The sequence below is a fragment of the Phalacrocorax aristotelis genome, chromosome 5, assembly GCF_949628215.1.
Source record: "Phalacrocorax aristotelis chromosome 5, bGulAri2.1, whole genome shotgun sequence".
Taxonomy (NCBI): Eukaryota; Metazoa; Chordata; class Aves; order Suliformes; family Phalacrocoracidae; genus Phalacrocorax; species Phalacrocorax aristotelis.
Window position 1 is genome coordinate 64,060,893 of NC_134280.1, and position 288,012 is coordinate 64,348,904.

Genomic DNA, 288,012 nt, shown 5'->3' on the forward strand with positions numbered 1-288,012 from the left:
TGCACTGAAAAATATTTATTGGAGTTTACTATGCCTCAGAATAGCCCGTTCAGGAAGGCTATTCCTGCATGAAATGGTACACACATGTACGTATTCTTTAAGGTTAAATTGCAACTGCAGGTGAAGAAGGGTGATGGTGAGTTCCTTCCACATTTCTGAAGGAGCCCTTGATGAGTGCTCCTCATTAAGGAAAAACATCTGGGGTTCACTCTGCTCTGCAGCGGTTGAAATAAATTCTTTCACATCTCTTAGAATACTTAAGGGCCATCTAGTGCATTATGCCTCCCTGCTTAGAACCTTCTTTGTAATTTCTGAGGATCAAGAAATCCTCAGAAGGGTGGAAATTTTGACACCTTGTTATTGTGTAAGAAATCTGAATAACAATTTACACAGCATGACTGTATGAATTATTCTTTAGACACTCTTGGCTCAGAGTAAGCATGAGGTTTTTTGAAACTTCCAGGCCTTTTTGCCCAAATGAGCCAGAAATAGCCTACGTCAGGTGAGTTAAGTTACCTCCCATGTGTTGCACATCAAGCATATAAGCATGGAGAACCAACATAGAAAATTCCGGTACACTGCCACGTGACTTCACGTTCCTTATGCATACATATTGTTGTTCCTTGGAGTTTTCTTTCTCAGCAATAAAACATACAAATTATTTATTCCTTTACATTACTTAAACTTCCTTACAAAGGTAAAGTTATACTGGGGAAAGTCTTTCCTGAGAGTTTGCCAAAACCTTTCCAGATTTGTACATTTCATTATATTCATACCATGACGTCCGTTGTCCAAGGAACACGTTTGTAAAGACTAGGGTTGCAACACTTTAAAATTTTGTGTTTACTGATTACTTTCTAGGAAAATGAACACTATCTTCACCATAGCCCTTTAGTTAAATGATGTTCCATCGGGGTTTTTCAGTAGCATACCTACCCCACACATACACTAGAACACAACAGCTGTCTATTTCTTTCTCTTCTTGCTTCCTATGCTTCTTTCACAGCATTTCTTCTGTGCTGTCGAAAAAAAATGATTTATTTTCCAGACTAAAAACTGTTTTTCAAGTTCTCTCTTCACAGAACGCCCCATCGTGCAATGAGCTACACACTCAGATTACTGCTATCCCAGGAGAGAAAGTGGGGGGGCAAATCCTACAGAACCTTTGTCTCCTAGCTCGATTATTTATAATTGTGAAATCTGTGAACAAACTCCCTTAGGAAATATTAAAAATTGATCCACTTTGGTAAATTACTATTAATGCCTTCAACGAAATTAAATTACAGAAAACAGTCATACTTGTACATTGCTTGCCTGATGGGCAAGTAATAACAGCATCATCCTTCTGTCGTTGTCACCTTCATTTTTCAGTTGCTGAAACCTCTCCACTCTAAATAGAAAAACATGCTGAAAAATCAGAAGAAAAAGAATTAGCCTGCCTCATAGTTCTTTGATTCTTCTCTGCCTTGCCTTGTTCTCCATCGTTGCATACACCGGACAAACATTCTGAAATTGAAGGAACAGCAGGTTCCTTTCCCCCCCTCTCCAGAGGGATAGCACAGTAACTCTGCTGAAGAAGGGACCGTATTAACGTGTTCCCGCATTCTCACACAGGTCATCTGTAAATTTCTTTGAATCAGCTGAAGTGACTGTGGGAGCTCCTGGGCTTTGTATTTTTAAGCAAAAGGCCCTGGCACTTAATATTTTGGAAATTATTTATCAAGACGTTTCTCAATTTATACATTTCTGCGGCTAAAAATGTTACCAAAATGAAAACACCTCCCCATAGAAATTTTTGCCAGAAATTGTCAGTGATTCCATGTTTTTGTTGTCAAAATAAATCATATTGAATCTGCTATTAAGGCACTTCCGGTATGCATGCTGTGAATCGCATCGGTCCACGGGCTGTAAAGAATATACCCTAGCACACATTTCCTAGGGCTCGCCAGAAATAATTACCAGGACATAACAACTCTGTGACAACACGCAATTGCACCAACACAATTAGGTGCCTGAAATTTGTGCTTCTAGTGGTATCACTGGTGTGCGTCTGTTTCTATAGCTGGTATCTGTGCGAAGCTATCAAGTTTAGAGTGATTTTACTTTTTCCCTCCAAAGCACGTTCCCAATTTTTTGTTACTGTGGAATAAGACACTTTTCAACAATCAGATAGCAATATTTAAAACTGCACCCTTCAGAAATCTGTAGTATAAAACCAACTTACATAACATTAATGAAGTTTTTAAGCACCTGACCAAAATCTAATAACTTGATTCTCTCTTGGAGGTGTTCTTACTCTGTCAACACGGTGAAGAAACTAATATCACCTTTCTGATTAAAAATCAGATTTTTTTTCTTTTCGGAGTATTCTGATGTTAACAACTCAAGGTGTGCTGAGAAATATATTCCTTGAGAAGATGGTCAAAATGCCACCTTTTTCCTTCTCTCTCTCCCCCACAAAATAGTAAATTCAACTTTTCCATTATGAGTGTCCACATTGGTGTGGGGATCCGAGGCACACCAGTTACTAGTATTATTTCATATCAAGATACTACCACTGGATGTTTCAGACAGTCCTGTACAAAGAGTTCTATACATCAACTTTATCTCACTGGCCTGCTAGAACAATGCGCTTTTTTGGGGGAAAAAAAAAAAGAAGCAATCTATTTTTCAAGTGACAGATGGATAAACAGATGGGTGGAAAAGTCCACTGGATAGTGTGTTGGCTGCCTGTCATTGCCTGTATGACAGCCAATAAATATCATATGGACTAAACCTGTAAACTAACATGTCCCTATTTAATGAATTTTTTCAGAATGGTTAAAAATTTTAAAAAATATTAAAAAATAAAAATTTTCAGAATTGGTTTGCTGGCCAATACTATATAGATGAAATGCCACCTTGGATAAGGAGACCAAACACCTAAGCACAAGCTTGTTTTAAGATTAACAACGAAGAGCAAGCAGGGAAGGAAGCCCCACGGTAAAGTGGGTACATTTTTACAGATTGTCTGTGAGAATTCCTTTTGCACACCTGGAACAAATTCCTGGAAATAACTTAACCCTCAGCATGTTTAGACTTAGGATGATGTTTTCCTACTACTTTCTGTGGGAATTTTATAATTTTGGTTTTCAGGCTTGCATAAAGGAATAGTGCTTCATTCAGCAGCCAGTCATGAGATACCTCAGACCAACAGGAGACTACATATTTTATCCTCTTTTGAGAGAATCTCTCTATTTTGGGCTAATATAAAATTCATGATAAAAATACCGACATGACATGAAATTCCGTATTTACTGGCACTTAGGCCTTTCTGTCACATGCATCTTGCATTACAAATGACGACAATTTGCCTGTCTGCCAAAGCCAGCATGGTTGTGAGGAATGGAAGGCTCCTGCTTACTTTAGGGTGCTCATCAGCACAGAGCTCATTATGTGTAAAAGGGTAGCGCTGCTTTACTTTTCTTCCAGCCTTTTTGTCTAGTACTCACTGAGTAATTCCTAGCTTGTCTACTGACACAGAGTAGATCATTTTTTCCTTATTCAACAAACCGTTACTGATTTTACAGACAGAGGTAAAACTCTTACAGACTCGGTTCCACAGGCTGCAAGGAGATGGAGAGAGATGAAAGAGTTTCCCCACGCTGCAGAGAAAAATTTGCCTTGAAAAGGAGTTCAGTTCTCCGGAGCAATGCTCCAATGCCTTCACCACTCGGGAACCTCATTCCTGAATTGTTGAAGAAAATACAAAAGCGAATATTCAGGCTGACTAATGACATGTGCACTTAATTATTAAAATTGTTTCACTTTTAATAATTTTTTTCACAGGTAATAAAAATAGATTTGCTGATTTTCAAAAAATTCTTCAAAAACAGTGTTCCTGAAAAGAAAATGCAACACTTGTTGATGTCATAAATCAACCATAAAATAATTAGGTGTGCCAAGATGGAAAATAATACGAAAAGAATACAGAAAATAATTTCATTATGAAAATACAATCTATTAGCTCAATACCAATCGGTGGGGTAAATTTCAGCAAAAGTTTCTGAAAATGTATAGACAGTTACAAAACACTGAGAACAATATTTTGCAACACTATTAGACATATGAATATGCATGTGTCCAGCAGAATGGTGTGTGACATGAAAATGATTATAATTTGATAAGGTAATTAAAAATTAGTAGAAAAACCCTGAATTGGTTAGAAAAAAGGTGTGACGTAAGGAAGACACAATGAAGATTAACTTTGAAATTTAAAAATAAATTCTGTCATATGAAAGTATTAGTATGAAGAGGTCTTTGCCTTTGCAGAACGCCTTTTCCCTGAGGAGCTCCAAACCCTGTAAAGAGGTTAACAGCTTCATCACGTATTTTTTTTCTTTCATTTATATGAAATGTGGCTAATGTGACATAATAGGAAAGAAACTAGCAAACGCTTGAGACATTCATTTTGAAAAGGAAAAATAAACAAAAAAAAGAACCTGATCAGTTTAGTCCCCAAAGCGTCCGAAGAGGAGGCCTGCAAAGCGTTCAGAGAAAGATCCAGGCTCCGCTGTTTGTCCTGCGCACTGCGCTGGAGAGCCTAGGCGAAGCCGGGCGCTCGATGGCACCCCTGGGAGGCTGGGCAGGCGCGGAGCCCCAGTGCCGGTGTGGCTGTGCGAGGGCTGCCGAGGACCAGCAATAGCTTTTAGTGGTGGCACCTTTCGTGTGGGAGCAATCGCTGGACGTTTTCAATTTCAGAGCTGGGCTCTGGTGAGAGTGAGAGGGCGTTGGGACCACTGGGAGGAGTATAGCAGCAGACTAAAGGCATAAACCACTCAGAGGACAGCACGTGCCTGTTATCTACAGAACAACATGATGCAAGAAAACAAAACACTGAGGTGATGTAACGAGCAAAGCACATGCAAGAGATCTCTGATTAGCAAGGCTCCTACTCTGCCACAGGGGTCCGTCCTAAGCAGAGACAGGGGACGTTACAAAATCGGGCAATCCACTGGTGCAGGATTACACAAACATACGTGCTGCTGAGTCCCTAGTGTAATGCAATTGGTTGATGCCTTCTTTAAGAGCTTCACAGAAGCCTCTGAATATCCTTTTTATCTCCAGAGTTTTCCTTACGAGGCTCTAGTACAGCCACAGCAAGACTGTAATGCTGAGCAGCCCCCAATCCATGCTGACACTGCTCCTCAGCTTACCCAGAAACAGGTAACTTCAGTTTTTTTAAAAAACTGCTATCATTTTTCCAGCCACTTTGGGCATGTGAGGCATGTGTTTGTGAAGACATTACCTGGATTCAGTCTTGCCTAGGGCTGGAGAGTTCCTGAACTGTTGGTTCAATTTTCTTATGCACTACAACAGCCTTGTGAGTGACTGCATACCTCTAGATCTGACTGAAGCGGTGAATTAAAAGTGGAATATTCTCTTTTGGTGTAATATTACATGTCTATGCATCTTGCTGTACACTTAGTCATCCCTCCATGTGTGAATAAGGTATCCTGTGAAAGACATTCTCTACTCTGGGCATACTATTATGATTGACAGAATCTGTCAGAAACCATAGTGAGATTTTTGGCCTCTTTTCCTCAATTTATGTATAGCAGAGAGTAAAACTTTTAAAGTAGTAGAAAAGTTAATAAAATTACTAGAAATGTAATTGACATAAAGAATTCCAGGCATTTTATTTTTACACCTCAAAACTGGAGTGTTTCAAATTTTGCCAAATGAATTTTTGTCCAATTTTTTTTCTTTAACACAAGTCCTACATTCCAAAAATAGCTAAATAATTCCATAGGATCTTAGATTAAAATGAAATGAAGCTTAGGTGTGTATCTGAACTAATTTTTACTCCTAGGCTGGTTAGAATTTGGAGACTTATGAATGCCTGTGTACCAGTTATTTACAGCAATTCAAAGTCCCAAAATTCTGTCAGGATCCGAGATTTCGAAACACCTTCATAGAGTACAAATTTACTCTACTGAATATGAGCAACGCAAATCAACCGCGTGTTCTCAACCTTCTGGGTACGTACAGATTTAAAGCTACTGCTGGCTTGATATTTTCGCATCCCAGCAGGGATGGGTTATCCCATGGAATAACAGCCAAAGCAATAGATGAAGTAATTGTTCAAACAAAAGTTAAGTACAAGCAGTGCAGATTATTGCTAGCCTTTTCATACCTTTCTCCTCCTGCTCTCCTTTTTGACTGATTTGTTCTCAATATCCATGTCATAATCAGCCTTCGTTTTCTCCATCATCTAGAGGATTTTAGTCACTACATACTTGACTACATCAGTCTTGCTTTTTCAACATAGAGTGCACACATTTTGCAGTTAGGTGCACACATTTTCTTCACCTCTTCGGCTTTCAGCCTTATGCACCTGCCTCCAACATTTTAGACTGAGATCCCCAGCAACTCCAGATATATTCCTCTGACAGGTGATATTAGATTATTCTACAGGCTGATGCCACCTTCAGCTGAGCTGATCTGTGAGATGGGTTAACCAGACACATAGAGAGTCCCTCTGAAACACAGCCATAGAAAATACAGCTAAAACACAACTGCCCCCGATACTGCCAAGAGAGGAACATCTCCAGGGGTTCCACATACGGCATTACTCCCCAGGTGGATGCTCTATGTATATACATCTATCACCACCAGACTACAGCTGACTAGTTCTGGAAGTAGTCTGGAGGACACCTAGAATGACTTAAGTCTCTATGGCCACATTGTCCTCACAGACAACTCCAACTCCAAACTGCCTACAGCGCCTAGGAAGGGCTCTGGGTCATCTTGTCTGTGGAGACAGGTACAGGCAGGTTACGAGGCAGCAGCTAGATGATGTGCAGCCTCATCACAGGCTACTTCCACTTCTAAAACAGAGTCTACTCATGTGTTTGATCCTGAAACATCAAAGCTGAGTTGCTACAGAGATGGTCTTGACAGTAAGACAGGTGGCAAAACCTGGAAACCTGGAAAAATTGGCTTTTCAGGTCTACTGTAAATACACTGTAGTGCTAGCTCTATCAGTTCCTCACAAAGGTGTAAGAGGGTCTTTTGATTTGCATGATCATAACAAATCTTTATTACAAATGTGTGCAATCGTTTGAAAAAATAATAAATTAAAAAAAGCCATAGAAGAATGAGGCTGTGTGCATTTTATTACTGAAGTTGCAACATGAATGTTTTAAATCCTGAAGCTGTGAGTCTCCTAACAGCAATAGTCACACTGGATAAAATACCGAACCTGCTCAGTATCCTCTTTGTAAATGCCTTCATTAAAGGGTTCAGCATCGAAAGTGACAGTAACCCCCAATATTGCTGCTTTGCCTTTCTTTGCCTCCCCACCCCTCCTTACGCCAAGCCACTAAAACTTTCTTTCTAGGCCAAGATGACAAGGACCTTCAGGAAAATAGTTTGTAACATATAAGCAATGTAAGCTGATATAAGTTTCATATCTCTCATTTAAAAGTCTTGGTGATTCACATTAAATTACTTTCTAAATTTATTTGTTATTAGAATAAAAACAAAAGCTAACAAAACTTTAGAAAAGGCTCCACTATTCAAACACTTAAAAATGAAGATAAGAGCATGTGGGGATTTTCAGTGTGTTTAATTCCCACTAATTTTTTTCAACTTCTGTAAATTAAAAAGAAAAAGCCCAAACCACTTCAAAAACCCAGCTCCTCCTTTATTTTGCTTAAACTTATTGATTCTAATTAGAAATGCTGTGAAATAATGAACGGAAGGCTTAACACATAGTGCTTCTGGACTCACTCAAATTAAATATAGAGGAAAAGGTCTTACATAATTCTCAAACTTACTTTGGGGTTCCAAGAGGTTCAACAGCAACTTTGAGCTTCGGTGTGTATTTTAAGCTGAATCCCTGAACCTTTCCAGATTAACCTTTCCATGTATTAATAACAAAGCTGTTTAAACAAAGCTGCCATTTTAAGAATTGAACCTAATATTACAAGTAGCATGCAATTTGGTCTTCCCAAACATCTCCCCTAATAAATCCCTTCCAAGCCTCCAAGCTGTGATTCAGAAAGAGAAGAATAATTCAGGGGTAACAGCACGGTGAAGCCTTGAGTCATGCACGCTTTGTGGAAAGAGTTACTGTATCATTAAGTAATACAGGAGGAAAGAATAATTGAGACGAGCCTAGTCAGCCAAGAGAGGACAAAGCCCGCATTTGTGATGTGTGACTCAACGCGCTCTTCAGCAGCGGCATTACAGACAAACAGCTCTCTGCAGGTCCAAAAGAAGTGGGGTCTTTTGAGAGGAGAACATGGAACTTTTCTTTGGCAATTTTCTACAGCCCAGAATGTCTCTCTGCAGCATCACTCACGTGTAAATATGAGTTACGCATTATGGGAGAAAATTCAAAAACAACTAGTGCCTCCTTGTTACTTCTGCTATGCTATACATACTGCAAAAATAGCACTGTATAAACCAAAACACCCTCACAGAGATAAAAGAAACACATTTTAAGCATCAGCGATGAAGAAACCTGAGTTCAGTAACGTCATTTGAGATCTTCATTGTCATTTTAGCTGCAGAAGTCCATCTGTTTCTCCACATCCCTCTTCATACATGACTTGCAAACAAAGGTCATGTCACACAGCAATAGAAATACTGACATTAACTAATGTTGTTTTTAATTAAACATTAACAGAGATGGGAAATACTTGGCTTTCTGGGAAGAAAATGGGTATGGCGGTTACATAATTGCTAGGGAAAGACAGAACAGAGCAGGGAGAAAGTAGGTAACTCTACCGACATTTTCTGTCTCCAACTACTCATATATCAAACGTAAGTACCAGAGCTCCATTAAGTAGCACCCACGTAATCAAGTGGCCTAAAAGGAGAAATGGACTTCTTTTAGTTCATTCCCCTGCCAGTACAGAATAATTCCTTGCATGATAGTTGTCATTTCTTCATCAAGTCTGGTTTTAAATATCCTGGCAAAGCCACCTCCACATTTTCTTTGGAAAAAATCTGTGCGTTACCATAAAGTATTCCATGAAATTCACCCTTATTTTAAAATCTGTTTATTCCACTTTTTTCCCTTCAAACCACCCCAAATTCTCCCCCCTCCTTGCTCTTTCCATCTTCCAAGTACTTATACTCAGATAGCACAACTGTCTGCAATGCCCACTTGTGAGCCAAACACTTAGACGTCAGACGTGTACAGATGCAAGGCGGTGTTGCAATACCCGGATTAGCAAGTGCAGTCCATTACCGTCGTTCACGTTTGAGAGTTTACAACCTGGCATCTGGCGACTGAACCTGCAGAAGTGGCTCTTATACCAATAGCCTTCACCTTTTCAGGTGTGGTTTTTGACCCTCTTTCAGGTTATGCTTTCAACTAAAAATTTTCTATAATTTAGCAGCCTAAAGCAGTAGGATACAAGGATGGGATTTTGGTGAGATCCAGAACAAGAAAACATAACTGGAAAATGTGTGATAAATGGTAGGGATAAGATTGCGATATATTTCTGCCAGCATCTTGACAACATATGTAGGAAACCCATGATTTGTTCACCAGCTGCTGAACTTACCTACATATGAACTTCCCTTCATTTGCCTGCCTTCTTCCTATTGAAGTAACAGGCCTTATTCTCTCAAATACCCTAAGGATGCTCATGCCAATTAATGATGCATGATTTCTTCATGTATGTGTATATATATACACACACATACACACAGATATACATAGGTATGTACGCATATCTAGATATACACCTGAATACGTACAATTAATTTGGTTAGAACAGATTGTGCAGCTATATAAACTTTGTGCTGCGGTAAATGAGGAAGTGTAGAACTCATCCAGAATCCTACAGTGTAAGACCTTCGATGCAAAAAACTCATAGCCTTCAGAAGTCGTTTGCCATTTTAGCGCTTTTTATATTGTCATTAATACCTCTGTAAAATGGAAATTTGATCTAAATTCCAGCAGAGCTGCTCCAAATTTTGAAGAAAAATAAAACTGAGGTGAAGAAATGGCCAAAAACTCAGTCACTTTTTTCTACACCTTCATTTTGGGGTAAAAAAAGGACAATTTGCTTTGCCTCTACTTAAAATCTGAAAAAACTATGGTTGTTCTCAAGATACACAAGCTATTCTATTTCCTTCAGCATTTCCAATGGTCATCATTTTGAAGAGGTGTCACATCCGCACCAGGAGTAAGGTAGTTTCCAACAGGCTGTGCAATATTTCAGTAACACGAAGAGAAGAGAGGGATAGGATTTACACAGGGGAAAGGCAGAATTTGAGAAGAAATGCTTTGACTCTTGGTAAGCAGCAACTGAAAGATACTACCACGTGAAAGCTGAGCTGTGTAACATGAGGTGTTTATCCCTTCAGTCTACATCTAAAGACTTCAGCATCAATAAAGGCCTTACAGTGGTAATTAGCACCATTTCAAACAAATTACATGAGTTTGCAATTCATTGCTTAATTGTTACTTCACTCAACAGAAGGTATTTAATACTCACATAAACCAGAATTTTATTAGAAATGTGGTGAGCGTTTTATTTTATAGACAAAGTAGCATGCTAATAAAGATCAAGTTAGAACTATGATCCCATTTTGAGACTACGTTGGTGCAGTGACAATTTTGCAGCAGGACCGATATTGTAATTATACTAATAAAAGCCTTCTTGTTAGTCAGTTCTCTCTATGCATGCCATTTATAAATAGCTACATTAAATATGTAAATCTATACATATTTATGATCCACTTTTTCGTGGTCAGAAGTTACTAAAAACTATGACTATCATTTAATTAAGAAGTTGAAGTGAAACAGAAGCCGCCTCTTCCCCCTAACAGGCACTGGAAAGAGAGGGAATTCAAAACTACTGTATTTGCTATTTCAGATTAGTTGAAGCTCTGATGTGCAGCATTTCCACAAAGCCAAGCAACTTACAAAATATGGATTTAGGCATCTAACTTTTAGCATTCCCACCAGAATATCCCAGTCTGATTGACCTGCCATGGGCCAGCCAGGGAGGCAGGCACCGAGCTGGGAACAGAACCCAGAGCCCCGTGCGGTTGTTGTCCTACCCCCTCTACCTCTGCAGTCTGGTTAGCAATAAACTTGCCGTCATATTAATCAATACACAAGTCAATAGCAATTTCATGATACTCTACAATACTGTATTCCCAGTTTAGGTCTTTCGTAATGTCAAGCAACTGGTGAACCGTGTAGCACAACAATTTACATAACTTTTCTGCTAACTTTAGCTCTACGGCATAAACTGTGCCACTTTTAGCCATGGCTTGCCTTCCTATAGGTCTTTCCCCAACTCGAGAACTGCACTTCCCTTTTGGTAAGAGGAGAAGCCTCATTACAGCGCACTGGAAATATCTACAGCAGATGAATTGTTATTAATGGGAAGAAATGGAAATGTTTATGTAGGCAGGGGAACGACAACTCTATTTTAAATACAGACCTAATTCATTTCAGTAAGGATACCTGGAACTTTATAGAAAGCAGACTGTCAAAACAGGTGATAACACTGTTAATTTTAAGTCTTGGAAAAGCTTAAATAGAGAAAATAAGATAGAATTAATGAAACGTTGTGCTTTGTTCTCTGCCAAGATTATAAAAGAAAACAATAATATGTTTCTGAAAGAACATATTAAACCCACTCATGAACTAATCTTCAAGGAAAGGAATCTTTCCCAAAACAGGCACTTAGCTTAAATGGAAGGAAATTATGAAACTGAATCACAAAGCTGTAGGGTTTGGGTTCATGTTCATATTAAAAAGGAAAATAATAGGAATCAATCACCTATTCTTTGTCTTCTGCAGCTGTTGCTGCTTTTTTTTTTAAAAAAAGAAACTAAGCAGCAAAATTAAACTCTTCTATTAATGAGTATGCATTGACTCTTGTGAAAAGAATAGTGATGACTTCTCCACAGCTGTTCACATTAGCTATTTTTAATTTATTGCCTAGGCTTAAACATCCTCAATGACCAACTGAATGTCCAACAAAAACATTTAATCTGAAAATATTTTAAATAAGTTTAAGCTTTTGACCATTTTTAATTCTTAGGTGAAGCTTGCTAAGAAATAAACATTCTTCCCGTTTCTGATTTATTGTTCACAAAATGCGTTTTTGTGGTTGGCAAGAATGGCTGTAGCCAGCTACATACAGGCAGCAAAGTTTATTTCATTAAAGCCACCCACAGTGTCGCGCTGCACTTGAATACGAGCACCTACCTATCTACCCCTCTGGCTGTAAACAGCACTGAATATAATAAAAACGCTCCTAGAGATATCAGCATTTAACTTAATTTATTAATTTGTGCAGATGGAGAAAAACGAGGACTTTCTCACAGGTGCCTCTCAAAGACCTATGTTGGTTGTGACAAAGTTTTCTGTTTGTTTCCCTGCAGATAACTCAGATAAGGAGCAACCACAAACAAAGTATCCACCAGAGTTTGACTCGCGTTTTGCAAGAAAAATGGCAGAATTAGTTATTTCTGGAAGAATGCTGGTTTGTTCTCAAGGAAGACAGAGCCGTCCCTTCCCCCAGCGAAGCTCCCCACCTTCTCTTAGGTGAGGACAGAGCAGGGGGCTGGTGCCCCACCTCGGCTGCTCACCTGGGCTTGCCTTGCAGCCCTCTGCTGCTCCGGGCTCCGGAGGGCTGCGAGTGCCACGCACTTCTGAGCTACAGCACAGCTCGCCTCCTGCACTGTTCAGTCTCTGACCACTCGCTCTCCAAACACACCGACCTCACGAGAGGAGCGCTTAGCATCGCTACACCTGTTTGCACAGAAACTTGGACTGTGGCAGAAAGCTCAGAATAGCAGCTCCCCCAACAGTCATGCCAGCAAAGGACGCCGGTGGTGACAGATGAGAGGAACAAGAGGACGCCCGGGTGAGCAGTGCGGTCACGGGCAGCCTGCAACGCAGAGAAGAGGTCGTAAAATAAAACTGCGCATGGTGAAATACATTAAATAATTCATCAAAATATTAAATAATACGCTCTTTTCTGCATGTGGACACTCAGTTACAGTTCATAAACTCCTCGTTGAACATCAGAAAGAATTTCATATGTGCATTTAATTAGATTCTGAACATTTTTTCATACACACCCTGATGATTTGGAACATTTCCAAAATATTAGGATTATGATCATATATATATATTTATATCTAAATGAAATTTTGGACATTTTTTGTAAATAGGATTTTCATCTTACCTTTTCTGCAGAGTGGGCATTGCCGTGGCCCACTGGCCGAACGACTTCTGGCAGGGAGCTGTACTGTTCGTTTATTATTGCAACTTGTGCAGCTCATTATAACGATAAAAAAAACCACCAAAGCTGAGGGCTTTCATCCGTCCATAACCTTATGTATTTTTTGAAGCCAGAGGCTAAATCTTTTACTGAGATTTTGATATATCTTAAGGATCTGTACTTTGCCCCTTAGAAACAGCTTTTTAATTAACTTATTTATTTATTGATGAGTGTAGATGATAGGAAAGCAGCCAGGGTAATAAGGAAAGCATACGTTCCCAGCCTATTAACCCCTGCTATTTAATAATGCACCAAAACCCCCTTAACTTTAATTTTTTCCCTCTCTAGACAGATAAGACAGCATATTTTACATTCAGCATGGAGGAGAAATAAACATCCTTGCCAGCTACGTTTCTGCAGAAAATGAGCCCTAGATCACTGGATTTGTGTATTTACAGACATCTGCCACAGATGATGAATCCTCCAGCAGATTAAACTCAGAAGAAACGACAAAGGGTTGTTGGCATGCTGCTGGAGATTGGCTACGCTGCCATTTCCCATGAAAGAGTTCAGGCTTCTAACAGTCTTTTACCTCGTTGGACCAAAAAAACCCCAGACTAGACTATTTGCCAAAACTGTGCTTGTCAAACTTTTTCTGAATTAGTTTAATCTTGCTTTACTGGTGTGCGCCACTGCTGCTCATCACATACTGCTGTAAATAGTTCTAGAAAGAAGGACAGTGTAAAAAAATTGCTATGAAAAGATAATCACAGACATTGCAAAGAAACAGTTAAAGATATAACATGAATCGGCATTTAATGACAGTTTAGCATGCTTGCAAGTCAGCTGATGTGCTATTAAATAGAACATCACTGATAAAAACCCAAGCTGCTACGGACTCAGGTTAGTATGTTCAAGAAAAGGGTGGTGTGATGGACATGGTTGCTCTGTCCCAAATGCAACACAGTCATTTTAACTCACCATCAAGCTAATAAATTTTGCTCAATAAAGATTAATAGCTCTGGTTTAACTAAACTGCTTTCATTTGCAGGAGTAACGTGTCAACTGCACAGGTTTTACTGAATCAGTTATTAAAACAAATTCATACCAAGTAATTACAGATCGTGTGCATTTAAGCTAATTTTTTATTCTAAGTGAAATCACAGCCGAGTCCCCATTCCCTTTTGATGCAAGTCATGTGCTTTTCATGCAACATTCAGGCATCTAACAACTCTTCATGCCTGCGCACCTTACCTCGGCGTTTTGCTGGGATAAGGAAAATGACATTTTACGCTGTTGCCCCTTCTTGCCGTAACGAGGTGTGACGGCATGCGCTGCCAAGGCAAGCAGTCAGCTACGACTCCCTTCGCCTTGGATTTTGGAGAGGAAACTGTGGCTGCGGTGAATGCAAATAGAGCTAATAATGATTATTAAAGGCAGCAACTGGGTACTAGTCACACATTCTAACGTTTCTCAAGTTTTCTCACAACAACACTTTAAAGCCTTAGAGCTTTTCAAGCTGCTGGATTTAACACCGGCTCAGACCCCATATAATTTCTAACTGCCCACCAGTGCAGCATAATTTTGGGAAAAAATGGAAGCATCACTCAGGTGATTTGAATTATATCTCGACTTTAATCACTGAAAGTGGTATTCCCAAAGAACAACCTTTCAAATTAAACACTTCTCCCCATTGCAGAAGATATACCCCTCCAATTTAACTTGCCCAAGAAAAGTCATGTGCAGTACCCTTTTTGAGAATGATAAAATGATTCTCCTACTCCAATAATAACCCTCCATCTTTGTCATTACCCAAGGCAACTTTAAAATTACACAATCACCAATTATACTGTGTACCGCTAGAGGTACTCCTCAGTCTCTTAATATCACCGAACAGTCCTTGCAGGCTTCAGTCCACAGCCAGGCCCAGCCACATTCAAACATGCTACCACTTTGTCACACGGGATTGCTTTAGGGATGGGATGAGCAGCGGAGTAACCCACGGACCCCGAATCTCCAGCTCCCTGACGCATTGGCAGCCTCGCTCCGGCAAGGTGCCTCCCATTGCTCAGGGAGCTCTTCTGGAAAGCTGTTGACTCTGGCTATCAAGAGTAAGGAAATTGCTCATTGGGAAAGACTGTGTTTACAAAGCTGTATTTTTAAGTATTTTCATTCATGGATTTAATTCAACAATCTGTTACCGTACTGGGATATAAAGCGTAAGAAATACTTTTAAGGATCCATTTGTAAAGGTTCAAGTTTAAGAGAGGCTTTTATGCTTCAGAGAGGGTAAAAATTTGTGTGTTGAAGATGGCAGCTGTCAACAAAAGCCAGATAATTGTGCAAATTGAAAAAAAAAAAAAAGAAAGAGCCCCTCAAATGGACTAGAGGAGTAACCTATGCAGGGATTCGCACAACAGCAAACCCAGATTTGTTCTATGCATCTGCTTCACTACATGGTTCCATAACAATTCCTCATAAACTGATAACTAACAGCATCCTACAGCAACAGACGGTACCTGTTGGTACCACAAAAGAACGACAGCACGCAAGCAAGGTGGTACGTATAGAGCTAGTCCTGTACACACACACCTTCCTGAGCGGCAAACCGAGGCTGTGGGGGAAGGGAAAGGGCTGAAAATGTTAAAATACCAGAAGTAAGGCTCCAAAAATGACACGGCTATCCCCCCTTCCCAGAAAAAAAGAAAAGAAAAGAAAACATTACAAAAGATTACATTTGGTTATCGTGCATACTTTTGGAAAAGATAAGGGGCTCCAATTCACATGATTTCCTCTGCAGCCATGAAGGCTGGAAATCGAATTTAATGTTTCAGGAAAGCTGAGACACTCATGCCCACAGGAAAACTTGGAACACCATTAATTACAAAGGTGATGAGTGTTGTGAACACCAAATCTGATGTGGTGACTTGAACATGGAAACATTGCATAATTTTTATATACAAAAACAAGTAAAATTACAGGTGTAGATTTCACTTCGAGAAAAGGAAACCTAACTTAAGCAAAAGTATTTAATAGATTAAGAGGAACAAGAGGTGAGGGCATGCTGTGGAGTGCCAGCTATTCTGCAGGCGACAGGAAGTGACTGGGAGTCAGGCCAGTTCACACGGCGTAACACTGTAAGAGGGAACGTGCTAGTAGTCAACAGCTCTATCCGGTAGCCAACATTAATTCTGTACTGCTAATACAAACAATGAGTTCAAAGGACAAATGATAGCAGAATTGATCAGTTCTATATTTTCTCATCAAAGTTAAAAACTAAAAAACAAAAAGAAAAAGAAAGCAGCACTGTGTTCTTAGCACAAGTTTATATTTAAAGAAAGGAATCAAATGCCTTTCTTGGGAAAACTAAGAACTTTAAAACTTTTCTTTTATTACAAAAAGCCTGCTCAAATGAAGCAGAATCCTGAAAACTAAGCCACGACTTGGAAAGAGTGAGTAAAATATTTGCCAACTCTAACTACGGAGGTGGCTAAACTGCAAAAGAATATTTTCAATATGTGGCTGAATTACTGAACCATTGGGAAATGTGGTATTTAAGGAGGACTGTGCTCCCATTGGGATATAATTGGATCTAATGGACACCGCAATTAATTTCATTCATTAACTATTTTTCGTCTCAAAGAAAAACGTTGGCTGCTGCCAGTTCCAGGAATGTCTCAATTTTAAAAGTACAATAGGTAGTTTGCCCTGAGTTAAAAAAAATTTATGAAAGTCAAGCAGCAACCAGAAAATACCCCCTAAGCTCAGCTTTAACACCTTGCTTTCCAAAAAACTAGAGCTCTATTAATAAAGCATTAGCTAACAAGTCAATGTTCTAAAAAGTTAAGATATTGTAACATTTTCAGTGGAGGATCGGATTTTAATCTACGTGTCAGTCATCACACTATCAGCTAGAGGAGCGCTCCTGCCCAGGTGTGCAGGCTGCAGCCCAACGCTGCTGTGTTTACCTAAGGCACACACAAGAAAAATTGGCAGGGTCCTGGTGTGAAGGCTACCGTGAGACATCCCTGATCATCCCTTAATTACTTTAGTTTTAGACTACTGCTAAGTGCAGTACAACTATACAGCAGGGTATTTGCCAAGCTTATTTAATCTACTGTTTTATAATTTCACAACACCTGCCAGTTTTTAATAGACTGATTAATAGCGATAACTGCCGTATGTGTGCAGTTTAGGGCTTGAGCCCACGCTTTTTAAACCAATGGAAGCTTTTTATTGCTTTTTATAGGGGCAGCAACAGTAGAGATTAAATGCTCTTTCCTCTCAAATAATTTTTGTCGCCCTCCCCAGGAGAGGCAGTAATAAATTATATACCAGCTTCAATTCCAAGGAAATTTTTTTTATTAGTTTCCTAACCTTAATCTTCCGCAACCCACTGCCACCATCGTTGAGCCATTGTGAAATGCAGCGTAATATACGCCAGTGGACCTGCCTCCACATCAAGAACGTTGTTAATTCAGCATAATTGTATTTAGTTACCATCAGATGAGCCCAGGCAGTTCGCCTGGGCTGCCCCATACTCAGTGGACCCTGCCTGACAGAGTGCCACATCCCTTCTGCTTCCAGAGACCCCCCTACCAGCCAAGGGACTCACCTCTGCGCTGCCAGCTCTCATTGCCTGCCAAGACATCAACCTCCCTTTCTATCACAACTTTGAGAAACGGTATTTTAGAAATAAGGTATACCAAAGCTGTACCCATAAGTAAATGTTGCAAGATTAGGCTCTCAGATTGCACGTCTATCAACAGGCATGCATGCGTCATTACTCTTGAGGATATAAGTTTTGCACTATATTACAAAACAGGTTTTATGATACCTTCATTTTCAGATGTTTATCAGCCAGGACTGTCAATACTTCTCGTTTCAGTTGTTTGCAGTCTATGAGAGATGTTCCTAAGCATGAAACTACTTCTGATTAAAAAGTGAAAAAATGTATAATTTACCGGAAAGGCATGTAGAAATGAGCTTAAAGTATAGTTTGAAATGAAATAGAAGCCTTGCTAGCCTGAATTGTTGACGATTAAGTTATCGCTAAGCTTCCACACATTTTAGCGTACAAGTCATATCATGATGCTTCAAGATTTTTTTAATAGTTACTAACTTGTGATATAACCTTGTTAACGTTATGTTGCTACATTAATGTTATTGGCAAAATTAGAGCTAATATAAAATGCTAATAACATCATAAGCCTAGTAGAGACTTATTCTGAGCTCTAGTATACATTCAGTGCAAGTATAAACCACAGACAACCTAAAACTGAAAAGCAGATTACACTTTGTCAGGATCACATCCACAGACTCAAACTAACGTGGCATGTGAACAAACAACAATGGAGTACACTGAAACCTAAGTTTTTACTCAGGTATTCTAGCACCTATGAATTCTAAAATGTGATTTATAGAGCGTCATTTATTTTCATTCCAGTATCTGTCACAACCCCTAACGTTTAACTGTTTATGCAGATTCTTCTACCAGCACAGAAAATGTGTTCTTTAATGAATGTCGACAAAAACATGAAGTACATTTGCCACTGTTGTGTCTGTAAAAATTGTACGGCACTAAAGAATAGCTAGAGTTTATATATATATACATATTTTTTTTTAAAAAAAATTCTAATAATAAATTATGTTTGAGAAACTTACTCTGAAAATTTGTTTTCCCTGTCTTTTGAATTAGGTATCTTGGTAGAAGCATTTTCAGAGAAGAAAATGACTCATGCTTTCTTCTTTTGAAATTCCAGTTAGCATAATTTAAAACAACTACTGACCTGTAAAAGAAGTTGTCCACATGTTTTTTATCTTGTATCTTCATGTTGACAATAAACATGCTGTTACTATAATCACTTGCAGGTGCACTCCAGAAAGAACAAAGCACAGGTATTCCCAGGACAGATAGAGGGAGCTGTATCTCCAGTTTTACTCTTTAAAGAGACAGCTATGAACAAGGTGTCAAGTTTAAATGTGCAAATATAAAAACAAATTTTAAAAAACTCCAGCTTGTGTTTGACTACTACAACCAATCAAATTAGACTTCAAAAGCATCAGGAAAGATATAATTTGCTTAAAGACCAAGGTACAATTTTTATTTTTTATAAAGATAGCTTTGTCAGTCCAGTAAGACATTCAGGCAGCTGATCGCTTGCTCTATTTTTTTAGCTTAGATCTCCCATGAACAAATATTTGCCCCTTTTCCTGTCTTAGTCATGTAATAGCGGTATCGAAAAACATGGCATATCATCAGTAAAATATGTCAAAAATAAAAGCATTAAATAGCATTAATTTTAATACAGTTGGATGGACAGGTATTACAGTTTCCTGAAAAAGAAAATCCCTTCGGTCTCATTCATCCTGGGATAAACTTACAGAGGGTTCAGAAAGGTAAACACGGTTCTAACTGCAAAGGAAACAGAGGGAAAAAATACACCGAGCTGTATTTAGAAGCATATATACCTTCTCACTATTACCTTTGATTACGCACTAGAAACCATGCTTTGCCTCCACGTACAGAGATTGAGCTACCTCAGTGCTGCTGCTTATCCCCAGACAGGTAAAATTAGGCAATGAATGGAAAAAGTAACAGAAGACTGCATATATGAAATTTAGTTTGAAATGGATGTCAACCTCATAAATTACTTTTTATTTTCTAAGAAGTCCAACTTTATTGCTTATTTCTTACTTTTAATTAAACATATTTTTCTCCTCTATTTTCTACAGGGGCTGGGAGAAAGGGAAGGGAAGAAGTTGTTCTACATTAATTTAAGTTATTTGCAAGATTCACTGTACCACTGCAGTCTTAATTAATCCACAAAATCCTGCTCTAATTCCAGTATACCTCAGGTGTAAAAAAGACTCCACATTTGATTATACTTCTGAAAGACTTATAAATATAATGCCATAGTATTCTAAGTTACAGATTAGTTTTAAGCAACTGCTATATGAGAAAAAAAAAGTATGGAAATAAAGAGAGATTCCCACACTCCACTGAACAGTGTACGCAATCCTGGTGTAAATGGTCCTAACTCTGTTGAAGGGCCCCTTCTGCAGAGATTTGGGAACACAAGAAAAGCAGATCTGAACCCTTTATTACTCTTGCTAGAGTTAAAGATGTTAAGTAAGATGAGCAGCAAGAAATTGCCTTATGAGTTCATTACTTCTCTGTTTATTCAAATCCCTCTCATTTTTCACCGGTACTTTCCTACAGTGATACTCCAAACAATGAGTCAAGACTGATATCTAAGTTATTTTAAAATTTAAATCAAATAAAATCACCAACAATCTCCATCTAAGACTGCTTATTGCAGTCATCCCACCCCTGCACGTCACCTTTCCGCACGCTTCTTCCCTCACAGTGCTGTTACACTACCTGGGAGCATAAACTCTCCAATTAATGCCATGTCTTCTCCAATACAAACAGTAGTGTTAGAGCAATTACATGAATCATTAATAATCATAGAATGTTATTCTAGAAAGCAGCATGCAAAAAGCCTGATACAATACTTGCTACCAGAAGAGAGCCGCTTGCTAACCATGTTTACTGAAGTTGGTATTTTCCCCGTTCGTCCTACGTTAGGAATCCTCTCCTTCTAACTTCCCGCTACCAAACACCTCAACAGACCTGTACAAAAGCTGACGTTGCAGACTGGGATTTTTCCAAGTCCAGTGGCAACTTCGGCAGATGTGACTATAAAAGACTACTGAGAAATTGCTCAACTATTGTCATTAAAAAAAAACCAAAAACCACCTTAGGAAAGAAATTAATTCCTTACATTACTTGAAAACAGTATGATTAAGCCTTTGTATTCTGAAACAATGAAACTGGTTATTTTTCTTCAGGAAGTAACAGGGAAGTAATAAGTGTTGGTAGGGCCTCATAGGCTATACATACAGCTAATTGTGCTTATAATTTAAAATTCTATTTTTAAAAAAGTACTATATTTTTACTACAAAAACCTTATTCACAGGATAACTGTGTCTAGCTGTCAAATAATTATTCCATGCAAATCTCTTCAGCAGGTAGATACTTTCAACAGCATATCAACACTTTACGTTCTCTTGGATTAACTAATTAAATCACACTTTCTAATAATTTCAACAGAAAGGAGGTTTACAATACATACAAATAGTCTTATAGATGTTTTATCCTTTTTAAAATTTTTCCACACCCTTCTGAAGTACTAACACAAAAGGACACACTTCAGCAGCATGATCTGCATGCACATATTGTTTGGCAACATTGTAATCTCTCCACAACTACCGCTTGGTATTCTCCGAAAATATTCCACATAGTGGATGTTTCTACTCCTCCCATAGCGTACAGTACCATGGCATTGCCATATTCCTTGCAAACACGGTCTACAATCTTTTTTCTTTGTTCTTGATATATCATAACCTTGCATTTGGCTGTATCAAAATACACATTGCTCAGGTTGAGTAACAAGATTCCAGAGCATCCAGTCCTGGGCTTCCCTGTTCAAGAAAGACAGAAAACTACTGGAAGGAGTCCAGGGGAGAGCTACCAAGATGAACCAAGGGAGGGGCTGAAGTATCTCCCTTATGAGGAAAGCCTGAGACACCTGGGTATGTTCAGCCTGGAGAAACGAAGACGGGGGGGATTTCATCAATACCTATAAATATCTAAAGGGTGGGTGTCAGGACGACGGGACTGGGCTCTTTTCATTAGTGCCCAACGACAGGCCAAGGGGCAATGGGCACAAGCTAGAACACAGGAAATTCCACTTCAATACGAGAAAAAAAACCCTTCCCTGTGCAGGTGCCAGAGCAGGGGCACAGGCTGCCCAGGGAGGGTGTGGAGTCCCTTCCCTGGAGACATTCACACCCCGCCTGGACGCGGTCCTGTGCCCCTGCTCTGGGGGTGCCTGCTCACGCAGGGGGTGGGACGAGATGAACTCCAGAGGTCCCTTCCAACCCCTAGTGTTCTGTGATTTTATAAATTATATACAATTTGTATCTTGACAGCATGATTTGGTTTTCAGTGACACTAATTTTCCACAAGATACCATCTGGTGGAAAATACCTTTCTGATTATGGTAAGCAAATGTTTAGTTTTCCTAACATGTCACATATGCCATGTTAGGAAATTTAAGAAATGGTATGTAGACATGTGCCTTGGAAAGCACATAAAGACCTAATACCCTTCATATAATATAACTCCATCTACTAAATAAAAATTAAATGCTTAAAGATACAAGAATACTTTGACTAAATATAACCAGAGTTTTTTCTGGGAAAACCAGAAAATTCTGTTTTCAAGCAAGCAGAGGTTAAAATTCCAGGACTTTCCATACTACAAGTTTAAAGCTGAAAGTGAGGAGAAGAGGAATGCTGTAGATCTGCTGCAGAGAAGATCGCCACGACTGAGGCACTGCCATGGCTGTGCAACTCCAACCAGAAGGTAAAGAAAAGTCTCTTATTTTCCCCTAACTGAGGGATTGTATTTACAAAAACTAATATATGGTAGTACAACTATCATAAGAAACTGTGCCTTTGAAATCAGGTGCGAGAAGAGTGTATTTGAAACATCATTTTAAGCATAAGGAATTTTAATGCTTTCATATAATTTCTGGATACAGATACTTCTGCGGTAACCGGCTGGCCTTTCCCTGAAGTGTGTTCCTGTACAACACGCAGCAGGGCACTACAACTCTTCTAAGCCTATGCCGGAGGCACAATTTTTCCAACCTACACCTGGAGTACATTTCAGTAGGGAATCTTAGCTAAAAATAACATTACCTATTTATATTTAATGTTTGGATGAAAAAATGTCTATTTAAGGTACAGTCTGTTGTCTCTAAGATGTCAACAGTAAGTAATACTATTTGAAGTGGAATGTTTTATTTAATAGCATGTATAATGAAACTAGTGGAAAAATATAGAAATTTCAGAAAAGTATGAAATGCCCATCCTCACTGAACTGTTATTTCAGATTAGTGATAGATGATGTTACGTGTATACCTAAGAACATATTACATGACTTAGCTTTACCAAGGGTTTAAACAACATTCAGATAATTCAATATACTGTATCTTATAGACAGTGAACATAAATTTCAATTTGTTTGCTGTGAAGTAATCATATACATCAACATAAGGAGGATGCTTGATGAAAATAAAGCCCAGAAAGATCGAGTCAGTTCTCTTTCAGAAGCTAGTGTAGCAATCATTTAGCTCAGAGTCTGAAATTGCTTTTTTCTTTTTTTTTTTCTACCAGCCAAGTTTCAGGTTCACCACAAAGGAAACCCTGCTACCAATTTGATTATACAAATAAGGACATTTTTTTTTCCTGAAGAGAGAAGTCAGATGTCAAAGAAGTTGAAACTGACACTATTTTCTGATCATTTTTAATGTACAAAGACACCAAAACAATGGTCTTTCATGATAAAATATAAAACCAAAGTTAAATCCAATTCATATTAACTTATTAAATAATAAATTGTTACATGTTCTAGTACCTAGTATAGCATCCAAATAGGAAACTGGTGTTACAGTGGGCCTTCTATAAAATAATTCAGTACTTACCTAAGTAGCACCTCTTAATAAATGATCACCAGCAAAGAAGAATACTTCTCAAGACCCACAATACCCCTTTTTTTGATGGATTAATTATAATTCCATCAACACCTAAAAGTTGTACTGGATCTACACGCAGAAGTTAGGGTCATAGGAAAAAATTCCACTGATCAAGTACAAATCTGACTGCTTGCCTGCAGTGTCCAAGTGCAAACAGTAGTCTTTTAAGTATCTTTTTTCCCCAAGACATTTATTATTTAGAATCCATAAACATTCAATAACCAGGCGATCACTGAGAAGTATTCACTTATTTTAAATAAAGGTAAGAGCCCATTTACAAACTCCTGGATAGACACTACATACCAATACCAACTTATTTAAGAACTAGCTTTTGTCCTACAGGCATTCATGCAACAAGTCAATTGAGATACAGAGACTAACATATCATGAATTCTTAGGTTAGTTTAAACCGACTCTAGACTAAAACAGCCATCTGACTTAGGGGTGTAAAACTCACCGCCATAAAAATGTGGCTGTCTCAACCAGCTACTGAATTTAGACTGTTAATGTCAGGGTTCTGAATTTAATCTAAGAAATACTGTCAATATATCAAACCTGTAGTATTTATAAAAAAAGAGCATCAAAACCAAAGTTCATCTAATTAGTGACTCACGTTCACCTACATTTATTTTACCTTTTGATACTCTGCACTACATTCTAGTTAAGAAGCACAAAGGTAAGAAAAAAATGTTGTCTATCAGCCTTCGTTTTATTTTTTCAGTTTGATACTATCTGCCCAGTTTGCCTTCTGGAAAACAGAATTTAAGGAAATCATACAATTATATAATCATGTTTTGTTTTAGACTTTAATAGCAGCTCGTAGCTTGGCCGACCTTCCTCTTGGGTTTGTTTGAATATCCTTGGCCTGGGGTGTGAGAACATTTCTCTGTATAAAAATCCACTTTGGGTTGGATTTTCCAGGAGGAAATTCTTCTGTATCTTCTTCTTTGGAGCAATTTTTCAGAGCCTGTCTTATCTTCTGCCTTGAGCCAAGATTGTACTTTTCTGTCATGTCTATTCCATAAAGAAAACGTTTGATAATACGATCTTCTAGTGAGTGAAAGGAGAGGGCTACAAGGCGACCTCCAGGTTTTAGAAACTTCTCAGCTGTCTTCAGCCCTATGAAGAGTTCATGGAGCTCATCATTTACAAATATTCGCAGGCCTTGAAAAGTTTTGGTAGCAACATGCGTAGGTCTCTGAAGCAAGTCTTTTCGCGCATACAGTGCTGACGCTGGAAAAGCACCTGTCATAAATTTTAAAACGTGTATGTTAATATCTTACTATTTCTACATTGCCATCCCGACATTAATCCACTCATGCATGATGACTATAAAGGAAAGCTTACTTACAACCGACCCCTGAGTGGTGAGCTTCCTTCTTTATAACATACCTTTATATTCTGCTTTGAATTCATATTTCTGAAAGTAAACCCTATTAAGCTGAGCTGGCTTGCGGTTGAGTGTTGTTTTTTTCCCTAGAATCTTTCATCGAAATTCCTTCCCCAAACACTTCACAAAGTTAAAGTACAAAATGATGCCTGAAACCAAGATAGGGAAAAAATTAATATGGCTAGATAATTCTCACTTTACTGCTCAGTGTAGTCAGTATCAGCTCAGTATTGGCGGTGCTTTTAAAGCAAAAAAAAAAAAAAAAATATACAGTGGACACAATTTTAACTGTTGCCTTCTAGATAATTATGCACTTCTTCCCAGGCAGAGATAAGATGAAGAGGATGCCTACCTGGTGATAAGTATCTTTCAATGAATTACTTAAAGCTTAAATGAGGCATCCTCCTTCAGGGATAAAAACTGTTGACCACTAAACCCGTTTCTTCAAATGTTCAGAAAACTACCTTGAGACGTTTAGAAAATGTAGCTGATACTGTTCCTTTTTTCAAATGCCTGTACAGAAGAATGTGTCAAGGTATGAGTTTGCTGGACAAAAAAATGACCAAATTAAATAATTTTTACTAGATGCACAAAACTCCCTCTTCCTTTCTCCAAAATTCTTAGGAGTTATAAAAGGCTCTGTACAGACTGAAATTTTAATAGAAACTTTAATATATCATTATTTAATGTATTTTAGGCTTGAATCTTCATTATCTGAGTATAGACCAAAAAGCTAGAGAAGCCAGATTTGACAGATCAAAGGTGCTAAAGTGCAAGACTTTTACAAGATCTGTGAAATGTGAGTAAACTTGTAATCTATTATGTAAGTGAGGGCAGGAGTCTGGTAAAGATAAATTGAATGAATAATGCTAGCACGTAACTGGAAAGAATTATTTTTCCAAACAAGAGGGCCCATTAGAGATAAGGCAGTACAGCTGGTATACGTGTATTAAAGTGCAAGTTAATTCCATGCCAGTGCTAATCTATAACATAATAAAGCAATGGATTTGAAGTAAATGCAGTTCATAATCACGTAACTGATATTCTGTGTAGTGGAGTAAAAGAAGGGAACGTGGTACCTCTGAAACAAGGTGACTAAATTCGTATTTACACAGGTGACTGAAAAAAATTGAATGAACATATAAACCAGTACGTTGGGACAAAATAATTTATTAGTGGAATTCCTGAGAGTTTTAAAGGTAAGATTTCACTTATGTCTGAAAACATAAGCGTTTGGCATCACAAACACAAAAGCGATCACCAGTGTTCAGCAAAGGGAGAGGCCAGTAATAGGATTTAAAAATTCAGTCATTATTAACAAATTATCATCATGTATGCGATGTATCCAAGATGCATTTCTGCACACTCAATTTTCCCAACTACATTCCCCACCTCCTCTGACTCTAGTGCTACCTGCTCCTGAATTAACTGAAGAGACCCATCGTAGCTGTGGCTGTTTCCTACTCCTACAGTCTGAATCTTTCGAGACAGAAAGTGGCAACTCTCGGATCCTCTGAATCTGAAGGATCAACTCCTCCCAACACAAACTACTGCACAGGAATTTGTGCCTTTAAACTGTTTCACAAAACAGAGTAAACAGAACCAGCCTGCAGGAGCTAGGCTCCTCCATCACTTACAAACTCTACAAAAAGTTACACTAGCTACATAATATAATTTCTGTCTTTGAGAACTCCACGTTCTATACCTTCTATAAATCATAAAAAGAATACATACCCTCGTTGTAGGAGCCACAAAGCCTGTTTTGATGAAAGAGCTGAACTAAAAGGAGAACTCAATATTGCAGAAGGTAGGACGTCCCAAGAAACCGACTGACACCAAGCTGGTACTGCCTGGCATAGTGTATGTTTCAATATTTATTTACATACCTAAAAATAGATTCTTTGAAAATGGAATCCTTAAAACAGCCATTGACTGCCATGTGCGTGTGAAGAAATCTCTTTATGCATAACAGAGGAATGTGGTGCTGAGCAAAATAATCAATTTTCTTTAAATGGTCAACTAACAGCAACAAACACTAGTATCATACTCAGAAATCTTGAATAGTTATTAAATGAAATGGCAGGGCTTAAAATCAGTATGTCATGTATCCAGAACCACCGTAGGACATGCATGTTTCCATAGCATGCACTACATGACTAAACATACATAGAGCTGTATTCTCCGTCAGACCTGTCTAAGGTTTCAGTCACAATAGCATTTTTCCTCAATGGAATTGGAAGTTGAAACATCAGATACCTGGGTATCTTTTGAATTCAATTAAAGAAGCCATGGTCTCTTGAATAAGAAAATACTGGTTTTGTAAAAGATCTCACACAACAAATCTCTTTTTCTAAGACTACTTTTAAAATCATTGAAAAGACACCTCACTCTTCCCCTCCCCCCTTCCAAAACCAAGCCCACAGCCGCCACGTTCACTCTATGAGAACAGTGGTAACTGGAATGAAGAAGTGCTGTTCCCTTACAAAACATTAGCTGTAGACAAGCTAGTGGGTTAGAAAAAATGGTGCATTTTTTTTGATTCTACCTGTAATGTTCCTGCCCCTTGCTGAACAACTTTCAGCTGTGACTTGAAGAGCATCGGTTTTATATTTTCAGTTTTGGGCTGTTACTACCCAGAGCTGGTGTTCACCTCTCAAAGCAGATCCAGAATTTTTAACTAGCGTATTTCAGCAGTCTAAGTATTTTCTAAAAATACTGCTGGTTTTCTGGGGATGGTCCGTTTCTGATATTCTGAGAGTATTTCAGCTTCCAAAAGTATCACAGATAAAAATGCAGCCAACCCACAAGAGTACAGCATGTAATTTAGGTACAAACCTGATGTGCTTCTTGATCGTGACCTAACCATAAGAAGAGAAGCCTAGAATGAGATCCTTTGTTTAAATTCCCACAGCCAAACTCACTGGAATTTTAGTAAAATACTGGAATTTTTTACTCCTATGTCACCAAAATATCTTTTACTTATCTGAAAAAACAAGGATGATATAAAGATCTACTACAAAATTGGTTTCGTAAAAATCTAAATAAACATTTCATGCTGGTATGGGGCCAGATTTTTAGTAGTCTGATCATGACCACTGCTATTGTCCAATTGCAATACTGAATAGATAAACAAAAGAAATTAGATACTCAGGCTACCAGCATGACTAGGACACTAACAGGTCTTTGGAAAGTTCTTCCATTTGTCCTGCTGTTGTCGAGTGCAGTGTCTTCCTACAATAATAATCTATGACAACTAACTATGACATTAACTTATTACTGTGTATTAATTTATGACACAATGAAGAAAACTAAATTAAGACCTAGATCTAGTCTGTAAGTATAATACAACCTTACATGCCTCAGTTGACAAACAGCACTGCAGGACATATATAACAGTACAGAATACGAATATTCAGGAAACTGGTAAAGATATGCAGCTACTTTGCAGCTTTATGCAACCAAAATCCCCCAAACTAAAACCAAAATCAAACCATTTCCAAGTTCAAAGACTAATTGGTCTATCTCCAGAGACTGGGTTTAACTAATAAATGTAATCTGTGGTGGTGATTTCTGTCACACTGGCCTTCATCCTTTTAGAAAAGGCAGTAGATTTTGATCTATGTTCCAGGGGCGAAAAATTTTCCTACCGCACTCTTAGTCCTCTGGTATAGTTAAATACAAACCTATTTGTACTTTCTGCTAAAGCACAAATCTCTCACCCAGCCCCCTCCAATTACCATGACACTAAAAGACAATCCTTCCTGGTAACAGGCTGTACAATGTACAAAAATATAAAAAAAATCTGTATGGGAAGCTTGTAAAATGAATTTCATTCATAAAAACACCACGCGTCTGGCTGGATGACTGGTTTGAAATCCCAGCGAGAGAAATTATCATTTTTAGTTTTGGGATGCCCTGATGCTACTTACACTTTTAAAAATCTAATAGATTCACATGTTGAAATGTATTGAAATTTTAAAGCTTGTGAATGAAATTAGCAACGTGCTGTGCCTGTCAATATGAACTATTAAAATCCCCAGAGTGTATGAGAGTGGGAGAGTTTAAAAATTAATTCAGATCGTGCACCTGTTTGCAGGAATCTGTCTGTTGAATTAGCATTGCATTTAATAAGTTTCTGTGACGCAACTAATGTCCTTTTGTCTAGGCTCCCTCAGTACAGTGTTAATTCTACCCATCTGAAATTCAGGCAATATTGCAAATTCCAAACCGATAATTAAAGTCTATAAATGTGAACCAATCTGAATGAGACTGGCTTTACCCGTTAAAGCTCTTTTTAAATTTTTCAAAGTTCTTTAATATCTCACCATCAATTCCTTTCAAGTTAAGTCCAAATGATTACATGATCTCAAAATGATTTGGTAATAGCTTATGTACATACATAACACTACGAAAAATTAATTTTTTAACAAAACCTAATAGATAACAAGGTATATTATCCACTGAAAAGAAATAAGAATAGATTATCAGTTGTAAGGAAAAAGCATATTAAAATTACATTCTAAAAAATCCTATTTTTAACAAGTTTTCATGCACAATGAGGTAAACCTATTTTTTCCAAAGAGCTCAATGAGCTACAGCAAAGCCATCAGAAAGTGCTTCTTAATCGACTTCCACACATCTGTTCACAGACCTTCAGTTGAGAACTACTGATCTTTAGTATCTACAGAGCATTCATCTTTGCAGACAACTGGGTGAAAACTGTAAACAGTGAGTGGAGTGCGATTGCGCTGCACAAATAGATGATGTTCACACGACCGAAGAGAAAACTCCTCCTTTATCCCATGTAAACTGCAGCCTCCGTAGCTCACAAAGTTCTCCTTGTTTAAACAGATGAGAAGCCTTTTGGACTATATTTAAAAAAAAAACCAAAAAAGCCAAACTTTTTTTTAGGGATTTTTGTAAGACCTTATTCATTGGCATGGTATGTAGTAAGACAACTTTCAGGCTTTATGTCAAGAAACAGAAGGAATTACTTTCTTGAATTGGAACAAAGGAGAGCAATAAATCACTTGGCTACCTGAGTTAGCCCCAAGCTGTTGCAAGCAATCTTGACATACAAATCTATTTATATATTTTTTTCCAGCTATACCTTAAAATTATAACTCTTGCTAATACGAACTTCAGATATGTCTGATTGTTCTGTAACTGTTGTAGAGCCGTTTTGTTTGTTTGCTTGCTTTTTAATTGCCTCCTTCACTCTTATCTCCCAAAAAATTAGCAATAGCAATACACGTCGTAACTGTGTGCGGGGTGGTAGCAAAGACCAGAAGTCTAGCATTCTATAAACAGAAATGGCATTTTCCAGTTTCAAGCTAGTGCAAATCTAGATTCACCAGGATTCTGGTTATCAGCTGCACCCTAAGACAAAACTCCAGAGTTCCAGAAAATCTGAAGCCACAGTACTCTATAACACGTGAAAGAAATATGGACTATACATGAACTCTCAGATACTGACAGACAAAGAGACAAATATACCCAGCCTCATTAGCCAGATGTTTTTGCTTGTTTTCTGGCTCTTATACTAGTTAAAAAATTGATCCTGTTCTGGAGATAATCATGCTTGTATGGAGTTCGCAAAATCTAAAATGTAAGGTTTTATTATTCTAGTTAATATTTTATTTTTAAAGGACTTGACATTTAACCAATAGGTCATACATTTTACTCTGTTAAAGTCCCGAATTAGTCAGGGTTTTTTTCGTGCCTTACCACGAAGAGGATCCTGCAGCTGTGGTCTTTGGCACTTTAGCTCTGGCTTACCCCACTAATTTCACAGATACCATTTTGCATAACAATATATATTGATGATAGATGATAAATTAAACAAAATATATTACAGTTGCCAATAATTTTCTTAAGGTATAATCAGTTCAAAACCTAGTAAGATCCACCACTATGCTCCTTTACTGGAGGAATCAAATTAAAATTGGAAGAAGTTCTACCCAAACAGGGATCAGCATGACAGTCCTAAAATTGTTTTAACTACCTGCACACTTCAAAAAAAAAAGCACACAAAACACACATATTTACTGTCTTGGCAGATGTGTGCCGGATTCATTGTCTTTGGCATGTATACTATCTGATGCATACCTGATCCACGTATCAAGGTGCTCTTCAAATATAGCAGAGAGTTTTAAGTGACAACAAAAAATCCTTCTCATTGTCAGCGAAAGTGACCATTAAATGATGACTCACATGCAACACATTAAACATGAAGGGATCTTCAATCACTGTCTTATGCAGCAGTATTTTTATTTTCTTAGTTCAAGCTAGTGCACAAAATTATTTCAGAAGTTACCGAGTTGCTTGCTTACAGCCTATAAACACATTACACCTTCAGCACAGCTATATGGTTCCTTCAGTCTCAATAATGGTACTCTGATTTAATCAACAGCTTTTTGAAAAGCATGAGATACACGTGACGAAAAACTAAATTATTAGTTTGTGATGCTGATGACAATGACTACATTAAAAATGTAACTCTTCAAAAGACTCATACTCTTTTACCTCTTTGTTTTTTTAAGGTTGGTTGCTCCTCACGTTCACGATACCTACAGCAGGGGCTTACAACAGCAAGCGGTGTCTTCAGGTCCTTTAATCATTATCAGCTAAACTTTGGGCCTTGGTTGACTGGACATTTTGCTCAAGTATCCTGACTTACACAAATCCAAACTTTTTAATTTGTTTGTTGGTCATTAAAAGTAAGTCCCTTAAATTCCCAGTTTGAGTAATCTAAATTTTTATAAATACAACATATTGTTAAAAGTCTTCAGGATACTGATACAACATTTAACACTGTTCTTTAGCAAATGTTAAATTTGGAGAGCCATTTTAAAGGTCTATATTCAAAGGAGTCAGCAGTTTAGACTTATTTATGACAAGACACAGTAATTTTCCTTTCTTAGTTAAAAAAAAATTCCCAATATTACATATTATAATGTTAATGAACAGAATTTATGTCTTACATTTTGCTTGAAAATTTTCCCTTGAGAGCACAAACATGAAGGTTCTTGATGTGAGCACAGTTCCTCCCTAACTACATTTTGTTCAGGTTGTTTACAGTGAAGAGCAAGTAAGATGAAGTGTTTCCATAGTCGCTTCAGGCTGATCTAGTTGGCATTCACAAGGTGAAGCAAGCTATGTATGGCTTTCCTTTTTACTTCCTGGTTCTTTAAGCAGAAAGAAATGATCTGATTTCATTCGTAACTGGAAACTGCCATGGTACTTCCCCTCAAAGTATTAAAATGTAGAAATTTAAAACTAAGAGGGGTATATGACATGTCTGATATTTGAAGGCTTATCAATAGCTGGGATAAAGAATTCCCTAGGCTGCTGTCATTCTGTGTTTCAACTTGGTTGGCAAAATGAAAAATCACTTCATGTAAAATCTGTTATTAAACTAATGGTCAAAAAGTGGAAGCAAAAAAAAAAGCGGGGGGAGCTGACATCAGAGCAGAATAGGCAGGATTAGATCCTGCATGATTTCAAGTACAAATAGATCCCTCTGGGACTTTGGGGATTAATATTTTTTCTCCTCAGCCACTGTGAAGAATTAATGAGGGTACCTGCAACAATGCTGGCAAGCTGCTGAGTTCTGGTGATGGGGTATATGCTGCGTGCCTGAACGATGGCTGAAGCGATTTTCTTGGCGTGCCTCTCCTCCCCATATGTTCTCAGGATGGACGCAAGCGCCTGTTGATCTAAAGCATTCACAACATCAGCAGCAGTGGGCATGTCAGGGTACCTACGCACAAGAAGAGCCAATTAGTTCACTGACGTCAGTTCTCATTGACAAGAGGTGAAGCTTCATAGCATTGAGACAAAGTCAAACTCACACGCTGCATACAAGTGCCTTTGAGGTTTTCAAATAAGAGACAGCAACCCTCTGAAAACAGATATAGCTTGCGCCTTTTAAATCCTTTTTCTGGCTACTTTAAATGGAGTTTCTTCTTTAACATCAATTAGAACAGCTGAAACTTCCAAGTTTTATCATAAACTCCGCTTAATGAAATGACAAGAATACATACATTTCAGTATCATGTTAAAATGGAAACGCTGTGTGACTTTCTATTTAGCCAGCTTTAGAATGTGAACTTGCTCCTTATGGGTTCACTTTAAGTCACCCTGCGTTATATGTTGTTTTCCAGTCAGAACTGATTTCAAGGATCTTTTCTTTCACACCTCCTGCTATGACAAAAAGTGTTCACGAAAATAATTTAGCTTTACTTTTCACTAAAAGGCCTAAGAATTTGTATCCAAATACTGTTTTGGGAGACTAGAAATGACCTAATATGACATATGACAGGAATTATTACAATACAAACAGCATAAGCCATATACATATTTTTTTAAAAAAATCTCTGTCACTTTGCTATTGAAATAGTTCAAGGTATTTTATGAACATCATATATGGGTTTACTAATAGGAGAAAACATAGAGCCTACTTAATTCTCTTCCACAATGACATGAACGTGCAGAATATTTTTCAGGCATCTATTACTCTCCTGCAGTATCTTACAAAAGATAACAAAACTTAGAAATCAGAGGCAAGTAGTATCATAGCAACAACCGTAGCGTAAGGCTTTTGTTATGCCACAGGTATCCTTTGTTCTTATGCTCCTGTTCCATGTATGCATTCTCATGATGCAAATATAAGCCTGGAGTTCAGATTCTTGAAATCTGAGGGCTGAATCCCAGGAGGATCACGTGAGCTTTTTACAGAAAACTGGAAAAAGTGAACATCATAAAATTTGCTTTGTTAAGACTTAACATTGAAGTGTTAAGATAATTCCTTAGGAACTGAGGCTTCCCATCAGCTCTGTGTGAGCAATGAAAAATCAAATGACATTTCTTAAGACTACGGGTTCATCAAAACACAAAGCAAAAATTTTCATTCTCCCAGTAATCCCTTATGCAATTACTGCCATCATCTATACAACACAGTTCTTTGGTTGTTCATGTAAAAAGCACAATGCTACAGAAATATATAAGTTGTCTGAAGATGAAAATTGATACGTAAGTAGAAATTATCATTCCACCGTTAATTTTCAAGCTCTTGAAGGTACTAAACACCAATTCAAATCATTTAAATAGAGGTGATTGATTTAGTAATTGTTAATTTGACAGTTAAGCAAGCCTGGCGTGCCTCCTACATAATGTGAAAGGAAGCATATAATATTGCTAAGGAAAGCTTACAATAAATCTAGGGGTATGGAAGAGAATATTATACTAGTGTGGTAAAAGCAATGTTGCCATCTGATTTCAATTGGCCAATATAATGAATGGGATTTTATTTATTTATTTTATATTATGTTCCTTCTAAAGAGAAGTAACTGGGTCAGATGGACATTGCAGAAAAGAGGGAGGCTGCTCCTTTCCTGAGGGAGCAGCTGAACGTGCTCAAGTGAAGGTTCCACAAATAGTAAGTGTGGCAGAAAAGGAAAGAGACTGCAGTAAGGGGCTGTGAGCCTGCAGTTCAAGTTCAGCCTGAGGAACTACAGAAATGACAGGGAGAAGACAGGCCTCAAAGTGAGACGCCCCTGTGACTGTATACCATACACTCCAAACCCATAAAATCTTAATAGTATAGTTAGCGAAAACGTTACTGTTTTATTACTCATCGCTGGAGCTTTCCTCTTATTTCAAAGAGGGAAAGACAATAACCAGGGTTGTAAGTATTGAGATTAAAAAGAGCTTTGTGGCAAAAGAAAGACAGTATACTCGTTCAAAATTAGTTGTGGTTTGATGACGAGAATTCTTCAGTTTAAGGGGAAATGAAATGCACAGGGGTTGCTAAGCACAAAGTTCTTGAGTTTCAAGGAGAAATATTTTATGAACTGGTACCTGTCACTATCCATCCTCATGTCCAAAGGTCCATCCTTCTGCAGGGAAAAACCTCTTTCAGGTGTATCAAATTGCATAGAAGAACAGCCAGCATCCAAGAGAACGCCATCTAGAGTCCCTGGCTCAACTCCAGAGGAGATTAACAAAGCCTCTGACTGGCTAAACTGTCCTAGAAGAGCTCGAATCTGTTTCCTGTAAGAAAATAACAAATAAATAGTCTCAATTTTAATTATCGCAGTGCAGTATCTTCCCCTTGTATAGTAGGAATTAGATAGCAGCACTCACTTGTCTCAGAAGCAATAGGGCTATTCCCAAAGTAATAGTTTAAGTACTTTTCATACATCAGCACTGAAAACTGGTCCAACCCACCCATGAGCAGCTACTTAGGCTTCTTTAACTCTTTACTCCCTTCCTGCTTGATCTCAAAGAAACGGAAACCTGACAAAATTTTCATTTTTTCAACAGGCAGGAATTCAAAGGGACACCTTTCACATGCAGCAGGAATTCCCTGACCGCCGTGGTGCCTGCTGTGCTGAGCAGGGCCTTTAGACAAGTGAGGCCACAGGATGGGAAAGCATGAATGGTTCTTGGACCTAGAGGAGAAGCAGACAAGATGGAACACAACTGCACAGCCCTGTAGTTAATACTCACCTGCCAGGAACAAAATCCTGGGTTCCTGCCATGGGAAAAACACCTTTCTTTTTAGTGGTATTTGCTGTTTCAAAAATAACTGGGGAAATGAGGGGCACTGGATCATAAGCACGTAAAATACTTCAGTGTAGTTTTGATCCAGGCACCTAATCACTGGAGAGAGTAGAGTTTTACATGCATTTTTGTGCTTAGCATTCTTCTTTCTTACATTTAAGGTGCTTCTTGCTTAACATTCCCATACTGGGAAGGGAAAGTGGCATGGCAAGGGATAAGACGACATACCTCTGAGGTGCCCAACTCTTTCCTCGGTGTCTAAACCTGGACTTCTGATTCTTGTTTATATACAAAGTGGCCTAGAAGTAAATAATTTATTTTACCTATCTGTCAAAATCTCATTGAATTTCATAATGATTTAGAAAGACCAACCAATGTGTTGCTGCATTTTTAAGCAGTACCTGCAAAACACAAAATCTAAAGAAGCCACTGCCTCCACATCTGAGTTGTTTCACACTGAGGACAGTCACCATTGGAATGATCTCCCCAGGGAAGGGGTTGACTCGGCCACATTGGACACCTTCAGGAGTCGGCTGGACAGGGTGCTGGGCCATCTTGTCTAGGCTGTGCTCTTCCTAGAGAGGTTGAACTAGATGATCCCTGAGGTCCCTTCCAGCCTGGGATTCTGTGTGATTACAATTTGGATAACTGCTCCTCAGCACCATGGATTAGCATTCAAATTATTACAAGGTCCACTAGATTAACTCATATCTTTGTGTCAATGTTCCATGGGCAGCAGTGAATGGATGGAGAGAGCAAATCCCTTAACTGTTTCATCTACAAAAGGGCAGCTGCCCGTATATCTTTCGACACTTCAGCATTATAGTAATTTTGAAAACAAACAAATGGAAAAAAAAAACCCCAAACAAAAAACCACACAAAAACCAGCCCCACAAAGACTCAAAACCTTTTTCAAAATATCAGCTAATCCTTCCTTCAGTTCAGTTTAACATCACGACAACTGGCACTATGGCATAATTTAGTCAAGCCCAGTGGCTACAGTTTAAAATAATGTATGAACAGGGAATCAGCACCTTTTCTGCACCCATCCAATTGGAGTGAGAAAATGCTGCTGGGTTTGCGGGGCGGGAAGAGAGAGAAAAAGCTCTATTAGAAGGAAGAGGTTATGAATGCAACCATATGGAAGAACATTTAGCTACACAACGGTATCCTCATTAAAGCAGAATGAATCGACCTATTCAACAGCACAAAAACTGGGAAATACCTTGAATGAACAGATTTCATGAGGGATATCATGATCACACATACGCATTTCTGAACTGATTACTGTCCAGCACATAATTAAATACAACTATTCAGCTTAACAAGAACTGACAGTTCCTGAAAAGCACAATGATCCATGGAGCATATTTAAGCCAATTTAAGCTATGTAGTTATAGCTCTGGAATTATATTTCCCCTCAATATAATGAGAGGAGTTTTCTTGAAAATCTGTACCACTTTGTCCAGCTGGGAAGTGTTTTTAACTTTACAACTTGCGCAAAGGAATGAACTTCAAAATTCTGTATGTGGGAGATGAAAATAAATGAGATCTGGAAAAAACTATAAATTGCCATTGTCTAACTCCTCCTGCAGACAGTAACCCACACCGTGAACTAGTGCTGCACTGTGCTACCAACCAATCTGAAGAAGTATTTTAAACTATATTTATAACTCGCTTAATGAAACATAATCAAATTTCTAGCAAGTCCTAAGTATGCTGATGGCTAAGGTGTTTGGGACAGCAGCCTTTCATTTGTAGTCCGCCAACCCCTTGTGATTAGGAAAAGGTAATTAAAAAGAAGTATATTTGAAGTAAGTTGAAATTTACTCTTTGGCAGAGAGATGCTTCAGCTGGAAAATATTTTGGAGTTTGCAAATAAAAGAAGATTGAAAAAGAATTAGATTGACATTTTGATGTCAGCCTTTCAGCTGTGTGAAATTAGAGCCTCTGTATAACCTGTTTGTTATACACTGCATTTTGTGTATCAATAGTGGATATAGGTGCCTTGGTGAATATAAATCTTTCTTAAAAATAGATGCATTTAATGAGATTACACTGACTATATTAAAACGTCCAGGCCAGTTCGCTGAAATCCTGTTTCTTTGTGGACTAGAAAAAACAATTTTAAGCATGTTGGGTATCTCATACATTTCAATTCATCAAACCAAGTACACAGCTATGAAACATTTGTTACCTTATGAAAAGAAATACAAATATCAACTCCTTTTTTGATAGAATAGTAATGATGATGATAGTGATGACAAAGACTAATCTACTAGATTATGAACCTGACACATTTATTTAACGAAAAATATTTTACCAAGCATTCAGAAGCATTTACCAGAACATAATAAAACTCTTCCCTTGCCTACTATTCTTTATGCGTACGTTCAAATAATAACTGCTTGTTACATGCATGATTTTCACTAAAAATGCTTAATTTAGCCTCAATTCCTTCTGCCTTCAGGGTTTCGTTTAGATAATCTGTAATTCCTGCTTCCCGATAAATAATACAAGCTGAGTACGCTAAGCTAAAAATGTTCATTTCCTATAGTCACATGCCTTCTGCTCTCCCCAGGTAAGTAAAAATTCTTTTTGCTTTCTTTTTCAGTATTCTGATGTTTTCTTTGGGCACTTGAAGATTTATGTTCCATGACTGTACTTAGGTAGTGTCAAAAGCTGTCTATTACCCTTTCTGTCTTAATACATTGCAAAATTAGTACTTAGTGGAAAAAGCAGGAAAGGTAAACCAGGGAACATCCCTAAATATCAAACAAAACAGCCAAGCTTATAGTTCAAAAGTGCCTGAGAAGAGAGCGCATATCAAAACGTTACAGACAAAGACTAAATGGGGGCTTTAGGCGGGTCTTGGGGACACCATCAAAAACTGTTAAGCCTATAAAGGGTCACACAGAACATTTTAATAATTTTAGGTGGTCTTTGAAGGTGACAATGTAACAAAATCCAATTGTCTTGCTTAAGAGAAAAATATTTAAACTTAGTAGTCGAACAGCACTTTATATATTCAGAATATTTTAGAAACGTAAAACAACTATGAAGAGCTTTTAGCCCCTCCCTTATAAATGGAGAAGTAAGATTGTCAGGATTTAATACTGAATGACTTGAAGATACCTGTGTAGAAAGCAAAGACAGTTTCAGATATGGCTAGTATTTCAAAAAAGCAGACAGTACCTGTCATGTGTTTAGCGCTCATTTGGCGTGTGTGTGTGTGCGGTAACAGCATGGTAATTTTTGATAAATTCCCAACCACTACAGACAAGCAACCTCTAACTTCTCAAAATAATCGACATGCTCACTCCCTCTTTATTAATTTTGAGAGTCTCCAAGAAAAAAGTATTCAAGATTTTAAAAGAACACAGGGAACATGGACAATCTAGCCCATTTTAAAAATAATAAAAAGTTTTTTCAGCTGCTACACATATTGTTCGGGCCTTAACAGATTTTTATTGCGCAACAACCTCAAGAGCTTGCAGAATTCTTGTACTGTTTGCTACAGTTGGAAAATAACACAGAAGCTTGGGTTCAGAACCCTTTGTTCAGGTCATAGCACAATATTTTATTATATTATACTATGACAAAATGCATAGTGATTCTCATAGATGGCATTGGATCCACACTTCTCAATTATATGAAAGAGCAGAATGAGAAAGAGTTTGAAGTCTCCTAATGTATTTCAGGCTCTTCTGCTTTCAGTTAACCTCTGGTATTCTACCACGCTTTACAAACATATTTCTTTTCTATTTTACTCAGCTGAGAGGGATGTGCACAGAAAAAGCAAAGCATGAATATAGCCTCTACAAAATAAACAGAGAAAATCTTTCCCTTATCTAGCTTCTCTCCATTGTCACAGAGGTTGCTGTGACATCAATCATTCAAGTAATTTCACAGAAAAGTACGATTATGCTTTCATGGTGCTTCAGCATCTTTTTTGCGTGTATAACAATACTTACTCTTGATCTTTCACCATTGGTCCCTTAAGAATTCTATGTATGAACACATAGCAAGTTGGGAAGTGATGATCTCTTGTCAATAGTGAAAACTACCTTCTACTCAACCAGAATAAATGGTTTCTTTGAGAGAACTGGAAAAAAGAGAGTTTTCCAGTGACCTCTTGCCAATGCACATCAAGCAAGGAGTCTCATCTAGTGCTTTGTTTGATTCAGTAACTGCACTGAGACTGCCAATGGGTGCCAAGTAGCACCAGCTGATAATGAGGATATTGGTACAGTCCTGGTTTGATGCCATTACTCACTTCACCTAGGCCACTCAGCAGCTGTCAGATAGCTGTGACTTTGGCTCATGGCTACGCTGGGCTGGGCACACCTAGAAGCAAAACACAAAGTACTCCACTCAAATTCCCGGAACTTTCAGCATCCTACCTGTGGGTATTACTCTGCCTCAGTGCAACACCCCTCTCAAAAAAATGTATCTAAATATTCTGTAAAAAATTTTAAATGACCTTTGACAAATGGGAAATTGGGATGGTTTTCATGGTAGCAAAGAGAAAAGCTAAAAATAAAAACGACATCATCTATCAACTTATAAATGAACTTTGTCATTACATTCCTAGCTTTATAAAAAATTAATTATAGCTCTAGAAAAAGCCCATATATCTATTTGAGAACTGACGGTTCAGTCTAGGATAGGTTTTGTGCTACAAAATTACACAACTAAATCTCAGCCGCTGATTAACAAAGACCTGAAAACAGGAAGAAACGTATGTGAAAAGCAACTTCCGTAGAACCAAATAAGGTCATATTTCCTAAGTTGAGAGCTTTAATAATTATTTTTTTCCGTGTGTTAAGATCACAGAAATGTCATTGTAAGTATTTATGAATTGGTAAATATTTACGTACCACGTACTCCCACTTAAGAAGAGGGAACACTTAAACATATGCATACATTCTAAAAGTTAAATACTTCTTGCCACATAACAGACACATCACACCAAAAAAAGCCCCAACCCCCGCCCTTCTGTATTAACCTGCAGAACACTGAACATCTTACACTGTCAGGACTACTATCCCAAAATCAAAAATGCCCACCTTTCTCTGCCTCCTCTTGTCAACTGCCCATCTTCTCTCTTACACAAACCCTTTTGAAACTGGTTGTTTTCCTGCTTTAATTGTTCTGCAGCTTCCAGCAAAACTTCCTCTCCTTCCTACTCTGCTACAGATTCTGTAAAACGATGCTGTCCTTTGCTCCTTGTGTCTCATTGACTCCAAGCACCAAACACTAACAACCTCTCAAGCACACTTGTAAGTAGTTTCAGGATGCCTCAAAAGAGATTGCTCATTATTGTAATGGTCATTTTTACTTATATAAAAAGCACTAATTCCATTATTCTGTCCACTAACACAAACGCAATTTCAGTAAAAAATTAGTGTTCTAAATTGAAGGAACTATAAACACTGTTTCAATTAAAGGAAAATATATAATTATTTAATCAAAACCACAAATGTCAAAGATCACTTCCATAGAGTACATCAGAAATCTTACCATATTAAACATCTTTCATAGCAGGTATGCTCAACCCCATCATAAACAAATACGAAAATTTAAGTTCCTAATGAACAATGTTCCTCTCTGGCTAAATTAACAAGTTAAGGAGGGTAATTTCTTCCTGGGCAAATGGAAGACTAATGGAGTAAGACTAGTGATTATTGTGGTAAATTTCAAAATTACCTGCCTCACCAAAATTTGTGAAAATGTATTTTTAAGTTTCCTAAGTAACACAAAGTTTTGCTGAGTAATAAGAGCAAATTATATTATTTTACGCAATTTGCAGCTAGCCAAAGTTAAAACCTTTGTTATAAAATACCTTACATTGTTATGTATGCCACCTTTATTACATAATATACGTCAAATATGTAATATGCTGTCATCATTCAGCTGTGCCAAGAAAACCAAGCCATTAGAATGATTTGCTTTTCATTCATGAGACCTGACAGCTCAAAGGATAAGACACCACTCATCAGAAGAATCACAAATATTTGTCTGACTTTACGTTGCCCCAGCTGGGGATTTTAGTTTGAGGTATATGTTAGGTTAGCATTCACAGCAGAAGGACAGTCTGGTTTTACAAGGTCCAGCAGACATAATGCAAGAACAGCCGAACACCTGTATCATCATCCCACGTCTACCAAGCATTCTTTGTGACCCTCAGCTTTATTAACGCAGATCTTAACTTTAAGGCTGACTAGCTTCCTTTATACTTCTGGCTCTTTTTGTAGTGGATTGCATTCCCCCTCCTGTTCTCACGCAACCTTCAGGGAACACAGTGCCACGCAAAGACAGACAACCGGAGCACAGAACAGTTTGCTGGGCAAACGGGCGAATCAAGTAGCAAAGCCACCAGATACACTTCCAAAAATGCTCACTTTTCCGTGGTCACAGAAATGAAAGAGTTGAGGCTATAAAAAAATGGAGGCAAGTCACAGAAGGATTATGGTCTCTATTAACGCAGGAATGCCCCGCTACAGCACTTGAGCATGCTTTTGGTTTTACAAGCACAGCCACTGTGGTTCTAGCGCCATTCAGCCACGAGTGGAAGCAGACGGGCTATCGCATAGTCCTAAAGCAAGAAGAGACTTACGCAGAATTTCCACAGCCAATGAAACCGCACCACCCTGTCAGACCCAGTATGTACACATACATCAGTGAATCTGCAGTATTTCAGATCTCCTAGGAACCAATATTACTTTAACAATTACTGCAAGAAGTTTTGATGGTCTTGCAGCATTTCTGCTGAGAGTTTGCATGATCACTTTTTAAGGGTGAAGTTCACCTCATAATTCAAGTTCTATTTCTAAATTATTTTTCAGTATAAGGAAAGGTAGTAAAGCAACTTCCTTTGGAGTTGATAAATCTTATGCATTATTTCCTTATTCTTTCTATACTAGTGACTTAAAAGATATCTTTATACCTGATCTAGTTGAAGACGTTCCTGTTCATTGCAGGGAGGGCTGGACTGGATGACCTTTAAAAGGTCCCTTCCAAATGAACTATTCTATGATTCCCCAACAACCCACACATAAATTTATACTTTCATTAAAGATACAATTGTGCTTCATTGAACTCAAAATAAATGTTGCTACTGGCCTTAGAAGGAAGACCAGTTCTGTTTAATTCAGTTGCCAAAACTCTGTAGAATAGAGAAAGAAATTCTGGATATACACCAGCAAGTTGAAAAGTACAGATTGACATCAGAAATGGAACAGCTGTGTATAAACATCTTTCAGCCCATGAACATAAAAATACTAAAATCTGTAGCAGCAATCATTGCAGATATATTTTTCAACACGCATGGAGCAAGCGGATCACATCATCTTTTTCCCAGCGTTAATGCCCAGTCTCAGAGAAATCTGAAATTTTATTCAGGGTTTCAGACTGGAGACAGCGTGCACAAACAAATTTATCAGTCAGTCAGATTTACTGATCACCTGTGTAAAATGATCAAAATATCATACATGAAACTTTATGGAATTTGTCCCTCCTGTATGTGAAGTGAACAAAAACGTGTACTTTCTCTACTAACTGCTTTCCCTCCCTGCAACAGTTTGGTTTGTCCTGTCTAAATATGTTTTTACCTTGTCTAAATCAGTAATTAACAATTCTCTGCATAACATGGATATTAATGAAGAAGGAATTTTTACACATAATAGAATCTCAGATCAAGTAAATGATTTTTCTAGCAAAGAAAGTTAAATCCTTAGTGTCGCATGCTTTCTTCTCTAAACTCATAATTTCAGAAATACATGATAATCTGTTCATAAACAGAGGATTATGAAGAAAGTCCAACACAATCTTGTAGTCAGTTTCCAAGATTAGAATATAGCTATCCAACTTCCAAGGGTACTCATTCATTAGCTGAATAAAAGGTTTAATTTATTGATATATTTATCTGCATATAAAGCATGAAGTTAACAGAATGTACGCTCATGATTTAAAAAGCAACATGCAATGAACTGTCAAAAGGCTACTCCTACCTACACCCACATGCTCAATTTTTAAAAAATGACTCCTATTACAATTTGATTTACATTTTGGAACATTGTTATAAAAACGCAGACATACAGCATATAAAAAGTATCTCTTTTTCCTCCCTGCAGAACCGTATAATGAATGTAACTACTGTTAAATTTTCTTTAGCTAACAGAGCAAATTAACAAAATACTTTTCCACATCATAAATTCTGGCACTCTGAAGTGCTCTATTCATGGAGAGAGCTCGCTCAAGATTGTGCATAATTGTTGCTTTGACAGACCTGCTGCTACTGATACTTGGAATATATTTGCATAGCCTTTGCCATGTTAACAAAATCTGAGTCTAGCCCTCGAGACTCAGTGGCAATAGTATGACATAATAAATGGAAGAACAATTTGAGCCACAGAAGCTTTTTTTCTTTTCTTAATTATGCAGCAGCTGACAGTATTGGAGTGGCCTGATAAAGCCCTACAGGATTTTTATTTCCTTTGACAAACTATTTCTTTGTTTGACACAGTAGTTAAACCTTAGAACACTAAGGATGAATATACCTGGCATCAAGAATTTATTACAAATAAGTACCTTTAGCTTAGATAAGAATGACAGGAGGGAAGACATCTCATATAAGAGCATGTCTGCGTTCCTAATTGACTCCCACCTCACATGTTAAACTGTCTGCCCATCACTTGGACAGTGTCACTATATGCACTATATGCTCCTAATTGTTGGAAGGAGAAATATGAGGAGTAGAACACAAGAGGAATGCAAATAACAGCAGAAGTGAAGTAGGGGCATCACTTGGAAATTACAGAAGCCACAAAGCTTTGCTCTTCCACATCTTTGCTTGTACCAGGTCTTATGCTTTGTGACACAAAGGAACAAGAACTCTCCATAAAATTATAAATACAATCATATCATGGGTTTAAATAACATGCTAACATTCACTCTTCAATTCTCTATTCTTTTCCTAATAGTTTTTAGCGTGCTCTTCTAACCAGCAGTGAACACCAAACATTAAATTTTCATAGAACTGCGTATTATAAGCCCACTAATGACTGGTCAGCTTGTAGCCCATCACTACATAAGTAAACATATATGTTTTTTGCCACACGTTACTTTACACTTAATTACATGTCTTTTCACCCACCTGCCCTGTAAGGTTTTGCATTCTTCATAATGATCTTTCATTTTTGCCGCGTTAGGTAACTTAGCCTAAACAACAATCATCAGTGATTATGCCACCAAATCACTGCCTTATTTAGATCATTTACGAACAAACAGGTTGCGTACCCTACTCACATATCCTTATGGCACTTCACTGGTGAGCTCGTCGCATTGAGATGAGATCAGTGTGACCCTTATAGCTCGGCAGAAAAAGCTACACCAGAAGACCTCTTTGCTTCTACCCATTCTTTACACAAAATGGTTACTTTACCTTGTTAAATTGTACTTGTCACTTCTGAATTTACAAACTCTCTGAAAATATAAACTCTTCTGTCCTAAATTACAAAGCACTTAAAACCTAAATTAAATCTGTGTTTACTTCTCCTAACATTGCTCTCCATTTTTGGAAAGAAAATAATGTAATTAATCCTACTAAACATTATAAGGTGTATATGTATATTTATAAGGGAGTATCTTACTGGTTTGTCAAATCAAAACCTCAAAGTCAGGATTTGCAAATACGTTATCTGAAAAGTTAGGAACATCCCCCCAAAATAACAGACTCTTAGTTACACTGGTAAGTGTTAAATTATGAAGAACTACTGAAGTTATACAAAAGAATGGAAGATTCACAACTGTAAGAATGCTTCTGATTTAAAATGCTGTCTTAAAACACAGTTTGGCAGCAATTCACTTTCCCAGTGACCTTGACCTTTTTGCTAATTTAAAAATTTAAATTCGAGAACACAATCATAAAAATAAAACTAGTTTGTTTAGGAACCATTAACATCTTGTGGCTCTGTAGACACCACCTGGTTAGCATCTACGTAGAATCTTATAGGCAATTCCACATCAAACTCTAATTCTGTTATCTCATTTATGAAATATCGTGTAATAAAATCTGGCGAATTTAGCTGCATTTCACTAGTGTCCATCATTTCTGACAATCAATGTTTCAGTATTGACATTTTTACTTCATACAACTCATGAGATGCTGCATTCAGATGGACTTCCCTCCTACACAATGAACATCCAGAAACTGCACAAATTATCTTTTAAATACAGAAAACAATAATAATTAAAGTGTTTGGTGAAACACCCTAATTTCAACCAGTTATATGTTTTTTTATGTACAGAGAGTACAAGCACAGTCTAGTTACTTGCCACCGCAGAGGACAACATAAAGTCTGCAGTTGTAAGTATTTGGAAAAATAAGAGAATATTTAATTGAATAATGTTCAGTCCTGAAAGTACACACGCAGTTTTAAATTACTGTTCACTTTCTCTCTACTGGGAAAAATATATCCAATAGAGATTCATTAAAAAAAATAAAAAAGCTCCACTTGTGAAACCAAAAGACATCCAGAGGTAAAACAAAACAGTGAGTCACCTCCACCAAGTGTAAAAGGTAACTGAACTGCTACACATAATCAACACAATCTGATTTTTTTCAAACAGCCAAAAAGAACAGCTTAAGTTAAAAAGATACCACATAGAAGAAATAATGTGGAAGTATACAAATGTGACTGCCACGCTACCCGAACAGAAGCTGTTGCGTAAGTCCATTTAAACTGTCATGAAACACGATCATTAAACACCATAAGCAAAAAAGCATTTGTAGTCAAGTTTCTATTAACCTAGAAGAGGCGATGTCAATCTAGTTAAATCTGTTGCAAGTACCCCGGTAAAGGATGACAAAGCTCCTAAAGAAATGGCCAAAGACAAATGCTATGAGTTGAACAGCGTCACACGTGAAATCATTTTCTGAGGTGCCAGAAAAACACCCTTGCATGAGCTGGAAGCTCATCGTCTGGGCATAACCATGAGGAAAAGGAACACAAAGTTTTATTTGACCATTAAATGAACCATAAACAGTAGCGAGAACACAGCCATGAAAAAGGAAATAAAATCCTAGGACATACAAAAGTCAGAAGTCTTTTCGTCAGGAACAGAACAGTATTAATGCCAAGACTTCATCCGGAGTATTGTATGCTGTTACGGGACCCTCATCTAAAAGAGAGCAACTCAAAGTGGAACTGGCACAGAGAGGCTCTAACAGGATGACTAGAAGAAATGAGAGCTATTATTATGAGATGGAAGTATTAAAAAACCCCCAAACTTGTTTCGCATACAAAAAGGAAGGCCAAGAATAGATGTTAATATTCTCCACCAAGTATTTTAAATGCCAGGAAGAGAAAAGAGCTAATAGATATTAATCAACTATTAGTTAATTTTATTCAACTAAAATTAAATTAGGTAACTACTTTGACCGGAAATTTAAAGAAAGTTTCATATAATGAAAAATTAGACTCTAGAATAGCTGGTGCACTGTATATAGAACTCCTAATTACTTTTAAGATAGAGCATAGTGAAGGAGATTAAATTATGCAATGGCTTGTAATATCAGGCAATTGGATTGAATGATCTAGAAATCTCTCACAGCATATTTATATTTGAACAGCTATTGTAATTCTCCATTGTAAAGTTCACACCAGAAAATGTTTACTTAAACTTATCCTGACATATATGCATTACACTTTTTACATGCATATAAACATACTCCAACCGAAGAATAACTAACCCTTAGATATAAACGATTCACTTTATTTTTAGAAGAACCTAAACTGAATGCATAAATACAACATTGGCACTGAAAAGGCTTCTTTCCCATAGTCATTACCTGGGATTTTTGAAGCAAATATAACACCAGTATTGACTGAAAATTGCTATTTTCTGACAACAAACTCTAAAAAGACACTGCTTTCAGATAAAATGATTTTCAGCCTTTTTAAATTCAGAAGAAGAGAAAGCAACTCCCAAACGCATTTGCTGCTAGAAAGGGATGATTAGGATCCCAAGGTCAACAAGGTTTGATCATTACTGAAGGAAAAGTTCAGTATTTTTCCATAGAGAGTGATAAAATAGCCTGAAGGCATTAACGTAATGTGGTATAAAAGGAGAGTTCTGCAAAACTTAAAAAAAATATCCAAAGCCCAAACCCAACTTACTCCAATGGTATTTTAACTATATTTCTTTCTCTCCAAAGGAGAACTGGCTTAATCTGAAAAGAACATTTTAACATTCTGCTCCATAGCTTGGGACTTTGTAGGCTGTATTTCTCTATGTTTAGGAGCAAGCTCTCCACCTGTTTTGCTTAGTAGCCGATTCCCTAGTTAAACTAGTACTTTCTTTTGTACTACTCGCTTTATTAGAGGCTGAGATCTTATAAGTAAAATAATCACAGGTAGTTTCCACGTGAAGCTGAACCACCCCTTTGATTGCTAGAAAACAGAGAGCACCATGATCTTGACAGGCTTCGTAAGACAAGTACAGTCTGCTTAGGCATTTATTTAAACTGAAGTTTTCCAACAGTGGAATTATGCAAGAATCCATTTGGCCCACAAATGTCTAGACTCTTATGTAGAACCTTTTTCTGGGGCGTCATCTTTTTACCTGAGAATCTCAGAATCAGAGAATAATTTGTCAAAAGAGACCTCCAGAGGTCTTCTAGTCCAAGTCCCGGCTCAATGCAGGTCTAATTGGACGAGGTTGCTCAAGGCCAGGTCTAGTTGAGCCTTGAACACCTCCAAAGACAGAGATTCCACCAGCTCTCCAGGCAACCTGTTCCAGTACTACTACCCTATGGCAATTTTCTTTCCCCCCTAATATCTAATTGGAATTTCCTGCCTTTTAACTTGTGTCCCAGAAACTCCAAAGGACTCCAGCTATATGGCAGCCCTTCAGGCAGGCGAAAAGCTTTAGTGCAAATTGTTCATAAAGTTGGTAAAGGGTTCTAAATTATTTAAGTCTCCAAGAACACTATAGATCACTGATCCTGTTTTAAATTTTTTTTTCCAGAATTATAAACTTGAAAGTAAGATAAAGCAACCATGTCTTTAGTCCAATTGATCCAGTCCATTCTATGATTCAATTATGATAAAAGGGTAGTTTGACACACCTCCAGAACATCAATCCTTGGTGTGTTTTGTCAAAGTTAAACAATTAGTCCTGAATCATTTACATATTTACTTCAAGCAGGTTCATTTTCCACATCAGGGAAAAAGAGTCAAAGTTTTTGATGTTGGATCCTTGGCAAGATATTACATAATCGCTCATCATTACCTGATGACATGAAAAATTTAAGAATTGAACTGCAAATACAGGCTGGTTTACAGCTCAGTATTTTTGCACATTCTCAGAATAACTGATTTTTCACTTATGATATAGTTTCTCTTTGGAAATGTCAGTAAATGGAGTTTCATTGCTCTCCATTTGCTACAATACTCTTTTAGCAGAAACAATTCATTACCGAGTAGAATAATCCTCACTAGAAGAAAGTTTCATTTTTGTTACTATACAAATATAATTGTGTTCCTGTTCACAAGGCGGACGACTGACACCAATACAAATACCAACACCAGCACTTCAGGTGAAAAAATGACCATTTTAATTGAATAAGTTTTTCTTTGTCGTGGCAAAACCATAATTAATCCTTTAAATTCTTCAAGAGACACTAGATGGCTCCACCGGTGTTCCTACAACATGCTCTGGTAATGTTTCAAATCTCCCATGGGAAATACTAAAGAAATACCATACGATTTCATTTCAGCAGTATAATGTATTACCTAGAGTATACGCTTCCCTAAGGTGGCATAGCATAACACTAAGTATAACTCCATTTGAAAACACTGACAGGCTTGGGGCATCAACCACCTCTCTTTTGAGGCTACTAAAGAACCAATATATAAGGGGATAAAAAAAAAAGAAAACCTATGTAGGAAATTTGCAAGGAAGTATGAAGCCCATATTTTGGTTAAGATAAATAATTTCTTTTCCCCCCACAAAAATTATGGATTGTGGGTAGTGAGTATAGAGCACAGTTAGTGCTAGACCTTGACTATTCCACATAACATTATAGCAAACTAGGAAGTTCTGGTGGAAATTCCTGTAGTTTAAAAAACGTCAAACCAGTAATTATAAGAGGTCTGTAGCCAAACAGGATGGTAACCCAACAGAATTTTTCAGGCACCAATCCTGGGGCTTGTACAACTCATTCTTTTCTACCCTGATGGAACATTAATACTTATTTAAAGTTCAAGATAGCTCTGAGCTTAAAACCCACAGATGGCAAAATGAGCATAATTCTGCAAAAAAAAAAAAGCCATAACCAAAAACTCCACACCAAAATTGGAGAATTCCATCGTGCAACAGACTACCCTACATTAGAAGATGATGTTATTAGGAAAAAATTGAAATATTTTCACAGTATAATTAGCAAAAGTCTGATAAACAAAATTAAGAGTCAATTTTTCCATGCAACACAGAACTAATTTGGTCTCACCTGAAGTACTGGGCCAAGTGTTACAGACAGTTTAAAAAAAAAAAAAACCAAAAGAAGTAGTCAACAAACTGAAAGAGATCCAGGAACCAACCAAAAAGGTGGTTAGAAAACATGACTTACATGGAAACACTGAATGGTGTGCTTTGTTTTGTTTTGCTTTCTGGATAAAAGAAGGCCGGAGGGGATCAGGATGCTTATCTATAAGACGTTGTGAAAAAGACGTCAGTATTCAGTCATTCTGCATGCCAAGCGAGAGCAAGTCAAGGAGTACTTGGCTAAAGTGGCAGCAAAGCAGTTCTGAACTAGACTTATACGTAAAGAATTTCCCCTAAAACCAGACAAAATCACCAAGACAAATTATTTATGCAACTCCTCTTACCTAAGACTGTTTCTAACAACAGGTAAGGAAAACACTGTTTAGGAACTCCAGAAGTATACCTGATTTTGCTGCAGATCAAGAAAAAACAGCGAGGAAATTTCTTGACATTGGTTAAACCCCATGTTTCCAACATCCACGATATATTTTCTTTCAATTTCTTTTTGGAAATCATTCAGGGTTGAAGTTGTTTTATTCCTATGTTTGCTCAGGAAATCTGTGGTTAAAGTTGGTAACATATGATGTCATGTATTAGAAAAAGTGACTGATCAAATTTTTGCCTATATCATTCCTTTCTCTCTTCTGTCTCATTTCCCAAAACTTCTCAGACTCCATGGGGTGGGGGGGTGGGTGTTCATTCTTTTATCATGGATTTATTTCTTTGTGCTGGAAATATAGGCAGAATAGCCCCCTTCATGGTCTTGTCATCTCCTGTCCCTGCAGTCAACAGCTTCCCAAGTATGATTTCTGAAAGGTAGAGATCATAGCGTCTACTTTTCCTATTTATTAATAAGGTAGTATACTGCATTGATAAACTAGATTTTGGATGTATAGAAAACTTCCTGCTTGAGTCTCAAAAAGTCATCTTTGACTTCTCCTTCCTTCAGTATCATCAATGCCCAAGTATCCTTGGTCCCTCTTATAAACTGCAGTTTATATAAAACATGTATAAAAACCTCCTCAGAAAAGTTACAAAAAGCATGTAGATTCTTGTTTTGGTTTTTTTTTTAAACATAACACATAGAGCCCACATTTTTGTTTGTGTATGTGTTATAATACATATTGCAAGACTGCTTCCAGAGAACCAAAAGTCATTACCCACAGGACTTAAATCATCCTTGTTTCCTTTCCTGCATGCACAAAACGCACATAGAATTTTTTTCAGAAAATCTTGGCTTGCCAAATATGACAGGAAATGTTACAGCAGTTCCTGTAAATTAAAATAATGGTAAGAAAATCTCTAATGTAATCAGACATAGGCAACTATTGCCCATTTCAAATGAGAAATTGAAAATTTCAGCTCAAAGCTGAACACAGATGTTACCTTAAAAAAAAAAAAGTGGGTAATTTCCAGGAGTGTCCAGACTGCAGAGAAGAGCCAAGTCTGAAGGGACCAGTATGTTCAGAAGCTTTTTCACTGATCGATTTTGTGCTGAAGTGGACAGAGGTGTGAAGCCACAGTACTTTCCATGGCAACTGTAAGGGATGGCATATATACTTTTGCTGTAGAGCAAAGAATGAAGCGAGACAGAAATGCACAATCATGCAAACAGTTTTGGGTTTTTGCCTATAAATAAAAAGAAACAAATCTGTCTTCCACTCAGTGTTTCCACCTAGAGCTAGATACCCTGAAGACACACCCTGAGGACGCCTCCAAAGCTTTTTCTTGGCTATCCCCAAGTTCCCCCAAAATTTTAACTACTGGCATTGAATGGTCAAACTTCTCTTCTTTGCCATTTTGCCTGTCACGTCCCACATTTATATCTTTTGCATTAATTTCACCTCTGACTCATATTATTCCTCTTAAAAATGTCCTATCCCTTTCAATTGTGAATTATTCAACTCACTTGGCCTTTTGGTATTTTTCCGACTCTCCATTTTTCTCAGCAAAACTTGCTTTTTATCCTTTGATTGCCATATTTTCTCAATTGTCCTCATGTTTCTGAATTTCCTGCTCTCTTCCATATTCTTCCCCACTGCTGCTCTTCAAAGAGTCAATGCAATCTCATTGGTGTTCTCAAGACATAATTTCCATGCTTCCTCAACAACGAATGGGTGTTCACCACAGAAAATATCACTTAAAAAGCTTTTCCTATTTTCTAGGGGAAAGAAGTCTTGTCTTTTCTTAGGATGCTTATTTCTTGCTATTATTTCTCAGTTACCGATGTATTACCCAAATAGTTATGAGCCATGCTTCTTTTCTACTACATCAATACAGAGATCAAATGCAATATATTCATGTTCACTACAAACCAATCCTATCTAAGTGATATGAAACCACCAAAGTTCCACAATTCTGCACAAATGAAGATCACCCGCTGAAGCTAATTACACTTACATCACAGTTTTCCCAAACTGCCGTTGAAGTTAGAGGGCTGAAACACTGAGTTGTGGATATGACTCAGTTCTCCACAAAAAGCTTTCCATTACAATACCTCACCAATTAGACTTTAAATAAATAATTACTTGTGTACTTTGCTTCTCTAGTTTAATCTAGTTCCTGATGAAATGGTGAATGTTAGAGAAAATAAAAAACATCTGAAATTAATTTGTGGACCATCACTCTTCTGTTACACACTTTGTTTATTCCCATGACAATGAGAAGAATAGACTGTGTCTGAATTACAGAGATTCAGTTATAAAGGTTAATGTAGCATATTGAAGGAGATGAATATTCTCAAGCAGATTCATCTAAAAAGCTAGCACTTGTGATAAACGTACCTGATGGTTTTTGGGAAAGGAATGTTGAGGAAAAAAAGTAATTACAGCTACAGTGAAACTGTGCAACTACTGCCTGTAAAACAGCAGCATCTGAGCAAGGAAATTACTGTTTGGGGCCTTACACACGCATTGTACTCAAAGGCAGTTCCTGCACTGAAAATTTCTCCATTCAAGAATCTCTTCTAACAATTAAATAAAGACTGCATACCAGGGGTTTCCACTTTGCACGTATCTAATTTTTGCAGGTTGTAACAGCCTAAATATGAATTAATTTTGAACAGTTACTTCGGAACTTTTCAATATGTTACTCTGATTTCCTTTTTCACAGGAAGTTCTCCAACAGACGATCTTTTCCCTGAATCTTGCATGTGCAGGAGCAAGAGAAAGTCTACAATCACTATTCAGATTACCAAAACTGATTGTTCCACATATCGCCTAAATATCTGTATATTATTAGCACTCAGGAAAGGCAGGAAAATATTTAATTGTAATTTCATTGTAAATTTAAAGCTGGATTAACATTAGAGTGTAATTCTTAAATTTGAGATTTAAAGTCATTTTCCATCTTTCAGAAGTTGCCAACTTTGTACTCACATTCGCAGCTAGGCATCTGTACAGGAACAACTAGCTAACAAATAGCTTCAAAATGTGCATATTCCAATGAAAAGATCATGTTAATGATCTTCCTCATGAAGCACAAAAGCATAAGCAAGTGACCTGACCCCTGCAAAATTTCTTCAAAAATAATATTGAAAGGATCATACAGGAAAACAACCATGATTTTGGACGTTTCAAACTTCAAGGTGTGGGTTCTCATACGTTGTGGCAGTGTGCACACAGTTCAGAGCGAACATTCAGAGAGATGCAAACAAATTTGCACGCAGGAGTAACCGAAAAGGCCACTCTCGCTTTCTGGAAGACTTGATGTCTCCTCCATGCAGTTGCTTAGGCAATAAAATCCCTTCTTCCCCTCTAACTGCCTACTTGCCTTTCCCAAAGAAACTGAAAACATCTCATGCAGTTTACCTTCTCTTCCAGAATCACATATAGCTCTTCTTTGTTTTTTCAGTGGTCTCCAAACTCTGTCATCTCTTAGACAGTCTTTCTGTTCAGTCCCTTGGGCAAACAAACCCCTTCTTTGTCAGTCTTCACAACTACTTTTTTCCACCCCGTGTTTCAACAGTTTTCTCAGTCACTACCCTGCAAAAGGCAAATGCTTGTCTCTATGAACTTAGTAAGGTCACTAAAACGGAGTCTGGTAAAAGACAGCAGAGCCTCTGACATGCTGTGCCTGCTGTCAGATCCTCCAGCACCCAGAACAAACGTCCAAGTTACAGCAGAGAGCAGTGAGGGCTGTCAAAGGCTCCACACGTGGCCAATACAAGAACTAGAAGCAGAATATGCAACATCCTTTTCCCCCCTCACGGCTACCCATATAATGGCTGTTCACCTAGAATTACTGGAAAACCATACTGTAACTGTATGACACAAATAATGAGTAAAAAATACAGATGCTTGGTACTTCAAGATCAAGCAGCTTTTATTCACTTGGAAAACTGGAATGCGGCTGCCAAAGTTGGGGAACTTTAATATATTGCATAAGTGGTTGTAAACTAAAGTTAGCCTATTATAAGAAAGATCCGAGACTTCATCATATGCAAATACACAGTGCATCCGAGCAAGCCCCCAGGAAAAGATCATCAAAATGACACAGAAGGAAAACGTGTCTGTTGTAGGCTCTGTTTGTACACAGTGGCTTTTCTTATTGCCAGAACACAGACACTATCAGATCCTATAGCACCCTCTTATGCAGCTGTTCATCACACTCTGTATGTAGCGCACGCAAACACTCTGAAGCCTCGGTGTTGCTGAGGTTTAAATCTTCAGGGGAAAAGGCAGCAGCAGAAACCTCTCCTGAAACTTCTCTAAAAGACGTTAGGTTTTGCCAAGCTCCCCACCCCCCTCAATTTCCCTCCACACCCCCCATATCTCCCTAGTTCCCTCTACCTTAAGCCTTCAGCCCCATCCTACATCCTGCTGAAGCTACCAGGCTGACCTGCAAGCATGACTCAGCTGTAATTACATTAAATTCTAATAAAGGCTCATGCATTTGACAAGGCAGCCTAGCTTAACCCCTGCCTCTCAAACACATGTGTACAGCAAGCAGTCGATCTGCAGTGTGGCTCAATAGTATGTTTTGTGAACTCTGACTGCAATAATTCACAGTTATGCTTTTGTTTTTGGGAAGTTACAGTTAGTAGTTATAAAAAAAGATCTCTTCCCTTATTCCTATATTGAGAAAGAATCCTAATTGGCCAGAACCAGTCATAAAAATTTAACCATGTTTCTGAAAACATGAGTGCCAAAGGGTAATGCATCACTAATGGTTGCCAGTGGAATAAATAGCAGTTCTGACGTCAAAACTTTGTTACACTCCAATAACTGGCTCACTTGGGGTTTCAGGTAGAGCAAGTTACATGTCAGTTTTAAATAAAGTTATAAAAATAGAATACATGGTGAACCATATTGTCACTATGCAACCTGAAACTACATGATTTATGTCTAATAAAATGTTAAAAAGGTGATAGGTAGTATAAAAATAGTATTTTCTACCTCATAATATCCTCTTAGTTGGACTGGAGAGGGCAAAACAAGGCAGATATTTCTCTTTTGCTTTTCAAAACATACGGCCAAAACCCAAGTAAGCAATTTCAAGTGAAAGTGACATTTTTTTTAAACATTTATAGTACCTTTAGCCAAAAGAGAGTCTACTAAAATTCATGTTGCAAAATTCTGCATTACAATAGATCTTTGATTCCGTAACACACACATTAAGTAGCAATTGGCTTTCCATTGCCTTTCAACTCCTTCTACAGCAACAATTTAACAAAATACTCTCTTTACATTTGATTTTGTAAAAAGATGCAAATCGTGGGCCATGCTTGTATAACTGTTTACAGGTTCAGTGATGCAGACGGACAAAACTATGGTGCACGTGTGGAGCTTACTACTTGAATCCTTCCAGCTATGCCTACACACAAATGTAGGTTTAATTGTAGCTTATGAAGGGCTTAAACTAGGGGAAGGGGTGGGAGAACTGACCTTCCCTGAGCATACTCTGAACTAGAAGTGAAAAGGCTGTTTCCTGCCACCATTACTCCTCCCAGAGGTTGGGGGTGCATGGTGCCACCTAAACAGAGCAAGGAGGCTGGTCCTGAGATGATGCTCCCCCTCTTCCCGTCAGCAGGCAGCTTGGGCAGAGCCTGTCAACTGCTCTCAGAGTCACTAATACATGTCTTTCACTTGAATAGCAAGTCTTGTTCATCTCGAATGACTTCTGTCTTGAGCGCCTGTTAAGTAGTCCTGGGAGAACATGCATTATTTCCATTTCAGTGATCAGAACGAGAGCTAAGTAATTTAAATTTTTGTACCATGCTTTGCATGTCTGCAAATATACACAAAAACTTTTGTTCACAATTAAAAAAAAAACGCCCAAGATGTTGCTCCAAGAAAATCCAGTTCGTCCATAGCCCCTGTAGAGCTTACAGGGGCTTGTAATCTTTAATCTTGTATTATAAAGTTTAAGAAACTCAGTTTTAGACTTGGCATATGTGATCATTTACTCACATTATTCAGATGATACTGAATAATAATTGAAACTGTAACAATATTACCATTTAACACCTGTTCCTTTCAAAATGAAAAAGCATTCGGAGAGTTAGCACCAATCTGACAAATAAAAGAAAGTAATGGGAAAAAAACCTCCTAAAAGAAATTCTTACATATAGATTATCATGAATATCCAAGGTGTGACAAAAAATAGCTTACTACATATACTTCAACGTTTTCATTGCTGAGTTGTCTACTCCATTTTCAGGACTCGATCCTGAGTAGAAGAAAGGTACTGGAAGCAAAAACTGTCTGCCAGTACCTTTCAAATAGTAAATTATATCCTATTTATATACTGCAAGCACGTTTTTTTCAGCTGCAAAACAGCCCTAATTTTCCAGTAGGTTTTTCCCTCCAGTGAGTAGCAGCAAATGTTAAAAAGTAAAAAAGAACAAAAAGCAACATGCAACAACTGCCCTTTGGAAGTACAATGGACTCCGAACACTAGATTTTTTTATAAAGACAGGGGAGCTTTTAATCCCTTCTATAAAAGTGACTTTTTTTACTTGCCGTATTCATTTAAATTGCACCGCACATAACTTTCTAATGTTGTTTTATTTTCTGACGCTGCAAAATAATCATTACATTTTAAATACACCATTATTCAGAAACACAGACCTAGTTTTGTTTGTTTTGCTTTGGCTTCCCCTGTTTCCCCCTGCCCCACAATACCAGCTGGTGTACTTGTCTAGGCTGGCCAAAGGAAATTCACGTCAAGAGGGAAAAAGTGTTTCAGCCACAGGTTTTTATGAAGAACAATCAGCTAGACAGGTGACAGGGCCATCTAAGACTGAGCTTGCCAGGGGCAATGGTGAAGCAATGCACATTTGCTGCCTTCGCTATGTCCTCATTTTTATCAGGATCTCTAATCTTGTGCTGCATTGAGATTTCTACCTTTTGTCTTCCCACTGGGGAAATACAACTTTAAACCCTTTCCTATATGACAGAAGCGGCAAAATATCCCATCACTATGAATATCATTCAAAATTCTTCATTTGTTTAAAAGCCATTAAACAAACACCGTTAGAGAGGGCAGAGGAAAGAGCTCTAGAGCAGTACCTGGGCAGGAAAGGCATTGGTCCCCACAGCCCGGACGGCTTCCCTCCTTGCAAAGGACTGAGTGGGCAGCTCTACACAGTACACATCCTTCTACTGCCAAATTACTTGCATCTTTCATGCCTTCTTGCCATCACCTGCTGTAGCCCAGCAAGGGAGCAGTACTGTCACTTCTTGCAGACAACATGTGACTCAAGAGTCAGAGTTTGGCAATTTCAATCAATTCTTTCAACTCTGAGTACTTTCCAGCAAAAGCTGAAGAAAGCGTGTAACAACCTGGGACAATCTCGCATTCATTAGTGCAAGACAAACACTCAATCCAAAATAAAAGTGTATCTTAATACTCTAGATGACTCCACAAATCAGAAAATAAACCAACATGAACTGTACAAAAGTTGACAGAACATCAACCTGCCAAACTAAGAGACATTCCCTCACCAAGCTGCTCCACTTCAGTCTAAGTTCAAGCAAAGACCTTATACGAGTCCATCTTCCGCTCAGTACATAAACTTCTTCAGAATAAGGCAAGTTTATTTTGAATATATTAAGGAAGAAAACCTTCCTGGTAGCGTCTCCAGGGGGTTACAACACTCTGTGGACAACTTCCAGACTTTTCCATGTGATGCATACCCTTAGCCTTCTAACATACGAGTTCTTTCACTCAGGCTAGTGGGTCATCCCGCATGTATAACTAGTTTTAACTATAATTAGCAACTATAGTACTGTAGTACTGTTTTGATGGATGGGAGGCATTCCTCCTATCATTTCCTTTCTCTTTAATGGAAATCAAAATTTAAGTGAACATCACAGGTGCCAATCGTAAGATTTTCAAAAAGAAACAAAAAATGCCATCTATCAGTTTTGAGACCTTCACTTTGCTTTCAAAGTTCTTTAATTTTTAATACTTACAATACTTAAGAATAATTTTAATGTAATTTTATTTTTTAAAATTTTAAATATAAGAATTTTCCCTAAGTGGGGGGAAAAAACCCTATTAAATTTGTTAATAAGGCGTCCACATTTCACGATACTATTTTATCATGTTAGCTTTAAGACGAAAGTTCTTATATTTTACAAAGTACACCCCACATCAACAATTCCCCTGATGTTTCTAATATTCTCAGTTAAAAGCAAATACCTTTTAAAGAAAATATTGACCAAGTTTTCAAATACATCGACACATTCTATCAATGTAGATATTTAATTGTGTTTTCCAATCTTAAAAGTCAAACAGAATGGAGATGTACAAATTTTTGTATGCATATTAGAGTCTCTACTTTTAGGACGAAATAGGAAAAACCACTAGTGTATACTCACAAATAAAAAGATAAAATGAAAAGTTTTCAGTGTTAATTTTAGAAGCAATCCTTTAATTTAAATCTGTACCCGTCCAGGCAACCTATTCCATGTTTCAACGGTTCAATTTTTATTTTGGTTGGTCTTTATGTGATGCTCTGAGCAAAAACAGCACTACAATCTTAGTTAAATGGTTATAAGCTAATTATTTTCCCAAGCATAGAATTTATAAAGTTTTAGCACCAAATCTTCAGAAGAATTTAAAGAGGAAAAGAAATTAAAAGACAGTATCTACAGCATGCAAAGTTTTTTACAATCAATAAACATTAGGAAAACCAGAAAAAGTTACTTTTTTCCTGCTTTACTACTCTGAATGCCAGTGCCCAGACATAAAGAATAATGAGCAATTCCTTATAATGCAAACAAGAAGGGAGTTCAGAACTTGGTGAAGAGATGAAGACTTGTAGCACCCTCTCTCCTTGCACTGTTCTCATGGCTTATACAGAAAGGACAAAAAACTTGGAACATCAAAATGAAAGACCAAGTTTAAAGAAAACTGAGGAAGGTTAACTTTGGATTCAGATGAAGTAATCAAGAGGCCAGATTCAAAGGACAGATGAAGTACTCAGGCAATGAAGGAAGATCTTGATTAATAAGTTTAACATAAATTTCAGTTTTCTGCATCCTGCTTTCCCTTCGTAATTGCTTGTGTCGTTGGAAATCTCTATTATACCCTAATTTTCTAAGATGTAATTTTCTGAGACAGGTAAAGAAGTCTAGCTGTTCCATTTTTAAGTGGCAACCCTAAATGTCTTGCAATTATTGTCAAAGCAACACGCTCCCCAAACAAGTTCAGGCCCTCAAGGTCTGAAAGTCTGACTTGAGTTTGCTAATTTGAGCACTGGGTTTGTGGGAAGAATGGTTTCTTCGCAAGGAAAAGGAAAATGGGGAAGATGCTCTTGATTTGTTGAACCTAGAAGACTCCTAAAGCTCTTGAACAAAATCCATGATTGACAACAGAATTATAATTCTGCAAAAAAGCCTAATAAAGGTATCATTTTGCCCATACTGAACATTAGTGCTTGATTCTGGTGTAAATTTATCTAGGACCACTGAAACTGCATAAATACACAGTAATAAGCCCATGTTTAATGCTCCTTTCCCAACCTCCAACAAACATATAGTGCAACAGAATACTCTACAATAGAAGTTTATCTGTGAGGGATAAAGACACAGCAACTATGAAAGCTTCTAGAGAAAACTGCTAGGAAGCATTCATATTACAATTACGAGCCATAGCATAAGTGAAGAACAGACAAAACCTTGCAACCAAAGCCCCCGTTGACCTTTCTCAAACAGAAACAGGATGAGCCAATCTAGCCAAGAAAAACCCCTTTTACTCCTAACTATAGTCAGTATTTTTGCATAACACTGTGAGAACGGACCTTTACTTTGCTACACGTTACCTTAATACAAAACCACACTCTTCAGCATATTGAAAATATACTATTTGAAATGCATTTTTTACTAGAAAATCATACCATGTATTATCATGATACATTCAGAAGATGGTGAGACGTGATCATATAAACTGCATACCCAAACTCTTCTAAATACTAATTGTAGCATGCAAACTTTAATACACATTTTCAATTTATTTAGTGCACTGCACAACATGCATCCCATTAACAATTTGAGCCACAAGAGCAATTTTAGAAAAATAATGATTGCAACCAGAGGACATTTAACTGCTATAGTTTCAGCTTCTTTCCTTCTCTTAACTAAAAATAAAACCAAAATACCTAATGATTTAGCATTTAAATCATCCAGTTTCACAATAACTGTATAGCCTTCAAGAATCTTTTAAATTAGTCAGAAATAGATTACGCATTTCCAGAGAAATGTGTGAAGAAATCACATTAACTTCAGTCGAGTTTAGGAATAATAGTTGTCACTTTGACCTGTAGGCTCTCTCCAATGTTTAGCTCAAGAACGTTAAGACATTCATGCCATTACATGTATCTCCCAAAGCAAAGAAAATTCAAATAGCTTGCAGCGCTGTGGATCAAAGTTCACATACATGAAATCCCACTCTTATGAAAGGCTAGTGATAGGCTTACAAGTATTTCTATGCCATCTAAACTTTCAGCAGAAATGACTTAAGCATTATAAGAGCCTGTAGAAGCACAGGAGTAGACTCAGCACCAACTGCAAAACCATCAATATTTGTAATTAATTTATGTAAGTAGTACTATATGAAACCTGTAAGGAAAGTTTTGGAGTGAGAAATTAGTATCTGTCAAAGTTTTGTTCAGAAAAACAGGAATTGCCTGTATATAAGTGAATGCGATCAACTACCCTGGAGGGTGGTACAGTTTAAAAAAAACTTAAAATATATGCCATCATTTCACATTCAACAAAGTTTTGTCTCTTTAGAAGGCATTAGCTGTTGGCTGTCATTAGTTAAATGTTTATAAAAGATTTAATCTTATTTGTAAGGATCTTGAGGTTTAAAAGGAACATATGAACAGCACACAAAACTATATTCTCTTAGACAGAAACCTTCAACATGATCACAGAAATGGCTGGGTTTGTTGTTCTTCTAGTCCTGCAATATTTTGAGATATAATGCCTTCCTGCTCTAATGACAACCTCCAGAGAGACTTATAACAGAAAAAGAAAAAAAAAAAACCTTAAAAAAATTATATGTTTAGACTGATATCCATTGAATGTTCTTGAGAAAAAGCCATAGAGGAACTTTTGATAAATTGAGTAATCACTGCATTAAATATAAGGAGGGAAGCTTAGGTTCTACATAAAATTACAACAGAAAAATCATTATTTGAATTGGTTCTTTGTACTTCTTACAATAAAAACAAATTTTTATACTATCAAGTGCAACCAATAAAATAATACTTATTTTGACTTCTATAATTTATTTTCTTTGTTCATCAGCATCAATTGCACTACAGGCTCCTGCTGTTTATTGTCCTGGTCGATTTTAAGCCCTTAGGTGACTTGTTAGCAAATGATTTGGAAATAAAAAGTGACGCAAAAAGCTGCGTAAATCCTTATTAATCGTTAGCTCACTCTACCTTCAAGCCACCTGCAGTACCTCTTAAAGTTGATTATGGGACAGAAAGACGTCAGAAAGGCAAAACACTGAGAACATTCTGGTTCTAGTTAAAGGGTGTGTGTTTCTTCATAAAAAGCTCTATTGAAATTGTCATTCAAGCTTAAAATATTCAAAGAGTTTGACTAAAGCATTTTAGAGATGTGTTAAATTTATAATAGGTTGCGACTCGATTGAGCATTGCAGCAGGGAAGAACAAACAAAATATCTTTATAAGAGATTTTTTAAAAATCCAAAAATGAAGAAAACCCCACTAGTTTAAGAAGTGCCCTCCTCATCCTGACCGTTGTTGACTTAGAGTATGACCCAAAACAATAAAGGTCTACTTCACTTTTTTCTTTAAATCACCTAAGTGTAAAATAAAGTAAAATGTAGATACCCAGTCCCCTCTTACCTGCACAGAAACCTTCCCAGACCACATGCTACTTTAAAGAGGGGCTTTGCTTCCCAGTACAACACCACTTACTAACCAGCACTAAACCTTGAACCACAATTCTCTTCCTCCAAGTCTTATAGGTAGTAAAAAATAAAAAAAAAGTCCCAAGCTGTCATTCACTTGCAATTTTACTTTTACACAGAAACCTTAAAAAAAAATCTCCTGCCAAAATCTGAAAGTAAAAGCTCTCAGGATTTGCTGTTTGAAAAAATAATTTTCGACTTATCATAAAGTTGCTTAATATTTACAGCATAGATTTAGGGTTTGTTTTTTTTTTTTCTTTTTAAACGTGGGCATACTCAAAATAGCTCCAAGTCAATCATAATGATTTGAGGATCTCCCAGCATTTAAGATCAGAATACAGCCATTATTTTTAAAGGAAACAGAATAATTCATCTGAGTCCGGCTTCACCTCTAACTAAAGTATAATGCTCTCCGCTGAGTTTAAGCAAAGTTGTCAATGACACAGTTGACTTTAATTAATCTTATGAGATCATTCTAGTAATTGATGTGTTATGCAGGTTATAAGCGCTTCTCCTCTGCAATAGCTTTTTAAGACAAAAATATAAATTACAACTCAGTTGTCAAAGGCAATTTAAAATTTTCGGTATTAAGAGAAAGTAAATTCCTCTTACAAATGAAAAATGGAATCAAACTTAATGAAATTTATCTTTCATATATTTATTAAGATACTATCTGCATCCTCACGTTTAACTGCTTTCTGGGAATCTGTACTCTTACAGTAAATTTTCCTGTAATGAGAAAAAAAATTTAGAACAAATGTAGAAGTATATTAAAATTGGACAAAGGCTGTATGTTTATGTAGTAAGACAGCTCCTGGCCAGTTTCATATACAGAGCCAAGAGGAATACTTGTAGTAAACTATGCAATACCCATGCTAACAAAAATATGGAATTGGTAAAGACCTTTTGGTATAAGCAGCAAGAATTCCAACAGGTGCCTCAGTTCCTGAGACCGCCTCAACAGATTTTGGAGGAATGACAGCAAATGCCGCATTAACAGGTTACTCTTCATGGAAGGAATAAAACTGTCTAAAAATACTTTTTAACATCGACATCCTAGATCAATGGCTAGACAGTGCCATTCTCCAATCTAAGACTAGGTAAAACTGCTGATGATCCTGATGGAAGCAAGGAAGACAAGTAGCAGATGAGCAATCCCAGGATTCAGGAAAGACCTCAGCCTGTTTAGGGAATGGGTAAGTAGCAGGCCTTGGGACCTGGCACGTGAAGGAACTCAGGGCAATGGGTCAATTCCCATGAACAATCTCCACAAAGCACAGAGGAATCCATCCCCATCTGAAGGAGAGGGGGAAAAAAAAAAAAAAAAAAAGAAAAAAAAAAAGCAGCCATCTTGGTTAAGCAGGGAAATCCTGACAATTCCAAAACAAGGACGGACAAGAAAGAGAAGCAGGACAAGCTACCAGGGAGTGTAAAAGCAAAAATCCTGAGCTGGATTGCACCGGGCTGCAATTAGGAACACCTAAATCTGTCTGAAGCGAAAACTGGGAAGGGACGTGTCATGAAGACACGGAAGACTGGAGAAGGGCACAGGCGACCTAGTAGTAAATTTCACTGAAAAGGCTGAGGTAGTAAAAGCTTTTGCCTAAGAATTTACTGGCAAAACCTGCTCCAAGTGCCCCCTATCAAAGACTACAAGGGACATGTGCTAACACCGCAGTACAGCAGGACTAAGCAAGACGGTCACATACAGCAGTTGGACATGTACAAGGCCCAGGGATCAGATGACATATCTGAAAGTGTTGAGAGAGCTGGCTGATGTTATCATGAGGCCACTCTATCAGCTTTAAGACATTGTGGTGGTCAGGTCCCTGATGACTGGAAAAAGGTCAGCGCTGTGATGGCTTCAGAAAACTGACAGGCAGGATTGTCTGGAGACCTACAGGATGGCAGACCTCACCTTCATCACTGTGGGTATTATACAGTAAGTCCTCATGGAAACTACTCACCAGCACATGAAGAACAAGATGAGAAAGGCCAACAGATTTATTGAAGGCAAAACACTGCTGACCAGCCTAACTGCTTCCTAAGACAAAGTAACTGATTAACAGGTAAACGGCAGATTTAATTTGATCTTAATACAGCTTTTGATTGTTTTGTCTGTTACCTTGGTAGCCAACATGAAAGGCACAAACTGAAGGTACAGGCAAAAAGCTGGATTTGACAGCTATTGGTACAAGGGATCAATGTGTGACTTGCACCCAGAAGTCTAACAGGAGAGAAGAGCTTCCTTCAGATAGGAAAGGCCTGTCAGACCTGCAAGAATAATGTATTTTTGAGTTGAAAACTTAAGTAAAGTTCAATAATTGAAGTGCGTACACCACATATGTGGCTGCAGAATGAAGGGATAAAATGCAGTTTTGTGAACCGTAATTTTATTACATATTAATCTATTTCCAATAAACTTGCAACACTGACTCATTGAGAAACTTCCAGATTGGCATTCAAATATTGACTTTTCTTTCTGTAGTTCTGGTGACAGATAAGAGAGGACAAGACACTTTTAGTTCTGCACACTTCTACTTCTCAATGTTCAATTTCTTACAAACGATGAGACTTAAAAATGGAGAAACATCCCTTTGAAAACAAATTCCCCTGATTATACAATGATGCTCCGTTCTTGTTTCTAGCCTTACTAAGATAAAGATCTTTGAGCAATGAAATTGTTGCACAGACAAAGTAGTATCGAATTTTTAAGTTCTTAAAATTCAGTAAAATTTTGTTTTATTCATATTACTTGCTGCAGTAGATCTGAATTTATAATATACTAGTGTCTCAAGAAAACAGCTATGAAAAAGGACATCAAATTAATATAAAAAACCTACAGCAGCAGCTTTTTCAGTCCATTTGTTATCTGCAAAATATCCAAAGAAACAGAATTCAAGGTTTCCTTGATGCCCTGTTCACCAGCATCTTCCACACCTGCTGCTTGCCCACAAACCTGTGGTATTCCAAATACTTGGGAACAGCAATATGGAAACTCTCTATCACAAGAACGATGTGAGACCTCTCATCTACTTTGACTGTAAAGATATATTAAAGGCAGCTCCAAGACTGGTCAACAGTCTCATGATTGGTCATATTTCTCATTGTAGTTAATGCTACTGTTAATCTATTTGAATGTTGATAAAAAGGTTATTTTGAAGGCAAAAAGATAAAATTTTTTAAATTATGTGTTTTATTTTCAGAAACCTAATTTTTTTCCATGGAACAGCGTGCTTTCCAAACATGCAGAAATAAGATCATTCATACACAAATCTAACATCTACTTCTTTTGACAAAGGCAGACAGTGGGAAGGGTTGAATTCGCTCCATACTTGAGCAGTCAAACATCACTCCATCTTAGCCTAGACTGTATTGCAAGGAATCAAAACTCATTCTGATGCTCAGTCAACTGAATGAAACTTTTCCCTTGTCTTTTGTGGCAAAACACTCTGTTCATTAGGAACAGCCAGTAGTCATGAATGAGATGAAGGAGGATGAACTACTACCTTAAACTTATGGAAAATATGATAACATGCAGCACATGTCTTTGAAGAGGGTGCAAAGAGACAACACAGAGGTGGATTAAGGCTCCCCCAGCAACAGAAGAATTGGCTTTTTAACAATTGCTCTCCTAGTTTCACAGGAATTGGTTCCTACTTTCTTTCGAGGGACAAAGGTACAAGTTTTCAGGTCCCCATGTAACCATTGGAATTACAACAAACAAACAAACAAACAAAGAAAACCAAAACAAACAAACCAGTGCTTTCCCAGAGATAAAGACACAATGGCTTGGGGGAAGGGAGTGTTTCTTATCATCCTCTTTACCTTCCCAGCCTAGCAGGTGGCACAGATCTCCTTGAAGATGAATGGCCAATATGGATCTCATTATCAAAGAGTTTGGTTCTGTTTTCCTGACTCATATTTAAAAATTTAAGTTCCAGCAGCCTCTAATTTCTCTTGATCAATGTAACACTGAATAGTAAACGATACCAATATTACAGATTGTTTCTGCTGTTGAGACATCACATTTGTATTATTCATCATAGATCTGTGTGCTTCAAGAGTGAAGGCAACTTACTAGTCAATATTGGTCTCAAACACTTGCACCATTCAGTGGTGGCACAGTCACAGGTAACTTCCATTCCAAGTTACATGTTTCCTCCACCAAGATTTTACACAGAAATTATCTGAAATCTCTCTGTACAAATCTTTGCTGCTTGATCAAGCTAAGTTTCTGTATTTTTCAGGCATCCAAATATAAAGCCAGCAATTAACTGTCTGATTTTACTTCCAGTCCTTTAAATATTCTGCACAACACTTCGCACAGCTGAGTCACAAAGGCGAAAATCAAATTAAAATGCAAATTATGTTTATTATTATGAAAGGAAAAAAATAGTTACGTAGTCAAACTCAAGGTAATACATTTTTATGGTCTATGCACTTATACACATAATCCTAATGTATCTAAGAGAAGAATAATAGGATTTGAACTACGACTCAATCAGAAAAATAATCTGAACTCCAAATAACTTCTCTGTTCGTATATTTCATACTTCGCTAATGTGAAGAAGCTCACTACTGACACAAAACTGTGTTGACCAATATTTTCATTTAGTTACCTGTTTTCCTTTTTATCAAATTTGAAGAAATAAAATTATGAATCAGAGACTATCAGCTTTTTTTTGTTTTAGTTACTTAGTAAATGACATGTTTATCTTAAATGCTAATCAGTCTTGACCTTCTCTTAGTAAGTGACAAGCACCTTTTTGTCCATACATTTATATATATCCATCTTCATATGAAAATGTTGGGATATTCTACTCTCAAAAATTATAATCCATATAGTGATGAAATATACTTTTGCCTTTACTGTATGATGCAAGGAGGGGATATTTCAATACGGTTTATATCCTCTTGTTTTGTACAGAATGACTCCATGTTTCCTATTGTAAATGTGAACGAAAATAGCTATAAAACACAGCTTTTGAGAAATACCAGGCTAAAAATACCAACTGTTGCTGAGAAATACGAAGATACAGTCTTCTCAACAGGACAAAAAGATCTGCAGACAACTAACTACAGGTGCAAAAAACTTCAGATTGGAACCTATGTTCTCTTCTTTTCCTCCCTCTCATTGAAAAAAGCAGAATCTTTGAGTTTTGCTGATATTAAAAAAAAATACATATATATATTAAAAAGTACTGTATCAGTTTTCTTCATAAAACATTAATTGTTTTTATAGGCATCAAACTATTTTGTTACTCTAACGAAAATATACCTGGAACTCAACTGTTCAGCTACAAACTAATAAATGCTTTAAATGTTTATAAAAGATCTCTAAATGTATCTTTTTGACACATACATTTGGAAATGTTTTTAATTAGAATTTAAGTTCAACAATCAGAAATTTTTTTACATGTATTTTAGTAATCAAATGGTTACGAAATAGTATAAAAGTACCTAACTCATCTAAATACCTGGAAACTGGCTGAAAGGAAAAGTCTGTGCCTCCTTTATGGATCATGTAAGTTCAAAGATTATTATTTACTTTTAAAAATAAAGACAATTTTTCCTTTTAGAAAAAAAACCTATATGCCAAATTAAGCTTCACAGAACTGTCCTCAGAAACACTCTGCATGTAAGAGCTATAACATTAAACTTTAAAGATGTTCTGAGCACTCTTATACACACTGATATAGATGAATTAAAAAAAAAAAATAATATAACAGGCATGTGTGAAACTACTGCTGGTTAAATAACACTTGGCCCTGCATTCCAGAAGAAGTTGAGCTAGCAGGTATATACAATGTCCTGAAAAATAAATTCAGGATGTGGACATTTGTGCCAAAGAGAAATTCAAATCACCCACATTCAACTCCACATCCTTAAACAATACCTAGACAGGATTTTTGCTCATTTGTTTTAAGTTATTTCAGAAGCTTATCCCTCCTCATCAACTTAAGAAATAAAGGTCCTCTCATTCTGTAAGAACAGTGAGCATTTTATAGTATTCCTAGAAACACTGATGAAAAACTGTAATGGAAGAAAACTGACATTCAACACAATGGTTTTTCGTTACTTGATCACTACCTGTGGTCTAAAAGCTGTAATTTGTCAGGCTGGAAAATAATTAAGCTGCTTGGCCTATACTCCTGTTGTCCAAAGATGTCTAAGATGGTTCGGATACATGTGCAGATTATCATATTGACTGCCCTCCCCTGGCATTATCTAGAAGAGAGAGTAGGAAAAGGAATAAAGGGAAGCAGGAATAACTCACAGAAGAATCACCTCCTGTATGCTTTGGATGAGGATCCACTCAACAGAAAGTCCGAAGGAGATGACCATATGATGCATCTCTCAATTTTAATTTAAATTCTGTAAACAATATAAACCAATATAAAACACTATCACGTGGGATATGACTCCGGGGGCCACCCTGGGATACTCACTACTGCCTGCCAGAGAATGGTGCTGCACAAATTTACCATTTAAGGCTACAGCACTTTAGCACAATAAGATCAGAAGGTGAACGTATTTTAGAATCCTGTTGTGCCTTAGAAAAATTCGAGGCCATACAGTCACATCAGGTTACAATCTACAGCCTAGAATTGTTCCTACTGAACCTGCCTGAAGCATGAGGCTGGTCTAGACGACATCCAAAGACCCCTTCCAATGCAAATGATCATCATGGTATCATCCAAATTGATAAACACCAATTATTCACAAAACTCTAATTTTCACTTAATATTGAAATGTAAAATGCCTCAATAACTGTAACAAAACCCATCGAAATAAAAGTTTATTGTTTTAAACATAATGCTTGCAAATATTCCTTTAGAGCTTCAAATTGGCCAACATCTCTTCTAAGATTTTCCCACTAAAATAATATGAAGGCGCAGCTTCTCTCAAGACTACTCAGATCAAAACAGCAGCAGCTTTTCTTAAACCAGTAACACAGAAAAGAGCTGTCCTGACTCATTTGACTGGAAATTACATTAAATCTAGCACTGGCACATGAGATGTTATATATGAAAATAAAGACAAACCCCCAAATTTATGACATGACATCAAAAATAATTTTAGTAGTTAACATAGCTATCAGATAATTTTGCCAAAATAAAACAAATATATTGCATTAAAAAGATTAATAGAATCTTGTAAATAGAATGAGTCTTAGTAGACTGATTAGTGTTTAATCATTCTCCAACTGTTTCTACTGCTAAATAAAAGCTTGAAGTAGGAATGTCAACATAACCACACGCCTTGAAACTAGTGCTGTTGTATATATAGAGGCAGTATTTGGGCATAGCTATGTACTTAAAAGACACCTTACTCCTTTAATATGTAAACAGTGCAAATAAGGACTTCTCTTATGTAACTAGGATATGAAACTTAAACTCAGCTACTAATGTTGGAAATGGCCTGTAGCCATCCCACCTCAATGTATGAGCTAGACAGATCTCGCAAGTTAAGTCAGTCAGGTCAGGACAGCATTTGGTTGCAACCGAGGCAGAAAAAAATTAGAGCTCTGAAGTGATTTCAACAAAGTTACAGTGTTTAAATTCAGCAGATAGAGAGCTTTTCCTTGTCATTCAGTATTAAAATTCTGGTATGATACAGCGCTAAAAGAATTCTGGGATGGAGAGGTACAAGATATTGATACCACATTCATCAGTTCATCAATCCTTAACATCCTATACCTTGAGCATAAAAAGCTCTGTTCCAGCCTTCCAAACATACATATTAACCTGCTTCTGTCAATACAAAGTACAATCTTTCCTACTCTTACTGACTATGTAACATAAGCAAGAGCTGTTTTCTGGCTTCCCATGCATGCAGTAGTTAACAACTCCCACTGTTGGAACTAAACACCAGTTTTAAGACCCACTGCATGGCCAATATTGGCACTGAGAAAAAAAATCTCAGTTTAGGACCCTATTCAGCCTTTCTTGTATATATGGGTGCAGTAGCAACTCACACTTTGACACAACGCCCACTCTGGAAGGTGCGGTGTATGAGCTTTTTTCATATTCACCTCTGAGGAGAAGAATAAACATGCTGGAAGCTGAATCTGACCAGAGAGCCACAGTAAAACACCACTGTATCAGAGGAATGCTTAGTACAGCCTGCCAGACAACTCGCTGCTCCTAGAAAAATATTTTAAAGACTGTGGATAAATATACTTTTATACAGAAACTACTGAAATTGCAGGGGGGAGATCTTAATATATTTAGACAAACTGTTGCATTCAACTCATTCAACCTACTCAAGCTTCAGTCTACTCAACTAGTATACTCAGATTTGTATATCTTTCTGTTACCATCTTGATGGCTTTCTCCTGGCTACATCTTCCCAAGCTTACTTCTAATACTGAGCTACATATTGCTTTAAAGAAACACTTGGATTTATGCATCATTTCTCTTCCATCTCCTTTTTTAAGAAGGTACTGTTTGCCTACCTGGTCTTAAATTATACTACATTTTGAGGATGCTTAGGAGGTGTTCATCTATCTATGAGTATTTCCACATGAAATGTGCATTCTGCTAATACAAAAAGACATCCAGTTTGAATAGATGTAAGGTGTTCTCTAGATTGTGCCATGTGTTATTTTTCCGTGGGTGACAATCTTGTTAAGACTTCTGTTTTTCAAATATCCTATATAGAAAAATATCAATAAAACACAGACGAGTAAGATAAAAAGGCTGACTGTACTACACAGAAAACACTGCTCTGCTCAGCAACTAACTTCAATCTGCACCTTTACGCACATGTTATGCACACTCCGGAGGATGGTAACTTTCCCTGTCCACAGAAAGCACCAAGAACACTTTTGATGCTCACGTAGGCATTAGGTAGCACCTTCCTGTTTTAAACCATTACTCATTACTCATCTCTATAATTGATTGTACAAAAAGCTTATTAATTTGAAAAATAATTTTTGTTTCTTAGTTATAGGAGTTTCTCAAATTAACTTTTTTCAGAGCCAGTCAACAATGTGTAAATGGACTCCTGTGGCTAAGGATTAGCCAACCCTGCCTCTTGGCTTAACTGGCCACGCTGCACTGTGTGACCAAGAGTCCATATATAGTCCACATTGCACTTGTTCTCTACAAAATCACATTTATCAGATTTTTTCAAAAGTAAATATATCAAACCATATTTTTATATTGTACTATATATTTATATCTACTATGCACTTTTACATTAGAATTTGGTTTTCCCATCTTTTTGCTGTTGTCTCTCAATCAACATACATAAAAAGAGTTGTTGGTAACTCTGGGGACAGTGGCGTGGGCACCCAGGCAACTGAAGTTGCTCAGTGTATATGTCCATGCATAGAAACTGGTTTGAGTATACAAATACAAATATAAATTGTTAAAAGTTTTACAAACTATTTATATTCGGAGCAAATAATAAATTATTCTGCTAAAAGACTAATTAAAGAATCTCATCTTGATGAAGAGGCATCAGTATTTGTTCCCATTATCTCTTGATTCAGCCAGGAAATACCCAACAAAATATTAATGAACCAGTCTTAGCATAGCACTGCATGTTAGTCACTCCACGGCAGCTCCCTGATCTAAAATCCCTAACCAAAACAATAAACTTGTCCTTCACAATTCCTTGGCAGAGATGTATTACTGGCAACCCTGAGTATATGACTGCAATAACAAGTCAGAGTATAACCAGAGGAACGTTAAGCAAATTAAGAAAATGAGCCGGTAATGTTTTGTTCAGGTAGCTAACACCGTCAGTTATGTAAGAACTTGATGCTGAGCTTAAAATACAGAAACACACACCTATGTTGTGAAGAACAAGTTAAAAAGAGAGTGAACATTGTCTTATGCGCTTTTTATGGAAATGGTTGTAAAAGTCATTTTCATGAGCTGATTTTTTTTTTTTTAAATACCAAAACTTTCAGGAAAAGAAGAGTTCCCCAATTCTCTTTTTCAGTATCATTTACTACTGGGTGTTGCGTACCTCAAAATAAAGAGATATTGTCTTTGTAAAGCTTACAAGGAACATAAGTTCCTTTCTCTGCCAAGAAGTTTTCCTTTCAATCAGGCAACCTGATTTTCCTCCTTTACTTGAATTGAGGGAATATTTACAGTGAGAAGGAAAACTAGCATTTTTCTTTTTAAAAAGTGGGTTTACACAATTCTGGCTTCTACCAGTTTAGTTTCATTTTTGCCATGGTACACCCCAATGTCACTGGCCAGTTTTGGGTACAGGGTTTGTGTGATACTTAATATTGAGCTCTTGTAGGACCACTGAGGAGGAGGTTATCTGTCCCAGCAATACTTACATAATAGAAACACTTTCTGAACTTGAAATTATTAGCCTGCAGTCTGTACATGGTAAAGATTTTGCAGCCCATACAATGAATAAAAACACAATCATCAGGTCTGCAAAGAAAGGAAAATTAAGTAGTACACACTGAAAAGATTTAATTGCAGTTTCAAGAGATGTGATGTTGGTAGTGAAACACCTATAGTTACGATACATCAGAGAAGACTGACACTCAAACTAACAAGGTTTTAAGAAAGCCCTAAAAGGGCCAAGTAATAAAACACTCAAACAGAAAAAGGGAAGAAAAAAACCTGTTAAAAGTAGACTGTTCATGTGTTTTATATGCCAGAGTAACTTTGAATTGGGCCCAAATGTGAACCAGGAACTCGTTGTGTTGAAGGACCACACTGTACATACGAAAACAAGCAAAGGTTTCTAGTCATTCTGAAACCTGCACAGCTGCTACTTCAGCAACAAGAGAAAGAATTTTTATTCCTTTTGTTTTTATAATGAAATGCATTTGGGTTTGTTAACCAATTAAACCTTTTGGGGAACCAAATAAATGACAGAGAACTATTTTAATATAATGGCATTTAAAGGTCTTTTTAGTGCTCTCAATTGCATTTTTCCACCTCATATTTAAGGCAACTCACTTATCTATGTTGCTACCATTTGAGAGGCAGCCAGATGTTGAGATACACAGAGAATTCTTTAGAAAGAAATAAAGCTGCAGGTAACTAATTATCTTGCTTATATATAGTCAGGGCATCATTATAATGAATATGGCTTGATTGCACACTGTTCATTGTATCCCTTGTGCGCTACAATCAAAAGTTAAATAGTAGCCTATATAAATAACATATAACAACAAAATCATGAATATATTATCCACTCGGCTACAATTCACGAGCACTTAAAATAGACTTACTGCAACTGAAAAAAGGAGTTCTGTTTTCCCTAGAACTGAACAAAATACGTTGTATTTTCCCCAACATACAACACAGCTGATGGTTCCATCCCACTTTTTCTGTAAAATTAATGTAACCCTGAAAGCAAAACCCACAAGCACCACCACATTAAAATTACTTTAGAACTACTGTAAAATGGTAGTTCAATTGTATGAGGAATTTTATACTATTTATCCCTACTTTTGGGGCATAATTTCTTATTCTGCTCAGAGAATTACAAAGAACATATTGTCTCCTCTGCGTAGGCTTTGCGTAGGTTTCTCATACTTAAAAGCCTGCAATGATATTGGTTAATTGCCAGATTTAAGACACCTCTCCAACCTCTTCCTTTCAGTGGGTGTGAAAGGGTTTACTTGTAATATATTTCGCTACTGACTGAATTTTATCTTGTTCTCCTGGAATCTCAGCAGCAATTCCCAAGTTAGAGGCTTCCCCAGAAAGCACGTCAAAGGATTCCCACCCACACACTGAATATCTAACAGGCCCTGACCCATTTTCTCCTCATTAAAGCAGCACTACATATTTTAAAAAAATAAAAATAATAAACAGAGAGGCTAAATGAATGCAAGAATTGAAGTTGGAACTCTGCTTTCTTCAGAGTTTAGTTCTGACAAAATCATTACCAAGAAGCAAAGAGACACATTTAAAATACAAACATCAAATGTATTTTTCCTCAGCGTTCTCATTCAGTGACTTACTACTCCAGCTGTCTTTCGGCTAAGTACAAGGATAACTTAATTTATTAGTTCTGAATATAGAAAAAAACCCTAATTTAGCCATACTTATCTCCTCTTCCAACCACATCTTTGGGCGTATTTCTGCAACTTGAGCTTTAATAATCTTATAACTCAGTGATTTAAGATATTGGATGCTTAAAAAAAAAAAAATGAAGCCTCATAGTGAGTAACAGTTGGAACTACATGGTTTTACTAAGATTATTAATGTTACCTAACCAGAATAAGCAATAGCAATTAACACTGAATATTTAGAGTTGAAGTTTTTTATGGTAGGATGGACTACTGCAAAAAGTACTGCAAGACTTAAGATCCACCATGTAGGTGATATGCTGCAATTTATTAACATCCCCAATTAAACACGCACAACATTCTATTTTAAGTAGAAGCAAAAGAGCAACAGAAAAGTCAATTGATGTATGACTTTCAGTTTGCCCATTGCGTTCACAATTTCAGACATAGTGGGAATCAGATTTTACTGGTTACAGTTGCACAACAGCCTTTTCCCCTCCTTTGCCATCACCTCCAAAGGAAGTGAAGCACTTCGGCACGTCAAATAACCTCTCCCAAAATGGCAACGTTAAACAGAAGAGGTGAAAAAAAATGTAGAACAGAAAAAAAATAATTTATAAGTTCATACTTCTGTGCTGCAGTTCTTCAGTCAGTTACATCTACGGCTGTGCTGCTTACAGAAGGGACAGCCCTACATTTCTCTCAGCTTGCAACTGCATGCTGCCATTGCCATTTTTAAGATAGCACAACTATTTCTGTGGCTCCCTGGTGAACCAGGGAACTATTTTACCTGTCAGTAGACCTGATCAGATAAAGATGTCAAGTGGATTAATTCCCTGAGCTTTTGATGCCAACACAGATTTGAATTAAATGGGTAAAATGATGATAAAAGATTTCTTTCCAACACAGTGCAGAAAATGGACAATAAAACCCCGTAATATTAGATCAACCATCTCTTAATGAATACTGAAAGAAAAAATTCCATTTATGAAAGCTCCGTATCTCATAAGTAAATCCTTTATACTTAAAACTGATTTGTAAGCAAACCCTAGCTTTATATAAATATATATAAATGATATATTTGTACCTGCTCCTGCTGCCTTTTATTTCAACAGTACTTTATGCAACTGACTTCCCAGAGAAAGCAGATTAAGAATGAGCACATACACCATATAGGAACATTCTTTTACTTTAACTTTTAACATAAACTGTTATGAAATATTATATATTTACCTTCTGTAAAAGGACCCACCTGTTCTGTCCAATAGGAAAGGTGGGAGATGAGGGAAAACACCAAAACAAATAAGAATACAGCTTTGTATCTTACTATACATATGCAAGTGGCATGCAGTCATCTTTCAGTGATTAAGACTTTATTAATTTAACACTATGTTATTTAAGATTCCACTTCATTCTAACCACAACTTGCGTCTGTAAAGGTGGACAACACTATGTGGGGAGTCCAAGTAACCAAGTTTAAAGTTTATATGATTTTACGAACAAAAACAGGAACTAGGAGGCCTCTTTTGCTTATGAAGCCTCAGTAAGTTACATCAACTGTAACACTATATTGATGAAAGCTCATCTTTTCACAAACATAAGCAAGCAGAGAATTAACAATGTTGATTATTGGCAGAACAACATCCAACACTTGCAATATCTCTTCATCTACCTGGAAAATAAACTTCCTTCACACCGAGGTTGCATAGGATACTTTACAGATAAACATACACTGAATCAGAGGACTGCTCATCATTGTCTTGTGTTGTGTGAATGTTTCTGAAAACTTTTATTAGATATAAGATTAGTTTTAATTTGGACTAGATAATTTTTTTCCTATGACATGAAGAACAGAAGACTTTACAGCTCCAATGACATCTGGTGGAGTTTGTGGGCTTAGTTTAAAAGAAGATTAACTTTCCTTGCTAATATTCTCCACGCTATTCTGTCAAAAAAAAGCATTCTCTGGAGAAATTAACAGTTGAGAGAGGAATTCTACAAATTTGTAAGTATACACTGCACGTCTCTTCAGCCCACAAAGAAGTGAAAAATTAGAGAAATATATTTAAAGTGATCTTACAGAGTAGGACGACTAGAAACCAGGCTACGCTTGCTTGTCACATACTTGCATTTTTACCACTGGGCCTCTCACAATGGCACTTGAAAGGAACACACATTTTAGCCTTTTCTCTTAGGAAAAAGTGAGGAATACCTTCTGCATTGCTTGAATCCTATTGCTGTCTGAGAGCTCCTTTTTATGTGGGGAAACATGACTGAACAACCAGGTTTTTCTTTATCCACCTCTTCCCAGTTTTCTTCGTATAGGAAAGATTTGCTTTTCCTCATGTAAAACCTCTTTTGAAATAAATACTCTGACATTTTCAACATGACAGTAAGTGTCCTCTTCTTCCTACTTTCCTGAATTTCCTAAGTATTAATTATTTCATATTGTTTAATTTTGTATCTACGTATTTTTACTTCTTGGTCAAATCTAAACAATAGCACTTTCTGAAAAGCTCATATCCAACTCTACATATTGCTCACTTTTGCATGAACGTACTCATGCTCTGACTGGGCTGTTTCTTGAATAAAATAAAGGAACAAGAACTTTGTATAAGTAAAAAGACATCTAACAATTTGCATTTAGCAATTGTTCATTTAGCAAATTCAGTACTCTATTTAAAAAGAAAATTGAAGCATGAGCTTTACATAGAAACAGTAGCATATTAAATTGAATAGTAGTTTCTGAAGCCAGTGGCAAAACATTTAGCAAACCTAATAATGAATTATAGTTAATTTTTGTTTTTTAAAAAATTAAAATTTTCATAAGCCATATTTAAATTACCTAATTATTTAAAGTCCATTATTCTATCTTTTTTTGTGAAATATTTACCACAAAGTGTATGATTTTGAACAACTCCATCAGAATCGTCTCAAAGCAGGCAGAGAGCGCACGAATCATTCTAAAATCAATTTTTAAATATAAAATTGGCTACTTGATGCATACTTAAAATTAACAAAGTACAGAATATGCATTTAACTCCAAAAAACTCAGAAGAACTTGCATGCAATTACTCATAAATTGAATTGGATCTCCTATTTAGTGGGGTACGTACAGCATATGCTGCTATTCTACAGCAAGCCATTAAAAACTGTATATTGAAACTATAAAATTATATTATGTATATAACACCACAGTATCAACCTTATCTTGACCATGTTTAAGACAGGAGAAGACAACTTACGGGTACAATTCGGAGAGCTGCTGAGCTATTTTATAAGCTGTGGGATCCCTGTCCAGTGCATATATTGTAATGTCGCTGGCTTTCTCTAGCAGAGCTGTAGTATGACCTCCGGCTCCAAACGTCATATCAAGGAAACACTGTTGAGTAAGAAAAACATCATTACCTTAGAACAGGAAAGTGATGAACCAACTGTTGATTTAAAGGTTCTTTTTCTAATCTCTCTCATACGCTGGAGGAAACCCACACCATTCAACGTAGTCACAATGCCTTTTTGGAAATATTTTGTGCAGAGTAATTTTTTTAGGGGTTGTGACTCCCCTGCCAATCCTTCCAGAACAAAAGGACAGTCATTTGGTAAAACTAACTGCAGCTTCATACTCCTCCCATTCCTTTGTTTAGAGTTTCTTTCTGAGTTTAGAGGAAAGCCACCTGTTTGCTTTGTTTAGACTTGCTCAATTTGAGGCATACAAAGATATATAGGACATGGGACTACAGGAAGCAATCAGTACCACCTTTGTAAGAATGTGCCTAGAAGGACGGCTGATGGATTTGTGTATCAATTAAAAAAGAAAAGAAAAAGAGACACTATCATAGTTTTATAACACAGATCAAAGTATGATGGCAGCACAGGCACGTATATATCCAGCTGGGACTAATCTAACTAGCACAGAAACCCTAAGTTTTCAAGGTATAGTACCACTGATTTTGGGTTCACTGTGCAAGGAAAAAGCTCTTTATTTAGGTTACCGAGATACGCTGAAGCCCAATCCTGCTGTACCTTCTCTATCATCATTACATGTGTTATTTAGATGCAGAATAAGCATAGGAATAGCCACCTTGATAACAATCCCATTTCAATTGCTACCGTGACATATTCTACGGGCTTAAGTTCCACCTTATGATAAACAGGCAGACACAGCCATCCCCTCCAGTTTTCTGAATTAAAACTGAAGACACTGTCAAGGACCTTTGAATGCACTCTCACTAAAACATACACAGGTACAGATTCAACACAAGTTGAGTAAAACTGAGCATTGAAATTCCTCTAGCGAGCCTCTCAGAACTCAAAGTTCCGGAAAAGAAATGGAAATTTCACATCAAAAACTTCACAAAAAAAAAAGCAACCCATCAAAGGAAAACCAACTTTCTATTTCATACTTGAGAAGCGTGATGGGGTCATCAAGTTTCACACAGAGATAAGGTGACTTCAAAAGGCTGGTTAACTCCCAGCTACATCACAGAGGAGAACATCTGGAGCAAATGGTTTGCTGGCAAAGATGGGAGATTGAGCAACTGGTGTGCAGCTGGTGTGCAGCAGGTCCCAACACAAGAAAGGAAGGAAGAAGCAGAAGGGCAGCCGAGATAAGACTCTGGAAAGGTGAACACTGCTCTCCTGATGGCTCTGCAGCTTCCGTAGGCTCATTCTAGAGAGGCTTCTGTAGTCAGTCCATGTGACCAACAGGCTGACCAGGAAGCTTTGCTCCTGAGACTTGCCTAAGAAACAGTGACTTGGGATAGAGTCAACCACCTTCAACCGAGGCAGCTTGGCCTATATGATTCCACTAACAGGAGAAACACAGAAAATTAGCTAGAACTTAATGATGTTTTAAGTATTTTTTAATCTGTAAAACAGCAGTACTGTTTCTAAAAGCTGCCCCATGCGCTTTCCTCCTTTGGCCCGACACACTGGCACGTAGCTGCTTAAACATCAAGAACTATTTTGTTGACAGAAGTAACTGGCTCTCCACTTACAACGCAGAGGTTGCATGACTGCAATTCCACTTAGGAAATATTTCCTTTTCAAATTATTAAGAAAGTATCTATAATTCTATACTCCACGGAAAACATACTGATGCTGAGAATGACAGTTTGTTTTGTTTTATGACAGTGTATTTAAACCAAGGTAGAAATGCGTCTGAACATCATCATCTCTAGTTTCTGCACCTCTGAGATCCCGTAACTCTTTCCTCTCAGTTGATTTAACTGACCTCTGTTGATTGGGAGGAAATTAGCTACACTAAACTAGAAAAACAGATTCTCCATATCTTGCAGTATGAATACTTGGGGTTTTGGTTTTTGTTGTGTTTTTTTCACTTCTCAAATTCTTTTTGGATATGAACAGCTTTTGAAGACATCTTATCAAGCGCAATCATATTCAATAAAAATGAATGTGATCTCGACTGATTTACAAAAATTATAAACTCAAAAGCCAGGCACCTTTTAAGGGAAACTATTTAACGTACCCCTTGAAAGAATTAAGACTCAACCACACAGTCCCTTTGGATAAAAATGGAAATTCAAAAGCAGTGAAGAACAGGTTGAAGAAACACCCAACCATTTTTCCAGATACAGTTTCTGGAAAACATAAATAAAGGCTTTTTAAATGTGAATCCCATAAAACTAGATATTTATGAAACTAATAACCCAACTGTACTGCGGCTAAAAGTTAATGAAAATTATGCTCCTTTATGATCTTTACGTTGTCATGATTTAATTTCTTTGTGTTATACCATCATGTTTCCTAAGCCTATGCTCCAGAAGCAGAACTTTCCTGTAATATTTTACAAAGTTCATGGAGCCAAAAAAAAATTCAGTTGGATCATCTTCCAGTATTAAATTGCACCATTCATATGAAGAAATACAGAACTGACGGAATATTTTTGTTTAATTTGGTAAGAAGCATGTATAAGACAAAGTTATGTTACAGAGGATATATCACTGAAACTATATCAATGCTCCCACAAACTATTTAAACATTCTGATTTATCTTCTGCCATAACAAAACCAAAAGTATATTCACTGAAACCAATTTGATAAGCACAAAAGTGAAACAGTCAGAAAAGTGTGGGTATTCTTTAAAACACAACTAGCCACAAGAATTTAGCTAGGTTTTGAAATACTTGCATGCATTAAAAACTCCAAGCTACTAAAAACATTTATTTTCTCGATAAGCTCTCCCATTATCACTGTTATCAGAGAACCTCTTGTATGATAGAGGATCCATTTGGGAGGGGGGGGGGGGGGGCGGGGAGGTGAGGTGTGTTGTTTTTGTTTGTTTTCATTTTGTTTGTTTTTACACTGTCCTGATAGTTGTACTATCCTTGTAAAAATTCAATACTGGCTATTGAATGGGATATTAAAGTAGCAAAATTTGTATTACCTCTCTTAAATGAAAATGAATATCAAAGTGTAATTGTTAAATCTGCGTTCAGCTTAGAGAACTGCAGTAATTCACATGAATTCTAGAAAATATAAAAGTCCTTTTAAATTACTTCTACAATTTCTCAGAGATATCTGATATTCTTTGATTTCCACTCAAGTTATTTCCATTTAATCCTTACCAGAGGTAATGTACATAAACAATAAACAGATCTTTCACTTTTATCTTCTATTGTTGTAGAAAAAACCCTTTAGAAACATGTTAAGGAACAACAGAAAATCAAACCCACCTTTTCATTTCTTGCACAGGATTAACCCACTCTGGAATGCACTCAAACTTGGTCACAAGAGGCTCAAGTGTCACTTAGGATTACACTTATTATGCAGCAACTCAAAACAATCAAAACCAATCTAAATTACATCACAATTCATCTTGGAAAAAATAGTTTTAATCAACATAAGTAGCATCTTCCAGGTTGTGTTTGATTGTTTGAAGAAAGAACATGCTCTTCCTTGATATCATAGCCAGAAACCTAGCACTAAAATTTCTGAAAACCTCAACACTGCCTTTCCTGAAACAGACCTACAATGTTGGCAGGGAGAGTCAAGGAAGGCATAGAAAGTTCTAGATGCAAGCAGCTACTTACTTTAAAACAAAAAAAAGTTTAGAATAATGATTTTATTCCACTGAAACTCACTAGTAATGCGAAGTTCCAGAAAATATTCTTTCTTCACCAATGGGTTTAGCAATTTGCTTGTTTCTCATACATCTGTTCTTTTTCTAAACATCTAATTCTCCTTTAGTGATCTCTAGAAAGGATTACACGGATTTGATCCTTTCTGCCTTTCTCTTACCAACACTTATGTACTATGGAGAAGGTGCTTTGTTTCATCAAGTTGGAATAGCAGAAAGTGAAAAGATAAGTCAGGGGCCTTTTTTGGCCAAGCATGTATCCAGACAAATTTGCTATTTAAGCAGTATTTAATACTCTCTGGGTTTTTCCCCCCCAAATGAATTTTTGAAGATCTTGTGGCTCATTCAAGAATATTTATATTCGTTATTTTGCTTAACAGTCTCACCTTTCCTCACACACATCTGCCTCCATTAATATTAATGAACCATGCCGAAGACCTTATAAATAAACCAAAAATTAATACTAGCAGTCCAAAGGAGAGAAAGAGAGAAAGGGTAAGGATCATTGTACCCTGACACAGTGACAAGCTCTCAATACTGTGACAGCACCTAAAAGTTTTAGTTAAGAATTCATGCAAGTGTTCACTGCGAATAAACACAGGCTTACCAAATTATAATGCCATTTATGAAAAAAAAAAAAAACACAACACAAACCAACCAAACCTTTAAGCAACAGTAGATGACACTAACATAACCTTTATATTGGGAGCACTACGTAAGAGAGGATACAGCACTGATTCAAGCGGAAGTGACTGCAGGACTGAATAGACAGTGCTGGATAAAATACTGCATCATCAGCATTAATGGAATAGGCTAAAGCATTTTTGGCATCCTAACAAACCTAATGAAGGCTACATTAAGTACATTTAAGTGGCGTAACTTTTTAAGGCAAATAAACACCTTACATGGATAATCTCTGAACTGCACAGATACATATGCCTGAACTAGCAAGCAAGAACTCATACAGATGCCTCATAATCTAGCCTTTGCACTCAAAAGCAACATTTTGCATCTAGAACCTAAAAAGTATATCACCTTAAATTATCAAATAAAATAATTTTATTATTAACACAACTTTTTATATATTCCATTCATCTTTCATGCCTGAAATAAAAGAAAGATGCTTCATTTTTTCTTTCTCTTTCTCTCTTGCCTAGTAGTTTTTAATCAAATAAAATTAAATGACATTTTATCCTTCTGGTCCTATAAATACCGGAAAAGATTATTACATGAATTCCTCCTGCAGTGACTCACCTTCCATTCTTAAGTTATGATAGCCCCATCAGAGTTCCCCTCGGGAATTTTATAATCAGTTTGTGACTGTACGTTTTGGAAACCATTTGGCTCTTTCATGACATACAGATAGCAACAAACAAAAACTTTATAGCCTTCATTTTACAACTAGCTCTAAGATAGTTACAGAGACACAAAGAGTTCATCATCTTCATTTTTGTATACAAGACTCTCCACTGACAAGCTATCACCTAATAAATACCTTTTAAGCACTTCACTTTACTATGACTGAAGTCATCTATAATTCCTATTATTATTATGTTCCACATCTAATAAAGTTTACCCCACAATACCTGACAGCCTTTGCAATTATTTTCCTTCACTGTGTAACAAAATGAAACTGCACAACTGATACAAAATTGAAACTCAAACATGACATAAGTTTCATGTAGTTTCAATTTATTTTTAAAATGTGTGAAATACAAGTTTTCTCACTAGTTCCAGTAATTTCTAGTCTCTATTTTCTTTCTACTTCTAAAAGCAAGAACTTTGTCATGTTCTGAAAGTCATTTGCTCCTTCAGATGTACAGCTTTATTTTCCGCTACTATCCTTAATTCTTTCAAGCACTTCATGGCAATCAGCTGATCTTTCACAAAATGCCTTTTCTTTCTTTTGCAACCTGACACATTCTTAAAAGAGACTTTGACAAATTATACTAAACACCCAAGACAGTCTGAACTGGAATATAGTACATGAAGTACCACGCCAGGCTTCTGTCCCAGGTATCAGATCTTCATGAGCAATCTCTCTTTGCCCTCGTTGACCACGTAACAGCATTCTGCTGTTTACCTCTTGGTCTAGACAAACTTGGGTCTCATCTTGTTCACACTTACACAATACCAAAAGATGCCTATTATCCTATAATTAACTAGTACAGATAAGTCATTCTCCACTGGTCTTTCCAACAGATAAGACTTTCTTCTAAAAAATTGAAAACCTTTCGTTCCCCAAAAAATTGCCTTGCACTGCATAATTTTTTCTTTAACCCCCAGACCTGTTTATCCACTTTTTTCCTATTAAAAAAAAAAGTCTATCCTCTATTGATAAGTGACTGTCCTCTCTGCCTTCAGCATTATGACTTGAACCATCTTAACACCAAGTTCATTGATAGAAGAAAAAAATATTTTTTAAAAAAAAAAAATCAATCTGAAATCAACCTTCCTGAGAAAACGCAGTTCCTTCCTCCAGCCCTGTTTTGCATTTCCTCCAAAAACTTACACACACTCACGGAATGGACCATACAATTATTTCCCTCTGATGCGCTTGTATCATAATGTTGGCATTTTTCCCTTCTTGTCTGAAGAAGTTTTTCTTTAAGCGGCAGTTATTCAAGCCTAGCAGGATAATGTACTGAGCAGACCATTTTGCAGCACCCTTCAGAGTACATTTTTCTGGGAGCATCCTCCTCAGAAATTAAATGCTCATAAGGCCCAGACAGCATGAGCAAATCACTTGGAAGATAATGAAGACAGCTATCACGTCAGTCAAACTGAAGGATAGGCCAGTCGTGGAAAGACAAACTGGTATTACATATATAACAACGCACGACCTCTACACAATGTAGAAGTAACTCACCTTTGCCATTTGCAATGCATGCATCAAAAATGGCTTGGATGTAGTTTTAAGAGGAAAATGTTACTCGCTAGCAATGCAAAAGAAGGGAGAAGAACCCTACTTAGTAACACCTTCTAGCTAATAGGTAGCTAATAGGAAGGACATGCTTCCTGATGTGCAGAAAAGCAAGTCAAGAGTGTTGCTGTTTTCAGAATAACAAACAGTATGAATGCAAAGTTTAAAAATATGAGCAGAAGAAAGATTAACTTGGAAAAAATATATGCTTCGCCAGTACTATATCAATATTATAGATGAATATAATATTTTAACAGTGATGCATGCCTGCTGGAAGTCCTTCCACCCAAAACTGGGCTTCACAAACAATAAACTAAAATCACAAAACTTTCCTGTGGGCGGTAGAAAAAGGAAATACATCCCCAATTTCTGCTGCCACAGCTGAGAACACAGCTCCAGTCCCAACAGTCCTTCACCCTCCATGCTCCACCTTCCAGAAGAAAAATCAGGAATTAGAAAGAATAATTACAAAATTAGTATATTTTCAGTGCTTACAGAACGTATTTGTTTTGAAAGTAAATGGCACTCTTTCTACTTTTTACAGGCTTGAAACAAAAAAATACCAGAATACTGATTCATGTGAAACAAACTCTGCAAAGAAAAGGGGAAAAACAACTATCTAGCATCCAAGCTACGCTTCCTAACTTTTCAGCTCATTAGAAGAAAAGAAAATGCCTGGTATCCACTGCTTGAAGAAAAAAAAAATAAAATGGAGAAAGACTCTTCCATGCAATTGCGACAAATGTCAAAGTAACAGTATTTTTTCTTGGCATACTGTTATACAGGTTATTCTAACAAAATAAGTTCACAAAAATAAATGGTTATGTGATAAGAGCAATGACATGTTTGTACGATACTAGAGCCACCATCCACTAGGGTATTCTAAGCCAAACATGACAAGGTCACGGCACTTCTCTTTGTTTTCACTGATCTTCCTTAGCAAGATGACAAGCCAACATTTGTCGCAGTAATACAGTTGCCACATTTGAAATGAGTGCTAGTGTCTTCTTGTAAACGCAAAGAAGGTCAAACGACTAGTATGCTTGTATTTTGAACCAAGATACTTGTTAAGGCTAACAATAAATATATAATTTATTACTGCATTGCCAGGCACTGTTGGTAGGTATCTAAGTACTTATTTTATTTGTATCTATTCAATTGCTTTGTGGGGGAAAAAAAAACCAACACAGGAACAGAAACAAGTATCATAAACAAAATAATCAACACATTGCAAGACATTTTTTGCCTCTTCATTCTCCTGGTGTTTCTATGATGAGTCATGTTCTCTAAACCTGTCTGAATTTTCTTGTTATTTACAACAGAAATTGTTCATTGTCACAACATAACTTGTTTTCCATTCTGCTTTATTTTTCAAATATCAACTCTAAGTGTATTAAAGTATAAATATATCTGACCTCCTGTTCATACATCTTGAATTTGCCACAGCTTACCATTTCAATACACTGAACTATTTCATATACACGTAAGGAGGGTAACAGAGTTAAAGTGGGGAGCAGGGACAAGGAATACTATAGGAATCTTTTTCTAGCAGTGACCTTTTTAAAGGAATAGCTGATCTGCTGTATGTGTTTTTCACAACTACTCACCGCAAACGTATTTATTAATACAGACGTTTTGAAAATAATTACTGGAGTAAATGCTTCTTGAATAAAGCCTACAGACTATTGTATGGGCACATATTTTAAGGGCCACAGTTGGAAAAGGCAGAGTCTCTTCACAGTTCCTTAGTCTTTTCCTTCCCTTCTGCAAAGCTGAGAATCCACCAGCTCAAAATTGAAAGTTACTGCCTAGTGCTGGCCCTTGTTAACACCAACCTCACTGATCCTACAGTTTCACAGACAGAAAATTAATCAGAGTAAAAATCTAAAAAGTGATATTAAGAGGAAGGAAAATTATATCAAACTTACCGTATTTCCTTTCAGTCTTCTAAAAGTAAGGATTCCGTTAAACCACAACACAAAACAGAACTTACTCATACTATGGAAGAGGTTTGTGATCCACCAAAGAGACTTCCAATCCTATTCCAGCCAACAGGCCGGACTGAGAATGCCCCAGACCCTAAATGGGCTTGTTAGGAGTTAGTGGCAAACACTGCTTTGAGAAGGCAACCCTCCCAAAACCACACCTCACTCTACATCTACCCTCTACACAGAATTATAACAAATGTTCAGATTAGTGTGCATGGAGAGTGAAAGGGAGCCTCTGGGTGCAAATATATCAGTTCTGACCCCCCAGAGACTATCAATACAAGAATATAAAGAATACAGCTAGTGCATGCATAAATACGCATACAGATACAGATTTCTAATAGCAGGAAGAACTACCATTTGAAAAATTAGTGTTCAATGAAACAACTTAATATTCATCTTGGAACTGTTCTGATTTGCAGCCTCCTTCTTCCCAGCTAGTAGCAGTAGATGATGAGAACAAACAAATATGGCTCATCCTATTCCAACTCTGAATTTCAATTACATCTGGTCAACATGACAGAAGATGGGAGAAAAGGCTCTGTTGCTCTGAAATCTGGAATACTTACCAGAATTAAGTTACAAATATTTTGTTCAGGTCTTTTTATCAGCTATTTTGACATTCTTTGGGATACAATAAAAAAGTATCAGCATTTGTATACTGTTGAGGTTTTTCTTCAGTTCCACTTCATTTTTACTTCATCAAAATGCTTTACAACAGGAGATTACCACACATCTTAGACAACAAGGAACATTTGGGCATATTCAAGTGCCTTAAGATAACTGTCAAGCGAATCGAGAAACAAAAATGTCTTCAGAAAATACAGAAAACTCTATCCTAATCAAAAGAAACTTCCCATGCCGCAACATGCAGCAATATACTACACAATAATTTTAGGAACAGAAAAAAAAAATTTTATTTTCTAATACTCTCTTTAACGTACAGGAGATATGTATGAATATAAAGTTAAGAACGCCTTTACAGATCACCTTTCTCTGAAACAGGTACATGCAGAGCAATGAACAGTAAAAAAATGCCATTCAATAATTTTATGTAATACATAGTACTGATGAAACCAGCTTTCTAAGCCAATAAAAATAATTATACTACTCCATTTTGTCCAAATTAATTTAGTCATCTCCAAAAACTGAAGTTGAAGCTTTAGTTTCACGAACATTGAACTCTGTGCATACACGCGTTCTACACTGTACAGCGAAAACTAATTCAGGTAGCAGAAGCCAGACAACCATGTAGCGCAGAGCTCTAAAAGTCAGTTTGCCCCAGTGCATTAACATGGCAAGGACTTAGCTCCATATAAAGCAGTTAAGCTATTTCTGGGACCAATGTGAAGTATTTGCACGCTACCAAAACCTCACACTTGTTACAGAATTTGATTTTTAATCAACAGAAAAGATAATTATTCTGTGATGACATTATGCTCTAACTCAAATGTTTTCCTAAGAAACTAAATGAACGGGAAGAAAACCTGTCCTGTGCAGCAAAGCATTTTAGAAGAAGGCAAAAAAAATTGTTGGGTTTTGGTTTTTGGTTGCTTGTTTGTTTGGGTTTTTTTTCATACAAGTATCTGATCCATATCCCACTCGCTACTGAAATTGTTCACAAACAGAAGGGCATAAACAGTACATTTCTCCTACCCCCTTTCTCCACATCACCTCCTAAGCATGCACAACTTAAGCCTTCTATAAAGATTTCCACAAACTGTTGATTTTTAATCAAATTTTGGCAGTACAGATTATCCCATACAGCTCTCAAAAGACGATCATGTTAAATATGGTTTTGATAAGCTGAATACAGTAATTGAAAAGGCAAGCTAACCATATTTTGCTGCTATTCCGTAATTTTTTCTTACACTACAGAAAAAAAAAAACATTTCTCCCAAACATTTACCACACAGTCAACATTCACACGTGCCTTTAATCCATTTATCTTCCTTCCCACATGGGCTGTGTCCCATCTCAAAGAAATTTTAAGATTAGTTTTTGTACAGTACAGCAAAACTTCTAACATAAGCTTAAAAGATGTTATCTGAGGTACACGCAGGAAATCTTCGTTCTGCAGTTCATCACTTGTGAAGCCACACGTCGGCATCTGTTGGAGTAGTTTTGACAGATCATGTTTATGACTAAGTCTAATGGAAACGAAAAATGAAATTTAGGACTGTCTTTTCTTAACACACATTCTGAACAACATGGTCCGGAAAGTGATAATAACCAGCAAGATGCTAAATTTTATTCCTGTAATAATTTTGCAAATCATTTGTAATCATTTTTTAAAAGGCACTATTAACATGTAACTTTGTCAGAGACGAAAAGGAAGTGATTTCAAATCTCTCTACACAGAGTTTATTTCAGGTATTATTTTGCATTTTAAGGTATTACAATTATTTCTGAACAAATCATGATGGTCATTGTGTCCAGCAAATAAAAGAATATAGTTCAAAAGGAACTTTGAACTATTTCCCGTAGGTCACTGTGAACATATTTATGCAAAAATACAAAATGAAAAGCATTTCTTTAATAAACTTATTTAAATTAACAATTACAAACAAAAAACCCCAAACCTATTAATTGCAGTGCCATTGCAAAGACATACACACAGGTAAAGTCACTTACACCAGCTCAGTTACACCAAACCATCCAAAAGGTCGGTGTTGACTTTGGAACATCTTATTATGGTAACAAACAATCCATTTAAAAGAGACTAATGGAAGTAGGATCACTTTTCGTCTGAAAGACATACGGAGTCTTTTTCCTGTCAACCGGAGTTCATGGCTGGACTCAATTTACAACTCTGATCAGACTAACATGCTTAAAAACAAAAAAATCTGCAGCATGTAGAAATCTCACAAGTGCTAATTTTACTTTTATATGAAAATAAGTTAACATAATTATATGCTCAATTTCCTTTTGAGTATACCACAGCGCTTAATAGAAACCACCACCAAAAAACCCAACCAAACCAAAAAAAACCCAAACCAAAACCCATGGTGGCTTTCCCCACACAAAAAAAATCTCCTTGAAAAACAATGTATTTTTATTGTTCACCTTTGGCTGAAGTATAAATACAAGATCACAAATTGCACAGTGCTATCAATTCAGCTTCATTATGAATGAAAGTTGTAAAAAGTAACTTCCCTTCAACACTGAAAAATCTACTCATCTGAACTCTTTAAGCAGTTTCCTATTAGTAGTATTATTTCACATAATATTCCCTACTGATTAAGCAATGAATATTTTTTTAAAAGTTACATATTTTCAAATACATTTCAAATGTATTATTCTTCTAGAAGTCATCAAAAGGCAGTGATCACAGAATAATCTCTCATTTGTTAACATTATTCATGCAATAAGTTCATAACGTTTTTTTCTAATAACCAACTCAGCAAGTTCTCTTCTCTCTCTCTCTAAGCTACGGCTTAATTTCATTCCTTGTAACTCATATCTGAACATATTAAGAGTAGGCTTCTGAAACTCACCATCCAAACAGGAAAGTCTTAATTATATATGCAGAAACCCAAAGTAACATATCATTTGTCATCTCTTAGGAAAGGTTGGCCCCCAAACATCATTTACATAGTTTGTAGAAAACAGTGCTTATAGAAGTTCCATTTCATAGGAAAGGTTTTAAAAAAAAAAAAAACAACAACAAAAAAAAAACCCAACCATAATCCTCCATATACTCCCTCCCCAGACAAACCCACACCACTACGGTGTTGGATAAAATTGCAAACATGTGATGCACATTTAAACACTCTGAACAGTGTTATCATCTAATGGAAGTCTCTGTCATAGTTTGCATTCAGAAAGGACTGTGATGTTTGTCCTACCACTTTGGTCCTTTCATTTTCCATTTCCAATTATTTCTATTGTGCAAAGTTGAAGTGCTTTGGGGTGTTTTCATTTTTTAACACACACACTCTCCAAAGGAAATCAATGTGATTAACAGAATTAATTCTGTTCTTTAGGGTACTGAAGCTCAGCCGACTTACAAATGAAACATCACATACTCTGTAACTATTTCTCTTCACTTTAAGAATAAAAATGTTTGTAAAGCAAAATCAGGCTATTGGTATTTCTTACTCGACAGGCTTAATACACAACATTGTCCTCCAGCTCCGCTGTGTTATCCTTTATCTCAAACACAGCACTGCTTAAGAACTGCAGGCTCAGGGCATGTTCAGTAAAGCATGACACATTACCAGCTCCCCTTTTGATATTATTGAACCCAGGCTACTTTACTTCAGCTCTAAGATCAGTATTTCTTTGAAAAGGTCACACCTGCCAACTGTTTGCTGCCTACTCCGGATATGAACAGTTCAGTCCAACACTGGAAAGGGATACAGTGCACAGAGTTACCAAAAGTAGCCTGTAATTTAGATACTTTTCTATTTGCAGATGGCTGGGTTGATAAGTAGACCTGATCATTAGAAGCAGAGCTGAGCAACTATGCAACAGATTTATACCCTTATCACGCCAGTTCACATCAACCTATCAAGTAGCATCTGCTTCTCTAACAGTCATGTCAAACACCACGCTGATAATGCCTCCTTTAGATACTGCGAGGTAGACTAAATGTTATAAAAAGGGATCTTCTGCTTAGAAGCACAGACCACTGCAGAGTATGTGCTGTCAAGGGACTGTCTGCAGCAACAAAACAGTGTGCTGTAGACTAGCATACCCTATGAGTCAAATGAATTCTGCTATCTCCAGACCTTGGTTGATGCCCCATGTCTTGCACTGGATGCTAATTATGTCTGCTAATATAGTGACTTAGTACAAGATTTGGCATGCCCTGATACTATGCTTTTTTTGCATATGTATTGCATTGATCAACCAATCCTTGTTCTAGTTGTTTGAAGATTTCCTAGTATCTAAACAAATCACATAAATAGATACATGAGTAGACACCGAAGTTAAAATACCACCACAAATCACATTCTGCGATTAGACCATCAGCCTTGTTTATGATGCTTTTTGAAGAGGCAATTGCGCTGGCTCAAACTCCTACATTATATCACAGCAACTTTTGCACTACAGCAACAACATTAGTATTAGTATTAGTAAAGTCTATCCGTACAATTCATGACTGCAGTTACTGCTAAACAGCAGTAAGCTCTTGCACACCTAAGAGTTATGACCGTCAAACTCAAGTCAGTGGAAATATTTTCTGCAAATCGCTTGGTCCCAACACATCTCAGCATCCTTTCCAGAAATTACTTCTGCAGAAATAATATCTGCCTGAAAAGGAAAAAGGTCAGGTGTAAAGTGGCAAAGGAAGAAGAGACACTGCTACTGAGAATGCAGGTTACACTAGTCATCTTTTCATGAAATTAATACAATATTTTTGAACCATGGTAGAATTCAGCCATTTATTTATGGAATACTAAAAAATGTTCTCAAATAATTGATACAATTTTTTATTTTACATTAAAATCTCAAGATTATTTACAATGAGATTTTTTTAAAAAATACTTTTGTAATTTTATAGTATGTTTTACAGCAATTGTTTTCCATATTGTAAGAAAATCCCTACAGAGTTACTTATACAGTGAGTGATTGTCTTACTGTAGCTAAACATAGCCACTCTAAAAGCAAGCAATAAACACATCGCACATTTTTCAGTAATTAGAAATGCAGTGATACTAAACTTCATAGAGCGGAGAAGATTTAATGACCTCCAATACACCGTAACTGGAGATGCTCAAATTCTCATCTAATATGCAGGTACAATACACTAATACATAATTAAAGAACAGGCAGTTACTGATTTATATTTATGTGAGATCAGCTTTACAAAAAGCAACATGCTTCAGACTCACAGGCAATTAAAACCATATTAATTTCCTACCACAAATATGAGTTCAAACTTCTAGTGAGAACAGTATGACTTATCATTCACTTTAATACTCTTTATTACATTAATACAGCAATCAAAAACATAATACAGACCCTGAGAAAAATCCTGTCATTCACCACTGGCAAAAATAATGCACATAAAAACCTTGTAGAACTATACAGTTTTCATATAACTCATTGATTACAGAAGGCACATACTCTACCCTTCAGAGCATATAACTGAACACCAGGAACTTCCAACCTCTTGTGGTAACTCTGCAACTGGTTCGATAGTAGTATAAGAAGTCTTAATCAGCAACATGTAATTGTAGTAATAAAACACATTTAAAGTGTCTGCAGTGTTGACGTGTCACCAAAAAAGAACACGCACCTACGATCTGAACAAGTGTCCCTTTACTTCCTTTTTAAGGCGAAAACCATTCTCAGTTGTATTACTTGTGTATTTCAACATAACTTGCAATGCTGGAAATCACAGAATACAATGGCATGACTGAGTTAAGCAGATTTCGGGGGGCGGGGTGTTCTTATTTTGAGAAAAAGTTATTCAGCTGTTAATTACAAAAGGCATAAACAAGTGCATTAGGAACATAATAAACTATATTTTACATTGAAATTGTTGAAGTAATTCCTTGCATTTCAACATGACAGTATAGATACCATCATACACCAAAAGCTGGAAAGAGGCAGCATACCAAACTCCTCACTTTCTGACAACAGTCTTTGTTTACAAAGTACGAGCTGTGGCAGCACATTACAAAACAAGGAGCCGATTTGGCTCACCTCTCAGTTATTATTGGCTGAAACAAGACGTACAGAGCGACTACATCTGACTTAATTACACAGATTAGATATACACACAGTAGTTGAATCAACCGGTTCTAACACAGCATTAGTTGAAAACACAACAAACAGAAGCAATGCTACTTAACATGCAACCGTCCACATAAAAAGTTGTTTTAAAAATCCCTACACACACAGAGGAAATAAGACAGCTTTTATCATGAGAAGAAAGAGTAAATACAGAAGACTTTCTTGCTCCCTTTTGTCTATTATTGCCTGCAAACAAATTGTTTTACTCAGTTTTACTATAATGATGCTTGTATGCCACGACCATTTATTAGAGGCCAAAGGAATTACCATTAGTAAAACTCATTTGCTTTATGAACTGTACACACATACAATATAGTTCTTCTCAGACGAACTTCTTAGCTAACTTAAGACAAGATCAAACAAATGAGTGTGCCAGTAAGGAAGACCATGCAGATAACAGTAACAATTCCATGTAATTACACAGATTAGTAGTCATCTCCCTTGGAGCAAAGCAATTAAACACATGTTTATCTTCAGATGTAGTTTCATTTACCTCCAAAAGATTATTCATGGGTTTAATGTTACAAACATGCCTAGAGTGCTCAGCTGTCTTGGAATCAATGTGCACAACTAGATGGGTCTGTTAGTTTCAGTTGTTCACTTTATCCTGTATTTCCGTCCAAAAGTTAGTTGCACATGGACAATTAAAAAGCAATTATACCTTTGAATCCTCCCTTCTACAAGCAGAATCTGAGCCACCAAGCCATCTTTTTGGATCTAGCTCTCAACACATTCAGCACTGCTGAGCTCCTCTAGCCATGAACATACGTAACGCCTGCTGTTGCATCCACAAGCTTGCACTGCCCTGCGTACAACCAACCTGATCTTCACTTTGCTGGTACTGCGACACTCCAGGCACATGCTGGGATGTAAAATTATCTGAAGAGTGTTTTTGCAAACTGTATCCACCTGTAGGTATTTCATCACACCCTTCTTCCTTTCGCTCTTCTGAGAAAAACTAGTTTGACATTTTAAATTGACTGCATCAGATTTATCATCAGAAAACTAACTTAAAATCAGCAGTTCCAGTTTAGAACTGTTTAAAAGTAGCAATTTCCTTTGTTCCACTTACCACATCCTCAAGTGTGGATTCATACGGCTAAATAAATAAAATCATCACCAAATACACATTACTTACCCCTACACCAGCTACATATGTTCAGAGGGAATGCAAGGGGTCAAATCCGTCTGCTGCTTAAAGAAAACCACAGTAGTAGCCCCGTTACGGTTTTAGCCCCAATATATCCAATGCATTATCAGGGAATATTTGTGTATATTTCCCAAAAATCCAACTTAACAATTACTTTTATTCCCTCTTTATAGCACATAGCAAGGTAGTACCACTTTGGGTAAGCCTAAATAAATACAAGGAGAGCATGCCAAAGGAAGGGACTCATTCTTTAACAGAGACTATCCAGCTTGGCCTCACTTACTTGTTCTTTACCCAGAAAAGTGCCAAGCTTGTGTACGTGCCTGATCTGAACACAACACCCTAGAAAGGTGGGTCTGTTCCAACACTGTGGACCACATAAGTCAGGACAATGCAGGCAGGACAGAAGCAGAAAACTCTAGAAATCTTAACTGTTAAGTGAGAGAGGTTTTTCCGACAGCAAACAAATGTACAGCTCAGCATTCAGGCTACAAACACGGCAACAACCAGGGAAGATATAACGCTAGTTACTGAAACAACTGGATGATTTTCATAATGGTTATTTTCTCCATTGTGTATCAGCATTCCAATTTTCTTTACACGACACTTGCACCAATTCACGCAGTGTGATCTAATCCATGTCTGCCATTCAATTGCTCAAACAGAATACAGAAGTAAAAACAAAAAATTATCTTACTGGTATATTTTTTCAATAGGTTGCTTAACAAATTCTTAAACAATTCCTTATGCTATTAAGCTTATTTTAAACTCACAGGATTCTTCTCTTTTGAATATGTGCTATACTTAGCCACCCTCATCCAGGCTGATGCACCCAGTTCCTCTGCCTATACAAAGATACAAATGAGAGCACATAGGAGGCGTTGCTGGCCAATCTGAACTGTCTTCCAAAGAGTGGAATCATTCAAGAACAGCGATATCCACTCGAAATACCATAGCTGTGTCATCACCCTAAAAAGATCACTATATAGAAGAGTTAAATGCCTTAATGCAAACCCTAGCCCCATTATTTCCTTTCTGCCCAAGTCTATGATAAACCATTCGCCATCTTGCACGCCTCATTCAGTGGCAAGTAATAAGATGGCAACACACCAGAGTTATGCGGGAGGGCAACAGCACAACTTGGAATCACCGCCATCTCAGAAATTATACTGAAATTCATGCAAAAAATAGCAAAGTCAAGTACTACTGGTAGAACAGAGGGGCAGGGGGTGGAGAGAACACAAAAATCGCATAAATGCAGTTGAACAAGTGCAACAGCAAACTAGAACTTTACCAAAGGTTCATTGATTAAAAGAAAAAAAAAAAGAAACTCCTAGTGCCTCAGCTGTGTGGGCTTTTCTAAAAGCAACACAAAAGACAGACGTGTTTGTCACTACAGCAGAGTCTTGACTGTCAATTTATACATGAAACTAATTTTCCATAAAATAATGTATATATCCACTTTTCCTAGCAGTATATTATTTTATATGCTGTTTTGACAGTAGATCACATAAGGAAGATGGAAAATAATCCAGTTCTGAAACAGTGAGGAGTGGTATTATGTCCACAGGTATCTGAAGCATACACTTCATTGAGTCCATTTTGACAAGCTCTTACATTTCTGAAAGATCAGATAACCCCATTAGTCAGCATTTTCTGTTAAAAGTAAGCATTTGTCAGAAATGACTGTGCAAGATTTTAAAATTCCAATAAAAATAACATTTTAAAAAGAGCAAGTTTTTTCCATTCTCCAATCCCATTCTGCTTCTTAAAAAAAAAAAAGTGAAGTATAAATTTAGCAACAGAAAACAGTTTGAGGTTTAATTTTCATAAGATGCCCGCACTGTTGACATTTTCTCCAGAAAGTATTAAATAACATTTAATTTAAAAGGTGGCATAAAGACCAGAGGACCTGTTTCCTGCTTCTATTTTAAATGGTCCTTGGGTTTAAAATGAAATGAACTAGAGAGTATCAGGTAAGAAAACTGGATCAAGTCTCACTATTAGGATTCTTTACAGGGCGCTACATGGAAGGGAAGTAGCTTGTCAGTGTCACATGTATGTCTACGCTACAAAGAATTATTACTGGTAATTCTTAAGAAGTCATTATCACACTACCAAAAAATCCATATCCCGTATCACCCCAAACTCTGCAAATTACTTTTGATAGCATCAGTGACCAGAGATTTTATTCTTAAGTACCTGCATGAAAGCGGCTCAGTGAGAAGAGAACAGACAGAAGATTTTACCCTGCTCTATCCAACAGACATCGTACTTCTGCTAAAAAAGTTCACGGATATGAAACTACAAAGATCCTCTAAAAAAGCCATGCAGTTTGATACAGCTTCTGTTGAAGAAACCAGGGAAAGTAACTGATTTTGAAACTTACGTAAGAACAAAGACTGCAAATCTCCACACTACAATGACACAGAAGCACACCCCGCTTTGATGAAGATACTGAAATTTTCAGGGTCTGTAAGTGCTCTGTCTGTGTGGAACAAACCAGTAAACTCCCTTAACTAACAGGTAAGCACAAACACATTCTCCAAGTCTTCTGGGTCAAGATGTACAGGCATTTTATATTCTTTAAACTAAGAATATAAACAAAAAGGGACATCTCTAAACAGAACAATGTGAGCCTAAAATATCACTGCATACAGAACCCTTTCACAAAAAGGTTAACACGCAAAAAACCCCAGACACTACACAACTGGTAATTACAACCAAAAGAAAATATTAATAAAATTCAGATACTGAAAGCACTGAATGCAATAGGTATTTACAGCAAAACTTGTCAACGGAGAAACCTGTTGAATGTCATCAATAAAATTAAGAAACAAAAGACAGTGAAAGACATTTACAAAGTTAATTTGTTTGAAGAGAAACATTCTTTTTAGCATTTCTGCTTTTTCAGCTTTAACATTTGCTCTAATTTAACCACAGCCATGAAAATCTAGTAGGTTTCACGACTGAGATTTAATGGTGGCTTCCAAAAGGAATCAAAAAGGACAGCATGTTCCATGAATGCCACATACGCCACCAATACTGCAAAGCAGCCATGGAGACTCCTAAACTTGCAAAATAAAAAACCCCACTCCATTTTCACGTTCACTGACATAAACAGAAAAATACAAACCCATGACTTGGAGATGATCAATAATTTCCTAGAACACACACTACAAGCATCCAGTTTGGATTCAAAAACAAGGGTTGCATTTGTCCCCAGCTGCACTGATCAAAGTAAAGGCAAACTGATGAAAATGTATTTAGTAGTAAAGTCAACGCACAGATGTAATCCAACCTGTCAGATCAACTGAGTACGTTCACTACCGTTATCTTTCACCCTACAACCTCCATAACCAGGATATGAATGCATATGCAACCCCCTCCAGAAGACACCATTTTTGAAGCACGACAGGTACATACTTTCAGGGATAGGATGCTCTCAGTGTCCGCTCCCAAGCGTGGCTGGCCATGATGTTCAAGCCTCAGATGCTTCACAGAACAGCAGTAATGCAGAATGCCCGACCAGAAAAATGGGCATTACCACAATTTGTAATTGTTTACATCCTTTTACTCAAAATGTATTTCATCAAAATCATCATACAAACATTTTAAAACTTACTTGGGTATGGTAACTAGTACCTTCAAGCTCTATCTCCTAAAATAACAGTATGGTTATACATTTATTGTGATAAGAATCACTGTTTTGATAACTTGCCCCCTCTATTCCACTTTTTTGCTTTTAAGATTTCCATGTTTTAATATACTACAGAAAAAGAAAAATCCTAATGCAAACAATCTGACTTGGGGGGGGGGGGAGGGGAGGAAAGATAAAGACTGTTTAGGAATGTTCGTTACAAAACCATAAAAACCATAGGGCCAAGAGTACTTATTGGACTGTTTGTTAAATTATTTTAACTATTATAGCCTCTGAAATTATTCTAGAATTGGTACTTTAACTGTTTCATTACTCAGTAGGTGTTAAATTTTATCTTCTGGATTTTCTAAATGCCAGCTTTATCAGGTTCTGAACACTTACCCTTGCCCACACAATAGTCAGGTCAACAAGAGAGAATTTTTGCATAACATTTGCTGAAATGAAGTCTTAATTCTCTAATTATTCTCCCTCTCAGCAGCCAAAAGACTAACAAATATTTCAAGACCGGCGTTTCTGATGCCACTTAATGATTTTTTTTTTCCTTACCCGCCTGGAAGAACTAACTAATCAGAAGGAACTTTTCTGCAATATCTGTAAGAGTAATCCATCTACCACAGCAAGGCAAAACCACTGTCTATAGCATGCAATATGTCAATGCACGCAGAAGGCAACCTCTAAACACTTCACTTAAATGTTCAATTACATTACAGAGGAAAAATCATAGCTATTATCCCCATTAGTTATTTGCTTGTGTTCTGAAGAAAGCACTGCATCCCACACAATTAAAAAGGCATTAATTTATTCATTAGTATAGGTAAACATTCCTGAATATTTCATCTACCTCAAGCAAATGAAAAACCCACCACTGTTGGGATGTTCCAGACTTCTATACCCAGATGCAGAAATCCCATTAACAGGTCAGAAATCTTGTTTCTTCATCTTCAGTACACCAACTTGGAACAGGCTGATCCTGTCCAGCAATAACCTAGATTATGAGCAGCAATGCACTTGTCCAAAGAAGAGCCATTAATACTTTACAAAGGAATCACATCACATAACTAGATACTACTACTGCTGTTACAGTACAAAACAGAATATGATAGTTCCCAAATTACTTAGTTTAAAATCCAAGCTACAGGACTGCACAACAGAAATCTTTTCCTAAATCTTCACAGAGCAAGAAAAGTTTAGCTGAAATGGAAGATTTTTATCCTATTTTATTCAATCTAGAAATTTAATACCTCCAGTAGAAGTTTATTCACCTCAGCGACTGTAAGGCAGGTGGAAGCTTTGCTTGAAATCTTTACTGCTTCTTTCCAGTTGAGAAAGATGCTTTGAAATATGCTGCATTTTTCTCTTAAAGAATTAATTTTATTGCTAGTTTCTAGGATAAATGAATTTTGGTGACTATATTCAAAATACCTAAGCATCTGCACAAACTGATGAAATAGAACAAATACCTACATCAAAAAGTTACAGCCATAACTTTTTAAAGTAGCTTTTTAAAACACTGTTGATATAGGCAAAACCAAATTAGCAGATACTTTGATGGAGAATACGAGTACAACTGGGGAAACAGTAAGAACTGCAGAAAAGGAGGGGAACTGGGGAGACCTAATCGCTCTCTACGACTCCCTGAGAGGAGGTTGTAGTCAGGTGGGGGTTGGTCCCTTTTCCCAAGTAACTAGCAGTAGAGCAAGAGGAAACAGCTTCAAGCCGTGTCAGGGGAGGTTTCTTTTGGATATTAGGAAAAATTCCTTTACTGACAGAGTGCTCAGGCCCTGGCACAGGCTGCCCAGAGAGGTGGTGGAGCCACCATCCCTGGGGGTGTTTAAAAGACATGTAGAAGTGGCACTTCAGGGCATGGTTTAGGAGGCCTGGGGGGGTGTTGGGTTGACAGTTGGCCTTGATGATCCTAGAGGTCTTTTCCAACCTTAATGATTCTATGATTCTATAAAATCAAGGTAAAGAAAACAAAGGAAAAAAGCATGAAGGAGGAAATCCTATAGAAAGGGAGAAGGCTGAGAATGAACTGCATCAGTAATCTTTGCATTCCAAGGAGAAAGTTGATGTGAGCGAAATCTACAATCCAGAAAGAAAACAAGAAAATCACATTCAAAGAATAAATTTCAGAGCTAACTGAATGATGGTTTCAGGAGAGAACAGAATGCCTTCCGTCACTGTGCTTTATGTGAAACTGGCCTAAGCTGAGGACAAGAAGATAGGAAATGTGGAAAAGGAGTCCCTTAGGACACATCTTCAGATGTTGTATTGGACCAGAAAGGCTCCAGCAATTTTCTGTGGAGGACTATTAACATTGCTTTTACACAGCTGTAGCAGATGGTATGATTCACTTATCTCAAAATACAAGAGCTTGGGGAACCTGGTGATATTATCAGGCATCAAGTTAGAACAAATAAAAGAAAGGGCCTTTCATGCAAATATTGAAACTATGGGTATCATGTTGTGGGGACAGGGCTATTACTTAACATGTTTTTTTTAAAGAGATCGATCAAACTTCACTATGCCAGTGATGTTACACAAATACAACCCGGAATTTTTTTTCTCCTTCTCCCCCTCAAGGATGTCTTTAAACTACTGTGGGAGCCATAAAGGTGATACAATGTAGAAAAATAATCATTCTCTACCACCTTCTGTTAGGCTTCCATTAGCACCTGCTGTTGGGCGCTGCCAGAGACTGGACACCTGGTCAGGTAGACTTCTGATGTGAACCGGTACTGTATTACTGATGGTCTTGTGATTTAGCAAGATCTTCTGATCTAAAGAGCTTAGGAGAGAGGAAAAACTGGTCAAGAGAAAAAGAATTAAAATGTAATTAAAACGTATTCTACCTCCTCAAGCCTCTAGAAAGATATCTCTTCACCATTTATGTGTATTTATCCCATACAGAAGTAGCATAGACAATTTCTGAAAGTTCAAAAATGTTATCTCCAAGGTTTTAAAAATAAGAAACTCAGCTGCAAAGAGAGCCACCACCCATTCAAGTTTCCACTCCTCAGTTCTCAGCTGGAACAAGCAGGAGTCCTACACAAAGCCAGGAAGGTGGTTTTTTTTTTCTAATAATGCAAATAAATTACAAAAAAGAAAACAACCACCTTGCTCTTCTCCCAAGACCCTGAGGTGTTGGGTTTTTTTGTTTTTTTTTCTTAATGAAAGGCAGAGAGCTTCAAGATATGTCCTGTTCCCTGCTGCCCCCCATACAGCTCTTTGCCTCCTCAAGCTGCATCATGGAAAGAAACACACACACAAAGGAAGTGAAGAACAGGAGGGAAAAAGACTCCAATGATATTGGAAACCACTGCCATCATCTGGAGATGATGGGCTGGCACTGGGATAAAGAAAAGTCATTCATTATTATAAAACAAGGTATAACACAAGATGAACATTAGAAATGAAAACTAGCAAAATTGAACATGTAATCTGCAAGCCAACATAAAATATATCAATTTATGTTTAATTTTTAAGAAATTTTGCATAATGCTTATAGAAGTCCAGGATAAGTGAAAAAATACACATCAGTGCTAATAGGACAGTTCTTAATGAAGAAAACATTTAAAAAATCCTCAAAGGACACTAAAGATCTGTAGATCCACAGGCATGGTAAAAGGCATAATTCTTGAGCATGTGACCTAATAGGGGGGAAAAAATACTCAGAGTACTAGAAAAATCAAAGAGGATATGTAAAAGATAACGGCAATGGCAGGCCTATTCAACAGGAACAAGATCTTAAAACACACAAATTTTAACAGCAAAAAACAATTAATGTAAGTTGCTAAAAACAAAATACTTCAGTGGGACGTCAATCAGTAACACAGAGCTGACAACTGTGCTTTAATTAAATTTGAGACTGTTACCAATTAGTTAGTCTAGAGCACTACAGGCTTCATGCTGCCTATGACTCAGTGCACTGACTCATCCAGTAAAACTTTCCTTACAGAAGAACTACCCAGGCACCCACAAGGATGCAAGATCAAAAGGAAAGTAGTTTCATTGACCTTCTTAGCAAAAGTCGTGTTTTAAATTTAGATGACCAAAAGTATATACTGACACAACTGTTCAAATAGGTTTATGAAGGAGAGAATTTCAGGAACATTGGTTTAACTCCATTTCAGATAAACAAAAATAAAAATGCAAGAAATGTTTTGTACAGTTTGAAGCTGAAGCAACCAGATTTTAAATCCACTTTTTTTTACAAGCCACTCATGTAGGATTATTTATTAACAAAATATTTATCAATTTTCATTGAAAGATCATGTTTTCTGCCACCTAGAGTCCTGACTGACTTTAGCAGTTGGAAGCTGAAATTTTTCCATGTCAGAAGGTCTTCAGCTGAAGGGGGTGTGGGAAAGAGAGTTATGAAGTCTTCAACTATTTCCCATTCAGGGAAAAATATGCCTGCTTCGATTTTAAAAACCCAACAGCAATTCTACCATTGTAGTAAGCAGTACGGTCATTTTCAAGTTCTGAAATAAAAATAACAGGACAATAATCCTAGGTGAAAGTCTCTTGATATTCTCATGAACCTCCAAAAACATGTTCGACTTAAAAGCAAGACTGCTCTCCCAGTTGTTCTTTCCAAACGCTCAGGCTATGGTGTCTAAGCTGCCAAGCTCAGAAAAGGAAGGCTGTCATCGCTCTTGCTCTCTCAGATCCTGCTCCGATAGTGCTGATACAGAGGAAGCAATCAAAAAGACGAGTGGGTAAGAGGAGTCCAAGCCCAAGACAGGCAACCTGTTGAGGAGAAGCCCTACAGCGCATATGTACAAACTGATGTCAACATATCATTGTTTCTCAAAACAACCAGATGCTCACTATCATCTTCAGCTCTAGCTGCACGCTGGCCCTGTAGCCGTGGCTGGACCAGCTTGCTTATTCACCTGCCAACCTATTGCCAGCAAAGCAATAGGTTTCCGTGTGAGCTTACTCCATGGCTGCACAAGCAGCAGAGCAAGCGAGGAAGCAAGAATGTATATCCAGATAGCAGCACGTGCAGTGCAGCCTGAGATCTGTTAAGCCATATGATAAGCAGGACCAAACTGTAAAAAAAACTTTTAGGTTTTTTTTAGCCCTGGAACACAGGGTGGAACAGGTGAGGTTTCTGAGGAATAAAATGAGCATGAATGTTGCAATTAAGACAGTCTTAAAGCATGTTTTCCCCAGAACCTACACTAGGATCTACAAATCTCAGTACCGAAAGTTAATTTTTATCAACTGAAAAAAGCTGTAAGTTCACTTGGAACAGACATACTTCATCTCCTTTTCACAGAGAAGTCCGAGAATGACAGCCTGCCACAGATGGGTACTAAGGGTATGGTTTCACAAGATGTTAAGTACTGAGGGAGAAGAAAAGAAAAAAAAAAACAGAGCAGTTCTGCACTATTTTCTCCTGTGCAAGTCTCCCAGCTTCCAGTTCATTTCTCCCTGCATCGGTGCTTACTAGGTACTTCCATAAGCCAATTTAACTTTCCAGCATAGCACAGAAAACTAACACAAGAAAAAGCTGTATTGTTTTCTGCCATATCAGTGTGTTTAAGTGATTTGCAGAACAGTCAGGGAGTGACAGGAGCATACGGAGGAGATGGAGATGCGGGGGGAGCAGGGCAGCCGGCCTTGCCCCCCGCAGTGGCAGTAAGCCACTTCACTGGCTTACCTGTTCAGCCTGGTTCTTCCAGCGAAACCCTCTAGGAATGAATCAACTGCTCCAATTTGAGTGTTATTTTCAAAAGCAAAGTGATACTGGAAATTGCAATACCCAACAACGTAATGAAAAAACGCACTCAGCTGACACTGGAACCTCTGCCACGCAGCTCCTGGGTAACTCTCAGGAGGTCACTGCACAAAGCAGGTAGATCACATTATCGGTTCTCATTTTTCTGGCTCTAACACTCAGGAACTCCACATCTGCTTCCCAGACACACTGTGACCTCACCGACTGCAAGCTGACGCCACTCCAATGTGTTTCAAAGCTCTAAACCAATGTTGATCTCAAACTGTTAACCTCTTTGAAAAAGCAGGGAAAGGGGTTTTTCCACCTGAGCACCCAAAGCATGATTTCGGTATTGATGCCTCTACATTCTACAAAGCAGAAGTAAAATTACTGTGCTACCTTATGGGACAGCTGTAGAGAAAAATTCTGTGTAATGAATTTGAACAAATATGTGAGTTTATATAGGGGGATAAACGTAGTGATAATCTGTGAAGAACTCAAATGTTGCAGGGATATTAATTCATGATACAAAACAAAAATAAATCTGAATTCAAAGCAGACTGCAAATAGTGAGCAGCAAATAAGACACGTGGCCATGTACAAAAACAACCAAAACAAACACCTGCTTGTTCACTCAGCACTCCCTGGCCGTGCCTACCTTAGCAGGCCAGTGGGAGGCGATTCTCAAAGGGCTGAACAACCGTTTTGCCTGAGACGCATGCCACTGGGATCTACTAAAGAACCATTTCTACTTTGGTTCTTTAAGCTGAATATTTATTAACAGTTGGAGCACAAGGTGCACTCTCAGAATACATTTCCTGGCTCAGTCTGAAGAAAACCAGTTTGTGCACTGCAATGTGAACCATCTGCTTCAAGCAGGGACAATCAATATATTCTCTCAAAAGCAGATTCTTTAGTAAAGAACTGAAATGCTAACGCAGATGAACGCTATACTTTGCTAAAACCAAAGTGTTTTGTTAAATTTAATTTTTAAATGTAAATACATTTTAAAATATTTTTTTTTAAATGTAATATAAAAGCATTTTCCAAAGGAAGCTCACAAAATATAGAAACAACTAATGCAATCTGGAAAACCTTTCGATGCCACAATTTTAAGTGACAAACAATTCAGTTATCCTCTGCTGCATTTTTAAAACCCTACACATTGGAGAACAAAGGACATAAATGGTATTTGTCATGCCAAGATGCATTTTTCACATATTTAGTCTAGTCTTTTGAAATACTTATATGATGCTCTGGTCAACTTCCCTTGATAGAGTTAAGATTGGATAATAAAATACTGTGTAATGCAACTTTTTAATGTCTGTATCTGTACAACCAATACGTGTTCAACAATAAACCAACAGTTAGACCACTCGCTGTACAAATACAGTGTTGCATATAGAAGAAAAAAGTCTGCTTGGTTTTGTTTGTTTGAGGCTTTTTTCTTTTTTATGCATTTGCTGTTAAAAAAAAAGATCATTCTTATTAACGCTTCCAGTATACCTACTACAGAAATCCAGAACACTGCAGAAAGTCATCTTAAGTGCTACTTTCCTTTCTTTAGGCCAAGAAAGCTGTTAGATATATTTGCTATAGAAATCTGGTATGTTTTGTGTTTCTTCATGATTTTATTATACCAGATCAAAACTGCCTGTAAGTAATTATAGTAATTACTAATTAAAGTAATTACTAAGTAGTAATTAAAAAAGCACAGCAGACCCTAATTACCTGACAGCACCTGCAAAATTCTTCGAAAAAAGGAAATCCAACCAGATCATGTCACCATGATAAAATAATCCAGATGAGTCTGCATATATTTTATAACTCCTTAAAACATTACAATAAGTCACACCTTGGACATTTTCCCAAATAATCTCTGCAATACCAAGGAATCTTATTAGTGTTAGAAAATGTGTATACTAGAAAGCTCTCTAAAGAACATAAAAGTACTATAATGTTGAGGAAAAACACCCCACACAACTAACTAAGTGCTAGTTGTGGCCAAGTAAGAGTTTACTCCTCTTACTAAGTGGTTTACACTCTGCTAAGCAGGGCTTTTCCATAGGATACCATTTCCCACTTAGAGGTCACCTTTGTCATTTTTACACTTTCCTACATAACTGTTTGCTTAAGAAGTCAAGGCCAGCAAAGAGGTCTTTCAGTCCTGCTGAACAATTACCCATCTACAAAATTCTTCATTAAAAAGAGATAAATCCTCTCTACCCAAAATATACACCATGTGCGCTCACTTCAGACTTTGCAGTAGTAATCTTGCTAGTTTTAGAGAATGGCATCTTTCAAAACTTACAAAATGTTTTAATCAGGTCACATTTCTGGAACCATCCGAAATCTAGAATTATTTTTGCTAAAGCTAAAAAAAAAAAATCATAAAAAGATTTATCCATTTGAGGTCATTTTTTTCATGATGTTAGCATTTCAGTTACCAAAATACTAGCAAATATTACTATCCATGAGGAAATGAAGTTTCTATGCATCTTTCTCCTCTTCTCCTCTGTCAGGGAGTGTACCTACTGCTCTGCTAGAAGAGGTAACATCTGTTGAAAGAACATACATCATGTAAGCTGAAGGATGTCCAGCTTCTCAAAGCCATTTAACAAGAACTTTAGACTAATCTTAAAAAGCAAAGTCTAACTACCTACCCCTGATTAATTCCAAAGCATGTTTCTACACATTTTAATTATATTTCTCAGTTCTAAGCGTGCTTCTTTGGTTGACTCAAGATGCGGCTTACAATGAATAAGGTTTCTGCATCCTCCCAATTTATCCCAAATCTCTTTATCGTACCTATGTCCTACCCAACACATGCATAGATCAACAATGTTGAGAAAGGATTATCGTTGTATTTTTGCAGATATACCTAAGAATTTGTCTTTTATTTCCATTAAATATGCAAAAATTAAAAAGGCATACTTGTTTTATCTGCCTGCCAAAAGGCAGGGCTTTTAGAATTATTTTAAATAAAATAAATTGTTAAAGAACATTGGCACGGTGAGACATGCCATAAAAGTTGGTTATTTGTGGGATCGCAACAAAGATTTGTTAGTAGAGAAATATACTTTTAGATAAATGCTGGAAGGGTCTTAATATTTCTCTAAATAAATTAAACTGTACACACTCAGTCACAGCTGAAAAAATATTAAAACATACACTTTCCTGTTATTCACATGCAAGTAAGAAAAATTACCCTAGAAATAAGAAAATGACATGTCAAACATAGTCCAAGATATTATTGCATTTTTATCAGGGTATTTTTATACCATTGCAATTTAGTGAGAAGCATTTAGGTTTTAGCATACTAATTACCTTTCCTCCCTCTTAGGAGAATTTAAAATATTATGCAAAGATGTTCAGTTTCATAAGGTAAATCAGACATATCTATTTCTTAACTAGGGAGGATCTATTTTGATTCTTAATAATTGTTTCAAAACTATTGCCTCACAGAAGGGAAATTATTATTATTAAAATCCTAGAGAACCACACACTGTACACAGACACCTAGATACTCTGAAGGCCCTACCTCCCATTCTGAAAAAGCTGCAATTTGTATTTGCATTCTGTTACTTCTATAAGGAACTTCTGAAATGAAAGATGACTTTTACTGTTTGAGTGTATTTTCTAATGTTACCTCAACTTTAACCAGTAACAAAATACTGCCATGTTATAATATAAAATTATTTAACAATGAAAAAGGAATTAAAAAAAAAGGAACTTCTAGAAAATAAAAACATCTGTGGCAAAAAGCGGTCGAGGTTACCCTACAGAGCAAAGCAGTCATTTCAAGTTTCCCTGCAGCAAACTTCAAAACATCGAAAACATATGCAAGGTAAACAAGCTTTCAAAAACTCTGCACCTAATACCAAAAAGGTGATGTTGACAACACTGCTATGAAATGTATGAGCACCTACGCTGTACAGATTAAGCCACAGATCTACAGAGGCACAATTCCCATCCAAACCTTGTTCAAATACACAAGAGCTAAACTTGACAATTAAAATATTATAAAGGGATTAAAAGGTCTTATGTTTTATGGCATCACCTGCCAGAAAATAATGACCCAAAAAAAAAATCTTCTAGTTCTATAATTTTGCTAATGGCAATATGTTACACCATAGAAACCATTTTTTCTGCTATCTACTAGAGAGAAGAGAAAGAAGCAAATAAAGTACACAGCAAAAAAGACTTTTAGCTGCAAGCAAAAAATACCTCCTATCAGTTTTATGCAGTACATGTATAATCTATGTAAAAAGTTATAACACATCATTTCAAGAAATAAGGACTGATAGGTGGAACATAACTGGACAGTGTTTTTTTCCACAAGCACCTTTGAGAGACTATATGAAATGATAAAAAGGTTGTTTACACTCCAAGTCTAACAATTTACATTGCAAAAAAGAAATCTAAATAAATATTTAGCATTTTGTCGGAAAACAACCTTCTCACATAATGTATTCTATTAAGTGTAATATAAGATGATTTTCCAGTACTGGTCTACTCAACAATTCAACACAATGCAACCATTATTACCCTTTTTCACATTCATCTCGTTGGTACACTAACAGAGGATGCTACTAAATTATACTATTACACAGCTGAAATATCTGTAAGATCACTGACTAGATCTGCATATTCAAGCACTTCACTAACTTGCGTTCTCTATCAACCATCTCTACATCATTCCACACAGAAGGGAGAAAAGATTGCTATGAATATATTTTGAAGCACCCATCAATCATGATCACTCAATAGCCTCGAAATTAATTTCAAATACATTTTCTTCACAAGGGCTCAATTTCCTGATTACAGCTAAATATGAAAGAGCAATTTTATAGGCAAGATCTCCCTTCTTTACTTATGAACATTTTATGTATTATAACATAAAAAAGGCATATTACCTCTTTTTTGTCATTGCTTTGCCATCTTCACTTATTTTCTAAGACTGCATACCTTAAATTGTGATCTTGATTCTACAGAACATACTGGAATACTCCACCCGTATGTATCTACATTTTATATTAAAATACATGATGGCTTTCTCAGTCACCAATGGTAGGTCCTTCACAGAAGCCTGGCAGAAGTCCACTCGCTGGTAAACCACTCTCATCCTCGCACATCCAGAAGCAAAGGGAGCCGTGACCCAGACCCTCTAGCATGTGCCAAGCGGCATTCCTTGCCTAGTGCGAAAGCAGCCAGCCAAACACTGCATTTCACGTAACCGAGTGAGATGTCCAGAAAAATTACTGGGAGCAAATTTTTTCAATGCAACAGAACAGAGATGAGCCCCTTCCCCCTCAGACCAGAGGTAAGAGAAGCAAACAAAACCACCACCACCTGCCTCTGCCACCTGCTTTTAGACAGCCCTGGCAGGCCTCGCTTCAGTATGCATTATTTACTTTATTCATTTTCCTAAGAGTAATGTTGTCTGGAATTAGATTTAATGACATTATGACTCAAGCACGCCATTATTAACATTTCCATAGGAAATTAAAATTTCAGTGTCTGAGTGACTTCAGCTAATCACTAGACTTAGCAAGACAGAGCTGATTTCCTCAGCTACCTCAGAAGAAACTTCTCAATTATAACTGAGGAGATATTTAAGATGCAATGAAAATTTTACAAAGGCTCAACTGAAAATCTAATCCAGTCTTTAATATTTATGGTTAACCAACCCAAAAAAGCCATGTACATGTTTTTGAGATGTCTTGGCTGCCAGGTACCTACAGCAATTTGATATTAGATAATACAACTTCTTATAAAGAAGAGGCCTGAAACAATATTCGTTGATTTCAGCGTTTAAAGCACAATTATTTAAAAGTATGTTCCTGAGCTGATGAGCACCAGCAAACACCACTGGAATTAAGATGATGTGCTCAGAAACTCTGAGAAGAAAACTAAAATTAAAAAAAAAAAATCCAACCACACAGGTTCCTGAAGAGCATCGAGGATAACTTTTTGATGCAAGTGGTGGAGGAGCCAACGAGGCGAGATGTGCTGTTCAACCTTATCATAAGAAACAAGGAAGGGCTGGTTGAGGACGTGAGAGTTGGGGGTAGCCTTGGTAGCAGTGACCATGAGGTGGTCAAGGTAGAAGCAGGGCTATGAGTCCGGTTACAACCTTGGACTTCAAGAGGAACAACTTTGGCCTCTTCAAAGACCTGCTAGGAGGAGTACCATGGGCTAGGGCTCTAGAAGGTAGGGGGGTCCAAGAGAGCTGGACAGTATTCAAGGACCACTTGCTCCGAGCTCAAGATTGGTGCATCCCTAGGAGGAAGAAGTCAGGCAGAGGGGCCAGGAGACCCACAGGGATGAGCCAAGAACTTCCAGAGAAACTCAAATGGAAGAGGGAGGTTCACAGTATGTGGGAAAAGGGACTGGCCACTTGGGAAGAATATAGGAATGTTGTCACGGTGTGCAGAGATGCAACGAGGAAGGCCAAGGCCCACTTGGAACCCAATCTGGCAAGGGAGGTCAAAGATAACAAGAGCAGCTTCTTTTAATACATCAGCAGTAAAAGGAAGACTGGGGACACAGTGGACCCACAGCTGAACAAGGAAGGGGCCCTGGTGACGCAGAGTGCAGAGAAGGTGAAGTTACTGAATGCCTTCTTTGCCTTGGTCTTTACTGCTAAGGCTGGCCCTCAGGCATCCCAGCCCCCAGAGAAGAGAGGACAAATCTGGAGAAAGGAAGACTTACTGTCAGTTGAGGAGGATTGGGTCAGAGATCACCTCTGCAAACTGGATCCTCACAAATCCATGGGCCCCGATGGGATGCACCTACGACTGCTGAGGGAGCTGGCGGATGTTCTTGCTGAGCCACTCTCCATCATCTTTGAAAGGTCGTTGAGGACAGGAGAGGTGTCCAAGGACTGGAGGAAAGCAAATGTCACTCCAAACTTCAAAAAGGGCAAGAAGGAGGACCTGGGGAACTACAGGCCAGTCAGCCTCACCTCCGTCCCTGGAAAGGTGATGGAACAATTCATCCTGGAGGTCATCTCCAAGCATGTAGAGGACAAGAAGGTTATCAGAAATAGTCAACATGGATTCACCAGGGGGAGATCATGCTTGACCAACCTGATAGCCTTCTACGATGGCGTGACTGGCTGGGTCAATGAAGGGAGAGCAGTGGAGGCTGTCCATCTTGACTTTAGTAATGCATTCAACACTGTCTCCCATAGCAGCCTCACAGGCAAGCTAAGGAAATGTGGGTTGGATGAGCGGACAGTGAGGTGCACAGAGATCTGGCTCAACAACAGAGCTCAGAGGATTGTGATCAATAGAGCAGAGTCTGGCTGGAGGCCTGTCACTAGTGGCATTCCCCAGGGGTCTGTGCTGGGTCCAGTCCTGTTCAACAGATTCATCAGTGACCTGGACAAAGGGATAGAGTGTAACCTCAGCAAGTTCACTGATGATACCAAGCTGGGAGGAGCAGCTGATACACCAGAAGGCTGTGCTGCCACCCAGCAAGACTTGGACAGGCTGGAGGGCTGGGCCGAGAGGAACCTCATGAAATTCAACGTTAGCAAGTGCAAGGTCCTGCCCCTGGAGAGGAGCAACCCCACACACCAGGACAGGCTGGGGGATGAACTACTGGAAAGCAGATCTGCTGAGAAGGACCTGGGAGTGCTGGTGGGCAGCGAGGTGACCCTGAGCCAGCACCGGGCCCTTGTGGCCAAGAAGGCCAATGGTATCCTGGGCTGCATTAAAAGGAGTGTGGGCAGCAGGTCAAGAGAGGTTATCTGACACCGCTACTCAGCCCTAGTGAGACCACGTTTGGAGTGCTGTGTCCAGTTTTAGGCCCCCCAGTTTAAGAAGGACACGGAACTGCCTGAGCAAGTCCAGCAGAGAGCTACCAGGATGATCAGGGGGCTGGAGCATCTCCCTTATGAGGAAAGGCTGAGAGACCTGGGTTTGTTCAGCCTGGAGAAACGAAGACTGAGGGGGGATTTCATCAATACCTATAAATAGCTAAAGGGTGGGTGTCAGGTTGGCGGGACTAGGCTCTTTTCAACAGTGCCCACCAACAGGCCAAGGGGCAACAGGCACAAGTTGGAACACAGAAAGTTCCAGCTAAACATGAGAAAAAACCCCTTCCCTGTGCAGGTGCCAGACCAGTGGCACAGGCTGCCCAGGGAGGCTGCGGGGTCCCTTCCCTGGGGACATTCAAAACCCACCTGGATGCGGTCCTGGGCCCCCTGCTCTGGGTGTGCCTGCTCAAGCAGGGGGGTTGGACAAGATGATTTCCAGAGGTCCCTTCCAACCCCCACCAGTCTGGGATTCTGTGATTTGGGTGACTTCAGATACCCATTAATTTTAAACATCGTATTTGGTAGCTTAACCTTTTAGTTATCTCTTTACACAGAACACACCTGTGTTTTGCTACTCAAAACAGGATAACCTTAAGCAGAAAGACAAGAAAGTACGGAAAAAACATGCAGCTATTTCCTGTACTCCAATTGTGATCTTAAACCCCTAGTAATATTTTTGTGTGGTAAAAAAAGCCTGCATTCCTGTTTGCAAACTCAAATTCAAATATTTAATAAAAAAGCATAGCCAAAAGGCTGACTAAATAAGACACACAGTACTAGATGGGGAGGAAATGAGTAGCTACATATATTAATTATCACACTTTCTGGGATCACAGGCTCACTCAAGCTAAAATTTAAAAGGCTTAGATTACTTTCTGGTGAATCTTATTAGTTTTTCCCAAGAGGTGCAAAGACTAATGCTGTCACAACAGAAAAGGAGAGCATATACAGCGTCATTACAAGCTGAGTCACCCAGAAGCAGTGAATCTTGCTTTATTATAACACAGCATCTTAAATAGTCTCCTGAAGCACTACCATTTGTTATGCGATAGAGTGACAACAGCAAGCTAACCCCATATTACAATAAAATGAAATCTGGCGCATATGCCGAATGGTTCTCAGTAGGCAGACCAAGTTCCCTTGCTGGTCTCTTTGGAGATAGCAGCTGGAGGCTTCCCTTCCTCTACTGCTATAGAGAAAGATGCAGAACTAAGTTGGTGAGAGCTGTATGTTTGCTGATGATAACATTTAGATATGCCTGCTGAGAGCCATGCTGCAGGTGGAAAGAAGAGGTGGTCAGGCGGATGTCCAAGAATCACAACCAAAAGATTCTTCCCTGTGCAGCTGTAGCCATCAACTTATTCTTTCCCCACAGCACAAGTTTTCTTAGGTACTTCCTCTTTCTCTCTAAAGACCAAAATCTTTAAGTATAAAAAAGTAAAATCTGGAGACTCCTTCACCATACCTCATTTGTATCTCTCCACATTGAGATCCAATACATGAGTATTTTTCATTTCCTGGTACCACAACCTAAGCACACAGCAGTACCAGCTTCAAAACAGAGAACAGATGTACAGTGCTCTCAAATAAATCCTATATGCTTTAATTTGTCTGTCATTAGGGAATTTGATTCTTGTGGTTTTTGGGGACCTACTACAGATGACAGCAAAGCAAGAAACTTCAGACAATTAAAGAGCATGACTGGGCTTTCTCTGCCCCCTCAACTGACAAACCGTTCATGAACACCGTCTCCTCTTTTTTCTTCCCTGTCCCTTTCTTTCTTCTCTCATCTTGCAACGGAATTCACCCAGATGCAGATACTGTAGAATTTGTATGACATTTGCTGGCATCACATTGTTAAATACTCCTCCTTCTGCCCTGTTACTTCTTTATTTAGACTGCTTGTCACAGCAGAGAGTAATCGGTTATAAATTAAGGAACTTAAGCAAGTGGGGTCTGGTTTTCCAAATCCCCATGTACACAATACTTTCATAAAGCCAGGTAATATCATTACTTTAATAATAGGTACCTGAGAGACTAGCTTGTACACACCCTAACTGCAACTTTTTTGAAAGTGTTATCCATTTTCATGCACTACCTTTAAATGCTAACTTCACCACAAAAAAAAAATCCCTTTTAACGTATGATTTTAGCCAAATATTTTAAACAGTGCTCTCTATCTGATGAGATTCCATTTAACAAGTTTCCTATTACACACCACAGAAAATGAATAAACTTGGCATACATATGCACTCTATGCACATCTCCCTACACAGCTGTGATCTGAAACCCGGCTAGTCTCCTTCATAAATTCACAATATATACAACCAGGAAATCAGGCAAGACAGGAATGACTGAAAGGGTACACAGGATCTATATGATCAGCTGAAAAAAATTGCCAGTAAAGCTGAAGTATCATGGAAAAAGCATGTTCTGTAATTCCCAGAATATTTTCAGAATTTCTCTACATTAATTGATTGCCTCCTGCAATATCTTACTTCCTGTTCTACAATGGCTTATCTTTACCAATCACAATATAAATCACTGTGCTGCTGCCACAGAAAAATGAACCATACAATTTGCATATGGAAAGATATTTTCAGCATGCTTCCCACAAAACAACATATAGTTGTTTCTACAATAAATAACATTATATAAATGACTTCCTTTATGTCACTGGACCTACTTTCATTTTGCAAGTCCAGGGGAAAACAGGCTAAAATGATAAAAACCCGTTACTCTGTCCATGGAATGTGTTGTGCTTTTCCAAAACAAGTATTTCAGCATTTATCTCATGATATAATTAATATTCCATGCCAAACTTGGCATTTTGCTTGCACCCTACGAAAATCTCACACAACTTGAGAACTCAGAATTAATTTTGCCAGGTCCCTTTTCAATTCCTGTTTAACTCTGACACCCTGCAGAACACTTCAATTTTGAGAGCCTTTAGTGTAAATGGGTTGTTCCAGTTTTAAATTATTTGCAGATGGCTTTGGAAGTACTACAATAAGTACACCGGCCACCAGCATAGCCACATAACTATTTATACACCAAGATACTTGGAAACTCTTCTCACAAAACAGAAGTCCACCCTGTAGGGTGCTGTACAGAGAAAGCTTATTTTTGTCCTTAAGACCTTACATTCAGTATAAGGCAGAAAAAAAAAAAGCAATACTGACATATGGACAAGGATATAAAGAAACTAAGACAAAGCTTCAGAACAGTAGACTCTGGTTCTGCGCACCAGCAGTCTATCTCAGCTTTCTTTGAGTGTCATCTATTACTTGAGTAACTAGCTCTGCAGAATCGGAAGGAAACAACCGCGCTTCAGGTCAACAACATCCAACAATGGCAACAGAACTTCAGGAGGTGAAAGGCTACTGTCTTCAAACTAATTGCAGAGCTCAAGCAGCACTTCAGTGACAAAAGACCAATGTTTGACTGTCAGCAATGTCTTACATTTCCTCTTGTTATTCTGGAAGGCCACGCTCATAACCTCTCTCAGCTGAAAAAGAATAATTTGATATCTGGATGCAAGAAAAGAGTAGCTATCCTGAGACCAACGCAATATATATCTGAAAGACTGAAAGGAAAGCTCATGGCAAAGCTGGATGTTTTTAAGAAACACCTGCCTCTTTCTAGAAGCTAGGTATGACACATCATTTCCAAGACAAAAAGGATACCCCCTTCAGTGAAAGCTGGGGAGTGAAAATAATCTGAATAATTTTATGAAGAATCAAAGATACCTCTGCAAGAAGACCCAGCTAACTCAAGAAGACATCAGACAAGATCTCTTTGGGGAAAATGAACTGTCTTATTTTTTAGACACAAATTAACCTAATGAGATTAAAAGATCATGTGATATTAACTCTGTTTCTGATGAAGTCACTTAAACACTGGAGAAAAGTTAATGGCCTCATTCATTCTTTCTCACCTCAAGTTTGACCACCTACCATTTACTTTACAGATATTAAAAAAAAAAAGATTCCATAACTATCATAACCCAAATAATACTCCTAGAGGTCACTGTATCTCCATTTTAGTCTATTCTAGATCATATTTAATGCAAAACCACAGATATCATCAGATTACAGACTTCCCCATAAAATCTGGATAGGGTATAATATTTCTTTTTGTTCTAGCTGGAGTTTAAATATTATATATAGAAGTGTGCTGTTTGTGCTGGAGCAGTATCAAAATAGTTTCCTAGAGCTTTGCAACGTGCAAGAACCTTTATTACAAGACCCCCACAAGAACAGCTGAAAAAAAAATTAAAGCTTCACCCTCTGGCATTCATACTAGAACCCACTGCTAATGAAATTCTTTTTCATATCTTTATAGCCATATGATGTCGAAGAGATCCACATCTCTAGTTAAAAGGCAAGTGACTATTGCAAAAGATTAAATAGGAAAACGTAGGGTGAAATTTGGGAAAACATGCTTCTGGATGCCCGAAGACATTAATTCTGAAAATATGCTTGGTTCTTCGCTACCCTTTAAGTTTAAGAGAACAGAGAAAACTCAAGCTGCCCAGACAACTGCAGAAACACTGGTCCAGTACAAATAAAGAACGTTAGTGGACCAAGACGACTAAAATGTAGTTTAGTCAATACAGTAAACTTAAAGAGGAAATTACTTGTGTGTGGATTTACTGCAACAGACTTTTCATTGAGGAGAAGCGAGGTAGATCAGTAAAAACTAATTTGTGCAACGTGCTTCAAAAACAGGACTACTACAGGGACTTTGAAGAAACAAGCTCTAAGGCAATAAAAGAAGATTCAAAGATAAGTGGAAATACTATTGCTTAAACGCCCGACAAACAGATTCCACAAAGGAGACAGTCAACAAGAATATTCAATAGGAGGGTACTAACATCTTTATCTCAGCTGTGACTCACTCTTAAGTAACATTTATTTTCTTAGGAACCCCTATAAGTAAAATGAAAACCCCATTCACCAACCAAAACCCTAGGGAGAACGCTGCCTTTCTAATTGGATTTTCTTTATATTGGCAACTCCTTGTCTTAAGACACAACAAGAAATAGAGGCCCAAATCAGCTTTTCTGTAACAAAGATTATAACTGTGTTAAAGCTGAGTAAAGGAAATCTTCGTGCGTGAAGGAGAGAAAAAAGCAGAAAAACAAAAACCAAGATCAGAAAGAGCATTACCATCCCTGGCCACAAAATAAAGCAAGCCTTCATGGACTTCCTAGTTATGACTATAACCTTAAAAATGTAAATTGATACAACAGTCCCAGTTCTATATCCATCTTAACAGAAACTGTGTCACCATTCATGCCAGCGTGAAACAGTCTCAAGTCTTTGTTTAAAATTTCACTGATGCTTACTCAGCAAAACTCAGTTGTCGCACTGCACCTTTTTGCACGCAACTTATTTTCAAAATTTCAGGCCTCAGGAAGTGCTGCAAATATATCATTTACCCTACCTTAAAAAAAAAGAAAAATGGAAATGCTGTTTTAATTTTCAATTATGCTAAACAGGTTACCCATATTATGTATCGTTCTGTTCAAGATAACACACTTGTGCTCTTATGTCTGCCATTAGTGGTTCACCACCAGCTTAGGAATCTGCAAAACCATGTATACACAGACCTGAAAAAATCCCACCCCAGTAATAAGCTATTTTACATTAATAAATATTTACATTCTCAGAAGGCCTTCAGGAACAATAGTTACTCTCCATAGTTTATAACCAGGAGTAGCTTCTTTTGCAAATTCTGTCACCAAGTAGGGGTTTTTTTATATCACCACAGTTTAATAAACAGTCCCCCCCATCAGCCTCCTCTTAATTTTCATTTAAGCAGAAGCTTAAACAACTGGAAAAATAACTTATGTACAGTGTCACAATTTATATGTTCATTTAATGTGTGAAAATTTTCTAATAGTTCTGACATCTAAATGAAATCTGAACTCCAAGTTCCTTATATATTTCACTAGTTTTCATTATCTTCAATGGTAGGACACCTACAAGAGCAATGTGTATGTTATAATCATTATGCTATTCAGATTCCCTGATTTTCAAAATACTTCAAATGATACATTATCTTCCAAACTAAAGAAGTTCTCTCAAGCTCGACAAGATTTGAGCACAATTTTCTGACCCCTGAATCCACCCCGAACTTACTCTATCCCTCTGCCACTGTTGGACGATGCTGGTTTTGAGTAAAAGTAAACAAGCACACAGATACACACACTTCGAACTTTCTACTTCTTTAAGTACCATTTGAACTAAAACTACACATTGGTAAGCCTAAATTAATAAGATTCTATGAAGCTAACATAAAAAGCACAAAAATCACAGATGACAGCATCTGAAATGCAAAAATCATGTAAGCATTTAAGTTGTATAAGAAAACCTTTCAACTTAATACTGTATTTAAGACCTCTCGGATAGAAAATATTTTACTGTGTAACATTTTTGTAAAGGAGTGTGTAACAGTATACCTATACCGCATACAGTACTACAATGTAGGTGTAACACTTCTGTGCAGAGACCAAGCGGAATCTACTCACAGTACTGTACTCAAATAAGATGACTTGTAATACTGTCACATTATTGATGCTAAACCATTTCTAGTACCATACACAGTCATTTAATAACTAGAGTACCTCTACAGCGCACCACGTTATGCAGCGTAATCATATCCTAAGGAAATATAGTGCCTCAAACCAAGTGAAACCATAGAAATAAATATCTTGGAACAAGGTATAACGATGACGATTTTTAAAGCCTACATACTTACTAGCTCTTATGTAACAGGAAGAGAGCTCTTCACAAATTGATGACACAACCATACACGAGAACTCCCTGCTACCATCAGTAATTAACACAACCCTAGAAACACACAAGAGCAATCCAGAAAGGAAAGCACAAGAGATTAATCCAATACCACAGTTCTAACAAATACTGCTTATTTGGGGATTCAGGCATACAGATACCAGGTTTTTATTGTTTTAAATATAAAGCCTTAATCTGAATTGCAAAACAGTTTGGAAGATTATAAGGCGCAACAGAGACTTAAAAAACACCCCTTTATTCCTCTAAACAAGAGCTACCCTACACTGCAAGTTACCATAAACTTTTCTGCTGGACTACTATTGAATCACAAATATTAATGAATCATTTAACTCACCTGGCCTGGCTGGGGGGATAAGCAATTAACAACCTCCTCCAGCATCACTGGTATGTGCAACCTTCCAGAATTATTGTTTTCTGTACTTCGAGGGCACTCTTCAGTTTCACATTTCTGGACGTTTTGTTCCTTTAACTCATAGTCAGAAAGCTTTTTTGGTGAAGAATGGACCCGTCTGGCCAAAGTAGGTACATTTATCAGACTCAGTTTTACATTACGCAGAAACAAACATTTGTAAACTTGGCACAGACACTGAGACAACATTTTGGAGTTGATCAACCTAGAAAAACAGTAGATGTTGGGAATTACTTGGAAACAAATAGTTAAAACAGTAGGTTTGTTTAAAGCATTACACAGCCCAAGATGGGTGGTTTTATAGATATGTCAGCAAAAAGTGAGAATCTCTTTGTTTTCAGTATCTTCAGGGTCATCTATCAATTAATCATATACACACCAGAATGGTTTTCTTTTCATAAGGAACACCTCTTTTCATTGCCAGGACTCTAACAGCGTTACAACATCCCAGAGATACTAACATTAAATGACTAACAAAATATGAGCACAACCAGAACAGTGACTTTTTTTTTTTTCCAGAAATTGAAATAAAATCTAAATTTTATTTTGATTTTACTTTCAAATTGTTCCCCTCTGTTTTGCCAAACACAATGAGATACTTGGTCCAAATAGCAGCACTCTGGTTGCCAGGTCTTCCACATTTCTAGTTAAACTGGGAATGGACAAATCAAATACTGTAACTGTATTTAAAATGGTGCTATAATTCAGTGTTACACATGCAGTAAATGTATGGTTGTCATCATGCATTACATCTTGTAATACCAAATATTTCGAGCACAGCCAGAGGCAAGAATTCTCCAGAGTATAACTAACTGAAATAATACTCTAAATCCTGGAAGTAATTAGCTACACAGTTTGTCCTTTAATTACATGGAAAACTGATGAATTTTCCCTGTCTAAAACATCCAAAACCAAGTCAGTAAGCTACTAGCAGAAGGCTGCATGACTTCAGCAAATTTTCACCTTCCACAAAAAAATATATTGGAAGTTTAACATAGGTGATAGTAAGGCTTGATTTGTAAGATTATCTGCATTTCTTTATGGAGCTGAGGCCTTCTGTAATACTGTATCACATACACTCTCCTGTCAGGCAGGAGACTTGTAACAGTTGACATAAAACCATTCAAAAAAACCAACACCCTAGATTCATGTCATTAACAGAAGGGCAACCTTATTTTAGCTATCAGTTATTTATTACATGCTGTGCTTGCATTTACCTAGCCAGAGGCTTCATGTATTTTGCCTGCACAGATAGAACACACCAAGTCCTGGAGGGTTATTCTCCTGATAATTTAAGCCTCCGATGGGCAGTATTTCCCCCACCTTAAATTTGGAAGCATGTGTAATTCTATAACCTTGCACAGACATACCATAGGCCTGAGGTTCTGCAACAAACCACAATGCCTCTACAGAAATTGTAAGAGCAAGGTGAAGACCATCATCATCCAAATCACACTGCCCTACGTCGGTACAAGCCCAGGAAATATTGTTAACATCAGAACGCTTTGCTTACAGCCATCCTGGTTCTATGTAATTGTGCATTTTTTTTTTAGAAGCAAGCAGAACACGTAGCCTCTTGCACCATGTGTCTTAAGCGGCATCCGAGCAGTTTGATCCCGGCCGCCTGCAGAGCGGGACTTGCACTGAAGCGGATGGTAAAGGCAGCCAGGGAGCAAACACTCAACTCCACAACGCTCCTTCCCCAAAAGCGAGCGGAGAAGCGGCACGCCGGCCGCCCGCCCGCCCCCCCACTCCCCGCCCGGGCAAGGCCGGTGGGACAGGAGGCGCCGCCAGGAGCGAAAGGCCGCCCGCCCGCCCCGCCATAGCCGGGGGGATGAGTCCCTCACCGCGGGCTCTGCCACCGCTCCTCCACCCCCACTCCCCGCAGGGCCGCTCCCCCGCACACGCAACCCCCCCCCGCACCGCACCCCCCTCCACCCAGCCCTCCCGCTCTCCCCCTGAGAGGCTCAGAAAGGCGGGAAGCGCCGCGCCCACCCCCACAGCGCGGCTGTGAGGGAGCCTCCACCGCAGCTTCGCTCCACCGGAACCGCCGCCCCGGGACTCCCCCCCCGCCCCGCCCCGCCCCGCCCCGCCACCAGCAGCCGCCAAAGCCCCAGGAGCGGCACCCGCCCGCCAGATGCGGCGACGCGGACCCGGAGGGACCGTGCCGGCGGAGGCGACTAGGCCCGCCTCAGGCTGAGCCGCTCGTCCCCACGCGCTTACCCTCGGCGCCGTCGCACTGCTGGCGTCACGGCGGCGGTGGCCAATAAGGAGGCGGGGAGGGCAGGCCGCTTGTGTTTGAATTCGGCGGCCGGGACGGGCGGTGGTTTGCTCGGCCGCGGCGCTGAGGTGAGTAACGGCCTGGGCGGGCGCGGGGGTCCCGGCGTCTGTTTGTCCGGCCCGTCTGCTATAGGCCTGTCTATGCCGCGGTGCTCGGCCTGGCAGCGGGCTCTGGCGGAGGCTTACCCACCCGTAGCGGGGCGAGGAGCGCGCCGGGTGGGGCTGGGCTAGGCCACCCCCCGCCTGCCTCTGGAGCTTCCGTCCGCGCCTCGGTCCCGCTTCGTGGCTGTGCCGCGGTCGGCCCAGCGGCCGTGGGGTGGCTCGGCCCGGCCTGGTTGAGAGAGGGCAAGCTTGTCCCGGCGCTGCAAAAGTGTCACTGAGAGTCTTCGCCGCGAAGGTCGCCGTCTGCGCTCCGGAGGGAGCAACTCCTAGCTCCCCGCAGGAATTCTGTTTGGACACCTATGGGACATGTTTGGGTATCCCGTGAAGTAACGTTAATGTGAATTCCACTTCAACTGCCACTTTAAACCTACGTGCGATGTGACTAAACCAGTAACCCTGAGACAGCAGGCCGGCGGCTGCTCTGCGTTTTGCTGAAAGACAAGAAAACCACCCGCTTTAGTCTGTGGAAGCCTGGTAGCTCATCTGCAAGCTTGCTCTGAAATAAGGGAAAGCTGGTACATGAATGAGTGGCTTAAATTGTTGAAATAAGCGTATGAACTTAGCTTTCTTAAAGCTATAGTGAACTAGGTCACCTTTTCAGGCCAGGTACAGTGGTTTCCAAAGTGTAGCCATCATTGTAGCAGTCCAGGGGGCTAACTAAGAGGAGCTGGGTAGATGCAGCACAGGTGCAAAATGTTAGTCCCTGTTAAAGGTGTGAACTATTTGAAAGGTTATATTTGAAACATAAGGCCTTCCACCTTTTTTTTTTTGTTAATTGCAGAAAAGATTTAGCTGCTTGATCTGAAAGAAGCTTGGAAGTGAAGAAGGAAGACAAAAGGGACATTGTTATGTCTGCTGATAAGGAGGAAGATGTCTGTAATCATGTGAAAGTGGTGGTCCGTGTCCGTCCAGAGTCTCAGAAGGAAAAAGATGGCAACTTTGCTAAAGTTGTTCATGTTGTTGACCAGCATATATTGGTCTTTGATCCAAAGGAGGAAGAAGTTAGCTTCTTTCATGGAAAGAAACTGACCCATAGGGATATTAATAAAAGAACAAAAAAAGATCTTAAATTTGTGTTTGATGCTGTTTTTGCTGAAGATTCATCCCAGTTGGAAGTTTTTGAGCATACTACTAAAACTGTAATTGATGGCTTCTTAAATGGATACAACTGCACAGGTAACTGCTATTTATCTTCTTCAATTCAAAAACTTAACTAAATTCCTCAAAGTTTCTACCATTGTATCCAACTGCTGCAGAGGCCTTAAAAAAGGCTGAGATATAAATAAAGCATTTTCTTTTAATTTATTGATATGAGAGGCTGACTTCTTAGCTTAGGGAAGTTAGGAGAATGTTAGGACTTTGAAAATGAGTTCATGTTATGGTTACAATAGACTTAGGAATTTTAGCTGAAATAAGCATGCTTGTGAGGGTAGTCCTCTGGAAAGAGTTATTTAACCAGAAGTTGTGTTACTGTGTGTGGCAGCCTGCTTTATGACCTAGCTTTAGGAGCTTGGTTTCTTAATTGGCAAACAACATTATGAGGAAATTGAATACCTGCCTGCAATAAGTTGATGGCTTAGCTTTATGAGAGTAAGCAAATAATATTTTGATGCAAGTTGCCAGTGAATAAATTTTGAACTGAAAATTCAAAATTCAATATAATTTTGGAATAGTTTTCTGATTATAGCTTGTAAAAGGTAAAGCCTAAGTAAGAAGCTTGATCAGTTTATGAAAACAGCTGTGCAGAATGACAGAGGTGTGTGAACATCCATTTCACTTCCGCCCTTCTGATTAGCTTTCTGGTATAAAGTGTGTCTTTTTGCTTTGTTCTTTTTTGTGAAAATTTAGTGCTTGCATATGGTGCAACAGGAGCTGGAAAGACTCATACGATGTTAGGTTCCCCTGAAGATCCTGGAGTGATGTATTTAACTATGATGACACTTTATAGTTGCATGGATCAAATAAAAGAAGAAAAAGTATGCAATGTTGCTGTCTCTTATTTAGAGGTAAGCCTGTTCCTGTATTTGGTACGTTGCTTTTAATAAGGCATATTTTAATAAATAAAGACTAGCTGGTTTTGTCTTTCCCCGGCTGTTTCTGAGACTTTACAGTACGTGTCCCTGATAGGAATGGAACTGAACTGTGCTCTGCAAATATGGTGTTATTCATAGGCACCTGTTACTATTTGGCAGAAGGCTGCCCAAAAAGGACAATCTCTTCTAATATCTTCACTAAACATTCTAATCATGTCTGTCTTGCTGGTCAGTTACATGCCTCAGAACATCTCTTGATGTGTACACGAAAGTATCTTTTCAGGCATGTATTTCAGGACTTCACAATAAAATAGTGTACGTAATGTGAAGTCACACCACAAAATGATATCTATCTATGATGATATCATCATCACCTTTTTGATGATGGTTTTTGAAGGTTTTTGTTTATTTATCTGAGATACAGTAAAACTGCTTGAATTAGAGCTGCTATCCAGTGGTTAGCTGTTTACAAATATTCGTTTTGTTCCTTGTTCTCACCTCCTCCTCTCCAACTTTTTTGCATCACAGTTCTGGTTTTAGAAGTAGTTGTCTTAGCACTACTGTCAAGTAAAATTGTTACCTTCTACCCCTGTCAAAGCCTTAACGGAAGGGTAGTTAGAGTTTGGGGAGGGGGAGAAGGAGGAAGGAAAAGTTGGCTTTGCCACGTGTTATTTCAAGTGATTCCACAGACCAAGAAATAATGTATTTAAGAATTTTAACAGAAGTACATTTGGATTAAGAAATCTCGCTGAAGTATGGATTGCAAAGTGTAATGGAGGACAATAAATGCTTTGGATTCATGCTTGCTGCAAAAGTTTTTGTGTAAAAAGAGTAAACTATTTCTTTTAATAAAAAATAAAGATTATTTACTATGAAAGAGTGACTCCCACTTGAAACGCTAAGAAAAATCCTGCAAATTTAATATTTCAAGCTCACTATAGGAAAGTTGTTTGGCAAAAATTCTGCAGCACGAATTTGTTACTTTGTCTTAAAGTATTAAAAAAGACAGCGATGATTTCTAGTTAGTTTAATCCTGTCAAGTATGGCAGGATGGTTTTAATAAAAGATTTTAAATTCTCTTTCAAAGGTCTATAATGAACAGATCCGTGATCTGCTGGTAAACTCGGGACCTCTGGCTGTTCGGGAAGATACCCAGAAAGGGGTGGTGGTCCAAGGGCTAACATTACATCAGGTATGTAGATAGACATTGAAATTCAGGAAGTCTTGCGATGTGTTTGAGAAAATGTTGAAGTTCCCATTGATTGGTGAGAGTTGTATGCAACTTGGTAATCTCCTAGTGGGCTTTTTTTCTGGCAATAATTGCCATACTTGTGAACCTAATTAATTATTCAAAAGCATATTGTGGAAAAAAAACTTGCTAGTATTCTAACAAAAATGGATTAAATTGGCCAGCACTTATTATTGAAAGGGTGCCATTGGCTGGATGCTCATCTTCGGGTTTTGGAAGATTACTTTTTTTTGGCTACTATATCTTAGGATTTCTTAAAGTTCAGTGCTTCCATTGCCATCTCGGAGTGTTCTACACCTTTGCAAGTCTTGTGGCTGCATCTCAGGGTTGGTTTTGGTTTTAGGTAACCATGCTTGAACTTTAAAGTCATTCCCTTTAAATGACTTTTCCAGGCCAGCAGAGCAATTCTTTGGCAAAGTCAGTGATAGAACTTCCTTTTCCAATCTGAAAATTAGCTCTTGTGGACCTTTTCTCTTGCAGCCTTTTGGTGTATGTTACATGCTAGGTATCTTCCAGCTTCTGTGTACCTGAGATAATGATTTAACAGGTCAGTTAACGGGACATTTAACAGTGTCTTTAATTTGGTTCACGCTGTGATCACCATACTCCCCAAAGCTTGGGTCCTGTGGGGAAAAAAATTAGTATATCACTGTTTAATACATTAGTACCAGAAAAATTAAGTCAGTCATTCTTAAATAAGACTTTTTCTGACTATGGAGAACCTTTGGAGATTTATCTAAGTTCCGTACTAAAAAAATTATCTGATTTAAATTTCTGCAGTTAAGTGCTTGCTTTTTGTGCCTTACTGCTCTTTAACTAAAAGTGTTTGTTTGAAGTGCCTCAATTCCAAAACAGGAAATATCTCTTATTTCTAGGTAACTAAAATTTTAAGTCCCTTTTTTTTTTTGAAGGTGAATGTTGATGTGTTTTAGAATTAGTGTAGAATCTCCTATAGTTGATGAAAAAGAAAAAATCCCTTGTATTTATCTTCTGCTCTACCCTTAGCCTAAATCAGCAGAGGAAATCCTTCAATTGTTGGATTATGGAAACAAAAATAGAACACAGCATCCCACAGATGTAAATGCCTCTTCTTCCCGGTCCCATGCCGTCTTTCAGGTAAGATGGTATAGCAAACATACAGTGATCATCTGTGAGGTGTGGTTGTTGTTTAAATTTGAATACAATGGAAGCTTTTTTTTACTTTGAACCTTTTTTGGGTGAGAGGAGATTTAAGTTTTCCAGTTTACTGCTCCTGTTGACTTCATTCCTTGTATGTAAAGGTTCATAGTGATTATATTTAAAAAACAAAAATTCAATGAAAAGCTCTTTGGTTCTGATAGTTTGAACTAATGCTCCTTAGAAGAAATATCTTTTCTGTAAAACTGTAGTTTTAAGCTTTGAATATACTTCCATACTGACATTTTCTGAACTGAAAGTTGTTGGGTTTTTTGTTGTTGTGGGTTCTTTTAATACTTGATCGTTTCATTATGTTGCTTAGCATTTTTCTAGGAAAAATATTTTACAGAATACAGTCATAGATCTGACTAAAACCAGGTTCTCAAGTAATACTTTCTCATCCTGCTTATTGTGGTTAATGTTGGTTTAGGGTTTTTTTGTTGTTTACAGAAAAGTGTTTTTTTAATATTCTGGTATATACCAAGTTTTAGAACAACAAAAGCAGTATATATCCTCTGAAAATATCTCCATACACATATTTGCATCATCAGAATGAAATGCTGATTTTTAGTTTTGTAGGTGAGAGTTTTGCACGTGTTGTACAAATCTGCTAGAACTTAAGACTTCTCCAAAGGTTATTGCTGTTCGGTAGCCACCATCTTATACTCTGACTCCTCTTAGACACAAACTGTGATGTTTAAAAAAAATAACATTTAAAAATGAGTCTTGTTAGTAAAAACTTCGTTTTCTGTTTGCTCATGCATACTGCAAAGCACATTATATTGTATTATTTATATGTTGTCATTCTATATTGCAAAATATTAAACTAAATTTGAATTCTCGTCCTTGCATTACAGCTAAACTATTTAACTGTTAGGCAGCTCTTAATTGTATCTGCAGACTTAGACAATGCTTAATAACTATAGCCAGAGGTTTGTAGTTTGCATAGATGATGGCAATGCAAGTAGCTGTAAAGTTAGCTCTCCAGAGCTCTACTGTCACTACTAATGAGAAAAAAGAGATTAATAATGGACAGTAGGTGTGTTAAATAATTCTAAAATATGTAACGGAGCAAAAGTCATTCCCATTCTAAAAGCTTGTATGTTTTCTTACATACCTTAGGCTTCTGTTTGAAATTGCCCTTCGAGGTTTTAATTTCCCCTTCACGGGTTGCCCATGGCTGTATGTTTAAGGCAAAGTCTTCTTAGAAAGTTGTTCAGTCTGAGAGCTACTCTGTCGCGTACATGTGCTGCCTTTAATATGGCACAAAGCGCAGTGCCACAGGCTGAGATCAGAGAGCGAACTGCTGATCTCTGTCTTTACTTGCTGGGCTGGAGTGTCTTACCTCTCTCACCTTTACTCAACGGGAAAAAGATCTGGATTGTCTTATCTGTCAGGTTTTGCATTCTTCTCAGTTTCTAAAAGTGGCAAACAATTAAATAAAATAGGTAAATGTTGCAGACTCCTAGTATCTTCAACAAGGAGACAAACAATTCTGTGAACAGAGATGCTAGAGAGTTAGCCTTTTCCAGCCTACATTCTGTATTGATTCTGGGAAATTGATCTCACTGTAGATAAATCTACTTGTTAGAAGAAGTGCCATATTCACCAAATAAACTACACTGACAAAATTAGTATACTTGTATCTTACCACAATTTTGTTCGAATGTATGACAAAAAAATGGATCAGTATACTTAATCAGATTTGCACTTTTTAAAATTGATCATTTCAAACTATTTCCAGCTTACAGGCAGCAAAAGTGAACCAAATATGAATGCTTGCAGTGAGAGGATTGTTTACTTTCTGCCAATATAAGTAAAACCATAATGAAAACAAAGTTCCTCTCATATCTAAATATTGTAGGAACAGCAAATACATAATTTGTGTGTGTATGTGTATTTAGGATGCAGCTTGCTTGCAATGCGCTGAATGAAAAGTGTCATGCTCGGTGGTTTTGTAAATGCCTTTCATAAGTGATGCTTGTTCATTTTAGAACATATTATTTTTGTTGTGTGCATGTTATACACATCATAAACTGGTGTGATGCATGAAAAGTACGAGTCAGTCCTTTGAATGTTTACCAAATATTGCTACAGTAAGCATCTGACTTTAAAAAGCAAACCGTATATGCTTTTGCAGCTCATGTATATTCAGCCCTGAATGACTTTTCTGAGATCATTATTGTTGATAATAGAACCCTTAAGTCTGCTCATACTAGCGTGAATATTTTTTGTCTTTGAGCTTGAGGTAACTGACAAAGTGATTTCTGGACTAATCTCTCTGCATTCTTGCTTGCTTTCTTTTTGTGCCACCCAATAGCAGTAGCAGCCAGCAAAGTAGCCTTGATTGTGTAAAATGCACTCTCTTAGTCTCCATATGCAGCTGTAGTCAGTTAAGTGGCATGCTTGATTGATCTTGATATTCATGGACAAATGCTGGATGTTAGAACCTTTTCATGGAAGAAAAGATCTTTCAATGTGAAGATCAGGCATTGCCAAGCCGCTGCTCAAAGCATGTTCCGCTCTGTACTCAGCGTTCATTCCTGGTGCATAGGTCATTGATGAAAACAGTCAGCCTGATTCTGTGCAAGGATGCTGTAGTTAGCAAAAAGTTTCTCTGGGCCTCTTTGCGGTATTCCTAATCCAGTAAACTCTCGTAATGAGATAACCCTGAATGTTCGTTGTGTTTGTCTTTTGAGATGGTCTAGCTGTCAATCAAGATATTTAATTGCTTTTGCTTGTGTTATTTTCTGTTAAGTGCACAAATTATTGGTAAAAGTCATAGTTTGTTTTGTTAGACAATTGTAACTCGAATGTGTGATTTACGTAAATATCTACTAATATCGTGTGTTCTCAAAGATAAACTTAGTGCATCCTTTGAATAACAGCGCGTTTAAGAGTGAATGAGTTTTAAGCCTTTTTCACAGAAGTGGCTATGCTTGGGAGGAGGGAGGATTATGTCACTTATTTATAAGAATCTGTGTGTAAATAAATGATTAATATAAATACTGCATCTGCATGTGGCACTTTAAAGGAATATTACTGTTGCTAAATAGATTGGTCCAATGAATGCAACTGAAAGTTTAACAGACTTTAATCAATGTATACTGGTTTAAGCTAAGCAAGTTCACAACCACACACTTTTTTTAAGGTATGTTCTTAAATAAAGTAGGTTCTCCGTCTCCTTGATGCACTTATTAGCTGTGTTGGCATCCCTATTGTTGTCTTGATTCCTCTTCATTTTTAAGGTTTGTTATTTTAAGACTTCGTCCTTTTTTGTAGTGATTGGTTATCTTTTATGCTGGCTTTGGGTTTTGTTGTTTACTTTATTTGAGCAGGATGTTTTCTGGAACTGACTCAAAGTAGTAAAAGTCTTGGCCCAGGATGTTCTGAGCCGATTTTAGAGGTGCAAGTTTTGCCTTAATGTACCATCTGTCTTAGGTTTGAATTTTCTATCTAGGTCAGGCAATTACTGTGTCTGAAAGTAAAATCCCAATTGCCACACTGTTCTACTGAAAGTGTTCTGCTGACGGACAAAGAAATAGAAAACAGTGTCTTTTGAATTTTTATAAAAGCTTGAGTCATACAATGTAGTTTGGCTCTCACTCCGCCTCTCCCTACTTCACTAATGATAGTTTCTGGATTCTGGTAAAGTCCTACCAGCCTGAGATAGCTACTTTACCAAGATAAGTACAGGGAAGTGGCTTTTTGCTTCCTTTTTTTTATTTTAATATTGTACTAGAAATAGTACAACAGAATTTACTTGCATTGTTTGATATAGAAGCGTGTCTATTTGGTATAGACATACTTCCTGTGGCAAGTCATAAGAATTTTGTTCACTCCCAATACATGTCAATTTCTTTTCTGTTACAAATTGCTGTTAAGACTTAATTTCTCATGTGCAAAGGTTAAAGCTACAGAACTGATGAGATATTGTCTTTATTAGACAATCACCTTCTATGTATGGCAGCTCTTTCCTAATTCACTGTCTAAAAGTGCGTTCATGAAAGTGTTAGTAACCATTAGCCTTACAAATGGCAAGGCACTCAACACAAAAGAAGGGGAAATTTGTAGAGAAACCTGAAAAAGTAAAACCTATCTAAGGATAACTAATTCTTCTTATTGATTGTATAATTATGCTGTGCCTACTTCCTCATAAACCAGAGGAAAGAATACCTTGACTATCAGAAGTCAGCAAAAGCATTTAGGTCCTTGTGTATGACGATTTTGGAAAAGAAGGGATGAGGGGGAGCAAGTGGCCTCAGGAGTTGCAGCTTTCCAAAAGACCCTGGAGTAGTATGTGTTTTCACAGCAGTAAATTAGTATTGTTCTCCTATTAATGGTAGTTACAGTTAGGTCTAAGTCACTGAAAGTCCAGCCTTTTTCCTGGTTTATCCCAATATGTATCTTTATGGCATACTCTTGAAGGTGCCTGTAAAATATTAGCCCCTCTTTCAGTTTAAAGTACAGTAGTGTGGTATACATCTTGAGTGTGGAAGGATCAAGAGTGATTTTAGCTATAAAATTAATACAAAGCTCACCAGTCTTTGCCACTGTGGTAAGCTCCAGACCACTTGGCTTGCTTAATTCTCTGCAGCAGGATGGGAGAGAGAATAAAAAGGGTGAGAGGGAGAGGTAAATACCTTGTGGTAACAAGTGAACGGGGTGGGGGGAAGCAATCACTTGCCACCAGCAGACTGATGCCCAGCCAGTCCTCAGGCAATGGCTACTTTGCAGAAAGCCAGTTGGGATCAGCTGTTCCCTTGCAACCTCTTGCCTACCACCTTGGCATGGTACAACTGCTGTTCAGCAAAAGCTAAACACTGGTGTATTATCAGCACTGGGTCACAAATCTGAAAGCACTATACGGGCTGCTCTACAGAAAATTTACTCCATCCCAGCCAAACCTAGTGCAACCATAAGCTCTGCTGCTTTTTTCTCTAATACCTGAAGCAGCTGAGCTTGAGGTAAGTGTCAGAAACAGAGTCACTGTTTTCCATTAGGAAAACGCCAACTGCCTGTTGGTGTTAGATATGTGCTGAAAGGTTTAACTTGGATTCCAAGAAGGATTCCGGTAAGAATTTCTGATAACAGTTGTTACACTGTAAAATTCTTAACTGCTTAGAGTAACAACAGACTGGTTAGTCGTTACTTTTTAATTATTTCCTTTTTTCTTTCATTGTAGATTTATCTAAGGCAGCAAGATAAAACAGCTAGTATTAATCAAAATGTTCGCATCGCCAAAATGTCTCTCATTGACCTGGCAGGATCTGAACGTGCCAGCGTGACAAATGCCAAGGGGACTCGTTTTAGAGAAGGAACAAATATTAATCGCTCCCTGCTAGCTCTTGGAAATGTCATTAATGCTTTGGCAAATCCAAAGGTACGTGCTGCTTTCCCATGCAATCTTCACCTCCTAGTGCTGTGAAAACATTTTTAAGAATGTTAAGTATTAAATGTGGCACTACCTCTTTGTATCATATCTGGTTTGCCTCTTACTGTATCTTTGGAATTTATTCCTGGGATTCCCTATTGGAATGTAGGAAAAGATGTATGTTTAAGGTATATGTAGAGTCATTATAATTTTTTAAAAATTTAAAAGCCTTTGTAAACTTTGGAGAGAGGGAAAAAAAAAATTGCCTTGTCTTTTCAGTTGCTGAATCATCTGATGAAACTTCACTTTTGCCACATTACCACCCATGCTCAAATTAACTTCTACTTGAAAGAGAAGCAACTTTTTTAAGAATATTGGAGGAAAGCATTTTGGGTTTTGTTGCTTACACTCAGAATAGAAATGCTAAGGCTTTAAACAGTTTCACCTGCTTCTGATTTTGCCTTATTATAGGCTAGTCATAGAGGTGAATAAGTTTTGCTTCTGTCCCACGATCAGAAAGCCTAAGAGTCGTATAGTTTTAACTAGAAAGGTTCTTGCCCTCCAGTTAAGCGTATGCCGCTCCTGGTCTTACAGGGGTTTTGCATATTAACAGAAAACATTTTTTCAGTGTTAATGAAGGGAGTTGTTTTATGGTTCATTCATTTAAGAAAACAGAATCTTTTTAATTTCCTGCAACAACTAAAATTAAAATACCAGAGCTTATGTACAGCATTGAAAACAATGGTCGTTTTCTGTAAAGAAAGACTTGTAAACTCTTCTTGCTGCCTGAAGAGTGAGAAAGGGCGTAGTGGCTGTGGATGATAGGGAAAGTGGATATCCTACCACAGATTCCGTCTGTAGTGCTGTAGGTAGCTACTTCAGTATCTTATTATCTGGTGTAGCAAAATTCTCATTTACCAATTTGTTTGAAGAGTATTTAATATCTTTTTAAGTAACTCCAAACTACATATTACTCACTTGTGAAATATAACCCTGCTAAAACCTGGGGCCTGGGAAAGCTCTCCTTGGGTTATGGGTTACATCATTGACACTTCTTACATCATCATTTTCCTTTCAAGGTTTTCATATGGATTTTCACCATCATCTCGGTGATAGCTGAATGAGACAGTCCTAATGGGAAAGAGTTCTCAGAAATAGCGTGCAGCTACCTCAGGGTAGTGTCAAAGATGAACATATCTGCTTTTCTTACCCACCTTTTTCAAAATCAAGCCTATGTAGAAAAACTTGCGTGAGTAAATAAATAGCATGACAAAGACAAAGATATTTTTCAGAGGTTTATGCCCTTTAATCTTAGGGGAAGAGGCTTTTATAGGAGAAAACAGCACCTATCCAAAGTTGGTCTTTTGAGCTTTTCCACACACACACCCACGCCCTGCTCACAGTAGTGAATTAGTCTCCTCATCTGGCTCACCAGCTCAAGGGAAGGAGCGGGGGCAGTTGTGTGGGAGAATGCTAAAACCTCGTGACCTTCTGCCAAAGCCAAGTCTGTTGTCTACAGCTACACCCTTCTGTCCTTCTGGTCAGCTAGCAGTTTCCCCCTTCAAATATACCAGGAGAAAATGATCAGAGCTTTTAATTCCTTTCCTGGTGCCTCACATTGTTATCACCGTCTTGTTGGCGTGGCAGGCAGAATTTAGAATCTGTACCGCTGACATAAGTAAAATTGTTTGTTATTTGGTGTAGGATTGGAGTTCCAGTGACCCAACTTTGTACTGTGAGATGAAGATTCTGTAGATGCGATTGGAAAAAAAACTTCCCAAAGCAGGCTTTGGGTTGGCTGGAAAGGTTGTGGAGTCTCCATCCTTAGAAATACTGAAAACCCAGCTGGGCATAGTCCTTGGCAGATTGCTCTAGCTAACCCTGCTTTGAGCAGAGGGATTGGAGTAGAGGCATCTTGAGAGGTTGATCCCAATCTCGATTATTCTGTAACCTGAAAGTAGTTGAATGTCATCTACCTCTTCTGTTGCCTGCATCACGCAAACACTTGTTACACATCCGGACATCAGAAAGTAACCTGGCTAATACACGTGTTATAAAGGTATTAAACAGTTCCAAGAGACTTAAAACTGTTTGAGATGTATATGTAATTTTGAAGAAAATTATTTATGTCAAATAAAAGCTCCAAGGCTATTTACTGTGTTTATAGATAAACATGCATATAACTCTCTCTCTAGAGCAAGAAACAGCACATTCCATATAGAAACAGCAAGCTTACTCGTTTATTGAAAGATTCGCTTGGAGGAAATTGCCGAACAATAATGATAGCTGCTGTTAGTCCATCTTCTATGTTCTATGATGATACATATAATACTCTTAAGTATGCAAACCGAGCAAAGGATATCAAGTCTTCTGTGAGTATGCTGGCATTTATTGATCTTTTGCCAAAGTATAATAATATAGTGTTAAGAGAAGATTTTAATTTCCTTTGGTTTTGTCTCAAAATTTTGTTCAGTTACCTCTTCTTTCTTACAGACAACTTTTCATCATCTGTGTGATAGGCGTAGTAGATACAGAGACAGGAGAGCTGACTAGTTCTGGCCTAAAAGCAACATAGCTTCATTAATGAGATTGTGCTGCCAGTTTGAAAGAGTTTTTGTTGAGCCTCAAATTTTGAAATAATCTTCAGCTGGTAGAATTCACAGCCAGTTTCAGTATTTTACTAGTACATTGTCAGAGAACTGTAAAGCATACTGAAGAAATGTCTGAGCAGTTGTACGAGAGCCAGTCCAGGTTTGATGCAGGTAGAATTCAGCTGGAGCCAAGAAGCTCAATGAGATTATATTGATAAATGGAAAAGGTACTGGGATATCCTGTCTTCTGCTCTCTATACAGATTACTCTGGTATTGTTTTCATAATCCTTTGTATTGCAGCTCCTCATTTCTTTTATGTGCTATGGGATTGATTGTAGTTTGCATTGTTGCACACTTAAAGATAGGTTTTTATAAAAAAATGTACTATATAATATTTATACTATTCATAATGAAATGTACTATATAATAAAATGTACATTAAAATAACAAAACTAGTCTGAATAAATGGAAAATGTGCTTGCACATGTAAATGATAATTTCTATTGTTCTGTTGAGGGAAATGACGTGGTCATGGGTATGCAACAGACTAGCAAAAGCTGGGAGTCATTTTTGTTGTGCAAGTCAGGATTGTATGCATCCCTTTCCTCATAATATGGTGCAAGTGTAATTATCTAGTACTTACACACAGTGTATTTATTAAGCAGGAAAACATGAAGGAGCCTTCTTAAATTCTAACTTGTTTCTCTTCTTTACAGTTGAAGAGCAATGTTGTTAGCTTGGACAGTCACATAAGCCAGTATGTTAAAATTTGTAATGAACAAAAGAAAGAGGTATGTCAAAATCTATTACAAGTTTGAAAGATTAATTGTTATAACTTTTAATTAAAAAAGAGTTCATGGGACTGAACCTATAAGGCAATATTGTCCTAATTCTCCCATATAGTCTTTTGAAGTAAGAAAAAAGTTTTGTATTCTAAGAGGAATATCACCTGCTGCCATTAGTGAAGCTTTTCAAGACAGAAGCACAGAATGATAGGATAAAAAAAAAACAAAACCAAACGAAACTATATTCCATCTAAAAGGTACCTCCTTTGCTTTAGATCCTAATGTTGAAAGAGAAACTGAGAGAATATGAAGAAAAGCAAGCAAGCATTCCTGAAAATCATAGTGCAGCAGTACTTTCAAACAACCAGCAAGTGGAAATACAAAGGTAAATTCATCACGTTACAATCTTGCTTCAAAACTGGAGTTTCCATAACTTGTAAAAGCATTTGTAAAACAAACGGACTCTTTTCAATATTGGTTTCCTCGTTTATAACATTGCTTTACTTAGACTGCATGTGGCTTTGTATAACTTATCGCTTCTTTTCAGAACAACTTGGTGGTGGATTTAAAACAAAACAAATATTGTGTACTTGAGGAAGTATCCTGATATTAACCTTCTAGGGAAATTATTCAGTAAGACACTGCAAAATAACCATGAAGCTGATGTAACTCACTCTGACATCACAGTTTACAACAGTGGTGAAGGTCTTGCATCTATAGTTACTTTCTTGTGAAGTATTTATGAAATTGGCAGAATTTAATAGATGTCAGTTTTCTGTTGATTTATATTTATTCCCGTGAAAATGTGTTATGTTATAGATTTTTATGGTATTTAATTTTATGATCTTTAATACTGAACATTGTATAATGACCTCAAACATTGCATGTGTCTAGAATAGTTGCATGGTAAACTGTGCCTTTTTTCTTATGTAAAGTTCTAAGAGTCAATAGGATGTTATGAAATGGCTTGTATATGAGGTTGCTCATTATCAAGATATACAGTATCTTTTGAGCTATTCTGTACTGCGTTTTCAGTATTCAGGAGTGAAGTGAAAAAGTACCACCACTGAAAATTCTATTGCAACATGGTAATGCTTACAGGCTTTCTCCTTATCCTTGTTATTCTGATTTGCATTGCAGAATTTGAGGCCATTTGAACACTGGTCTCCTTGGAATAACTCTTAAGTACCTTCTATCACTAGTTTGGTGTTTTCCCCCCCTATTAGTCTAGTATGTGTTAAAACATGATTCATGTTCTGTTTTTTTTTTTTAATCGTCCGTTAGTGATTAAAATTGTACAACAGAACTTCAGAGAAAGTGAGCAACTAAAGACACTTTTTTGTGGTTTTCCTTTTTAGTGATAGCTAGCAGGTCTTTATGAAGGAGACCTCTTGTGTCTATGGCAACAGTAGTCTGATCTGTTTAACAAATTGGTATAAGTAGCAGAGAACAGGTATTTAGCATCTTTTGGAGGTGGAGGTAAGACTTAGACATATGGAACTTCTTCACATTTCTTTTGAATCCCAGTGTCATCTTCATAAATACAAGCTTTATTTTTAGTGACCCCTTCAAAATTTCACCATCCCATTTCTAGTTCGAGTACATAAAATCTTCACTGATGTACTGACGCTTTTAGTGCTCATCTATAACAGGCTTTACTTTTTTCCCTCTTATTTTAAGTTAATTTTATTAATCTGCAATTGAAGATTCCCCTTGTAAAGAAGATGGTCACAAAAAAGTCTTCAGTAAGTAATCTGTTACTTATTCTTATCCTTTGGTTCTAATAGATACAAAGAAATCCTTAAAAATGTGTTTGCAAACCGTGAGGAAATCAGAAAAGAATACCTCAAGTTGGAAATGCGACTGAAAGAAAACGCACTGAAGACATATTACCAGAAACAATGTCATGAACAAATTCAACTGATGTGCTCTGAAGAAAGAATAGAAAAGGTGAGTTATCTATAATGTAATACAAGCTATCACCTCTCTTCATTTTGCTATACTAATGTATGAATTTTGCTTAAGTAATTATCTAATTAGTTAATGCTAAAATATTTCATTAAAATGGGAAACACTGATTATCATTCAGATAATATTTTTCTGACATTAATACAGAAAATGTAGTAGTAGGCCAGGGGTGTTACGTTTTTTCCACACTCCACAGAAAACTGTTGATGTGCTTATTGTTGCTAATAGTGAAAACTTTTCAATTTCTCCTAATGTAGGCTTGATTGTCATAGTTAATTAAGGCCTGACTAGTCTTGGGAGACTTCACGGTGCTCTTGTCCAAAACTAAAGCATATTAATGTATGTATGGCACAGCCATTGAAGTTGTTACCAAGCCGAGAAATCCATTTCTCTTTCGTAAGGAAAAGTGGGGACCTTGTGCTAAACAAGATGGATTCTTATCACCGATGTTTTCAGTTGTCACCAGGAAAATGTTTGGACAGCTGCTTAAGGACCGAGTCATGTGAACTGAAATAATTACATCTAGTAGCCTTGAATTTTAAGAGAAGGATTTGGGGCAAAGTATGAAAAATTGCTGCCGTACAGCATTAAATGCTCATGTCTTTCTAGAAGAATCAAAGTATAAATAAGCAAGCATGGTTAGCTAGTATCTTAATTTTTCTGATAAAAGTCAGCTTAAGGAAATATATGTTTTATGTAGATATGAAGTTGAGGGTGGGGCTGATTTTGCTTAGTCACAGCAACAGTCTGTGTTTGGCCAAAAATTATAGTTTACCATATGACTATTTTTTCCCAGTGATTCACATGAAATTTGGTCCTTAGATAAATGTCAAAGTGAAAATATATCACACGTTTTGGTTGTCATTAGTGAAGATATTTCAAGTGACTAATGTGCTCTAGAATTCTCTTTCATGTCGTAGAAATGCTGAAGTAATATTTTCTATCTGTGCCATACTTTTAAATGCTGCTTACAATGGAGCATAGCTGCGTCTCTGCTCGTAATGAGGAGTTAGGCCTTCATACTCTCTATTTCATATGAATGTTTTTTGTGAGCTGATTTAGCTTTTATTTTGAATGTTAGCAGTGCTGCATTCAAATGTTGGTTTTGCCATTAGTTACCTTAAAGATGTGATTTACTAAAGGTCAAGAGTCACTGTCCTATAAGTATGATGCCTTATGTATTAACAAGAGTAAGTTATTGTAATGGTAAAATTAAAGTCGTTTTGCAACTGCTTTGGAACAAATTGGATTTTAATTTGGAATCCAGTCATTTGATTACCAAAGTGACTGCTCACGTTTCCCCTGTGCACCATAATGTTTCTGTTCTTCCTTGTGTTTTTACACATTCGCTATTTTCCTAAATGACTCTGGGTTTTCTGTCTGTAAAATACACTGTTAGACCACAGGGGTAATTCTGAAATGTTACTTTTTAAGGGAGAAGTTTTACTTGTAAAATGAGAAAATACTCTATACTTCATTGTCCATGTTCAGTAACTGGATAGAATAATGATTTTAGGTAAGTTAACACAAAGCCAATGGTATCTTATCTATACTTGAACAACCCCGGTTTGAACACTATAATTCAAAACAATAATTTCAGAAGGAAGGAGGAAACTTACATATGAGTTCAGGTTATCTTAATATCTATTCCTCCAAATGCGTTCTTGCTGCAAAAATTTTGTCACAATTTATCTTGCTAAATTCAGTCTACCCTGGGCCAGTAATAAAACGTTTCCATTTTCCACATAACAGCCCATTTCCAGCTTTTTTAGAACTTGGATGATGTCTGTTTAAAAGGCCTGTTTACGTTCTCCTGCCTAATGCCTGTTCCTCCACTCTTGTTCCCTGCATTTCTGCATCTGTGTTGTTTTCCTGGTGCATGCTAGGTGTCAGCTACAGCAGTGTTAGGCAGAAAACCTCTGTACCAATAGGAGAACGTGTATAGAGCATTCCTCTGTATTGGAAACAAAAAGTAGTACCCCTGTGTTACAGTTACTTCTATCTATCTTACTGAGTTTGAAGAAGTCAACTCAGTTTTGACCTGTTTTATCTTGAAGGTTTCTGCATCAGTCATGGAATCTGTTTTACAATTTTTTTTTTTTTGTTGCTGTTTTTAGATATGGCAAAAACTGCTGGTACTCTGATAGGCTTTAACATTATTTTACTGCCTGGAAAAGGAGCATATTCCTGGAAAGCAGTCAGTCCATCTTGGTTTCAGTTTTTCTGCTTACTGCAGTTGCCCGTGCTGGATCCAACGCTTGTTGAATATATCCTAGTTCTTCAGCCCAGGAGGGACAATTTCTTCTATATCTCTTGTGATTTTATTTTCCAATTACAAAACAGAGTAGCAACCAAGTATACTGCCTACGACTACCTGTGTTCCAGAGGTTGTGTACAGCTAGAAAGCATAACTACTTTTTTCTGTTGTAGCACATCAATGTAACATGTCCTTTATTCCTGTGCACCTGTGGGATGGGTTCATCAAATGGTGGGATATTGTCAGTACCACCTTCAATCCTAATACTTCTGCACTGTGTGAAAGCTGAAGTATGCAAAACAATGCATTTGGATCTTTCTGCTTGAGCAGTCCTGAAAGCTCTTCCCTAGTCTCACTGGTCAGAGGGAACCAGTGGTCACTGAGAGCTTTAGTCTGACTCCTGGTGTTTTCCCTGAAGAGCTGGTCCTTTATGAAGTGACTTTGTCTTCTCTGGATCCTCTGTCATCTTAGCAGATAAGCCAGTCTAAAGAGAAAGCAAACTGAAGTTCTGGTCAGAATCCAGGCTTTGACCTGGTAAGTTGCCTGGAGCACGCAGGTAGCTCAGGTGTCTTTACCATGCTGGTTCTATGTTCCACACGCCATGTGCTGAAGTAAGTCTTTTGAAAAGTCAGCTTAAGGAATGTATTCTAAATCTCTCCACGTACTGTCCCTGTTTTCTACAGTATGTTCAGAAGGGCACCAGTTAGAATAATTTCTGCTTTGTGCAACATTAGGGAGGTACATTCAATATTTCTTATGACATTTTGTAATAGAACTAAATTGGCCTGCCATTCTAAATTTGTAGATTTATTTGTAGTTTTAAATTTGTAGTTAACAAAGTTTTCATTTAGAGCCTTAATTTTGGAACATATGGACATAGAGATTTAGGTTATCTAATTTATAAAAACTGTGTTCCGTACGTTAGTTTTTGTTGAGTATAGCAATATACCTCAATGTTTGTGGGGGGAAGGGGGGGTTGTTTTTTAGTTTTTGTTTGTTTTTTTTTAAACTAAACTTTAGGCATAGCTGAACCCTGTGAACTCTGTCTAAAGTTAATGTTCTCTATGACTAGTTGAGTTAGCAACCTAATTTTTAAAGTATACGGCAAACTATAGCTGTCCTCTGTATAGAGTCTCCTTTGCCTTGTTAGGACACTCTCTCATTCATATCCAGCTTGCTGTCACTGGTTTTGTGCCCTTTTGTTGTCAGATTTCAGAGAAGCATCAGAAGAATTTTGATGCTTGAAGACAGGGTTTTTCTTTTGCCAAATACTTTAGTGGGCTATTTCTAGGGCATACTGCATTAGGAAAACAAAGCAGATTAAATTCCTTCTTTGTAGTCATGCTTAAGTTAATAGAAATTATTAGGTTATGTTGTATGTTTGTATGTGCACGTGTAGCTTTTCCAGTCTGTCCAACTTAACATAATTATGGCCTGGAACAGAAATTGGTCAAATCCAGTGTATTATTCTTTAAAGGAATAATCAAATTACTATATTCTTTGTTATACGGACTTCCAGGGGAAAAAAAAATTGAAAATGTTTAAATGTAATTTAGTAATGCCTGTGAGAAGAATGTGCTACTTCACTTTTATTAAACTGGTCAAAAATGCAAAATGTTTGTTATGCCCAGTTGCGTATAAAAGTATGGAAAAAAATTTATTTTATATAAAGATATTTGTGAACATCATTTGAAAGTTTTCCCCTTAAATGCTGATTTTTAGGCCACTTGCAAGCGGGATCAAAGGCTTGCAATGCTTAGAACCAACCGCGTACACATACAGAAGAGGAAAGAGGAGGAGGTTGAGCATTTTGAGGAAAATACCAGTTGGCTGCATCGTGTTGAAAATGAAATGCGCCTCTTGGGTCAAGATGGATGTATTCCAAAGGTAAAATGTCTTTCACTTCAAGGGCAGATTTTAGGCATTGTAGGCAACGCTTAGATGACTACAGTTAGGAATAGATTTCGCCCCCTCGTGCCCCTTCATCTTGCTTCTACTTATGGCTTCTGCTTTGATTATTTCAGGGTGGTTTTAAATTCTAGTGTTAGCTGTTTCTGTTCTTCTGCCCTAAAAGTACTTCATTATTTGTGCAAGTATTCCTTGTTCATAAAAGTATACAGTTACATACAAAAATGCATGCTGAAGGGGGCTAAGTATGATATGGCTGCCAGAGAGTTGATCCTGCTCCTGGCCTTACGCTTCTGTTCTTGCCTTTACAGTAGCTGCTGATGCTCATCTAACCATGTGACAACCTAATTCTTAGCCTGGCCAAAAAACCCTTCTTTTTTGGAGGGTGCTAGGGGAGGAGTGGGAAGGGGAGGAAAAAAGTGGGAAGTTGTGCTCTCTGCCAAGTTTTAGCAAGTAGTCAGCTCAGTGCAGCCTCAGACAAGCACCATTGCTGGCAGAAGTGAAGCGACGAAGGCCTGTACAGGAAGAAGAGGAAGAGAAAGGTGGGGGGTTGTTCCTCCCAGCCTTTCAGTTTCAGCCAGCAGTTGGAGTGGCTTAAATGATAGCATAATGAGCACTTACGTGACTCATGTAATAGAATATATTTCAATACCTGTATTTTTATTGGGATGACTAAAATTTATTGATACCTTAAAATAAATTAAGGTATTTCAAACAAGATGTTGGCATCTCAGGAAGATGACTGAATACAGTGAAGACTTGTCCTAGACAATGTCACTGAAATTCAGATACGGAGCAAGTGCACAGGAAGAGAGGCAAGCATATTTTGGGGCACGTGTAGATAAGCATACATGTGTGCCTGTTGGACTCTTAATGCTAATACAGCACACCCACTATTGGTCAAAGAAAATCTACAACGCAATATTTATGTATGTAAATAAGAATCGAACAATTCATACTTTTATACCATAAAACTTTATTGTAATAAATATAGACCCACTCCATCTTGAGTTTTCGATATAGGATTAATTAGTATTATTTTTTAGTTTAGATTTTAATTTCTCACTTCTGGTATGATGTCCACTTCTGTGTTTTGGTTTGGTTTTTTCTTGCTAATTTCCCAAGGAACTCTGTAAAGATCTGCAGTGTTACCGTTTAAACCTGGAAGTGAAGGACCTGAAAGCCCAGATTGAGCATATGTTATCCCTGGTGTCCCTTCAAGATCAGCATTATAAGCAAACAGAAAAGTAAGTATGGTTTCATAGCAGGCCTGATAAGACTTCTATTCTGACATTTGTAACATGAGAAGATATACCTATAAAATTTAGTTTTAGTTGAAATAGAAGCAAGACTTTTTTTCTCAAACATTTTTCTAGATTAGAATAGTGTTTCTCATGCAAAAAGATAACATAAAATAATAATCACTTAAATATTGGTCTTTGTTCACCGTTGTTTAACAGAAACTGCAAGGATACTCTGGTGCTTATTTCTATTTAATATTCTTTGCATAGTGTTTATAAACTGTTTGATAGATCACGGTGTCTTGTTTTCCTCTTCTGTGTTGAATAGCAGTATTGGGTTTTTATAAGTGTTTGTTATCTTTTAATTCCTTGCACTGTAGATGTTAATTAATTTACCTGTATTAAAAATTGTTACCATTAAACTCTTATATAGCTAGTCAGACTGAAAAAAGCTGAATTTGCAGGTAAGCATCAGTTCTTTTTCTATTATCAGTCTCTCAAAAATGTTGGAGACTACTTTGAGAGTGTGACATAAGGAATAGGAAATAATCACAAATCTGTTAAGTAAATAAGTATATTAAATTTGTAATTAAATCATTCCAAAATGAAGTAACCAGCTTTTCTTCCTCCATTGGAGAAAAGGCTTGTTACCATGATCATTACCACAAAAATACATAAACCTGCAAAACTGAAAGCAACAGTTTTAAAGATACATTGTTAATAGTTACAAAGTTGCTTCTTTGGGTTTTTATAAACATATCCCTTTCCCTTTTGCTTGAACCTACTGTTTAGTCTTGTAACTGACTCCACAGTTAGTGAATTCCTGTGTTCAGAAGGAATTCCTAAACTTTTGTCACTTTATTTTGGTTTGCAGTTGTGTGTGGATCTTAATGTATTCCCTTCGTTAATTAAAGATCGAGTATCTAAATTTATTTGGACTAGGCTTCATACACATCTAATTAAGATGTGCTTGGTTTAAAACTCATTATTTGGTTTATACTCTTCTTTTGTCTAATACTTAGTTTTAGAAAGTCAGGACTCGATCAGGGCATACTGGCTGTTTTTCTGCGGTGTTTGAGGGACCGAAGATCTTGGACATTGAGGAAAAACTATAATTAGTAAATGTTTAGAGTGAAATACAAGGTTTTGCAAAAGAGAAAAAACATGCTACTTAGTCATGAAAGTTTTCTCTCAGTGTTACGGTATTCCCTGAAAATAAATAAAAATAAATTACACAACAGAACTTGGGGGGAAAGAAGGGCAAAAAAAAAAAAAGCACTCGTATTCGAATAGTGGCAGTGCTAGTAAGGATCAGATTAGTTACAATTTAGTCACGTTTGCGTTGCCTTTTGTTGTTTTACAGAGTACTAAATACTTTGCTTCCAGTTCTTCGCAAGCAATACCTGACTTTGAAAGAAGCTGGGTTGACAAATAATGTAACTGAGACTGAATTTGGGGAGGTTGAGCAGCTGATTCAAAGACAGAAATCAGTAGTTTGGGCTGACCAGACTGAAGAAAAGGAACAGAATCAAACCCATGAACTAGAGTTGTCAGCTATCTTTGCATTCCCACAACTTCTGAGCAGACCAAACACCCCATGCCGTAAGTATGTAATTGATTTCTTCTCTGTTGGAAATACTTGACAATGTCTCCCGCAAAAGCTGCGTGTCATCCTTAAACACGGTGGGTGCATGCTTCTGCAAGTATTGAAGCCAAATGTAAAACTGAGCCTCAGACACAATTCCCAGGAATTATATACCATCCATAACTAGATATAGGAAATAAGTTTACTTTTTCAATTGCTAGACACAGTCTGCCAACAAGTAGCTTCCTTATTCTCATGTTGTAACATACCCCATACATCAATGTTCTTAGATCCTATGAGTGTTTTTAACAATTCCATTTAAATCTTTCATGTGATATTGATGGAAAAGGCGTCATAGTGTCAGTAATGATTATGTTAGTGATCTGAAAAGTTGAGCGGCTACTACAGTGTTGCACAGTTTGAAGTAATAGCCTTGAGGAGGATGAGATTTCCCATCAATTACAGGCTGACCTGGAATCAGTTTAGTACAACATTTTATAAGTTTATTTTTCCAAGAACCAAAAAAATCACCATTTCTACCATGGGAATTGACTGCTTTGCTGTATCCTGATGGTCCCGTTTCTTCCCCATAACTGTCACGTTCCAGTAGCACACCGGAGCAGGCTTCCTAGAGAGGTGGTCGATGCTCTGAGCCTGTCAGTGTTTGAGGCAGTTGGACTTAGATGATCGTTGCGGGTCCTTTCTAACAGAAGTAGTCTGTTCTAGTCTAGCCTATTCTGTGTAGCTGTCTTTAGCTGTAAAGGGTGTTACCCTGGAGAATAGCCTGGGTAAAAAGGGATGAAGAATCCTTACAGGAGGTGCTGTTCTGAGGGATGACAGGCAAAATCTCTGCCTGATTGCGCAGCTGTTGGGTGTTAATGCTTGTATCTTGTGCTGTGGATAGGCAGCGCTCAACACACTAGGGCTTTCTGATTACAGCTAATAATCCATAAAGAAGACAGACATCCATAGGTAACAAGGGAAAAGCAGATAAACAATACTTCAGCTTCTCAAAATCCTGGTAGTCATGCAAGAGCATTGACCCCTGGAGCACTGTGAAATTAGTTCCCTGCGTACTTTAGCTTTCTTCCTCTACACAGCTCGCTCTGGGTTTGAGAATTATTCTGACAAAACCATTTATTACCTCTGTTCTCATTAAGTGTGTGTGTGATTTTTTTGGCATATGTTTGTATCGCTGTTGATCATACCAGATAGTTGATTCCCAGCATTTAACTGTCGGCAATGTAAAGGTCAGACTGTGTTGAAGATGGGATGGGATGGGGCCAGGGGGAGTGGGAAGGGGGTAGGAAAGACAGGGGCTTGGTGTTGGGTTGGTTTTGGTTTGGAGGTGGGTTTGTTTTTTGTTTCTGAGAGAAGGAAAGGAAAGTTTGCAGAATACTTCCTATTCTGCCCATGCTAGTCAGGGGTTCAAGGTTCAAAGCAGTGGTTGGCTTGCCCCTTCCTGCTAGGAGTGAGGGCAGTGGACCTCAGCGGGTGGCAGCATTCTTCCACTCTGCTCCATTCTCATTTCCCATGTAGAAGGAAATTGGATATGATCTTGGATTGCTGACAGCTTTTTGGAAAATCATGGTAGTGATAAGTCTCTGCATTTTGTGGGGCTGTGTTCATTAGGAACCATGATGCTACTGCGTGTCATAAAGCTTTGCAGAAAATATTTCCATTATGAAAGGCATTATACTAAAAGGTAGTGGCTTTCTTCCTTGTTTTATCTCTGTTTTTAAACAAAAAGAATAATACAGTTTTTAAAACTGATTTTCTAGTCTGTTTATTCTGTCATGGCAAAGCAGATTAGTGAAGGGTTTGGAGGTGGGCGTTGTTTCCTGTCATAACTCATCTGAGAATTCAGATAGTGTAACATTTTATTTTCAGTGCTAGAACACTGGAATCTTAAGTGCAGGCAGTTCTGATTGCAAAAATCACCCCATTCTTGTTTCGGGTCATGTTTCGTGTGTGTATATATATGCCTATATTTTCATTTATAGTTTAGACTGTGATTATCTGCCAGAAACTTGAAAATTTTTTATTATATAAAAAACCCAAACCCCTAAAAAATTGTATTTATGACATATTAGGACCGGATTTGTGGAAGTATAAGTCTGACTCAAAAAGGAAAGAAATACAAACTTCTCTAAACCACTTGTAAAGGAAGAATTTGAGACTCATGTGCAATGGGGGTTTTTACATGGAGATCAGTATTGTAGGTGTGCCAGACAAACATGAAGCCATGCTCCTAGCTCGTATTTATTTCATCATAGGCATATTTTTTACATGCTTTTAGAGGGACTTTTTTTTTTTCCTGGCAAAGTGTAGGGATATGTATCCAAATACAGATCCAGTAAACTGTATAATATAGTTTATAACTAAATATTGATTGTAGAGATTCTGTCTTGCCATGTGTGGGTTATCATTGCTGTGATTTCTAATCCCCGTTGCCAGTAAGCTTCACTAGAGTTCTTGATTAACCTACTTCTGTTCTACCTTTCTTGAAGTCCTGTGTTGTCAGAAGTCAGATCTGCTCTTAGTGAAATTAACACTAAAATAACAATGAATTAAATTTGCACATGAACTTTTCAGGTATGAACATTTTGCTCCATTAAAATCATTACACATTATCTGAGGGGTTGAAAGATTTGAACTTTCAAGACTTGTAGAGATTTTCCAGTTGTTTTCTTCTAAATGCTGTTGAACTGCACGTTAGCCTAAGTAAACGAACACCATATTTTTTTCAGTTAAGATGGACTTTTTTGAGACGTAAATGATGTCTTTGCCTGAAGATGTCCATAGAAATCTCTTTGTGGTATTTTCATTTCTGTTTACTTGTTGTTCTTTGGAAAAGGAAATAGGGCCCTTTACTTTCACTCCTTTTCCCCTCTTATTAGATGCAGGAGAAAACATGGTAGAAACATCTGTCCTCCAAATTTTGTAGCCTTTATAGTAGTGGTTATGATAATTTTTAACAAGACACTTCTCAACTATTTTTATGCTCTTAATCTGATTGTGTGCATTTTCATGGGCTTTTGGCGGCAATACCTTTAGGGGATGTTGCCAGGATCTCTTTTTTTTTCTGAATTACTGAAGATTTTTAATATTTACAAAGAATCTACCTCTCTCATTGGCAGCTTAAGTTGGTGAGCTAACATAAAATAAGTTTTCCTCAGCAGCTTTCCCCCCCCCACTACTGCTTGTTACTATAAGACTTACTGTTCAGCAGGTAGCCACTGTTGTAAAAAAAAAAAAAAAATATAAACATAAGTCACTGTACCGAGTAAGACATATTGCTATTACGTACTGAAGTACTGAGAACTTGACATTAGACATCTGAATTTGAAATTGAGTTGGAATTGAACTGAGAATTGGCTTTGCATACTGGAAGAGGTTAAAATAAAATTATAAAATTATTAATAGGACGTTCAATTATTGCATTTTAAAACTTTGAGATAACAAGTAAACATGAAGAGTAGCAGCTCTGCTCAAAAAAAAAACTCTTTTCGAACAATATTTTTACAATATGATTTTAATATTAATGGTGTCCTTACCTACAATGCTATTGGTGTTGACACAATCTTTGCCATATATCTTAGGATGTTTAGTGGTGGAAAAGTAATCCACTTACCAGGGCTTCAAAATTTTTTCTGTTGAACACAAAATAAATGCAATGAAACAGCTCTTCCTCAATTGCTTGTTCAATTTAACATTTAAAGTATTTTGAACTATTAGCTGATATTGTGTTATGGAAATGCATTTCTCTTATGCAGAATGTATGTAACAAACTGTTAAGATAAAACCTGTAAATCAAAAAAAATACATTAGCATGGGAAAACGTGTAGTAATACAAGGGCAACATCGTAATCAGAAATAGGAAGGATGTAGTAATTTATTTTTTCCTTTAAAGATTAAATAAATTATTCAAGAATCCAATTCCTTCTCCCTAAAGTCATCTCAGAAGTATGCTTGGCAAATGTTAGCAAGAGCTGACCTAAGAACTTAGCGAACAAATAAAAAGGAAGATTTATACAGATCCCCTCGCACCTTTGACGCAATGATATTTTATTATTTATAATTTGTTCAAGATGTTGGGAAGGAAATAGTGTTTTGCACCAAGATGGGGAAAAAAAACCCCACATTAGCCACATGCTACACAGCGGTCATTATTCCTTATATAAAAGTCCATATTTCACAAAGCACGTAAGTGCGTGGACTTCAACTTGTCAGCAGGAGAGCAATGCAGTTCACTTCTTGTGATTTGGTTCTTATTTTTATGTCATAATTTGAGAGTAATTTTTAAAATCGCCCGATTAATATAAATATATGTTGCCATATGTTAGTGTCTCCGGAAGCTTCTTTTCTAAATAATCTGGGGGAGAGGGTAGAAAAGTTAATTGGTGGCAATGTAGTGTTTCTTTCATATGAAATGTAAGCCTAGAGGATGTAAGAGGAATAAGAGCGTACTAGGTCTGCTGGTAACAAATGCGATGTATTGCTTTTGAACCTATGCTAACACATATTTGAAAGAATTTTTTTTTTTGAGATAAAATCCCTCTGCAAAAACAAGATGCCACTCATGTAGGAAACAGTAAGATTTATAAGGAAAATATAAATTCCTCTCTACTTGTAAGCTTATGAACGTAATTGCATATATTTTGTTGAACTCAAAAGTATCTAAGGATGTTTGCAGTATCTGTGTGTTATCCATATTTGCAAATTTCAAAGTCATTAACAGATGACAAGTTACTGTTTAGTCACTATGCGTTTAAAATGGTAGTGGTGCAGAAAAACACCTGTACTTAAAGGAAACTGCTGATTTCCGCATGTTGTAAAACATGAGGCACTAATTGCTGCAGAAACTTTTTTAGTGACACTATAGCCTTTTGCTTGCAGCCCGTTTAGAGGGAGCCATGACATTGTTGAAATGCAAATGAATTGTTTTTTGAGTGTTTTCACAAAAATTAAAATGCTTTAAGTCATAACTTCTCTGATTATAAGTACTGTCCCTAAAAGGCTGAAGCAGCTGAATCATTTCTGCAGAACAGGAGAAGCTGTGAAAGCAGGGCCTTAACCTCTCATGGTTTTCTTTGGAATTATCTACATTCGATTATCTGATCCTGAAGAAGGAAGTCAAACTAGTAATTGATATGGGGAAAAAAAAATATAAGAGTAAAGGGAATGACAACAAAGGTGAAAGGGTAGGGATTTTTATTCGCAGTTTTGCTGAAAGTCTCTTACAGAAATAAGTTTTGAAAAATATATTCCGAATGTGCTTAGTTTATTGTATTAAGTGGCTTTGATATTTCCTTGTTACAAAATCGTTTCTATCAGGAGTTTCAAAATACCACAGGATTCAGCTGAATTCCACTCTGTTTTTAATGAAGATTTCTTCCTTGGAAAGGGTTTCTTATGTATGAAATAATATAAAGCGGGAGACGGAAGGATTGAGATACTCTCTGGCCATTTGTTCAATATTTGTTTCTCTGGTCAAGTTATTGAGCCAGTAAGTTCTTGTGCTTAAAAACTGAGTTTTAGAGGAAGCTAATCAAATCTCATAAGCTTTGCCAAAGCACGTGTAGCACTTCACTACAGAATAGACCTCTTTCTATCCGTTTTTTTTCCCTTAACCTTTGAAACTTTGAAACACCATCTGCAAAATGTCTTGCCTTGAGAGTCAGAGATGTACGTTACTGGCTTACTGTGTTAACCAGCAACCTTGTCCAACCAAGTAATATTGCTTAGTCATCTGTATCTGCAGTGGCACTGCCGTGGGTACCAGAAATAGCTGATAGAAAATTCAGTTTGTCCGAAGCTAATGTTCCTTGCTCTTCTGGTTTGTTTAGACAGTGCCTTATGAGCACAGCTATGCATGAGAAGTAATTTGATCTAACACACACTTGTTTTGCTGTGCATGCTAACATGCTCTACATGTAATGATTCAAGGAGTATTTTGTAAAGAACAGAGTATCTGAGTGTTAAATTTCTGATTGCACTTATTTGATTTGGTTCTTCTGTCTCTATCTCTTCAGGATTTTTAAATTAAAATTAAATACCCTGAAGTCTAATCTAAAATGAAACATTTGAATTATCTTTTAATTTCAAGTTGTTCAGCTAAAAATAATTTTAAAAGATCAACACAACATTAATTTATCCCACTGAGTGTATTCACATTATACTTTTCAAATTTTTTTTTCCTTGGTAATTTAATTTTTGTTTCTTAAAGTATGACTGAAAACACATTATTTCCAGAACCTGTACTCTTGCTTGCTTTCATTATGAAGCCTTAACACGGGGTTTCCATAACATGTCTTAACCATACTTTCTTCTCTATATTAATAGGACAGATAGCTTCTAAACAAGTTTCATCAATGTATACTCCTAGTTTTTAAGCATCCACCCACACTATTTATTCTGACCTTAAGTAAACGTTAGAATTGTTGTTTTCTAGAGGAAATGCTAGTTTTCCTCTATAATTTTTGTTCACAAATATGTTGAAAAATTAGATCAAGTTTGTGTATGCTTCATGAAACTGTAAATGTGCAACCTCATGAACAACTAAACTATTTGTATCCAGTAAAGCACAAGCTAAGAAAACAACATGAGATCGTTTACAAATGTATTCGGGCCCCCATTCTTGGGTGTTGGTTAATGGAGAGCCATACAGTATTCATTGAGTATGGACTGATGGGAGGAGAGCTATGACTGGTATTTGCAAGTATTTCTGTGAATGGGGAAGTTCTTGGCATTGTTTCAGGCATCCCATTTCCAGAAGCCTTACTGTACATTACCATTGAGAGAATGGAATTGATTTACAGGAAAAAAAAAAAAAAAAAAACCGGCATCCATTACCTCCCTTCAGCACAAACATCCGAAAGTAAAGTGAATTTATTGCTATTTTGCATGGCAGGAGGAAAATGGGGAGTAGCTGTATGTAGTAAAAGATGTGATGAAAAGTAGGAAAAGCACGTGCCTTGTATATAGGTAAGATTTGTCTTATAATGAGCAGCTTTCTCACGCTGTCCTATATGGCTTTTTTTCCTCATGCTGTGTAAAATAGTACACCTGACCACTGGGACCCACAAGAATGCAGCCTGGATTTTAGCCTTTTTCAGTTCACAGCTGTTTGCAAAACTGTTGTGAAACTGGCCATCGCAGTGATGCCTTTGGGTCACATGAATATTAAATAATTGAAATACATTCACTAGGCCTCATTTGCAATTTGGAATTCCATGAGTCAGTTGTTAGAAGAATCAAAATGTATGATTAGTATTGTAATTGGATCAATCATTGGTAGACCAGAAATGTTTATTGAAATGAATACATTAATATTTGATTTCACTTTAGCAGATCAACCTGGTAGACTTAATTTAGCACAGTTTCCAGAAATAATCCCCTTATGCATGTATTAACATGAGTTCCAGAAGAAGAGAAGTCTTGGCCATTATTTGTCCCAAATGTCAATTAGAACTAACCCAGTTTGTCAGAGCTGTCTTGTCATGAACTCTACTCGCTTTTGCTGTGACTCTCGTTTCACAAATACTGCATTCTGCTTTTCATATTAACTCACAGGGCTGTAAATATCTAATATTGCTGTGTTTCTCTCCTGATAAATCAGTTCTTCTGAGTAGTCTTTTGGGACAGATAATACAACAAACTAATGACCAAAACCACCTCATACCGTCGGGTGGGGGTGGTTGGTCAGTGGAGGATGACTTTTATTTTTACTTTCCAAGTGAATCTCTTAAGAAAAATAAGATCTAAAATAATTCTGACAATTTTTTTTCATAATCATTGGCCTGAAATTAAAGATCAGCAAAAATGTGATCTATTGTCTAAAAATATATTTGGAATAATGCGTATTTTCAAAGAGAAGCATTATGGCTGAAAGCACTAGCTAAGGAAATATACCTTCTAAATTTCTCTTTTAAGCTACTCCATCAGGTTAACTGCAGATGTTTCTGTAAAGTATATAGTGATTCATTTTTGTGTATGAAATAAGCAAACAATATCACTGAATCATGATGATAATTCTGATGCAAAAGATTGAACTGGCCATAAAATGGGAAGCAAATACAAACCATAAACATTATCATTTCCCTGCCTTGTGAAACAGGTTTGGAGATTTCCGCTGGAGTTGGAATGTGTTGTTTGTCTTTTCAGTAGAAAAGTAATGACAACACTTAATGATTAGCATTAGACATCCATTCAGGAACTATTGATATCTGTTCTTTAAGAAAATATGAATAGCTGTACTTGGTCCATCACTAAGTTGTCTTCAGCACCCTCTATTTAGTAGCTGCTGGTAACACACTCCGAAGACCGACAGCGATAACAGGATAAATGTTCCATTTTCGCTGTCCTAAACGTGCGTTATAAGCCACGTAGTGACAGATGACAGTGTTTTCTAAAATGGCTAAAATATTCAGTGCGTGTTTAGACAACTATTTTAGCCTTGTATGAATTTAGTATTTAGGAAAGACAAGGTATGGTATTTCAGTTTGAGGCATATTACTTTTGTGTCAGCTTGTGGTACTAAATTTTCTCTTTCAACAAGAATTTATAAATATATATAAATCTTAAAGTATGCCTCTGAATATTGATGGTTTTAATAATATTGAATAGCCTTTGAAAATAAGTTCTTGCAAAAAAATATTTTTTTTTCTAAGGAGAAACTTTTGACATCGTGACCATTTGAAGTCATCTGAAATCTATAGGAGTAGTGTTTTCTTAGCAGCTATTTTTCTCTGGGCCAATTTTATTTAAACTTCTCAATGGCAGCTATTAAAAGCACCTGCAAAAGATTAGCAACTGGCTTCAGTCTCTTGCTTTCTTATTAAGGTAGAAATGAAAACACTGGCATTCCTTTATTTGGTGGGTTGAAATGTTTTTCTGGCTGTATGTGTTCCCTTTATAGCTCCAAACAGTTATGTTCTACCCTGTATAATAGCAACGTAACGTGAAATGGGGGTGTTGGGGTTTGGGTTTTTTTTTGTCTCATCACGTTTGGTTTCTGTTATTTAGTGAAACCAAGTTAAATATGATGTTGCTGGTGATGTTTTTGTTTACTGTATTAGGAGCAGCTTAATGCTTGCACAAAAAGCTTTGAGAAGGGACATTTCTTGAATATTTTATATGCTTTCCAATACTTCACTGGCAAGAAAAGCTAGTTTTGTTTTAACTTCATTTTACAATGAGTTTCATTCCAGAAATAAATAGACTTTAAAAATAGGTTTGGGTTTTTACTAACAGCTTATATTTGCCCTATATAGAATTGCTGCAACTGTCTTTTTATTAATGCACTTGTATTACAGTATGAAAAACTGTTCATTATGATGAAATTCAACAAATTATTAATGCTGGCAATACTTCTGTGTTCTTTACCTATCTAGTTCATGGTTTAAATGCTTGCATTTACAGTTAATTTTAAAATGCTTCCAGTATTTAGTCCTGGAGAAGCTTCTAAAACTTGGCACTCTCACCAAAACGTTTCTTCATCAGGCTTCCTTCCTAGTAACTTTAGGACATTAGCAAAACCTCAGTGTCTTACAGTAAGCAAACTTTCTGAAACTGGAACCTTCCTGTCCTAATGTAACAACAGAGAAATAGAATTCTAACCATTATTTTTCCCGAAACACACACTTTCAGATGCATATAAGCAGGAGGAGAGCCTAATAAATTAATATTTAAGAATTGGTCTTGAAATGTTTAATGGATAGTTATTTCAAACATTAGATTGGAATCCATAGATGAAGCTTATTCTTGTATTTAAGAATATAAGCTGTCAAGTCTTTAATAAAAAAAATTGGGGTGTCGATTTTTTTCTTGTGATGACTAGAAATATTTTTTTTGGAAGAAACAAATGTTAGACATTTGCATACAAGAATAATATTGTACTAATGAATCCAAAATTAAAGAGCAAGCATGTTAATGAAGCATAGCATTGTTGATAGTGTCACAGAGTACATTCTGAAAACAGTTCATAAATGAGTTTCTTTCTTATTACCAACAAAACCCTACCAAGTCTTGGAGAAAGATATCTTCATTGAAGTAGGCATATATTATTTCTCGTGGGGGTAAAAATTATTTGGGGAACACACAGGCCCTGTTTCACTACTCTTTCCATTTCATTGTTCATTAAGAATATTCTGAATTAGCTTAATGTTCAGATTACAGTCAAGGTACTGTGTCTCAACAACCTGCTGCACTCCACCTGGTGAATGCTGACCAAGAATTAGACTGAGATTAGGTATGAGAAAATGATGTAGTTTGCATTTTAACAACAATGAAAAAATCTTTTTGTGAAGTGAACTGTATGCGGGCGCACCCATGTACACAAATTAACAATTCAGTTATTTCATGTCAAGAAGTCCTCTCAGGCCTGAGTTTTCTGTTTTTGTTTCTTCAAAGCTGAAAACAGCATAAGAGAATTGTAATTGTCCAGGCATCTTTTCCCATAAACAGTTCACCTTAAATTAACCTGCTTTTATTGTTTATGCATTGCTAGATAAAATGTTGCATATTTGACCATAGTAGTTTAAACGTTGTTCTTTTTGAAACTGAGCTTTTGAGTGAGGAATAAATGTTTGCTTTGTTTTTTCAATGGTTTCATTATTGAATTAAGTCCTGGCAGCATAGAATAGATCTGTGGCCTATGTATAAGCATCTAATTTACTTGCTACTTGTACACACTTTGATACTACCCGTTTCATCCTCCCACGACAGGTCTAGGTCTCATGGTAGACTTCAAATCCCTTCCTGTCTCCTCTCAGTTCTAATTTGTATCTTCTAATTGGGCATCACCTTGTGTAGCTGGGCATTAGGGAATCTTTCAGATGGTATGTCTAGTTCCAAAGTGTGTACAAAAAACTGGTGCTAAGATCATCCTTTGAAGGCTTTCTTTCGGTGAGGCTCTTCTTTGGGCCTTTTTCCTAAGACGTCCGATTTCTGAGTGTACTTGGAATTGGCATTATTAGAGCTTCTTGCTTATGGCAAACTGGGTTGCAACTGGGCAACGAGGTCAAAATTAAAATGGAGCTGAGAAGTGGTAACTGGTCAGAGAAAAGACTACAATCATTTAAGCTTTGCTTTTTGAAAGAAATCAAACTGGGCGGGGGGAAATGATGCAATACATATTTTTAATCCATTTTCCTCCTCTTCAAAGAATTTGTATGGAATGGCTGAAATGCTGGAAGTGCTCACCCATGAGAGAGAACTAAAGCATTCAGACTGAGGAGTTCAAACTGAGTTTCTTATTCTGATGCAAAAATAGAATGGAATTGTAGAAGAAATAAATATTTATCAACACTGTTACATGAACACCATAGTTAATTCCTGAGTAACTGTCAGCAATTTAAAAGCATGAGCTCTTGTTACAGTTGCTCATAGAAATGGAGTAGGCGATGCGGAAGGGGGAGGTATGATGCTGTGGCTACCAGCTGAAGTGAGCCAATCCATAAACATTTTAAGGGATAGTAACCTTTACTTCATCACTTAAATCTGCAATGAAAGTTAAATATAGAAGCACTTGGGGTTTTGAAATCCCTCTCCTACTCTTGACTTGTTTAAAAAGAAAACAATACTTAATTTTTCCTTACAAGCTACTAGTTGTAGACTTGAGTGAGCCATTTGAACAGTGGTCTGTCTTTAAATTATCCTCCTTTACTAAGAACTTGAATAAAAGAAAGGTATTTTCTCTTATTTTATAGACTGCCTTTATTGCCACCTACTTGAAAATAATATGATGCTTCAAGAAAAATAGTGTGAATCCAGATGAATGGGAATGACCAATTACTGCTGCATTGGTTACTTTGTTATTTTTAAGGGTGGGGGTTTTAATAAAGAGCTGCTTTTTTTGCCAGAGTTGATTACGAGATCCAAATAACTTCTTTCCCCTTTTCCAAAACACTACTTTCTTACTTGCAATGTCAGAGAATTTTGTTCCCTGTAAGTGATTCTGTGTCCCTCCTTTTACAACAGCCTCTCTCATTCTGCCGCGTGGTACTTGCTAGGGAAAAAATGGCCGTGATCAGTTGTAGATTACTGTAACAGTACCTTCTTAAATTAAGTTTAGAGTTGTGTTAAGATAATGCGATCACTTTCAATACTCTTACTCTTCCATTCCCTGTTGTCGTGTGTCATATCTTACTTGTGATTACTTGTAATATCTCTGGGATTAACTATATCATTCTATGCGTATTTATAATACTTTGAGTGCCACAGAACAAACGCTACCATCTGGACAATGCTGCAATAGAAATTATTTCAGTTATATGATCAAATTAATATGTAGATGAAATAGTGTTTGTAATAATTTCTACTGATACAAATATTTCAGCAGGAAATAGGAGGAAAAGCCACAATATTTAAGTAGTAAATATAGGTAAATGTGCTAACCAGTGTTGCCTATGTTGCACAGGTACAACTTTTGGTACACCATCACAAGAAATGACTAAAAATACAGAACAAATAGTAGAATATGCAGCACCACCACAGAAAAGAACTAGGCGGAAGCTAATGGACTCTCCAGTTACAGCTCAAAGTCCTGCTGCACCTGAACACTCCAGTCTCCATCATCTGGAGGATTCTTTTACCAAGGAAGTCCGCCCCATTGTGTATACACCAGAATTTTGCAGAAAGCCAGTACAAAGCTGCTGTACGCAGACCGTGGTAAAGAAAGCTTTGCAACTTGTAGGCCTTCAGGAAACCGATGCATGTAATATGGACATGCCAGTGAAGAAGGCGAGTATTATGGACTCTACATGTGACATAATCCCAGAGTGCGATGAAGCTGATACAGACTCAACAGTAATTCTCTATGAAGGGACAGGTGAAACAACTGAAACATCTACTGACTCATCTGTGAGGGACTCACAGCTGTGCACCAATAGTATTCTGCGAAGGTACTTTTCAATTTATATGAGAGAAATGTTACTGAATATTTTTGTTTTGAGAGTTGAGTTTTTCCATTGATGGCAATTTAATTTGTAAGCCCAACATTTTGAAAAATCAAACCCTCAATGTTGTTCAGCATCAAATTCAGTTCTGCTGTTAATTGAAATGAATGATACGGTAGTGATAACAGATGAAGTTGAAAGCTTATCCTGTTTTATAAGATACGTACCAAAAAGAAAATACAGCACTTTTCAAATTGTTTGTGGTGCTTCAGGCAAGTTACTATCTCTAAGCCTTACTTTTCTGTCTGTAAAATGGATACCTTAACCTTTTTGATGCTGAGAGACCCCATTGTTAAAATTGACATGTATGTGTGAAGTTGTTGCAAGTAATGCTATTGAAATTAATTTCTGATATTGTTTTCCATCTTAGCACATATTTATTTACAGCTAAGAACCATTTAATTTGATTTCTAATCAGAATAGATTGTACAAAAGTATAATTCTTTGATTTCAGACTTGGTCTCCCTTCATTAAAAAGCAAAAATCCTACTTCAGTACTTGAGAAGCCTTCGTATATGGCAATGACTTCTGCTGCTGAGAGAAAAAGAAAGGTATTAAGGTGAGATAAAGCTACATCTTCTTGTTCTATACAAATGAGTGTGTATTCATTTCTTACGTTCTCACTTCAGTTTCGGTATTGTATTTCAAATCTGAAAACTTCTTATACAAATGATGTGGACCTACATATGAGATGTTCTGACTCAAATGTGTTTGACAATTCAATTATTATCTTTTTTTTTTTTCCTGGCAAGTTGGGTAGAATCTTTTGGTTTTTTACTCTTGGTTTAGGATCTACTGTTGTTTTAATAGAAAAGTACAAACTAATATCATGTCTTCTGTAGCTGCCATCTACTCGAAGTAGAAAGATGATACACAATTGAAAACAAATTCCATCTTCAATTAAAAATCTAATTTGGTTGAAAATGTTACGCCTTTGCTGGAACACATTAGAAACTACCAAAATAGAAAGTGGAGAAAATGCTTAGCAATACTTATGTGGCCAGTGACTTTGTTTTTTCTGATAATTCATTTCCAGTCTCAGTTGTTATGACTTCGTTCTTGTGGTCTGCTCTGGGAACAACTCCCATTTTGTCACTTCTGTTTTATGATCCTCAAGGAGGCTTGTCAGTAGGAGCAGCAGAAAACCTGAAACTGAATAGACACTAAATGCGATAGGACTTTTTTGTTTGTTTTTGTTAATGTATTTAAGGACTAGCTATTGAGTCAGTACTGATGAAATAGCTCTCTTTTTTCCTTTTTTCTTTTTTTTCTTTTCCAAAAGCAAAATTTGATAAACCTTTTTTTAAAACATGAGTCACCTGCTGCTACACAGTGAGTGGAACTGCCGCCTCATAAGCCTTCTAAAGAATGTCTCGAGACGGTCGGAACAAGTTCTATAGATAGGAAGAAACTTCAAGCACTTTTTTGGTTTGTTAGCATCTTTGAGGTACAAAAATCTTACAGAAGATCACAGATTTACCAATTTCATTTTCCTGTCCTAGTTGTTGTTAATTATTGTTCTAAACTCTTTTGCTCTAGGATGAGAAGAGGCACATCTTGCACTTTCAGTTTTTCAAATTCTTGATTATGATTTTAGCAAAATAGATCACTTGCTCTCTGAAACTGAGCTAGTTTTCTAGATTCTGTTTAGGGATAAGTATGGGAACTTTTGGAGCCTGATTTACCTTAAGGTAAATGTTCTAAGATAGACTTCAGGAGTTCTTTTTTTTGTGATAGCTGTGTAATGATTTCCAAACTTATATGTGCTTATTTCTTCTCAAAACACTGGCTCTTTCTGCTCTTATCTCATTTCTTCTGCCTCAAACATGTATTTCCCAGTTTCTAAGTTAGAATAACACTGCAGGAAAATCCCACAACTTTTATTCCTTTGGGGATTATTTCTTCTGCCTCAGATTGTAAACTGCCTATAAACCAGAATTCTTTATGGCTTTGTCTAACAATTGGTGATGAAGAGAAGGAATGAGAGCCTCTTATTTGTGGAGGAGGAAAGGAATATGCATCGACTTTTCAGATAGGGCCTCCTTTCCTTTCTCTTTACTTTTCCCCCCTTTTCTTGCCCATGTTTTTCCCGTTTGAAGTAGTTCACTCCAGTTATTTATCTCCTACTAACATTAGAGTAAAAATATAAATGTCAGACACTTTCTCTACATTAGATATATGATTTGAAACAGTTGTATTGCTAGGACAAGGGATAAGAGACAGGTCAGCCATAATACAGAGGTTGCTTTTACTAAATAGCATTACATTATTACTGGCATATGTTCTCTTCCAAGAAGTACACATTAATAGATCTTAGGATTGGCACAAGGCAGGTCTTAGTCTTTACTGCTTGCTATATATTTTCATTTAGGCAGAAAATTGCTATTAAGAACACTAGTGCAAGTTAGGGGGCTATAAAGTGGGAATAATACAAGATCATTAGAGGAATGGGAAAAGCATAGAAACTTCAGACATAAATAGAATTAGCTTGTTTGTGAGGCGCTCTTACAGAGTGGAACCAGGGAGGTTAGCAAGGCAAGCGTAAAAGGGTGAGATCACAGAGAGGTTCATAATTTTCACTGTAGATGTTAAGTCCATCACATAAAAGGCTGTAAAATATAGAGGTTTTGTCTTAATGAATTCGAAGCTATGACAGCTTTTTTGCAGCTTAGCTAAAAAGTATTGTATGCTATGAAGCCTCCCCCTCCAACTGTGTTGGAGGGTGTAGAAAAATTATTGTAGCAATAAAAGATGTGATTTGTTCAATAAACACAGCTTGGTCATTTCAAAGATTTCGTATGCACGTTAAGATTGTGTCTTAGTATAATTTGTGTGCAATGACCATCAAATTGCCTTCTGTGGTTTCCAAAGGAACTGTGGCATATTGGTCTGCATTTTAACATTAAGTGGCAACATCAGGTCTTATTTTCAGAGTTGAAACATTCTTGTGAAGTTTTAAAAGGAAAAAGGGGAATAATATCCGTATGTATGCATCGTAAATAAATTAGTTTGTTCTTTGCATTCTGTTATGAACTAGCAATGCTTGATAATATCATTTATTCTATTCTACATTGCTTTCAGTCAAGTGATTAAGCTACATTACAGTAGTTTAGACCTTACAAACTCTTTCCTGGCTATCTTTCCAGTTCTGCATCAAACACTGGGTTAGGCAGCCTGCAAGACCCTGTTTCTGCAAAACGCATTCGACAAGAGGTCTTGTTAAGCCATAGAGCTTTGCGAGTACCCAAAATGGCAGGTAAGTGTTAAAATTTGAATGCATGACACTGCACTGGTAACTGTGTTTGTACAGGAGGTCCAAAATTAAGGTGATACTCAAGGTTCTGTCAATTTAACAGCATGCGTTGCTGTGACCAGTACACTAAGCCATTGGTTTGAATAGTATATCCATTCATTAAAACAAAAAAAAATCTGAATGTCTAACCAGTTATCATCTATCTGTCTAATCAAAACTCAGTAGTACTACAGGCTTGTTGGGAAAACCTTTTCCCAGGAGTTAAGGTCTTCCACCAAAAATTGTTTGTGCGCTTTTTGAGAAATTTGGTGAACTTGACCAATTTTATCTTTGCCATGTGTGGTTTATCAAGAAATAAAATCGTCTAATAATTTCTATACCTGTTTTTAATAGCTTGCTTTGTTTTATAAGACCACGCTGATTGTTTGGTTTTTTAACAAGTATAAATTTTTCAGATATTTATTACTTAAACGTTGGGCTATTTTGGGCCAAGACAATAGCTGAGGAAAAAAATTTTTAAAGCAATATTTAGGAATTATTTTGCTTCTAACAGATTGCTGATAATACTGTCTGGTGGTATTCTGTGAAAATCTGCGATAATTACATAGCTTCTCTCTGAGGTGTATAAAACTTCAATGTAACAAAATCAGTTACAAATAAGTTTTTCGGTAGATGTGCACAAAGGTCTTTTGTTCACAACTTTCCAAAAACCTCTGCCTTTCCTAGTGCATGGCACTAAGTTGCTTGGTACCTGCAGCATATTTTAATGCACTAAATCCTTACAGTTTTCCTTTCATCTGTGCCCACTTGTCTCCTTTTCCTCTGTATCTTCAGAAACACACTTAATGATCTTTCTTAGTGCAACTTCTTGGGAAATTTAGAGGAGATCAAAGATTGTTTAAAGTTTCAGACTGCCGTTCTCTTGAAATGGTCCAGTCGTGTAGCTTTGCCCAGTGGCATAGGCAATATACCGGTTCTACAGCACACAAACACATATGTAAGAATTGATGTGAGGGAGCAAGTACATATGCTGAGGTTCTATTACAATAAACTTTCTGAAAAGCGTAAATCTGAGGCTGAACATTATCTGACCAGTAGTTACTTGGCAAAGTATTACATCAGTATCAATTTATACTACTAAAGACTGGGTTGTGAAGTTAGCAAAAATCAATTGCTACTCTGGTATTATTAAGAAACTATGTCATGAAGCACCACATGCTGAAATAGGGAATGGAGTTCTGATTCTTCATAGTTTAACTGAACTTAAAATACAGTTTGTCTTCAAAAGCATGGGTTACAGGAGAAGAATGAAATATGACCAAATCCCGAAGAGAAAGACCTTTCTTAAAGGTTAGACAAAACCATTGTTAGGTTTGATTAAACAGACAAAACTTTCTCTAATGACATAGTGTTCATTTTTCAATACTGTTCTAAAGCAATGAAGATTAATAAAATTTTCACATATTTCCACATTTTTATGTAGACCTCTGTGCCTTTTTAATAGCATCTCATGTCAGTTGAGGGTCTAATCATTGGACTTTGTAGACAATTAGCACATGGGATTAATGAGCTGAGAGTGATTACATTTTTGCATATGAAAATCAGGCATTCAAGAAGGGCAAGAAATATGTATAAAGTTCTTACACGTGCTCTGAAAAGGATATCCAGATAGGCCAAGTTCTGCTTGTGTTTATTGAACTAATGTCTCCTGTTTGTAATAACATTTCTTTCTTCACTAGGAATTAAAACAAGGAGCTGGAAGCAAGAACAGAGTGTGCCAAGAAACCTAGTTAGAAGCCTTTCTGATGGAAACGTAGCATTGGGTGTTAAATCAAGGACATCAAAAAATCTCTTACTTCAAGTTTGTAAAGAAAAAAATAGGATTTAGCTTTGAGTTCATCCATATTTCAAGCAGGATTGAGGGATAGCAAATGAGAACAGGGTGACTTTCTTTTCCCTCTAGTGAATTATTTTGTATTGAAGGATGTGTCTCTCAGTAATGTACTATTCAGAAAGAACCACTTTTTGGAAACACGAGGATTTTGTTTAGGTCTAAAATAAAATAAGTTCTTTTTTTTTGTCTCCCATTAAAGCTTACAAATGTCTTCTGTATATTAACAAATGAATGAGAATTGTCATTTGGACTTGGGAATGGAGGAGTGCACAGTACCTTTTCCCATAATCTTTGTGAGCATTTCCCTGTATTTATGACTAACAGATTAATACTTCAGTCAATGCAAGTCTTTTAGGGGATCAGTGGTGCTCTCATTTTTAGATGCTGTTTTAAATTCCTTACCTACAGTCAGTCTTAATTTTCTAATGAGAACTTTGTGATACAAAAGTTAGAAAAATTGTTTTGACCTGCTAAATTATTTTCACTGAAACTTCCTAATGTTAAAATTGCTTTCCATTTGGAAACAAGTCAAACAGATATATTAATATTAAAATGAGTTCATGATTAGCATTAGGATGCCAGTTCATTCTTAGATATGTTATCATGGATAGATGCTACCAAAGTAGTACCAGCAGACAGAAAAATATTTACAAAAGTGTTTTCAATGAAGTATTATGTCTAAGTTTCTTTAGCCTTTTTATTTCTTAGTCTGTTACTTGGTTGTAAATGTTCCTGATTTGTTTTTCAGGTTTTTAATTAAGTTGTAAATAACACAATTATGTTAATTACCTTGAATAAAATTTTAGTTTTAATAAGAGCAATATAATGTGAATTGAACTTCTAGGAAAAAAATTACTTTTGCCTCTTCCATCTATTCTGAAAAAATGTCTGAATTTTTACAAGTAATGTTTTAAGTACACATAGTTCCTATTTTATCTTCTGATAAATGATGAATATTCAGAGACAAAGTAGTTATATAGCTGTATTATAGCCTTGACAGCCTGCCTACCCTTAGGAACATCGTTCTAGTGTGTTTGGTCTGTGCAGTGTTCCAGTGGTGTCAAACAACCGTCTGAAGCAAGGAGCTTATAACCCAGTTGGTTGTGACAGGATGTGTGCTGCGGAAGAGTGTTCTGGCTTTTCAGCAATAGTAATGGGCCCAAAAGAGCTTTCCAGGTTGTTGTTGTTGTTGTTCTATCACAAGGTTTCCTGTGATAGCAGAGAACTGGACTCCATGGTCTAATAACTTTTATCAAATTTGTTCCTAAAATTGTTTGTGTTCCGTATGTTTATAGATATATATATTTTATTTTTGTTCTCGGTAGTCTTTGATATTTAGACAAACTAATATAAACCTTATTCCCAGTTAGATCTCCCCCTAGCTATCGAATGTTGACATGTTTATTCTTGACACACTGGAGGGGCATTTTTCAGAAGGCTCCAGAAGAAGGAAATAACTGCCTGTGCAAGCTCGCCTGTCCGCTTGTGGGAGGAGCAGACAACGTTGCAGAGGCTGACTTCACTAGGGAACTTGAAAAAGGAAGGAATGATTCCTTGAGTAACAGGCATTGCTAGTTAAAAATAATGAGAATTGAATCCTCCTATTTGTGTTCTAAAGGGAGTATAGGTGATACAGTCCTGGTGAGCGTTGGGTCATGCTGAAAGCATAAACAAGGCTGAGAAAATGCTATGGAAGAAGCTTTTACGAACAAAATTCCAAACATCAGAAAAGCCTAAAAACTAGAATTTGGGACTTAACCTCATCTCAGCCAGGTGATTGAAGTAATTTTGGGGGATGGGGGGATAATTTTAATATTTCACTACTATGATGAACAACAAGATTTTGGAATTAATTTTAACTTCCTGTGATTTTTGCACCTGGTACAGCTAAAACTGTAGAGACCATACATTTTTTGATTTATGAGTTTTCTTTCAAATTCTTAGTGTTTAATATAAAATGTGCACAGGGAGCTTCTTTAGTTCATACTGCTTCACATCTGCAAGAGGCATGTTGGGCTTTGCTTATAAATATAGTTGCATTGTTCTTGTGGCATGTAAGACTTACATGTAAATGTTCCATAGCAATTTTGAAAGGTTTTTAGACAAGCTTGTGCATGCAACATTTTGATACTCGGTCAAAACATAGAACTGATGAGATGAGTTTTTTTCTTAATGTGTTTTGCATACCCCTGAGTGGAATTGGTTCGACTGACTTGCAACGCTTCCAGTGACTTAAAAAAAAAAAAAAAAAATTAGGTTGAGAAAATTAGCACACAGAGATGGGATGTGACTCCCATTCCTATCTGCTAACTAGATATGCTGATTACAGGTTTGTTAGCTGGGTGTGTATTTACCATTTATAACGAGCATAAATGAAATACTTCCAGAAATCGTAGCAGATTGAAGCAGGGTTTTCATATTTCAGATTGCTATGGATCAATATTCTGCCCTATTAATGGTACTTTTTTGTTGTTACATACAATAGACATACGTAGACTTCATAAGCAGAAGGTGCTTCAGAGCACATTCCACACACGGTTCTGGTACAGAACTTTTCAGTGCCTAGTAAGTTGTTTGTTAGATTGCCTGTTTCTTCTTGGGTAGAAAGCACAGAGTATTTGGGAAGCAGAGGAGGTATGATATAACTCATTTCGTTTTCTTGCCAGTCTACATTGCCTGTTACCTGTTGGCCCGCCTTTACAAACTAATTTAAGTAATAGCATTTATCTGAAGTATACATTTAATTAATTGCACTCTGTTGTACCATGCAGTGTTAAATCATGCCAGATGGGATGTAACGGAGTATTGCACAACATGACGTGACTCAGGCTGAATCAAGAATTCAAATGATTTGGGTCAATATAATCTTGTTTAGTGTTTAAAAAAAAATAGCAGTTTTAAAATAAATTCACTTGAAAACATTGTGCTCCTTAACTATTCTAGAGTCTGACGTCTTGGATACAAAATACTTCAGAGGTACCAAGTGAATCATACTTGCTGTGTGAGATGCACAACAACTTTAATATGTTTGGGCATATACATGGCAACAGGAGTACTGATCTTGGCTCATCTTGCTTATTTAAGACAGATCCGTAGTTTATTTAAAGCAAATATTAGCCTGAGTAAAAAATTTAGATCTAATACTCATGGGCTCTGTCTAATAGAACATTCATGAGTACAGTGCTGCTTATCAGCGTTGTGGAAAGCAGTCCCTCATATACAAATGCCTTATTTTAGTGTTTTGAAAAGTTCATACGCAAAATTATTGAAGTGTAAAACACCCAGAAAATCTGTAGATAGGTAAACTTCAGTGATGTGGTATGTAGTATTTTTTGGACAGCAGTAAGAGGGAAATATTCAGTAGCATTAATTCTTTGTAAAAGCTTCTTTCTCTTTAGAATATTTCTGAGTATATCATTCAGTACAAACCTCAAGCCTCTTATAAAAAGGGGAGGTACATGTGTCATTGCCATAATAGTCGCTGCGTGCATGTGACTGGGTGTGAATAGTATTGGCTTTAATACGGCAGACTTCATGTTACTGTTATAAATGCCCTTGCAAAGCTCAAAGGGGAGTATCAGAACACTCTGCCTGTAAAATACTCAGTGTTGAAATTGTCATTGCTCTTTCCATCAAACTAAAGTGGTCATTAAACCCTCAATACCTAAAAACATTGGTGTACCCCCAGAGGTATGTTGTCCAGGTTTCCTTTTCCTATGGCCTGCATCAGGAATATGTCATACTCCAATATACCGTACTTTTTCTTCTGAAAGTGATTGCAGTCAACAGGGACCCCTATGTTTTAGGTCTGGCTGGTGTGTGTGTGTGTGTGTTTGAACCTGTTAGTATAAGCCCGGAGCCCTAATAACCTCTTCCTGGTCCCTGGCCAAGGTTTCAGGACAGCTTGCTATTATCAGCTTTTCAAAAAAGCTCACTGCAGACTGTTTTACCAAGAGGTCGACATTTCCCATGACCAAATGGGCAGAGATTTTTCTGAAAAGCAATTTGTTGGAAGTGTGAAGGGGATATGAAAGATCTTGTCCCACTGGGAAGTTCTTAGAAAAACATACAAAGGGTAGAGTTTGTACTGTGAGTCATTTACTTGCTTATTGTCACTGCAGGAAAGTGAATTTATAGAGGCTATCTGAAGCATAGGCTTGGGAGGCTATGAATATTTGTTTCTGGGGATGGTGTTGGATACAGAAGGAAGAAATGTACAGAAGAACAATATTGTTAGTGAGGCTATAGAGATTGAGCCATTTCTAATGGACTCATTACAACTTCATATCCATTTTGCAAAACACGGTTTTCATGACTAAGTCCACGCAAATAGCAAATATTTCACTCGCTCCTTTTGAGTAACTACCTTTGACGCGCACGAGCCTGCGCTGCTACGCTTCAGCATATTTGTGCCAAGTGCCTAGGCGTGTCGAAAGGCAATCCTGTCCATTGATTTTTGTAGAACTGTAACAAGCTTTGTTAGCCTGATAGTAGGCAAAGACTTATGCAAACTTATATCCAGACACACCTGTAGATTTCTACAGGTTATATGGAATATTAGGATTACACACCAACAAAAAAAAAATCATATCTGTAGTGTTGTCAAACTGGTGAAGCACAGGAACTTGACTGGGTTATTAGGACAAGTGATTGGTGGTGGTGGGAGAAGTTTCCATAGGAGCCTGAAGGTGATGAGGCATCTGCTTATTGGGACAAATATTTTGAGATATCCTCTGTTGAGGCAGCCAAGTCTCTTGCACCCTCAAGTTTTGGTACTCTAGCTGCAGGAGACAGCAAGTATGACTTAGAAGCCTGACGATATAATGAGAGAACAAAGATTTAAGTTAGCAAAGTGGTCCACCTTGAAAATCATTTGGACTCCTAAGTGTAGTTTTATTTTGCTTTGATTGGCTTTTAAAAAATGTGTGTCTGTAAATAGGCATGAGGAAATGAGTTTTAACAACTATAGAAAAGTAAATGTTCTTAGAAAATTCATCCACTAGAAGTGTAAAATATGTAGTCTTTCCTGCAGGAAATTCCAAGAGCTGCCTTTAATAGAGTAGGTGTGTAATGGTAAATGGCCCGTTTTATTTCTTTGCTATGTAGGGCTCTTGGGAAACTATTCCTGATTACCCTATTGCTTTAAGTTTAATTGTGCTATACATATTAGGTCTTAAGGTTTTATGTAGCACGACTATTGTACCTCTACGTTCTACAGGCGAGTGATTGAATCTAACATTAGAAGTTACAGTAGAGTAAATCAAGCTTTAAAAGTGTTTAACTGAAACAGTTTTCATTTTGTGGTTTAAATTTTAGCCTACCATCATTGCTGGCATTGTTTTTAACTGTAGTTACGTAATACCTGTAGTTATATTTCAAAGTGTTACAGTCAGATGATGAAAACACCATTTTTACAGCTAGCTAGCAAATGCGCTTAGAGGCTACTGTACTTTGCATTTCATTGAAGCAGTTGGTACATTTACTTAAAGATGTCTTCAAAAAGAAAAGGTACCCAGATAAACTAACTTTGAATACTGTAGTGGCTCTGTGTTCTGAAAGAGGTTGGAAAACCAGTGAATGAGTTAACCAACCGTCTGATTACCATATGAAACATATTTGCCTTGAAATTCAGTAAGTAAATCCCTGTGCTTCATCCCAGCCTGCATCGGGACAATGACATAAGAGAAAACAGTCTGTGAAGAGCAGAAAACACTATAGTAATTAAGGACTGAACTGTGTGTAGGTAAAATAGAGTCAGGAGGGACGGTGATGCAGGTTACGCTTCTAGACACCAAAAACAGTGCTTGCCCTACCGAGGCCTGAGCAGCACACACGTGATGCCTTGAAGTTTATCCATCGCTCTAGTATGCTCACGTTCAACATCCTTTGTAAGAGGGGAAAAAAGCCCAGAATAGTCACTAGAATGTTCAACTGGGGAAGGGAAAACTAGAACGGAAGTAAATGTTTAAAAATAAACCGGAAGGGGCAGATTAATGCTGAAGCTGTTCACCTGAGGTATGTATCAAAACAGCCTTTGAGGGGAAGGGAGGGAAAAGAGAGATACTTAAAAAGCCAAATAAAGGAGACCATTAGAAGTCAAAAACCATGTCTTTCAATATTGGAAATAAAAATGTGGAAGCTATATTTATATGTGGAAAAACAAAGAGGATTTTGAATATAAAAGTTTTAAACTCATTGGCTAAATGTGAAAGTTAATAGTTAAATACTTTCCATCTGTATAAAGGTTGACTCATAGTGGTTCAGTAAAAAAAAGTAGTCAAAGAGGAAAGGCCACAGAGGAGATCTTAAAGGAGGTAGAAATCTTAAAGGAGTTCCTGATATGTTAAATGAGACTTGCTTGTCAGACCTTTTCTTGACAAGAAATAGATAAATTGTCATTTGAGGTTGAAGAGATGAAAAGCACCCTTATCAAGTTTGCAGGGGTCACTGAGCTGAGGGGGGTGCAGCTGACATGCCTGAGGGCAGAACCGCCATTCGGAGCTGAAGAAAATGACCAACAGGAGCCCTGGCAGCCAATGCGGTGCGGGCTTGGAGTACAAGACAAAGGCTGAGGGAGTAGGGTTTGCTTTTAGCTTGGCAAAGAGAAGGCCTAATAGCAGATTTGCGTACATCAGAGGAGGCGGAAAGGACAGGGTAAGGCTGCTGAGGTATGTGGTGGAAGAACAAGAAGCAGTGGTCCTGAATTGAACTGGAGATGTCTAATGGTGAGGGATGCTAAGTGCTGGAACAAGTTGCCCATGTGCCTGTGGAATCTCTGTCCTTGGAGACTGCAAGAAAGAACTGGACAAAGCCCTGAGTGGCTTGGTCTGAAATCAGTGTTGACCCTGCTTTGAGCAGGAGGCTGGATTAGATGACCTTCCAAGCTCTCTTCCAACCTGAATGATCCTACAATTCAAAGGAATGGGGTGAATTGTCTCAAACTGAAGAGACAATGGAAGGCACTTTATAAATGAGTATTTGAAGGAGTACTAATAGATCTGTCTTACTAGCCAAAAACACTGCAGTTCAAATATAGAACAGCTGAGTAACTTGGTTTTTGTTAGGGTGTTGGTTTGTCTTTGTGGAAGCTCTAGGGTTCTACACAAATTTAAAGAATGTAATAAGCAATCTGTCAGGAAACATAGTCAAGGTGTGGGATAAATAAACCTTTGGGCAGATATAATGCTACTGTCTTTCTGTAGAGGGAAGTCATGCCTCACAAATCTATTAGGTTACGGACTCTGAGCTTATAATTAAAGACAGGACTGCTTAGTGTTGTCCACTTAAACTTGCAAAAGGCTGTCAGAAGGTACCTCATGGTACCTATTAAAGAAACAAAGTTGCCTTTGGGCAAAGGGGGAGATCTGTATAAGGGCTAGCAAGTGCTTTAAAGGTGAAAAACACAGGGTGGGACTGAACGGTCGGTTTTCAGAGTAGAGGAGAGATTACTGGTGCAGTCCAGGTAGCTGTGCTGCATCTGTAGGGTTTAATGTATTCACAATTAATTTCAAGAAGGGGTTTTAAAGTAAACTGACAAAATTATTTATGCTGAATTATTCAGGTAGTTGAAACAAAAGCTAACTATGAAGAGTTGCAGGAGTATCTCAGCTACTGAGTGACCGGGCAATAAAATAACAGCTGAAACTGAATGTCAATGAATGCAAAATAATGCATCAGAGGAAAACAGCCCAAACTGTACATACATGACGGTGGGTTCATAAATAGATATTATGACTCAGGAACGAGACCTTGGAGTTATTGTAAAAATGCCATGAAAACATCAGCTCTGTGGTCAAAATAGCAAGAAAACAAATAGAGAACAAATCATTGTGTAGATCCTTGGCATACTTGCATCTTAAAGTGTTGTCCTACACATTTCATATAAATATAGTAGAGCTACAAAAGGTATAAAGAAGGATGAGAGGAGTGATTAAAGTACTGAACAGCCTGAACACAAGGAATGATTAAATAGATTGGGACACTTCAGCCTGGAAAGTAGGTGATTGAGGAGTTGTGATAAAGGCGTACCAAGTAATGAGTCATGGAAAAAGGGACTAGGCAACAATTATTCACTGTTTCTTACTGTATGAGAACTAAAGGGCAGGCTCAAAACACATGAAAGTTCTTCCCTGCATAGCATATTTGATGACAGCGAGCTCTATAATTTAAAATATGATGGGTGCCAAAAGCTTTGAGTTCAAAAGTGATTAGGCAAAGCCGTGGAAGCAGTGGTTGTGGGGAGCTATTGAACACAGAGAGACTGGTTCAGCAGATGCTGAGAGCAGTGAGCAGATAGGGAGGCAGGAGGGCGAGTTCGGTGTCAGGATGTTTGGTTCTGATATTTCCATTAATATCTGCTAAGGATTCTACTAGTAGAAAGAGGAGACTGGGCTCACTGGAACAGTACTAGAACTCTAGTATGGCTGTTCTGGGTTTTTCCTTAATATCTTAGGTGCTTAATACTAAGAGACCAGTTTTCCCGACACCCTGTGTAGTCAACAGAAAGAAAGGGTGGAAGAGACTCTCTCCCAGAAGGCACTTCAAAAGGGGAACCTGGCTTGAATTCCTTTGGCAATACAGTCGCCTGGCAGGTAAGTCTTGTTCCTTAAGGACCTTCCGGTTTGGCGCTCTGGATACCTCCTGCCAAGGGACGTTTGCATTTAGTCTCCAGATACTGTGTAAATTTATAAGATTGCATGCTAATGAAGAACCATAATGAAGAAAGCTTGTGATCTTTTACCCCAAGTTTTGGCAATCTCTCTGAAATTTGAGGTCCTAAGGTGAAAGTCTACCCTAGTTGTGGTGCAGAGGTCCAGGAACCACGGTGGGTGCCAAGTGAGCTGATCTCAACGCTGTAATGGTTTCATGTGAATTAGGATGTCCCATTTTGGAGGGAGAGAAGAAAAACAAACTCAAAATACCAAATCCAAAACGAAAAAGCAGAACCCACAATTATTCCAATATTGCCACAAAACTTAGTGATTTTTGTGCAATCTTATTGCATAGTCTGGCTGTGCCTTTTTCATCTGGTTCACAGAGTTGTTCTTCCCTCCTGTTGACCTTTAAATCATGCATTTCTTAGCCTTCCCAACATTCTGTGACACTTCTGCTCTTGTTCACATATTAGAGAAAATGAGAAGTAAATGTGTATGTTGGACATTCTGAAAGATACAGGGAGATTAATTTTGTGATTGCTTTACAATATTTAATCTGAGACTCACTGAGACACTGAAGATTAAGAAATTAAGAATTAATTACACAGTAAATATTTTTAAGCACTGAAGATTTCACTGGAAATCTCCAAGAGCTGTATTGCCTTCACGCAGCGCTCGCATCCATAAATTGGAGGTGCTATGGCAATTTACTGAAATATACACTGAACGTGATAAAACATTTTCTTAATAAACCAGTTCCCTGTTACAGGGAAACTGTCTTATACATAGGGAAAGTTTTGTCTTTGGAATTAGTCAGAATTATACCTTAACATATGTCAATCTGAATACTCTCCCACAGCTTCATGTGCTTTATACTTTTCTACCTTCTTAAAAGGGATCATTTCTACCAGATCTTAGATTTGTCTGCAAAACTACTTAAAGACCGTTCAGTCATCTTGGCTATGTTTAAGTTCATGGGCAATTTTTTTTTTACTGCTAGTTCTTAATTTTTTTTTTTTCTCTTGACCCTCCCATCCTTCTGCTACTAACAGCTCTGCACCACCATGCTCGTTCAGTTCTTCACTAGGAATTGCAAAAGCTTGAAAAATCGGCACAGGAAGCAAGATTTTATCATTTCAAATCAATACAGTACTGCTATTAAGTTTTATAATGAGCAAAATGCTTTGTCAGAAACCATAGAAGTTTGACAAGCTGATTTTGTCAGAATGACATGATGTTGTGACTTGTTAAAAGCCTTTTAACGGCCTCCTACATCATTGTATGCCATACCTTCATTTACATGCATGCAGTTGGACTAGGTGGTTGTTGTATGTCCCTTCCAACTGAACTATTCTATTCTCTTCAGCTTAAAATACAGAATAGCCCCATTTTGTTCTTCTAACTGCCCTGTTGTGTGTTAACCTGTCCTGCAACGTGTTTATGATGCCTTTCCACTGGGCATGTGCTGACTCCGTGCTTCCTAGGATTGCTTTCTAGAAGGGGATAAAAAGGGTTTTCTAATTTTTCATAATAAGGTGACTTTGAAAAAACAAAAGGTATTTAAAAAAAAACCATCTATATCTTCTAAACACGTTGTAACTTAGTGCTGTTACTTTGCATTCTGGATATAGTAATTATAAGACTATATACAAAGCAGAAAATAAACTTTGGGTAGATAAACTGCTGGACCAAAAAAATGGTCATTGCAAAAGTTACCCTCCAAATATTTGGCTGAACAGCACTGGACCTCAGATTCCCCAGTTCCTCACTTCTCTTCTGGTGGTAGGGACTGGGCTGATTTAAAATCCTATTGAATTTCTTTGCAAAAAAAACAAAATTGTGTAAAAATAGAAACCGTCCAAGAACTGAAGTATCTAATCCCATTGCTGTTACCATACACAGCACAACTCCTCTGTGTCTATTATATCAACGCTTTGCGTGCAAGTTGCGTTTTTTGGAGCTGTTTCTTTTGGGCCTCTTGTGCTCAGTCATGATGCACCTACGCAGAATGCAAATCAGCGCTCTGCTTTGCTGCCTAACAAGATTTGCTTTTCTTCCCTCACCAAGTTCAGCTCTTCCCTTTCCATTTCCCAGTGGTGTAGGGTGAGGGCATGGCTGTCAGCATCGGGCCTTTTGATGATGCGATTTGTTTCTGTGATCAAAATAGAAGTACGTCATTTTCTGCAGTATTTAATTTATTGGAAAACACACTTTGGGGCTGTTTGAGATGACTAATTGCGGGCTTGGATTTAATGGGGATAGTTACAGCAGAGCACAGAGTAAAAATTACAAATCTGAACAAAACATACAACTTTACAGCTTTTGATGGTGGAGCAGGGAAGAGCCTCTCTGAGCGTGAAGTATTTCTTCTTGTATCTAAAGATCTCTGATAAAGCAAATTGTCCAGTTTCACATTTTGGGGGGTGGGAGAGAAAGGAGGGGAGGCACACAGACGGCTTGCCTTGGGTTGCGAAAAGCGCTCTTTACCTTTTATTTTAGCCAATGAATAAAAAATTGATTGGCCCCCCTTTTGAATCCTGCATATTTTTAAACTTGTGTCCTGGACTGGCGTAAAACTCAGTACTGTGGAGGGATGCATATGAGTATCTTTCCATTTACAGATAGGAAAAATCATGCCGAGACAAGTGAGGTAAAGCGCACAAAGCAAGTTGGTATTTTGGTGACAGGCCAAAGATTAGAACTAAACTCTCTGGGCTCTCCCCTTTCTTTTATCTGATAGGCACCTCTGAATGCTCTGTGTCTGACTTCATGTTTTGAATAGAGAAATCTCCTCTAGTATTTCTTGAGGAATCCAGCTGCTCAGGCCAGTGAAAATGCTGTTCCGTTGTCTTGTGTTCAGAGAGAAATTATTAACTGTGTTTTGCTAAATGCTTGCTGAACTGGAATTAAAAAAAAAAGTTTAAGTTACTCCAGCCTGAAAACATAGCAGTTCTAGATTCTTTATACCAACATTATCAAAAAGATACCTAAAAATATCTAACAATTTCCCAGCCACAGATCTTTCTCTTGGTACATTAATCCAGAAGGCGTTCTCTCTTGGGAAAATGTTTATAAGGGAAGGTGTAACAGCCGAGCAGAGTTGCAAAGAGAATTTCAGGAAGAAGTCTCAGCAAGGGGAATTTGGGCAGCTTCCCTCTGGTAAGATGACAGGGAAAACGAAGGAGAGGTTGGACAGACTGTTTCCATCTCTGCCAGAGAGCGGCAGAGATATGTGACATGGAGGACAGGCTGGAAGCTGCGTGGGAGGAGAAAATCAGCAAATGCATGAGCTTCAGTACTGTATGAAACTTGAGGCAATGCAACATCTCAGGCAAGTGCAACTGGCTCCATAAAAAGAAGCTAGCAAAGAAGGAAGTGGGGGAAAAATAATCTTTAGATCCAGAGCATGAGATAATGAAGTAGGATGAGAATTAGTGAATGCCTCTTTGACTACTTAGCTAGCTAGAACCTTGTGTCCAAAGGCAGAGAAGAGTATCTGATGTGCATTTCTTGCAGTAGGAAATAAAAGAATACAAATGTATGTTCTTAAACATCTTATCAGGCAAGCAGTTAACGTGGAGTTACTGGTATGAGAAAGGAAGACGTGGTAAGGAGGGGAGAGATTAACAAAAGGGCTATATGCTATTTCTCCCTAGTAAAAATGGGACTTACTCTTAGCGTGGATAAGGCATGTGACTTATTTTTGATGTTGAAAAACCACCAGATATTAAGCTAGACTCTTAAAAGTAAATAAAGTATTAAAACCCGACCTATCACCTCTATCCCAAATGGTCATGACAGGGAAGTGATCATGGCATGAGGGTTTTTCCAGTAAGGTTCAATTTCTGTCTGTTGTATGGAGAGTAATATAAATCTACTGTGACAAACTTTGTGCAAGCTGCAGAGGTTGGCAAAATGGTGAATTAAGGAAAGGAACTTCGCTCAGGTGCAGAAGAAAGCTGAACTGCTTGGTAACCTGGACCTGCTCACTAAAAATGTAACAAAATTTTGCAGAGAAGGAAGACGACCGTTCCTGCAGGGGAAGACAAGCAACAGCTCTGGAAAAGCTCAAGGGCAAGGCAAGCTGAGAGGAGTTCCCAATAATGTCTTTAATAAGGTCACTGCAGCTTTATTGATGAATGATAGATGAAAAGCAGCAATTTTACATCTCTTCATGGCCTTGGTGAGCCCAAAACTAGAATGCTGTATCTGTTTGTAATACCCAAGGATATAACTGCTAACAAATGGAAATTACATTGAAAGAACAAAACTCGTCATCCTAGGACAGGGAAAGTGCCTGGCGGTAAGAGATACAAAAAGACTTCTTTGCATTAGATAACAAAAAAAACCAAATTTTATGAGGAACTCTTGTTTTCTTATAGGTACCATCAGGATGGATGTCAAAGAGGTTATTTCAATCTAGTTTAGGAATATATAGAAGGACTAACAATGGTAAGTCAAAACCAGGTTAGATATAGCTTGTAAATGAGGCCATGCACTTTGCAGGAATAGGAAATAACAAACATTTGAGGGAAATCGTGAATTTTTTCTCTTACTGTTTTCAAACAAAAAATTATTTTTTAAAGATATACGTTAGACAAATACATGTTATTGGTATCAATGAGATAATAAGAAGGTAAAGTTTAATAACCTATTTTACATGGGAAGTTGCACTGAACAATCTCCAGATCTTTCCTGGTCTTAAATTCTGTGATTCCAAGAAACCAGGCACCTGTGACACCACCAAAAAAAATGCTATGATGTAATTATAAATCATAAAATATAATCATAAGGAGATGTAAAGTCAGCTTTTTTAACATCTTTTCTCTCATTGTTACTGTCCATGTAATACTGATACAAATGGAAAACTAGGTGTCACTGAACCCATTGGAAAAACTCTCATGTATTTCTCGGGCTGATTTTTTTCACTCCCTGCTTTTAGGTGGTGGCTTTTTCATTTGACACATTCATTTTATTTCCATGGCTTAATGAATGTGTCTATTACCTGCTGCTGATTACTATGATCAGCCACAGGAGGCTATGCCAAAAAAGTGTTTTTCACTTGTGCCTGGCAGCGGTGTTTTGCTCTGTCGGTATGTTGTCTGTGCATGTGGCACGAGCCCTGTGAGCACGGTATCAGGTTTTACTTCATTTTCCCTGTTAACATCATAGCCTAGTTTCCTCTAGTGAGGTCTCTGAGGCATTGGTGACAAAACACTGAAGTGACGACTGAAACCAGACCTAAAACGTTAGCTTGCAGGAAGAAAAATGAATATTCACTTCAAATAAAAATATTCACTTTGAATATTTTAAATACATGTTGTTTAGCAATTGGATTGCAATAGACTGAAGAGGTAGCCTGGTTTTCTGAGGTTGCCCTTAATTCCTTCCCTCTGCATCTGAGGATGTATGAGGTTTTGTCATGTAGTACTCATGCTGTATGCAGAAAGACAATTGCAAATGGTGGTGTTCATAATGATTTTAATGCATCTGTGTAGGTGTACTCATGCAGGTAACACACCTGCCTGTCTGAGTGGCCATAGTTCCTCTGTAAGGTTTCCTGTGCATAAGACCTTGCCAGCAGAGAATGGAAATGCTAAGCTTGAAGTTTAAGCATCTGGGAAGTCTTCTGCAGTGGAATAGCTTTCCAAATTTGGTTATAGTGAAAGAATTGGGGGGGAGGGAAGGGGAATCAGTAATCAGTTTTTTTTTAAAAAAAGTCAGTTGTTTGCAGTTAAACATAATTCTGTCTCACAGCATCTCTCTGATACTGACCTGTCTGTATCTTTTCTGCAGTCCCTGGTCTAAGGCTTCTCAGTGATGGTCAGAACACTCCTGCATGACAATTTATGTGTCATTGTAACTCTTACCCTTTGCACACAGGCATCTTATACAGTCTTCAATTAAAACAAATTATATGTATTTTGTTCTTCAGTATCTAGCCCTTTTGGGGCACAGGATGGGGTTGCTTTAGTCATGGCCTGGAGTCATTCACTGAAGAGGACAGAGCTCTACAGGAAATCTTATTTCATGCGTAAGGTGGAAGTCATCTTGTGAATGACACAAAGACAGAGAGCACTTTTTTAATTTCTTTTTCTTTTTTTTTTTTTTTTGCCTGAAAAGTATTTTATCTGAGCCTCATGGTTTGTTTAAGGTCATGGGCAGGTCATTCAAAACCTTTTCAAGCCTTCTGATTTGCTGAGCGGTCAGTTTGAGACCACTGAGGCTTGATCTCAAAAAATGTTGAACGTGCGCAGCACTGCGTTCACAGTGACAGCTGATGTAATTCGGCTCTTTGCTCTGAACATATAAAAATGCTTTAAAAAAACCTTAGCTTTTGGAAAACTCAAGTCCTTTGACTTTCAAAATGGGCAAACAAAATCAGCTGACTCTTCTGAACATTCTGGCTTTTATCTTAAATATTCCATTTCCCTTGTGTAAAATAGTGATAAAAATATCCTCTTACTTCAAAAGGGTGTTGAGAGGATCAGTTCATTAATGTTTTCAAAGAATTCAGATGCTGTAGTGAAAGAACTATACGAAATCCCATAAGGAAATTAATAATTCTGTATTCATTGTAGGCTTTGGGTGATGGTAAGTCTATAAGACATAAGATTATATACTGCATGAGAAGCGTATTGAAAGGTTTTTTCAGTAGCCTTCCCTTCAGTGACTGCTGTCCACCCGAGGCACCCAGTATGCCAGGAGCTGTGCAGAAAACAGTGTTGAAGCTGTGAGGGAAAGGCATCTGTACCGTAGGGAATGGGCACTCAGAGACAAGGCTGCTTGTGTAACACGGATTTAAAAATGTAATTTCCCGACTTTTGATTTGACCTTCAAACCTTCTCTTAGTATAAAATTTAGTTAATGCTGCTAATGCATGTTGTCAAGCAATTGAAATAGAGATGCATCTGTTTAATGATCCTCTGAGAGAATCCTGTTGACTTTCATGATCTTAAGAGCAGCACTACACTTTTTGAACCTAGCAGGTTGTATTTCAAGTACCTGGCAGAGAGCTTTACATGGTGCACAGCAATTGTGAGGAAAAAGAAAGCCCGAAAACAACATGACAAATGCATTATAATTGCTATCATGAACCTGAGGATCCTATTAAATCAGCTAAGCTGGGGATTTAGTGATTTAGGAAAAACGAATTCCTTTGTTTCATGGAGTAAAAAAAAAAAAAAAGCTTCTCAGAATTGATCAAACTATTCAAAGCTTTAAGAGCTGTAAACATTTATGCAGGAGCGCCAGGTAATAACTACTGTGCTGAAATCAAAGTTGCTAAAATGCAGGATGAAATCAGAAGGCTGATAGAAATCTAGAGTTGGATGAAGCAAAGCTACACAGTTTCTGTAACCTTATTCAACATCTCCTCTAACGGTGTAAATTTGAGTAATAAGGAACAGAAGATGACGTTAAAATGAATGGAAAATAGCAGGTGTTGCAGCTCCATGCGGCCAGTACGTTCCCTGGTTGAAGGAGCAGAGCTGCAGAAGCTGATGCTATGGGAGCTCAGTCTGGCACAAAGTAGAGGCAGGATGAGCAGGTGGGTGAACACAACCCTCTCTGGGAAGCATGGCACATTCAAGCCAACGGGGACAACCATGCAGCAAGTTGAGAGTTGTTAAGAAAGTGTGTTTGCTAGTGGGAAGGCAGATGATGAAACATGTGCCACAATAACTGGCACTTCAGGGGACCTTCTGGGATATGGATAGGTAAAGACTGAATAAGACAGTACAGGGACTGATAACCAATCTCAGACCAAAACCAAAACAAACAAACAAACCGACCCAAAACACCAACTCATTTGGCAGAGAAATGAAGATATCAAATCAGGCATTCATGGAGAAATTTAATGTTGATTTCTTGAACTGTTACATTTACACAATCTAGCCAATTAGATGCTCAAAACTGACTTGAGAAATTAGGAAATATGCATTGACTGGGCACATTCTGACACATTCAAGTACTGCTGTGTGTTCACAAACACTGGGAGCTGTCAGATGAAAGAAGAGATGATCTTGGGTGGATAATGTTATGTTGTGGGCAGAACAAATGGGTTTATCTGTAAGGCAGGCGCTAAGGATGGTGAAGGATGATATTTGCATCTGCCGATTTCCAGTAACAGACCTGTTAAACAAAAAAAAAAAAAAGAGACATTTGAAACCAGGGGAATATTTTTGTTGTTGCAATATTTATTTTTCATAGATTCAGTTTTTTTCTTGTGAAGACAAAGTCTGCGTTCTTTTAAATTGTACACTCAACAAGGATATCTGTATTATCTGCCAAAAACCACCACTGAGTACAGAGCTGAATGAGTAAAATTAAGAGTAAAAATGAGTTGTTAATTGAAATTCTTTGTTGGGGGCTTACATTTTTATTTAATTTAATTTTTAGTAAACTATCTTACAAAAAGCCTAGCCAAAAAAAAATGCTCTTAACTTTTGTAGTCACTAATGGGAACACAGAGGAAAAAAGGGAACAAGATTTTTAGATGCTGTGTTCACTTTTACAAAGAGAACTTGATCATGAAGGCTCTGCCCCTACAGACTCATGTTCAAGTAGTCTTTTTGCTCTCATCATCATTTCTAAAAGTGGTTTAGTGGGGGTTTTTTCCACACTAGACAATTTCTTAGTTACCCAGAGACTATTTTTAAGATAGCCCTTACATAATGCACGTAAAGTCACATTAACTAACAAATAAGCACCAAAATATAACACCCAGTAAATTAACTGAAAAAGATCATGAAATTGGTAGTAAAAGATAACAATCGGAGAATGAAATTGTATTGTTTAAAACTATATGGAATAAATGAGGGGGCTATCCATAGCTTGGCACTACTGAAAATGTTTAGGTATAATTTTAAGAGTAGACTTGGATCAATGACTGTCTGCTTCTGAAATTCATTGGGGGGAAAAATAAATATATCATTAATTGATTCAATTATATCCACAAGGTAATGAAGCAAGAGATTAAAAAAGACTGCCAGACTGTCGCTGATTTTTTTTTTTTTTCAACACATAATTTTTAAAAAAGCTTGGGTGGTAAAACAAAGAAATAACACAAACAGTTGGATGGGGCTTCTGGGAAGAATGGAGGTGATAAACTGCACAACTGTTCCTACAGCCGCACAGTGTACACTGACGCCAACAATGTTACTGCTGTTGACAGATACTACTCCGAGAAGGTGTTAATGCTTTCAGGCATATGCTAAGCTATTAACCCATGCTCCTGCCTGTTTTTTCATCCTTAGAAATTCACAGGAAACTCTGGCATATTATGGCAGCAGAATCTGCTTTCTTCTTTAATTAGACTTTTTTTGTTGTTGTTGTTTGACAATATATTCATTGTTACTGGGAGAAAACATCTTAAATTCCTGTTCTTGCTTAATAAATCAAAGGCGTACTGTCAAATCTTCATTTTGGTCTCTGGGAGGAAGCTTCTTCACGCAAGCAATTAGGAGTCCTCAGCTGCTCTGCTGCTCACTCGTTTTCCTCTGTAGATGCGAGCTAACAAAGGTTAGTTAAGGCCACTGTGCAGCTTTTTGCTTGCTGCAGTGTGTGTTGGACCATGAGCAATGCTGTATTCTGATCTCTCTTACGTCTAGACAGATATTCATAATGAAATAGATGTCTGGATAATGAAGTAGACTATCGCAGTCCTAATGGGATTGAAGCCTACAGAGGCTGGAAAAAGAGCAACTTGCACCCTCCAGGGCTGCTGAATTTCACATGTAAGATGAGCGCGGGCAGTCAGGATGGTTTTGCCTTATAACCCTACCTTCTCTCCACATGCTCAGCCCTGCTTGACCTGACTTGTACTCTCAGCGCTCAGTTTTGTGGAGGGCTGGCCCAAGCATGTTGACTGAGACAATGGAGAGAAGCTTATATAATACCTAATCTCATCCAAAGTCCTCTGAAATACAGGGGGTGTCTTTCAGAATCAAATTTCAGTCTTTAAATATTGTGCACAGCCATGATCATCCAATGAATGATGAAACGTGTCTTTACTTGCCTATTTTTATGCTTCTTGGCATGCAGAAATCCTTCCCAACTAAAGCAAGAGTAGCTGTAGCTCCCAAAGGCTATCTTATGTTTCAAGAGTTTTTTGGAATAGTAAATCAAATTGGAAGATGGTCATGGGAGTGCTGGCAGTCGCAAGAAGCACGGGATAGAGCATGGGCATAGGCAATTGCTTTTTGTTCTTAAAATTGGACAGTTAAAGCGAGTATATTACTAGTGTCAGAAACAACCTACAAGGTGTCTGCCGTCTTCAAGATTCTTGTAGTCAGAGTATGATAAAATCACTGCAGCACAGAATTGCAGTGAGACAATAGAAGTCATGGGCTTTCATCCTCGTTCTCACTTATATGTGAAATGGTTGGTTTGTTCTATTTTAAGAAAACCGGAAAGCTTTAGGAGTTGGGAAATTTTAAAAATAATTATGGAAAACTTTAGGCTTTTCTCTGGTGGTCTTTTCAGGATGTAGCGTGAGGGTACCTGGGGTTTATTTTCATGGGGTCTTGTTGAGCAGAGCCCAGATGCACACTGTGCCTAACCCTGCCTGTGCTGAATGGGACCTCCAAGTCAACAGACCTCCAAGTAACTCGGCAAAGTTAAATAATGTTCGTAGGTCGCTTATGGTCAAAGCTTCACTGCTCAGTGTTGCCCAAGCAGCTGCTCCGTACGAGTGTAGAAAACTTGCAGACATATTCAGCAAGCATACATTATGCATTTTCCCTTGTAACTGATGACCTTTCATAACATACCTGTGTGTTGGGCATTCATCAGTTGTAATGTGATCTATAACTCATGTAAATGTATCTCTAAAAAACCCGTTAAATAATATATGGAGCTATTCAAAAAAGTACAACAAAAGGAGGGGTTACAGATTAATGGCTGCCTTTTCCCTCTTTTATGAAGGTAGAATTCTAATTTGTCAAGATTTCAAATATTCATTTCTAACATTCTTTTTCAACTGAAAATCATTTTTTAAATTAATTTGCAAAAAAACCCAATTTCAATATGTCATTTTATAAAAATATTTTCTAATATTCACAAATATAGGTGTAGCTTTAAAAAAGTGTAAAATTAAGGCAACAACAGAATAGAATGCAAAAATTTCAGATGCTTTGGATTTAAATAATTTTTCAGAGATTACTTTTTTGGTTCTTTTGATGAGCTCGTAATGTACGCATATAAAAGAATATACATTGCACATTGCCCACGGCATTTACTATAAGCATGTGCATAAAGGCAGGAACCTTTTTGAAATCTTCAGCTTTCCTAATAGCCTTTCAGTCAATAGAACTGTTTACACTGCCTGAGATATTTCCTATGATTAATAGGGCATACAGTGACATGAATTTTCTGATAAGATATATCACTGAAAACATACAAAATATTTACATTTTGGGCTACTTTTAGAGGCAAGAAAATATTTCACCTTAGACAGGTAGGCATGAATAGCATGCATTCAGCTTCAGGGAAGAATGTAGCAGTGAAACTTAGGTATTTGTATTAACAGTATTTTAATCCTTTATTCTGAATTGCCCTGCTCTTTGGTATGCATATAGAATAACTGTTACGGGCTTTTATGATCTGCTTTTTTTTTCTGAAATTGTACATATATTGTTACAGGATACTTGTATAATAAATTGAATAGTATGTATTTAGGCTTTAGCAATGTGTAATTAGTTTGAAGAAATTACACACCTGTAAAATCATATGCTAACATTCTTGGCAGAATGTTAATTCATTAACATTTACTAAAAGCAGGAATGCATTTAGGTCATTTTGTGGAGAATAAAAGAACTTGAAGGAAGTCTATCGGTTAAAATTGCTAATTGTTTTTAAATTCAGAACTGTGCTTTGCAATGCACAACAGAAGGACAAAGGATAAGCCAAGCAGGAAGCATCACCTATGGGAGAAGAACAAATGTCAATTGCTGCATAGCGGTACAGATGGAAACGGTGGCAAAATGAACTGACGTAAGCTCAGCTCTAGCTGGACTGATGTTCCCAGCCACCATAATGGTAAAAGTAGTTGTCTTTGTGTTAACAATATTTGTACATCTACAATGTTGTATAGGACTCCATGCAGCAGCTTTCCACCTCCGACATAGTCCTACAGTACTGCAGGACCTATGGGTGACCAGGGCCTATTGCTCCCCTTTTTCTGGTAGTTTATTATACAGTGGGGCACACATCACCTCCTCTGGCGATATTCCGAAATCCTTGCCTTCTGTCCAGTCCATGAGCACTTCCAAGATTCCTGGACGATAAAATGGCAGGCACTGTGGCTACTCCAACCCCAGCTGGCAACTCAGCCTCACCCATCCACTCGCTCGCTCCCCCACAGTGGGATGGGGGAGAGAATTGGAAGAGTAAAAGTGAGAAATCTCGTGGGTTGAAATACAGTGTAACAGGTAAAGCAAAAGCCGTGCGCTCCAGCAAAGCAAAACAAGGAATTCATTCCCTCCCTCCCACGGGCAGGCAGGAGTTCAGCCGTCTCCAGCAAAGCCGGGCTCTGTCACACGTAACGGTGACTTGGGGAGACAAACGCCATCACTCTGAACGTCCCCTCCTTCCTTCTTCTTCTCCCAGCTTGATAGGCCGAGCGTGCCGCCATACGGTGTGGGACATCCCTGGGGTCAGTTGGGGTCAGGTCTCCCGGCTGTGCCCCCTCCCAGCTCCTTGTGCCCCCCCAGCCTGCTCGCTGGTGGGGTGGGGTGAGGGGCAGGAAAGGCCTTGGCTCTGTGTCAGCCCTGCTCAGCAGTCACTGAAACATCAGCGTGTTACCAACATTATTCTCATCTTAAATCCAAAGCACAACACAACGCTATACCAGCCAAAACCAGGATGGGTTTGCAGGCTTATCTTCCTGTAAATTAACTGTATTTAATAGCATTAATTTAATTGTGACTCAGTGGTTCATCCTACTCCACAAAAACTTCTATGGCCTTATTTGTCTCATAATTTTGATGGGAGAAAATAATATCCAGACACAACTGGGGCCATTTTTTCAATTGTGTGGAATAGCTGCAATGCAGAGAGTTAAAGGGAACATGGAAAAACTTTCAGAAGTGCAACATGTGAATGGTCCCCTCTTGGTTTTTGTTGCCTCCTGGATTTCTGTAATGAAAGTATTTCTCATTTTTACAATGGCTTTGCTTAATGATACAGAGCCTAAAAGTAGGTATCTCTTTCAGAATCTTCTTAAATGTCAGAATCTAATTTTTCATTACTACTGCAACATCTTTTTGACCATAATGAATAAATATTTTTTAAAACAGCTATATTTTTATTAATTTTTGATGAGGGCTGCTTAACCTCTGCTTTGTCTCCTTGTCTGGTACTGGGAGATATTTCAGAGGGTGCCCCAGTTTTCTAATCTTCAGTAATACAAACACAGTGTTTCTTAAATTTGTGTTAAAATTCCAAATCAAGAATTTTAACATCTTAGTGTACTAGGTTTTTTGTTTCTTCTTAGGAGAGAAAAAAAGGACTAATTTCTTGACTTCTTGGCTGCTAGCCTGGGAACCTTACAGCATATTTGTATGCGTATAAATGGCTGATACTGCCTAAGTATGCTGCTTCTACCTGGCTAATAGTATTCCTTGCCTACTTTAATCAGACTATTTTATAATCATCAATAAATACTTAATAGTGTGTCAATAAAATTGATACCTCCCTGTATCTGTACTCTAATAAACAGTCTTTCAGATAAACGCTAACTTTTTACAGTGTATTGGGTGAGCCCTAGTTGTTTTTAACTTGGGGGTGGATTCTAGACCCAATGTAAGAATAAAAAGGGATTTTATAATAGTTGCTGTTTAGAGCTGGCAGATGGGCAGTCGGTGCAGTTGCGTGTAGGGTAATACCCTTTCTTCCTATCTGAGGGATACAGCACATGCACTGCTTCCTCAGTAATTTCACTTTGTGGAAATTAGTATGTCACAGACAGCTATAATGTGCAAACTGCAGTGGTTCTGCAGATGTTTCTCTTCTGAATCTTACTAAGAAACAAGTCTTTACATTCAGATTTTTAAACGATTGTCCGATTCAGTCCCTGGTCAGTGGGTAGAGCAGCAGCCGTGAACTTTGGTCTATGTGATTTTGGGACAAATAACAACACTTGGTTTTGCCATACCTTTGCCTATGGCTTGGGGTTTTTTTTGTTGTTGTTTTTGAAAGGAAGAGGAGGAGAATATTGTCTGCCTATTTCTGAGGCTGATATGTTCTAAGCCCCAAATTATATTATGTTCTGAAAAATTATACTAAAATGAAATAAGAAGAACTTTTTGTCCCCCTCGTGTGGAGCCCTTATTAATGCAAGTAAAATACATATTATTTCTGGAAGTGAAATACGGTCTGGCTAAGCTAATGATGTTCCATAGAAGACTGGATCTTTAACGTAGCAACAATGAATTTTTGTGATTTATTTAGTTTAAAAAACAACAACAACAACAACAAAACCCAAACTATTCTTCTGATGCTTTTATTTCTATGTAGAGAGTTTGACAGAAGTTGCGTGGCTGCGAGGTACCGTTATTCCCTTACCGACGTCCCCTCGCAGTGGCGTTATGGCACAAGCGCTACCAGTCACCTGTCCCCTAGCAGCAGGGAAGCCCTGTGGGAAGGAGCTCTTTAAAAACTACCATATTTATGTAGGGTTTTCTATTACCTTTTATAACGCCAAGGTAGGAATATGGGACATATTACGGCAAAACGGGTACTTGATAGACAGAAACTGAAACGTGCGGTAGGGTTCCTGCCATTTCAAAAGGCGTGATGAATACCAGGAGGAGGAAAAGGCTTTCTAGACAATGCATTTATTGTGCCTTTTACCACCGTAATCTCTTTGCTTGTACTCAACTTTAGGATACATTCCAGAATAGGAAATGTATAAATTTGGTGTTTTAAACAATCTTTTATCTGTAAATAGTGCCAAGTGTAGTGGATGGATAACTGAACTAACTTTAAATAAACTATACTGGCCATCTTTGTAATTCAGTGCTCATCAGAATTCAATTTACTCTGCTTAGCTGTTGTATGTTTATTTTTTTCTTTATGCCAATATTCTACATAAGTATTAATTTCCTATATTGCTTTTCAGAATAAAAACAAAAATTGGTGCACCTTAGTTCAAAATTAGAAGACAAAAATGAGAAACATCTGAGCTGAGGAAAACTTGCTCTTTTCTTCTTGTGATGCCTTTTAATGCTGAGAAAGGTATATTTAGCTTTGGTTGTGGACATGAGGTACAAATTCAGTCTTTCTAACCTAGGTAAGGCAGGTCTGCTTACCCTCAAATTTATCATGCACCTTAGAGATGTGTAAAACCCAAGTCCTTGTCTCAAGCAGTATGTGTAGAAGCATAATGCAGGTGTACCTTCATTTCCAGTAGCCCAATTAATAATTAAATAACTTGAAGTGCTAATCCAGTATATTATTTGTTTACGGTTAACTTAGATTCAATAGCCAAATAAAGACTCGTTCTTCATTTGAAGGAAGATGTCTCAGCTCCCGGATTTGGAGGCTGATTTTCCCTAATTCTGGGATGTTCATTTTATATTATCATTAAATGGCCAAAGGAAGGACAGTTGCAGCATTTAAAGTTCTTTACTTGCCAGCAGAATGACAAACAGAAATAAAAAAAATCCTCAGAGGTGCCAACTGAAACCATGCACAAATAATTAACGTAGTTTATCAAATAGAGAAAAACAAATGCATAATGATTACTAAAATCCTTCGTGGCTTTCAATTACTGTATACATTCCTTCTGAAATTTAAACAATGCAAGCCGTCCAAGTTAGCATTACTGTCACTAAGTGGCATCTTCTGTCAAGCAATTTACTTTCTTGCTTTCTTTGTGTAAGAAGATGTTATTCTGTAATAAATAGACACAACCGAAGATTATTATTATTGTTGTTATTATTTAGTTGACATTCTTAGACTGGCCATGTGCTATTGCAAAAATAATTGTTGTTTCTTTTCTAGAATTTGACTTTTCACGAGGCCCGAGGACACGCAGTTCTCATTGTGCAGGTGGCCGTCGCTCCTCTGGGTGCTGTCTGCCACGTGTTATTATTCAAATTTTGTCACAAGTTCAGATTTTTAATGTTACATGAAAGATGTGTCAGGTCAATGTTTACACCTGAATATTCGGCTGTAATTATTTGAGTAGGAATTAACAATTTCAGTGGGTTTTCAGTATAATTATATCTTAAGGTAGAAATCTGGTCCTTCCACAAGTCGCTACTTGGTATTGTTAGATGACATAATATTATGACTAAATGATGGCAGTGATATGGCATATGCAAAAAGACTTTCTGGTCTTTATCTAACAGTCTTCAGTGGCCGCCAGACTTGCCCCTTCCTTCCCTGCCAGGGTAGTTATTGCTGACCAGTTCTGCTGTTATCCAGAAAAGGAAGAGAGCGAAGAAAAAGCTTGTGGTTGCTGAGTTGGCAGACATCTGCATAGCTATGCATCTGAGCTTATATCTGAACTAAAATCCGCCTGCTTTATTGTGATAACAAGTGAACTTGCTGACACTTCATCTGTAAACAGGAATTCTGGCTTGTAGGGCCGTTCTTTTCAGAAAGCCGTGAAGATGGGAGAGGGACAAATGATTTCCACCAAGGACCTAATATCTAGACATCTGGGGACAGCTTTAGGACATCTGAGAGGGTAAGATTTAGTGGGTTTTACTCTGCACAGAAAGCCTTCCTCTCACTTTGTTTTTGGGGTTTTTTTTTGTTTGGTTGGTTGGTTTTCTGAGTGGAAATCTCTGTAGATTTTGAGTTTTCTTCACTTTCATTGAAAATATTTTTCCCTCTGTTTGAACCTGCTTTGGACCTCAAAGTCCAAAATTTCCCCCCCCAAATGAGCAAGAGCACTATACAAGGTAGGGACGTATTATTTTGCTTTTAAAGATGGGAAAACTGATGCACAATGAGAAGCTGAAGTATCAGATGCCTTGGCTAAAATCTCAAAGTGGATCTGGCAACATCCAAAATACAATTGAAATATTACATGTTGAAAACACAAAACCTTGTTTCTAACAGTACATCATCGTTTTTACTCTTTTCTAGTGCTCTGGCATGGGTAATGAAAGCATGCTCCTTGAAGATGGGAGCTGTTTGTAAAGGGTTGCTAGAACTAATGAAGAGTGTGTGTATATATATATCTCTTTGGGAGTTTATACGTCCCTGAAATCATCCAAGTTTTTTCCTTACTTTACAAATATATCTAGTTTACGAAAGCATTATTCTGAAAGCAATTGTTGATGTCTAAATGCTGTTCAGAGCTTTTAAAGTTTGCTTTTTGTTAATTCATATTGAAAAATAATTGATCAGATTCAGGTTAGTGGATTTAGTTTCACTCTCATCAAATGACAGGTATTGGTTGCTAGTTACAACACCTTAGCATCTGATACTCTCAAGGTGGCTAAAGAGGCACTATCTCATTTCTTTTAGGATTAGTATTCAAACAGCAAATATACTTTCTATTTTAATCCAGTCAAGGTGAAGGTGTGCTAGCTAGCAACATTTAATAAGATACTAGAGTCAGGATTGAATCTTTAAAAGGTGGTGAACAAAATAATACTTAAATAACACTAATTTGAAGGTTTTGTGCACTGAATCACTCAGATAAACACTGGGTGATTATGCTTTCCCATTGTAGACACCCTAGCCTGTGAAAACCAGTTTTGCAGTGCCAACAGGCTGGCTCTCTGCTGTGTTGGACCAGTGTCTGATGGTACCTATTGCACGCTTGGCTGGCCTCAGGAAAATGGTCTTCCTGGTGCTGTAAGGGAAGGTCTCTAGTCCTAATTTTCATGAAGTACAAGTGCTTCCGCCCAAGTTATCCTTATTCTCTTGAAGGAAAACCATGAAGAGCAGCATTGAGGTAGCCTTGATTAAGCTTGTGTGGGGCGGTGGGAAGTGTGGGCTTCTGTGCGGCTTGGAAGCATGGATAGGGTCCTGGCCCTGAGGACTGGCAGAGCCCCCACACACATGAGAGAAACATCAGGGAATTTCAGCCATTGACACTAAATAACTCCTGTGCAAGTATGTGCTTTAAAAATGTGTTTGTCTTGTTTTCACGGTGACATACCTGACTTCATGGCAAGGATTCTTTTTATCAGCACTGATCCATGCTGATAATGGCAGAGCATCACTGTGTAGGAGTCTGATGGTAGAGCAATTCTTTACAAAAGCAGAGGATGGAAATATTTCTCAACATTAGACTCTTGTTTATATGAGACGTTCAGTTCATGAAATACTTTCAGGTGACCTATAACCTGTCCGTCTGCTTCACACTCTGAAAATCCCCTTCCTCCCCCCGCCTCCCATTTCTGAGCTCAGATGTGTCTGTAATCGGAGCCCGGAGTCACCAGGACACAAGTGTTTCTAGGCTGTGTTGACCTTGGCAGTGGATGGAAGCTGCATGTTTGGTTGTGTGATAGCTTTTCTTACCAGCTTTCAGATGTTACCGTCGTCCAGCATGGAGGAAAGCGAGCCAAGATCCCCATTATTGGGAAGAGGCTGTGGTTATCTGTACAATGGCAGGCATGCCTACTTCTTGGTGTACTGTTTCCAAATAGCAAACGCTTTTTTGCTGCTCTCAGGCACAGCGCAGCTCAGTGACAGTGCTCCAAATGCTCCTGTGATCCTTTTTCTTTGCACCATGTCCGGAGACAATAAATCTGCCAGACAGGAGGTATGTGTTTATACTGCACCTGCTGCTATCCCTGCTGGACTGACACTGTGACAGCATACCACTTTATTAACGTAGTTACCCTTTCCTGTGCCACCAAGAAAAGTCCTGCCTAGAGAGTAATGGGCTGCAGTTCTGCTGCTGTTGCACCATTTGCCATGGTTTACTTAGTTACAGAACATCAAAGGAATAATGAAATATTATCTATTTTCTGCTAACATCTCTCTAGCTCTCTCCTAGAGATGAGTCCGAAGGGACACTAAGATGAGGTGGGCCTCAGATTAGGTGCTACTAACACCCTCTTTCAGATTCAGGCCTTGGATTCCTCTAACAAATTTTGTGGGTTTTTTTTCCCTGGAGGTTGAACCTTTGTAAATAATGAAAGTGAGAGAAACCTGATCTGTTAAACTAATAATTTAATAAGTTAGGTAACATAACATGAAAGAAACTGTATGAGACAAAAGATTCCTTGTACTGCTCAATTATTAGGTGATCGTCTAGGGCAAGTTGTGCGTACACAAATGTGTTTCAAAGTAGGTTTGTGCTGCTGAAAGTGCCATAACAGGCTGTTTGGATGGTCTGTGTCATGATTTGACAGGTGCCCGGTGCCCTGAGGCATGGAATAACTTGTTTGCAAGGTATTTAATCCTCTGACGAATCCCTAAACCCATGATTTGGGAAATGGGGTAATATGAATGTGCAGTAACAGTTATTCTAGGAAAGTATAGAATGCCTCTGCAAGTCTTGCATGAGTGGCGGAAAAGGTCTTTGCAAGCAGAACTAAGGCTATTGGGAGGAAAGAGTATATGACAAAGGAGAAGAGGAATGGTTGTGGTTATAAAATCTCTCTGGAAATTGAGATAAAAGACATGGTTTGATTAAAATAGATTACTCTTGCCATTTAGAGGTGCGATGCTATAGACTAGATGGGAGTGGGAACATAATTGCATATAGATGTAGGGGTTGAGTATCTGCATATGTGCACATATGTCTGCACATAAGGAACAAGGAATGTAAATAAAAGACATGAGGAACTAAAATGACTGCTGGTCTTTATTCTCATTTCTGATAACTTAGTGCTGTGTTTTACACAGAGTATTCATTTTAAGAAACACTTGCAGTTAATGACAATTGTAGACACGGGAGTTGTGGATATGCACTACCATGTGTCTGTTGTTCTATGATTTATAAGTCTGATGTTCTCTTAATGAGAAACTTCTGTAGCTTATTTCCTGGTGTGGGATTAATTTTTGTTCCTCAGCTGTAGGGGAGTATAGCTATGTATTAGCTGCCTTTGTCTGAAACATGACTGACTCTTGTTTATCAGGAGCTGTGGTCTTACTCTGGCTTTCTGCCTAACATGCCTGATGGAGCTTCAAGCCGCCGGTCAGGATTGTGTTTTGTCTGCTGCATAATAGGCAGGTGCTGGCACACTCCGTAACTCGTTTGCAGGGTGTCCCCACTTAGCGCGCTTGTGATGTCTGCACCTTCTCCGTCTCAAGCAGCCAGGATTTCCACAAGCCCACATACTTCAGGCTTCTGTCACCTTGCACGGCAGGGACGGGCTCCAAGCACTTCCATCTTATATCCACAAAGAGATTTCCAAAATCTGCTCTGACATGGGCACTCATGACTCGGAGGAGCTGGTTTAATACAGACAGGAATGTGCCACAATAGTTCTGCTCCATGAAATGAGTAAAAGCTATAGTTTTCTTACCTTACGCCCAACACAGCAGGCTGCTTTACCTGAGTGTGTGGAGGACGTAATGGCACATCCATGAAGACCAATCAAAGATTAGTAGGCACCCATTTTTAACAGGTGCTTCATTTAGCTGCTCAGTGCCTCGAGCAAATTACTTGGCTCAGCATCCCACGGCGCTCTCCTTTCGAGTTTAATTTACCCTAACTGGATTTAAGTAAAGCATCATCTCAATATCATCATCACAGCGTTGCTTGAGTTCCAATTTGGCAAAGCTGAAGAAAGCAGCTCAACAAACAGTCCCATCCTAGGAGAAATTACACTACGAGGTAAATGTGTTTCAAAGGGAAATAATTCTCAGCCTTAGACCCTGCAGAACCTTAACTCACACTGTAATCCCAGAGTTCAAATATCTCAGAAATATGGTGAATGTTTGAAACCTAAATGTAAGCTAAGGAGCTAAAGACGAGCTTGAGTGCTCAGAATCTTAAGAACTTTGTAACTTCAACCTCTGCTTTTTGTAGCTTTGTGATGTGTTTTTTCTTTTTTTTTTTTCTTTTTTTTTTTTTCAAACAAATGCTCGAAGTAATGGAGTCAATTTTATAAGCAACAGAGTATCAAAAAAGGGTAAAGTATTAAAGCAATGTAAGATTATTTTCATCCCCTAGAAGGATAAGTAAGTCTAAGACCAAAGGGTTTTGCTGCAATTAAAACATTTAAAGCTTTGGTGCATGTTAGCTTTGTTCTAGACACAAAAACCTGCCCTTCTCTACCAATGTAAAGATTTTTATTTCCTTTTTTTGTGTTTATTTCTTAATAATGTTTATGAAAAATCCTGCAAGAAAAAAGTATCGGACACAACAGGCACACTTTAAGCATTAGAGGATAAGCAGTAAATATACACTTAGAAAATACTTTGTCGAAACCTCATTATGGATTTGTAGGCACTATTATGATTTTTAAAGTACTATGTTTATTCATTTTGGCAAATTAGTATGTGCTGGACAGAAGCTACAGCTGTGCAGAGTTTGGCTACGTTTCAGGTGCCTGCATTTCCCAGGGAGAAGGCAGCCCAGTATATCCTGGTCTGGCATTCTGAATGGGTGGGTATTTCTAGACATAAAGCAAAAGACATAATAAAACGAATAATTTCCAACCTGTTCTTAATAAGCACCGAGCATTTTGTGCTTTTACAGAACCAGAGGATTTTAAAAGATTTACAAGCATTACTGCATAAAGCTGCTTATACTCACGATGGGTTAGAGTGATGGTATCAGAGTTGCATTCTGCGCTAGTCTCCAGTAAATGATAGAGCGTTACCTATTATCACATTACTGCATCAGTTTGTATTCTGGAAGTCTCCAGTTACTTAACAGTAGACTCCCTTAAATTATTTATTGTTATTACATATATTTTCTATGATGGTAGAGCCTGGGAGCTTTAAAAGTGGAACAGGACCCAAAACCAGTATAAATATACGACAGAGAGAAAGCCCCTGCCCCAAAATGCTTGCAAGGTGAGATGGCATGACGCATACACCAAGAAACAAGACAGTACTGGCCAGCGTAGCAGGCAGGGCTTAAGCACATCAGTAGCCTGCCTTCTGTTTTCGTAGGCATCGTGAAAAAGAATATACCTAGTGGTAAATGACAGCAGATACATCTTCAGTGAATGAAAGCTGATAGGCAAATAGAGGGTCCTTTAGAAGTGGAAGCGAGTAGTTCAGGTTTGATGCAGTGCTGGAGGTAAGAGGAGTAGCCAGCACAACCAATGCAAAGGTGAAGCAACACGGGCAGACAGGTCAGGAAGATTGTCCTGGTAGAGCTTATAGGTAGAGATCAGTGGGGCCAGGCTACATTTGTCAGGGTAGGATGTTGCAATATTTAAGATGGTAAGAGTTTGGATAAAAGGTCTGGCTGTGTGAGTAAAGCTCCGATTTCAGGGGTCTTATACAAAAAGAAATTACTGATTTTGGGACATAATCTGGACATCAGAAGTTAGAACGAGGCAACGAGGCTGCCTTTCCCTTGTCAGGGGGAACCGTTAACTTTTTTTTTTTTCCTGAATTAGGTTTTTTGTTTTCCAGCCTCAGACTGGAAAAACACGACTCCACGGTGTTAACATGTTCCAGTTGGGTTGACAAGAGTCAGTTTTATGGCAAATCTCAGAATATTTTTGTCTAAAGTTTAAAATAAGGTGCCAGAATCAAGGAACTCCATAGGAAAATCAGTTATAATTCTTTTAAAAGGTCTGGAACTCAGGGTTTCAGTAAGAGTTGAAAAACACTACTAAAATGTGCAGCAAATTAGATATGAATTAGATGGAACTGGGCATTTATTACTTGATAAAACTAGAATTTTTAAGTGACTTTTGACATTTCTTTTGCTGACTGATTAGAGATTTCTGAATACTTGAGACTAGCGCTGTATCTCATTGCACATATTTGTTTATATAGCCCTGTTAGCTGCATTTCTGTTGATAATATACCTTGTCACGATGCCACAGTTTTTAGTTTTACACAGCTCAGCATACCAGTATCAATGCTTTCTAGCCAAGCATTTCACTGTTACTTTATACTACTTGTAGATACAAATTCCCCCAAAAAAGTTTGGCATCGCCATGGCTGTGCTAGATGGCTACAGATGGTAATAGGAACATCTGTGTCTACACTTACTAAATGCAGGCTGCTTCCCAACCGATAGCATTTTTGTTACTTTACATCTGAAGAAATGGCGTTACTAGAAGTTAGGGCGTCTTAATCTCTGATGAAAAATCAAGCTATAGGTGACTTGCTGACCTCATGCTGAACCGACAACAAAACCTGAAATAAACCTAGGTTTTTCCAGAGCTAGCTTTATGCAAAACCCAAGTGCTTCTGTGGGCATTTGCATCTGGTTAAGAGTATCTGGTTCAATCTCCAGAATTTAAAAATGAGAACAATTAATACTCATACAGATCCCTGCAGAACTTGTCTGCTTTCTTGTCTTCCACATGGAGTATTGTCTTCACTTTCAGAAAAGCTGTGGGTTTTAACTTCAGGTACACAACGTACTGACAATGAAGCATGATGTAATTTTTGTGTGATTTGCCAGGTCGAGTGAAAACCTCCCAGCAAAGAAAACTTCACTTCAGCCCGGTGATTCACAGGGAAGCTATGGACTGCCTTGTCTTTGCCAGGGTATTTACTCAACTTAACTAACTCCAGTTAAGACTTCACCTTCGTCAGACAGTGTAGACATGGCTTGAGCTCTGTAAACTAACTTCTTGACCTCTGGAAGCTGCTTGGGATTGTTTCCTGTCTTCAAAGGTTACAGGTTTACTTTATTAAACATTAAGCACTTTAATATACTTCACATATCTTGCTCTTATCTCGTTCTAAACAAATTTAATACAATCTTAATCCAGTACCATCTTCGATACTGTGCCTCCATCTGGCTCTGGCTTCAGCATGTGCTCCCTAACCTCTCATGACGTGGGCTGAAATTGCAGCCCATTGGCATAACTTCACAATTGCGTTGTTGAACACCTTCACCATCGTGTTCATGGTGTATGAGACTCCAGAGTGCCGGTAATCGTACGGGTCCTCCTGCTGCACTGTCTTAACTGCTCTATCTGTCAAAAGCTTGTGAACACAACCTTCCACTCTACAGAAACCTACCTTTTGCCTTGAGAAAGACCCTGTAGAGACCATTTTACTTGGCTTGGTTAGCAAACAAAGGGGTAGCAGAGGTGCAGGAAATTTCTCGCTTTCCAACATGACCGAATAGGAAAAATGTAGATTTCCTCCCTTTTTTTATCAGGCTTGCTTCAGTTTTTGTCAGCCATGCTTATATTTAGTTATTTGTGCTCTTATACTTCAAAATCAAATAAGAAAATTGACTATGTATAAGCTAAAGCCTATGGAAGAGGGATTGGTTTAGTTGTTCAGACAGTTCTCACATGTAAACAATGGTGATTTATCTCTTGAACTTATGGAAACTAATTTAACATTTCACCCTAACACCAATAGAGAATGCCTGTGTGCTGAACCTCATTCCGCGCGTAAGCATTGAAGCTGTTGTGCTTGTCCAGCACTGCTCGGCAGTAGAGATGCCCAGTTTTACAACCATTAAAATAAGAGGTTAATAAGTTTCCTATTCATAAAGCAGAAATAAACTTGATGACCTCACCCTGCTTCAGGTGGTTGACAGAGCGCGGGCTACATAAGAGTTGATACGTAGGTATGTAATGGGCTAAACTCTGCTGCTTGAGGAATAGAAGTGAACTTCAGTGCCCTGCTAACATTGGGATTGGGGCAAATTCTGCCTGGGCAAGAAATGATGTGTCTGTCACCAAGGAGAAACTGGACCAGTAATTCTTACTACACTTTTTCTGGAAGATGCTTAAGCACAATCCTTCTGAATGGTCTGACTAGGCTACCAGTGCTGGCCAATAAATGGGAGAATGATATTTCTCTGCACTCCCAAGCCACCTATACGGGACACTGCAAGAGGATGAAGTCCAGCAGCCTGTGCTGGTGTGTCTGGGAGGGTTTCTTATGAAGTCTGTGCCTCTTTGTTGGTGCTGGGGGTGAGCATGTGGGTTTGTGACCCAATTTGTTGGTTAGATCCAGGAGGTCTTATACAAATACGAGTCTTACTCGGTGCTAACATGAAGAAGGAGGTAGGCTAAGTACAGATGAGCAAGAGAGAAGGAATTGCAGGAGCAAAAAGACCAAACATGGAGCTTGTTCTCCTTTCTTATCCTTATGGCTCAATAACAGTTACACTTTTCTCCATGAGAGAGAGTTTGAGCCTGTTGCCGTAAAAGCCTACTGTTTTCTTTTGAGCATGTAGGCAGTGAAAGAAAGCTGTATGCATAGATGTAGATGTCTGTTTCATCCCTTTGTGTTGAGTGTCATTGAGCAGTAACCTGTTAGTAAAATGGGGACAGTGGGCTCCCAAGCTGCAGTTGCACTGACAGCTGCCAATAGAAGGCCCTGTTCTATACTGACCCCTGCCTGGGCAGTGTCTGGAAGAGTGTCACCTTCTTTTGGGTTAAAACGCTGCCAACTGCTATGGTTCAGTAACAATTTGACAATATCAAACCCAGGACTATCCTGTGTTTGCTAGTATATAGTCTAAAAGTCTAAAACAATACTAGTATCAATAATGCATACTCCAAAGCTCATCTGAAGTGAGAAGTTCCTTTTTGATTATGGAATTATTACATAGTTGGTCTCCTAGTGGTAATCTGTTGCAGTGTGTCAATTTTATGTTAAAGTCCATTACTGCTGGATTTCTTTTTTAACAATCCCTCTAGGTAAACCTCTTCCTGGCAAGTCTCTGTCAGTGCTAATGGGGTGACAGTAGCCCTTGATAATATTCCATACTCAGTCAGGGAGGGGAGGCATCTCTTCTGTAAGTGCTTTTGCATCCAAAATACATAATGCGTTACAAATGGCAGAGATTGGAGAAGCTGAATATATCTTATATAGTTTCTTCAGGTTCAGAAATCTAATTCTTTATACTATTGCCCTACCCCATGTAAAACATAGCTGTCAGGAAATCTCTCCTGTGCAGAGTTTCAGAATGTTACTATGTTATTTGGAAGATGGAGTTACAGATGTAGCTACATTAACCAAATGCTCCATATCTGCAGAAAAATGTTTAAAGTTTGGATTAGTTTTGCGTTAAGACAAATGTAATCTTCCAACGTGAATATCCATTCTCTCTTTAACAAGGAAGATCCTGTTATCTATAAAATCAAGGGCTCCTCCTATGAGGTTTTTAAAAGATCTTTTGTGATTATGAAAAAATTTAGTCTTGCTCTGTGGTACAGCCATGCATTGGGAAGGAACAAAACGCAAAAAATGTAGAAAGTGGACACAAGGATCTGAAAGGCAAAGGAAACCAGTCATTTAATATATTATCTTTATGTTTCAAATTGTTGCTTTTGAATTCCCTGAATCTTAATTTAAGGAGTCCCTTCACATTATTTTGGCTGTAAATTATTTATATGTTTCCCCATCTTTTCTGCAGTACTCTGTTTCTGGACTTCCTGTGAGACCTCATCAGCTTCTAGCAACATGCTGAGGCACTGCTGTAATCTGTCAAAAAGAAGGGGAGATGGGGCTAACAAAGTAATGCTCTGGGATTTATACTAGCATGAATTGTCAAAGATGAATAACTAATGGTGTGTTTTCTCATTTCTGAAAAGCTGTGGAAAATCCCTGGTAGTTTTGTTAGAATAATTCATTAACCAGCATTTTTACCCTTCATTGTTAAATCTTACGCATCTCTCTTGTTTTCATCAATCTTAGTGGAGAACTCCAGCATTTGTACATCTTCCTGCTCGAAGAAGGCTATTTCCCAGAGCATCTTTGCTGGTATTTTGTTCCATGCAATTTAAAATATCTCAAGTAAGAGCGATGCTTCTGTATCCTTCAGAGATGAGGATACAGTCCAGAACATCTCACTGTCAGGTATTTTTTCCCTGTGAAAGTAGCCAAAATAGTCCTCTCCTCTTTGCATCCTATTACTGCTAGGGCTGTATATATCTTAGTTCTTCTCCCTGCACTGTATTTCTCCTTTCAGACACTTAGAGATTGCTATTTGGCACCTGTAATTTTGCCAAACTGCAGCAAAGATAAGCTTTTGCGGCGTCCTCATCAGCGAGCACAGGCTGAGCAAACCTTCACGGGAACTGTAGTGTGCCCAGATGCTGCGTGGAGCCCATGGTCCCCTGCAGCACGCCTTGGTGGCGGTGAGTACAAGCACGGTTTCTCCATTCCCTTAGCCACATACCATCGTAAACTCCTACTCCATTAGCTCTCCATGTTTCTTTTAGGTTTATTTCAGTGTTACTGTTTTCCAGTTTCCCCCATCATACTGATAAAAATGCTAGCTCTTGACTGTTTTGGACCCATTCATAGTCATAAAATCCACTTAGGTTCTCCTTCAGTTTCTGGAGATGATCTTCATTTTTAAATTGAGATAACTAAGGCAGAAGAACATTTTGTCTTTTATGACCAAGAGGATATAAAATGTCATTGATGGAGATGGAAAGCCTTTTACAGTTCTCGGGACAGTTGGGATCTAGTTCCTCCTGTGCAAGACATATGTCTAGAGCCACACAGGCATAAACAACCATATGTAAGGGCTTGGGAGTGGCTACCTATTAAATGGAAATTGTTCTTCTCATGGACTTCTTCAGGCCCACAGCTGCATTGTTCACTGCTGTGGGAGATCCCAAGCTGAGTCCCAAATTTTCTGTGGCTGACTTGCAGTCGGATTTATCGACTAGAGTAGGCTGACTTTCAGAAAGTGTAAAAGACAAAACAGAAACTGTGGGAATAAAAAGAACATTTTTTTCGTTACTGGCAACTTCCTTGTTCTGACTTTTTGACCTCATCCCAAGGTCAATTAGATACCTCAGAGGAACTGGAGTGATTACAGATCAACTTTGTCATTGTCCGTTAGGTGGATGGAGAACATTTCATAAAAATGAAGAAAAGGTTTCCAGGGAGACCACCTCAGTAAGTCACTTGTCCACAACTTGAAGATCAGACCTTTTCACAGGGCAATTTACTGGTTTGCTCAAGTGTTCTCACACAAATTTGGTGCCCCCAGATGTCCTCCTTGGCACAGTGGTGTCAAGTCAACCATCAACACACTCAGCTGGAGACCTCCTCCTTCTTTGGCTTCCCATCCTCTGGTCCAGTACGTTATCTGCTAAGTACCTTGCTCAGTCCAGACTGGAGAGGCAAGACATTATCGCGGAAAAATACTTTTTGACTGTGGTTGATAGCGAAAGGAAAAAGCAACAAAAAATGAGCACTAAATGAAGATGATCCTGTTGACTGCAAGAACTATCTTTGAAGACTTCTAAACAATCAGAAACTTCAGTTTGTTTTCAGCATATGCTCCCAGGGGAAGGTCATCTGATTCATATCCGTCAAATGTTGAAGGGATGAGTCACAGTCAAACAAATCACACTTTTCTAACTTGTCTTTACACATACGGGAAGGAATAATCTCTCTTCATTTAAAAGGACTTTTTCTTTTTTTTAGTAGGCAACACTCAATAACTTAGCCCCATGTTATCTGTTTTCCTTGAATTATGAATATTTATCCCTCTCCATATCCATAAATAATACATAATCTACAGTTGCCTCATTTTTCTCTTATGACCTTTATACACATCCTGTACTTTAAATCAAACTCTCTCGTAGTTACAAAAAGCTCTAATTTCCAGTTGAAACTTAATTCAACACCCACGAAAAAAATATCTTGTCTTCAAATAATAGGTAATATCAGATCTTATATTCTTTACTTCTAGTCAACCAACATTGGACACCAGCAGAAATACTCTACTCCAGAAGTCATCGGTTTATGCCACAACATTTAAGATGTGATAAAATGCGTATGTTCCTGTGTCCTGTGATACTAATCCCATGGCTGCAGTATTAGTGTGGAGGTGTGAAAAGTGCCTGCTGCATGCAGTACTCCCCTACCGCTGACAGGATGCCGTGCAGATGCAGCACCTGTTTTTTTGCTTCAGGAAAATCTTAGAAAGAGCCGTGATTGCCCTTTTGCTCTTTCATGGGGGCTTTCTCATTGTATGCCACCCACTCCAAGCTGCGCAGCCCCCCTGGGTGAGGTTTCACTTTGGCATTTGCATTTGCTTTGCTTTATAAGTTCTAGTGACTGAATATGCTTCAAGAACGGCACTTGTTATGGCTATGTGGTTTGTGGCAGCATTGTGTATTTCAGCGCACAAAGGTGCTCGCTCCTGCTCGGCGCTACCTTCCAGAATGTGTGGGCACAAGAGGTGGAATGGCTTCCCGTTGGATCAGGGAGCTTTGTGAAAAGGAACCCAGTAAAACAGCGCTCTCCAGCCAAATCCACCTCTGGCTTGGAGTTTAGTTCGCAGCCACCTGCATGCTTCCACCCCCCATGGGGAGGGGGCGGCTCAGCCTGGGGTACGCGTGCGAGGGTGGAGGTCCAGGGGTGGCTGTTAGGCAGTGACGGCTTGAGCCAGATGAAAAGCTATTAAAGAAAAGCTTTCAGAAAGGTGTGCTCTGAACTGTGACCTGAATGTAAAGTAGATGCGCTTGCAAGGCATGTTCAGGAAATCAAATTAACATCTCTGTTTGCAGAGAACCAAAACTATATTTTTTTCCTTCCCCTCCTCTAACGTATACTAAAATGCCTGAAGAGTAAATCTGAATGGGACAACTATTTTAACAGCTATCATATCACACTATTTAAAAAATGCACTGATTTAGAGTTTATCACTGTGCACCCCAAACAATGCTCAGTGAACATCTACAGGTGTTGTCTCAGCTACTACACAGTAAGAATCTGAACAGCTGTCCAAAACCTAAACTCTTCAGAGTTAGGTAAATATTCCCATTTTAGAGAAAAAGAACCTTGATACACAGAGAGTGCATCCAGGACAATAAATCACAGGATGTATCTGGGGCTGGAGCCAGACCTTCTGACTCAGAGTGCTTCCTTTTTGTTGAGAAAAAAACATACTTATTCTTCATATAATTATGTCATAGAATTAGTGTAAAAAAAAAAAAGTTTAAAAAATTGAAACAAACTTTCAGGTAATCTTGTTTATTAATTCCAGTATGACAACCATGATTTTTAAAACATTATTTTTAAAATCACATATTTGTGTATTAAACAAATGTTTCTCTCTAATTTTTCAGTTTGGCCATCTATATGAAATATTTCAAAATTATCTTAAAAAGATCTTTGAAACTTATGGGAAACACTGACATTTCATATTTTATGCTGAATTCTAAACTTTTATATTTCTAGAAGAGCGGACCTGCCTGTGAAGGGATGCCAATCTCTTTCCAGCTCCTCTGATTTCAAATGGCCATTTGCCAAGACAAAAAGTAGTTGAAAAGAGATCCACTGAACATTGAAATGGAACTTAGAGGAATATAAAATGTAAAGGGGAAAAAAGGAACCCCCTCAAAGCTGCGTTTGACCATGAGGTTAATTTTCCAAATGTGCAAAAAGTTTTTTGCTTTTTGTTGCAAATAGGCAGGCTTTCCAAGGTAATTACAGAGCAGTTTTCCTGACTACTCTTATGTAGGTCCTTTGGTCACTTCGTATGAAATAAATGATGCCATTTAGACACAAAATTCATTTTGAAATTACATTTTTTCTAGGGGAAAAAAAAATTGGTCTTTGCATATCTCATAAGATGTCATCGTTTTGTATATTGTGAAACTTCTGTCTTATCCTGTATGTTTCTCTACTCTCCAAACAGCTATAAATGTGTATTTTCTGCCATAAAAATCCCTGTGCTTGTAGGTCTCAAACCTCACTTTTGTCTCTTGCCCCATTTTACATTTTCAACCCCAGTCTTAAAATGTGCATTATTTCCTACTGATAAATAGTGAGCTTAACACAGCTTTCTTCAACTCTGCGGTTGCCCCGACTTTATCTTTTTTCACAGTACGCAGGTCCAAAAGTATTTGTTACTGGGCATTACACTCCTGAGCATTCAGTATCCCAAATATATACCAAAAACCCAGTACCAAGGGCCAGGATTTAAAAACCCATCTGAAAAAGGAGGGAGGGTAAAAAAGAAAGAGTAATCTATGCATGCAGGGGGAGAACGGAGTTATTTTGAGAATTTAACCCCAACTGTGGATGCTGTGCTCTTGACAATATAACCCTGTTTGTTATAAGATATAAATTATCATAGTATCAAAACCCTTATTCTTTGGTTGCGATATACCATGTGAATGTAAATTTCTCTGAAGCAGTTCTATTTTAGAAAGACTTAAATGTTGCTTCACCCAAAAAAGGTAATAAAACCCACCCCAGTATCACTAAAAATTACCAGTGTGTAATATGAGAACATACAGGGAACCTCAGAGATGTAATACCCACAATCCAAATTGGTGGAATGGTGTCATCCAGAGAAAAGGACCTTGTCCCAAGTTTTCTGTCTGACTGCATAAGTGATCTTGATGCAGTGGATCAATATCTCATTATGTGAGAAAGGTCTCCAGGATAAATTCTGAAGCACAGAGAAATTAGCGTTAAAAATAACATTTCTTCCTACTTCTTTTTCTTACATTTCATTTAGAGTTATATGTTGAAACAGCACAAGGTGATGTAGTAAGTAGAGTGAATAGAATGTCACATTGCTTTAAAACACTGGATGACTTGCCTTAATGTCTTAATACTGCTGTATCTGTAACGAACACTCCTGGAACCCCACTTGAGAGCTGCTTTAGTATCAAGTTAATTCATGTTGATGGCTACTGCCTGTTAGTCACCACTTCCAAAAGGAATGACAGTGACTGGATACTTGAAAAGAAATACTGCGGTTGATGATTTGCATTATGAAAGATGCCAACATCAGATCTATTTTGGTGTCCTTGAGAAGCTGAGCTTTGAGAAAACGACATGTAGCGCTCAGCACCGTGGGTGCATGCCTGGGCGCAAGGAGCCCAGGGTCTGCTTGAGGGTCCCAGCAGCCCTCCTCTATTTCATAGTAGACCATCCCTGACAGACAAAAGCCTGACTGACTGAGATGTTTGGAAAGCAAGCCATGAACTCCTCACCCTGATGCGGCTGGAGTTATGACACCGCATGGGTTTTTGCTCCATGCTGTTCCTGCATTCCTTGTTTCCCAGGTAATCTTCCTTATTTAAGAGAAAGCTTCAAAGAAAGGCCTGGAGAGTGGATGTCTCTTCTACAAGGAGGCTGTAAGCTAACACATCGTGCCTAGAGGGTAGAATTCATAGGTTGAAATCTCCTACACACATCCCACCCCATCTGCTGACTGCTCTGGGCATGGGGATTTGTAGGAAAGGATGGCAGGTCCCCCACTCACCTCCTCCTCAGCTGGTGCTGCTCAGCTCCAGACAGAAGAGGGTCTGGGGAAAGGCAGAAGCAGAGCTGTGGGTCACAAATGAGTTGAAAGGACAAAAGCTGAATGGGCAAGGATTGACAGGATAAAATGAGACTTTTGAGAATTGTCATCTTAGGTTTAGCAATTGCAACAACACTGAAGTTGGACTAAGATCAGAGAATGACAGACTGGTGGGGGTTGGAAGGGACCTCTGGAGATCACCTCATTCAACCCCGTGCTTGAGCAGGCACAGCCAGAGCAGGGGGCACAGGAACGCATCCAGGCGGGGTGTGAATGTCTCCAGGGAAGGAGACTCAAAGGTGTCCAAGTGAAGATTTTTTTTTTTTTTTTATTTTAATTATCACCCCTTGGCATTTTTACTGAACTTACTCTTTGTGTATGGGTGAGGCATAGGCAATGAATTATCCTAGGCAACTATTTTTCCTAGGGTACCAGAACTTACTAAATATGGTAGATTACCAGTCTTCTAATGTATATACATATATAAAATATTGCAAAATAGCAAATATCTGGCAATGCCTTATTATTAATGTTAAAATATTAATTTCTTTCATCCTCTGGTCTTCCAATAAAGTTACTGCTTGAGTTTATTGAAACCTTTTCATATGGCTTATTAGAAGCAGTGCATTGAATTAATCGGTTCAATAATTCTTAAATAGTGGTTGAATAAATTTTGTCGTGGAATGAGGTATGAAGGTGATTTACTGCCCGTGCCATTTGATTAGGAGGTGACACTTCACCAGAGAAGTTGAATTAAGAGATGTCAAGCAATATGTAGGGGTTAATTTATGAAGGTCCCCTGGAACCAGATGGAAGGAAAAAAGGTTTAGGTATGCAGTACAAGTAGTTAAAAAATTTAGAACACTGACTTTGTAGACTCAACAATTTGCTAAATTTAAAATAGGGTTTAAACTCATATTCATGTTATGATTCCACTAAAACCTGAGAAGATCAATATGGGAGGAATATATTTTCACAAGATCAGTGCTCTTTTATGGAATTTGGACATTAAAAGTTTCTGTAGTTTTCAAAGATATCACTTAAAATATGTTACAGAACAAAATGAGTCATCCTCCTCTCTCAAGGGAATGGTTGCTTAGACTGGTAACATGGGAGGGTTAAGAGAAGGAATAAGGTTTGCAGAGGAAGAAGTTTGTAATAACCCTGGAAAACAGTAAACAAAAGTCAATCCCTTTTCCCCATCATCCTTTTCTCCCCCTCACTCACCCACTCCCGTTTAGCACACGTGACAGCTGTAGAAATGTGATTTCAATATGCAAAATTCATTTTGATTAGACAAACAAAAGTATCTTAGAACCTGATTTTGGTATTAGCGCTTAGATATGCAGAAAGTATCACACTATTTTAAGTATGGCACTTTAAGGTAAATAATTTGAGCCCATCGTGCAAGATACTGAGTGCTGCTGAGGAGGTCCCGAGCAAACGCTCTTCCTCCTTTTCTCCCTGCGCCCACACAAATGTTGTGTCTGTACAGTGCCATGCTCACTGCGGTTGTGCATTGATAAGGGAGTCTAAGCCACTGTGACATAAACAATGAGAGCAGACTCTAAATTCGCTCCCAGCTTTCACACCGATAATGAGATGTAGTTACTTCTTTTTGTCGTTCTTGTACTTTTTGTAACACTTTCTTAGAGAACTCCCTCAGAGAATTTCCCCCAGGAGAAAAAAAAAGTGGTTTGCTTCTGCCCTGTGCATCAGTTGTCAAATTCAAGGATGCCTGCCAACGCAGCTCAGCCTTTTGTAGTCAGAAATTCATTTTCAAACAATACTTTCCAATTCCTAGCTAATCTGATGTATGTTATTCAAACCTCCAATGTATGTAATTTTGCAAGGATTGACGTAGCCAAGTACACAGAAGCCTTGAGCTGGCATGTCAGACAAAATGGTCTCTGTTGGAAGTGAACATGATTTCATAGTGATTGAATAATTCGTGTTTTGAGTGTTCACATCTGAGGTTTTGCAGTGTATTCCAAAGCCTAATTTTACAAATGCGTCCTAACGCTTCTTGATTATGACTATAGAACAGCTGTTTTGTGTAAATTAACAGCAAGTGTAAAAGCCTAGCCCTGGTTTAAGTCAGCTGCATAAATTGCTTGAGTTTCTCTGGTTTGGGAATTTCTCTCCTCTCCTTCAGGATAGAACATGACTGACTTTCCCATTGATTCCAATAACAAATTACGTTTTAAACTTGCAGTGAGGTCGGTGGCTACTTAGGGCGTCTTGACATTTTCTTCTTTGCTAAACCTGGGCCGAGGTCACACGGATGTTATGCGGTCTGCCAATTTCTTGTAACATCAATGAAATCCAGCAGTCTTTCAAGAAAATCTCCTAAAAAAAGCTCATGACAGAGTTGGCTGGGGAGCCGGTAGCTTTTCTCTCTTACAGTAGCTGGTGAGTCAAAACAAGATCAGAGAAGTTATAGCATTATTCATTATCTGGTCTTGGAGCTTAAATTCATAACTGCCTACTCGTCACTTAGACATTTTATTTCAGGAGGCTTAGCTGCTCTGGGTACAAGGCTAACACGACTAAACCCCTTACGTGCTAGACAGCTGAAAGTCTCACAATCAAAGAAATTATAAAGCTGAATAAGAGCAGGCTGTTGTCCCAAACTCTGCTTCTTTTGCTCTGTAAAGCATTACTGTGCTCTATGCCATAAGACCCGTTTTCTATGCAGATTTTTCTCAGGCCAGCCACCCAAGCCTCCCTTTTGTAAAAGAGCAAACGGAGGCTACGTCTCTCCCTTTCTGTATTAGGGAAGGGCAGGCATGAGGGAAGCAGAGAGGGACAAGACTCCTTTAATGAGCTTTAATATCAGTATTTTATCCTCTCTGCATTTCAGCCACTAACCTGCAAAAGCGTTATTCCCTCATCAAGCTAAGCTGGTATGTGTAGTGCCCAAGTTTGTCTCATTTCAAACAGTGGGGCTTCTCAGATGATGCAGGGAAGCAGGATTTGGTGTTGAATTTATGATCATTATAAATGGATTATGCACCTTGGGCTAGTCTAACAAAAATTCATGAAAAGGATTTAGAAGCCCCTATTATGTACCAAGCACTTCTTTTCCTTTACCTCCTTAAAGAAATGGATAGTTTATTAATAGGTATACTGATAGATGGGATAGTGTCAACAGTAAGGTTTTCTCCATCAGTAACACAACAAATTTCTAGGGAAACCAGTGAAATAGCTTGTGCAGTGAAAATGCTGGTCCTAGACCACCTGAAAGAAAGTTTCCAGCAGCCCTTTCTTCAGCTGTATGACATTTTAATAAATACCTGTTAAATATTACACTTCATGCAATTAAATTTCAAAGCTTTGAAACTTGTGCAAGACATTGAGGTTGATAATGTCAGGCATTTTGTTTCATCGGGAGAAAAACCTGTGCATCAAACTCAATAGGTCTTACATCCCAGCACAGACCTTCCTTGCTGGAGAGCACCGAGGTTTGCTCCCTGGTGCTCCACGTGGATGCTGCGACCAGCCAACCTCGCTGTGATCGGGGCAGCGTGAAGCCCCATCTGTGCCCAGACAGCTGCCTCCAAGGGCTGCTGCAAGGTGAGGGTCCCTGCCTTTCTCCATATGCATCTTCAGGGTGATAGCATATGGGGCATAACTTAATTTCTCTGGCTGTTATGACAGCCCTCTCCTTTGATTATTTGTGTTACAGTAGCACCTAGAGGAATTGGGGATAGAGGGGCCCCATTAGCCAACCTGGTGCTTCCTATGGCTGAGCTATAATGTAACGCAATCTCTTGGGCATGAGAACCATTTTTTAATTAAGCAGTTAGAATACTGCATTATTTGAGGATCATTCAGCTTCTTCTAATCCTTATTTGATTTAGCTTTATTTCGCTAATGTACATTTCCCTGCTTGTTGTTATCTTTCTCTTTGAATCTGCTTAGAAATCCATTTAGTCTGGGTAATTGCTCCTTCACAAGGCACTTCTCAGTAATGTTCAGCACAATGATCTCATGTCAAAAGATGATGTTAAAATAAAGCGACTGTCATGATAAAGTCTTCTTTTTTTAAAAAAAAAAAAAGAAGGATTAAAATCTACTATTTGTTCCTGTTTCTGATTATCCTCCATTACAGGTAATGAAATAATGTGAATAAAAGTTATAAGTATCATACTAAAGGGAACTCAGACACTCATCAATAATATCAGAAATGACAAACATAATCTTATTTAGTTGCACATATTGCTGCTGTCGGAACTCAGTTGTCTGATTACAAGAAGGAAAAGGAAGCATTAATATTGCTACCGAAGTCTGAAAGTCATTTTATTCCCAAATTAACAACGTTGCTGATGTACCTGCGTATATAGAGCGTACACTTCCTTTACCAAAATAATTCCTCTGCAGTGAGCAGAAGGAATTTGAAGGCAATGTCTCAGACTTTTTATACCTGAATACCTTTTATATTGTTAAAAAATAAAAACCTAAAAGAAAAAAATACTCTTATTAGACTGATGGTTTCACCGCTTATCATATGGGTCCCGAATACGGAGCCTTGCTCTGCAGACTTCCACTCCGATGGCCAGTAAAAGCACTGGCATGTACTGCAGGATGATTTCCACTCACGGTAAATGAATGGGCAGCTCCTGACTCAGCTGAACTCTTGGATTCAGGGTTGAGAATACCAGCCCGCGTCATATTTTCATTAGCACGCTAACCTCTAATTTTAGAGAGGTGTCGCTGGTCTTGAGCAAAGGTGCGTAGAAAAGGGGGCACAATCTGTTTTATACAATTTGTTTTGACTGGCATTCATTTAATCCTGTGTTTCTGCACAGCTATGTAGAATTTTATGTTGGGGGAAAAAAAATTTAAAGCCATGAATAATACGGTTTGCTTTGCAAGATTTTGCTAACTAGTAGCTTAAATAAACCACATTTTAACAGAACATCTTAGTCCTGATTTGGAAAATAGTGATTTCTTTAAGCTTATCCACGGATCCAGGTTTCTGTGGTTGAGATAAGAAGGTCTTACTCTGAACTAAAGTATTATTTTAAAGGAATCTGGGTAGATTGAGACTAGCAGACTAATTGATTAAGTCATTTGCCGAGTATCCCTAGTTTTAAGATGTTTGCAATTTCTTTACAGTAAATGTGACAATGCAGTATGTCACAGGAAACCTCCAGGAGTGAGAGCGAGGATGAGTAATAGAGATGGGTGCCTGTTGTCGAAGGTGGTGGTTCGCCAAGTTCAACTCCTATCAGTTGCGTCTGCGATACCGTATGTATCCATTGCTTTTAAAAATCTGTTAACTGCCACTGTGGGTCGATAAAGATTCAAAGGATTCCAGGCTGGCCACAGAGACCTGACAGGCTGACTTTATAGGGACTGCTCAGGAGGGGAATAATGGCACATGCCTCAACCGACCGCCTGGAAAACCCCTTTTTTGTTGCTGCACTGGAGATGCAACTCTACCTCTGCTCTGCTACATGAAGGGTAAATAAACCAAACATTAATGGCCCAAAATAATTTAACATCAAACAGTACTGGCACAAACTTTTGATCTATGCTTGTGACAACATACCGTGGGGTGAGGAGGGAGGACTTTTTTTTTCTGTTTCCCCTTTTCTTGTGTGTGTGGTTTTTTTGCTTGTTTGTTTTTTGCTACAGTATTACTCATGACTCATTCTGGGAGGAGAAGCAGACGACTACCCTTAAATAAGGGAGGTTTGTTAATATAGCCATCATCTGATGCTAACAAGCCTGACAGGAAGTGTTCCCAGCTGGGAAAAATGATGGCAAAGGTGTCGTGATTCAGACCTCGGTTGAATTTCTTAGGTCATTATCAGCTTAGTTTCAGGACATTTTACAATACAGAGCAAGGTAGATATTAATGCCTGTGGCCAATGATCTGCTTGTAATAGGCAAAGTGCTACATGATAGTTTCATGGGAAGATTGATGCTGCCGTCTCTGAGATGTTGCTGACTCACCCATGGCATCTAATGGATGCACTTCCCTGAATTAATTCCTGCTTCCAGTTCCATAAATATGGCTAAACTAAAAGATGCCTCTTAGGAAACATCCTGTCTTCTTCTTAATGTCACTTACTCCAGTGTTTAATTACTCTTACTGTTAAACATTTGCATCTTATTTCTAGCCTAAAAGTGTCTACCATTAGATTCCAGTTACAGCTTATTATCCTCGTGGTGTCTTTTTAAACAAACTTTTCTTTTTTTTCAGTAAGATTTTCATCATAGCATCACCAATCTTTTCACCAGAACATTTTTTCCCCATTCAGCGTGTTTCTTTTTACGGTAAGGAAGCATTTTGGAATTGTTAAAGCATTATGAAATTATTGTATTTTTTAAATAGCGGTGATGTTTTAGCTTTGGTGTTCCAAAGGTATAAGGGAGACAAGGATAGCAGGGTATGGTCATACATTTTATTAGACCAACTGATACAGATTGGGGGGAAAAAAAATAAAAGATTGGACACACAAGCATTCCCTGAGATATGGAGAGGTTTTTGTGACCAGCAACATACCTGTTTATCAGTCAGTTTAATAAGAGATATTACTTCCTCCTACAAGTCTTCCTTTTTTGCAATATTTCATAAAACAAGGGCAGAAAATGTTATGTAAAGAACATTTAAGTATCTTCTAGTAAAAAGAAAGTTTTTTGAGAAAAATAATCTGCACAAAAGTTATGCACAGTGTTGTTCAGCTCAAAAATAAATAAATCAAAAAGGTGATATATTTTCTGTCAGACTAGAAGTGTTGAGCTAGAGAAGCTTCTGTTACAGTTGTCTCTCTTGTCTTTCATCACCTCAAGGTTTATTAAGGGAAATAAATACTACTCAATGTATTCAGCAATAAAGTATTCTATAAAAGCACATAAAAACTCAATGACGGGGTGGGGGTGGGGAATTAGTAGCCACTTATTATAGTGTTCTCTAAACATTTTGAAAAGTACTTTGGTCCCCTCCCCTTCATCACCTTTGTCAATGTTGGGGGAGGCAGGAAATTGCACTGGGCGATCAAATAACATAATTACTCTAAAAAAAATACTAACTGTTTTTGTTTAAAATAAGGCAAAGAGGTGTTGATTCTTTCTCATTCACAACATTTACTACATGTTTGACATTTGAGCTGCTATAACTGGGAAGAGATGACTCCATCCTGAGGGGAAGGATGTTATTTCTACGACTAATTGGCTGGCTGATACCTTAACTCATAAATCCATGTGCCTGTTCTCATTTACCACAGCTAAAGATCCCAGCCATTTATAGTCGGCAGTGAGGACAAAAATACATATTTTTCCTAGTTTCTTTGAAGTCTGTTCTTAAAAATCACCAAAATGTAAAATTCCCTTTCAATAGATTTAAAAAAAACAAAACAAACAAACAACAAACCAAACCACCATTAAAAATATAGATAATATCAAACCTTCCCTAAGAAATGTGTCACACAGTGACTGAGAACAACTTCAATTAAATCTTCTTATTAAGTGAAGAAGTAATTTACACTCAGATTTCACCAGATAAGGTTAATGTAATTATACTAGGGATGTTCCAGCAATTGACAGCTCCCCATAGCCTTATAATCACCTGCAAATTAGAAGAGGAAGAGCTCTGAGTTCCCATTTCTCCTGTGCATGATGCACACAGAAAGCTAAATAAGGATGTTTCCAGAGGAGGCCACACCTCTCTGGTTGGGTTTTTTCCTTGAAATTTCTTTCATGCTGATAACTCTCCTCATTTTTACTTTTTTCAAATGCACCTTCTCTGCTCAGTTTGACCTTATTGTTAATGTTTAGTGTTAAGAGTTAAAAGGGATTTAAATTTTAAAGAAAAAAAGATCCAACTGGCGAGCACTGAACTGTAAATTACAAAACAATGGCCGATTAAATTATCTCTGCGTTATAAGATTTAACTCAGAGTGCATATTTCTTCTAGATAAAAGATTCTTTAATTTCTCTTAATTAGAAGATCCTTTCAGGATCCTTCCCTCTACATCTGATACTTTATGTTACAAACTTACACAAAGATTTTCTGAGCTTTACATATAAGAAACCAAACAAAACCTCCAAAAATTATTGGCTTATGATTATTGAAAAAACCTCTCTCTAGTGGAAAAAAAAGTTTGATATGAGCAATTCACGGTTTAGATATCTAAAATGAGCCAATTGTTCTACCCTTTAGTGTTTAGAGCAAATCTACTGTATCCAAGACTGTCCCAAAGAATAAACTACATGGAAAATTTGTCTGGTCCATTCAAGAAATTCCCTTTAAAATTCTGCATATGGCACTGTGTAAAATGTTCTGGGTCATATATGCACTAATAGTGCTCATACAGACCAGATAATTCTGTGTTAAAATAGGCAGGCAGGTGTACAACTGGCCAAATATTGCCTTGAGTCAATTTGCTGGCAATGGTGCATGAACATCTTTAATATTACATATTGCATTCATGAAAGTGGAAAAGAGAGAGAAAGTGTTTTGAAGTCTTCAAATATGAACCTTGGGGTAAATAAATATTATTTTTATATTTATATTTTATACTAAAAGTCATTTACTTCTAGTCCATATGTTACTGGCTGTATATTTGCTGCATAAGGAAAAATCTAGGCTGAAAAGAGGTCTTTGAGGTACTGACTTTCTCCTTGATTTCCCTGATGCACCACAGCAGGAATTTTCTTAGTGATATTTTATTCATTTTTCTCCTTCTAATTATCTTTGATTTTTCTTTTCCTGTCCTTCCTTCCATGCTATACCGCAGAAAGTGCCTTTGTGTTGAGCAGAGGGGAATTCCTTCAACATATTTCAGGGAGCATGAAATTCAACCTGGGATTTTGCTGCAAAGGCTAGAGATGAAAAGTGCTAACTAACAAAATCTGCTCAAGGGGATAGCATTTTCTCACTTTCATAATGAAATATTCATGGCGTAACACTTTTCCCCCCTATGACAGTCACAGGTGAACCCCAGACTGAACTCTTGTGATCTCTAGAAATGGGATTTTGGCAATATCCCTTCTGCCAGGCTTATTCATCTCAGCGCTGGATACAGAACACGCTCAGCCAGCTGTGTTGCTACAAACTCCTACATGTATGCTTTCTGTATTTCGTGACTCAGAGTGACATGCTAAGATCCTTCTGCCACAGGCCTAATTGTCTAGGAACATCCCCTGGAAGGGAACCGAACCTGAGCGCTTTAGCCCACGCGTGCCTTCGTACCGCTGAGGGTAGGGGCTGAGCTCCTCCGAGCATCACTGAGCAGTGCCGGGAGCTACCTGCTGAGCACTGCTCTCGCTGTATTTTCATTGTCACCCAGAGCAGCCTGATTTAAAGGCAATCTCCCTGCAAAGGCAGACGACTAGAAGGTCTAAGTGGATTTTTGTTTACTTTGTATTTGTTTGGTAGTTTTGGCTTTGCTTTGTAAAGGCAACCTGGGGAGAAAACCAACTTTTTCTTTTGAACCAATGCCAACACAAAACAAAACCATCAAAATCGAATCTCACCTTTTTCGTATCGTTATGTCCAAACGAAAAGCTTAAAGAACATCTTCAGTTATGGTTTCGGGGTATTTGTAAAGCCTGTATTTCTCTGACACATGCATTAATCATTTTATTAACATCATATAATCCATGTGTGGGGTGTATGGATGTCCCACACGGCACGTCTTCGAGGTGCTGCAGCCCAGCAGAGCAGAAGGTAAGCTTACAATACTGTAAGGCCTGCCTTAATTTAATTTTCTGCAATTGATACAGAAATAAAGCTACAGGGTTGGAAAAACAGACACGTTAGCAAAAAGACACAAATGATACTCTGAATGTTAAAAAAATTATTTATCAGTCTCACGCAGTATTAGACTATGTGGTTTATTGGACTGCTACGCAGTGTATAACGTGTGGCGCACATATTTCACGCAATTAACAAATGATCGGAATTTCAAAGCTATCCCAAAGGGGCACCATGAATATATTCATTAGCAACCATCAGATACATAATAAATATATTAATCATCAAAAATTGTTCCATTATAAACTACATTTTGTATAGATTTCTTTATAGATGTGGAATAAAGGCGAACACACAAAACGTTTTCAATTTCCTAGGTGATATGAGACTTCTAAGTAGAAAATTCTCTCACGTGGATAATCTCAAGCATTGAACAAGAAATGGGAATATATAAAACTAAATGCTTGGTCTGATCCATGGTTCATTGAATTCCACTTAAGCAATGAAAATTAAATGCTCCACACTTGCACTTTGAAATACTCTTTTTATCTGACCTCAAGGAAACAAGTCAACTAATTTTTTGTGGCTTAATTTACGTGAGTGAAATTCCACCTCTATTGAAATCAATGACAAAGCCCCTGTGCTTTCAGTGGAGCTGTAATTCCACATCCATGTGTACACTGTGACGGATAGTCTCTGCCACATGTAGCTCCAGGAAGTGTCATTTATATATATTTGTGCAGTCCCCTGCACAGTAAAGGTTGGGCTTGGTTGAAGGGAACCAATGAGCTGGTAACATAATATAAATAATAAATGATACCTGTTAAACAACTTTGTATAGGGGGTTGTGATTGTGTGGAAAGGAGATTTATACAGTAGGAAAAAATATTTTTTAACGGCTTTCCTGTTCATTATTTTTAGCCTGCTTGCAGATTAAACTGACAGTTCAACATACAACATAACTGATTTTCTTGATTGCTCAAGGAACTTACAAGAGCTAAGCATAAATTATTTTAGTTTGGATGTTATCAATTTAACTGATCAAAAAAAATGGACTTAAACTTTCCAGATCATTTTTTCCTGAAAACGCTGCTATGGTCTTGGATTGTGTTCACTTCTTGCTCCTGTAAATGTGTTGCTATTCATCTTTCCTAGAAGTAGCAGGTAAAATAAACCATCTTTAGAAAACATAACGACCTGGCCAAAGTCAGGGGTGAAATGTCTTAGTCTTATCTCTCAACCTTCTGACCTGTCAATGGAAAAGAATCCCAAACACAGTTGGGGTGTAACCACCAAAGGAAACCATTAAATACCCTGGAGCTATTCAAAAGACTTGTAGATGTGGTGCTTAGGGCCATGGTTTAGTGGTGGCCTTGGTGGTGTTGGGTTAATGGTCAGACTCTATCATCTGAAAGGTCTTTTCCAACCTAAATGATTCTATGATTCTTTGGGTGACTGTCACACCAGCACAGCACAGCAAGAAAGAGCCCCCTCACCTCCGCTCTGCTTTTTTAATCAAACTGCCAAACTTGAAAGGAAATTGTAGAAATAAGAAAAACAATGTGTACGTATAAAAAGCAAAACCCAACCAAAGGAACAAACCGAACCAAAAAGCCTAGAGTTCTTTCTTTGTCCAAGCCAGTCAGGCTATATTCAAGGGCAAAAGTCCAGTGTGTTCAATTCTGGATCATTTCACATTTTACTGATTCAGCAAAAAGTCAGACGGAAATGGAGAATGCCCAGAAAAGAGCCCCACTTTGCAGCGCAATAAAATCATCACTTGGAATTCAAGTAGCCAAAACAGAAGGAAGCATTGCAGAGAGCGTCTAGTTGTTGGTCAGTTATAAAGTGAGATAACATTTGGGTGTACTTTCTTTGGATTATAGGGAAATTAATTTACCTGCAGAAATTTATCCTTAAATGTTTATTTTTATTATGTAGCTGGGAAGCTGTTGTGTAAGCTTGCAGAAATAGACACAGAGGCTGACTCTGAGAGCTCCCTATGCCTTGTAGAGGAATAAAATGCTTGTTACTGTTCATCGCTTTTGACTAATATAGGGAAAAGTATTCTTTGAGCAGACCTGGATGCTTCATGTTGCGATTAGAGAGAAGGATACGTGGTGGTGTTGCTTTTCTGCAGTAACTAGCTGTGTGACATGACTCTTTTATCGTACATACCAGCTACACGTGAGATAGCAACTCCTCTTGGCACAGTAGTTTTGCTTTAGGGAGTAAGAATTTTGGAACTTTTTTGTACAGACAAGAGGCTGCACATGCCAAACCCACATAATAATGGTGATTATAACGAAAACTATTAAAAAAATATCTGGTTTGAGAGCTCTTGCCTTCATACCTTAGTTTGCCTTGGGATTTGCCTTTGAGAAAATGCAGAACTTCTCTTTGGTACTATAAGCTGCATGCATACTTTGATATTTGGTGCTATAGGGTCATAAATTACCATTTTCTGTAAAGGTAAAGAAGTCCATACTTCAATAGTACCATCCAAATGCATTGAACTACTTTCAAATTCCCAAGTAGAAATAGGAAACTATATGTGTGTAGGTAAAAGGAGCTCCAGCGCCCTTCTCCTCTGCAGACAGACGATCTGACATTGACATTTGCAAAAGGATGTTAAGGCCTCAGGATCATGACTTGGAAATTAGATGAGAACATCAGGAGCTGGGGGGAGAACTTTGGACACTTGAAAAAAAGTTGCCAGCAGTATATTAATGTCCTTCCTCAAGGTAGGCTGTTGTTTTTTCAAGCACACCTATTAGCTGTTTCCAGCCTCTAGTTGTCACCTGTGGCAGCTTTAACCTTATTCTCTAAAACGATAATGCACTAAAATCAAACTGCGTATTAATGCGGCTAAAAACCTACACTGTGTTGTTTCTACCCAATTTAGTTATGTTTAAAGATTTGTCAGTTAAAACAACATCTCAAAAAGATAATATTTGGTTCTTGAAATTTAATATTGTAAGCATGTGGAGAGCCATTAGTGGCTGACTTGTGGCACCCTTCATCTCTCATTCCCGTCAGAACTGTATTTTCCATCTGCACTTTCCCTCGGTGTCTCCCTGGGAATATTACTATTACTAGAGCAGCAGATTGCAGCTGCTGTTTCCCCCCAGTCAAGAGCATCCTCCAGACCACTCTAACCAGACAATAATGAAGAATAAATGCCTAATGCCCCAATCTAGTAAATTTAATTAAACAATTTAGCATATCCATAGAAATTAAATGTAGCCAAATAATGCTGAATGGCTTGGGAAACTGTAGAGGTGGGAAAACTATAGGTCCTAGGGTAAAATTTCAGTATATTCATTCACAGATGAATACTGCCTTAACCTGCTGACCTTCAGAGAAATTTTAAGGAACAAGAATGTCAGAATCCAACTAACAGAGCATCGTCTACCCCTGCATTTCAGTGAGTGTTGTCCGTCATGCCATCGGTCACCTCCAACTGCTACCAAGGTGCTTATCCCCCACCCCCACACTGTAAAGGCTTGCTTGATGTTCATTGCAGTTAGAACCATCTCAGAGGAAAAAGAGGACCCAGATACTGGGCACCAACAGAGGGTCACCACTAGTTTTTGGCTCAGTGTACCCAAGCCTTATAAATGCAAGTCTGAGCCCCAGCACGCTGCCGTGAGCTCAGGTCACCCCTGTGGCACCCATGGCTTTGTGGGGAAAGGGAGGGAGAAGCGGTGGCCGCTGGCTGGGTGTATGTGCCTGTGTGTCGGGCAGGGGGTGACAGTGCTCTGCTTCCAAACCACTAAGCCTCTCCGTGCTTGGGCTTACAAGAGGATATTTGGAGCTGAAAAGTGTTCTCCTCCTTAGCTTCCTCTTTTCGATGCTTACTGGAGGTTTTTGGATGGTGTTTGCAAATCTTTCATCCCCTCTGCTCCTAAGGGGTTATTTAGTCCTAACTGCCTGACATTTACTTGGCTTCGGGTCTTTGAATGAACATGAAGCCAGGCAGGGAAAAATCTTCTGGCATGATTTCATCATAGACATGGTGATGTTATAGATTATCCTATTTATTTTATTTTTCATGCGAATAATAGAGCAGCAAGAGTTTAGAAAAACAGTTCTGGCAAGAAAACTCTCTTTATGTTAAATAATTTTTTAAATTCAACAAACAAACAAACCAACCAAAAAACCCCACAGCAGAGACCCCCGACTTTAGGAGCTGGGTTGAAAAGGCTCTTCATTTACCAGTTGTCCCCTGTGTCAGCTGCTAAGCAATTAGGCAGGAAGTAGAAAGAGCCAGCTCCTCAGAAATGGAAGCACCTAGCAAAACCGTGAGGGTCTTTCACCATTTGAGAATGAAAAGAAATGGTATGTGAAATTCTGTAACATTATATTTTTTCTTTTACTTCCTCTCAGCTGGCTGGGTGCGTCACGTTTTTCTGTTCGCAGCTAATCCACAGGGATTATAAGAATTTAGTACAATGATGCAACACAAAGCTATTCCTCAACCTGCTGTGTTACAGGGGGTCTGTAATGAAGATGGTGGGTTTTGAGCTGTTTCAATGGTAAATTTTCCATGGACATTACTGGATATGCACATTACAAACGTTTGAAATACTTGAGTCTGCTCTCCTGGGGAACATCTATTTGGCCCAATATGGGTTAGTGTAGAAGTTCCCCAAATTAGCTCCAAGTGCATATAAAGTCTCATTCATATCCTGGAGACTAAGTGCATAGGGTATTAAGCACTCTGTCCAGACCAATTCTCATTCCAGTGTTAGTTTATGGATCTGTACTCTGATTTCCATTGGCTGAGGCAGATACATAGTCGATTTCTGCCCAGCAATAGAAGGTACCGGAAATTTCAGAATAGTCTTGTTTTCTTTGGAAAAAAATAATGTAGCCTATGTTTGTGGGTGCGAATATTTTCATTTACTTTTCTAGGTGATGCAAATCTTGCTGGCAGTTTGAATGTTTAACTCTATTAACCCAGTCTTTTTGCCTTTTAAAGTTTATCCATTTGACTGGGATGGGAATAGATAGGAGGTGGGCAAAGAACTTTTATACATGCATTTTTCTGCTAAAAATGTTGCATTTGCAATTTTACCTGCAACCAGATGTCCCGGACCTGTGTCACCAGCACATCTGGCTCTGTTTTTTTGTGCAAATCTAATAGCAACATATCAGCTTCAGTAGGTTTCTTTGACATACTGCTAACGAAATGAAGAATGTGGTGATTGTAATTACTTTTTTTGGAAACAAATAAATCATAAATACTGATGGATCTAAGTTTGATTAACCACAGAGTCTTCCTTTAAAAAAAGATTTCTTGATCTCTTGGCTAACTTACGAAGGCAGAAGTCTCTAGAGCTGATATGGTGACTAAAAAAAGTATCCCCTGGTAAATTGTACCAATCAATGGTATAATCAGCATTTTAAAGTTCATAGTAGGTTACCATGACTGAAACTTCCTTTTTTTGTTAGTGCTTCCAATGTATTATTTTAGGTGTACGGCTAAAATCTTGCTAATTTTAAAATTCTGTCCGTTTTCCTTCTTCAGAAACATTAGAAATCCGTTTCTTCAATAAGTCAGGTAGTCATCTGATTGTCCTATTTCAGAGACTTTGTCTTTACTTAGCAGCTCAGTTTACAGGCTTTGTTCACCTCTGGAAGTATGAACGGGTGTTGTTTGGGACCACATGGCAAAAGAACAGGCTCCTCAGAGCCCGGAGTGAGCTAAATCCTCCAATAGGTCAGAGGCATTTATGGCTTATTATATAAACAGTGACAAGGATCAAATAATTTGCACTGTGGGCTTTCACACGCTCTAGGGAAATTGCTGAAATTATTAAAAAATATAGGAAATCCTAGTAAGTAATCCGTCACCTTCACAAATATTTTTCTCTTTGCATCTAATTCCATGCAGATGTGGGAGAGCTGTGGCAAAGATGCTTGTGTATGAATCTCTGCTAAAAGGTGAGTTCAAATTTTTTTTTCTTTTTTAATATTCTGCCACCTATTGGTAGCTGGAGTTGCTTTAGGTGTTGTACACGGCACAGTGATATACACAACAGCCAATGTAATTCATATTCCCGTCTATCTTAATTAACACGATCATTTACTCTTCTTCCCATGCCATTTACTCTGCAAAAGCTCCTATGGATCAAATTATGTCAGGGGAAACCACCAAAGTATTAAAACGATTCCACTGGTTTTTGATTGGCCTAATGACAAAACAAACTTTCAGATTTTGGACTGTCTTTCATCGTAGCAACACATCTTAAATTCTGGAGCCTCTACTACCAGGTCTAATATGAACACTTTTGGTAAATCCTGTGTGGTAAAAACATTTATGAAACCAACAGCGTTTCTGTCTATATGTAACTGGAGACATTAATTTCTTTTGTTTATGATGTACATTGACTAGAATTGGATATCCATTATGCCTGGAACATATTTTGAGAGCTCCCTAATTCTCTGGAAATTATATCAATCTTGGTTAGCTCTTTATGTTCAGAAGCAGAGAAAGTTTTACTTCACCTTGACAGAACCCTGAATGAGCTTAGTATTTGCTTGTGTTTTTTGAAGATGAATGGGAAGACCTCAGTGATTTTGATTTTTGTGTAATATATCCCATATGTCTACTCTTTGCTCAGAAATCCACTCAACCAAGCCATACACAATGTTATCTTTATCTCATTTTTGACTCCTAATGTGTACGGTTAGCGTCACTTGAAAGATTTCATTATTATGGAGGAGAGAGGGATCAAAGACTGGGACTGGTCAGCTCCTCAAAATTTGTTATTTGGAGTTAATCTCCCTTTAAAGATTTTTATCTGTGGATGTGAAACTCGAATCTCTAAGACAGCAGATGTAGAAGGATTTGGACTATCTGGTATATGTTGGATGTTTAGTATCTTTGGGAAACAGGAAGGGAAGAATCAGTGTGAAAAGAAACAGAGTATTGGGGCAGGTCAAATTTTGTATTTTTGGGTGTCAACCAGGAATTCCAGTCTAGGAGTAAGTTGAAGTTGTCAGAAATAGAGTCACAAAGAATGGGAAAGATGAAAAATAATCAGAAAAGATGGGAGAGTAAAGCAGAGTGGCCAACGCAAAGGTTTACCCGCTAATTGACCCTCAAATGTATTTGGGCACACAAAAAAGAAAGCAAGAAAAGCTGTGTGGTGGTTAAACCACAAAGGCACTTCAGCCAGACTGGAGTAAAAAAAAAAAGTCCAAATTATGACTGACAAGGGCAAATGTGGAAAGTAGGAGGCCAACGAGTGAAAACAAACAAGAAACCCTTTAAATACCTTGGAGGAGAAAAACAAAGGTTATAGTGTGACAAGTGGGTTACCAGAAAATAAAGGTGAGAGGCAACTAAGGAACACTGCTGAGGAGCTCACGGATGTACTTCTCTCAGTCCTCTCTGGGGAGGCTGTGGGGAGACACCCATTTTTTCTCAGGGAACAAAGACGGCACAGTCTGGGACTGAGGTGCTGCTTTAATACATTTTGCAAGAAAGGGATCAGCTGAGGGATAACATGACACCAAAGCTAGACGACGAAAAAGCTGAGGGATTGGGGTTTGACTCTAGAAGAGCTTAGGTATAAAGCTTTAAAACATTCCCATGTAAGTAGCCAATATGTACTAGGTACAGTGCCTATAGTAGACACATTCGTAATGGAAATTAAAGCGGTGTTTTTCAATATCCTCCAAAACGAATTATGACCCCAATGAATTACAAATTAGTGTTCATTACTTCTAGGAAAACCTGTAAAAACGATCATTATAAGTGGATGTCCAAAACACTTGGCAGTGGACATGAACTGAAAGAGGAAAAACAGCCTCTTTCTGAAAGAAAGATGTACCTTTTTAATCTCTTTATTTTTTTGTATTCACAAATGAATACACTCTCAAGGACACAGAGAAAACATGAAATGAGAGGTAAAGTGCTACTAAGTTTAAAGAGGTCAGTGGCCAGAAAATAGAAACTGCTCTAAATCTAAACATGACAAAGCGTCAGCGATGGGATGATCCTTGAAGTGATTGATTGATTGATGGGGAGATCTGGTGGGGCCCTGGCTCTATCCAGCCTTCCTGAGCAAACCAGTGAGCCAGCACAGGCACAGCTTCCCTGGGAGGGCAAGCTCCATGGTGTCTTCAACTCCCGGACTATATCCCCCATTGACCCTTCCAGGTAGCTGCACTCAAAAGGAGGACTTTATTTCCATGGAAAGGCTTTATTCCCCCATCATGGAAGGGCCTTTGGCTCATGTGGCCAAGCCAGACTTTGCACAGAAAGAACAAATTCCTTTGTAAGTGCCCAATAAACTTTGGTTTCTGGTGTTAGGAAGACTCCTAACCTCCTCTTTTGCTCAGTTGTAATCAAATTTACTGCACTGATCTCAGACCAAGGCCTGTAGTTACCTGTAGGTGCCGGGAGTTGGAGTTTGGTGCTTAGGTTTCGTCTGTGTTAATTTAGGTGCCCTTTCCCAGGTGGCCACCATTGCATGTTCTGCATGGATCATTTCCTTATAGGATTGTGGAGAAACAGTCACCTTGCTCCTAAGGATCTGTGGGAACTCTGCACTCCTGTCAGACCCAGTGCTCCCTAGCAGGCTAGAGAAGGTGGATTGGAAATGCAGGACCTCCACAGGACAAAAGAACAGGTAGAAAACAGTGTTGGGAAGGTGCTGTTGGTAAATGCACATCACTGTGCACAGGAGGTGGCTTCTTAATTAATGAGCTGACACTACTCCAAAGGAAGACTTGTGTGCCAGTGTAGTATCAATTCAGGTATCAACGTAGCCTCAGTTCAGTGAAATTCTGTTCAGTATTGAATAGCAACCAAAAGGGATGAGAAAAACGGGGGACATAAATCATGCAGGGGGAAAAAGTATAAATATATGATTCTATTTTAGAAATTAGTCATCCCTTTTTTTTGAAAGTGCCATTTTTATTCCTTGTCACCGAATGTGAAAGGAGACAGCTGAGGTAGAAGTGATTTAGGTATGAAGGAGGGAAATGATGGACTTTCACACAGAAACAAATTCATCTAGAACTGACATAGCAACAGCTTTGGGTACCTTATAACGCATTTAGCAAGGCAATCGGTGCAGCACTGGGCTATCTTGGTGGTATGTAGTTCTGAAGTTGGAAGAGAAGAATTAACAAAAAAAAAAAGGATGTAATAAATTTCTTACCAACTTTCCATTAATTAGAAGCTGAAAAACTAGAGGAAAAAATGAAATAAGGGAAATGTGCCCTTCCAGAGCATACACATTGGCAGATAAACAGAGCACAGACAAGAAAATAGGTTCCATATGCACTCTGAAAAAGTGGTGTATGGTTTTTTAGATTTTAGTCCTAGTCAGCCCATCCGGGTTGATGTATTTTTAATAAAGTGGAGAACGATGTCATTAGATGGCACTTTTTTGATCAGCTGCTATTGAGCTCTTCGGTCACTTCGTTACATCCTTTAAGCAGCTACTAGACAAATTTCAGCTAAACACGACACCCTGTGAGCAAGCTATCTGTGATACTTTGAAAGCCACTAAGGACCTGGTCTTGGCTTTATACATGGATGATGCTTGCAGAACCTACAAATCTTTCAATCTCCTGGCTACTGGCAACTAAAAATATAACCGCCGTGATGGCTTCGACACTGGTATTCAGTCTGCTGTGACAGAAGTTTACTTACTGCTGTTAGTTTTAGTACTGTAAGCACACCAGTTTGTGAATCCACTTAAAAATGTAGATTCACACGCAGTAAATGTAAACTCATGCCCTGTTTTATGCAGAACGTCCATGGCAGAAAGTGCCTCTGCTGACCCATCTGCTGAACAGACCACACAGCAACTCATTTATTTCGCTAGGGAGGGAGAGAGAGATCATGGAAATTAAAGACTGTAGCACATGTTTTCCTTCTTTCTGCTTTACTTTTATCCATTTTCTCCTGTAGTTCAAAAGAGTTTGTCGTGGGAGTAATTGATATAGTCCTTGACACAGATTAACAAGGCCAGTACAGCTTTCATTTAGTGATGGTGGAGGGGCTGATGCTAAGCTCATGTATTACCGTTTTGGTATAGAGACTGCAAGAAATACTGCAAAAAACCTATTTTCCTTATAGAAAAAGTTTCATGGGAATTGATGCACTTAACGGGGAGTGAGGTTATTGGGGCGGACCCTTGATGGGCAGTGCAGTGGCGCCAGGCTGTGGCTGTACGTCACCAGCCAAGACCTGCTTGGGGAGGGGCTGCCAAACTAGCCCAGGTTGGCTGCTGTGCCAGTCACTCCTAGCCATGGGGTATAGGTGGAGAGCTGGGAGAATAAAAGCATGTGTGGGAGCAAACACCCTCAATGATGGCGCTCACCAGATACAAAGCAGGCTCCAACCATCTCTGATTGCATGAGGGGCCAAGGAAGCTGAGGAAAAGGATTGGGTAAATCTCTCCTCATAGACTTTCTAATCCTCCCATGAAAGGAGGCACAAAGAGAAAAGAAAATCAAATAGTCTCTCTATTGAATTTCAAAGCCAGTCTGTGCAATTGGCTTGCACAAAGAGTGACTAATTGCCTGCTCCTGAGTGAAATGGATGCACTTGTGAAAGCCTGTGGCTGAGTCCCTTCGCACACCAGCTAGTTCTCCTGCGTGCTGTGCCACCCGCAACCTTCTGCAGGTCATTGCGGGCTGTGGGCCTCCGCTACGCCAGCAAACCAGATGGAGATGGGCACGGGGATGAGCTCTAGCGCTCAGAAACCCTTCTGGTGCCCTCCCCAGATGTGCCAGGGCACAGCTGGAGGGACAGCAAGACACCCCCTCTGACTGGCAGTATGGTCGGGCCCTCTCTTCTGGGGTATGAGTTAGCACCTTGCCGTTTTCTCTTAGCATCCCCAAACGGCCTCTTTTACCACTGAACATAGGTGCTGCTCTGATGGCCGAGCGGGCGGTGCATCGCTGCTGGCTTCGAGACAGAGATTGTGATGAGGGCAAACCTCTTCTCACATTCGGTCCACACAGCTGGGCGAAAGATGTGCCTCTGTGAATCAACTGCAGGAAAACGTCACATAGTTTGGTTTTAGTGAAATTTGTTTTTATGAGCAAGTTCCTTGCCATTGTGCTTTGCTGTGGTGCGTGTGCTGATACGGAATCGGTCACCAAGCTTTCGCAGCACATGGATTGGACTTCTGAAATTGTATTTTTCTTATGTAATAATCCACCAGATGTTAACTTTGTGACTGTCTTTGTAAGAATTAGCTGAAATTACTGTGTACGGCACTTCAGCATGTCTTGGTTAGCTACATAAGTAGCGTGCATACAAAGCAGTCACCTATTTTCAGTTAGACGAGGTGGGCAGCATGGGCATGGTAGCTGCTTGCAGATTCCTGTATCACAAAAGACTCTGAGAGTGACGCTTTAAACTGTGTTCATTCCAAAGAAGTTAACTCATAAGAAGAAGCATATGTGGATTAAAAAAAAGAAAAGAAAGGTATGATTATACCAAACATCATTCACCCCACACCTTACTTTTCAGAGCCAAAGCTCTTCGCAATCCTGTCTTGTTCAAATCTCACCTCCAGACTTGTCTCAGATACATTTCTCCTCCTAGTTGTCTCTTACACTCTTTAAACGTACAAATATTTTTGGCTCAGCTTGGAGTACCACCATGAAAGCTGCCTGGCATAGCCCAGTAAAGACCATCTTTATCTGGTTTTTAACTTTGGCAGGGTTTCGTTACCGAGAATGACATTTTCCCTGCTGAAGATTGCGTCAAGCTGATTTGTGTGTGTGTGTGAAAGGAACACAGGGTAACCTGTGGAGTAAAGCTAGTGGGAAATATATTGTTTTAGTACGTTATTTTTGTTCTAGGAAAACTTGTTTCATTTATAGTATCTTCATGCTTGAGAACAGGAATTCAAAAATTGGCTAAGCGTTATCTGGGTGAAGTAAGCAGGTCTGTCAGCCTGATGTTGGCGATGTGCTTTTAGCAACCCTCATGAAAATGTGCTGAAACTTGGCCAACTTGTAAATCCCAGGGGAAGAAAAAAAGAAATCTGTTTGCTTGTGCTCAGCAGCGTGTGTGAGCAGTGGCGAAGTTCTCTGCGGCGCCTGCCAGCACCGGGCAGGGGGGGCTCCAGTTGTCCCTGCTGGCTGCTGGGCAATACACCCCTACCAAATTCTCATCCTCCTGGTGCTTCTCCTTTTGTAGGTTCAGAATAACAGTTGTGGTCACCTTTTATGCTTCCTGTACTGCACTTCCCACAGTGGTGTCTCAACCTGATGAAAGGTTGTGGGTTGTTATGGTGCTATTTTTTTATTATTATTATTATCATCATCATCACATTCATTATTGTTATTATAATTTTGAGCTAGGCTTTGACAGTTTGCCTTTTAAAATATTGTCATGAGGCCATAATGCTGTCATAAGCCATAGGCAAATGCATGGTACAAGTCATTGCCTGAGCCAGTTTGACATGCTACAGGTAGAGTGAGATGAGTTTTGGATATTGAGCTCTCATCCTTTAATTGTCCATAAGAAAATATCCTAAATTTTTGTTTATTTCTGGCTGCTTACCATGCAGGTGATCTTTATAAGGTAGTTGAATATGCCAATGGATGTCTTTCACAGAAGAGAACAGTTTGATATTTATTGCCTCTACTATAATTTTTAACTGGGATTAATTTTTTTAATAGGCTTGAGGAATTAGAGTCAAAAGTCATCAACAATAACTACATATTGCACTAATATCTTATTTATATTAACTATCAACGTGAAAACTAAACACTGCGAGCAGTTCAAATGCATAAGAGGTCACACTCACCATTAAAAAGTCTGAAAATCACTGAATAGAAGAGATCTTATTCTTTTGGTTTTCATCACTAACAGCTAGTGCGATTTGCAGGTATTTGCAGTTACAGGGACTTGCAGGCATGTGTAGTTTGCAAGACAGCTGAATATTACAGGGCTTCTAATTGATCTGAAAAGTGTCACCACAAATGTTCTCTGCTCTATATTTTACATACGAATGATGTAGATCAGCGCACCACTTCAGGGGAGGAAAATTTGACAGCGAGTACCAGAAACAGACTGGAATAATAGCACTTGTTCTATAATATGATGTAATAATCCACAGAGTATTTGATATAAATATAATCATATATAAAATATAAAGTCTGGCTAGATTTTTTACCTGCAAAGTATGAGGTGGAGAGCCAAGACGAAGCTCTGCACCTTAGATCCAGCCTCCCAAGTAAGCCTCTGTTAAAGCACTGACATCCCAGTTACCAGTAAATAGTGCTTTTCTTTTGTGGACACAATAAAGGGCAGTGAAGAGGCTCAGAGTGTAATCATGAGTTAAACCAGGCAGGTTGTTTTTTGCGTGGGAGCCATTGATTTTTACCCTTCTAGCTATGATGCCACGTAGATGCAGAGGTGACAGCTCCAGCTCTCTGGTATGTCCCTAGTATTTCCACCAGCACCAACTGCAACTGGTACTCGGTTGGGTGTAATCTCCCCACACCGTAATTATCCCCTGTACAATAGGGATGAGAACAATCGTTGCCTGCTGTCACCTCTGTGTCTCTATCTGTACCGGCCCTCGCTGTAGGATCCCAAGCCTGGCTGAGCTTCTAAGCAATTTGGTAACACAAACAAACAAAGATGCAGCCGTTATTTACTAAAGATGACGGGGAAGAGCCACCTCACAGACATTTTAAATCCTCTTAATATTTGCATTTATTTGTTTTTAATCCTCAGTGCCATAGAGTTCATGAAATGGATGTGGAACATAAAAGACGGGGAGTTTCAGTCCTTTCAACTGAAGGGGAGAAATCCAGAAAACCAGGTTTACGCTCGGATTCCTGAGTGCGTCCCTATTGCTGTACATTTTCAAAGCACATACGTTCTCTCTTAAATCAAGGCTACTGTTTGCTTGCCGAGCCGTGTCCAATAACACGTCAATATGGAGAAATCAAGGGAGGTCTTCTGCTGCTCATATATCTTCTTGCCATCCTTTGAGAAATGGCAGAAGGGTTGCTGGTGGTTGAGTCAGTGGGATAAAACAGAATTTTGTGGTCTGGTTCCTTCCTTACCATTGGTGTCAGCACTGGGAGTTTTCTATTTCTTTCAGCTGATCCTGGACATTTTGGGGTCCTTTCTGAGTGATTTACTTTCAGGCATCTCTGCTGCAAAGTAACAGTTTGTTTTCTTTTTATCTTCTCAAGTCTTTACAGAGAGTCCTGTCGCAAGGAGGTACTACCTTTATTTGATGTAAAATACAGGATATGAAGTAAAACTGACCAGGTGTCTTGAATGAATGGATAACTGTGCAGTACCTGAAAGTGTGAAGATTCCCAAGCCCCAAGGAATTATTGCTATTATGCTATTTCTTATATAGGGCTACATCCTGCCTTCCTCATTAATTGAACACAACTGCTAAAACATCCTTTACAATAAGCACTTCTTCATACCAGACATATTTCCTGGATCTATAAAACAGCTTTTAGAAAGGGAGAACTGTATTTAAGGAAGACATTAATATAGTTCCACAAAATGATGCTTGCTGACATATGGAGCACTTTTTGAATAATTCACTTTGAAATTAACACTATAATACCATTTACCTTTTAAGTCCTATTTACTGGAGCTACAAAGAATTGTTCTCTGGAGATGAGGATAACGGCAAACACCAGACTTTCAGACCTTCTTTGGTTTAATAAAAACGGTCAGATGATTTCATGCAAAGAAAACCACCAGTGAAAACGGTAAAAATCAGAGATGACTAGTGCCAACCTCTCCTTTGCCATCAGGCTGCGCATGTCCGGGTTGCTGGTTTTGGCAGCAGAGGAGGCTCGCAGAGGTCCTGCCCTCAGACGTGCGCTCCCGTGCCAGAGTTTGCTTCCCCCTTGGCTGCAGTGACATGTCTGTGCGGGGGACTGAGCCGTAAACCAGCTCACTGGAGCGATCTGGGTTAAGTTTAATCCTTAGGAAAACAGAGATTATTACAAATGCAGATAAATTGCACGCTGTGATTTGCAGGGCTGCCCCTGCCAGCCAGCCAAGCCCTGCTGCAGCTTGGAGGTGGCCACCAGGCACCCCGGACCTGGTGTGGCTCAGCAGGCATCCACTGCCCCCGCCACAAATACTGCAGAGAGGAGCATCCTGGACCTCCTCCATTGACCCTGAGAAAACGTACTTGGTTTAATACGTTTGTCTTTCTTTTCTCTCCTTCCCTCCTGCCTTTCTGCCATGGCTGGAGTTGGTGACATGTTTCAGGCAGAAGGAAAGAAGGGGCTGCTGGAACTTCTGCCCATTAAAATCAGTCGCAAATTTCTTAGTCAAACATATGCAGCAATGTGTGATCATAACTTCATACCTGCAACTTGATTTTCATGTGGTTCATTAATTACTTGCTCTTTAGTCAACTTCAGGCGTAAATAATGAGGAAAAAATGGGATCTTGGTAAAGCGCTTTTCTACTGATTTTAAGTGACCTTTAATGTGAGTGTCTCTGATTGACAGCAGTTACTATGGATGATGACTTCTGGAGATAGAATGTTTGGTTTTTTTATTAATTCAACACCTGTTTAACACTACTAACAAAAATGTTTTCAGTACAGTCATTTGCTGCTGTTCTTTGACTGAGCTGACTCTGTTAATGAGGATACCCTAAGCTGCAGCTGAATTTTTTGCTGAGATAACAGTACAGAAAAGACGTGTGTACCCATTTCCCGTTATGGTTCACGCTGACATTTTTTATTTCCCATTTTGGTTAGCTTCAGCATCGCCAGCCTCAAACACTAAAAATTGTGAGTCACCTTATGAAAATATTGAGATTGGCTTCGCTTCATGTACCTGTGGGGGTTTATTTTCTTTAGTAAACCCTGAGATATAAAAGCATAAGATGTAAAACTTATTTAGAAACATGTAGACCGAGCTATTTGCCTAGTCAAAAGATTGCAGGAACTGGGACCTTACCACTCCCTGCCACTGTCACCCGAGGCTGCCCATAATCTGGGAAAGCAGGCACCGCTGCCATACTCAGGCCAGAATTGCCTGTACAGAATATCTTACATTTTCGTTTAGCTGGAGCGTTGTAAACCCGCTCTATCTGCGCTCCCTCTCAGGTGTAGCAGTCACAGCGTACCTTGGCAAGAGTAAGAAATTGTCTGGTTCAGACCACTAATGGGCTTTCTTTCAGAAAGTCTGTCTTCAGTGGGAATCACAAATTCTGCGTCCCTGTATGAGTGGAGAAATGGATAATAACATCTAGATTTGTCTGATTTCTCTATATCCCAGAGGGATCAAGTTTGATTCCCTCCCTTATTTACACTGATACAAGGAAAGCATTTCAATTCTCCAAATGCTCCCTCATGTGGCTTCTTAGTACTAATACTGAAACATTTATGTGTTCTCGGAGATTACAACTCTATGCCAGGAAATAGGCTGAGACAACATAAGAGGTATTTCATGTGACCTTTGACACTGGAAAATGATGGTTCCGGATCCTACATGTAAAATGTTTTGCTTTTATGTTTTTAAATTAGCTGGAAAGCAGTTATATGTGCTTGTGCCCCTGTGTTGGGGGAAGGGAAAAACCTGTGCTTTGATCAGGTTTGCCCAATAGATTACCTCTCCAGATGTCATGGCGATAGGTGAGGGGTAAAAATCTCAAAATTATGGAACTACTTTGGTGTAAAATTCAAAGGACTGGAAGTCCTGTGTACACAGCATCCAAGGAGAAGTATATTCACTTAATGCACAGCCTCACTTCCACACTATTTGCCAGGAAATAAATACAGAAGGTGAAGAGAGAAAAGGAGACGGAGGGAGGCTGTTGCTTTGAAACTGCAGTGGAGAGAAGGATGTCGTTCTCCTTCACCATAGTTTGGGAGCTGGTCCTTTGAGCTCTGACACTTCCCGTTTGGTTACAACATGGAAAGCAACTGCCGAACCTCCTTGAGCAGGTGGCAAGGAATTTGTGTAAGAAATAGGCTTATTTCCATTCATATTAACGGCCTAGTCATCTAACTACCTGGGACAGCCGTGGCTTCTTTTCTTTTCTTTTCTTTTCTTTTCTTTTCTTTTCTTTTCTTTTCTTTTCTTTTCTTTTCTTTTCTTTTCTTTTCTTTTCTTTTCTTTTCTTTTCTTTTCTTTTCTTTTCTTTTCTTTTCTTTTCTTTTCTTTTCTTTTCTTTTCTTTTCTTTTCTTTTCTTCTTTTCTTTTCTTTTCTTTTCTTTTCTTTTCTTTTCTTTTCTTTTCTTTTCTTTTCTTTTCTTTTCTTTTCTTTTCTTTTCTTTTCTTTTCTTTTCTTTTCTTTTCTTTTCTTTTCTTTTCCCTTTCCTTTCCTTTCCTTTCCTTTCCTTTCCTTTCCTTTCCTTTCCTTTCCTTTCCTTTCCTTTCCTTTCCTTTCCTTTCCTTTCCTCTCCTCTCCTCTCCTCTCCTCTCCGCTCCTCTCCTCTCCTCTCCTCTCCTCTCCTCTCCTCTCCTCTCCTCTCCTCTTCTTTTTTCTTGATTGCTCTGTGTCAGGGCTATGACTGGCTCTGCCTTTTCCTGGTGCTACTGCTGGCGCTGCGTGGGGAGCGGGGACTCCACCTCTGGGCAGCTTAACCCTGGGAGGTGGGAGTGAACATGGGCACCAGGCTGCAGGTGCCGCGTGGCCTGGGGGGGTTCTCCCCTGCGCTGTTATTCCCATGCTGAACTGTAACATTAATGAGCAAGGAGTGACTAAGGCTTGGCAGTCTTCTGAAAACCTCTGGAATGAGAAGGTACGTTTTCCCCTTATACTTGAACGCCGGAGGGACATGGCAATGTATCTCCTAAATTTAATGACAGAACAGATTACCCAAGAGGATTCCACGTTCCGCAAGACTGTGCCAAAGAGAGACACACTTCGGGAAAATGTTGTGGTGTCCATTTTCAGAGCCCTCACCTGACCCTAAAGCCTTTGCATGGTATGCAAAGGCACATATGCAGGTGTTTTGGTGTGTATTTTTGCCTCAGGTAAAGAAAAATATTATTGCTTTTAGGTCACTTAGACAATCTGGGAGCACTTGCTTTAAATCTTCTCTGCCTCGCACATCCTCTTGGAAAATGTTTTACCTTGAGGAGGTTGATTCTGGAGTTGCTGGCTTCCTAAAAAAAGAAAAAAAAAAAGATTAAAAATTGAAGGACTGCAAAGTTAATATGTTTCATACTGGACAAAATATTTCTGTGAACAAGAAACTTTTCATTTCGATTTTGAGCTTTTTAAAGCCTCTACAAATAAAATTCTCTGACCCTGGGATGGTTTCTTTTAAACTTGGATGAAAAATCTGGTGAAAGTGAGAGTCAACTGTGAGCATTTGGGAACGCAGCTCTGCAGTTTTCACTGATAGAAGCTTTAACCAGAAATGTCACCCAGCCTTTCTCAGGACGGTGTGGTAGGTGGCCATGCGGTCCGTATCCAGATGCTGTCATTGCAAATGTTACAGAAACATACAGTGATGAAACCTCCCCAGCAAAACTCTTTGCAGGATGATGCTGTGCCTGTAGGCACCCAGAAAAATGTGTTCAACCCGCACTCACACGGTTTAGTATCGCTCCTAGCTCTTTGGAAACGTAAGCCAATGCCAAAAGAAATGCAACTGTTTGGGGGTAGAAAAAAGTTTTGCATGTTGCGGGTGGGGGGGAAATCAGTTACTAACTAAAATCTCCATGTTATTTAAAATACCGTTCATCAAAATACTTTGGTTTTGATCAAAGCAAGAAAATATCACAGGATCATTTCTTCAGCAGATCTCCATGTCTTTGTTTTCATCCAGTTTTCTGACCTGTTTTTCAGGTAACTGAAGTTTTAAACTGGTTGTTGAGGCAGATATCCAGCATATTTTGGGGAATCTATAAACCAGGGAAGACTGTTTTCCTTCACAAGAATATGTCAGATTCAGGGAGTTATTGCTGAACATAGAGAATGGAGCCTTTCCGAAAGAACAAAGTACGAAGTTGTTACATCTTTGTTTACAGGTATGTCCTACTCATTGTGACAAAATGTTTGTAATACGTCGAAGCTGAGAAGAAGTGTTGAGCCTGCCCCATCTTATGGGAAACTGTAAGCAAAGGCCTAGCAGAGCACCTACTCCTAAAGCCAGAGGGCAAAAGGTTTCAGGCCCCGCCTCGCCTCACATGACACTCCTCAGGTTTGGACTGTAAAATGTAAACAGCTCAATGATTAATCACTAGGACTGACCTTTCCCAGGGGTAGTCCAGGTTGATTTATTATGGTAACTACAGGTCTTTTCTTTGGTGAAAACACAGTGATATGTATGAGGGGTCCAGGGCAAAAGATAGAGGTTAGTTTGACAGCCATTTCAGACACCTGCCAATCAAAATGTGAGGGGAATGGAAGCTAAACACTAACAATCAGTCAAACTCTTTCCACTTGTGCTAATTAACAATGGTATCTAATTTGGACTCGGTGTCCAGCACAGCTGGGTATGTATACACAAAATTGTTGTTCCTTCTCCTTTCTTGCCCATTCAAATATCATACTTTCAGTAACATTATGAGGTTTTGTTCTTATATCAGTTTGAAATCCAGAATTATTATTAAATATAGCACCCAGCATAGTTACCTCCGAGCCACAAAGATCAGGGCTCTTACCCAGAGCATCATTCGGTCACAGGAGAATTAGGAGCAAAACCGTACCACTTGCTCTCAATTGCATGGACAGTTTGGTGCACAGAGAGTTTAGCAAGGTAAGAGAGTAAGAACCATATACCAAATACAGTGGTATTTACATTATTCACCTCTTCAATTAGTCATTTCACTTATGACTTTACCCAGCCTTCAGAGGTTGCGATAGTCGCTGCTTGCAGGTACCACATCGCAGTGGAGCAGGTGACAGTGTCAGCTTGTTGTCATCTCTTCAGCAATACTGAATTTTGCCCTTTCTAAATGAATGGCCTCTTCCTTCTGCTTTGCAGAGCCGCAGCAATATGGCAGTGCTAAAATGCAAATGGGAGGGACTAACTCCTGAGAACATGCTTCTGACTGAAACTCGCTGGGAGCTCCTGGTAAACAAAATGCAAATGAAATATTCAAACTCAAAGTTCTTTTGCAAAACAGCTAAAGCAATCTACTTTACTTTTTTGTTTAATTGGTCTTACAAGTCAGTATAGCATCCTCATAAATTCACTGCGCTCCATGACCTGAATTCATATGACTTGCATGTGAAGTATCCAGAAATTATATGATTCACTGTTTTGTGTTTATTTGGGTATTATTCACATAAGGTCCTTAAAGCGATGTGAAAAATGTATTCACATTGCAAGAATATTAAAAATAGGCAACAGGGATTCTAACACTGGGAATTAAGAGGGCTCAGGGACTCCTAATAAAGACACCAAGTACAATAGAAATTTTAATTACTAAAAAGGCATATGTAATTCTCCATTTCTGTAATCTCACATCCAGTGACGCCAGCATGTGTATACATGATTTAGACTACTTAGGCACCAATCCAAAGAAGCAAATACCACCAAATCTACCATTATTCACTGACCTACTCAGGTTTTGCACGCCGCTTACACACAGAAGAAACCAATGTGATTTAAACAAACAAACAAAACAGCCCAAAACAAAACTAGTTTTAAATTATATCTACTGTAAAAAATCCCCAAAACTCTGCCTTTTGGAAAGCTTTCACCTGAACGTTTATTCACAGGATTACCTCATTTCATCTCTTCGAAAAGTAAAAGGGCTTTACAATAGCCATAATTTCTATTCATAGCTACCTGAAGACCCCTGGATAGGGCCGGGCCTGTGTAAAAGGATGCTGGTTTAAATGACCACTAAGATCCAAAGGGCTGTGACTGATAAGCAGGGATGACTTAATCTATGAGGAACAGTGATTTCTCAGGCAGAGGTCTGTGCTGCCCTTCTTCCCACCCATGCCAGGGTGGTGTCTCGCCTCTCTCAGTGGCAGCTACTGACATTCTGGAGTTTGTGCTCAGGTAAACCAGGACCAAGTGCAGGTTTCTTGCATTCACTGAACTGCAAATGGGCGACTCAGCCGCTACGTTGTGAATGGCTGAGGCACCTCTGCAGAGAGGTGCATGAAGGACAACTGGAGGCAGCAGCCACAAAAGGCATCACAAGATAAATCATTCCCGCTTGTCTTTCAGACCCCTAAGCGTATTTTAGGGAATATTTGTTGCATGTACAAACAGGGCCACAAATATATTACAGTGCTTTAAGTACTAGCCCAAGCATGTGAAAGGGTTTTTTTGTTACGTAAGGCCATTAAAATGGGTAGAAGTTATGTGGTTGAAATTCTGCATGTAAAAAAACTTTAAAAAGCAGCAACCACAGCCTATTACCTTGTGATTTTTCTTTTTCTTTTTTTACCAGCCTGCTGGATGGTCATCACCAAAAAGCCAGTACAATGCTGCACAACTTACTCTAATATCATCAAACACAGCAAAAATACTGCAAATTAAACATCTCTGAAAAGAGACACACTAATGAAAATATAGAGCATTTAAATGTTGTAAGGGTCCTTACGCTGTTGGGATTGATCTGAAGCCATCGTGAGTCAGATAAAGAGCATTTATTTAAATTCTAGGTTTTGTAAGGTGTTGGGAGTGTGAAGGCAGTAGCAGTAAAACAGTCCATGTTTCAATTCAATCTAGTTCATTATTAAAGGTTAATTTTAAGTACCTGTGTAGAGGTCTCACTCAAAAGCATTTCTGTCACTGTGCTCAAGCTCCATGATAAAAGGAAGCTCCTTGCAGGATGCAGCATCCAGCTCTCCCTCCCGCTAACCACCGCTGGCGTGAGCTAGAAACACAGGCTGGCTCCTCTCGCCCACAGAAGTTTGTGGTCTCATTCCCCCGGGAGAGTGGCCAGCTGGTAGTTCTGTTGAAACCAGCAAGTTTAAGCAAAGAAGCACAAACAGAGGTTCTTCTTAGTAAGAAAGTAAATAAAACAGGGCTTGTGAAACAGAAGTGGGGTCTTGGCCAGAGGGCTAGCTGGTGTAAGCCACACCACGCTCCGGGAGTTGGTGGAGTGCCCTGCTGGCAAGCTCTCCGAACTTTTGTTTTTCTGCTTTAACTTTTTTGTGGAGGAATTTCAAACAGAGCTGGAACCATAACCCAGGGATCACAGCCCCTCGTTCCTTGCTGTAATCGTTAGACAAGTTCTTCTAAAGGTGAAGTGCTGCGGTGGGATCAGTCCTGTACATGGCATGCATGCAGAACGATGAAGTATCTCTTCTGAGGTATCAAGCTGAGTATTTTCTGCTCCGTTGGGTTTAACTGCAAAATAAACAAAAACCTGCGGATATTTTTTGGGTTGCCTGTGGTGTGTGATGCTCCGTGACTGCTGAGGCCCTGGCTGGGCTGCAGTGCTGCCAGAGGGTCCTGCCTCCCACTTGGCCACTGACCTCCTGCAAAAGTGAAACACTCGGAAACTGCTGGGCCTAAAGCTGCTGCAGCTCAGCTTGCTTTTCTGCTAGCCGTGCCCTTATTTTCTTCTTATGTGCCTTTTATGGGTCTGTGGAAGAAAAAGCTGGCTCAGGGGTTAGAGACCGTTGTGTAAATCAGAGACGTGTTTTTTATTGGGGACACTATTGTATGTGCAAATAACAATAAAATCAGTGGCACAGACATCACTCTGGGACTTCGAGTCCAGATTTTTCTCTGTTACTGTGATGGAAATCTGGAATAATTGGGAACTGCTTGGTACCTTCGAATCTTTTGATCTTATACTGAACTTTAGGACAGAATGTTAAACATGAGAGGAATTGGGTCCCTGCAACAGGTAAAGTAAAAAGATGCTGAAATAGCAGTTTAAAGGCAAAACTTAAAAATAGGAATAGGAAACCTAGATTCTTTATCTAACTTGGACAGAAATGCTGAATGAATTTGAAAAAAATGCTTATCTTTAATACTGGAGTTACTCTGCTGACTGGATGAAGGGGAGGAAGGGGTGGAGAATGGATAAAAGGAAAGAAAGGTATTTTTTAAGGTAAACTATTGCTGCAGACTTAGTTGGGCTTTTCAAAAGGAACGTGCTATGGGAGGAAAACAGAGCTGTTATGTGGATGGCGCAGAGAGAAAAGATGCTGGAATCCCAACATTGCCTATGTAAACAGAGAGTGGGTGACTCAGGTCAGTTCAAGAGAGGATTTGAATCAAGAGGGAAACTAATATGCTCTTAAGAAAAAAAAAAAGGGTGGTGGAAGAATGGAAGAAAGTGGCATGTTTGTTAAGAAATCTCCTTTTGGCGAGGGTGAACTTGTGCTGCAAAAATCAGTCCTGAGTATGGATCCTCAAGAAAATGATGCTGACTGAGGTTCATTGACAGCTTCTGATGATTACTCCCTGGAACTGCAGTTGAAAGGGTAACATGGAGATGAAAGAGTGTGTATTTTATGGCCAGTCTTCTGAACTGCCTGCAATATGTATTTGTAGGAGTTAATAAAAAAACCAGCCAATCTGGAAGAGATTTTTTTTTTTTCTTTCTTTCAGACTCCTCTGAAGTTCATTCCTGAAACCCGTTAGTCACCAAGAGAGAAAGAAAGCAGGAGGGAGAGACTGGCTAAGACAAGTCTGAGGAAGGAGAAGTTATGACTAAGAAAAAAAGGAAGCGGATATTTTCAAGATGGAAAAGTTAACAGCTTTCAGTAAGAGATTGGTTTTCTTTTAAAAGATTCTATTTTATTTCCAATTACAAATAAAAAAAAATAGGAAGAGTATAAGTCAGCATGTGCGTATGTGGGTGTGTATAGTGATGATAACAACATGCTCTTAAAAATTCTGATTTCTGGCTTCCACTTGCTCCAGTCATGGATTTGGATCCCTACAGGTCCTGGCCTTCGTCTTTAATCAGTGACTCACTTTCCAAACAGAAGACAGGTATGTATAACCTCACAAGATTTACAGTATATGCATTTCATATTAACTTAATAGGCAGGCATTTTTTGCTTGGTTTTGCCTTGTAAGTACCATAGCTAACACAGCTTGTAGTCATATCAGCAACCAGCTTCCACAGAGCTCGACTGTTAATTGTCCCCAACACCAGCTACAGAGATAAATATTATTTTTCTTCATCCTTCTCTTATAAAGCCATTTATAAGGATTGTTCTCATACATAACAGTATTCTGAAAAACACCTTTTCAAGGCTTCCCATAATGTGAGTTAAGCATGCTCCAGTTTATACCACACTTCATATATCTGCACTGATTGGGGAAGGAGATTAAAGTGGTCTTTCATGTGCCTGTCAGTCTCTTCTGTCTGGAGATGTTTGTTTTTAAGCAGGATAAATAGAAACACATTAAAACTTGAACATGTACCTGTATATGAATGGCTGGATGGTTTATTGGAGAACTTTACCCAGATAAATTCCCAGTGATAAAATTGCTGAAGTTTGTTATGGAACAAAATTTGGAATAATTGCATATAAACACATGAATATATAAATATATATCTAAATAAATCTGTCCCATTATGCAAAATACAAGCCACACAAGATAACTAGGAAAAAAAGTATTATCAAAACATGAGAAGGTTTGGGTTTTTTTTTCTGGTTTTTAATACACTGTATTAAGGTACTTTATCCTTTGCATAATGACACAAGGTTAGAGAGACAAATAAGCCAGTAGCCCAAACAAGAAAACAAGTAGATATACATGTACACACTGCGCCTGGGTCTATATGCTTTTTTTTTTTTAAAATCGTGGTTTTATTTATTATCTTCCTGTTCTAGATCGAAATAGACCAACCACTACATCTCATATCAGTGAAAGTGTGACGAGGCCAAATTCTGACATGTACACAGGTGATTTAAGGTATGATAAACTCTGTTACACTCTCTGTCAGATTTTCAAAAGCCTAGAGTATTTCACCAGTGCAGACATGTTAGTTCACACCCATTCACGTATAGAGGTAAGATCCACTTTTTCAGTTTTGCTTAGAATTCTGTTAGATATTAACCTTTAAAAACATGATAATTATTTCAATAGGACAAGCTTATTTATTTTGCTAAATGGGTTATAAATTACGGCTAACTAGTATGTTGGCTTGCTTGACAGCATCCAGATTCACTCTACATGTACTGCAGAGTTGACGTGTGAAGGATACAGCATTGCTTCATTTGATACAGATTCATTGATAAAGATACAGCATTGATTCATTTTTCTATTCTAGCAAAAGTGAAGGATAACGTAATTTGATTAGTGGCTTTTCTTTTGAAGAACTATTTTATTTTGTTCCTATGATGTTTTATAGCTGTCTTGTTTGATATGCATGTTTGGCAACTCTTAAACAGACTTTTATCAACTTTTATTTAAAAAGAAGTTAAATTTTTAAACTATTCTTTCCATCAAAGTTAGTAGAACTTTGCTGTATATTTTGCTATAATTGGAGTAAAACCTTTACACTCTACCTTCAGAGAAACAAAGCTTCTAAACAGGATTAGGATTTTGCTTTTTTTTTTTTTTTGGTACAGTTCATGACATTTAATTTCTCCAGCAGCAATTTTCTGTACGGCATGTCATCTGAAGCTTCAGTCCTTCTCCTACAGATGCTGAACCCACCAGGCAGAGTGATGCGTCTCTCCTCAAACAGTGGCAGTGGCTAGTGATAACCAGAAAAGCAGCAAACCAAAGATCTGCCCCTTTTTCTGCATACAAAATCAGATAAGGATCCTGAATGCTGATGGGACTGGGAGTGGCACTTGACCACAAGTGCCAGATCAGGCCATAAAAATACTACTGAGCAAAAGCTTTTAAATAAAAGCAAATTATACCTACTTTACCTCTGATAAGACTTGTGTGTCTTAGCAGCAGCCATAGCATGGCTTCTATCATCCATCAGCACCACGATTAATTAGAAAATCCTTGGGAAAAACATCAGATGAACAAAAATACTGTATCAAGAATGTATCCCTAGCGAATAAATGTGCTGCTGAACACCACAATCTGTTTCAGTTTTGACAGAAAGATGTTTCTTGAGAGTTTGCATCTGTAGAATGAAAAAAAAAAGTGTTTTACAGCTATTTTTATAACAGTCTTTTTTATGCATTTCCTTTGCAGTTTAATAATATATTTGTAGGTCTCCATATATTCCAACTGCTGTGCAAAGATTTCCGATGATATGCAGGGTGGGGGTGTGTGGGAAGGGGAAATTCCTGGTTTGATTTTTGCTTTTCCTTGATTCTTAAAAGAGGAGGGAGGCCTAAAAACTTTTCAGAAAGGATATTTTTAAGGGTGTATTCAACATTTGGCATTCAGGTTGTCTAGCCATTTTTTTTTTTCCTGGAAGACTCTATGGATCACTGGAGAGCTATTAAGCTTATGACATCAAAGGTGCCATGGAAACAAAACCTGATTAAGAGTGATTTTGGTTAGACTGTTTTAAGCTTTTTTTTTTTTTTTTTTTTATGCTAACTCAAATGTTTGAATGAACATCTGGAAGAAAAAAAAACCTACAAGGATTTCCTCATCTTGTTTGGATTCAGTTCTGTTTGTCGTCTTCATCAAAGGCTGCAAGTTCCATCGCTCTACGACGGTCTTACGAGGAACGCCTCCAGAAACCAAATTACATCAATCTTCTCCAGTATTTCTCAAATAAGGGAGAACAAGCACACAAAACGGTCTCATTGCTGTGGCCCAAAACTGGTGCTTTTTTTTCAGATTCACCCAGGAGGAAGGCCAGATTTGTTCTCTCTGACTCCCTAGAACGGATGGGCTAAATTAGCTCTAGGAAGAGATTCTCCGTTCATCGCTCCCTGACATGAAACCCAAGTCCTGCTTCTTACATGGAATCTCAGGCTAAGACAAATAGCCTGAACTCCTACTCCACTGAAATCAGTGGGTGCTCTGCAAGTACCTTGGGAAAAGCATAGATTTAACTTGTAACGAAGTCTTCTTTTGCCTTCATATATCTTTGGATTTCCTAAACATTTTCAGCTATCCCCCATGCCCTTCCAGTTGAATAAAACACTGAGTTGGTTAAATTCCAGTTTGTTGTTCAAATATTTACTTTAAGCTTATGCTCGCCAAATGCAGCGTCTTCGTCCTCGTGCTCTGCCGGTGTCCTGTAGTCTCTCAGTAACACTCCTCCAGGTTGTTTAAACGGGCGGCTGAGTATTTGCACATTTGCATACATTTCTGACTTCCTCGACATGAGACACACGCATTGAAAGGACTCTGTTTTGTGTTCCTTTTCTGTTAGAACCAGACAATGCTGTTCGGAGCCTTGCCCAAAGCACCAAATACAGCCAGTAAACAGTAATGAAAATCCAGTCCCAGTTCAGGTTTCACTGTCACTAAGGGTATAATTCAGGAGTGGTCACACTGAGGTGAGAAGAGTTCTACCTGTTCAAATTCTGTATTTACCAGTATTTCACTCTGTTTTCCTGCTGCAGACAGAAGGACTCACTCCATAGGCCAAGATTAGCTCTGGAAATGCACCATCCAAGAAAGAGCCACCAAAAATCTGGCCTGAGAAACACATGCGATATGAAGGTTGAAAATTTAGACAAATCTGTTCCCTTGAGAAAGCACCCTAAAGCATTGCCCCATCCGACCGTTACAGTAGCTATATTTTAGCCACTTTGCTCTCAAATGCATGACAACAGTTTGCCTCATTAGTTTTGCCAACTTGACCACATTTATCCCTGAGCTTTGTGTTCACCTGCCACTGCATCTCCTGTAGTATCTAGCAAAGAGCAAACAGGTTCATTTGGACTCACAGTTACAATCCATTTTCTTCTCTCCCCTCTCAGCCAAAAACGTTGTGTTGCTTTTTTTTTTTTAATATGAGGAACAGAAGGGGTTGTGTGACTTCAACCCTGTTAGCAACCATGGGGCTGGAGCCTGGAGCGGGCAGCTGACCCTGAAGAGGTGGAAACAAGAGTGAGGTGATGGTGTTAACATGCTACTCATTTCCTTGCTATGCTCTTAGATGGACACTGGCTAGTCAGAGTGACATCTGAAGCATAACAAGTGAGGTTCTGAGGATGCGAGGACTATTCCTAGGTATGGCTCATATAGGGCCGGCTGATTTCTAACCTACTTGACAATAGGAGAAGTGTGTGAGCACAGACACCGGCTTTACAGGAAACAGGTGTAAGCGCTTACAGGGAAAAGGCTCAAGTGTGTGCTGTTGACAAGAGTAAATGAGTGCTGGTGGTGGGAGCTTTCATGGGTATAAGCAGATGGAGAAGTAGTCTACCAAGAATGCTCTTTTCTGCAGGAGATGAACCTTCAGGCTTTTAGCATAACTACCAGCAGGTATGTTGAGTGTTCTCCTACCTCCTCATCTCTGTCAGTACAAGACTTTCTTAAGCATTGGCTTAAGCAATGAGCCAAAATGGCAGCTTCCCTTTCACTGCTGGGACCCTTTCACTTTGACTCCACTCTATTTTATCCACTCTATTTTACACCCTTATGATTTATTTTTTTAAAACTACTTTAATTTTCTCTGCATTTCTGTGTTCAGCTGTTGCTTGCGTGTGCTTCCCTCAGCTTAGCATTGCAAACCAGTCCTGGCTCTTCTGAAAGCTGTCACTTCTGAAATGGCAGCAGCAGCGTGAGCTGAGTGGTTGGACTAGCCGATAAGGAGGAAGGATATTTTTCTCCCTAAACTTCATTCAAGCTAATCTTTCCTCTATCCATATTGATTATTCCAAAAAAGTCTGACTGTCCTATTTTTTTTCCTGCTTTTCTTATTTTTTGAGGTTTCAGCTGTTAAGTAGTGCTTTGACTGGAAGGCAACAAACAAATAACTCTTCCTTTTTCTGTGTCTAGTGCCTTTTCACTGAATACAATGAGAAATTAAGGTGTTACCTGTCTTCTACATTCTTCTCCATTCATAGGCCTAAAGTACATATTGGTTATGACCCTAGTCTGCAGTACAGGATTGCAAAACGAGGCAGAAAAAGGAAATCTGTGAAGCCTATTGCTTATCTCTTATTGGTCTGGTCCCTGAAGAAAATGAATGTAGGGGAAGGTGCAAAGTGACTGAGGCAGCATGTGCTGAATCTGTGGCTCGACTCTGAAGATCTTGGAGACGTGATGTCTATAATAACAATTTGTGCTTGCATGATTGTTTTTGTGAAATCTCCTCACCTTTTTCCGGTGTACTTTTGTAATGGTCTTTACAAGTCATGAGAAACAATGAAGCCATGCTGTTATATGCTCCTCATGCATGTTTCCCTGAGACTGGGCTATCAAGGGATGTGAGCAGAAAAGGGAAGGAGAAGCAGCAGGTGGAGAATTAAGCTCAGCTCCCAACCACAGGTAGTTTAAGTCACTAGCACTGCTTGAGGTTCAAGGATGTAGGGGCTGTTTTTCTTGACTCTGGCTCAACTTTGATTAAGAAGACTTCCTGTGATGTTAGAGATGTGAGGCCAGACTCTTTCTTGTATAAACTGCTTGCGTAATCCACACACAAAGCTTGTGTGAGGCTTTCTTGGGTAAAGCAGGAGTTGCTTTAAATGGCACTTAAACCCATCTGTTTCACTGGAAGGGCCTTTCTTTTATAGGTTATAAGATACATAAGTACATCTGTTTCCACTACCTTTAGCTAATTTGTTTCCCTCCCTTCTCTAAGAAGAAACAGAGAAGACCTCTGTGCTCTGGTGCCCTTATGCCCACATTTTCCTCCCCGCACAGCGCTATCCAAGTGCCAACATCCCCGGAGAGTCTGGCTGGTTGCATGTAGCCCCCATGCTTGGTATGCTCCAGGTTGCTCTTGTAAAGCCAGGCAGGTTATGAGTGGCAGAAGGGCTTTACCCGTGTGTGCATCTTGAACACATGCACAGGGGCTTGCCTTAATTTTGGCCACACACATGCAAGTGCTCGGGTGAGCTGCGTGCCAGCAGCGCCCTTCCCACACTAGCCAGCACCGGAGGAGGAGCTCCTGCAGACATGCAGTGCAGCTGAGATATTTGGCTTCGTGATTTGTGGTGGGAGAAAGAGCCTCAGCACAGTCGCCTACTCATTCAGAGGCTCTAAAAACTGCCAGTTCTGATGCCCAAAAAGCGTCTGCCCCCACACCCTCTGCTACTGGTGTGACTCTTCATTTTCTGCTGGGGGGACAAACAGCCCACTCTGGGGAGTTGCATATTTGGGGGGGGGGGGGGAGGGACAGGGAAAGAAAGCCTTCTTGGTGACCATAAAACACAAAAGTAATACATAAAAAAACAGGGGGACTGGGTGGCTGTTCAGTCCAGGTCTTGGTCTCGGTTTCCAAGGATGTGGGCACAACTCCTCTTCCAGCTGCAGGCTTTCAGCTTGAACCCAAACCTGGATGCAGTCCTGAGCCACTAACTCAAGCCTGGATTAACCCCACTTAACACATCTAAACCAGGAGGGCTGTTGCTGTAAGGAGTTGTATAGGCTCATCTGGAGTTGGCTGGATGGTCGTACTCAAAGAGCCAATTGACTCGATATCCAAGTAGAGACCAGTGACAAGTGGTGTTCCTCAGGGGTCGGTATTGGGGTTGGTGCTATTTTAACATCTTTGGCAACATGGACAGTGGGATTCAGTGCGCCCTCAGCAAGACACCAAGCAGCGTGGGGAGGTTGACACGCTGGAAGGAAGGGATGCAGAGGGACCTTGACAGGCTTGAGAGGTGGGTCTGTGTGAACCTTATGAAGTTCAACAAGGCCAAATGCAAGGTTGGGGCAATCCCAAGCACAAATACAGGCTGGATGGAGAACAGATTGAGAGCAGCCCTGAGGAGGACCTGGAGGCATTGGTTGATGAGAAGCTCAACATGACATGGCAATGTGTGCTTGCAGCCACAAAGCCAATCATATCCTGGGCTGCATCAAAAGAAGCATGACCAGCAGCTGAAGGGAGGTGATTCTGCCCCTCTACTCTGGTCTAGTAAGACCCCACCCAGAGTGATGCATCCAGCTCTGGGGCCCCAGTATAAGGAGGACATGGAACTGTTGGAGTGGGTCCAGAGGAGGGCCACAAAGATGACCAGAGAGCTGGAGCACCTCTCCTAGGACAACAGGCTGAGGGAGTTGGGGTTGTTTAGCCTGAAGGAGAGAAGGCTCCAGGGAGACCTTATAGCAGCCTTCCAGTACTTGAAGGGGGTCTACCAGAAAGCTGGAGAGGGGCTTTGGACAAGGGTATGTAGTGATGGGACAAGGGGAAATGGCTTTAAACTGAAAGATAGATAGATTAGATAAAAGGAAGACATTTTTTGCTGTGAGTGTGGTGAGGCACTGGAACAGGTTGCCCACAGAGGTGGTAGATGCCCCATCTCCGGAAGTGCTCGAGGCCAGGTTGGATGGGGCTTTGAGCAACCTGGTCTAGTGGAAGGTGACCCTGGCCATGGCAGGGGTTTGGAACTAGATGATCTTTAAGGTTGCTTCCCACCCAAATGATTCTATGATCTCCAGGGCATTTAGTCTATCTTGGTTTGGATCACCCCTGGAGGTGTCTGTCTTTCCCTATCAACCAAAATGAGCTTAAGGCAATTAAATAAAATTGACCAGGATCTTAACCTCCCTACATAATGAGGACATGAATATTTTCTTTGCCTGGCTTGTCTCCCCAGGCTATGAACTCTTTGGGTTGTTGCTGTCCTTCACTATGTACTTGTGGGGGTGTAGCATGAGGCAGTCCCCAGCAAGCCAGAGTGTCTCAGTGCTATGGCAGCGTAACTGCAACCACTTAGCCTGCCCTTCCAGAGACAGTCATCTAAGATCAAAATTAATAAACACAGCAGAGTTTTTAGCTTAGAAAACTGTAAAACAAATAATGTAAATAGGAAAAATGGAATACGAAAAATAGGTTAGTTTTCCTAGACATGGGGAAGGGGCCCAGGGGAGGTGAGGAGACACAGCCTGGTCCCAGCCTGAGCTCAGTGTTAGGGGAGCAAAGAGACGCTGCTGACAACATGGGCTCGGGGCTTGCTGCCATCCATGCGTACCTGTTCTCTTGGGTTCCTCTGACCATAGTCTTGTAAGGTGTCTCTGGCTCTGTCTGCTCTTCGTTGTGCCTATGCCCCAAACAGAATAGAAAGAATATTTTTTTTTTTTTTATTGGGGTACAGTAATTTTGCAGGAAGCAAACAACTCTTCTACGTGCACTGATGGCTTTTTCTCCACCAGGCTTCTGGCCTAAAATCCTTCCAGTAAAAATGCCTCATAGGTCCCTGGGACCCACTAGCCACTTGTCCCACCGTGTGGGCTGTGCTGGCAGCACCCCAGGGGCAGCGGGCTGGAGACCCAGGCTGCGAAGGCAGCAGACCTGTGCAGGAGCTATTTGCCAGGGCTGTGCACCTTTCTCGACCTCCCAAAAGATGTGGCAATTTTTTATTTCTTTCTTTTAGCCTTTTCCCACCCTCTGAAAGCTGGAGGTGATTGAGTTTGCATGACTGTTCAAAGCTTCTCGCAAAGCCCTGGAGAAAGGGGCAGGGGTAAGAGGAATTAAAAGGATATATATTTCTTTGGGTTTTCTTGACATCAGTCATATATTTTCTGAATGAAAACTGCTGTATGGTGACATTTATGGCATCGGCATTATGTGTCTGACATCCTACGGGGTAGCAATTCCCTTGGAAAAGGCTTGTGTGTCTGGAAAGCATTTCCTCCCCTTAAACTCTTTAATAGGCAGTGTTTGTTCGACACTTGGGCACACACATTGAATCCTTTACACTGTCATTCACCAGGGAGCTCTCGGAGGCACCAAATCACCTCGAGCGGTGCCTCCTAAGCTCCTGGCACACCGGGTCTCGTGTGCTTTCCTGCTAAACGGAGAGATCAGCAAAGCCCAAGCAGGGCTGGCTCTTACTCCCTGGAAGAGGGGTGTTTTGTAGCAGGGAAACCAAATCTTTCTGAATCCGTGAGTTTTGAAGGCTTGAAGAGGAAGCTGTGACTCTGAGCTGTCTCTCTTTGCAGCAGAAACTCCTCCTTGCACAGCACACCTCCTTTCATTGTGTAATGCTGGTAGACTAGTCTAGATGTGACTCCTCTCTGGCAGAATGTGTCTTAGCCCCCAGTATCCGGGGTGAAGGGACAAGTGGAGACTCAGCCCTAATTAGAGGAGCCTCAGCTTCACTCCACCTGAATAGACTTCAGGAGGAATTTGGCATTTCAGGGAGGGGGAGCTGTAGAAATCTGAATTTCTAGAGGACCGTCAAGCATAATTAGAAGTTGGCATATATTTGCAGATGTCAAATGGATGTTGAGACAGCTTGCGAGCAGTGTTCTGGGCCTGACTGCTGTGAGGGCAAGTACTGGGAGGAGCAGAGCTGCTCAACAGGAGTCTGTTTGCCAGCTCTTGGGAGTCCTGTTTGTGTTTAAATGATCCCTCTTGGGATATATGAGCAGCAAGGATTGCAGCTGGGTGAAAATTTTAATGACAGAGGTTTCTTAGAGAAAAATGCCAGTCTAGCAAAAATCAAAATGTCTGATAAATTCTTAGCGATTTTGCTGCCAGGGTCAGTTTATGGGGTTGTGAACTAGGGAAGAAAATAAATCTCTAAATGTTTCATTCAGACAATTCAAAATAAATGTCAGGTTTATTTTAAAATAAATGTGTCATTGTTCTTTTATACTTTTTTTAAAAAAATACAGTCACAGCCAGCTGAAGTTTTTATTATTGAGCTGAAATATGCACTATAGGTCCATTTAGCGCTGATTATGTGGGGCTAACCTGATCTGCAACCCGTATCTTGGGTCACTCCTTGATAAAGAAAGAATTTGAGTCTCATGTACCACTTCAGTTAGTTGTATATTCCTGCTGGTTTCTGATTAAGCAAATGTGTGAAATTCAAAACAGGAGTGCTGACAGCTATTGTACTGATTGGGGAATAGTGAAATACACAGGCTCTGAAAATAACAATATAACGTCTTTCTGCACTTGTTTAGGTGGAGGCTGCCAATGACAGCCTGCGGCCCAGACGCAGCCTGTTCCTGAACGTTTTTCTGCTATTATATCATAGTATAAGGGGTTTTTTTTTTGTCCATTAAAGTACTTAAAAAGTTGAGCATCCTGGCTTGGTTAGTTAGAAGTGAATCCAAACTTCTGTATACTGTTTGGTACGTAACACAGCTTCTATAAGTATCTGAATATGTCAGTGCTTTCTGGCAACTGGTGTTTTCCAATGGAAGTTATTCTTGCAGTGGCAGTAAAAACCTCTGAATACAGAAAAACATAAAACTGTAGAAGATTAAAAAATACTGTGCATTAAGTATTTCTTCTTACAAAGGAAAACCCAAGAAACTTGGAAAAAACAGGGATGTAAAGGATTTAAAGAAGAGGTCTGTTCCACCTCTGGTTCTGGGTGGTAGGACCCTGCCTCAGCCAGAGGGGCTCGTTACCTGCGCCTCCAGGAGCAGTGGTCCCCATCACCGGCCATCTGCTTGTTTGTGCCCACAGACATGACGCCTGTCCCACCCTTGCACTGCTGCCCACCTGCCAGCATTTTTGACCTTTTCTTAAATCTTTTTAGAACTATCCAACAGATCTAAAGCGCTAAGGTGTAAAATCTGCCACTGCATCATCTCATCTCCCAGGGAGAGCATGGTCTCTCCCTGTCCCCCTCCCTGGCATTGCCCTGACATACCTGGGCAGCAGGAGGGGTGGTAGTGGCTACCTTTTTGTTGGCTGATACCTTTCCTGGGTGCTGATAGCTCCCAGAAGTCCCAGAACAGATATTGTCCAATGTTTTGCATAAGGTAAAAGCCCAAGAAGGTGACTCTATTTACTGATTAGTTATCCCTTGTAGAAGGCACCTGGAGCCGTGAAGTGACTTCTTGATCCTGGCCTCTCCAAATGCTATTTTGGAAAAGATCCCTAAATTTTAGAGGTGCCTCAGCCTGAGTGCTCTGCTGGGCTCCTCATTTGCCCTTTGCAGATGGTTGTCCATGTCACACAGCAGGCAAACCATGGGCACATCAGTCAGAGTCAATAAACTAAATAAATTGCTGTTGGGGTGAGTTTGCAGTGTCATAGGGCTCAGGACGCAGCCTACCCCATCGGGGTCTGGATCCTGGACAGGGTGTGCCAGGCCCCCAAAGGTGTTCAAAGCACGTGACCCCTGCAAGGCGTCTCCGCCACAGGTAACCCCCAGAGGGAGTGGGGTGGCCAGGCAGGCGCTGCCTCGCCTCCTTGGAGGCCTCTGTCTGGGAGCTCTCTTCTCCCCCCAGGTTAGGGACACCCCTCCCAACATACCCACTGAGTCTGGGAAGAAACTCCAGTCCTCTGCACTGGGGTGAGCTGAGCTGGCCCAGAGGGAGGAGTAAAGCTTTAAACATGGGACTTTCCAACCTCCAGTCTGCCTTAAGTACTGGGAGGATGATCAAATAAGGAATTGCTTTCTTTTTTTAAAAAAAAAAAAGTGTCAAATATGCCAATGTCTAGAATTACATTTTATAGACATTAAAAAGCAATGCTGCCAAATCCTATAATTTGCCTTTGAGACAAACAGTGCACCTTCCTATCTGAGAGTTACTACTTTTTGCTTTTACTACAGACACCTGAGCCTCTGTGTTTGTAAACCGTGCCCCTTTATTTTCTGGCATCCTGTTTCCCTTCCCCACTAGCCAGCTAACCCCTCTCCCCTTGCCTGTGTTCCAGCTGTGGTGGGTGCCCTCGCACAGGGCACCCGTGCCCAGCTCCTGTTCCTCTACTTTTCTGTCCTGCTCAGGGAGGTCAACCCCACTCTACTGCAGAGAGAGGAACCTTTGGGAAACCTGGTTTCACTGAATTAAAACACTGTGAACAAAGCATGCTTTAAGAAGGAGGGTACTCTGTAAATCTAAGATTTTCTAATACGTAAAAACCCTTTTAAGGTGTCCTATGTACTAAAACTTGTATGGAACTTGAAGATACTAGGTGTACTAGCTTCTCGGCTGATCCTAGATGGCTGCACTGCACCGACACGGCTGAAGATAAACTGGTGTTCATCAGCTGAAGGTCTGGGAGGTTTCTGTGTGGAAACATAATGGCTTCACCTAGAGCCCCATGTGGAAACGCAGCCCTCTCCAGCAGAAGTGGGAAGGGGAGCCTGACTGATGTAGCTGCAGCGATGAGCAGCCCTTCCCTCCTGAAAGGCTGCCTCGTACCCTTAATTACAAGCAGTTGGAGCTCATACTACAAAGTTGTTAGAAGCAAACTTTGTAAATGTGCATTGTCATGGAGACAGTATAGATCAGCTGAAGGAGCATATGGTTCTTTACTCCTTCGAGCTATCACTGGAAGGAGTAGACTGAGGAATATATTTAGTGTTTTCTTTTCAACAGATGACTAAAGATAAGGAAATAAAATTAGTTTGAGAAAATCCTCCTCCTTTTCTATGGGAAGTTGGCTGCTCTTCACTCTGCATTAGAAAAATATTACTGAGATCTCTTGTTTTATAGCTGATCATAGACAGGCATTTTGGAAAGGTCATATCTGAAAGCCTCTCTTCACAAGCATGCAAAGGAAAACCTGAGTATTTTTTTTCTTTAAAACTATATTAATTTGCTGCTCTTAGAAGAAGGGTCTGTGTGTGAATTTTTTTTTTTTCTTTTTTCAGAGATAGGAGACAATTTTTCCTTAAAAGAAGACTCTCTTGATCATAACTACATGCTCACATCCACTTTAAGACCACTTCATTGCCTCAGGCCAATGACAGCCTGGCTCAAAAGTCCTTCAGCAACCACAGACAAGCTAATGCTGGCATCGGTGGAAGGAGTAGTTCCCTGCAGCCCTGTGGACTTGCCTCTTCCCTGGCCTGGAAAAGCCCTCAGCTGCCCCTCCACCCTTCTATCGAGAAAGCAAGTTGCCTTAATAGTGGGGTTTGTAACGTGATGTATTAGAACTGTGGTAGAAATAAGGACGCCCTTTGTCTCGCAGGGTTGCAGAGAGATGCACTCGGCTAAAAAAAGAGTGAAATTGTTGATGATATCACCATTTCTCAAGAACAGCTTTGTTTTAGGGGGAAAAATACACTTTTGTTCAAGAAACAAACAAAAAAATCATGCAAAAACATTTGACCGGCTTTATGGACCCCATTCACTAGCAACTGGACCACTGCAGTTCATATGGGTTGGACAACAGATGTGAAAAACTAATTACACTTCTTTAGCAGCCAGTCTTTAAACAGGAACAGCACTAGTATAATTCCTTCATTAAGAGTTCAAGCAAACAGTGGATTGTTCTGTGCCTTTATGATACTTGTGCTCACAAAGGGCAGCCTGACTGCAGTGTCCCAGCTGGAATTACTTGAAGGAAAATGTTCCCCTTGCCACGCTGAACCTCATGTCTCTTCCCACAGTGCAGGTGGAAGAGGAAGATAGGAAATTCTTTCCACCTGGTTGTGGTCTGCTTGGAAATAGTTATAATCTTCCCCATAATGTATTGGTTAACATGGTATCTTAGGAATTTCAGGGTGGATGCTTTTGGGTGTCCCTGGAGGCAAGAGCAGAGGCAAAGATGAAAGGGACGTCAGCTGGGTGAGCAGCCTGGTGGGAACACAGGAGGTATCGCGTTGCTCGGGCCCCTTGATCCCCTGCTGCCATGGCCAAGGATGGCCTCCCTGAAAAGGCTTCAACTTTTGGTTCTTAGGTGACAGAACTGCCTTTTAACTTCTTCCATGTTATGTTCAGCAAGACAGCAAGTTGTCTCCTAAAAGGAGCAGTGCTGGTCATGTGGCAGTAGGAGATTGTGTGAATATTTGGGAATGTCGTTGGCGGCTGCGCCAGGCAGTGTACATGGACGGGGGTTGTGGGAATAGGAAAGGGGTTTGGCTGCAGCTTTTCAGCCATTGGGGTGCTTTGTTTCTTGGTGTTTCTGCTGTTTTACTGGCAGATATGTGACCTGGGGTCCAGGGGAAGGAGACCAGAACAAAGTTGCTCAGACCTGCTTTCTGCTTCCCTCCTCTGGATCCATGGTGCTGAGTGTGCTGCTTCTCAGGGCGAGATCTTGTTTCTCTGTCTGGGCATTGGCCTGTCAGACTGGAGGGGGGAAAAAAAGACGCACACCCCTTGCCTTCCCCCCACCAGCACCCCCCTCTAAAAAAGTGGCCGTGATTGAGCACATGTATATTTGACTTCACTGGTACTAAATGTTGGGGTGAATTGTGACCGCCTTCTGCCTCAAAACTGTACCCATTTTGCACTTGGAAGAGGTTTTTTTTTTAACATAAAACTATCTGTTTTGGTTTAGACTGTGCTATGGAGTGCTAAACCAGAATGCTAAATAGGACATTCATAAGCCTGCAAAGTTGAGCAACCAAAAGAGGGGAGATGCTTGAATTAAGAGGGCTGAACAGTTGCCGTTTGGCAAAATCTCCAGCATCTGAAAACCAGTGTTTTTAATGGGATGTACTGAACAGCTGCATAACGGGGGATGCTAAACACCAAACAAAAAGCACATACTATGCGACGTATAATGTAACTTGACAGTTTTAACCATGTGTATAATTAGTGATATTGACTCGGTAATGCCGAGAATTACTTTTTGCTGGCGTTTCATCCCATTAAATTGAATCTTTCCCAAGGAGGAAAATCTAGGAGGCACTAGTCAGTCACTGACTCACTATCAGCTGCCTCCTTGCTAAAGCCTGAATGTATTCCATAGTAAGTTATTTGTCACAGTGACTCAGCATTGTAGGCTCCTTTTTAATTTCTCTCTCTCACCACAGAGCCAAGAAAATCTCCCACCTCCCCATGCCGTATGCTACTGAGATAGCAGTTTGTATCATCGGCCAAAGGATAACACATTTAAATGTGTGCGAGGAGCCTTATAAGGGCATTAACACTTGCCTCCAGGTTGGACGTCACGACGACGAGCCAAGGAGAGGCGCCAATAATAGATTCCTTGTGTTTGTACATGCCGCGGTGACTATTTGCGCCGTTCGTGGGAAATGGAGTGATATGCCAGACGGCAACGTGTTTCATTTATCCAGAGTCACGGGGGTTGATCCTGAGTGAGTCTTTGCTCAGACATGCAGCCCCGTTCCTGGAAAGGTCAGTGAGTGGATTCTGCCAGCCCAGGGGGTGGCTGCGGGAGGGGAACTGGGGATCCATCCCATAGACTCTCCCTTCAGTGGGTAGCGTGCCTTCAGCCCAGAAAAATCAAGATTAAATGATAGTAACTCTGAGCTGCATCAGTATGTGTGCCTCGATTTGCACATCTATACCTTGGTTTCCCCTGTGCAAACTGGGGATGACGAGATTTGCTGTTCCCTGCAAACTGCGTTGTGTTCTCTGTTTCAAAGTGCTGGTCCTGTTAATTGCAGGTGTTCCCCAGCTGGTGCCTCAAACCAGTGGGGAAAAAGCTGTTGAGCCCAAATTCCTGCTCTGATTATGTCATTCCCTAAAACACTGCTTCCCTCATAGGGGATGGGGGAGGACAGTTGTATGGTGTGAAAAATGGCTGGTGGTGCCCGCCTTGACGAAGAACCAGAGAAAAGCGGACTAACGCTGCTGTTTCTCCCTGCCACCTGGTGAGCCAAATACTTCCTCGTGGCATCATCTCATGTTTACTCAAATAATGACCTGCTTTCATAGTGCTTTATCCCTCAGGCCCTATTGGCCACAGGTGTAATCCGTGGAGAATTTATAATTCAGGCAAAAAAACCCACATGCTTTTGTACTAAGAAACACTATTTTGCTAGGAATTGGCCTGTGTTTAGCCAGCATGAGCAGTGTGGGAACCAGACCAAGTAACCAAGAGCTTCAGGGGGGGAAAGGTGGGTCTTATCTGCAAAGTTCCCCAAACAAACTGACTGGGGAGTGCATTGCATAGGTCACTTTTCTTATTTTAGTCTAAACTAATATAAAGTACTCAAAGCTCAGTCAAAGGATGCTTGAGTGAAGTTTGAATTAAATCCATCTGGCTTCTTGGTGTAAGAGTGTGGCTTTCAATTAAAAATTAACGCTGCTGAGAACCAAACAAAGGCAGACAAAAACCATTTGCCGTTTGCACCCTATGTGATGGGTGACAGTCAAAAGGGCGGAAAAAAGATGAATTGGGTTGCAATAGTATTTGAATGCCTACAAATGGAAGCCTAAACAACTCTGACCTCATTTTCAAGCTGTTTTATGAAAACAATCATTCTCACAGGTAGGAATGCACTGTACTCCCACGGCTGAGAAATCCCACCATAAGCAGCAGCATCTCCCCCTCTGACCGGTTTGCTGCCAGGGGGAAAAGCCCTGTGCACCAGGAGTTTGGGAGCCCCTGTATACAGACCTACTTGTCGGTACAAATAGGAGTGCCACACAGTAAGGCAGGCACTGGCTGCTACTTCGTGGCCAAGAGTTTTGCACAAACAAAATGATTGTGATATGCTCATCATTTGGGCTCCTGCGCCGGCCAAGCGGGTGGGTGGATGGCTGTGTTCCTCTCCCTGACGGATGGCAGGGCTTCAGCTGCTGGAATTTTAAGGCCCTCTTTCTGTGCTGGCAACTACAGACAGAGCTCTTGCGAATGACATGTCATCCATCATGAAATCTCCCCAATCACCTTTGTATCAGGATGTAGCGACCAGACAGCTCAACCGAGTTTTGGATATGCTTTTTTTCCCTGAATCCTTCTGTCTCCTCCTTCCTTATTACTCAAGCACTTATTTATGAAGATATTTGCAATGGGTGCAAAGGTCAAGTGTAATACCCTAGGGGTTAAAAACCAGTGTTTATTTAACATCAGCTGGGAAGGGAGGTGAGCTGGAGGCTGTGGGAAGAGGCTCGTGGCAGGTGCCATCCCCAGCCAAAGCCCTATCAGAGGAGGGCAGGTTATGACCTCCAGGGAAAATCTTTCAAGGCCAGGAAAAGAGTAAACAACATGTCAGCCTGGAAAACCCAGGCCGCCTCTGCTTACCTGAATGGCAGTATGTGTGTGTATATATAGCTATAGATGCGTACGTGTCACTCCAGCATTTTTTCCATCGTATGTGCAGCACTGTTTTGGTGCCTGTCCGTGACGCTGCATATTGCAAGCGTCTGGCTATGTTGTACTGCCTTTGAGGTTAAGAAGTGAAGCAAAACATCTGAGGCATGTTACTGAAATACTAACCAAAACCAAAAAAAAAATGTCTGGCTCTCAGGTCATTAAGATGTTAGAAATACTCTTACGGCAGACCTTGGAATCTGCTTTTTCTTAAAGCTGCTTACTTGTCCTCTTCTGGAGAGCAGGGAAATAAGTGAAAATTCAGACTTTCTCCAGAATGGAAGTGCTAAGCTGATAGACGGTTTGGAGCATCACAGCCCACAGCATCATTGGCTTCCTTGTATCTTTGCAAAACTCTCCTCAAGCCACCAAGTCACCAGGCAATACCTTGACAATATAAATTTTTCTCTGTCTTTCAAACGCTCAGCTGTCTTATCCCGGAACCATTGTCGTTACTAAGAACCTTCTGTGATCAAAAATCCCAACTGAGGTGACATTTTCTAACTTGTCCATTTCTGATCTTTCAGCTGCAAATGTATAGAGCTTAGAAACTAGCTGCATAAACAGTCATCTTGTGTATATAGAGGCAACGCTGCAGGAAATCCTTTTCCAAAGAAAACGATAGAATAGTGTTTCGCATTACGGTAGGAACTTCAAAGACACTGTTGGCTTGTTATTTTTACTTTCTAATTTCTAAGCATTTGTTTGATACTGTTCTATTTTATATAAGTGCCAAAATATCTGTAATGGTTTTTCTATGATAACTGACTACAGCCACAGTAATGATTTGGAAGATAGTTCTCGTCTCTTCCATCAGTGACAAGAAAAAATTGCACCCCTGGGGTAACAAAGTCAGAATTAACACTTGGTCTTGCTCACGTGTTACCCATTGCAGAATTGAAAGTAGTGAAAGTAGATGTTATGCCAATACCTTAAGCTCCAGTAATGCTCACGTCTGGGACTTTTCTCTGTGAGGATGCTTCCATACAGAAACTTCAGTGGTGGTTCTGCCTACTGATGCTGCCTCTCCAAAAGATGAGAGCTCAAGAAAAAATAGTGGTATTTCCTAATGAAATGGTAGGAGCATGTCATGAGGATTCAACAAAATCTCAAGTGGTTGATCAGTCCCTCAGAAGTCTCTCCCCTTCCCTGCCCCACCCCTCCCCCGCTACATCTCTGGTCACCCTTTAAAGCAAATGGAGACTAGTAGGAGAGTGTTATTACAAATGACCCAAAAGCTCTGAGCTGGTTGCCCTTTCTCGGAAGGAGGTAGGCTTGTTGTTTGATCTTCTGCCAATTAATGATAGCCCTGTAAATTATCGCCGAGTGAGAAGTGGCAGCCTTCAGCAGCTCTGGAGCAGTGACCCTCCTCTTCTCAAGCATTCCTCAGAGACAGCAATGCAGACACCGTGGTAGCATAATGGGTTTCATGTAGTATTTCGCATCCTCTCATCTGAAGTAAAAATGTCTTGGTGTTGCCTTTGTAGCACTAGGTGACCCTTATCCTGTGTTGGCACTCAGCTCCACAGACAGTGCCTCGAAGTTAAATGTGTTGTCCATGTGGTTTGCGATGACCAAATGGACATCGGCTTGTTAATGCAACTGTACTTTTGACTTTGTTTTCTCCAAAGAACTGCAGGACTTGCAGTCAGAAAGTGAGTATTTGAGCTTTTCCCCCACCCCACCTTTGATTATTTGTGCTGGTTTTAGAGCTACTGAAATAAAACATACAAATCAACCAGCCCTAAACTACCCTGATGGGACACTGTAATGCCCACCTCAGCAGCCGTGTGGGTCAGTCCTTGCAGCAGTATGAGTTGACACATCTTGATTAATCAAGTGTTTGTGGGCTGGAAAAGCTTGCAGCTTTAAGCAATTCCTGCAGAAATTTCTCTGAGGCTAGAAGGCAGGTATTATCTTTGCTGGAGCAGTTCAGTCTGGGAGTGGGCCCTGCATAAGCTGCAGGGCACGTCCCTCCTCTAAATAAAGTGCGTTTCTTGTGTTTTACAGAAGGTTGTGTGGTAGGTGATATGAAAGCATGCAGTATGTGCCTCTCTTGGTTTTTTCTCTTTATTTCTGGGTGTAAACAGGCCACAGCTGCTGCACATACTAGTGCTCTGCACTTTTATGTCTTCACCCACCTGAAAGCCTCAAATCCCTTTTTGTGAATAAACAGTCCAGAAAGGCAGCTTTTCCATTTCAGCGATGGAGAAACTGAGTCACGTAGATAAGGAAACTATTCACCTGCACCTGTGAGTGTTGTAAGGCACGACAGAGCCAGTGTCTCCTAATTTCTAGTTATCTGCTTCAACTGCAAGTTCTGAAGGGAAGCTTTCATCTTTCCATGACCTGTAGGGATTGCTACTTTCAGACAGGACCCAGCTGTCTGTGGTAGAGGAGAAGTGCAGCTGTGGAGGGAGCATCAGTCTGTTACATAAAACATGATGTGGACACTAAACTGTTCATCTAAAACAGCAGAGTGAGTGTAAAAGGTCTCTGTGAAGGTGGAGCAGTGAAACACAGAGGCCAGGCAGGAATGCCAGCAGGGCTGGGGGATGCTGTGCAGCTAATCGTTGCTTACAAGGTACTGGCACTAAACTCTATGCTTCTTCATGTCTGTGATAACACGGGCAGCCCAACACTCCGAAAGGCAAGATTACCTTAGCTGGAGATAAGCTTACAGATTGATCCTGCGACCATTGAAAAGCTTTCATTTCCAATTGATTTTTCTGTGGGTGAAGCAGGGTTGCGTTCTCACATGGCAGTTTTGTTCTGGGGGGCAGTCGGTTTCTCAACCCTTCACCATTAATGCTGACACTTTCTAATAAAAGCATTGATTTGTAGATTTGGGTTGTAATGCTGGGGACAGCTGTCACTCTGCCCCAAAGTCATAAATCCTCATGGTCTCCCTCATCTGCCAGTCCTCTGTGATTAAAGCAAGAGCTCCTTGGAGCGATGAATCACTGAGACTCATAGGTATTCGCTTGGCGTGTTACCGCTGCAGCCCACTCTATGTGTTGTCCAGGCACTGTTTGCCTGACAGAAACATTAGATAAGATGTCAAACATGCAGAATTGCTCTGGAAGGAAACAGCAATGATCTCCAGAGCTCCAGGTTTCGTATTTTATTTTAAGCCTGGAAATTAAATGTGGAGGTTCTCTAAAACTAACACAAAACACTGGGGTGGTTGGCCGTCTCCTTTAGTTGTGCATATAAAATACGTTTCGGTGCAGCAGGGAGAGAGATGCCATTAATACTGAATAGCAAGCACGCAAATTACTACTGGATTTTGTGTGAGTAATTTAGATCCCCTTGGTTTTTTTCCACAGCGTTCTCTTCTATTTATCAATTTCTTCCCTGTATCTCCTGGTTTGCCTGCGTCTTCATTCATCATTCATTTACAAAGCCATTCAGAGCATCAGAAACCAATTTCCTCCCTGAACCTGGTCCTGTAACAAAACAAGGCTACCCTGCATGCAAGTGATGTTATGAAGATGTGTGCTGTTTTGAACAGAGGAGTGCGTAGCAGGAGGTGGATAAAGACTAAAAAGAAGCCACAACTGGGTTTCACGAACTAAGTCTTGTCTTCAGCTCAGCATCCCTCTGCAACACAAAAATAGATGTTTTCCACTTTGTTCTCTTGCACAGGTCTGTAAACCGCCATGAAATTACACATCAAGCTAACAGATGCTGAAGTTTGGCTCCCACTTTTGTTCCCTTCTTGCTCCTGAATCCTTGATTCCTTTCTCCAATCAGACAGCTTAATCAGCCCAAGCCCACCCAACAAGTAGCTGGCTAGCAGCTACCCATCCCGCGCGTGCTGCTCTGCCTCTGAATCACCGCCTTGACTGAGATCCAAGGGCTCTGCTTTACTCTCCCTCTGGGGTGTGCGTGTACGAGCGTGCAAGCGCACTGCAGGCAACCCGCGTTTCATCCCCATCTGCAGATAGCAAATGTAAATCACCGGGGCTGTTACACAACTGCTACCATACATCTGTACAAATTTGTTGGTCTGTTCACTCATGCAAGTGTTTGCTCCGGTGCCTCTGCCTGGTGAAGCCCCACAGCAGCAGGACCCGCGTGCCCTGAGAACAGAGGCTTGCATCCTCCCAACACCTCCGGGAGGTAAGGCGGCTCATGTGGTTCTTCATGTCTTCTCAGAGGTAGGACTGGGTGGCGCATGGCTTGCCCAGGAGGGCATGGGGAACTGTGAAGTAGGCTGGGTTTAGAGGAGAGTTTTCCTAGGGTGACCAGGCTTGCATTGCATGCTCTTGCCTATCTCACCAATACCCGTGTCCTCCATAGACCATGTGTATGTAGGAGGCAAATGTGAGGGAGTCTGAGATTTGCACAGCTACAATGACTCTACAATGGCACCCTGCACTGCTCTGAGTTTATCGGGAGAAGCATTGTAACTTCTTAGTACTTCGCCATTGAACTGCATATTGTCCATGAGAGTGGTTTAGTAAGAATGCTTTTGCCAATCTACCTATAAATTGTGTGTGGGAAATACCAATTACGTATTAAAATTATTTCTGTCAGCTTCAGTATTTTGATGTTGCTTCACTTTTGATAAGACTGAGGAAAAATACTGCCCACTCATTTCAGACCCTGCTCTCACAGTCTCACTCCTGTAAACCAAGGAGAGCCATGCACGTGAAAGGGTCATATCTGTAGGACAGCATGGCACAGAAAGGAAGTCCTCCTGACTTTTTTCACCCAATCTCATACAAATAATCTTCCCAGCCATGTTCTCTCCGTAGCACCCCTGCTGGTACCCTTTCTCCAGTGTACCTCTAGGGAAAAGGCTTCAGATAGCTCATTCCAACTTACAGGGCCTGAGGAGATAAGGAAGACCATTTCTTGTGCTGTTGCTCTCAGTCATTCTCTAATCTCTAGTTTTTTATTCTATAAATCACCATATTTCCATTCTGGTTCATAGTGAGTCTTTGTGTGCATGTAAATATGCATTACTCATATATGTATATGTGTATAGGAATGTTGGGAAGCTGTAGGCCGATATGATGCCCAACCTTTCACTCCGGGACACAACTTCCCTCCTTTATGTAGCCACAGTCCTCAGATAAAGGAAAGCCTTTTCACTTGCCAGAGCTCCTTTGCAATCTCTGCAGATGTTAGTCCATCCTCTCCTCTGCCCAGTGTCCCTGGGGATGCACAGTGGTGAAGGGTGGCCATGCCCTGCCTGCCTCCCCTCCCACGACCGGGCTGTAGGACTCACCAGCACATGGTGCGTGACCACCAGCTGCATCTCCCTAAGGTAAACTTAGAAAGTCTTGTCTGAACCCCAGCCTTGACTGCTTTGGGAGGAGACACAGGTTGCAAGGGCTGAGATCCAAGTGAGAGGTTCTGATTTTAATCTCTTCCTAAGAATTTCAGTCTGGACTGGAGGCAACACCTGGAGATGCCTCCTCTTGCCTGCAGTCCAGATGCATCTGAGATACCTGAGCTCTGGTGCCGTTCTGGCACCAGCATCTCCCCAGGTGCTGCTCTACTGGGCCAGCATGGCACTTCCCACCAGGCCCTTCTTGCTATCGTCTCTCCCAGGCCCCGTTGTTGCCCTCTCTACTGCTGAACCCCAACAAACACCACCTCGCCTATGAGCAGTTCCTGCCTTCCAGTCAGAAACCTGCAGAGCAGGTGCCGCCTGCATCTAATCCCTCCTGGATCCATGTGCTCCAACCCTACGCTGCTTCCTCTGGAGGAGCTGTTAGAGAGCCCGTGCGCTCCTGCCAGCATCTCTGACTGACCCAGGAAGAGCAGGTTTCCCACCTTTCTCCATAAAACACAGCAGAATAAAAGACAGCATTTCCACTGCCAGCCCATGCCTCCAGGAGAGGCACTGCCTCCTGGGGCGCAGCACGTGCCCTGGTGTCAAGGCACACTTGCCACTGCCTACTTATCTCAGCTGCTTCTTGGTTTTGATGGCGCCTATGTAGCTGCAATGGGAAGAATCACTTCAGACATCAAATGTATAAAACGGCACATATAAGGACGGGGAAAGTCAGTGACAGAGGTTAGAATATCGTAGTTATTTACTGCACGTGACTACAAGCATAGACCTCTTCATGCTGCTGGATTTCAGAGTCAGTGGGTTATTCATCAACACTTTTTGGCTATTTATATTGCTAAATGTAAATGACAGGGAATAAGCTGTACTAATGAGTTTGCACAACAAAAATCCTTTATCATAATAAAGAATTAGGTGGGAAAAAAGGCTTTAATTAGCTTCATTTAGTTATCAATATAGACCAGCAATTGTTAGAGTGATTTGCACAGGTTTTGGTTGGTTTTCTTCTTTACTGTTTCTGTAAGAGGCCCAAGGCATGGGAGACACATCCTGCTCTGATGCAAGGTGGCTCAGCTCCACAAAACCAGGGACCTATATCAATTTAAGCAGTTAAGAATCCAGCCTGCACTTTTCAAATCACATTCAAGGGTTTTTAGGTAGCTTTATGTTCCTAATTAACTATATAACTTGTTTCAATCATTTCATCTTATCATTGCTTTTGCTTGTGTTGTTCTACTGTCAGAGAACACCTTAGTCCAATATCCAAAATACATTTTTTGAGAGAGGCTTAGCAGTACAGGAGGGTGCCATGTTAAAATACAGTGATTTATATGCTGCTGATTAAGTGTAAATAATTGAGAAGTACTGGTATTCTATGACTTTCTTCTTGCCTACTTACTTGTGATTAATCATTTGTTTTTCAGCCTATGGTTTTCCTTCTAGATTTTATGCCCAGATTTTTTCCTTCAGAGTACAGCCACATACTTTAGATTTAGTGGGGATTACTCCCAAGCAAGGAATGTTGAAAGATTTGTGAGAACCCTGAGAATAAGATAAATGTGAGATTGTAAGAGACAGCATCTTCACAGCAACTGCGTCTTTAAGCCGATAATCAAACCCACTGAAAGGCAGGGAAACCTTAGGCCAAGTTTTATTTCTGTACATAGGTGTACAGACCACAGAGACTGAAATTATTAATAGTGATAGCCATCTTGAGTTTTCCCGACAAATAAGTTGGAATTATCTTTATTGTAGTTATCTGAATCTTCACACCTCCTTTCCCTGGTAGTATCTGGATTGCCTTCTCCTCCTCATGGAAAACAGGCTGCACAAAAAATGAGTCACCGGTAAAAGATGGGAAAATATTGGCATACATCACCTGCTCTTCAGGCCTGTGCTTTGTCCCAAGTGCTGATTGATTAAAAACCTGATTAAAGAGAGAAGACTGGCTGCACAGCACGGCACGGGACAGCTGCCACGGCACGGAGGGCCCCCCTGCATTGTGGGGTGTGCAGGTGAGGCTCGCTGCCAGCGCCCGCCCAGGCACGCGTGCTTCCAGCCACCCCAGCATGGCACACCCCGGCATGGTGGGGGCTCGGGGGATGAGCCACACGCTCCTCTTGCTAACTCAGCTCCTCCAGCTCTGAGGCAAGGTAGGGCTTAGAAGAGTACCTGGCCATGAATGGAGAGCAGGCACCAGGCTAGAAGCACAACCACCATAGGTTCGCAAGCAGCGATGTCCCCTGCCTCAAAGGCCAGGTGCTCCCAGAGTGCTTAACTCACCTGATCTCCTCCTATGACCAGGTGACCTGCGTAGTGGATGAGGGAAAGGCCGTGGATGTTTTTTACCTGAACTTTAGCAAAGCCTTTGACACTGTCTCCCACAGCAACCTCCTAGAGAAGCTGGCGGTTCATGGCTTGCACAGGTGTAAAAACCTGGCTGGATGGCCGAGCCCGGAGAGTTGTGGTGAACGGAGGTAAATCCAGTTGGTGGCTGTTCGTGAGTGGGGCTCCCCAGGCCTCAGTGTTGGGGCCAGTCTTGTTTAATGTCTTTATCAATGATCTGGATGAGGAGATTGAGTGTGCCCTCAGTGAGTTTGCAGACGACACCAAGTTGGGTGGGAGTGTTGATCTGCTCAAGGGTAGGAAGGCTCTGCAGAGGGAGCTGGACAGGCTGCATTGATGGACCAAGGCCAGTTGTATGATGTTTAGTAAGGCCAAGTGCTGGGTTCTGCACTTTGGTCACAACCACCCCATTCAGTGCTACAGGCTTGGGGAGGAGTGGCTGGAAAACTGCCTGGCAGAAAAGCACCAGCGGGTGTTGGTTGACAGCCAGTTGAACATGAGCCGGCATGTGCCCAGGTGGCCAAGAAGGCCAACAGCATCCTGGCTTGTACCAGGAATGGTGTGGCCAGCAGGAGCAGGGAGGTGATTGTGCCCCTGTGCTGGGCACTGGTGAGGCCGCACCTCGAATCCCGTGGGCAGTTTTGGGCCCCTCAGGACAAGGAGGACATTGAGGTGCTGGAGCATGTTCAGAGAAGGGCAACGAAGCTGGTGAAGGGTCTGGAGAACAAGTCTGATGAGGAGCGGCTGAGGGAGCCGGGGGTGTTTAGCCTGGAGAAGAGGCTGAGGGGAGACCTTATCGCTCTCTACAGCTACCTGAGAGGAGGCTGTAGTGAGGTGGGGGTTGGTCTCTCATCCCAAGTAAGAAGTGGTAGGATGAGAGGAAATGGCCTCAAGTTGCATCAGGGGAGGTTCAGATTGTATATTAGGAAAAAGTTCTTCACTGAAAAGGTTGTCATGGATTGGAACAGGCTGTCCAGGTAAGTGGTGGAGTCACCATCCCTGGAGGTATTTAAAAGATGTGTAGGTGTGGCACTTAGGGACATGGTTTAGTGGTGGCCTTGGCAGTGTTGGGTTAATGGTTGGACTCTATGATCTTAAAACTCTTTTCCAACTTTAATTATTCTATTCTGTGATTTCACAGTGCTTCCACAAAATCTCTTCCAAACTCACTATCCCAGGGTGCAGACCACAGAGTAAATGCACAAGAAACATGTTGTAACCCACAGGTGAATCTACCTTTAGGGTAGATGGTATGAGTCTGAGAAGGCTCAAGAGCCAAAAAATCTGATCGCTGGTCTCTTGCTGTTTGCCCAAGTCCTCTGCTTTTTCTTCTGATTTATGTACAAGTTGAACAACTGAAGTCATTTTACCCCCAAATTAATAATTGCGCCTCGCCAGTGTTTTGCTGTTAGGCAATATGAATGAGTGCATATCCTTGATATTATGATACAAATATTTTTACATGGATCTTTTCCCAGTGTCAAAGTAATATACCCAGCGGGCACAGGAGAATAGTCATTATACACTTCTTAGAAAAAAAGTGTTGGGACTGCCAAACCTTGACCGGCATTATTATTGTAGGCAAACTGCTTAGGGACCAAGCTGCAATATCAGTCATTTACTGGCAGTTTAAATGCTCTCTGCCTCAGTTTTTTTTTTTGTAAAATGGACACAAATGTGTCCCTCAAAGCCATAAGATAAATTCAGGTTTCTGAAAGATTTGAGGTCTTTGCCTGAAAAAAAAATAACTGAATGTGATGTTTCTATATGTGAGGGGTATATGCTGTACAGAGCCAGGGATAAGTTATTTGTGTAGTTTTGTGGAATTAGCTTTAGCAGTGTTGTTATCCACCAGTAATCAGACCGGTAAACTAAACTAGGACATGATCTAACCCATACCGAGAGACAGGCTCATTAAATCAAGCAGATTCATTTTGTGTTTTTCCCGTATCTATGTAGTTATAGAATTTTCATTGAAAAAAAATCTCAATTTGCAGTTGTGCTTCAAAGTATTTCCTCTTAACTATAGGAGCTGCACTGTTCTGCATTTTATCTTTGTTTCTCCAAGAAAGCTGGTATATGGTAGTTTGTGACATTTCCATTGTGAAAGATCCTTAACATTAAACAGTTATTTAGAACCCAAAAGCCCTTGCCCTAAGATACATATGGTTGCACTTAAACTGAAATCACCACTTTATGTTAGAAAATACTGTTTTCATCATAAAAGGTAAGTGTTCCCAGAAGTGTATTAAAATGCTCAGAGATACAAAAGAGAAATATTGGAATTCAGTCTTGGGTACCAATGTAAAAATATTTAAATACACTATAAATTGTGCAGATCCAGCACTGTTCACTGAAGAATCTTTCAGGTTATTAAAATACTTTCTGTTCAATAAGACACACTAAAAGTAATCATGCCGTTTGGGTGCTGTTCAGTGTTAGAAACACTTCTAGATATACTTATTCAATAAAGTTCCCTGGGTCACAAACAAAAGTTACTTCAGCTCCTATAAGGAGCAATTAGAATAGGAGAGTCCATCAGAAAAGAAAGTGGAAGGGAAAATGCATAGATATTATTTAGCTCAACTCCAGTAGAGGTGCTGAAAGGCAGAAAAGACTTAGGTGGCTGAAGCGGATTAATTCACAATGACATCTGCACACCTAAAGTCTTCGTATGTAAGCTGCACGTAAGGAAGGTACTGACTCATAGGGACCATGCAGAAAAACATCTTTAAGGTAAGTGGGCAGTATTACGGGGGGCACTACATGAAAATAATGGCCCTTCTTTGCCATTCTAGCTCCAAGTCTTGGAAAAACAAAAGCCAGTTTTGTCATCTCTGCTGAAACAGAAGACTTGCAGATTGCCGCTCAGCGGAGGTTTTGCTAACGGCCCACCTTTTTGACAGGTTAGCAGGTAGAGCAAAAGGAAGGATGCTGCAGCAGTATGTGGGCTGCAAATGGAACAAACCCAACTTCAAATCTATGATGCAAATAGAAAGTAGGAGTAGCAATAATATTTTTACCAACAACCTCTAACACTGCTGAGTTTGATGCGTTTACAACAAAATCCTAAATAAGCCTCCACAAAAATCTTCCTCTAGACTTGCCCCTATCTTTGGACAGCTCGATTTTCATAGAATAGAATCATAGAATCGTTAAGGTTGGAAAAGACCCTTAAGATCATCGAGTCCAACCGCTAACCTATCACTGCCTTTTGGAAAGGGATCTCAGCTCTACCACTTCAGGTTGATTAACAACAATAGATCTAATTCACCTTAATAAGCAGTGCCTCTAAAGAGATCTGTTTTGTTAAGTGTGTAACTGCTCTCATTAGCAGCAATGAATGACCCTAGCAAAAAGTTAAGCCAGAGTAATAGCATCACCTGAGGCAGAAAACATGAAGCAAATCATCATAAGGCAACGCATGTAATTAAAGCTCTGCGTGTGCCAGCACCCCTTAGCTCAAACCCATCCTCACAACTCTGCAAAATAATTTTTTTCCTTTGGACATTCATCTGTGCTCTAACTGAAAGGTCTACCAGTCAAATCTGGGACCTTCTGGTTTGGCATCAGAAGTCTTACCCTGAGTACCGCTGTTTTCTTCAGCAGCGTATTTATAAAGCTCTCAGCCTCGCTTGCCAAATTGGGATAGTGAGACCATGGTGTCTAGCAAGTTGTTTGTCTCCCAGGGTTTCATATGCATTTTGCAGTAAATGTTTTCAAAGTACCTTGTGTTAAAGGATCCTTGCAGGAATTCTTACGCAGGAGAAGCTTTATTTATTTAGGTCAACATTAGCACTATTTCCTGGCTGTTGTGAATAGCGTCTCAGGGGAGAATTTGTTTGTCATTTTAGTCAGAAAATGACACAATAAAAATACACTGGACAGTTGCAAACATAGCTGGTATGGGGGTTTTTTTTCAGTTAACTCGATGCAAGAGCCTGCATGGAGGTTACTATTTTACTAAATGCCCTTAGTTTGGTGGTAGCCTCATAAGAGTTTCTCTGTATTTCTACTTTGCTTCAGTGTTTTTCTCCTACATTACTGTTTCCCTGTTCCCCTCTTCTTCTGTTGTCGTCTCACTTTCTTCCTTTTCTACACAGGGGACTTAAAGAGAACAGTTATATTTGAAAGAGTTCATCATAAAAATGCCGAGACAAAGTCAAGGGTCGCTCTTACTCAGAGCTCACCAGCATCCCTTAATAATCCTTACCCGATACGCACCCGGTTCCTCTTGCTCTCTGCTAACTCAGTGTATAATTTCTCCAACAGATATTTTGTTCTTAACAATAACACGTTTCCATCACGCTCAATATGGTTCAAATACGCAGCTGTTAGTGAGAACTCCCATGGAAGCTGATAGGGTATTTGACTGTTGAGAAGTAGATTAATATGGTTTGGGAGATAGTTTCCTTTTAAACATTAACTTAGAAAGGAACTGAAGTATGTGTTTACTTTTCACTCATAAGTACCATTAAGGCTAATCCCCTTTAGTTTTATAAGGGTATTTCTGTACTGGAAGTGCTGGAATTCTTTACTAACTCAGGACTGTACAGAACAGCATTTAAAAACGTGATGAGGTGAGGGTGTAGCTTATTTTGTTCACAGTCATGTTGTGTTTGCTCTTTTTAAAAGAAATTGAAGAAAGAATCCCTTTTATAAGTTGACATGTCCGCAAATACTTTCCCTGTAGTTACATGAAGCAAGACATATTCTTCATTGCCAAAAGAAAGGGTCCCCCGCAATGTCAACGAATCCCGTAATCAGGTTGCAATAGTAACAGATTACGGCTGTCATGTTTCTTTTTTCTCCAGGTTCTGATTTCTCTCCCTATCTCTGGTTTTATTCTAGTAAGAGATACCTGGTGGCTCATTTTGCTCGGGTCATCCAGGAGGACTTACATGGGCCAATAGTTTCCATTACATTTATCTCATCTCCTGTCTTTTGCAGCTAGCCTAAATGAGTGCCACAAAAGCAGATGAGATGTAGTCTGAACGACATTTGCATCAGTGGTAGTTTAAGAAAAGCAAAACCTTAATTCTAGAAGTTTTTCTGAAACGCGCCTGTTCCATAAATAACCAAAATAGTTACAGCAAAACTTTTCACAACAGTTGATGGCAAGTAAATACTTAATGCAGAATTCTCAGACTGGTTCTTAAACCCTCACTGCAGCCCTGGTGTGTGCCGCGAAAGCGATGTAGGAAGGGACCTAGAGCCAGCCAAAAGTGCAGAGCAAAGGAATTCCCCAGCATGAGCAAATTGATGGCTGACACAACGCTGGCAGACCCACTCTTACCTCTGCCATGTTTCCTCCCACTCTAGCCTGCAGTGTTGCCTCTACAGTGAGGAACACTGGCCAAGGCACCCACCTCAAGGTGTTTGCTCCAAACACCTTGGATGATGGAAACCCTGATGTTATGCTGACTTATATCAGGTCTGGGTTTCCTTGGGCATACCGAGCTTAAGCCGTCCTTGGGTCTCTCTTCTGGTTTTACCAAGCGTGAACGTGAGCTTGGCACAACTTGCAAAGTCAACATGCAAAATGCCTCCCGTTGATATTGACGCTGAAGCCCCTTTCCTTGGGTGCTAAGCCTCGGTGGGCAGGAGCCAAGGCTCTGTGCCGGCTATGGATGGACCCACTGCTCCATCTTGGGGGTCTCACCCTCTCTTCCCTCCAAACGTGCGCTTGGAGGCAAGTCCATGCTGAGCTGTTCTCTGAGGTACAAGCACAGCAAGCACACTTGCTGCTGCCTGCCTACTCCAGAGGATTTCCTAGTGCTTTCAGGAGACTGAAAGCAAGCTGAAATGTTCTAGCACTTTAAAGGAGGACTAGGCATTGGTGGGAGGCTTGTTTAGTATCTGAGTGGGATCATGACTACGATGTTCATCTGCATGTTACCAGCAAGGAATATACGCAGTTGGGAGCGTTTTGAAGTCGAGTAGGCTCAGAAAGAAAGGAAAACTCCTCCGGGGAGGGAGGAGGCAGAGTGAAAGACTGCTAACACTTGCAGCATGAAGATCGGGGAAAAGATGGAGAGCAGGATAATCTCCAGGAGGGGATCAGGCACAGAAAATCAACACTTGATGGGAGGCTACCCTAAACATGTGCTGGGAGGATGGTATTTACCCTCCGGGCAGTAGCAGGGCAGGTGCCAAATCTGCCTGTTGAAGAAGCAGGAGATTACCAGCCAAACTAGCACACAATGACCCCGAGGGACCTTTCTTTCAAACACACGATTAGATTGCTAGTGTGGAGAGAAGTTGGCAGCCCCGTTTCACACCAGCGATGATGTAACGTAGCTCTTATTTCAGAAGCATCTCCATAAAGTTGACAGCTACTGTTATAGCCTGATTCTGCTTGGATTGCTAACACTGGTGTTTGAGGAGGGTTTTCAGTGACCTTTGAAGGAGCAGCCCATGCATAATGGGTATAAGGTGTCTTTTAGCGTGTGCTTAGCAGTCATCCGCACATTTTGGTAGCCTTTCAAGTATGTGAAAAAGCCAACCAGTAATAGCTCATTGTTTTCAATGATGTTTTAGGCCAGCGAATGAATGCTTGCAGCTCACTTAGGATTTTGGGGGATTTGGCAGGTTGGTTCAAGGCACTGTGACTTTCTAGCAATGTTCCTGCAGTATTCTTTGCATTCTTTTGTCTGAGAGAGGGAAAAAATGTATGACTGATTCCCACTTAATTAGGCCTCATCTGCTAAACAGTTATGTCACTATTTACATATGAGTAGTCCCACTGAAGTCAAGTCCTACAGCTGTATACTTCATCTGGTAACAATGTAAATCCAAGATAAACAGACTTGGAACAAGAGAGGTACATTGCCTTATATGTATGAACTACCTGAATATAGCAAATACTGTGGCATGTCGTTCTGGCAACAGCTATCCTTTTTCAACACCCTGTAAACAGACCACCTGATTATTAGTTCTAAATGGTGGACCAAACTTTACTCACTAGTCCCAACTTTTACTTAAGTGTAGGATTTGTCAAATGAGTAACTTTGAATCCATTGTGCCCCTCTACGGTAATAAGAAAAAAAAAAATCCTCCACACCTACGGTCATAAAGTGATTTTTCATGGCTGGGTCCCCCATGGCCTAGGGATCAAGCCCTCTAGAGATAAAAAACATAGTTGGAAACAAGACGTAGGGAAAGGAAATGGCTGGGAACTCTACAGACATCTGGGTTTAATTCTACTCCATCTCCTTTCTAATCCCTGTCTTGCAGGAATCCCCCTCAGCTTTCTGTCAGTGACTCTCCTCCACCATTTTTGTGCGTTGACTGATGCCCCATCTTCAACTCTGGTCCATCAGAATGACTTGAGCCATTCTCTCACCAGAGAATGGCAGTACAAGGAAAGGACTGTCCTTGCTTTATACTACCTCCACCTCTTCTGCCAGTTAATTCCCATGCTCTATAGCATCCTGTATTACCCTGCCAATGACCTTTTCTTCTTCCATACAATTCGTTGCCTTTCTCTTGATTACTGTGCCTGTTTTTCATTAATTACTTCAGACTGACATGATCGAAGCAAAGTAAAGCAAACTATGCCCTTGACAAACAGGTGCCTGATTTGGTCTAAGGAGCATGAGATGTGTTATCAGCTGTCGCCTATGCCCCGAGAAGTGGGTGGAGTCTTGTTGTGTTATCTTAAGCAGAAGACTTGACTCCGCTAGTCAAGAGTTCTTCTAGTTAGCTCTTTAAAGGAGGATCTTTGCTTGTGGCTCTGTCAGCATGGCCTTGCCTTAGTATTACTGGCAAACCCCATCAATTTGCTCTGGAAAATGTGGCTGGACAGGACTGAAATGATAGCATGTCCAGTTCCTGCTGTGAATCTCCTGGGAAGCTTTCCTGGAAGTTTTTTTTGTAAGTTTAACATTACTACCTCGATATAATACTGTGACCCGGCAAAGGTTTCCTCTGGATGTCTCTAGTTGTCCGAGACCTTCATCAGAAAATGAAAATATCTAGGTGTTAATGAGATGAGAAGTAGGGGAGGAACAGTGCTGTAGATAAAATACTTTCTTACAAGTGACATAACTGGAATTACTTTCTCAATGAAAGACTACGTTTCTTGAGCTATGAAATAAGTACGTAGAAGTATTTCTTTTTTCACTGATGTTGCAACTTTATAAAGTTCTTTTTATCCAAACCCACTGAGGACTCCATGGAGTCAGAACTTTGAAGACCTGGATACAGATTTGTATAGTCAAAATATGAATCATGTGACTAGTTACCCAAAGTAGACATTACCATAGTTATTTTATTCCCCTGAGGGAGAGGCCGGAGATATTTGCTTAGAGGCCCGGGACAAAGCTGAACCCACTGCAAGCCCACTTGTTGAAACATTTGTGCTTTTTTTTTTTTTTTTTCCCCTTTAATGTAATTTAAAAAGTGATCTCCCTGACTAGTATTAACGCTAGCTATGAGTACTTCCAACTGTTGGAAGAAAATTTCAGCTTCCTGACTGAAGATCAATACTTAAGGATGGGGATTGGGTGACAACTGATAGGGTGATCTATTGGGTGCAGCCTTACATCACCAACAGTCTTTCTGAACAGCTCTGCCTGCTTCATGTCTACAGCAAGGATGTAATGCCGGTGAAGGGATTCAGCAGTCCTCTTCTGGGCAGCTTTGCTGGAGACCACTTGACTTTCCTTCTAACACCTTGCCCCCAGGACAGCCGAGGCAGGAAAGTACCAGCTGTACCAGTCTTAGGGCAGCATCTGCTGGTTATTGCATGGATCAACATAAATGGTTGTCATGGAAGAGGCTGCTTGCTTTGGCTCCCAGGCAGAGGTACCTGGGACTCGGGGGGGGGGGGGGGGGGGAACAGGGGCGCTCTGGAGAGAAACAACCCGTAAATGCAATTGCAGCAGAAAAAGGGGAGAGGGCAAGGAGCTTCTGGGTCTTCGTCTTGCTTTTCCCTGTTATGAGGGGCAGCACCCACCAACTTTGGAGAGTCCAGGTGCAGTTGGCTGCAGTTCACCTCCAAAGGCAGAGAAACCCGCACCACCACCACCCCTCCTCCCCGCCCCACGCACGCTCTTGGCGCTGGTGATAAATAAGTGCGAGATGGGGACGCAAAATGGGGGACGAGGACTTTGGGAGGCTTGGCAGGAACAACAGCGGGGCTCGACCGCCTCTCTTGGGGAAGGAGACCGCAGTGGCGCCCAGGCGGGTGGTTTTACACTGCAAGCGGGGGGGGGGGGGGACGACACATGGCAGAGCCAGCGATAGAAATAACGGTGAGGGGCCCGGGGGTGCGGCCTCGGCGGTGCGGGGCGAGCCCGGGCCGGGGGAAGGGGAGGGGGGGAGGCAGGTCCCCAGAATGCGCCCCCCCCTTCCCTCCTCCTCCCCCTCCCCGGCGGCGGCTCGGTGCGGGGCCGGCGGGGCTGCCCGCCCCCGGGCTGCGCCTCCCGGCGAGGGCAGAGCCAGGAGGGAGAGGAAAAGTGTGCTGGGAAGTTGCGGCTCGGGAAAGGCAGGGTTTTCCGAGGGAGCTCGTCTTGGCAAGTGTGCCATGTTCCTCTTGTGGCAGGAGCTAGTATGCAACAAGTCCCTGGAGCACTTCCCGTGTGAGCGAGAGTGAACGTGACATTTAAAAAAGAGCCAAATGTTTACTTACCTGTCACCAATGCAAATCTCCAGAGCCGGCTCGTCTTGCACGGCCCCAGGTGCGAGCCGGGAGGTGGAGGAGCGCGGCCGGGAGTCAGGGCTCAGTGCGCAGCGCGCCCGGCCGGGAAGGGCTTTCCTCGGGAACTTTCTGTCCCGCTCCGGTTTCCTGGGAGGCGGCCGCGATCACGTTTTATACCGTGTTAGTTGGTAACCCCTCTTCATTCATTAAGATCACGTAAGAACTCAAAGGGAAACGTGACTCTGAGCTAAGGCGTTTGCGTAAATCTATAGGTTTTTAAAACTCCCTGCCAGTCGCTTTCTGTCTTCTGTAGGCACCAAGGTGGTGGAGAGTTTAAGCTTGCGGATATTGCAAAGGGTTATTAGATTCATAAGTCACACCAAGTGGTGGGCGATCCACTGAGCAAAGCAGAAGTTCTCACATGATGACTTCAAACAAGACACATTACCTTCCAGCATCTGTTGGAGAGACTGGATTTTAAGACACTTCTGTCTCCAGGACAGCAAAGAAACAATGGTGAGTACCAATAAAAAAGCCTATTTTTATAACTGGAGAAAAAAAAAAAAAAAACAACAACAAAACAAACAAACAAAAAAAAGCTTGGGATGTTGCTTAACGACAGTATCTCCTATGACGGGCTCGGCTTTCTAGTGCTTAATATACCAAAGCGTGTAACCCGCGGAGGCCGGAAGAATTGTGCTTTAGACAGTGTAACTTTAATTGCAACGCTCTTTGATTTAAGGCTGCGATGGAAACACGGCGGCTGAGAAACTTGGAGCTGCCGGCGACTTGGCTGCCGCCGGGCGCCGGCTCCCCCCGGCTCCCCCTGCCCTCTCCCCAGGCGGCCGCGGAAGGGGGCTGACGCTGGGGCGGGGGGGTGCGGGGGGGTGCGGGGGGACACCTCCGCGCCCCGCCGCGGAGCGAGGGCCGGGCATTGCCCCGCCGATGGCGGGGGGGGGGGGGGGGGGCGCGGAGCGGCGCGGCGCGGCCGCGGCACGTGACGGCGCGCGGGGACGGGGGCGAGGAGCGGCCGGGGCGCGCAGCGGGGCGCGGCGGCGGAGCACCGGCACCACCAGCGGCACCAGCGGCACCAGCACCCTGGACAGAGGCGGCGGGGCGGGGGGGGGGGGCGGCGGCCCCGCACCGCTCCGCGCCCCTGCGGGCTCCGGGAGGCGCGGGCACTTGGTACCGACTACCCCCCACCCCACCCCCCGCCATCCCGGTCCTTCCCCTTCTCTCCCCGCCCGCCGCCCTCTCGCCCCGCTGGAGCTGGGCGAAGTTGAATTCCTAGCGGTGCGGGCTGGAATAGGAAAAGGAGGAAAGAGAGGAAAAAAAAAAACCCAACAACCCACCGCCCAGAGTCTTGCAAGCTCCGGGGGTTGGTTTGACGGTGTCAACTTTGGGAAATGCCAGTGTTTATCTCGGCGATCTAGCCACTGCTCGTGGTGTTAGCTGTGACTCAGGTAAGCGGAGGGGTGACCCCCCCGGCGGCCCCCCTCTCCCTGTGGCGCGGGGATGGGTGCCTGCTCTTTGCCTAGTTTTGTTACCTTGCTGGCTGCTCGGTGCGCGGAGGCTAGAAAAGGTAGGAGAAGCTTGCTTGAGATTGCACTACGAGTTGAGTTAAGTTGTGCCTGATTTAATCTGGGAATCTCGTCTCTGTATGTGCGTGTGCATGCTTTGGGCAGAGATGCAACCGATCTTTACCTAGATAAGCAGATGCGACGGATTTCTTTTCCCTAGCCAAGGATGCAAGTTGATTTTGCATAGCTAAAGAGATGCAGCTGAGCTCTGGCTGCACTGTGCACAACCGATCTCACATAGATAAAGAGACGCAGCTGATCTTTACCTACATGGAGATTCGCTTGTCCCCAGCTTGAGGGATCCCTGATCGCCCCTCTGTGTACGCAACCTACGACTGGAGGGGAGAGCCGTGCATGTATTGCTGATGATCCAGTATCCGCATCTACTTTGCTATAATTAAAGGGGGGGGGGGGGGGGGTAGTGTCTGGGAAGCCTGAAACCCAAACGCAGCCCCCCCACCTGGAGATCATTCGGATAATCTTTCTGCTCATCTCCCTCTCTCTCCAGTGCCTCCCCCCCTTCCGATCCTTCCTACGTAGAAATGTAGCTAATAATATTTAGTCTCCGGGCTAAAAATAAGCTCTGGAAAGTCAGCAGTTTGGCGGAGCAGCGGCGGTAGCAGCAGTGCTTGCAGGTAGAGAAGCTCTGGGGGTCTCCGGCTCCGCACGGAGGCTGTGCACTGATTCCGCCCCCCGCCCGCGCTCCCGCGGAGGAGGGTCCGCACGGAGCCGCGCTGCCTCCGCCGCCCCGCTCCAGCCAGCGTGCGCTCTCCCCGCCCGGCGGGGGGGGATCCCGGGAGCCACCCCTCCTCCCCGCCCCGGGGGAGCCGAGGGGCGGCCAGCCGAGCCCAGCCGGGCCGGGCGGCCCCGGCGCTCCATCCCACCCCATCCCGCCCCGCCAGGGCGCGGGGGCGGTGGGCGCTCCCTGCGGCAGAGCCGGCGGCGCCCCGCGGCCGGCCCCGCTGCAGCGCCGGGCCCCGCCGGGGAGGGAGGGAAGGAGGGAGGGAGGATCCCGCGGCCCCGCCGCCCCCGCCTCCCGCCGGGCTCCCGCTCCGGCTCGCACGTAGCGCCGCCGAGGAGGGAAACCCCCCGGCAGGCGGGGGGCTGGCACCGCCGGGGCCGCCCGCCGCGGGGGAGGGGGCGGCATCCCCGCCGCGCAGCTGGGCCGAGCCGAGCCGGGCACTGCGCGCCCCGCCGGGCCGGGGGCCGCCCCCCCCCGGTGTGTGTCTGTGTGTCCCCCCCCGCCCCGGTTGCTACGGCGACCGCCTCCCCCCGGGGGGCACCGTCCTGCGGAGCTGGAGGGGGGGGGGGTGACCAGGGATGCCGCCCCTCTCCCGCCCCCTCCCCCCGGGAGAGGCACGTCGTCAGCAGCCCCCGGACGGTGCCGCTCGCAGCGCCGGAGCGGGGCCGGGCACCGGCACCGGTGCGCACAGCCAAAATGGAGGTGCTGCAGGACGGCACCGGGGGGGCGCCGGCGCGGAGCTCCCACCAAAGTCGGTCACCTGGCGTCTCTTCTGCGTTAGCATCTATTTATGGGGGCGGGGGGAGCTGGGTTTGGGTGGTTTTTTTATCATTGAAAAGAGACAACCGTCCTTCTCCCCTGGAGATGCGCTAACCGCGGCCCGGCCTCCCCCGCCCCCGGGTAGGAGCCCGGGGAAGGGGCCGGACAAGGATCCCTCCCTGTGTTTTTCCATCTCCACTTGGAGAACTTGCGTTTGCTGGGGATGCCCGTCTGGGTGCGACGGGAGGCGTTTTTCGGGAGCTCTAAGGCGAGGAGATACGAGCCTGAGAAGAGATGGGTCTCGGAAGCCATCCATCATCGGCGGGCTGCATAAAACTTAAACGCATCTAGTCTGCAGTATTGGTTTCATTAAATTCATAATGAAACGTCCTCTGACCTTTTTCACTTAGGAAGAAGTCAGGTGGCAGAGCTAATACTTGACTACATCTACTGTGACCTAGTGGTGATGAGCCCTACTAAAACCCATCCACTTCCCAAAATAAATGGTTCTGTTATATAGGAGGTTGTCAAGGAGCTGCTATTTATATGAAGTTTCCACTCCATGGATGATTTTGTATATCTTCCTATATTTTGATTTTACACCCATTACTTTCTTACCAGCTCTTGAAAAACTTGGTTCCGATATTTCCCTTTCTGCCTCAGTTGCCGTGTTTCTGTTGAATTCTAATCGTTCTCTGCAGAGACGCATGGGACGGATGGCTGCTAACAAATGACACTGGGCCATATTTGGTCACATTTGCTCACGATGACTCATACCTTAATCTGCAAGTAGCTTTATTATTTTAGTATCTACCATTTCTCCAAGAGCTGTCGCCACTTTGGTGGTAGTTCATCACCACCTTTCATCTCTTATGGCTACGATACTGTAAAATGTCTGATCTCCTCTGCATATCTCTTCATCCTGCAAAGTTTTGATGTGGCTTTCTTGCTCCTTTTTTATAGTTGTCCTTTTATTGTACCTGATACCAAGAGTGTTGTCTTCAGTGGTCTGGTGGCTGTCAGGTGTCTGTGTCCAGCATGAGATGTTTGTTTAATGTGGTGTTTGACGTAGGCATGGTCCTTCTGCAAGTTTGTCATTCTCAGCACCTCTCCATTTGGGTAACCGCTTGATTTTCAGCATCGTTCAATAATTTCCTATTTCAAGTGGTCTGATAGCTCTCACTATTTATTTTTAGCGGCCACCATTCACAGGCGTGTATGCTAGAGGATTACGTCTAGCATTTCATTAATCTGAGGTGGCTGGATGCACACATTTGCCTTTGTACGGCAAGTCCTTTATTTTGTTTAGCACACCGGCATTGTTGAGCTCTCAGAAACGCCCAGAGAAAATGCAGACTGGCTGCTATTTAGTAACCATACGTTGCTTCCTAAATATGGTAGCATACGATTGTCCTGCCATGAGGAATTCTGGAAAGGTGCATGAATCCCAAGGGACAACTTTTCCTCAGAGCTGTAAGTCTTTCCATGAATCACTGTAGTAAATCACCACTGAGCACTCAAAGATGTAGCTGCTAGAATTTTTTTAATCAGATACACAAACAAAGAGAGCATCCGTAAGATTTCGGGAGATCTAGTTCATTCCTCTAGCAAAAAATAGCCATGTCAAGTTCTGTAAACAGCATCTGTAAGAAACAGTCCCTCTCCAAGTTGTTGAAAATTGGTAGGTTCCCTAGACCTGGGAAAGAGACAAGTACCACAAGGTAAAATACATATGGATAGACACTTTCACAGCTCCCTCCCCTTTGAGCTAACATTAGATAGGGGCTACAGAACTGGGGCTGAGAAAAATAGGCTTGTCAAAGTGGTCCCTGAAATGGAGACGATGGCTTTTGGAGCATGAAGAGATGGAAGGAAAGAACTGAGAAATGTAGGACTGGTTTTATAATTCTCGTTGCCATTTGTAGTCAGCGAGTCCGGCCAGTAATAGGGACCACAGAATATAAAAAAAAAAAGGTAAGAATTGTATGCCTGGAAGTAAGAGTTTGAAGCAAGCGTGAGTATCCCATGTTTCCCTTGTGTTTGGGTTTCCAAACGTTTTTACACCTCCTTTCTGCGTCTCTCCCACCACATGGTTAGGAATACTAAAATGCCCCGGCAGGGGAATGTCAGGGGGCGTCCTACGGTGCCCAGGGTGCGCGATGAGCAGTTTCGTGTGCAAACCGCTCGCCAGCTCCAGTGAATCCCTACACCCACACACCAGCAAGGTGCAGGGCAGGGCAGGGCACCGACTTCTCTGATTAACTGAAAATATCTCTGAGACATACTCTTGCAAAATTATAGCCAGGAAAACATACCGACTGACATGGAGTTCATATAACAACTGCCCACCCATTTCATTATTTCACAAATGTGTGATTCGTGCTTGTGAGCTGTCACCGTTAACATTTCCATCTGTCTCAATATTGCTTCTATTCTTAGTTGCTATGTGATAGATGTAGGTGTATGAAAAGGATTTTTCCCCCCTCCCTGTGTCATGAAACAAAATAAATGGAAGCCACATATATGTATCCACGCATTTCATGCAGGCAGCGAGAAATACAGGCACCTTCCTGGCGCTCCCATTACTAGACGTAGAGGTGGAGCAAGAAGCACGTGCCTGTGGCCTCTTGGTGCTGCTAGAACACGTACTCAATGGGGAAAAACATAAATAAGTCAAAATCTAACCGCAAAAGAACAATATCGCTTTGATCACCTTTTGAACACGCAGTTTGAGAGACCTATTTACCTAATCACCGAAGTATGGGAGTAATTTTACTTATCGCGTAATCCTAATTGGTCTTTTCCTGAGGCAATCTCAAAGGGAAAATAGCTGTGACAGGCTTCAGTGTTCAAAGGATCAGGTCCCCAGCTGTCTAGATGTTTCCAAACTCAGAGCTTTCAAGGCACTCATCGCTTGGACAATCAGAAAACTCTGCATAATGTACGCAAACCCTGCATTTCTCAGTACCCCTATGCCAAAACCGGATTCGATGGGATACCTGTAGAAGTGAACAGACATTTCACAACAGCCCCCAGCAAAAGTGAAATCTGGCTCCAGTTGCTTTATTCCTGTTGTCGTTTGAACTTCACGGCAGAGCGCAAACTCATAGTCTCCTGGTGAAAAATGTCTTTTGAAGTCACTAATAGATGTGACTGATTTTTCACCCCTGGCGCAGCTCAGCGCTTCCCAGGGAGGCAGGGATTAGCCGGGTCTAGCCTGTGGCGTAAGCTGGGCTGCAGGGGGTTGGCCCTGCTCCTCCTTGGCTAGCAGAGAGCCTCGGGGCCGGGACATTTGCCATAGAGCCAACTCTGCTGTCGGTAAGTGGTTTCCCCACAGTCCCAGGCTGTTGTATGGTCTCCTGTGGGGAATATTAGTGGTACGACTGTAATGGACCAAGGTCTTGCCGTAAGCGGCCAAGTGCATACTTTCTTTTCCCCCTACCTTTTCGTGGTCTCGTCTGTCTGTCTTTTTTCCCTTCCCAAAATAGCACACACAACCCCAATTTAACAAGCGTAAACCGTACACTCCGGCCTCCAATTTATTTTGACATTTGGCAAGAATGATTACGCAACACATTCATTAAGTCATAACATTTTCACTACTTTCCCATTTCAGATCCTTATTGACTGTAGCACATGCAAAAATAATGAACTTATTTATTCTCCAAACGGACAGTAGACCCCAAACCTCCCAAGAAAATGCTTTGTTTATGGATGCAGCACATGCAGAGACTTTTAAAGCCTGAGGTCTCATCTGACTGTTAAAAAAATAATGGTTCATTTCTGAAAGGGGTGAGGAGGGGTTTCTCATCCACTAAAACGGTTGTAGGGTTGCGCAGCCAAGGAGGTCTCATCAGACAAATTGTTTCCTTTGTCTTAAACAGAGCCCCTTCCTCCTGAGAAGCCTTTGTGGGACTCAGGAATAATGCAGTAAACAGTTATGGTAATAGATAATTGGATGGACCAGCTAAAAGCAATATGAAAGGGGGCTGGTAGCACAAGGATTACAGAAGGTGTGTGGGCATTTTGACATCCAGAAAACATTATAGATCTGGTCTCGGCTACCTCAGTCTCATGATGATAATTAAGAAATGTGGGTGTAGAAAAGCTCTTCACATAGTTTGGTTGGATTATTGCTGCAGTTCAAAATACAATTGGCACAGACACCCACATTGGACATGATTGCCCTTTGATGAGGCAGATACTGACTTTTTAAAGCTGACATACTTAAAATTATGTCTAAAGTTTATGGGGCCACAAGCTTCTGACTAGACTCCATTATTGTAACAAATGGTAAAATAGGAGTTGAAACAGTTTAAAAAAAAAACCTTGAGGCATGTTGAGGAGGAAGGGACCTTGGCAGTGGGAAGGCTGCAGGATTAACCCTTCTCTCGTCTGTTTGGCAAGAGTAGAAGAACATGGGCAGTGTCCAGGGGCCTTGCTTTGTACGCGTGGTCACACATCCTCTTTAAAGACAGGCTGGAGGGAAGACCAGCGAGGCTAGTTCCTCAGCTGCTCCCATTAATAACCCAGAGAGCGTGAAGTCTAGCTCCTATACAGCTTGTGTGTTGTATGCCAGATCTTCCCAGTTCTTTTGCCTCCATTTGTTCATCAGTTATACAGAGATGTTACCAAACTCCCCTCTGAGTACTGAATAAAGTGAAAAATACCATAGATTAAAAAAAAATATATATATTCAAGCTTTTTTATAAGCAGATATTTTTTTAAGAAACACTTGTGAATGGTAAGAGAAAGATGGAGGCTGTCTAGATGGGGACTGCTTGTGCCAAAGGTAAGACATAACAGTATAGCTCAACGTACTCATTCTTGCAGCGTGTTATTCTAATATTAGAGACACTAAACCTGTACAGCTACAGAAATGTCAAAGTATTAACCTCAGGCCTGATCCTGTATTCGGGTTTATTTATTCTTATATATACTTTTGACTCCTTAAAACAACAGCAATAGAAGGAGGTTGTACAGTGGCCTAGTGGTCACTCTATATTTATCACAGCTCCCATTCAGGTTTTCCCTGAGGAAGCAGAAAAGGCCACATGTGGACAAGGTAGCCAGACTTGCAAAAGTATCTGACATTCCAAAATTATCTTTTTTTCCCAATATTTTCAACACAAACTCAGTTGTATATCGTTTTACAGAGTTTTCAAAGAGGTTTTCAGTATTTCCCTCTAAAGCTATCATCGAAAGTTTGACAGTGACATTTGATAAAATATTCAGATTCAAAACGAAAGAGATCATGAAAAGACAATAGATTTCAGGGAAACAGGTGGTTACCAAAAGAAAAAGAAAACAAACAAAAAAAGGGAGCTGATTTCTGACAGCAAATACCTTTTGAAACCTGACCAACTCTACTGAGAATGGGATGCAGTGAGAGTCATGAGCAAGGGTCAAGAGGCTGGAGCTGCTTAGGCGCCTAATTGGCTCTGTCAAATACATGTTCATTCACATCTGCCAGAAGTTTATGAAACCATCTGAGGGGACATTTGGCTGAATTTTGTAAACAGGTATCCGATAAAATAGTATTGGCCAGGAAAACAAAAAGCCCTAGCAGTTTTTAAGCAAGGCTAAATTCTGGGTTTGGAATTTTCCAGTGGATGACAATATAACTCAACTGTGGTTTGCTTCCGTATGTGTCTCTCGCTGTAGCTTGAAGTGTGATACCCCTTATTCTACTCCTGAAAATTTATTGCATCAGAGGAAAAAAAACCAGAATAATGTATCTACTGGTTATAGAGCCATCCACACAAGGAGTGAGTCTCGCAGTATTTCCCATGTGAATCTCTTTGTGTGTCCCAAATTTGGTTTATTGACTAAGTTATTCTAAGTCCTTATACCACACTCATTATTCATTGTGGTATTTGAACACCTTTCTAAGTGACATGAGTAATATCTGTCACATGTTTTGCTCTCATCCTCTTCTGAGGGAACAAGCACTTGAAGTCTAGGGTTTTTCCTTAGGAGGTTTTTTTTTACTGTGAATAACTTTCACAAAGGCCTTGGTGGCGCAAGAGGTAAGAGTTTAATCATAGATTCACCTGATTCTTCTCTTTCTCCATGGTATTCGCTCCTACATCAGCAGTCAGTCACTCTATCCACCACCTATTCCCCAGGCAGATCTGATTCTCTTGCTTCTTTCCGCCCACCACCTGTTGTTTTCCTCTTCCCAAATCCTTCACCTAGACTCAGTTGTCAGCTGCCCAACCATGGTCATAGCCCAGGATACCCGCTGCTTTTCTTGCTTCTTTTTGAGCTCTTTCAAAGACCTGAATGTGTCTGACTTCAGAGGGGCTTTTAACCCCCCCGTCTACCGCCTTTGGCACCAACTAGTTATTTTTATCATCTACTTTCCCATCACAGATTTCCTGCAGCATTCCCTAAAGCAAATTCTGCTGGATCCCAAATTTTAAGGAAACCAAAATAGCTGACAAGAAGGCTAAGCCCTTTTTAAGGCAAAGCCAGAAAGTTAATTTGAAATGGCCAGAGTTTCATATTTATTTATCCATAAGGATTTTCCAGACAAAGCAAGGAGGAAATTCAGACTAATGCGAGGCATACACTCCAGGGCAGGAGGAAAGCTGAAGATGACAGACCATTCAAAATTGTTTTTCTTCTGGGTCAGCACCGTCCCCTGGCAAGCCAGCCCATCCAAGAGCAATAGGGCAAGACCAAGGCAATGTACTGGCTCGCCTCCTTGACCACCAGAGGCCATTTCACCAGCTGCTGCTTGTGTGTGACAGCTGCCTGGGGCTCTGATTAGCAGCAGAACTTCCCAGCTCGCCTCTGCCAGGGCTGTAAACACGATGATGATGATGTGCATCATGCCAGTTCCCTCTCAGAAATGGACAGTCAGACAGACTTCGGCATGTCCTCCCCCAGGACGTACTGGGGCTGATGCAGCCACAGAGCCGAGCCTCATTTGGATCAGTTTATGTTTTTATCTCTCTCAGTTTGGGTTTCCAGTGTGACTTGCAGGCTGGGGTAACCCCCAAGACCCTACGCACAGGATCAGCTGTCCCCACGAAGCCAAGAATTGCCTTCAGCTCACAGAGCTAGCTGTGGGTGGACATCAATCCCTGCACAGCAATAGCCTCCCGCTCGCCCTTGCTGCAGACCTGCGAGTGGTAATGAGCCACGTGCTGTTCCCGCAGCCAGAGAAAGGGAGATGAGAGGGATGGGGGACAGTGCAAGAAGGTGGTTCGGAAGGTGCGGCGTCCCTGATCTGAGTAACCATGAGGAAAGGGTGGGGAAGACATGGAGAGCCCCTGAAAGAGGAGGTGGGTTGTGTGGCATGAGGGAAGGAGCCCCACGGAGGGGCCTCTGGCGGGAGAAATGAGGCAGGCGCCTGGCATGCTCCTGGTGCTCAGCCTGAATGCTCGGCATCGCTGCGAGTTTTGTTGACCTCTTCTCAAGCCTTGTCCAACCCCATCTTTGACCCTTCCTAGAAAAAGGCAACGTAGTCTCTCAGACACAGGCGCTCAGAGACTTTGGGCCAGGACACGGCACCACTGCTGTGGTGGGATCGAGGCATGGCCACGAGCCCTCCCTGCACCCCCAGGTACCGCTCCCGCAGTGACAGCCCAGTTGTACCCTTGGAGAGGAGGCACCTGGGCTGTGGCTGAGTTCATTTCCCTTAGTCTGTTCTCATGGGCACTATTACCGCTGGGCAAGGCAGAGACTACGTGGAGATAGGGTAACATACATAGGCAAGTGATAGAGAAGGAAAACTATAGGGTTGCATGGTTCGAGCATGTACGGAAGGGATGTGCTTTAGGTATCTGAGAATACTCCCAAAGCCCCTTTACTACACTAATACAAAAAAAATGTGATGGAAGGCTGTTAGTGTTTATCTGAAGACTCTATCAGGTTATTTATAAAGATGAATTTTAACGCACCGCTCTCTTTGGGAAATGAGGAGAGGGAAAGCACTGGACCAGAAAGCAGCCCAGATCAGGAGCCTACAACAAAGGCACTTTAAACCAGCATAGATGCCTCTCCCCATCCCTGCTGGGTTAGCACTGGGCTGGAGCAGGTCCCTGGGCTGACCGGTTCTGTGGCCGGAGGGTGGCCCCACGGAGGGGCCTCTCCTGCCAGTGAGGAGGTGTGGGAGCAGCGGGAGATGATGGATGAGCAGAAATGATGGATAGTGCTGCAGCCCCAGCAGCCCCAGGCTGGCCCACGCCAGGGGAGCAGCGCTCAGATGGAAAAGACATAGCAGTGCATCTCGCCCAGTGTGGGGGAACGCAGGACGAAAGGTCCATCTTCCCGGCACGCTGGCTTAGCAATCCCTCGGCCGTCTGCGAGTGTGTCCTGCCTGGCTGTACCTGAAACCTTGATGGGGGAAGCTGTCCGCCTTAGCTTCTGAGTCCCTGCTTTTTGTGGGGTGTTGGGAAAGATCAATGGTTAGCTGAAAATCAATCGGCTAAATTCAGATGGAGGTCTAGGACCAGTCTGACAAACAGACAGCGAGAATGTGTTTTTCCTACACTTGTCTTTTGTTCGTGTTAGTAGTTGGGCTCAGCCTTTTTTTTCTGAGTCTCTCTAAGCCCCTGTCAGCACATGGAATTAACACAATGTTCATTTACTGCAAGGGTGGGGGCCTGACAAAAGCACCACAAACTCCAAGCTGCAAAATAAACTATGTTATCAGTTACACTTCCCCAACTCTGGTAACTGGTGCAATTTTCTGGCAGTGTAACAGGGACTAAATTAAGAGACTAATCAGAAATAAGCCTCTAAATTATACTGGTTCTTATTTACTTTCTTTTATCTTGATACAACTTCTTAAAATAATATTTTAACAGATCTTTTCAACATTTCTAGTAAGAGGCAATAGACAAAATGTCATCATTTCCATATGAAGGAGTTTCTCTCAGTTTAATTCCTATCTAAAAAGCCATTTTACCCTAATATGGTCCCAGAGTCTAAGTAACATATTCTGTCGCAATGACTTTTGCATCAAAACAATTTTTCTGTTTCATATCCAAGAAAAATGTTGAATATTTAAATTCCATATCCTTTTTGATCTTAATTCCCATCACAGAAAAGCTCTTTAGGCCTCATCAATGTGCTCTAGGTGCAATATCAGAGTATATTTTTCATATTATGAGATCTAACCCAAATTAAGAAACCAAAGGGGGAGAAGCTATACATGCCTGGAAGGGAAAGGGATTCTGCTCAGAGCACGTAGCAGGGTAAAGCATCAAACAGAAACGTAACGAAAGTCTAAAATAATGGTTTAAATTCCTTGCTGCAGTGTCCTTGATGAAAATCTAGCACTCGGCTCTCATCTGATTTAAATACTTTGCATTCCTGTCGACTTCAGCGGTGTTTATATTCAAATAAGTAAAGGCACTATAAGGCCATATAGTACAACTGTGGGTTGCAATAAATTATACCAGATTAAACAGGCTAACTAATGAAATACAAAGAGGTGTTTAAAGCCACCACTCCCCTGTAAGCATTTATGTTTCAGCTGTATAAACTACATGCAAAATAAACAGTGTCCAGGAAATAAATGTAGATAATGTTGTTTATGAATTTATGCTCCAATGGCACAAGTCCTGAACCACCAAGCAGGGGCCCCACGAAATGCCTCGCCAAAGCCAGGGGTGGATTTTACTTGAGCAGTCTTTGAGTTGCATCCAACCCTAAAAATAGAGGGGCTTTGGGCACATTGGGTAGAAGGAAAAGATAGGAGAGGAGCCAGTGCTAAGGCACCACGGGTCAGCCCATTTGTGAGACGGTGGATGGTGGGAGCGGGCTGCCGCACCTTGGGAACATGTATTGGATGTAAGCGATTGCTGTCCTCCTGCTTGCTGTTCTGGTCACGTGGGTTTCATGGTGGGAGCCATGTCCCTGCTGGTGGATGCTCCTTCCCCTGCCCCTTTCAGAGCCACCCATCCTTGCACAGGATGGCTTCTTCCTGGGACAGAGAAATCGATATGTTTTCCCATTTGAGAAATGGCGTAGAACTTGAGGAAAGTTATTTTAAAATATCTTAAAATTTTTATTGATTTTCTGAATCAATATTTAAGGATTTTTGAATTCCAGAGTAGTCGTACGTCCGCCCTGTGTTCCCATCTTGCTGCATCTATAAATGATAGTCCAAGCACATCACGTGCTGCAGAGAGAGAGCTGGCTGCGCATCCAATTACTCCCGTACTGTACTTGTGAGGAGGAAAATAACATTTTAATAGGAATACCACAACTACAACTATACCGGTACTAATAACTATTTAAAGCAATTCTGCAGTGCAGGTCAATTAAATCATTTCATCTGGCCAATGCAGAGAAATAAAGGCCCCTGGGCAAATCCCGCTCCCTGAGGCTGGGCCTGGTGTTAGGGAGGACGGAAAGAAGCAGCGGGGACAGCACTCTCATCATTGGCGTCTTCTGCTCTGCGTTAACGCGCCTCAGGGACTGGGTGACTGCATAACATGATGGTGGCCCAAATATTGGCTCTTTTGCCCCCATCAGTGCTCGCACACCGCCCGGGCGCTCCTCTGCCGTCGGTAAATAGACCATCCCTTTTATCTGGACAAGTGAAAACTGCCGGGCTGACACATGGCTGCCTATTAATCTCCAAAGTGGAATGTAGTAACGTTTATATACACCATGGTTCCAGTCATTAAATTACTGGAAGATTAACAATCCCAAGTGCTCAATAAACAGAAAAGACAGCAAACAAATGAAATGTGTTAGTCAAGGGAAATTTTGGCTGTAATGAGACTAATCCAGTGCTTGTTTCTTGAGCCACAAGTCACAGTAACTGGAGGAGGAGAACATAATGTGGTCTGGGTTTCCTTTTGTGGACTCTATTTAGTTTTTATTGCTACACTGATAATTTTAGTTTGCAATTAATAAAAATATCTGCTGTTCCTCAGATGCTTCTCTCTTTAACGCTTTGGGTGGTTAACATGGAAAATGTTTTGAACTCTAGAGTTACTTCTTAGGTAAAACAGCTCGATACCCTATTTAAAAAATATATCTTGAATTCATCTTTAAACACATCAGCTTGTTAAAAGTATTGACGTGGCTGCGCTTTAAAGAGGGATGGAGCCAAAGCACCTTAACCTCTTTGGGAAGATGAAGGCAGCTATCTAAGTGCAGTGCAAAATGCCTTAATATGAAAGTAGCACAGGGCAGGAGAGCTAGAAGAACTATTTAATGTTTACACATGCTTTTCATTCCCAAGGATCTCCGCGTGCCCAAGGAGGATCCCTCCTGCCAGCTCCGGGCCGGAGCGGGGCCCCTCGGGCAGTGGGCACCCCGGCAGAGCTACTGGCCCCCGGCGCCAAACGCCATCCTCCATCTCCCCTCCCTGACTGTTTGCTTTAGATCTCTTATCACCCATCACCCTCCGGGCAATATCCCTGAGCGGCCGCACCTGGCGAACTGAGTGCTTGAGCTTGATGTCAGAGGAGATTTTAGTTGCTTAAATAGAAATGCATTTGCAAGGCTGCGAACCTGGGGGTTTGGGGCCTGCTTATTTTTAGGACATACCCAGAATAAGCTCTCCACAGTTATGCACTGAGGAGGGTTTGGTAAGGCACGTATCTACGCTGACAAGATGCCTGGCTAAGTTTATTAAACCCCTGGAATTTGATCCCTTTAAATATTAAAAATAATCCGCTGTATTGCATCTAACTGAAACCCACTGAATACTTAGAGGAAAGGAGAGATGAGTCAATCCCAACACCTTTCACCCACAAGTGCACCAACATTTTTCTGATCTTCTTTAATCATGGAGCTCCAATGGCCGGATTCATCACAGGAGCGCATCTCCAGCCATCTAATCTTTCCGCACTTGGCTCAGGTTTCCCCCATCCTGAGGAATCACACACAACCTCTTTGGGGGAGAGGGGATTTTCTCTTCCCTTCCCATGTCTGCAGCTCACTCAGAGCCTGCTTTTTTGTTGTTTTCGTTGTTTCATGCCCTCTTTTCTGTCCGCTGCAATGGAGCCGTGGCTGGGCTGTTACCAGGGAGGCCAGGGGTGGGCAGGGAAAGGCTGGGGCACCGTACGCCAGACACCCGGTACACTGGATACTCTCAGGCACAACCCAGATACTTTGCTCAGGCACCGGGTGTTTAATGCCTCCAAAACGACAGCAGTAAGGCAGAGGCACTCAGGAGATGAATTCCCAGTTTTAGTGAGTGTCGAAGCATCAGGGAATGATAAAACCAACCTTTAATTTTGCTGCTGTGTTGGATTCATTCTCTCCTTCCTTTTTTCTGGTTCTCGCCTTTTCAGCCATGCCACCGTTCTCAATAGCCGCCCCCCACCCTGCAGCGCAGGGCTGGCATGGCCCAGCTCCACACTGGCCACGGGACCGAGCGGTCGGGACGAAGGGACAATTATCCTCCTGGCTGCCTCCAGCCCCTCTGCACGGGGAAGAGGGATTTTGTGTCTGGTTTAGGAGTCCCACTGCCTAAGCAGCGTGTGGAGTTCACGCAAAACCCCAAAAGGGAAACCTAGACATTTGGATGGGGAGGAGTGTGTGTGTTCATCACTCAATGTATGTGGTAATTGTCACGTGTGACTCATATTCCATTTCTGTGACAGTTGATGCCAGTAGAAACAGCTACACGAGCGGTGGCAAGGAACAAACACGCAAGGGGCGTGCTCACCAAACAAGTATGTTCATAAACAGCTTAATAACTTTATATATAATAGACACATGCATTTCCGCCTTTGCAAAAGACTAATCTGCACCTACCACAGAGCTCTGTTATAGAAGCAGTGTCATGCACATAAACTGTGCTGAGATCCCTGGCTAGGAGGCATGGGACAAGATCCAGGGTACAGATCCCCCCATGTGACAGAAAGCTGGCATACCTCTAGCAGACTTGAGAAGAGACCAATTATTTTAATTGTTTGTTGGAGTTTTAAATTCACTTCTGTTGTAGCTGCAGGGTGACAATTTTGAGCTATTAGGTGATATTTTCTTCAGCAAAAATGTTGTGGTTTCGGCGCCTGTGATTGAGAGGGTAGGTTTCACCGCTTTATCCTGTACACACACAGCCTGCAAACCATGTCTAATGAAAGTTCTTTGGGTTTGTATTCCCGTCTTTGCTGTTTCACATAATACTTTCCCTGCTAAAATGAGGCCGAAAGGCCTCTCGGCAGACGTTGTTCACTGAAAGTGAAATTACGCTCAATATTAAGGGCAAGTACCCTGAGCTATTTAAGGCACAGGGTATATTCTGGCCACCCAGCGAGCTACTTGCAGACCAGAACCACAGCAACCCTTTGCAGGCCAGACACAAGGTAAACCTCGAGGCTGTGAGACCCAAGTGACTCCAACACCAGAGCATTAACACGCAACACAGACGGCCAGGAGAGGCCGTGGCCGCAGTTTGGCCGACCCCTGGGTGCAAGGGGTGAGCTGGGGAAGCGCTCGCCACCCTCCTTCTCTCTTCATCCCACTCAGCCACAGCCTGGCCCGATTACAAAGACTTTATGCTGCTGAGCAGAATTTGGAGTCGGTCCTCGAAGATGCTGAGGGTTTTCTAGTCGCGCTGATGTTAATGTGGAGCATCAGCGGCTCCGGTGTGTGTGCTGCGATCGCTGAATCATCCGAGAGTGGCGTCACAGCCCAGTCATCTTCTTACAAACACGATGTGCCTGCAACCTCCAGTTGTGTTTATAAGCCATTGCAATTTTTAGCATTACTTGAGTTGGAAAAGTTTATTTCCATGAACTTTCCAGCCCTTTAATGTGAAAAAAATAGCAAGGATAGGTAACCAGGAAACATGAATAAACATAATTAAACATAAAATGCTTGTAGTGATATAAGAACTGACCTCAGCCAATTAAAATTATTAATAGAAAAAATACTCCAGTGTCAAAACCCGAGTACATCAACAGCACTCATTTGTGTAATAAGGATGAGTTTATATTTCCTGACAACCAAGTGAGAGGCACTCCAAATTGTAGCTTCTTGACCTTTTTCTCACTCAAAATCAGGTCAAGATAGTAAGTGAATAAAACCGGGTGTGTAAAAATACATTTCGGGGGGGGGGGGAGACAGCATCGCCAGTTATGTATTGACTAACTACGGACCTTTTAAGAATGCTACTTTTTTCAAATATTGACTTTTTTTATTGCTTTTTTTTACAATTGCAATGGGGGAATTTAAGAGCCTCACAAACTACTTTATCACATAATTAGTTTATCAGTAAATTTGGACCTCGTACATCAATCACTATAATGCATAACCTCCACCGAGACAGAAACCAGATGT

The 288,012-nt window shown here is 39.6% G+C and overlaps 2 protein-coding genes across 6 annotated transcripts; one reads left to right on the plus strand and one right to left on the minus strand.

Annotated features, from left to right (window-relative positions):
- Positions 1-24,019: 24,019 nt before the first annotated feature.
- METTL15 (methyltransferase 15, mitochondrial 12S rRNA N4-cytidine) lies at positions 24,020-121,361 on the minus strand. Of its 4 annotated transcripts, none has more exons than XM_075094937.1 (6): positions 121,340-121,361; positions 119,042-119,321; positions 78,012-78,148; positions 35,109-35,300; positions 32,831-33,009; positions 24,020-25,102 (listed from the first exon to the last, which is right to left on the minus strand). In XM_075094937.1, the coding sequence occupies exons 2-6, from the start codon at positions 119,303-119,305 to the stop codon at positions 24,657-24,659; spliced, it is 1,218 nt and encodes a 405-aa protein (XP_074951038.1). In that variant the 5' UTR covers positions 119,306-119,321; positions 121,340-121,361; the 3' UTR covers positions 24,020-24,656. The 4 variants fall into 4 exon arrangements, with proteins under 4 accessions (XP_074951038.1, XP_074951039.1, XP_074951037.1 ...); XM_075094938.1 differs by having other exon boundaries at positions 121,270-121,341; XM_075094936.1 differs by having other exon boundaries at positions 121,112-121,340.
- A 30-nt stretch (positions 121,362-121,391) lies between these two features.
- On the plus strand, positions 121,392-162,649 carry KIF18A (kinesin family member 18A). 2 transcript variants are annotated; one of them, XM_075094933.1, is made up of 17 exons: positions 121,392-121,465; positions 122,340-122,734; positions 123,407-123,564; positions 124,679-124,783; positions 125,846-125,956; positions 131,202-131,399; positions 133,586-133,762; positions 134,699-134,773; positions 135,043-135,152; positions 136,555-136,717; positions 140,715-140,879; positions 142,026-142,147; positions 143,505-143,743; positions 156,148-156,631; positions 157,140-157,244; positions 159,832-159,941; positions 161,678-162,649. In XM_075094933.1, exons 2-17 carry the CDS (start codon positions 122,407-122,409, stop codon positions 161,824-161,826), a joined length of 2,799 nt encoding a protein of 932 aa, XP_074951034.1. In that variant the 5' UTR covers positions 121,392-121,465; positions 122,340-122,406; the 3' UTR covers positions 161,827-162,649. The 2 variants fall into 2 exon arrangements, with proteins under 2 accessions (XP_074951034.1, XP_074951035.1); XM_075094934.1 differs by lacking the exon at positions 121,392-121,465 and adding an exon at positions 121,755-122,073.
- The last annotated feature ends 125,363 nt before the right edge of the window (positions 162,650-288,012 follow it).

What these genes read in the sequence shown, in the direction of transcription:
- METTL15 (XM_075094935.1), bottom strand. Translation starts at nt 120,658, where the DNA reads ATGCACAATTACATAGAACCAGGATGGCT. An exon ending in CAGCTCTCCGAATTGTACCC is followed by an intron (nt 35,301 to 78,011) that starts GTAAGTTGTCTT and finishes ATTTTCTTACAG; the next exon opens with GAAACAGATTCGAGCTCTTC. An exon ending in GCTTGCCAGCATTGTTGCAG is followed by an intron (nt 25,103 to 32,830) that starts GTACCCTCATTA and finishes AATTTATGACAG; the next exon opens with GTGCTTTTCCAGCGTCAGCA.
- KIF18A (XM_075094933.1), top strand. Translation starts at nt 122,407, where the DNA reads ATGTCTGCTGATAAGGAGGAAGATGTCTGTAATCATGTGAAAGTGGTG. An exon ending in AAATGGATACAACTGCACAG is followed by an intron (nt 122,735 to 123,406) that starts GTAACTGCTATT and finishes GTGAAAATTTAG; the next exon opens with TGCTTGCATATGGTGCAACA. An exon ending in TTGCTGTCTCTTATTTAGAG is followed by an intron (nt 123,565 to 124,678) that starts GTAAGCCTGTTC and finishes TCTCTTTCAAAG; the next exon opens with GTCTATAATGAACAGATCCG.